At 42.7% G+C, this 243,793-nt stretch overlaps 1 protein-coding gene across 2 annotated transcripts; it reads left to right on the forward strand.

The window, feature by feature from the left end:
* Nucleotides 1–84,088: 84,088 nt before the first annotated feature.
* Nucleotides 84,089–242,552, forward strand: RORB (RAR related orphan receptor B). 2 transcript variants are annotated; one of them, XM_083702076.1, is made up of 10 exons: nucleotides 84,089–84,228; nucleotides 191,094–191,179; nucleotides 194,012–194,153; nucleotides 201,955–202,356; nucleotides 227,215–227,336; nucleotides 229,587–229,719; nucleotides 230,819–230,926; nucleotides 233,347–233,457; nucleotides 238,530–238,642; nucleotides 242,019–242,552. In XM_083702076.1, the coding sequence occupies exons 1-10, from the start codon at nucleotides 84,222–84,224 to the stop codon at nucleotides 242,172–242,174; spliced, it is 1,380 nt and encodes a 459-aa protein (XP_083558202.1). In that variant the 5' UTR covers nucleotides 84,089–84,221; the 3' UTR covers nucleotides 242,175–242,552. The 2 variants fall into 2 exon arrangements, with proteins under 2 accessions (XP_083558202.1, XP_083558203.1); XM_083702077.1 differs by lacking the exon at nucleotides 84,089–84,228 and adding an exon at nucleotides 190,781–190,796.
* The last annotated feature ends 1,241 nt before the right edge of the window (nucleotides 242,553–243,793 follow it).

Raw genomic sequence — 243,793 nt, forward strand, 5'->3', positions numbered from 1 at the left:
ATTATATTTTCTGTCAAAGACTAACCTGAAATATCCATTTCATATTCTAGAAATGTGTCAAACTTTCTCTTTTTGTTAGCCATCATTTTGTGCCTAAAAGTCAGAAGTGTTCACCTTTGTAGTTTTTTTGGTGACTGATTTTTGATGTTTTGACAAAAAAGATGTTCACTGTGTGTTTCCCCTCTCATAAAGTGGAAGCAGGATTCCTGCTCACAAACAGAATTAAAACAGTGCAGATGGTCTCCAGAATTTTTTCTTCTGAGATATAACTTGGCTAGCTGGCTTATGTCCTCTTGAGCAGTTTTATCTGCAGTCAGTGCCCTTTTTGGATCAATCTACTAGGCTATTGACTTGAGCCGATGGCTGCATTTGAGGCAAGGAGTTTGTTTACTGCATTTATACAATGCCTTTCTGCCAAGGCAGTTTACAATTTTGACATACTAAGAGAAAGATGTGATATAAAATGCAAAGCTGGGCCTGGGGTGGGGACAGGGAACCATCCACCTGGAGCAGGCTGTGATGCTGTCTTCTTCTGCCTGCCCCAGTCTCTTTTTACTTCCCACAGGGCAGATGGTTGCCCTGGAACATATTGACTAGATAAACTTCATCAAAATTAATGCAAGTTCCTGGCTGGTCCCTAGCTGGACACGAGGATCTGCCCCTCAGTCACTCCACTGAATCCAGACACACCTGCTGCCACCACCTACTGACTTATGGGTAGAAGAAGTAAGACGCTCCCTTTGTATTGTTAGCCATGCACATCTGCACCAGACTTCGGAGATATATTCATTGGTGGCCGGTGAGGCACCTTGATACATATTCAACTGTTGATTGCTATAATGGTGGCTCCCAGTGAGTAATGAAGATAGTGACCATTTCATAGTGGCAGCCATTTTGAATTATCAAAAATTCAAAAAACATCTACAACATTGCTTTCTGGGGAAAACAAAATAATAAGTTTTTCGAAACTATGCAAACTTACCACTCAGTGTTATGGCAAACTGAGGCTGGCAGATCGTGGAGTTTGTCATCCTGCAGTATAAAGAATGCATTTGCTCTTCTAACCTTCATTTTTCCAAGGAGAACCATGAGAACAAAAGCAGGGTGTTTTTTAAAACACACACACACACACACTAAAAAATGGTGAAATCCCCTGTTCAAGAGTATGAATTGCTGCTGTAAATGAAATCAGACCTTCTCTTTTTCCTTAAAAAAACATTTTCCTTTAAGCAGCTTCACCATAATCTTGAGCACTTTTGTCATGGTGGTTTCAGATGGCATAATTGCTGCCCTTGTGCCTTTTCAAGCCTTTCATTTTATAAAAGAGAAACTTCAATCGGGAGGTTACATTCCCTTGTTTTGATTTCAGAAGAAAAAGTTTGAAATGCTGCAATCTGAAGCAGAGCTGAGTTTTGAAGGCGCAATGGTGTTGACACTGGATCTTCAGATTCTATCTTTAAAGATTCAAGGAAATGAAATGCATTAAGAAGTGAAATCTTCCTCCTTTTTCCTTTTCTTCTCCATGGTTTTCTTTTTCTTTTTTTCAAGTTTGTGCTTTTGTTTTAAGGATTTAGTTTTCATTAATTGAATGTTTCATGCACTGATACCCTCTTTATGTTCTCTAACAGGAGAGAATTTAAATGACTGATACACCACAATCATGCAAATTTCCTGCTTTTCATATTCATAAACCCTACACCTAACATAGCCAACTTCACAGCCTCAATAACACACCTCAAGGGTGTACAGCTTAAAAAGAGGCAAAGTCAGCAACTACTTTACATGACTTTTATAAAAAAAACAGAAGAAGAAGAATACTTGGAGAAGTTTCAAAAAATGTAAGAGTGCAAATTATTTCTGCTAAGGGCAGAAACAAAGTTTATAGAAATCTTCACCGTCACTGACAGATACAAACTCTGAGTACTTATTTTTCTCTTGCAAAGGGCGAGAAGAATGATTCGTTCTATCCTTTGAAACTGATGCCTGCTCTACAGAAGTAGCAGAATTTACTAACAGAATATACAGGCTTACCTTGGAGATATTGTGGGTTCTGCAATGAATGGAATATTGCAATTAAGTGAGTCCCACAAACATTTTGGTTTCCCTGTGCTCCAAGCCTACCTGCCCCATCCTCTTCCTTAACACTAGCCCAGGAGGCAGCCCTGGCTGGCTGCTTCCTCCTCCCTAGTCCGATTGGTGAGAGACTCAGGATTAAGAAAAGGAAGGACTTCTTCACACTAACCATAGTTACATGATGGCATTTGCTACCACAAGGGATGTAGGGAATGACAAGCAATCAGGATAGTTTTAAAAGTAATTAGAAGGCATAATGAATTGAGACACCGTCCAAGAAATGTGGACCCCTTTCTTTAACTATGTTAATGACCAAAATAAAGACCTTGTTACACCACCCACTGAATATTCTCTTACTTAATGTGGAGAGGGGACATTAAGTAATATATCTGAATGTGTAAGTTTGTGTCTAGAGCCAATGGATAAAACAAACTCCATTAGATGTACTGCTGGATAAGTGTTTAATGGTTTTTGCATTTGTATTGTATTGTGTTTTATTTTGTATTACCTTTTTAAAAAACAATTTTGTATTTGTTTTTAAACAAATACAAAATTTTAACAAATACAAAATTGCTTTTTTAAAAGGTAATAAGAAAAAATGGAGGATAAGACTGTCAGTGACCACCAGCTTCTAGTCATGCCACTGTCAAAGCCTCTGTTGTTGCCTCAGGTCCTTCTTGCTGACATGGGTATCTGGGCAGGCACTGTGACAACAGGATGCTGAACTTGATAAGCCTTTGGTTTTAAGAGCATCAGAGCCCTGCTGCAGCAGACCAAAGCCCTTTCTAGTCCAGCATTCTGTTCTTAAATGCCACCTTGTTGCCTGAGATTTGGTGGGTGACAAAACACAGAAACAGAGAGACAGAGCGTGTACTCTGAATTGTGGTGCCCAGAATGTGGAGTAGCTTGTCTAGGGAGGTGTGCTTGGCCCCGTCAATGTTTTTGCTGCTGCTTTTATTATTTTATTGCTGGATTTTATTTATAATTTTGAGTTTATAAATTGTAATAATATTGTGAGCCACCTTGAGTATTCTTCATTGTAGAAAAAAAATGGATGACATGAAATTGTTATTTAAATGTAATTTTCTGCTGGTTATATTTTTTAATGTGTGGATGGTAATCTATAATATTGTATTTAAGTATTTATTTTTCTTTTTTTAAATTACACAGGTATTGAAGTTGTTAAATTCAGCTAACAAGCATTCATAATATATTTATAAGGTATATGGTTGTACATTATCCTATATTTTGTGATTCCAAAACTTAAGGAATACCATCCTATACAAACTTTCCTGGAAGTATGCAATTGGACACAGAGGAATTTACCTAAATATATATAAATAGGAGCAAAAGAGGCAGGAGGGATTTTTCTTTATCAAATATTTGCATTTTTCTTGATTAAAGATTAAAGGTAAAGGTAATTTCCACTAAGACTAATTTTGTAACAGAGAATGCCTTTTTCTTGTGCATTTTATGATAAAAAATAAACTGGAACATGAACACTATGAACAGTATAATCTGTGAAATATTTCATTTTTTCTGCCATGATTGTGCTGTTCTCTTTCTCTTGGCATAAGACATACTTTGCACAGATATATAACATTAAGTGATGAGACTCTAATTTTTAATAAATCCATTAACTTCACACCAGAGCAGAGCAGTGTCTTCAAAGACATCCAGGGTACGTGTGTTTTGAATCAAAGGTATAGAGTGAGAAATTTGCTGGAGATCAAATGCATTCAGCTGCATAAAAAGGATTTATGTGGTGGGAATGCATTAAGGAATTGCATTAAGTTACGAACATGCACACACACAAATCAGTTTTAGCTGTCCAGTGGCAGAAAAAAATGTCATGCAGCATGTGATAAAACATTGCCCTAAGAGAGAAAATCAATGTACAACAATGGTGGGGAACTTGTTGTCATCCTGATACTGGTAGACTACAACTCCCAACATTCTTGATCATTGACCAAGTTGGCTATTACTGATGGAATCCAACAGCATCTGAGTAAGCATACATAGGATTGCATTGTTGGAGAATTACAGCTATCCATTTGCAATATTGGGACGCAGGTGGCACTGTGGGTTAAACCACAGAGGCTAGGACTTGCTGATCAAAGGTCGGTGGTTCGAATCCCCACGACGGGGTGAGCTCCTGTTGCTCGGTCCCTGCTCCTGCCAACCTAGCAGTTCGAAAGCACATCAAAGTGCAAGTAGATAAATAGGTACCACTCCAGCAGGAAGGTAAACGGCATTTCCGTGCACTGCTCTGGTTCATCAGAAGCGGCTTAGTCATGCTGGCCACATGACCCGGAAGCTATACGCCGACTCCCTTGGCCAATAAAGTGAGATGAGCATCGCAACCCCAGAGTCGGTCACGATTGGACCTAATGGTCAGAGGTCCCTTTACCTTTACCTTAATTGCAATATAGAAATGTTCATAATTCTAGAGATAGACTTGAAGTTTTGTCTGTGTAAATGCCATCTGGTGAATGGTGCTTGATTGCAGCTACAAAACGAAATAAGAAGTCAAGTAACAAGGTTGGGGTAACAACAGATCTTCAGTGGGGAGAATGGTGCAGGATACTAGAAACATAGGTGGTTGCCTTATACTGAGTCAAATCATTGGTCCATTCTTCTCAGTATTGTCTCCTCTAATTAGCAGGGGCTCTCCGGGGTTTCAGGCATGCATCTCTCCCAGCCCTACCTAGAGACACCACAGACTTAACCAGGTCCTTCTGCATGCAAAGCAGATTTTCTACCACTGAGTTACGGCCCTTCTCCATCTGAAGATAACAAACTGTGGGTGAGTCAACCCTGCTAAGGCTGAGGGGTAGCATTTCACCAACCCCTTCCCTTAAACCCCATCTTTTAGGCGAGTAGGGCCCCACTGAGATGCTGCAGGTCGGCCTCAAATGCACTCCTAATAAATGAAAAAGAAGCGAAAGAGGAGAAAATACTTAAAATAAAGGAATGGATGGAGGAAATGAGAAGCAAAGGACAAATAAGAGAAGCTCCAACAGGAAGTAAAATAACTTGAAATAACTGTATACAACTGGAGCAATGGACAAAGAAGTGATTAAGGGAGAACAAGAACTGCAAAGAATATACAAAATTTGAAAAGAAAGATTATAAAAAGGGGAGATAAAGAAGAAATATAGTGATAAAGGGGGGAAACCTGTGAAATTTATAAAATATTAGTAGAAATGGAGGATCAACAAAATCAATTAAAAGAAGTGTAGGAAAGGGAGACAACAGGGTAGATAAATAGTCAAAGCTGGGGGGAAATATGGGAGAAACACACTTTGAAAATGTTGTCTATAAGGATAAAATTAAATTATTATAAGTTAGTTTGGAGAAGGTATTTAACACCAGTCAGATTAAATCAAACAAGGAATATTCAGTGTTATGTTGGAGGGGATGCCAGGAAACCAGGACTTTTGTTCACATGTGGTGGGAGTGTAAATATGTACAATTTGGGGGGCAAAGGGTGTTTAAGGAGATAACAGAAATCACTGGGTTAAAGCTGACTGAAATCAATTTACAATGGGGTGTAAGTTTCACAGGCTATGAAGGACTTGCTCACAAATTTATTGATAGCTGCACCAGTTACAGTATTATAGTTAGGAAGTAGAAGGGGCAAGGTGAATATAAAATGGAAGAATAGTATAAAGAGGTGTGGCATATAGCTATTAATGTTAAGTTAGCATGTGCTATTAGGGTAAGATGGGGAATATGCAGGAGAAATGATTTTGACGAGATATGGAAGGTGTTTGTAGAATTTGTACTGTTAAAACAGAAAGAGATCAAATCATTGCAAGAGGTGCTGAAATGGAGGTTGGATAGTTACAATGGAATGGTCTCGGGGGAGGGGTCACATTTTTTCTTATTTGTTTATTATTATTACTTTGTCAAAATAAAATAATAAAATAAAATAAAATAAAATAATCTTTTTTAAAAAGGCACTACTAATCATGCCTGCAAGTCCCACAGCCCCAAAGGTAAGTCTTAGGACTACACCGTTCATCCTGAAAGATGCAGATGGCTGCTGCTCACCATTCCTTAACTATATGATAACTTCCCTGAGCTACCCACCATGAGCGCTGACAAGCATCAAGGAGCTCATGCTGCAGATCTGACAAAAAGAAATTGTTGCCCAACAATCTGAAAGATGCACACCATCAACCTAAAAAGTTAACCCAAGTGTGATGAATTTGAAGATGGGGAATAAATGCTGCTGGGGACTTGAAAGTCTTATCAGGTCCCTGGATGAGCCCAAAGGCCACCTTCTTTGTTATTGGGGGAGGGGGACCAAAGTCACAACCAAACAGATAAAAACAAGTGGCTCTTCACAACCTAAGCAGCAGAAGTGATAAAGCTTGTTGAAGTTCAGCTGGTAATGTGTTTCAGAGATGTTGAGCCAATGAGGAAAATTATTGTAACAGCAGGTTTCCTGCATTGGCAGAGATTGTAGTAGGGAACCTGTGGCTCTCTGTCTTTGGATTCCACTTCAACAGGTCCAGATGGAACGGCCAATGGTCAGGGAGGATAGGAGTTGTAGTCCAGCAATATACATTCCAATAAACCAATAAACATTCCAACTGCATGACACTTGTTATTGTTGTTCCTTGCCATGCAGGCATTATCAGTTAAATACCTGGCTCATGACCCAGGAGGCCAGCTTCTGGACAGCTGACTTATTCAAATTCAAATTTATTTATTTACGGCTATTAGCCCATAAAATATGTACAAACATAAAAGCACAGAAACATAAAAACCAATACATCTAACAACAGAAGGGGAACACCACGATGCAAGGGTGGGTCATTGAGCAGTGACAAATAACAGCTTGGGGCCCGGAAAGATCCAAGGGACGGTTCACAGAAAAAAGAGAACTGGAGACGAGATCTGTCATGCACTCTCATCATAACTGTCCGATTAGTTTTTGTTGTTGATGTTGTTTTTTGGTGGTTTTTGTGTGTGAGATAACCGCATTCAGGAATCTCGCCACCTGCAGAGTTACAGAAGGATCTATATCCTGCAAAAGCAGTGCGGCATGTGACTCAACAGGCCTGCCAACCAAGCGCAGTAAAGCAGGACCCAGGAATTTAGTCCTGGCTATGCTATGTAAGGGACAGTTGAACATTATATGTGGAAGAGATTCAACTGTTTTCCCGTCACACTCGCATAGCGGAGACACCAAACCCTTGGAAAATCTGTGGCTCAGCAGGTTCGATGGAAAAACATTGAACCTTGCACGAATAAATGCAAGTCGGTGTGGTACAGATGAAAGAGATGACATATATGATGGAAGGCCAAGTGGTGAGGTTATTCCATGATACCTGGGGGAGCAGACACCCCCACCCCTGGAGAGGTTGTGTTGATTTTCAATGTCTGCTAATCTTTGCTCGATAAGGCTTTTGGCTGAGCGTAGGTTCATCTTTAAGGAGTCCGCTGGGGAAATTCCGATGCTCAGAAGTTTGGCATGGATTTTTCCTACCCATGGATTAACAAAGTCATCCCGCCAGAGGCACTGAAAGAGGTAATGGTCGGGAAGCCTATGCCAGCTGGACAGCCAGTAGCCAAAGACTCGCTTCCAGATGACAGTCTCCAATGATGCAATCCTTAGCTCCAGATGTATGGCTGCATTGCTCACACACATGGGGAGTTTCAGGAGGCGATGGAGAAACTGATTCTGCAATGTCCCCAGCGATGTTAAATTGGACCCTGGGGCCCAGAGTGGGGCAGCATAACAGAGGGTGGAAACCACTTTTGCGTGGTACACCTTCAATGCAGAAGGGATGTGGGAGGCTCCGTCGACTGCAAAAAATTGGAGTAGAGTGTAAAGTATTGTTTTCCCTTTGTTCAGTAAATACTGTATCTGTGGCTTCCAGCTTAGGTTGTAGTGAAAAAAGACTCCCAGATATTTAAATTTGAAAACCTGTTCTAATTGGACTCCATCTAACTTCCAGCTGTAAGTTTTCCGAGACCTGGTAAAGACCAGTACTTTAGATTTTCCATGATTAATTGTCAGATGGTTGAGTTTGCAATAAGCCGCAAAAATCTTTAGAGCTCTGCATAAACCGACTCTAGAGTAGGAAAGGATCGCTGCATCGTCAGCATATAGGAGCAGAGGGCAGCGAAAATCAGCTAGGCGGGGGGCATGAATGTTGGCTTGAGAATCACTCAGAAAGAGCTTCATGTCGCTAATAAACAAGTTGAAGAGGAGTGGGGCCAAAATGCAGCCTTGGCGCACTCCTCTATTTATTGGGACCTCATTGGATAGGTTTCCCGCCGGTGTGAGTCTCACTCTAGCCGACGACCCGTGGTGTAATTGGGTTATAAGCCATAACAGCCTTCTATCTATGCCCCATCTCTCTAATTTCTTCCATAGACAGTTTCTTGGGATACTGTCGAAGGCGGCCTTTAAGTCTATGAAAGCGACACATAGGCGCCCCCGACTCGGGGCAGAATATTTTGCAGCACTAAAGGACAGCTGACTTAGAGGTGTGGCCTGGCGGTAAGAGCTAGTTACCACTCTGCCAGCAATCAGGCCTCATCAAGAGCAAAGTTTGATTTCCCTGTACCTCATCTTTTCATCTTTTTGTCATCATGTCTGGCTGTCCTTTAGTGCTGCAAAATATAAAAGTATATTCAAAGTAATTTTTTTTGAAAAAACTCAAATGAAAACAAACCCTCCCACATCAATATTCAGCTATTAACCAATCTGAATAAAAAGGAAGTGACAGAGCATTTTACCTGGAGTAAGCCAACAGGGTCATTATTCAATTGCCATTGCTCAGTAGACAGTTGTCAATAAAATGACTGGTAAATCATGAATCTAAGCCCATGGGGCAGCATAAACATGCCGTGTAATTGAAGTCTGACATTTCTATTAAATCAAAGTGCCTCAACTGGATGTGCTTTAGAGATATATGCATTTGCTTTTAGTTTAGAATAGTGCTTTAATGTATGAACTTCCTAGTCACCTGCCTTGGGAGACCCAGATTTTTTTTCTTATTGAAAATTTCTAAAACGGGGATAGCAACAGGAACCAAAGCTGTGGTCCTGCTAATAAAATGGCCAACACTGAGGATATTTCCTCTTCTGAATCTGATATCTAATAAAACTATGCATTGCTGCTAAGCTAAAGTTAATCAGATCTCATCATCTTTATTCCAAAACTCCAGAAGCTTCAGCCACATACAGTGCTGCTTAATTGAGATGTTAAATTGGGTAGTGGTTATCTGTGTTGGCAAATTAATCCATTATGAACTGCACTTCTCTCCCCCACCCCTTTCTTCCATTGTTGTAATGGATTTTATTAACCCCGTCTTTGCTATGCATGAGACTGGGGTGTAGAGGGAAGATTTATTTTTTGTGGGAGGGGGAGGGAAATCAATGGGTATTGTAAAACATTAAGCTGCAGTGAACCTGATGTGCTCAGAAGAACCTTTGCTTCTCAAAGGAAATGCACTGAACATTTTCAGAGGTCTTTATCTTAGCAAAACTGGCCTCTAGTATTCTGAACGAGGCAGGGGTCTTGCCCTTTGCAGTCACCACCAGAACATTAATAAGCAAAGCATTAATCTTCTTAAAGAAATTTAGGGGCACTTTTTGAAGCAACTAATAATGTGATTCCAAAATTGCCTTCTATCATTTCACTTGACAGTTGAGCAACCAAGTTTGTAACTGTAACAAAAAAAATTGAATATAGGGGATATAACCAGGTTGGAATCTACATAGGAGACATAGAATCATAGAGTTGGAAGAGACCACAAGGGCCATCGAGTCCAACCCCCTGCTAAGCAGGAAACACCATCAGAGCACTCCTGACATATGGTTGTCAAGCCTCTGCTTAAAGACCTCCAAAGAAGGAGACTCCACCACACTCCTTGGCAGCAAATTCCACTGTCGAACAGCTCTTACATATCATCAGATAATGCTATACCATAGCAGAGCACCACAATGCAATGGATTTAGCCATGCCTCACCTTTTTAAACTTTCCATTGTGTACAGTCTGCAATTAATAAGGTAACAGAAGGTGCTTAAAAGCCCCAAAGAAAAAGTTGTACATTCCCTTCCTAGAGCCCCTTTTTGAAAGGGATGTAGCTCAGGTTCATTCCGAGTGTCTCCTTTAATTGAGTACAGCAGAGTTTGGCTAGTACCGGCAGTAGGGTTGCCATACGTCCGGAATTTCCTGGACATATCCAGAATACTGCAGTTGGAAGAAGTGTCTGGGCAGAAATCGCCAAAATGTCCGGGAAAATCTGGAAGTTTGGTAACCCATGTCAGTAGTGTCATTTTTGCTGGTTTTCTTTAAAAACAGCTCAGAAACATCAGTTGCTTAAAGGGCAACAACTTTGGGCAAAACTTCCACAACTGGATTTTCACTGTTTGAAATCCTCTAACTGAAATCCTCTAACTGGTAGCAGCAGGACATGGGGGGGGGGGCAGAGCAGAAGCCGTGACTTCTCACTGCTCGCCAGTGGCATGGATTGGTCAGGGTGAGGTTACAGGAAGCTAGTGGTTAGCAGAGGCCAATCACTGCGCCCCTGGCCTAACCACTACCTCACCCTGACCAATCCCACTCCCAGTGAGCGGTGGTACTGCTGTTGAGAGGAGAGGGCAGTGCCCCCATACCACCACAGGAGGCTAGTCGTTGCAAGAAGTGAGTGGTATTCAACTATGCTTTACTTACTAGATGCTGCGATGCACACCTTGCAAACCCCCACATCATCTCTACAGTTCTTTTTCTTTAGATTGTGAGTCTGTGGGTTGGAATCTCTGTATTCATGTTGTAGATGTTGAACAAATAATTAAAGGTCTTTTGTCAGTTGTTTTTTCTAAATTTGTGGATGTGAATAGGTTTTGGGTTTTTTTTGGTTTTTTTAATGAAAGGATCATGCAACAGTACTGTAAACCTATACAGTAGTGCCAAATCTTCAGTAAAACTTTGGAAGCCATATCTTACCATAAACATATTTAAGGGGAGTGGATTATTTTTTGAATGTTTACCACTATCCTGCATTTCCTTTAACCCAACTCCTGTTATAACAAGATTCTCAGCAGCAGAATGGCACATTGCTTCAGTTTACCAAGGCTGTTCATTTGAGTAGGGATCAAATTCTTAAATAGCATTTATAATAGTGCTTTGGAAACACTTATCTCAGTTTAGCAGGTACAGAAATAACTTTGCTAGCATGTTCTCTACTCTCTTGTACTTCTGTATTTATGCTAAATGAAATATAGCCACTGTGACAAACTGGGAGTCAGATTTTACAACTGGAGTGTATGTTTGCCAAAAATGCTGCATTGTATTGCATAAAAAATGGTGGCAGATGGCAGTTTGCTGAGTCGGGATGGAGGCGTCCTGTTATAATGTAAGGGGAAGGCTTATTATTCATCATGGCTTTATTTAACATATATATCAATGAGCTGGAAGAAGAGATTAATAGTAGGGGTGTGTAGAGACTCCAAGATTCACCTTGTATCTGTATCTGCACATTTTAAAAAGTTCCAATCTGTTTCTGAGTCGCTCTGTACACTCTCCACTTTGATTTGTAATTCAAATCCTGAGTTGTTCTGTATGAATCAAAATTCTTTTTTCCTCCATTCAATATAACAGGGAATCTAAAAACAGCTACAGGCAGCTCCCTGTCTGCATGGGCCCCCCAATGTTCAAAATAATGTTGCACCAGGTCTGATGAGTCAGTGCAGCTTCAGGAACCAGCTCCTCCTCCTCCTCCTCCTCCTCCCCTGGAGGGGAAGGAGTTGGGAATCAGCCCCTGGCCAGTGGCAGAGACAGGAGGAGGAGGAGGAGGAAACCACACTGCTGCCACATTCCTGGCTCCTTCAAGACACCATGCATGTGATGTCACCCCCCCCCCCAATCTCCCTCACAAGTTGGTCCCCTGGCACGGGGGTTGCGTTTCAGGTCATTGTATATGTCAGTAATCACATGTAAGTTTGTTCGTCCCCTGCCCTGCCCCCCCTTCAGGGCCAAAAACCACTTTAAAAGGTAAAGGGACCCCTGACCATTAGGTCCAGTCATGACTGACTCTGGGGTTGTGGCGCTCATCTCGCTTTATTGGCCGAGGGAGCCGGCATAGAGCTTCCGGGTCATGTGGCCAGCATGACTAAGACGTTTCTGGCGAACCAGAGCAGCGCACGGAAACGCCGCTTACCTTCCCGCCAGAGTGGTACCTGTTTATCTACTTGCGCTTTGACGTGCTTTCAAACTGACCAATTGTGACCGTTTTAGATGTGTTCAATTGATGCATAGTCACAAACACGCAGGTGATTTTGGACAGTGTGGAACGAGGCGGGGCAGAACGTGCTTATGCATGTTCCACTGACGCACATGAGGGCTGGGAATGAAACCCCAGCACAAAATGCTCACTGCCTGTGTAGCTTTTTCCCTTCTGGACAAAGTAGATTAAATTTATAGTCATGAGAGCCCCTCCAGAATGGATTAAGCTTGCCAAATCGCAGACAAGTGGGCCATGGTTTGTTTGTTTTTGTGGGGGAAGTAAAATGGACTTGCTTTGCTCAATCCCCTTTCAGGAGTGGGAAATAGGGGGCACTGCCTCTTGCTCTCCCCTTCTGGACAAAGTGGGTTAAATTTGTAGTCATGAGAGCCCCTCCACAGTGGATTAGGCCTGCCAAATTTCAGACAAATAGGCCTAGGAGCTTTCTGTGGGAAAATTAACAATTAGGTTTCCCCCATAATTCCGTATTTCAGGGCAAGATTTGTTTTTTTCCTTATCTTAAAATAATTAAGGGCGGTGTGTATTTTTATTTGTACATTAAAAAAAATATTGCAGCTTCACACAAGCCTTTATTTTCGGTGGTCATTTGTGTCCCCCGATAGGCTTTACAGAGCTCCTGATGGGGCTTTACAGGCTTCCAATAGGCCTGGTTCTGCTGAAGCTTGATTCCAAGGCAAGGAAAGCAACATGACCCTTTTCACATTTGTGGGCTCAAACTGCAAACTTAACTGGATCTTTGAGGCATCTAATCATAAGCCTGCATTTTTATCAGAGCTTATATATTTCGATCAGGGCCTGTATCTTAAAATGAGCTTAAAGATTTTCAAATGTTTCATGCCAGGCAGAAGACTAAAAAACCTTGGCAAAATGTTTTTCCTCCTAAGACAAGGGGGCCCCCTGATTTATAGCAGAAAACAATTCTCAAAGTCGTAAAAAGGGAATTACAGGCTGAGAGCCAAGGTTACACTGACCCTACAAATTAAGGGTTGGTAAATAGTAAAATGAGCCATATCTTCTTCCTAAGGTTAAAAAGGCCAAGAGCAGTGAAAAAGGCAACTGGCTTGGCTGGAGAAGAAGAAGCTTCTTTCTATTTTTATTTTGAGGCTGGAAACTGTTCCTTCCTTTTCACTTTGAGAAGGTTTAATTCTTTTAAAAGGCTACCTATGATAATGTATGAAATATATTAGCTTAAATGTAATTATGCAAAGGATTTAAGAAATGCTAGATTCTTATTTCATAGAGTCATATTGCAATAGGAGACCAGAAGGGCAAATGAGCCCAGCCTCCTGCCAGACAGGAGACGCCATTGAGCACTCCTGATATATAGTTGTCAGGCCTTTTTGTTTAGACACCTTCAAATGAAGGAGATCTTTCAATGTTGATGTGAACTAAAGATCCTTGAAGATAAAAATTTAAGATTAACCATCTGTTTTGGAAGGCAATAGGGCAAGGAGGGCAAGAGGTGAGCTGGTAATTAAGATTCCTTGTTGAGACACATGTAAGATATATTACTACTTATTTGTCATTTATAGATATAAGAATATATAGCTCTTTGTGTTCCATAAAAGGACAGAAGGAAATGGGTGTATCTTTTGTGATTGGTTCTAGCAAACAGCCAATAGGAATTTCAACCAGGCTGATTGGACAGAGGCAGCCACAGGAGGAGCAAGGGGGCTGGATTAAGGAAATATAAGTGCTGGCCAGAATGGCAGGAGGCCAGGCCAGAGCTTGGTAACCATACCACTGTGCCTCTCATTTATTTGTCTGACAAATAAATTACTATTTTAATTTCTCTATTGCTGCGTTGAATATTTCATTCCAGCTAAGCGTTAACCACAAGCAGGGTGCTACATTTTCACAGTTATTTGGAGACCACCAAAAATTAAACTTGTGGAACTCATGGTGCATGTACAGTGCTGCTGTTGTGGCAGCAGTCTGAGATGAGCTTGGAACAAGATGCAATGGAATAAACCAGTTAGTCAGAACCAACAAGGAGGCAGCATCAAGGAGCAAGCCAGAAGGCAAATTAAGCCCCAAAGACAAGCCACAGAGGCAGGAAGGAGGTTCAAACCAGAAGTTGGAACAGAAGGGCAACCAAAGGACAGAGGAATGTACCAGAGCTCAAGAAGAATTTGCTGCTTACACAAGGAACAGGAAGCCGGACTTCCAGCTTCCTGCTGTCAGAAATGGCTGCTTCCCACATGAACAGACCCCAGCTGTGCCAATAATTCAGGGTTGATATGGGGGTAATTAGCCCTGGCAGACTCCGCAGGGTGGGGGAGGACTGTCTCACAGACCCCCAGATCGTCCGTGATCTGTCGGCTCGCATCAAGGTGCGGCAGGGACACTGGGTCTAAGAGCACGACGTGGCTGGCACGCTCCAGAGCCACTCCTATATGCAGGAGATACCTGTTTTGCAAAATAATAAGATCTGGGGGGCGGGGACAACAGGCATGTTCCCGGTGGAAGAGATAAAGGGGGAGGACTGCCAAGCTGTACAGTCGTTGGATGCTGAATTTTGGACTTCAAATGGACTCTCATTTTGAAATGTGGATTAAGGAGGTGAGCAACCGCTATCTTTCCATACTTGTTATATTACATCACGATTTGGCGAAGCTCATCCAGAAAGAATTTAATTATTTAAATGAAACACAAGAGGTGAAAAATTTAATATAATATATGATGCACAGCCCTCAACGGACTCTAATTAGAATCAGAGCTGGCAAAATAAGATCAGATATGGCAGCTCAGGCTGAAGATGGAAACAAAATGGTGATCATTATTGCACAGCTACAAAAAATGGAATTCTTATAGGAAAGAGCTCCTTTGGACTTGGGGTGTACTTCGTTCTAAAATACTTCTGCTTGTATGGATTATTTATATACATGATTGTGGACAGAAATTGTGGACAGAAGGACGGAGAGTCCTGAATCTCTGCCAGCTTTTTCGGGACCTGGAGTAGCTGGGGGGGGGGGGTTCCTTTTGCTCTTGGGGGAATTTAAATAATTTCCACCTAATATATAGCCGGGAAGCATGCCCCACAATACAGCATTATATACTGACGTATACGGACATTAGCTCTTTAAGAGACATCAGAGAGAACTTGTTGACTTGCCATTTATAAACTCTGTTTTTGGAACAATGCCTGGTGCCTTTAATGAGAACTTGACGAACAAAGGAGAGATAAGAGGACCGAACACAAAAATAACGACAGAGAATAAGATGGGGACAAAAAACGCCTTCTGTGTGTTAACAATATAAAAACTTTGCTACAGAAGATGTGAGCCACAGAAACGACTGATCAGACTGAGAATAAGGATGGATAATATTAGTTTTGAATTTGAAAAATAGCCAAAAATGCAGAGAAATGAATGAGGATGATTATCTCTAGATATCTGGAACATGGGAAGTCCCAAAGTTTTTATTTTTTTTATATAATTGGAATATATAATTGGTGGTAATATTATTATAATTTGGATTGATTTGATTTCATTTGTCATTAACTGGAAGATTGTTATTGAAAACAATATTGTGGATATAGAATATTGAAAGTGGATGGGTTCAGTCCAGGACCTGGGCACACTAAGCAGCCTAGGCAGATGCTACAACACAGCCCAGTGGCTCATCAGCTGCAAAAAGATCCAAAAGGTCCTTAGTTTCAGTCATGGCAGCACCTTACAGCTATTGAACTATGTCTTTGTAGAACCAAACTGGTTCTTTCTCCAATACCCATCTAATTTACTGTAGTATTTCGATCGCTGCAACACCACATGCAATACATGCAACACCAACATCTGAGTGAGGGCAAATGAACTAAGCTTCTCCACCCTCTATTGTCATCTCCATTGCCCTCCATGAGTGGGTGGGTGAACTTCTAAACAGCCTTTGCTGCTTCTGAGGGCTCCCTGCACACTTTACAACTGGAAAGATAACAGTCGCAAAACTGTAGGGTGCCTCCTTCAAGTCCAGCTTTCAGCTTGTGGAGAATGATGGGAATGGTGACCCGGCTGGAGCTTAGCATGTTCATTCCCACTCTCCTCATTCATGTGTTGCTTTTACAACTGTGTAATTTCTGAAGACGGCATGATTGAATTTATGTATCTATTTCAACCAATCTTGTCTGATTAACAATTCAGTTTTATTTGTAGCTGTGTGCATGTATGTATGTATGTATGTATGTTGTTGCGGTGTGTGTTACACACAAAAGTTAAGGAGATTTTAAATATCATTTTTGTTTGCTATTAATACACCTGGCTTTGCTTCTACAATATTTACTGGATCCATATTGATCCTCACTGCGTCAGACTGCAACCCTTACTTATGTTCACATATAGGCTTCAATTTTTGTACCTGCCATTTCATTCGCCTCTCTCTCTGACAAATGCAGGATGCACTAGCTGGCCACTTAATTGCCATAATCAATATGAGACCAGCATAGTGACTGTAATTAAAACTGTGTGGTCAATAAACAATGTGAGTCTGAAACACTACAGCTTGCATAATGGAGAGAAGATATGTAATTAAAATGAGCTATGTAGTCTTCATGGGAAATAGGCTAGCCTAATTATAATGAATGGCTGTTTAACTTTAGAAATAGATAAGTAATCTGTAATGAATATTTTCCCCACCCATTGATAAGATATATATTCTCCTCATAACATCTCCGGGTGAAGGGCAGGGAGTTCACACTATTCAAAGGCGGAAGAAGCACGGCAAACAACCCACCAAATGGAAGAGAGGACTATGTCGGTGCTTTTTAGAGGGCCATTTCTCTTCCAAGAACACTTATCATCCTCCGTATTTTGGGTTAGTCATACTCAGATTAGACCCACTGGAATAAATGAGCCAAAGTTGCTGGTCCATTAATTGCAACAGGTCTACTCTCAATACGACTTAATTAGATCTCACCAGTTAATAGCAAGCTGGGCGCCTATCCTTACACAGCCAAAACAGTCCCAGCCCTGTACAAGAGGGAGAAGGGTACAATGCAGTGCTTTAAGAATCAGTCTTAACCCTAACAAGCTAGCAGCAGCATTCTGCACCAGATGCAGTTTCTGGACTGTCTTTAAGCACTGAAGTATTCAGTCCAGCACAGTGAGTGCTAGTTAACCTGGCTACTATTTTCTGAACCAGTTTCAGTTTTCAAACACTCTTCAGAGGCAGCCCTAGGCAAAATGCATTGCAGTAATCCAGTCTGGAGCTTACCAAAGAATGAATGACTATGGCAAGATAATCATTTTTCAGGAGGTGACACAGCTGATACAGGAATAAGTGTTATTAGCCGCAGGATTAACTTGGGCTTTCATTTAGTGATCTCACTTCTGAACTAGTCAATCAGCCCAGAAACAGTGCTAGCAGAGAACCAACAAACACCACCTCTATGGCCAATATGAATCATATGCTAACATCTGTATTTCCATTTTGCATGGAATAAATTTCAGTTTACCAGCTCTCATTCAGCCCATTGCTGGCTCTAGGAACCTTTCCACAATAATTACTGCTGTAGCTGAATTAGAGAAGGAGAAGAAATAGGACTACCTATCAGCAGCAACCTGATGGTGTTTCTCTCAAGTTATTCTGGAATGTCCACACCTACAGGTTTCAAATATATGGTTAAAAGAATGGAGGACATGGTGTAAATGCTGCGGAGCGCTACAGAAGTTCCCCTGAATTCTATCATATTTTATCTGCAGTTTACTTTACTGGTAGAAATGTATCCAGCAGAGTATAGTGCCTCCAGTTCTTCAGGAGATCTAGAAGGTTATCAAAGCTGGAGATAACAGAAAGGTGCAGAGGATTCAGGAAAATAAGCAGGAGCCACCCTCCCCCAGTCTATCATGCAGCATTACTTATCTACCAAGGCAACCAAGGCAGTTTCTGTCCCCAAATTAAGCAAAAAGCCAGATTGAAATAGGTCCAGATAATTAGTTTCATTTAGGAATGACTGGAGATCAAGCACGTGTACAAGGATAGATTTTGCAATGCAGTCAGATCAAGCATCAGCACCTGGCATACGGAGGCACCTTTTGGGGCCCAGGCATCTCAGCAGCCATGAGTGCAGATGGAGCCTTAATTGTTTTAAGGTAAGAAAGACCAAGAGACAAACCTCTGTTCCTCTCAGAGGAACAGCCTCCCTTCCAACCCTCATAATGGATTGTGAAAAGTGAATCCCTTTTACATAACCCTGCAAAAGGCCCTGGTGGGCATAATCCACTCTGGAAGAGCTCTTGTGCCTGTAAATTCCACCCACTTTAGCCAAAAAACAGGTTTTTAGATTCCCCATTACAATGAATGGGGAAACAGAGCTTTGTTTTATACAGAGCAGTTCAGAACCTGAGATACAGGTCCAAGTTGAGCAGGCAAAAAGCAGTTGAGGTGCATGGGATCAATATTAACCCCTAGTTCTGAGAGGGCTGTTCAGGGTCATCATGATTAGCCACCTCATTAGGTCACATCTGGCCTAAATTGAGTTTCTATCATATGTCAGAGTAGTCTTGACTAAATAATTCCTGAGATTATCAGGCCCAAAGGGTGGTAGCTCTGTGGCAGAGTACATGGTTTGCTTCTGGGAGCTCTATGTGTTGTTGTTGTTTAGTCGTGTCCGACTCTTCATGACCCCCTGGACCAGAGCATGCCAGGCACTCCTGTCTTCGGAGCTCTGTGTAGGGCTGGGAATAACTCAAGCCTGGAATCCTAGAGAGCTGCTGCCAGATAATACTCAGGCAGATGGACCAGTGGTCTGATTCCGTTTAAGGCAGCTGCCTGTGTTCCTATTAAGCGTTGCCAGAATGCTGAAAAGATTTCTCCATGATGCTTCCTCTTCAGAAATTAAAAACCTCTCAAAGTGTATGGATAGCTGTATAAACCTCTCTGTGTGTACATTTTTCTAAGCTTTTTGCTCAGTATTTTCCAGTGTTTCCTAGGAAATGTTGCAAAAGGGAGATAATGTTTGACTGGATTTTTTCACCTGTCTACAACTTCACAATTCTGAATGCATCAAGCAGCATTTAAGAGTCAAAATAAGGTTGCATTCCTTGTGCATCCTCCTCAACCTTGTCACTTTTCTTTGACTTCAGGACTCTGTTTATTAGTAAATGGAGGTTTATCAGTTGCAACTGTGATTGTTCTGCAATTCAGTAGTGTTCTTTTGGGTGCAATGTAACCAAGGAATGGATGCTTTGGACTGGAGGGGAGGAGTATGTAGACTGGTTACAGTTTGTTTGAATTTATCTACTTAATGTCTAATTCTGCTAGTTTGGGCAATAGGTTGCTGGCGCTGAAAAGGCTGTGGTACACAGGATCTACAGAACTTCATTCAAGCTGTGTCTTGATGAGATGAATTCTAATGACTGCCTCCCCAGTTCACTGAAGCTTAATCCCTATTCAAAGAGGATTAGTATTCAAATTTATCATCAAATCAAGAGTGATTAGTGGCCTAACACATACAGTATGTCACTGAAGAGTCTTTGAAATCCCAAATGGTCAACTCTTGTTTATAAGTGTAGGTTGGGCTCTTGTTATTTTTAAATTTCATAATATATTTGATCACTTAGTCATCTGAGCCTTTGAGCATTCTTCTTCTTTTCTTCATAAGAAATGATATTACTGCAATTTTTATTTTTTGTGTGTAGAGGGAGACCAAAGTCTGACTGCATGTCGTCTGCACCACATAGCAGCTGTATGCTAATGACCTGGAAAAGTTCTACATATCCTTGAGAGCATGTGAGGCTTCAGTCCCGGATGTCTAAAGAAGTTGCTAATGGGACACTTCATAGAAAGGACTGGTTTTGAGGAAGGCCTGTGATCACATCATTTCACAGAAGGGGATCGGCTAGTAATTTATCTCTAGGATGAATCTGTCTTAAGAGATGCCCCGTATTGAACAGATTGAATGAGCTTTCCTTCAGAGAAGAAAGGAAGCGATGGCAGAACTGTAGAATTTAACATGCTCCTCAGGTTTAAAATGGGGCCAAAAATATGTCTGACTTCTTTAAATACAGCAATATTTGAAAATTTACATGATATGAGCACTACTCATTTCCAATCTTTCCAAAGGCAAATGCTGAAAATGCCTTGAAAATGTCTGGGACGCCATCAAATTGTGAAAAATAACCTGAACAAAGGATTAGGAAAATATTGAAAGTTACCTCCTAAAGCCAGTACTTGGGAGCACAGGAATCTACATCTGCTCCTGTATTCTTATGGAGCAAAACCCCCAACACATCTATTTAAAAGTAACCAAACTCAGACAACACAGCTCATGTAATTACCATTGTGCACATCCCGGTGCATTATTTTCTAATCATGGATATAGGTCTGAGATGAGGGTGATGAGGCCATATTAATATCAACAAACAGCACACACCAGCAATGACATGGGGGTGGGTGTCTCAAAATAACATTCAAGGTCCAGGCCTACCCAAAGTGTCTTGGGAGAAGGAAGTGGGTGGGTGGAATTTCAGGTGAGGGATATTACTTGTGAAGTTGTGTTCTGTACAACAAGCATGAATTTGTACATTTTAAAAATAGTTGCAACATGCATCTCAGTGAAAACTAAGGTTCCTTGAAGCACCACCACATAGTTCTAGGGACCAGCCTATGTTCAACTTTGATATTTCCTTGAACATGCAACAGTATGTTGGGCAGTGTATCAGTGAGAGTTAATTTGTTCAGTAATAACAACAATGGTGAAATAGGTTAACCGACACTGAGGGATGGAATGTTGATGGAGGGAGAGAGCGGGCCATTTCCGAAAAGTCAGGGGTCATCAACCCTGGGTTCCCAGGTCTTGTTGGACTACCACTTCCATGATCATGGGACATTGGCAAAGCTGCATGGGGCTGATGGATGCTGAGAGACCAGCAACTTTTGTGCCCTGAAAATAGAAGAGACCTGGGTTAGAGTGAGGACAGAGGGACAGTGAGGCAAAGCATGTATTCATGTCATAGACAGCTTCCCTCAAATAATCCTGTAGTTTCCAGTATCAGTAGGTACTGGAAACTGTAACTTTGTGTGGGATGCATTATTGGTGCCAAGATTCTCAGATGTCATATGCCTTTGTAGGCGGTGGCAGAGAATACCTCCAGGGGAAGTAAACACTCAGTGGAGTAGCTAATGGCAACATGGGGACAAACCCTTCTGGGAAGACTAGAAATAGGTTTACCCATCTAGGTCACACACATAGGAGACCCATTGTAATCAATTGACTTAAGTATATTGATTTCACTGAGCTTACTCTGACTTAGTTGTATACATCCCAAAAGTTTAAGGGGAAAATGTTCTATATTACAGTGGAAGAAAAGAGAGAGTTGGGGGGACACAACTCAGACGTACGCCACAAGTCGATCTCTGTCCTGCAATCCAGCTTTAAGTTGTCAATGCAGTAGCTATTTGGAGAGAATATGTCATTTTCCATAGGAAAGAGAGTACACCCAGTTAGAAATTAGCAAAAGTCAAAATCCCTAATCCTCATCCAATCAATTTGGGAAGCTTTCCCCCCTTCTTTAATACTGTTTTCTAATTACAGCTCTGTCTTATGTTCTCAGCAAGTGTCTGCCTGTTTTAAACAGGATGCCAGCCCCTTGTTTAAGTAGTGCAGGCTTACCTTGCAGATGCCTCACATTTAGTCTGCATACATTACTTAAGCCTTGGTTATATTACCGCACCTTGGCTCCGCAGCTGGCTGTGCTATTGCAAGGGGTTGTTATGGATTATACTGCTGCTGTCTCCTGACCAGGTATTAATAGAGTTCTCCTCAGCAGCCCAGTAGTGATTAATGAGATGAGAAGATAAAATACTCCACCTGCTGCAGCAGCCATGAAAACTGAATTAATGAGTGCAAACAAAAAAAAAAAACAAGAAAATGGGGGAGAAAAGAAAGCAAACTCAAGGCCTTAGTGCATGGTACAAGGCATATCAGCTGCTTATTTACCGCAGCGCCTAATGATGCTATTTACGAATGAGTTAGTGCTTTCTAGATTAGTGTGGTAGGAGGCAGCCAATCCAGGGGAAAATTATACATTACTATAATAATTACTGTGTTCCATAAAAATGCTTATCTATCGTCAAGACTGTAATCTTAGGAGAAACACCTTCTTCTCATTACTCCATTATGGATCTTTTGTAAGTGCAGTAATTTGGCTATGGAAATACACACTGGAGTAAAGGCAGTGATGGGAGCTTTGCACACACCGAGCATAACGAGAGCACACAAATTTTCAGCTTTCCTTTGCAACACAGAAAGGGAGAAGAATAGCTTTGCCAAGTGGAGGGTGCTTGCAGCAATGGCATAAGTCAAGGGTCTCAGCAAGGATGACCATTCACTATATGAAAGCCGCTTTTAAAAACCAATACCTTTGGGAGGTTTTCTGTGCTGTTTAGACTTGCTTTGCACTGCCCTTTCTTGCTCTCCCTCTCCTGCAGTTGGCTTTGTTTGCCCTCATTGTGGTCCTCACCTGACTGGCTGTCTAGTGAAGCAATGTCTTGTTTACATCCTGTTCTCTGATTGGCTAGAAACACCCAGGTGACTTGAGAACTGGGTGTAAAGAAAGACCTAGTTTCAAGAACAGAACTGATAGATCAGTTGGGAGGCATATCAATACCATTTTAATATTAATATACTACTGCAACTACTATAATAATTTATTTTTCTCATTCTTCTACTAAAAGTACCCAGAGTGTTATACAACATAATCAGGAAAGGAACTGCAAGAACAACTAAAACAAAATTCTGGAAGCAATAATGAAAAACACTTAAAAACAAATCAAAAGTGTAGAAGCAATAAATGTAAAATATGTTACATTTTAATACAGAGAACAGTCAACTGGGTGTTACACATTAAAAGTCTGTTGAAATAAGAAGTCCCTACAATTTCTGGCAAAAGAGGAAGAAAGGAGGAGTTTGGTGGCTCCTGGGGTGGAGAGAGCTTTGAATTCCACCGCCAAAGCACCACCACTTGAAAGGTCCTGCTTTTCATTCTCATACCCTGAACATCCCAAGATGGCGTTGAGAGCAAAGCCTCTGATACTGATCTTCAGTTGCAAATTGCTGCAGCCAATCTTAATTTCAAATCTTAAATTGCTTTTTGGATCTATCATATTAAAAAGGGAGATATGAGTCATTTCATTAATTCTGTAGATGTTTACCAACCAGTAAGGGACTGAACATTTCAGAAAGCATAAGTGCTGACAATATTATAACTACACAAAGTTTATTTCTGCTGCCTTCCTATGCATCCCAGAATCTCAATAGTCTATTGTTTAATAAGCAGTAAAAAAAAACCACTTATTCTAAATGTAACCATTATTTAAATGCAGTTTAAAATGCTAAATTCAGCTAATGTAAAGGAAATTCTCAACATGATTTTAGTCCATGATGGATAATAAATTCTATATGCCAAATAGTCAGCTATCTAATTTATTAGTAAATAAAAATCTCAAATAATTTATTCATTAAAAAGGCCAATGCTGAAAGGATAAATTATTCATAATGAACAACCCAGCCATCCAAACTCTGTATAGAAAATGCACTTGCTATTTGGCACTCATTTATAATATTTCTTTAAAACTTCCATCCCAGTGGCTTCAGGCAGTTTTCTGCAGTTCAAGTGCACTAGAATCTGGAATAAAATCTGCAATGGCAATGAACTACCCACTCAAAATAACTTAGACTAATTGTCAATCTAGTTTGCCACAAGGGGCTGCATTGAAGAAGTGTCGTTTGTGTGCTTGGACATTGCATGAGCTAGACCTCCTCCAACTGTCCTTCTGGATGCAGGCAACAGGACCCTAGTTCTATGAAGGTGAAGCAGATACATATCGTCTAAGAGACAGTGAAAGGAAAGGGCAAGAGACAGTCCTGCTTTGTGTCAAATGAGGTGGCTGTGCTTAGCCACTGAGCAAGCATAAGGAGCTCTGATAGGATGTTGCTACACCTCCAGGCTTGCAGTGCATCTTCACTTCTTCTGCATAAGATGCTCAAATCTGCTTTCCTGTTAAATGCAGGTGCAATTTCCCTCCCACATAACAGTCCTGCTGGTTTAGACCAAAGGCCGATCTGGTCCAGCATCCTGTTTCCCATAGTGGCCAAGGAGAGGCTTATGGAAAGCCCACAGGTAGGACATGAATGCAGCAGCCCTCTCTCTTGCTGTTGTTTCCCAAGGGAAGATATTCAGAGGTCTGCTGCCTCCATTCCTGCAATGGAGCCTTCAGAATGAGGATTGGAACAAAAAACTGCCAGGCAGCTTTTGCAAAAAGATCAGACTACCAGTAAGAAATCTAAACTGTGGAATCATAGTTACGGAACCTGGATGGGAGTCATTAGTGGTACTTTTCCTTGATCTGGTGATTAGGAAAGCAAATGATAAGAACTAGAATAATTCTTTGTTTAGTGGCCGTTACCAAATTCCTTAGAGTCCCAATAACATTTTTCCCATATCCTGTCTCATCTTGTAGGTATGAAATAGGTTTTCTTGCTTGTTCTGTACAGTCCCATTGAATGAATAATTCTCTCTTTGGGGGAAAAATAAATAAGCTACAGGTCTTGATCAGACTCTGCCACACTTGACCAGCTTCCAGACTCTTACTCTGAACTGTGATCAGGAATTTAATGTCAAACTCTTCAGTCCAATTGATGCATTAATTGCTCCAAAAATACTACAGGCATTGGCAAAATTATGTAAAAAGGAAGTAAATATTTTCATGATGTGAAATAGCCCAATTTCATTAGTGGTCTTTCATAAATCTAAACCAGGAGGTTGCTTAGATCTGGATAGAGACACAATGAACACCCTGCCATGATCTATGATGTTGTAAATCAGCGGTGGGAAAACCATGGTCCTCCAGATGTTAAACTACTACTCCCATAATCCCTGACAATTGTCCATGCTGGCTGGAATTGATGGGATATGAGGTCCACAAAATCTGGAGGGCCAGTGGTTCACCACCACTGTTGTATTTGAACCACAACAAAGAAATACCATCACCTGGTCAAGGATGCTGGCATGGCCCACAGCTATTCTTTTGCATAGAAACAAAAGGGTATGGTTCATGACAGGAAGAAAACATCAAACCATTGCTCTCTACACTACTTTAAAGGCTTTAAATCCATTAAGGATCAATTGTGCTGCACAAAGTGGAGCATTTAATTGGGAATAATAGCAAACCTTAGTACCTGTCTCACAGTTGAGACTGAAAGGAGATTCAGACCTTGCATAGCTTAGCAGAAGAGACTGTACAAGCAGGCATCTGAGGCCCAAACTGGAGGAGGCACCATTCCTGCGTTAGCAAAGGTCTTTTAAAAAGTAAATAGCAGGCATGGGCATCTGTTCCAGAATGGAACCCTAGTGTGGGGGACATGGACACTTCAATGCTTTGCCCCTCTGCTGAGATCCTATTCCAAGTCCCTTCTTTGAAGTGAACTCATAGGATGAGAAGGGAAAACCCCATTGCAGTTGATGCTTCCTGTCTGTGGAATACTTTCTCCAATGAGGTTCACCTTGCACCTTCCCAGACATCTTTTCAGTGCCAGGTAAAAGCTTACCTTCCACCACCAACACCCGGCTTTGGATGTACTATGATAATGATGTTTTGCTGTCAGGGTGCTGCCAAAGCTTCCTGGGGCTGCTATGAGGCAGGAGATGGATGGATGGATGATAGATAATTGTATATGTTTTGTATGCATCTATTAATACTATAATATATCTATATTTTAAATACATTGCAAGTCACTTTGCATGCCAAGCTGCTATGAACTCTTATTGTTAATAATAGTAATGTCCAAGTCTGATCAGGGCTTTGCACCTTCCCATTTCACAGCAATTACTTCAAATGCAGAATCTTATACATGCTTACCTGGGAATAAGTTTCATTGATATCAATGGGGCTTACTTCAGAGTAGGCCTGTATGGGATTGCATTGCACTTTTTAATAAGAGAGTGTGGGATCCTCAAGATCCGCTTGCATAAAAAACAGCCTGAGGTTTTACTTCTACATGAAAGCAAAGGCAAGAACAAAAGTGCATAAATGCCTCTTTCCCCCTCCCCCTCCCCCCAAACCCATCTATTTTCACTCAATGCCAGTGATCGTTTCTCTAATTAGCAAGATCCCTCGTCTGCTTTTTACCTTTATGGAGGTGTTAGCATTTCAATGGTAGCTTTACGGTTTTTATAAAATTTTATCAAGTAAGGAGCCGAACCATTTGCTCCGTTTCCCAGAAAAAGTATGCACAAATGCATAATTCCCCCTGTCAGATTGCCTTTTGATGTAAGTTTGTAAGTTTATTGTGGTAGCATTCAAAGGCTGCGCCTGAGAAGTTCTTTAACATATGCCATATATTTAACATGGCTTGTGAATTAAAAATAACAGCCTGCCATCTGCCTTTGTGAGCAGATTTTATCAAAGTCTAAATGAAAAAAAGGCTCAAAGATGTGAATATTGTCAATTAAAATATGAAATACTACAGTGTAAAAGAGGTCAGACTCACCTCACTTGAACTTGAGTCACTAACTAGCTAGCTAAGGTGTTCTGATTTGAATAGACCTTTTTATGCAGGAATACATTGTCGAGCAGATTAACTTTCAAGAATGTCCTTTGTTTTGTCAAATTTCCAACTTCAGACCTTCGCCTGCGTTTGCCATGAAGAACAGAGGGTTGCAGTGCAGCAAGGTGGTAAAAGGAATTAAGAGGGAAATCCTTCTGACTTCCGTGGAAATCAATGTGAACACAATCCTGACTTCATCAGGAACAGAATCTAATGGCCAATCTTCAAAGTGCTCCACCCGTAATGAACCTGGACTTTGCACCCTGCCTCTCGCCTTTAGGGGGGCAATGAATGGGCTCAAATGGATACGACTGTTTATGGTGTGATGTAAATAGTGGCCCTTGGAGGAGTCAAGGCAAAGACCCTTAACTCCAGCAGCAGTCTGCAGAAACCTGAGGATTTGTTTACCAATACAGTGGTACCTTGGTTTACGAACTTAATCCATTCAGGAAGTTTGTTCTTAAACCAAAGCATTCTTAAACCAAGGCGTGCTTTCCCACAGCAGCGGGGGACTCAATTTACAAATGGAACACACTCAACAGGAAGTGAAACATGTTCTTATTCCAAGGACAAACCAAAACACCTACTTCTGGGTTTGCAGCGTTCTTTAGCCAAGTTCTTTATCTGAGAGCCAGTGTGGTGTAGTGGTTAAGAGCAGTGGACTCGTAATCTGGTGAGCCGGGTTCCCGTCTCCGCTCCTCCACCTGCAGCTGCTGGGTGACCTTGGGCCAGTCACCCTTCTCTGAAGTCTCTCAGCCCCACTCACCTCACAGAGTGTTTGTTGTGGGGGAGGAGGGGGAGGGAGAATGTTAGCCACTTTGAGACTCCTTTGGGTAGTGATAAAGCAGGATATCAAATCCAAACTCTTCTTCTTCTTTTTCAAGTTGTTCATAAACTAAGCTGTTCTTAAATCTAGGTACCACTGTACTTTGTTCTAAATGTAAGGTGAGCAGCCTGCCTCCCTTCTCCAAAGCCAGGTTAAAAAACTATTCTCAGGTATCTTCTGCTTTCACCATGAGGCCAGAAAAAAAGATTTATTCATATGTATGGGTCAAAAAATCATTGACTGAGAATAAAGGCTCAGTATTTCTCCATATATGGTAATAACCATTTCAGTGGCCACACATAACACATTTTACATGTGTGTGTGAAATGGGGCCATGACAACTGGTCCCACCCCAACATCTATGCACAGACCATTTCTCCTTAGTGCACATCTTTGCATGCAGTTTTGCCTGAGATGCACATTTTTGCAATGCAATGCATTTTTAAATATTTTCATAGCTATATGCATTTTTAAGCACACCTTACCTCAGAATATGTGGTTTGAATCCCCGCAGCGGGGTGAGCTCCTGTCCTTCGGTCCCAGCTCCTGCCCACCTAGCAGTTCGAAAGCACCCCTAAGTGCAAGTAGATAAATAGGTACCGCTTTATAGGTACCGCTGGTGCAGGCTCACCAGAGCAGCGATGTCACACTGGCCATGTGACCCAGAAGTGTCTGCGGGCTTTACCTTTACCTTTTTACCTCAGAATATGGGACGTGGGTGGCGCTGTGGGTTGAACCACAGAGCCTAGGACTTGCCGATCAGAAGGTCGGTGGTTCAAATCCCCACAACGGGGTGAACTCCCATTGCTCATCAGGTCAGGGATGAGGAAGATTGGAAGTGAATGAATCTGCCTCTGCCCTCCTTCAGATTAGGATTCTTATGCTATGTTTCAATTTACGGATACACGGATAGAACAGATTGTTGATCTTTATACAATATCCCCATTTAATTGGCCACAGATCCAGGGCTCTTTCAGAATTCCCATCCCATTCATTTGAATGGGATTGAGTTTGGAAGCAAGCAATACTGATGCTCATTTGGCTTGCCCCGCCATTTTTAACAGGAAAACCTGCTGTTTACTGCTGAATTGGAGCAATAAGGCTACAATACCAGTCAGGTTTTCTCCAGATTGACGCATGCTCTGATTTGGTGCTAAAAAGTAGGCTATCTGAGGGAAAGTGGCAGGGCAAATGCAAAACTAGAAACCAGAGACAAGCAGAAAACTGCTCAGACCCAAGCGGAAGTGTAGATGAACCCTAAGTCAGTAGGCCATTCTAAATAAAATTTGCGTCTTGTGTATCCATCTACTAAGTGATTTTTATGTTCTAGAACTCCTTTCTCTAGTGGAAATAAAAGGCAGGTAAGCAATGGTTCATTCGCAATACAAGGTTGTTACAGAAGGACTCACTGAGTAGGCCAGCGTTGTAACAGCCTGCAGTCATTCTGAAATGAGTAGCTCGTGATGAAGAGGTCAGTTGTTACCAACATTAGCAGATGTTGTTGCCGTTTGTCTGACAAAAGTAAACACTGTCTGCAAAACAAAGTCTCCATTAAAAGAAAAATCCAAGTCTATCTTCCCCGGAGGATTAGACCACCATTTAATTTTTATTCTGGCATGTTGCCATTGTATCCCGGGATGCTGTAAGAATGTGCTAGGCAAACAAACAAACAAACCTTCTTGTGCAGCAAATGAATAATGTTTGAGTTTGTTTCTCATATGGGGGGAGGGCGGATTACCCAGCAAATCTTCTCAACACTGAATGCCTTTGGGTTGGCCAGGTTATATGGCATTGCTATTTGATGTGTAAATGTCTCACTTGAAAGTTTCTGGTTGCAATATAGAATTGGCACTTCCAAATGGAAACCTTAAAACATCGCTATACAGTGGTACCTCTGGTTATAAACTTAATTTGTTCCAGAGGTCCGTTCTTAAGCTGAAACCATTCTTATCCTGAGGCACACTTTTGCTAATGGGGCCTCCTGCTGCGCGTGCCCCTCTAGCGCGCAATTTTCATTCGCATCCTGGGGCAAAGTTTGCAACCAGGAGCAGCTACTTCCAGGTTAGCGGAGCTCATAACATGAAGCAGTCCTCAGTCTAAAGAAAGAGTTACAGTGCAGCCCCGGGGGGGGGGGAGGTTGGGGGCTTTGAAGTGGCAGATTGAACATCACATTCAAAAGCCTGCTGGCTCATGCTGGCTAGAGTGGAAGCGGGGTGTTGTCCCCTCCCCCACCCTGCAATGATCTTCTTTTTCTTTAATTATTTTCCATTGGTCTCAATTGGAAGGGAATTAGACATGCAAGCACAGGTTGGCACAAATGGACTGCTGGATATGTGGAAGGAACTTGGTTCCAGGAGGAGGAAGGAAGCATAAATATCCAGGAAAGAAAGTGGAAATGTTGCCCCTCAGCAAAGTCCCTTTTAGTCCAAAGGTTGTTGATAAGTGTGGATTTCTGATGAGCACCCCAATACTATGGGAAATAATAATAATAAATGTTTACAGACAATTCAAAAACAGTACAAATAAATAATCAATGCAGAGACCCAGTTTTTATTTCATTTGTTCATTCATTCAGCCACTTGGAAAAGCATGTCAAAAGAAAAACGTTTTCAATTTTTTCAGGAAAGTACAACTAGTGAGCACCTGTCATATCTCAATGAGGATGCAGTTCCACAAAACAGGTGCAGCCACCCTGAAAGCCCTACTGTGGAGAAGGCTTTGATATTTTAGGAACTTCAGCCAGAGATTCTCCTACAGAACACAGTGATCTACTGGGTACATAAGGTGGTCTCTTGGGTAATTTGGTCCTTGTTAATCTGACAAGAACCATCCCTGAATCATCCCATTTCACTCTGTAATTTGAGGTACACACTCCTAGTAAAGATGCCTTATAAACAGGTTCAGATCGCTTGTATTTGTATTTGTATCATGATCCACTATAGGATTAGTGTAGCCAATTTAATATATTTATATCTATACTTTTGAGCTGATATTTAGTATTATTACTAGTAGTAGTAGTAGTAGATCATCTGAAGATCTCAGGGTGGTTCACAGCATAAAATACATAATAAAGCAACAAAGTACATAATAAAAACAAGAACAAACCAAACCAATACCCTCCCCCCCAAAAAGTATTCTAGCTGCTTCTGGTAGGAATGCTATGCCATAGAACAGGGGCAGCCACACTAAAAGCCCTGCTCCAAGTAACTGTGATGACGAAGATCAAAATATTCCTGTACCACTTTTGTGGCAAGTTCTATATTTGCAATAACAAAAATACAATTAAAACCAATGCTATGATAATATAGAAACAGGCAAAGAAAACAATAAGGAAAGCAAAAAGGAAATAAAAATTGACCTTACCCCAGAATTTAACTGTACAACATCAGCTGATATTAATAGTTTGAATTTTTTGGTCTGCTCTGATAAGTTATTGTATTATTTTATTTGTATTGTACATCACCCAAACGACTTAGGTAATAGGAAACAAATTTAAATAATCCACAAACAAGCAAATGCAGTGTGCACGAGAGTTGGAATTTGCCTGTGTGTGTGTGTGTGTGTGTGTGTGTGTGTGTGTGTGTGTTTTGGTGTGTATGAAAGAGAGATCATACACTAATTCATTTTTACAAGTATTGGTGTGACTCGTTGCTTTTGTCTTTTTAAATCTACAAATCATATATGTCTTTTAGGGGCAGTTCTTCTCTAACTTGGGTTTCCAAACAAAAATATTTGTTGTTGTTAAGATTGGGGGTGGAATATGGAAAATACAAGAAATCCTTTTAAAATAGCCTGTGTTTCCCCTCTTTTTTCTTTTTCTTTTTGCCTTTACAATCCTATACATGTCTACTCAAAAGTAAGGCCCATTGAATTCAATAGGTCTTATTCCCCAGGCAGCCAGGTGTAAGACTGGCATCTTCGTTTTCTCTATAGCCAAGAGCAGGTCTTTGAAATGTGCTGTGAATGTGAATCTCCCAGCCCTCTCCTGAATTCCAGAACTAGACTGATTCCACACGATACGCCAATAAGACAACTCTCACTGATCGCCTTTTGACTTGGGGAAGAGGATTCTGCTCCCCATTTCATGCCTGCTCCCATCTCCTTATGGCTAAGTGTTTCAATTCACCCGTCTCGTGCAACCTGATTATGCCAAGGCATCCAAATAGATTATAACCAATTTATATGGTGTGAGAGGAAATGGGATAGACTCATTAAGATCCCCATATTTTGGCAAGGATTTCCAGTACATTTATTATCTCAGTATTAAAGGAACATCATGAAACAGATTCAGCATGAAATGGAAAATTGCTTGCTGGAGCTACATATTTTTTCTAGGTTGAGGAAAGCCTTTCTACTCAAACTAATGAGAACTATTCCCATTGTGAGAAACTTAAGGCCAAATGTTAGGACACGCACAGTGAAGTTCTATACACACATGGGATATAAGAAGTAATAATAAGAATTATTTTTTTTTTTATCTATCTATTTATTTATATTTCTTTTTTTTTTGTCCAGACTGAAATGGTTTTTTTAAATTTTTTATTAGGTAATTCAACAAAACATATAATCCTTAATTTTTTCCTCATTTCCCCCCTTCCCCCTCCCTCCCCCCCACCCCCGCAACTTCCCTCAGTTCCAATCTCTGGTTTCTCTATAAATGCTATTCTCTGCATGTTACAGAATTGTATGTCCTTAATTTATCTAACTAATTATTATCAATAAAAGATTTGTGAGTGTTTATTCAAAGCCTGCCAAGGAGTCTAATTCACTTTGTTACGTCTTTAGGTACTTTGTATAAGGTTACCAATGCTCTTTAAAGTCTCAGTTATCCTTGTCTCGTAGTTTATGTGTCAATTTTGCCAGTTCTGCATAGTCCATCAGTTTCTCTTGCCAGAATTCTTTAGTCGGGATTTCCTCAGTCTTCCATCCTTGTGCTATTAAGACTCTCGCCGTTGTTGTCGCATACATGAAGATGTTTTTCAGATTCTTTGGCAGGTCTTTTCCTACAATTCCTAACAAAAATGCTTCAGGTTTTTAAACAAATGTTAGATGGAACATTTTCTTCAATTCATTGTATATCATTTCCCAAAATTTCTTAATTTCATTACAATCCCACCACATATGGTAAAATGTCCCCTCCTTTTTCTTACACTTCTTCGGGTGGGGCCACCGGACTCAGAAGGGACCTGTGGAATACCGGGTGAACCTTCAGGGTTGCGGGCAACCGGAGACGGAATGCCACAGGCGAGACCTGGTCCACGATGGGAAACGGGCCAGTGAAACGGGCGTCCAGCTTCCGCGAAGGTCAAGAGGGGTGGAGGTGGCGAGTGGAGAGCCATACCAGGTCACCGACGTGGAGTTCTGGCCCCACCTGGCGGTGGCGGTCGGCCTGGGCCTTGTACACCTCCTTGGCCTGGCGCAGTTGCTCCATCAATATCTGTTGCTGGGACTGGAGCTCTTGAAGCCACCCCGTCACCGCAGGGACCGCGGATGCCGGCAGCACATCTGGAAACAGCCGTAGATGATACCTGTAACTGGCCTGGAACGGTGTCTGCTGGGTGGATGCGTTCACCGCATTGTTGTAGGCGAACTCCGCCAATGCTAGGTGGTCGACCCAGTCATCTTGCTGGTAACTGCAGTAACACCGGAGGTACTGCTCCAGCACCGCATTCGCCCGTTCCGCCTGGCCATCAGTCTGTGGGTGGTAGGCGGATGATAGACAGACCTCTGTCCCAAGGGTCTGGTACAATGCTCGCCAGAAACGGGATGTGAACTGGACGCCCCAGTCGGACACCACACGCTCAGGTAGGCCATGCAGGCGGAAGACATGCTAAAAGTATAGCTGAGCGGTTTCCTTAGCTGAGGGTATGGATGGGCAGGGGGCACAGTGAAATGGTCAGATGAAACTAGGAGGCAGGTACAGCCACGAGACGGGGGTAAGTCCACTACAAAGTCCAGTGAAACCATGCGCCAAGGACGTGGTGGGACTGGCAACGGCTGAAATAGGCCGGGGGGTCGCCCGGTAGGGCCCTTGGCCCGCCAGCAGACGTCACAACCAGCGGCGTAGCGAGCCACGGCAGCCTTCAGGTGGGGCCACCAAAACTCGCAGCTTACCAAATGGGTGGTCCGATACCGCCCAAAGTGTCCCACTGCTGGGGCATCATGGGTCATCCAGAGAACCTCCAGCCGCAGTGGCCCTGGCGGGATGTACAGGCGACCGTGGTGCAGCAGAAGGCCCTGATTTGCAGCCCCGGATACTGAGGGCATGACCCTTCGGCCAGTTCCCGGAGTTGTTCCTGGGCCCAAGCGTCGACCCGCTGCTGTTCCCGCACCCGAGCCTTCAGTGGCTCAGCCTCCTGAGTGGCCAGGAATGCAGCCGGTGGTAGGATCGTGGTTGGTACGGCTTGCTGTACCGTGTCTGCACTGTCTTCAGGTTTCCAGGACAAGGCATCCGCCTTCTGGTTTTGGGAGCTAGGGATGTAGCGGATCCGGAACTGGAACCGGGAAAAGAACAACGCCCACCAGATCTGCCTTTGGTTCAGCTTGCGGGTGGTCTGGAGGTATTCCAGGTTCCGGTGGTCGGTTCTCACCTCCACCGGGTGTCATGCCCCCTCAAGATGGTGGCACCAGACCTCAAAGGCCACTTTGATGGCCAGTAGTTCCTGCTCCCACACGGTATAGTTACGCTCCGCCGGAAGGAGCTGGTGGGAATAGAAGGCGCAGGGTAACAGTGGCACATCAGGTCCGCGCTGCTGGGACAAGACGACACCGAGAGCCGTGCTGGAGGTGTCAGTCTCTACCACAAAAGGCCAAGAGGGATCAGGATGTTGCAAGATCGGCGCTCTCTGGAAACAGGCTTTCAACCCCTGAAACGCCTCCTCGTCCCAGGAAAATGGTGTCTTGGGGTGCAGTAGCCAGGTCAACGGGGTGGTACGATGAGCATAATCTGCAACGAAGGTCCGGTAATAGTTGGCGAACCCCAGGAATCGCTGTAGGTCCTTGCGGTACCGAGGTGCCGCCCACTCCCGAACCACTGCCACCTTCCCAGGATCCATCTGCACCCCATCTGGAGAGAGCCGGTGACCTAGGAAGTCCACTAACCGCTGATGGAACTCACACTTGCTGAGCTTCGCATACAGGCGGTGCTCCCGCAAACGCTGCAGCACGGTCTGGACATGACCCTCGTGGCAAGCCAGGTCACGGGAGAAAACCAGAATGTCATCCATGTACACCACCACGTACTTGTCTAGCAAGTCCTGGAACATGTGGTTGATGTACCGCTGGAACAACGCGGGCGCGTTGCACAATCCAAAGGGCATAACCAGGTATTCAAACTGCGCATACCAGGTCCCGAATGCAGTCTTCCACTCATCCCCGGCTCAGATCCGAATTAAATTGTAGGGCCCCCAGAGGTCTAGCTTGGTGAACACCTGCCCCCCTTGCACCCGCTCCAGCAACTCCAAAATAAGGGGCAAGGGATACCGGTCTGGGATGGTAATTTTGTTCAGGGCCCGGTAATCATGGCAAAGGCGAAGCTCCCCACATTTCTTCTTAACGAGGAGCACTGGCGCAGCGGTAGGTGAGGTAGAAGGCCGAATGAACCCACGCTCCAGGTTCTTGCGTAGGAAGTCCTGCAACGCTTCGTGCTCTGGCTCCGTAAGAGAGTATAAGCGACTCACTGGCAGGGGCGCTCCGGGCTGGAGGTCTATTGCACAGTCAAAAGACCAATGCGGCGGCAGCTGGTCTGCCCCCCGTTCCTCGAACACGTCTTGGTAGTCCTGGTACTCAGTGGGGAGCGTTGATGCAGCCTCCTCAGTGGGCGCGGCTGCTAGCATCTCGGACTGAGCATGGGGAGCATGGGGAAGTGCACAGTCCGATTGACCCAGTCAATCTGAACATTGTGAGCCTCCAGCCAGTCCATCCCGAGCACCAGGGGGAACCAGGGCATCGAGGCAATGTCCAAAGTTCGCACCTCCCGGTGTTGCTGGAGACACAGGACCAAGGGCTGGGTCTCCCGAGTAACGGCACCCGAATGCAGGAGGCGTCCATCAATTGCCTCCACCTGTACCAGTTCTGGCTTGTTCTGAAGTGGCACCTGATGGTGGGTGGCAAAGGCAGCGTCCATATAGGAGCGGGTTGCCCCCGAATCTACCAGAGCGTGGGTAAGAATCCAGGGCCCACCTGGAGGGTAAAGACGCACCGGAACCATGAGATGTCACAATTCCACTGGTGTGGGGCCCTCTTGCATGGTTTGGGACCCCAGGTTGCCAGGCCTTTTGGCTACCGACCTTGGCGGTTTCCCTGCGGCCGGCATCTTCTCGGGACAGGACTGGGCGTAATGTCCACTCCCACCGCAGTACAGAAACAGGTTCCGCTCCCGACGCTGCGTCTTCTCCGAGGGGGAGAGGCGAGGTCGCGCAGCCCCAAGCTGCGTTAGCTCGTCCGGCAACTCAGCTGTGGCCGTGGACCTGCTGGGAACGACTGGAGCCAGGAGCTGGGAGTGCTGGCGGTCCCGGGCCTGGTGACGGTCCTCCAACCGATCATCTATCTGCAGGCGTCTATCTGAATGAGGGCGTCCAGCATGGTGGGACGATCCATCGTGGCCAACTGATCCAGTATCTCGTCCGACAGTCCCTCAAGATACTGGTCCCGACGTGCAGCGTCATTCCAAGACAAGTCCTGCGCCAACAGCCGAAATTCTGTGGCGTAGGTGGTGGCTGTGGACTTGTCCTGTCTCAACTGGCGAATCGCCCGATTGGCTTGGCTCTCCTTCAGAGGGTTGCCGAATGCAGTCTCTAAGTGGTTACAAAACCCCACATAGTCTGTTAGCAAAGGAGAGTCTTGGCCGCCTGGTCCTTTAACAAACTGATCAAGAAGTGCACCTTGGTGCGGTCATCAGGGAAGTTCCGGGCTCGCCCCTGAATATACAACTTGGCTTGAGCGAGGAACATGGGAAAGCTGGCCAGGTCCCCATCGAATTTCTCTGGCAAGGCCACTGGGTACTTGCCTGGAACTGAGGCGTCGGCCCCAGGAGCTGATAGGGCGTCCAACCGCTGCTGAAGCGCCGTAACCACATTGCTTAGCTGCTGAACGGTGTGGGTCAAGGCCTGGTTCTCCTGGGCTAATGCCACCAGCGCAGCTGCCTGGTCAGCCATGGCCTCTGGCTCTTCCTGAACGCACCCCAACCAAGGGGGAGTGTGGGTGAGGCGGGAGCAAACTGTGCTGGTCCAGGGGGGAGGTTACCATGGGGCGAGGTCCAGGACCTGAATCAAGGGTCGGCAGACAGTCCTCCACGGGCAAAGCGGGGTCCACGGCGAGGAGCCGGGCAAGGACAGGAACTCTGGGGGAACCAGACTGGGTGCTGGCCGAAACAGCTCTTCAACGACGTTGCTCCCGCAACCTGGGACCGGGCTGACTGGCCTTTATCTTCTCTGAGGCCAGGGGCGGTCCCAGCCCCCAGGAGACCCGCCTCTCCTGGCCTTAAGGCGAGCACTCCTCCTGGGAGAAACCAGTTCCCTTCGCCTCTCTGCCCTGAGTCTCTGCAGTTCAGGAGAGGCTGAAGGGTTACTGGACCCAGGGGGAGACTCACCTGTAGGCACTGAGTCCTCCCTCCACCTCCGGAGCCAGAGTGGATTCACCTGGCGCCTGCTCCTGAGGATCCGGCACAGGTGCAGGCGCTTCAGAATCAAGGCCCTGCCCCAGTTCAGCCGGCCCTGGAGGCGGGGACTCCTGTGCAGGCTGGGATTCCTCCAGTTCAGCCTCTGAATCGACTTCCCAGGCCATCACACAAACGTAGTAAAATATCAAGCAATCAAAAACTTGCCTATACAGGGCTGCCTTCAGATAGTTATTTATTTCCTTGACATCTGATGGGAGAGTGTTTCACAGGGTGCCACTACCAAGTAGGCCATCTGCCATCAGAGCTGGATCTCAGTGTCCAGGCTGAATGATGGGGGTGGAGATGCTCCTTCAGTTATACAGGGAAGAAGGCATAATTTTATGTTTTGTCCTGCGTTTGTCACATGCAGCACTGTTTCTATTCTGCTGCAATTCATCTGCTAAAAATTATGTTATTCTTCTCCCTATTCATGGTGGGAATATTATGTAACTTAGCAATTTAGGTAATTAATTTCATATAATGTGTAAGTTCCATTGTCATTACAATATTCCACCCCATTAATTTCAATGCAAAGGAAATGTACAGTATTTGTATATACAGTGGTACCTCAGGTTACATATGCTTCAGGTTACAGACTCCGCTAACCCAGAAATAGAACCGCAGGTTAAGTACTTTGCTTCTGTCAGGTTAAGAACGGACCTCCAGAACGAATTAAGTTCTTAACCCGAGGTGCCACTGTATTTTACAATTTTATATATGGATGTTTTATTAGGGATTTGTCATCCCTAATAAAGGTTTGGTGAAGTAAGTAAAAAGAAAGTAAGCAAAGGAAATGCAATGCAAATGGGGAATTTGTGTATCATTTCTGGACTGAAAGCAACAACAGCAAATACAAATCATATTCACTGGACTGACTTCCATTCTTGACAAATGAGCCAACATGGGTAATGTTGACTCCCATTTCTGCCTTTGGCAGAATTCTCCAACATCCCTTCTCAGAAGTACCATATTTTTCTGTCTATAAGACAGTGGGCTTCTATTTTGGGGGCTTCAAAATTTAGAAAATAGGAGGGATTGAGCTTTTGGAGAGGATTATTTGGGCGGAATGCTGAAAATTGCTCACCCACCAGAACGCAGCACACAACTGCTCGCGTCGCGGCTGCCTGATCACCACCATCAGCTCTTGTGTTTGCCGCTGTGGCAGCCAATAGACAGCTGCCCTTGTCGCAGCAAGCGGGAGTGTGATTGGTGGCCGCTGGCAGTGATCAGGGAGCTGATAGGTGGTTTCTGAACTGATAGGTGGTGCAAGCCCAACTTTTTAAGTGGCAGTTGGCCGCTTGATTGTTGGAGGGGGGGAGAGAGAAGCCGAAAATTGTTCACCCATTGGAACGAAGTGCGAGCCTGAGATTGTAAGCTGCAATTGTAAGTGACGCAAGCAGTTGTGTGCTGCGTTCTGGCAGGTGAGCGATTTTCGGCATCCCTCCCCCCAACAATCAAGCAGCCAATCACCACTTACAATCTTGGGCTCGGGCCGAAAAACCATTTGTGAGTCCTCCCTCAGTGCTACCCATGTATAAGACGAGCCTAAATTTTGAACCTCATTTTTAGGTCAAAAAAGCTTGTCTTATACACAGAAAAATATGGTAAGTCGCACGGTGTTCAGTGAGCTTACTGTGAAGTCAGTGTGTACAGAACAAGCGCTCACCTCCCCTTTTTCGAAGGTGAGCGCTATTTGCAGCCCCGGCATCAGCACCTCCGATCTTCTGCAAGACTTTTTGGATGTGCCAATGACACCACCTTAATGATGGCACCTTCGTCACAAGATGGTCCTTGTCCTGTCCAGGACACACGCAGGTTTCTGTAGGTCCGACCTGGAAAGCACAGGTCCTAATCCATGCATATGGTCACACTTTATCCCAGCGCCAGTTCACAACGGTGTTACATAAAGGCATTGCGGGGGGCCAACACGGCTCAATTCTCTGGACACTACTTTCACATCGGCATGGCAACGACTGCCATAGCTTGGGGTCTTGTCCCTGAGCACATCAAGGCAATGGGCTGATGGCCAGGCATCCGCAAGTCCCTTGGTGAACATCTTGGACTCCACCCAAAGGCCCACATTGTGTGGAAAGACCAGCGTGGAATGCATTGGGATGCACTATTGCCAAGCTTGCACCGGGAATCAGCATTGCATGGCCCTCTGGACGCAATACTGATCCATCTGAAAGAGAATGACCTGGTCACAAATAAGAGCATCACGCTGGTCAAAAGAATGATAGCAGACATGAATCAACTCAATGCAATGCACCCTGATGTCACCATCCTGTGGTCTGAACTCCTTCTGCGTTTTCAATGGCATGGTGCCATTAAACCTTCCAGACCAAATTACATGGTGGTAAAGATCAATCAGGCCATCCGCTCCGCAATTACACATTTTGGCAGCCAAGTGATACAACATATGGGCATTCAGCCCATCAGGGCTGAGCTATTTAGACCTGACAGGGTGCACCTGACTACATTAGGGAATGAACACTGGCTGGACGACGTCAGGCTTGGCCTGCAGGACTGCTTGTCAGATTGCTAACTGTGTTTTTTCAGTTGTAGGTAGTCTTGGCGGCAATACCGCAACTTCGCGGTCTCGGGTGGCGGTTTTAGGCCCTGGGTGGAATCCTTTAGTCTATCATTCTTACAGGGGGGCGTGAAGGGGTAACCCACCCACCCCTCCTTGGGGCGACGTTTTCAGGGTTCCCTGTTAAAGGAGGTTTGTGAAAGGAGTCACTGGCCATATGCTGAAAGGTTGTCAGTGAACGTCCCAAAGCTGCGCGCGGGGGGGGGGGGGGTTGCTATGTTTTGCAGTGCCACCTCTGTTCCAATTAACCCTGTTATGCCTCAGTCCCCCAGCTGGGGGGCTGAGAGGGATACACGCCCAATGCCTAAGCCAAGGTTTCCTACATCTGAAATTGTTAATAAAAGGTGTGGCCATTTTTAAATCCCAGTACACGTTGTCAGTGTGACTCATTGGTCTCATTCAGTCACCGGGGGGGGGGTCTCCACCTGGGCCTGCAACTGCAAACTTAGCTCAGTTGGAATGAAAGGTAGATCAGCCTTTCCTAACTTTGTGTACCCAGATGATGTTGGACTACAACTCCCACCATCCCTATCCAGCAGGGCCAATGATAAGGGGCGATGGGAGTCGTATTCCAACAGCAACTGGAGACCCAACGTTGGGAAAGCCTGTGGAAGAGCATTGTGGGAGTACAGGGCAAAGCAGATTCTGTATTCCTGTGGCTTTTAGTCCTCACAAATATTCATGTTGTATGAAATAATAAACTGCTGGAATAGAATGGGATTGGAAAGGGGCCTGGTATGAAAGGGATGCGGGTGGCGTTGTGGGTAAAACCTCAGCGCCTAGGACTTGCCGATCGTATGGTCGGCGGTTCGAATCCCCGCGGTGGGTTGAGCTCCCGTCGTTCAGTCCCAGCTCCTGCCCACCTAGCAGTTTGAAAGCACTCTTAAGTGCAAGTAGATAAATAGGTACCGCTTTATAGCGGGAAGGTAAATGGCATTTCCATGTGCTGCGCTGGTGCCGGCTCGCCAGAGCAGCTTCGTCACGCTGGCCACATGACCCGGAAGTGTCTCCGGACAGCGCTGGCCCCCGGCCTCTTAAGCGAGATGGGTGCACAACCCTAGAGTCGGACACAACTGGCACGTACCGGCAGGGGTATCTTTACCTTTTTATGCTCCTATACTGATTGTGTGCACATCTGAATTTGGATTGCCCACATCTCAATAAACATAATTCTTTTGGCTTTCTGCTCCTACCATTCCAAGATCATATCCCTTCTGTGTTCCTCTCTTATGGAAGAAAAGAAGCAGCTGTGCATAGGTCTGTCTAGCAACAGCACCTCTTGAGAAGCTCCCAGGTTGATTTCCTTTGATCCCCCCTTCACCTGACGTAAAGAGCTAAAGGACATGGCAGAGATTAAAATAGCCCCTCCCTGAAAATTTGGAGAGCCACTGCATGCTAGATTAATCAGTTTCATTCTAGAATGAATCAGTGGTCTGATTCAAGATGAGGAAAGTCCTTATATACTAAAATGAGATAACTCCAGCCTGCTTGGAACTCATGTCCTGAATTCTTGTTATATATATATCAATGCGCCCTTCAAGGACTTCCTTTGAAAATAGTCTGGAAAGTGCAGCTAGTGCAGAATGCAAGTGTCAGAGCACTGTCTGGTGCTTCTGTTCAATTTCATATAATTCCTATTTTGCAGCATCTATTCTGGCCACCTATATGTTACCAGACCAGTTTAAAGGGTTGTGACAACTTGGAACCTCAAAATTGTGGTGCTTAACCCCATACCCACCTTAAGTTGCAAGAGACAGGGTCTCATCGTCCCACCAGTAGAGGTAGCTTTTTGTGTGGTGATATAGCATAGGGCCTTCTCTCTAATGGCACTCCAACTGTGGAATTCCCTCCTCCTGGAGAAGCAGATGGCCACAACATTGCCAGAATACTGTTGCTTGGTTGAGACACATTTGTCACCATGCTCCAGGCTACAGCAGGTTTTTATTAGGTTGCTCTGGTTTTTAGGCTTCTTTTGTTTCGTGGAGTCACTTGCTCATATTACAATTTGAAGCGGGGTGTGGGTGATTGCTTTTCTGAATGTTATGCACTCCACTGCCCACTATGCTTCTCTGCTGTGTGGATGCAGGATCAAGGCTTGATGGAGAATGGCTAGGAGACAAGCCTGGAGTCAGAGAATACATGTCCTTTCTCCTCCTTGCAGTGGGGCCTAATAAAACAGATAAGGAAAACTGGGGAGAGGCAAAGCTGTTGACAGTAAGACCACAACATGTTCTTCGTAACTGAGGGGGAAGGGAAGGGGTGGTGCAGTGAGTGCTTGACTGAGGTTCTAGTTAGACTGAAGCTCAGGGTGAAGGTGCTAGATGGAACTTACAGAGCTGGCAGGTTACAGAGTGGTGGATGAGGCCTCAAACTATACCCAACTGGTGCCCTACTAGGGAACTGCTAGAATGTATTGGGGGGGGGTGTGTGATAGCATGTGATATAACTCCAAACAATCCAGTGCTTGGGGCTATTTGTGCACCAAACCTTTTGTTGGTGTAAGCCCTGTACAAATAAATAAATGAAATATTATCACTTACACCCCACCTTTCCATGCTAGAAGATGATTAACAACAATAAGCCCACAAAATTACCATTAAACAAAAAAGTGAATATAAAAGCAGCAGCCAGCTCACACTAATAAGACTAGACTGCAACAGGGGAAAGCAACAATTGTCTCAATAGTCCAAAGTCCATTTGAAACAGGAATGTCTTCACACAGCAGTGAAACGTCATCAAAAAAAGAGGCCAGGAATTGGGTCTGAATGGTGTACCGTGACTTTTAATTTTTTTGCCTCTAGTGGAGTGCAGTCAGACTACACTTCAGACAACAACATGTCTTGGTCCAGCATGGGCACCCCCTGTAATGTTTCTGCATGATTCAGTTTTCCTGTCTTGTTGGGAACAGTCACAAAGTTCTGACTCACACAGAGATGCAACTAGCAGTGTAGTTCTGTGTGCATCAGGAGCAACTGAATGACCCTCTCATACCCAGCCAAGAAATGTGCCAAAATCACCTCACCGCAAGGGTTGCAGGCAATAGATCATGCAGAAATACAACCAGCAGCCTTCTCCATGGGGGAAGGTACTTTGTGCTCATTGGAGGCTTTCATGATTTAATCTGTTCATTTCCCACGTGGCACAGTTTGAGCATTTCTCACTTTAGTGCAAGCCAGGCAGAGATGTGGGTGCAGGTCTCTTGTTGCATTGCCAAGCAAATGGAACAGTCCTCTCCCAGAGTGGGGGATGCTGGTTAGGAAGGCAGCAGAGTTATTCAAACAATCATATGGCTGCCCAAAATGTGAAAGTCTGAGAAACAGCAAGCATCTCTTTAGCATTCAGCATCAGCTACTCTTGTGCTTCATCTATGCTGAAAGCTCTAGATCAATGGAGTGTTGTTAGGGAAAACAAATGTCAGGGGTTTTGTTGATGCAGGTTCAAAGCAGCAGTTGCATAACCCCCTGCACTCTCCCCGATGCTTGACTTCAAGTGCCAAAAGAGATGCATAATTGACAAGACAGTTAAATGTAGCAGATTTTAGTCAAATCACAATGAAGAGCTTGATTATCTGAAGAGCAGGGAAGCAATTCCAACAGTACAATGAAACCTGCTCGGCACTTTTATGTATGCTGTTAACATCTGGCAAATAAATGGTCTTGCTGGCATGATGACAGCAGCACTCAAGCGCCTCGCATGGCTGTGGAAGACTCTGGCCTGAAAACAGTGACTTTTGCATTCATGGGCTGCTTGATGATAGGCAAGAAATGGGAATGGCATCTTTGATAAGTGGGCACATTGATCCAGCTGTGGCGCTTTCTGCATATCTCATTGCCAACCACTTTACAGAAGCCATTGAGAAGCTGCAAGACCTATAGTCTTCTAATCTTCTATTAAATGCTGGGAAATACAGACCTGGAGCAGTTCCACATGATACTGCTAAGAATCTGTCTATATTATTTCTGGCAATAATTATTTGGGATTTGGAAGGAGGGGCAAGGCGTCCGTGTGGCTCTTAGATCATTTGAGCAGGGCTCTGGGCATGTCCCCCCTGGCCATCTGCTATTGCTATGACAGGCAAGAGTGAGCCCATGGATGGTCCTGTTCTGTGGAGATATTATCGGCAGCTCCCAACAAAAAACAGGAAAAACAACAACACAACATCATACACTAAAAATTTCCCTGAACATGGCTGCCTTCAGATGATTGTTGTTGTTTTTTTCCAATTTTTTGTTGGGAGCTGCCCAGAATGGGTGACATATAAACAATAAATTATTCTGACTACTACGACTACGACTACTACTACTACTACTACTACTACTACTGTTGTTGATTTTAAAAGGCATGGCTCCTAAATATTAGGGTTGTTCCCCATTGTTCACGTAATTCACAAGGATAGTATTCTCCGAAAACAAATAACTATACTGTTGTCTAGCCAAAGTGCTTGCCTGCATCCTCTTGAGTAGACAGGTGGAAACTCTTGTAGTTTTTTTTTAATTTCTAAAACAGAAAGTGACAGCCAGTAAACTAGTACCTGCATATAATTGGCTATCTCTTTGTTTCGAATCCTCCAAACTCATTAATCCTTGTCTCACTTTCTAAAGTCTAGCAATCTTTAACTGCTGCTGTGGAATATGAAATGCATCCTTTAATTACAGGAAGCCACACATAATGGAAATGTAGACTTGCAAAATGTAGACTTGCTACACTTACCACTTTTTAAGGCAGTTTTTAAGGATTTTGTGGCATGCTACTATACAATGTTGTCAATATTCAACTAGTATTCTGGAATACAGTACCTCCCCCGAGCTCAGAGGAGCTCGCAGATAGAGGAGATGGCAGATAGTGAGGTTGGTACTGAGTCAAAGTCCTGACCATGAGAGCAGTCATTCACTGCAGGTGACAATAGCCATCACAATAGCCAGGTTCACCAAATCAGGCAGCCATGTAATTTCTCTTCCAGTCTCCTATACTTCCACAATATTTGAATGCCAAATTCCTAAACTCTAAATACATCCTCAAAATCCACAAAGGGCTATTTCACAGGCAAGCTCCTAACGCTGACATTTCCTAAGGGTGGAGCTTGAGGGTGCATCTGTGTCTACAGCCACATAACTTTTCCCAATTCAGGCACAATCCACCATTCGTGACTAAAGGGTCGGTCAGCTCCACCCTCTCAGCCAAGCCAGAGACCACCAGACCTACTTCATATCCATTCCCAAATTAGTTTGGTGAGAATGTTTAATTAGGGTTAGAAAACCCTAATGAAACACATAGCCGAGCAGGGGAGGGGATTCATTTATGCAGGGTGCTCCTTCACAAGCAGCAGCTTTGCAGGGCAGCCACTTGCAAGCAAATTCTGTGCCCCATGTAGAATTGATACCTTAGTTTGACAGCTGTTGTGCAATCATGACCCTTGCAGGGTGCAAGTGGTATTCTTGCAAAAAAGGCACTTGCAAAGCAGCACCCCTCAGGACCAATGCCTCTGCTCAACAGAAAGGTCCTAAAAATGTTCCTGCTCAATAATGGAATTCCATGGCGGGTAATAACCAGAAGTAATAACAAATTAAAGAGGAGATATAGGTTTTAGGGGCTAAAACTAAGATCCCTGAAAGTTCAGCTGCATGCACCGTGGTTGAGATTTTGTCTAGAGCTAGGCACACTTATCTGGAGGTAAATCACATTGAACATTGTGGGGCTTCTGAGTAAAAACGCACAAGATATTACTATAGGTTGTATAAATGAGGAATGGACAGAGGGAGATCAGGCTGAGTTGCAGTAAATCAGTAAGGATTTCTGACTCCTAAATTGCTTAACAATTACAAGAACTAAAAAAGTTCCAAACCACTACATTAAGCTGCTGAAATGTTAATGCTTGAGGGAAATTAGGAGAGGGATATTGCATGAAAGGACTCTCAGTTCAGTTCTGGTACTGAAGACAAATTCTTGGGCTAAATGTTCCTTAATTCTGAATGCATATCTGCCTTCCCTCCAATCAACTATTTTGCTCGTGGCTGTAATTAGTGAACTTCAGGATTATAGTAGAAAACATTGTAGATCCCACCAGCCTGAAATTTTCCCACCCTGGCCTAAATTTTCCCAAAGGACTTAAAAAATAGAGTGTTCTAATTAGTCTCAGTCAAAATATTAAAACAAGAATACATGAAAAAAAGAAACTTTAATTGCACATGGATAAATCCAAACAACAGTGACAAGTGAGTGGCAGATTCTGCATGTTGAGAGAGGAACAACAACAACAACCCTTTTCTGGAATACTTTCAGTACAATCATACAATTGCACCATGTATTCTTCAGTTCTTCTGGGGCTGCTTTTATGGACTTTTCAACTTATACTTTCCTGTAAATGCTGTAAAGTATAAGAACATCCCCAGAAGAACTGAGGATCATAAACAGAAGCGACCAACCTTTTTTGACAACCTAAGTCAAAAATTGTCAAATAAAACCTGAGAAGAAATGGTCCAGGAACATAAGATGATGGGCTGATTCAGCAAAACACTTGGTGATACCAGAGAGTACCCACACTAAATGTGCATCCACTGGCATCTTTTGGTTTTTCAATTTGCAAGGTGGCAAAGTGGTTCTTGGAAATGCAGCCCTCAAAAATCATAGCAGCAGTCTATGATTAATGTCTTTTAAGCAGGATGCATTTAAAATCAAGTCCATGCCTGAGCACTTTGAAGAACACAAAGCAAAAAATTAACTTCTTGTATCTACATAAATATCCTTGTAGATGGCAAGGAAAGAGGTTAACACTGTTCTGGATTGGAACTAGGCTATCACTTTTATTAAACATTCAGAATAAGCCAGATTAACAGCTTGAGTCGAGAATATGGGGTGGAGGCACTGGAGAATGATCCATCAGGCTGAATGCCCACCCAACCTCAGTCACTCCTCAACCACCCCCCATCAGGCTGCCTTGTTATTTACATCCAGTCCGGGGGGTGGCATTGACTGACAGCGTCACCTTCCTTAGTCTCTATGTTGCCCTTGTGCAACTCACCAGGGAGGGGGAGGAAGGCAAGTACTGCTGTGATCATGACTTGGCCAAAATGGCCTTGCAGGCCAAATGGCGATGACCATGGGTTGCAGATTCCCCACCACTGATCTAAACAATGTCTGTGTTTTTGAGGTTGTCAGCTAGTTTGGAGATTTATGCAAGGGAATTGTTATATTGAGAATTGTTTCGTTAGTCTCAAAATAATTACCAGTGAGCTGGAAAAATCCAAGCCTGGAGATTTCAAATGGTAAATGGTTTTGTTCCACCTAACCTCTTCTGTCTTTCGTCACAGAGTTCAGTGTCAGCTTGTTTTATTTTATTCATATCTAGGAGGACTCCTGAACTGCTCCCCACCGTAGTGTAATGTTGTTCTGGGAGTCTGTTATAAGAGAGCTCTGCTGGATCAGGCCACAAGCCCATCTTGTCCAGCACCCTGTTCTCACAGTGGCCAAGTTGCTGCCTCTGGGAAGCTCTTGTGGACTTTCACTTAGTATGCATGCTAATTGTATGTATGGCCTACTTATGTATGCATGTGCAGATTTTATGGATGAACCACATTTGAAAATACAATCGGCTATAAGTGACAGCATGACTGTGTACCAGAATTATGCAAGCCCAAAACAGTCATGAAAAGCATAGCCCACTTGTGGTTGGGTTGTTGTTTTCTAAAGGAAACGAATGGTCCAGTGTAGTTCCTGACTTAAGGACTGATATGTGAGATAGCATGGGCATAATTTACATTTGCACTAGGTTCAAGGCTGGCGGGGCCCTAAGGACTAGAAAATAATGAATAAAATATCATCAACATTGATGAGTTATTCATGATGCTGTTTCTTGCATAAAGCATCCATTTTGCTTTAAAGATCTGAGATGCTGGAAGTGGATACTTAGTTCCCTTTCTTTTTTCTGCAGCTTTTATTTTAAAATCTATGCAGGTAACTTCCTATCATCCTAAAATATTCATTAAAATAAAAAATGTATCTTACACAACTTCAGGGGAAGGTGCAGAGTTCATCTAGGACACAACATGTGTGGCAGGAAAAAGTCGGTAGCTATAGGATGCCAGGAGATAGGCCCCCTGTCTATGATCCTGGAGAATTGTTGCTAAACAAACTGGGTAGGCAAGTAAATTGTCTGTATATATTCATTCATTCGTTCATTTAAATTATGCCCCACCTTTTCTCCAAGAAGATCACGGTGGCATGCATAGTTCTCCCAACCCCATATAATCCCCACAACAACCCTGTGAGGTAGATTAGGCTGAGAGGCAGTCACTGGCCCAAGGTCACCCAGTGAGCATGGTCAAGGAGGTAGTCAAACTCTGATCTCCCAGGTCCTGGTCTAGCGCTCTAACCACTACACCACACTAGCTCGCTTATTCTCAGTGCTTCAAATTTTCTTTTACAGCACTACATTCACTTCTCCAGGTCCCCCCCCCCCCCCGCACATATTCAAACAGTTCTTTTAAAGAACAGAGTGTTCAGAACAGGATGAATGCTCACCTAAATTGTCTGTTCTGTGAATGGAGGCAACTGTAACAGAAATGATATGCCTTCCACCATAAGCAGACACCCTGGATCTCTTCCCCCTCTCTCCTTCAGTAACATCGGACAAAACAAGATTTTGTTGGCTGCGGTACAAATGGCAGCCAATGAAATGGCACAAGGGATGAAAAAAGTCACAGTGAGATGACGCCTCATCAGATGTCTTGCATTACTAATTGTTACAGGGGAGATGCAGAAGGGCCTCTCATTTGGAGACACAGCTAGTCATAACACATAGCTACAGCCTCTATTTTTTTTAAAAAAGCATGCTTGCTCTACATTGATAAAGATAATCTTACACGGGTTGTTAGAAAATTGGCAGTTGTAAATGTTTCTCACAACTATTTGTTTACTCCTGCAGGGCACAGGGCAGTAGTACTTAAGCCATTTCAGGTTTCTTGTATAACACTGTGATTTGAATATAAGAAGAGCCCTACCAGATAAGAGCAAAAATCCATCTAGGCCGGCGTCCTTTTAAAAAAAAACCACACAGACCAATGATAGCTGATTAGTTAAATCTGGGAAGCCCACATGAGAGCAGTTGTCCTCACCAGCCACTTGGTCCCCAGTAACTGGTATTCAGTGCTTTCCTTCCTTTGAAAATTCCATTCAGCAAACATGAGAAGTAGCCATGAATTCAATGCCATCAAAGTCAGTAATCCCCACCACATCTTACAGACGAATGCCATAAGTTAATTATGTATTATATGAACTACTTTCTTTTGTCTGTCCAATTATGGCCAACCAGTTCACAGTTCAGATGTATGAGAAGGCAATGAATGCACCATGTGATGGAAGACAAGCACACAAACTCTACCTTCCATCTTCATCTCTGTTGCTGCTCTGTGAGCTGAAGGCTGCCTGTCTGAAGGGTGAAAAGTGCTTTAACTTAAGGAGGCTGGTTTTTCCAGGACTTTGCATTGCCTGGGAAGCCTCCATGAAGACTGGAAGCAGTGCATGAGGTGGGGAACTGCTGCTGCCCCCACTCTTCTCTTTGCGGTGGGTGTGTAAGGATTGGGCTGGGCAAATAAGGACTGGAATGAGACAAATACACAAACAAGGAGCTTCCAACTAAGATCACCAGAGACAAAACTAGCCAAATGTTCAGAGACACTAAAGAGTAAAGTCTTGGTGGCCCATTTCATCTCAAGGTGAGGCGTGAGGACATAGGCTAACCTGACAGGGCAGCTTACTCCATGGTTTAAGCCCTTCATGCATTAATTAGATTCAAACATCCCAGAGCTTTGATGCTGGAACCCTACATGCTTTCCATGCAAAAAGTCCCAGATTCAATCCAGGGAAAACTCTTGCCTGAAACCCTGACAGTGAGTGCTGACAGCACCAAGTTAGGTGGACCAACAGGCTGACTGTATCAGGCAGATTCCTATGTTCCTATGCTTTTAGCAGATATGTATCTTCAGTGGGATCTTCTTTTTTTAATGCATGTATCAACAGAGCACCATAAAGTTCTCCACTTCAGCTGAGAGGACTTCAGACACATCCTGTTGTTTTTTCTTCTATTTGCTGCTTCAAGTTATTGGTTTGGGGAAAGTGGTATATAAATGTTGTTCATAAATAAATGTGTTTGATAATGTCCCATCATAATAATGATAGTAACAGACTGTTTCATTGGCACTGAGGGGGGGCTGAGGGGCCAGCGCCCCCAATATTTCCATTGAAAGGACCAGGCACCCCCAAAGTTCCATGGCAGCTACACGCACACACCACAGGGCATGCTTGTGTCATGTGTGCAAGTCATGGGATGTCCACGCGAAACATCAGCATGTCCCAGGGCATGTGTGAGTGACATAAGCACACTGTGAGCAAGCCATGAGGTGCGCTGACATTGCACAACTCCAGAGCCCCTCAATCGTGGGGACAAGGCAGCAGCCCTGGACTGTTTGGGTTTTATTTCTGTTCCACATTTCCCAAGCTGCCAATTCCTTGCCCCAGAAGCCTTTTAAAGAGCTTAAATTTCAGTCACAATTTTCTCTTCATTGAATAGGTTTTGTGCTTTCCTTTTCTGACCACTACATTCTCTCTGTAACACATGTATCCTCACAAGTAGGAATAAAGTGCATTATTTTATTTTATTTTAAGTTACCCACATGAACAATGTAAGAGAGCATCTCAGTCTTAATTGACTTAGGTGTGATATCATTAACCAAGCAGCTGAAAAAGAGTTCAGCAAAAAAAGGGGAAATTATTATTTAAAAAGAAATGGAGATAATAGTAACCTCTCACTTAAACAGAAGATCTGTGCTGCTGTTGTACGGGCATATTTTTTCCCCTCAATTTCTCCCCATAATAGTGAATCCTGGCATTAATTTATATAAGGGTAACTTCTAAGTTGTTGTTCATTTCGGTCTATAGAAGCAAATACAACTACAGGATAACACTCTCTCTCTCTCTCTCTCTCTCTCTCTCTCTCTCTCTGTGTGTGTGTGTGTGTGTGTAGGCAATTGCCCATCTAGTCCAGAATGCTGTTCTCACAGTGGTGAACCAGATGCCTGTGAGCAGGACCCAAGCACATGAGCACTCTGTGGTTTCCAGCATGTGGGATGCAGAACCACTACTGCCTTGGACCACAGAGGCCGAGCACAGCTCTCAAGACAACACTGGATGTAAAACAGTGCAGGCGATTCACCCACACAGGGCACCAAGCCAAGGGGATGCCAAATAATCATCCCCATTATCATCATCATCCTATGTTAATAAGGGTAAATACATTTTTAAACTGTACCAAAATGAATTATTGTGAAAATAAGAGGGGGGCAAACCCCGGCAGCATGATCCCCAGGATGCCATCGTGGATGCCCCCCCCCCGCCCCTCTGGGCACCCTATCCCTGTAAGCGGCATGCCCTGCCCCCAGGACAGCACACCCCGCCCCTGCCTGCTCTCCGCCCCCGATGCCGTGGCATGAAGCTCCGCCACTGCTCCCCTGCTCATGACTTGTATCTGGCCATCTAGGCTGCTGGGGCTCCCTGCCTCCAGTGGAAGTAAGTTCCATTGTTCAACCAAGTGCTGCATGAAGAACTGCTTCCTTTTATCTGTCCTGAATCATCCAACATTTAGCTTCATTCAATACCCATTTCTTCTCGTGTTATGAGAGAGGAGAAAACTTTTCTCGGCCCAGTTTCTCAGAAGACCTTTTACAGGGGAAGGGGGCTGAAATTCTTCTTTTCACATCCCCCTAAAAAGGAAGGCCACTCTGAAAATGTTCTACAAATAGTCTCTGTGCTAGGGCTGGAGCATTGTGAAGGATGCAAAATGGTGACCAGGCCACCAACTCAGCAGAAGAAGAAGAATAAGACCTTTTTAAAAAGAGCAAGAAGCTGTCCTATGGCAATCCCCAATGTTAGTAGTAAGGCCCCTCCATGAGAAACTGCTGAAGAATTTCACCTCCCCTAGAGGCATCTAATGAAATAATTTTCTCCCCACCTTCCAAATTCTCTTACCACAATATGGTGAAGAATTTTGAGTGCCCACATGCACACAACTCTAGTGTTGGTACATTTCATATTGCAGGGCAGAAAAGAAATGAAAACAAATATTGGAAGAGCACAACAGCAGCCTCACGTTCTTGCAGGGCTGCCAGACCGACCTGTGGAAACTACATCTGTAACTTTATGCATGCCATAGCAAGGGGAAAGTCTCAGCTTCAGAAACAATGATAGCAGCTCACAGGCCCCACATCACCAATCACACAAGCAAATCAAGGACCCAATCCTAATCTAAAAATTCAATGTGAACGCTAAACACAAAATTAAACATACCCACAATGTATTATTATTAGGCAGGGATGCGTTTGCTGCATTGTTTTTGGCACCTGCTTAAAAAAAAATTGTTTCATCAAGCCTACTAAGGTATGTGAAATTTTAACATGTAATTTGATTGTGTATCCTTTTTTTTATAAATTACTGGTTTCATTTACATTTTAATGTTTGGTTTTTTGTAATGAATATTTTCAATTATTCTTTGTAAACTATTAGAGATCTTCTGTCAAGTAAGTGGTCTGTAAATTTTGTTAAATATATACATGAATAAGAATGTATTACTCATGTATAGAGGATAAACATGTGGAAAGTGGGCTTGGGGCTTCATCACACACGTCCGAGTCCCACTCTGCCTCCTGTCTCCATCATGGTTGTTGTCATTTCCAGGCTAATGTCTGTCTGGAGGAGACTTCTCCATGTATGGAGGCTTCCTTCACAGTTTAGATCGCTGGGTGATCAGGTTTCTAAATGCGAGACAAAAGGAAAGGGAGAGTGTACAAATTATAAATTAGCACAGCCTATGATCTAAGAAAAATTATCACAGTAGTTGCTGAAGGAATCGGTTTGTGTCCATGATGCTAAAAAACTCTGTTCCACCGGGTTAATAAAATCCCTCCTGTACTCACACTGTTGTCCTAGTATTGCAACTCAGAAATTTGCTTGCAGAGAAAAAAATCTCATCTTCAATAAAGCAAATACTACATTTGCCTTTGCCTTTTTGTTCCCATTTCCACCCGCCCCCTTTTGCAGAGGTCAGGCCAGAGTGTCATGAGATTACAATAAACTCAGAAAGAGCAGAATTAACTCCTCCTCTCTGCCACAAATTGCTGTAATCATTGCTGCTGTAACTTATAGATGCCCTTCTTTGGCTTACAACAAGCACTTAGCTTAACCTTGGTTGCCCTTACATTCATAGCAGTTAAGAGGTGGCTCTTCAGATGCTGATACTAATACACAATCAGAAAAGCATGAGTAGGGGCAATCTTATCATAAAAGGCTGCATGCATTAAAAATTCCTGTTGCTTTCTTTCCAGGCTACTCCAATTGTGACCTGCTGAAATACGGAAGCAGCAAGTATTTGTTCCATGAGATACTATGCTTGCCAGAGCATAATTTTTGTAATTGACACCCAAGATCTATTTTATAAACTTCAGTGGACCTATGGTGTGTCTATAATAAAGGAGGTGTGAAAGTAAATGGTGATCTTCCAGAATGAAATAATTTATACGGTATTTAACAGGCTATAGAGGATTGGTACTGAAAAATCTGATATCCAATGGGGGAAATCGTTACTTGCTGAGTGAAAACAAAACTAGAAAAAGAGGGTCATATATTGAGATTCTCTTGTTCAGATCTGTTTTATCTCAATATTTCTCCAGTTCTGAATTCACATTTTCTTCCTGAAAATATATTTACAATCTGGTATATGGATCCTGAAACAAAAGACTTGGGACTCATTTTGAAGAATTTAGGAGTCCTGATATAAACTGGGGGAAAGAGAAGAGGTTATATTTACAAATATGGTTAACCTCAGACCCATAAATAAAAATGACATTACAAATGAATTTTTGTTTTATATCAGGTGTTTGTTTGTTTGTTTGTTTGTTTACATCAGTTTAACTTTCATGACTTTGTTGACATCAGCACACAGTCCCCTCAAGCAGAGCCCACTGCTAGTCCAATGCCTGCCTCAGGACGCCTGCAATGGCCAAATGGGTTGAGGAATCCACCATTCTAATATCCCCCTTTGGAGTATTGTGGGAAATTCAGATGGTGTCTGCAAGTTGCGCCACACGGATCACAGCACTGCACTTGGGGCCCACCATTGCTACTAGGGATGGGGGCGCAATGGACTTGAATTTGGTTTGCATTTTAAAACTACTCATTCCACACTTCTCAAAACAACATGTGAACCAAAACATAACTATCCTTTGAACTTTGCTCTGAATCTTACAATACTTTTCCAACCACAAAAATTATTAGAGGAATTATTAGAGGAATGAGTACATTAAAATGCATTTATTAATTTTTAAAACAGCCCATAAAAATGAATTATAGGCAATGGAAACTGCTTACAAAAATGTGTATATTCAGCAAAACTGTGTTTCTTCTGATGTACAAAAATGTGTGTATCAAGAGAAATGCACTCAAGAATGCTGACAAATTTTCATGAGAATTTATTTTGAAAAATTCATAAACTGATGCAGAAATTTAGAGAACAGAACTCAAAAAACTGGAATGAAGCAAAATTGCCAGATTTGTCCATTTGCAAATGCCACCAGCACAAAGTACCAAAGTATTAAGGGGACACACGAGAAAGTATTTTGCCAAGGCCTTTACTCAGTGCTGCCTCAAGGAATCCTGGTAAATGCAGTTTGGGAAAGGAGTGGTAGCACTTGCAGAGCCCTGCAGTACCCAGGATTCCCTAGGAAGATGTTAAACCTGTTTAATGTGCAAGGTAGATGTGCTCTGAGAGAGAATTAAATATCTCAATAGCTGCTACAGACTCTCGATTGTCTCCTCAGATTTCATGTGTGCTGTTCAGCAAGAGGGGCAAATTTAGTTTGACAATCTCATCTGAAATGCTTCAGTTCTCACCTCTTTTTATATACCCAGAGCCTTATAACCCCCCCACCAAAAAAAGTCTTTTCATCTCCTACGTTATGAAGTTTGAAAAATGTAAATAGCTGGCCATATGCTTGCATGGTTTTCATGCCCCAAAGTATATACCAATATACTTCAAACCCTGACAACCTTTTTTTTCCTTTTTCTTTTTTTGCATAATCACAACCCTCCTACTTTCCATGGTTGATATATTTTCACACCAAAAAATCAGCCAGCATACAAGCTTTACAAAAGAACAGAATCTTTTAAAAGGATTCTGTTCTTTAAAGACAGAAAGGAGGAGCCCAACCAAACCAAATTTCTGCATATAATACCCTGGGAGAAATACAGTAATAATAACCAAACACCTCAAAATTATGTGGACAAGACAAGAGTGTAGCCAAAGGACCTGCTGCTATTATAAATGATCTGCAACTTTGCAAAAGAAATTTGTGCTGAAGCATCAATAGCAAGTATATCTAGAAACTCTCAAACTTTTGACAGGCAAGCCTCTCCACAAAAGGAAGTGCAACCGGTTTCATGATCCTCACTATCATTACCTAAGGAGCTCATATACAGCAGAGAGAGCGAGATGCAAAGCAGCGCTATTGAGTAGGCTCTGCTGAGAGATCAGCTTCTCCTTCCCTCAACAGTCAGTGGGCCTGGAGCCGGAAAGTGTTTAGGGGGGCCATGACCCCTTTGTGGTGATGACACGGAAGAAGAGCTGTTTATCATCAGGATACACAAACATAAGATTGGGAGGGGGGCACCTGGCTTGCCAGTAGTGCATGTGAGAAGGATCTAGGGGTCTTAGTAGACCACAAGCTTAACATGAGTCACCAGTGTGATGCAGCAGCAAAAATAAATAAAGACTAATGCTATTCTAGGCTGCCTAAATAGAAGTCTAGTGTCCAGATCAAAGTAATAGTAGCACTCTACAGTGGTACCTTGGGTTACATACGCTTCAGGTTACATACGCTTCAGGTTACAGACTCTGCTAACCCATAAATAGTGCTTCGGGTTAAGAACTTTGCTTCAGGATGAGAACAGAAATCATGCTCCGGTGGCACGGCAGCAGCAGGAGGCCCCATTAGCTAAAGTGGTGCTTCAGGTTAAGAACAGTTTCAGGTTAAGAACGGACCTCCGGAACGAATTAAGTACTTAACCTGAGGTACCACTGTATTCTACTTTGGTCAGACCACAACTGGAATACTGTGTCCAATTCTAGGCACTACAATTTAAGGATGTTGACAAGCTGGAAGGTGTGCAGAGGAGGGCAACTAGGATGATCCAGTGTTTGGAAACCAAGCCTTGCGAGGAACGACTGAGGGAGCTGGCTATGTTTAGCCTGCAAAAGAGGAGACTGAGAGGAGATATCTAGCCATCTTCAAATTTTTCAAGGGCTGTCACATAAAAGATAGAGCAAACTTGTTTTCTCCAGCCCTAGAGGCTAGGAACCAAACCAAAGGCTTCAAAATACAAGAAAGGAGGCTCTGGCTAAAAATCAAGAAGAACCTTCTGACCGTAAGAGCTGTTTGAGAGTGGAACGTTCCTGCTTGGGAGTTGGTGGACTCTCCTTCCTTGGAGGTTTTTAGGCAGAGGTTGGATAGCCGTCTGTTATGTATGATCTAGTTGATATTCTTGCACTGCAGGGGGTTGGACTAGATGACCCTTAGGGTCCCTTCCAACTCTACAATTCTATGATGCTATGATTCTACACTCACCCTGTATGGTTCTATGAAAAAGCCCTCGCGGGACTGTGAGGTGTTTGACACCCCCTGCCCGGGTGGCCTAGTGCTTTGCTCTTGCCTGCTTGTCACCACTCACTGCTCCTGACATGCAGACGCAGAGAGAATAATTTGATAATTAATAAGGCACACTGGGGCAAAGAAATTAAGAACATAATTTTAAAAATCACAGAGACAGAATATAGACTTGCACTACTAAAACAAGCAGAGGGAGAGAGAGAGAGAGATGAAATTAATAAAATATAATCACTTGAGACAGCCTAAAGAAGGCTACACATGGAACAGCCCCATAACTATTCTGGGGGTGGGGGGCTATTTATATCAAAATATCACAAACTGGAGCACTGTGGCTCAGTGATGTTTTTATCACAGAAATTATTATTATTTATTGAATTTATATACTGCCCTATACCTGCAGGTCTCAGTGCGGTTCACAGAACAAAATCAAAATATAAAACAACAAAATATATAATCAAAATAAAAACAACAACCCAATAACACCCCCCCAAAGCCCCACATTTTAAAAGGGCATAGGATGTCAATCAAATCAACCAAAGTCCTGGTTAAAAGGAATGTTTTGCCTGATGCCTAAAGATGTGTAATGATGCCAGGCGAACTTTCCTGGGGAGAGCAATTTCACAGACAGGGAGCCACTGCTGAGAAAGCCCATTCTCATGTTGCCCCCCTCCAGACCTCTCAAGGGAGAGGCACACGAAAAAGGGCCTCAGAAGATGACCTCAGAGTCCAGGTAGGTTCATATGAAAAGAGGTGGTCCTAACAAACTTTTACAAAACCCAAAGGTGTTTCAGCTGTGGTCTTCCTCCATGGTCTCTGTGCTTGGCAGAAAGGTAATGATAGCTCAACATGCAATAGGCCAAATGGAAATGTAGCACCGGAACCTAGAAGAAAAAGACTTTAAAATTGTATCAGCTTTTAGGCTTGGAAGACTTACAGAGAAAGACAAACCCAGAGACTGTTTGATAACATTGAGATCAAAGGAGGAAAGGGACAAGATCCTGGGTCTGCATTACGGAAAGTCACTGGACATCTTGGACAAAAGAACTGAAATTTACAAGGACATTCCTAAACAACTTTTGGATCTTAGATCTGAGTACTTGGAACTAGCAAGACTGCTGAGGAGCAACTCAATCATCTTCAGGTGGGACTTTCCTCAAGGATTATCTTTTACTTTCAGAGGGAAGAAGATTAAAATTAGAACATTGGAAGACAGAGACAAATTTCTAAACGTGTACGGAGAGGACCTTCAAAAGGGACTTGAATTACCACCAGGGCCAGGAGCACCAGAGGCACCGGCACCCTCGGATTCTGAAGACCCAGCCAATAAGGTACCACTCCCAGAAAAATAACCAGATTTATCCAGGATGTCTCTGCAACTGTTGAGTTGGAATATAAATGGCTGCAATATTCCGGAAAAAAGGAGGAAATTTTTTCATATATTACAAAAGGAACAATTGGACATTATTTGCCTACAAGAAACACATGTGACTAGGCTCCATAGAAAAGTGTTAATAAATAAAAGACTTGGTCAGGAATTTATATCTTCAGACACAGAAAAGAAGAGAGGCGTGGTGATCTATGCAAAAGAGAGCCTGTCACCTAAATTTCTATTTAAAGATGAACACGGAAGAATTTTGGCAATCGAAATAAAACAGCAAGGAGAGAAGATTTTGCTATTAGGAATTTATGCACCAAACGAAGGAAAATCGGAATTTTATAAGAAGTTGCATGAGACTATGCTGGAGTATCTGGACTATGACAACATCATTATGATGGGAGACATGAACGGAGTCGTATCAACTTACATGGATAAGTCACAAAGCCAAAATGTTATGAAAGATGGCAGACTACCAAAGACCTTTTTTGAAATGACAGACAATATGGACTGGATTGACATCTGGAGAACGAAGAACCCCTTGGGAAAAGAAGGAACATTCTTCTCTGAAGCCCAGCTGACTTGGACAAGAATCGACCAAATATGGATAACTAGAGGTCTGGCACCCAAGGTCAGGAAAGTGGAAATCTGCCCAAAGACCTGCTCCGACCATAATGCATTGAAAATGGATTTGACACTTCTACCAACCGGTTCCTTTAGATGGAAGATGAATGACAATTTGTTTAGAGATCAGGAGATCATCAAGAAGGCCCAAAAAGTTTTGAAGGACTATTTTGAGATAAACATGAGCACCACGGTGGAAAAAAGAATCATTTGGGACGCAAGCAAGGCTGTGATGAGGGGGTTCTTGATACAAGAGAATGCTGTTAAAAAAAGAACACAAAATGAGAGGAAAGACAAGATTTTGGAGAAAATCAAAGAGTTAGAGAAGAAGTTAAGATCGAATCCGAAGTCACAGCCGATTCTGAGAGAAATTAAACTCCATCAGGCACAATATTCTAAACTGATGAACCAGGAAATAGAATGGAAGATCAAACTAATGAGACAAAAAACTTTCGAATCAGCAAATAAATGTGGGAAACTGCTGGCTTGGCAGTTGAAGAAGAGACAAAAGTTAAATGTAGTCACAAACTTGGAAATTGAAGGAAGAAACATTCAGAACCCCGTGGAGATTAGAAAGTGTTTTCAGAAATATTTCAAAAAACTTTATACTCAAGGGCCGCAGAATGAGGCTGAGATTAAACAATTTTTGGAAAAAAACGGACTTAAAAAGCTTTCACAAGAAAATAGATCACTCCTGAACAGCAAAATAACACGACAAGAGATTGAACAAGCCATTCAGAACATGAAATTGGGCAAATCTCCAGGGCCAGACGGCTTGACCTCCAAGTATTATAAGACATTAAAAGATTATCTGATACAACCATTGATGGAGGTCAGCAACGAAATTATGGAGGGAAAGAAGGCGCCGGAATCGTGGAAGGAAGCTTTCATCACATTGATACCAAAATCGGAAACTGAGAAGACACAACTTAAGAACTACCGTCCCATCTCCCTTTTAAATGTGGATTATAAAATATTTGCAGATATTTTGGCAAGCAGACTTAAAAGAGTTTTAAACGAAGTAATTCACAAAGATCAGGCAGGCTTTCTCCCAGGTAGACATATGTTTGCCAACACAAGGAACATCATTGACATTTTGGAACTTTTGCAAACAAACATAAATACAAAAGCAGTGTTAATTTTTATAGATGCGGAGAAGACCTTTGACAATATCTCTTGGAAATTTATGAAGGGGAATTTAGAAGAAATGGGAGTGGGACGGGGTTTTGAAAATGGGATTGATGCAATATATTCAGAACAAAGGCTAAATTGATAGTTAACAATGTGGTTACAGAAGAGTTTAAAATTGAAAAAGGTACACGACAAGGCTGCCCGATTTCCCCTCTGTTATTCATTTCGGTCCTGGAGGTGCTCTTGAATAGGATTAGAGGGGACCGGTTGGTGCAAGGGATTCAGGTCGGAGCGAAACAATATAAACTTAAAGCTTTTGCAGATGACCTAGTCTTGACCTTGCAGGAGCCAGAATCTAGTACAAAAAGAGTATTACAACTGATTCAAGACTTTGGTCGGGTGGCGGGATTTAAACTAAATAAACAGAAAACCAAGGTGTTGGGGAAAAACTTGACAGATACAGAGTCAGAACGGTTTCAGAGAGAAACAGAACTAACTGTGGTTAAAAAAGTAAAGTACCTAGGGGTAAACATAACAGCAAAGAATTTGAGTCTATTTAAGGATAATTATGAAAAATGTTGGTCTGAAATTAAGAGAGACTTGGACAGTTGGTCAAAATTGAAGCTTTCTTTGTTAGGCCGAATTGCTGCTATTAAGATGAATGTATTGCCAAAGATGTTGTTCTTGTTTCAAACATTGCAAATTGTGGACAAGACGGAGTGTTTCCGGAAGTGGCAGAGAGATATTTCTAAATTTGTCTGGCAGGGCAAAAAGCCCAGAATTAAGTATAAGATATTAACTGATGCGAAAGAAAGAGGGGGCTTCGCCCTGCCAGACTTAAAACTGTACTATGAAGCCGCAGCTTTCTGCTGGCTAAAAGACTGGCTACTTCTTGAAGACACTGATGTGTTGGATTTGGAAGGTTTTAACAATGCTTTTGGCTGGCATGCATACTTATGGTATGACAAAGTTAAGATCAATAAGGCCTTTAAGAACCATATTGTCAGGAAAGCAGTATTTAATGTCTGGACAAAATACAAAGACTTATTGGAAAACAAAACTCCGAGGTGGCTGTCCCCTCTGGAAGCCAAGGCCCGAGAAAGACCCAATATGGAGGCCAAATGGCCAAAATATTGGGAAATATTAGAAAAAGACGGTGACAATTGGAAATTGCAGAGTTTGGAGAAAATGGAGGGTAAAGTGCGAGACTGGTTACATTACGCCCAGATTAAAGAAGTTTTTAAAAATGACAAAAAACTAGGGTTCCAGGTGGAGAAATCGAAGTTGGAGACAGAACTGTTAGAACCAAAGACTAAGGTACTATCAAGAATGTATAACCTGCTGCTAAAATGGAATACACAAGACGAACTGGTTAAATCTGCTATGATAAAGTGGGCACAGGATATTGGGCATAACATTATGTTTGAGGACTGGGAAAGGTTGTGGACCACTGGGCTGAACTTCACTGCATGTAATGCTTTGAAGGAAAATGTAATGAAAATGATATATAGATGGTACATGACCCCAGTTAAACTTGCCAAAATATACCATTCGTCTGATAATAAATGTTGGAAATGTAAGGAAAATGAAGGAACATTCTTTCACCTCTGGTGGACCTGCCCTAAAGTGAAGGCCTTCTGGGAAATGATATATAATGAGCTGAAAAAGGTATTTAAGTATACCTTCACCAAGAAACCAGAGGCCTTCCTCTTGGGTATTGTCGGCCAGGGGGTGTTAAAGAAGGACCGAACATTTTCTATGTATGCAACAACAGCAGCAAGGATACTTATTGCCAAGAACTGGAAGACTCAAGATCTACCCACACTGGAAGAATGGCAGATGCAGCTGATAGACTATATGCAACTGGCAGAGATGACCGGCAGAATCCGAGACCTGGGAGAAGAAAGGATGGAAGAAGATTGGAAGAAATTTAAAATTTATTTACACAAATTTTGTAATTTGATTGAATGTTAAGAAGGATGCTTGATCATAAATAATTGGCCACCACTAAACTAGATTGAAATTAGATGATAAGTGAGATTAAGGAAAAGACAAATCCTTTGGGAGAACTATTTGATCATATTTAAATGAGTGGATATAAGATTGAAAACAAGATGATAATTTGCTTGGAAAAACTTTTTAACAATGTAAGTGGGAGCGGGAGACGTGAGGAAGTCCAAATGAGTTATGGAATTTTGTGTATGACATAAGCATGTTGTTTGTTATTTATGCTTTTTTCTTATAAAAATCTTTAATAAATATTTATAAAAAAAAGGAAATGTAGCACCACCTGCAAATGCAAAATACAATAATTAAAAGTGGTATTATTCATTTGAAAATTAAGGTTGACATTTTTATGCTTCTTGATGTTTCATGAGCTACGTTTGTTCAGTTGGGGTTTTTGTCAATATATACTGTTTGTATTCCTTTGCTTAAGGTATAAATAAATATTTATTTCTACCTAAAGCAAATAAATAATTGAATTCATTAAATTATGTTTTATATATCATATGCATTTATATTAGTTTGTAACTGTTTTTGCTCCAGTCTTTTTATTATGCTTTCAGTTTGTTGGTGTTTAATTTCTTTCCTTCTTTTACCACTCAAACAACAATATAACCATAGTAAGATTAAATCCAAAGGAATTTTTTTTTTAAGGATTGTAACGATTTGGAAAGAAATGTGTTGATTATACATAGGAACCAGGTGGTTAGCAAAAGCTTTCAGCAGAACTCTTATATGTTGCTAGTCCCTTGGCTTGTGATTTGTCCAAAGTCGCCTCACAGCCTCCTAGTCACAACCTACCACTTGATGATCAATAGTATACAATATGAGATGTGCAGCCATAGAAGAACACACAGCATCTTGTACTTGGCTTGCATCTATCTAGGAATTGTAAAGCCCTTCAACACACTGATAATAAAGATAAGCCGCCTTTTGTTCAAAAGAAATCAACATCACATATGAACTGTACTTGAGTCAACTTAGCGTGTTAAACATTTTATTCCCAAGTACAAAATGTAGGTACAAAATTAATGTACATAGTGTAGTTCATAAATGGGTGTGCGAGTTTCAAATTTGTCTAAAATATTTGAGAATAGCAAGCAGAAAGATGTGGCTTCTTCTCTGTAGTGATTTTTCTAAACAAAGACTGCATCAATAAATTGCATTTTACGCATGGGTTTTGTGCTTGGATGTCACTTATCAAGTGCAAAATATTTCATCAAACAACACTTAATTTTCCATGTGTGTTTAGCTTTCTCTTCTCTCTTTTTATCTGTCTCTGCGTGTATAGGAGAAATGACTGTGGTGCTTCTTGAAAGTCTCCCACTTGCCTGTGCACAACAGTGCTGTCAGTTAAAATATCTTCTACTCTCCCTCCCTCCCCACCCTGCAGTTGGCCCCCCGAGAATTCACACAGAGATGGTTTTCTCCTGAAAGCAAGTACTTGCCTTCTTTAGTGGAAAAACTGGATGTTAGTTGCTGAGCTGTTTTTCTCTAAAAAAGACCAAATCTCCAACAGCATAACTCGCTGGTTGCTTATAACATTTTACTCACTGAGATGAGAGCTACACATCTCTTCTATGAGCTGAATTAAGCTTTTCATGGGTAAACAAACAGTTCATGAAAATTGTCTAGCTAGGGACACGGAGACAGATCCAAACTGAGCTGTCACCTTGTATTAGTTATACCCATGAACCCTTCTGTATAGCAGTGCCTTGATCCCAGGATCGCAGAAAACTTGAGGGTTTCTTTTCTTTTTGTAGATTTATTTGTTTTGAGATTAACTGTTTGTATATGCACATATGACCAATTGATTGCATAGGTTCAAAAATCTCCAAGATTAAATTTGCCACAATTTTATCATAGTCATTTGGAAAGGAATTCATTCTTATACAATTGAATCTACAGACTAAACAGTTACATTGTTTACCTATTTGCTTCTTTGCCCAGATGTAGCTTCTCCCAGACATTCACACATACAGTCCTATATTTCCTATTTCATTCTTGAAATGAGAAAGGAAGAACATTTCAGTTTGCCATTTTGCCTTGCCTTTGTATAAAATGCAGCTTTCATTCTCTTCGGTTCCTCTCAGAGCATTTTGTGAAATCATTAGGCAGCCATGCTCCTCAAGATACGAGAAGAGACCTTCCCCATGTCCCACCCCCATTCATCTATTCCATTTTGTTTCATCACAAACGATGGGGCAAAAAATAATACAGGTATACAGAGGATTGTGTTTTCATAACACCCTACACTCTCTAGCATATTGAGTAACAAATATGAGGGATAGTTGTTTCTGAGGTCACAAGTTGTGTTTTTCCTCCCCATCGGCTCACAGCCATGTGTGCGCACAGACACACACACACATCCTTTACTAGCCAAACCAGTGAGTTTAGATTTCACATTTGCTTTGACAGCCTGACAACTGATATTACATGACCATAGCTAGGAGTGCTGCATTACTTTTTAGTGGGAGTTATTTCATTCTGTCTCAGAGCCCTAAGGGTGGGGTGAAGATTTAACTGAAAATTAAATTCCAGCAGGGAATCTTTTAATATAAGGTGGAGGGGGGATGGTCAGAAAGAGAGGGGAGAAATGAGAGGGTTTAGGGGGCGGGGAGAGAAAAGGCCACTAGGGAAGTTCCATTTAAAATGAACATGATTATTTTAAAATGCATTGGTCGTGCTTGACAAGAAATATATGGGCAGAGTTAAAAGGCAAGAGGAAATCAGAAAAGTACAAACCACAGCAGAGGTGGCAATTTGAATGAATTATACAGCCCGAGACTTTAACAGGAGTGCTATTCAAGTCAAGACAAAAAGAAAGTTTTACTAATACCCAAACTTCTGATATTTTTATTTTATTTTAAGCAGGAAAAAAAATTCACATTACTTTGCAGATTTTAAATCCGTATTTTTACTTTATAGATTTAATTCATGAACACCTGACAGTTCTGTAAATTGTAATGGGGAAAAATCAGGAAATTACAATATAGATATAGTTTTTAGATAGACAGACAAACAAACAAAAGGGGGCTATAGAGTATAATGATTTATAAGACCCATACACCCGGAAGGTAAACTGAACTAAGTGTTGACTTCTACTTATATTTCATTTATGAGAACTGTGTCCATACTTATAACTATGGTTTTTTAAATATTTAATCTGTTTTATCATTGAACTAGAAGCCAGAAAAATGCCTCCTTAGCTATTGCGGGGGGGGGGGGGGGGTGTTCACGCACATATAGCATTATGCAGGCATTGATATAACATACAATTATAATTCTCATTTCTAGAATATTTTAAACCCCCACCGTTACTCCAGATGCTCCTTTGCTTTGTATGATCTGTGCCTTGCTACATTATAGATTTAAGGATTTCTTCATAGGAACTTATCTTGCTCAAGATTTGTTACTCTATTGCTAAGTCAGAAATTAAGAAGAATCTCCATCCCCCTCTTCACTCAAAAAGAGAAGCGACAATGTGTCGCAGGAAAATCCTTCTTTGGCAAAGCAGCCTGAATTGTGGGAAAAGCAAATAATATATGAAATCTCAAAGAATATGTGTGTGTGTGTGTGTGTGTGTGTGTCTTTTGCTGGCCCAAAACCCTGGAGTCTGAAAAAATATTCCACTTTTTTTTACGGGGGAGGAGGAGAAAATTTCTATCATAAGTTAAAATATCTACGGCCATTTAGATCTAAGAGTTCCTTCTTATGGTGATACACTGAATAAAAATCACAACTATGTCTGGTCACTTGCATCCATAACTATTGGACAATAATATGAGTTCATTGAAAATGAGATGGGGTGTTCTGATCTTCACTGGGTGCAAATCAACTTAGCTCACATAATCTCCACAGAATTATGATGACTTCTACTAGCTGAACTGCTAACATCAGCATCCTTCTATGTGATGAAAAATGTGCACTTTCTATTGTAGGAAAATGTTGCTATTGTTGTTTAATTGCAACAGTTTTACAAAAATGGTGTAACTAGTGTAAAATTAGTAGCCTCCTGTGCATACAAACAGAATAAAACATTGCCCTAAGTGCCTACTAAATACCTAGCTCTACATTTTGCAATTTTGCAAGGGGGAGTTGAGGGAGAATTTGATTTCATCTGTCAAACAAGTTAACAGACATTTTACTAAATTTTGCAAAATGAATATCTTCCTTGTTGCTAGTCTCTGAAAATGCATGTTTTCAATGGAAATATTAGCTGAAACATTATGAATGCACAACTATAAATTTCATATGGGTCATTTTAAAGTGGGGAGGATACATTTTCTATCATGTTAAAATATCTCTTAAGGCCATTTAGATAAAAACCTTTCTTCACATGGTTGGAATGCTCACTTGGTATTAACCACAATTGCACCCTACACTTTCCACAAAAAAAATAGCAGTGGTGCATGTTCACATTACATTGTATTGTCATTTCAACAATCCAGTGTAGGGTAAACTCATGGACAACAGAACATGGTCATTCTTTCTGATGCCATTGGTGACATCATGCACCCCTCTGACATCCATGAGTTGAGCAAGGGTGTTTGCAAAGAAGAGTTTTATGCACCTACTGCCTAACTGGAACCCTGTGTAGTCGAGGTTCCTGGTTGTGTGAAGGTGGTGTGTGTACAACTCTATGCATTTTCCATGGAAGTCTAACCCACCGACCACAGACCGCATCCAACTTTGCAATACGTTTGAGGGGGGCAATAAAAACTTTGTACTTTGAACAGAACTGAGTGGGAAAGGAGTTTTCTTAACAGGGAACTCTGGAAAAGACTGACCACTGGAAAGCGAGAAAACTCTGGTGCTCTGCTGGAAGATTCTGCTGCAGCTGTGCATACTCTGCTGGTCACACTGGTTGATGGATGGTGTCATGCCAGCAACAGATGGTGGACCCAAGTTGAACAGGTTATGTACCAGCTGACTTCTACAAGTCTAATGGTCTATGTGAGTACTGATGCACAAGCCAGGATCTTTAGCATGGAGGAGCTAAGTGCCTCATTATATTAATTAAGTAGAACCTCAAAAGGTACTTCATATCTAGGTGTGGACAAAAACAAGGTTTTAGAACATTTGAATTTGCCTTTTTTAGGCCTTGGCAGGTCATTTTTATCAGTATATATACTGTGGTGAAAAGCAGGATAATGCTTAATTAATGCTGTAAAGGTACATGCTGGTTAGGAACATTCCCTGGAGTTCTGGAGACTATTATCAGAATCTCATTGTAATATATTACTGGACTTCTTTTATTTTTGGTAAAATTATTCTATCGGTTGCTCGCCAAATTGCATGGAAGATTGGAGACCAATAAATTCAATAATCACCTCATCAACTAGTAATCAGGTATCTCTTTTGGGTGAGACTGCTTTTAAAAATATCTCATAGCAAGTTCCTTCACTGAGGAAACAGCAAACCTAGATAGACATGTACATTGGATATAATTCAAGTATTTAATTGAAATGCAACAGTGGGTAGATTGTTTCATCAATTCCCAACTGGCACTGTAAATGTGTAAAAAGCATGGGCAAAGAACAACCAAGTTTTCAGGGTAAATGGGGACTTTTCCCCACAAGATTGGTGATTTTCTGCAGTATATTATAATATATGCACCACTGAGCAGAATGTGTCTGGAAAGGGGGTTTGTATATTGCAAGGACCAGTGCAGTGAGTATATATCTGCAACTGCAGGCCTCTGTCCATAAGGGCCAGTGTAGGATGCAGTGGACTGGGTTTAGGATTTGCCCCTTGGCTTGTCCACAGTTCCATTTGCCCTGCTGCTTTCCCAGGAAAATCTACTTTTTAGCGCTAAACGAATCCGAGCGAACATCCATCCATGAAAACCTGATTGACATTTGACTCAGCAATAAAGATCAGATTTTCCCAGGGGAAAGTGTCAGGGCAGTTGGGAGTCTGGATGAGCCCACTCTACAGAAACATATTTGGCCCCCTGGCCTGAGCTTTCCACCTCTCCTTCCTCTCCCAATCCATTGTCCTGTGCCGCAGCTTTTCTCAGCCAGGTGCCCTCCAGATGCTTTGGTCTTCCATCAGCCTGAGCTGGCATGGCTGGGGATGATGGGACTTCTAGTCCCAAACTTCTGGAGGGCACCTGGTTGGAGAAGACTGCCTATGCTGGCTTGAAAGGCTCTTCATTCTCCAGATGCTTCCCCTCCCGCCCAGTGCCATAAATTCCCAGGATTGCCATTTACACCATATGAAGAAAAATCAATTGCTCAACTATGTATTTTTAATGACACACTCCACAAAGCATGATGAACGTTTGAAGCTATAGCGAGGCTATAAATGTGAGGCTCTCCTCATAATGTATCACATTATGCCTATAAAATGTTATTTAAACAGATTGCTTTGGAAGGAAAGCACCTTTATTATGACACTAGTTCACTGTAGATTTGCAAAGTGTGGTGACTAACCATGACAGAGGAAAATACTACTTTACTGAAAATAATGTAAAGCTAAACAAGCAGAAATAATAAACATTTTCTTTTTTAAAAAAAGAACACCACCACACTACATCAAAAACGTTTGTTTTTAATGTATTAATTGTCCATGGCTTAACCTAAATGGTGGCAATGCTTATATCATCTATGTCTACATTCAAATCTGATGTAAATATCTCCAGTCTAAATCAATGTACTTGTAAAACACAACTATAGACAACACTACTGTACATATTTAATAATGATAATGATAGACCTGAGGCATTTCCAGATGATAAAAAGCCTTAGAATTTGCTTTTAGGGCCATGAAACTGGGGGTGTGGATCTTACAACAGGACAGCCATATTCATGTGTACCACTTTTTTAAAAACAACAACAATAAGGCAATATTTATTCCTTTATATGGTATTTGTTTAACACATTTGAATGCAATCCTTTTCCCAAGAAGCTCAAGACAGCCTGTGTTGGTCCTTTTATCCTGATAACCATGAGAAGCAGATTAGGCTGTGAGATAGTGATGTTGAAGGCCCATCCATTGGCAAGAGCAGAGAAGAAGCTACACAGACTTCATAAAAAATGATTGTGAGGAAGACATACCCTTTCTGGTCTTCATCATTGTTGTTGTTAAATGGCAGTCTTTTTTGGGGGGAGGGGGTTGTAAAAGGAAATATTCAGCTATTAAACACCATCCTCCTCATTACCAACGTAAGGGACAAGAGGAGGACTCATGCCTATCTCCACCAGTGATATCACTGGAATTGCCAAATATGCGTTCATCACATTTCACAAAATCACAATGCTCAGCACTGCAATTGGTAGAAATCACTGAGATGTGGGGTATAGCCCTGCTTCCAGTGACAAAATACTATGTTTAGAAAGCTGGAGAATATCACAACTCACAACAGAAGTACATGTAGATATCCAATGGGATCCAATTCCAAGGAAATAAGGCTAAGCATTTAAAGGAAGTGGAGCCAGCTGCCTGCTCTTTGCCTTTCTGCACATTACATTTGCCAGTCCTTTGACCTGAGCCACTGACAGATAATATCCAAGTGAGATTACTCCTCAAGTTATATCTGAACAAAAGAGTGAGTCACAGACCCATTTGTTGAGAATATTTATATATACCTTTTGCATAGTACAAGTTGTTTGTAAAAGGCCTCTACATGTAGGTCTTTCACCCAAAGCCCAAAGGACAGACTTCCCCTCCCCTTGTGCTGATTTGGGCTCAGGTTCCGTCTGTCTCAATCTCGGCAATAGACAAAGAGTAAGTCCTTCTGAGAAGCAACCTCTGGGAGCATAGGAGCCAACGCCTAGCGGCTGAGGTCTCTTCGGGGGCCCCATATAATATTTGAGGGGCCCCCAAAGTTGATGGGCATTCAGGTGGTGTGGGTGTGCTCTGTCCTGTGATTGATTACATGGTCCAGAGCTTACTGCTCCCCCCCCCCTTTTATTCAAGTTGGCACCCCTGTCTGGGAGCAAAATCTGGGAGGGAGCAGGTGGCAAAATCCAGGTCTGGAGGTTGTGCCTGCTCCTGGCCAACAGCTCTTCCATAAGATTTGGTGGCATTTAAAATCCTCAAAGGATGGGGCTTCATGGAGTTGCCCTCCTCCCTCTCCGAGTCGGTTGCGCAGTGACTAACCATTTGTGTGACAAAAACCATCCCACATCAAGCACCACATACGGAGCTTTCATCTCAGCTCAAGCACAATATGTTTAAATAGAAATTGCTCACACGGATTGCTGCAAGTTATCAAGTGCTGAAACTCCATGAGAAGCGACAAGACGTGGAGTAATGAGCATGCATATGTAAATTAAACTTTAGGAAGAATTATACTTGGAAATAGTCAAAAATGAATCCACTGTGGTTTGTATCCAATACTATCCTTCTGCTGATGGAAAGGTCACTGATGCAGCAGATCCTCCATTCAGCAGAAGGAGGCATTTTTCACCTGTTTCACCTATTTACAGGCAGCACCTGAGCTTTGTAATTCCCTGCCTATAATGCTTTAGACACCTGCCAGCTTCTTTCTAAAATACCTTTATTTGTTTTAGAAGCTGTATTGATTTTATCAATGTTTTTCATTGGTTTGTGGATTTTTGCTGTGTTCTACTTTTTATCCGTACACTTTTTGATCAAGAGGTTTATAAGTTTTCTAAATCACTAAATATTATGGTCTGCACCCACCTACCCACGTAGGAGCTCCCTGGGCTACCCCGTAGGAGCTCCATCATATGGAGCTGATTTACTGCCAGAAGCCTACACAGAATCAGAGAAGGGTGTTCTGTCATTGGAGGCACAGGCCTTGGAGGCAGCTCTATAGTTCTCTTTGCCAGGGGCGTCTTGTCCATAGAGGCAAGTGGCGCAGGGCGCCAGGGCGCCAAGTTCTGGAGGGTGCCAGGGAAGAGGTGGGGGCTGGGCGCGGCACCTCTTGGCATCAGCTCACTGCCCCCACCTCGCTGAAGCAGCTCTGCCTCTTCCCCGCCAGAGGAGCCGCCCTCCAGCTGCTGCCCGCCTCCTCCAGCCCCGCAAAGCTGCAGACAATGCCGTAAAAAGGTCATCAACTCTGGGAAACTGGGAGGGGGCAGAGGGATCTTTGCACCACGGTGCCGGATATACTTAAGAAGGCTCTGCTCTTTGCCCTACCTTGTTATGTTATTGGAAATACTACACAGTTTCTGTCTAAAAGTGAGGAGAAAGGGAATAGGTGGGTCTCCCTGCCCATTCTCCCACATTCTTTCTTTTCAAAAATTAATCTCACTTTTCCACATTCTACACCATTTCAGAATGAAAAATCATATTGCTTTCTGTATTAAGCCACCAATTCTTACACTAAGGAAATACATTTTCCCTCAGTAATATATTATTACGCATACCAGGCATTATAGGTACATATTAAACACTAATGGTTTCTCAGGTGTTTATGTTAAGGCCCTCAAAATAAAGTGAAAAATTTCCTGATGTTTGTGCAGGATTGCTAAAAATATCCTAGCAGCAACATAGAAGCAAAGCTGTCAAGAGAGCAAAATTAAGAATCACTGGTTTAAAAAAAAGTCTGAGTAGGTTTGCTAAGAAACATTGACATTCATCGTGAATCTCATTTAGGAAAAAAGAAAAAAGAGAGCGGGAAAGAGGAGTGCTGAGATGACATGGCTTATGTATTTCAAATGAAAAGGGTGAATGAATGTTGCCATTTATGGGTCAGTCCTCCTTTGCCATGCATTCACTGAATGCATTTATGCAGTTGGGATAAATGTTTAACCCATTCAACATTCATCTGAAAATAAGTGCAAGATTGTAGACAGTCAGATTCATACAGGATACATAGAAGGAGGAGCAGACTTACTGACATCATTATGTTCCTTTAATTTATTTTCTTTCGTAAGATTAATATACCATTTTATTGCAAAAAGCCACTTATTGCTGGTTTGCATAAAATGATATGAAATATTTATTTTAAAATACCAATAAAATCAAATGTTAAAAACAAGTTGTCCTTAAAAAAAAAGTAAGTAAAATCAGCCTTTTAACTATTAGGTCTCAAAGCAGTTTCCGTAATAAGTACTATATAGATCTTTTTATATAGATTATATATATTACATTAAAGGTAAAGGGTAAAGGGACCCCTGACCATTAGGTCCAGTTGTGGCCGGGGTTGCGGCACTCATCTCGCTTTACTAGCCGAGGGAGCCGGCGTACAGCTTCCGGGTCATGTGGCCAGCAGGACTAAGCTGGCGAACCAGAGCAGTGCACGGAAACACTATTTTCCTTCCCGCTGGAGCGGTACCTATTTATCTACTTGCACTTTGACGTGCTTTCGAACTGCTAGGTTGGCAGGAGCAGGGACCGAGCAACGGGAGCTCACCCCGTCGTGGGGATTCGAACCGCCGACCTTCTGATTGGCAAGTCCTAGGCTCTGTGGTTTAACCCACAGCGCCACCCGCATCCCATATTACATTAAGAAACATCTCAAATTATTTATGTAATAACAAATGTGTAAAGAATATCCATTATCAGTATAAATAAATAAGAGAGTACGACAAGACATTGTGTAAAATTCAAACAAGCACTCACACAACCACTGCAATCATTCACTCCCTCAGACAGTCTCTCTGATACTTAAACCACCCACGATGAACAATATTACAAACCACATACAAAGAAACACTGCCAAGCAGGCACATATAAGATACTCTCCCCATCTCTGGGTATGATTTAATGCCAATTTCTTAAATTGGGCCCAGAAGTGTAATAGGTATCTAGTTCCTACAAGTGTTTTAGCAGCTGTATTCTGCACAAAGTGGAGTTTCTAGACTACCTTTAAGGGCAGCCCCACCTATAGCATATTAGCATACTTTCTCCTGGATGTGACCAAAGCACAATATCACTGAAGCAAAGTGTTGTTTCTCTAAACCAGCTGTAAAAAGCTGTAAAAAACCCCCTCTGGTGCTACCTGCACCTCCATATATAATGCCTAGCCCTAGACCAAGAGGACTCCCAAACTACATTCCTGACTCTTTAGAGAGTGCAACTCTATCCAGAATCATTTGCACACCTCAGCCCAATTTCCAACCAACAATACCTCCATCTTGGCTGTATGCACAACATACACAGAAAGTGCATTGCTTCCCCAAAGAATTATGGGCACTGCAGTTCATCCCTCAGAGAGCAACAGTTCCCAGCACCCTGAACAGACTGCTGTTCCCAGGATTCTTTGGTGGAAGCCATGTTCTTTAAATGTATTATCTGTACACAGCCCCTCTCTGGTTTCAGATTGCCTTCATCCAGCCTCAAACCACCTCCATACACCTGTTCAGGATTTCAACTGTCTTCTTGGAACAGGGAATGGAAAACAGAGGTAAAACTGTGGGTCATCCACATATTGACAATGTCTTAGCCTAAACCTCTGGATGACTAAGCCCAGGAGCTTCATGCGGATCACAAAAAGTCAGGGGGGGGGGAAATTAAACCCGGAGATGGATGGAGCAACTTAATTCTGCTTTGCTGTTGTTCAATCATAGATTGTTGCTGACTCTTTTTGTGCAGGTATTTGAAATAATATGCAAAAAGACCACATTTAAATTGTACACATTTTGTATGCCCCTCTTTTTACATAAAATAAACATATTTGGTGCACATCATAAAATATGGAGAAGTGCATTATCCAACCAGGAGTTTTATTCTGATTCCAAGACCATTTAGAAATTGCAGGGTTGGGTCAATCCACTATGAAAAGTGGACCCAACTAATTCTTCCTCCATCACTAGTGGAAACTTGAAGCCCCACAAAGCCATTGGCCTAGAGGTGGAACAGAAGTCACCCAGCTCTCCCTGCTACAGGCAACCTGCCAAACAGAACCAGAGCACTACAATGCCTTGTAGTGTTTTTCCAAACTGTACATTTTAGAAAATAGAAAGCACCCCGCAAAAATGTTAAGTGAAAAACATGAATATTTCTTTTATCATACAGGATTTTTTTATTTTTAAAAATGTCTGCAGTAATGAACTGCTAGATTGTACCAAAAGTGGGGGGAAATGAAAGGTGGAAAATATCTTCAATGAAGAGTACTTTCCACTGGGGACTCCACTGGCATTCAGCTGTCTCATTTAATTATCAGTTTCCTAATTCAACCATTATTCATGAACTTTGCCTTGTTCTTAAAGAGCTCTGAGCTTTGCTTGCCAATGTTATGGCATATTATGAAGTGTAGCTATGTGGTGGGGGAGGTGAATGGGGTTGGGGAGAATAATGCATCACTTTCCATTGCTGCCAAGCATTTTCTTTGAACTTACTGCCCTCTTGAAGGTAGCAGAGGGGGGAAACCTTTTTTGACAAGCCAGATAACCCAAACTCTGTGTGGGTGTCAAATTCAGCATTGTGCAGCACTAGGTTGGCATCAAACCCTCTTGCATTATTTAAGTCAAATACAAGCAGACAAATTTGTGCAGCAAATTAGCAGTAAAAATAATTTGCATGGGGATCTACAGTGGTTTCCATTTGACTGCATTCCTCTCTGAAACCAGGTTGAAATAATTGTGCAAAAAATAAAAATGAAGTTCCTATCAGATGTGGGCAAGAAATGTTGGAGTAGGTTCTGCTTAATTTTAATTGGCAATTGGTAATCCATACGTAAGGCAGAAACATGTATATCACTTCTCCAGTTTCTCACTTTCTTTAAATAAAGGGCCAGGAGTTTGAACTGAAACATTCCAAGGACCAATTGACTCCAGATCTTTTTGTTGTTGCTTAATTACTGACAATGAAACTCACTTGTTGAATACTCATGAGCAAAAAACTACTTTTGTTAGCCATAATCAGATGTCATCTAGTCCCATAAATGACTTTAGTGGTGTGGTTCAAAAGTGGAGATGTGAAAAAACGGTACCTCAAAGGAGGGGGTCACTCATTCGCTGTTTTGCCCTGTGTGTGTGTGAGAGAGAGAGAGAGTGAGAGAGATATATATATATAGAGAGAGAGAGAGAGAAATCTCACAACACATACATCTCTCTCTCTCTCTCTCTCTCTCTCTCTCTCTCTCTCTCTCTCTCTCTCTTTCTGTTTGTGTGTGTGTGCCCTACTGACTACCCACCCTGAACCACTAAGCTCTACTTGCTTGCCAAACACTGCTAGTCTCTGTTGCTGGCTTTCCACATTTCTAAAAAAATAAAAATAACAGACTGGCAATCTTCAACTGATCCTATTTGGTCCTCATGCTGACCCATCTGACTGTGTTGCTGCATGCACACGGGGGTTCCACATTTGCAGGACACCAATACAAGTGGGTGTCCTGGTCATGTGGTACAAGCTGTTGCTTCTGAGCTGTTGCTTGTGCAAAGGGTTCTTTTTTCAGACATCCATCCTGAATGTGCAAACATCAGGAGAAGGCTAGCCTGAAGACCTGGCATCTGGGGTTAGACTGGTAGTGCAGCTGCCATCCACCTTCAGCTCATGTGCTCTGCAAGCAAATTACTGGAGAACAAGGCCATGATCAGTCTTTGAATTGTGTTTAACCACACTCAGAATGGTAGAGCCCAGCAGAGTCTATCAAAAGTAGCTAGCAGAGATCAGAAGAGTGAGCCTGCAACCCCTGTATCAGGGCCTATGAGGACGCAGGAAGTTGTCAGGAACAGGGATGAGGGGGCATGTTCTACCTTGCAACAAGCTATGCAGAACTGGGGCTATGTTCACATTAGGTGTCATGAGAGTATGAGAGTTAGAAATAACATATAAAACTCAACCCCCCCCCCTAGTGTCTGCAACACACTGACCTATCTGTTTGGCACAATGGGCTATGACCGGTCACTCTGTATGGCATATGAAAATGTTGTTTTGCTTTCAGGTTTGTTTGTTTGTTTGTTTGTTTGTTTGTTTGTTTTGCTAGCTCTGATCAGAGATAGTCAGAGACAAGTAATGCTTCTGAATACCTGTTGCTAGAAGCCATAGGAGGGAGAATGCTCTGGTGCTCAGATCCTTCTTGTGGGTTCCCACTGTGAGAAGAGTGCTAGACTAGATTTGCCTAGATTTGCCTAAGCCAGAAGGCTCATCTTATGTTTCTAATTCATAATTATTTGTTTCTGTGCTCTTTTCTGTCCAGTGGTGTTTTCATTGTGTTCTTTTGGTAGAGTGAGATTTCCTTTGTATATAATTGCCACAGCACCAAACTCATTTAGGAGGCTGTTGCTCAGGGGGGCCATGATATCTTGTTCTTTCAAATGGGGGTGAGCCAGCCTTGCTGTATTTAGGGGTGTCTTTCTCATTCTGCTGAGTGGGACCCTGGATGTCTGCCCCAAAGTCCCATCTTGATGGCATTGCTGCTGGCTATAAACATCTTACATGGAGAGCCAACTTCATATCTGTCCTTCTCATACATTAAACAAGCTACAAAACACTTACCGGTAGTCTCCCTGCTGTTCTCACTATACACCTCAGTGAAGAAATTGGGACTCCACACTGTTCTTAGCTATTGTGGTATGCCAGCATTGGAAACCACCTGCCCATGGGCCTAATTAGGTTCAGCAGAGGTCCTGATTTGGCCATTTCCCCCTAAGATACAAAGGTACAAAGATACAATTGGGACCCTTCAAATGTGGCCTTGTATTTGACACCTTTTCAGTTTGGTGCCAAATGTTAGCCCCATTGGGATTAGTTCCACTCAGGAGGTATTGATCAAATCCCAGATGTATGCAGGACCTGACATCAGTGCTAATCAACAGTGGCTCCTAAGATTGGCTGCTCTCTGACATTCCCCAAAAACATTCCTTTGCAGTGAGGTGTATGTTGCAGTGAGGTGACCCACAGGAGGGAGGCTGTGGGTGCAGACCACTGGCTGAATTCTGTACCTCACCTTGTTGTATGCCATGGTTCTACCAGAAAGCGATGAATAGTTTAATTTCATGTGTTGGTGTCTGCCTCTTTCTTCTGTCCCTCAGCTAGAATCAGCATTGTCTCCACATTCTTCGTGGGTATCAAACATACTGATTCAGTGCACTTACGCTAAACAAAATAAACAAAATCTTCATCTGGAAGTACCCCTAGAGAAAACTCCAAGCATGTCACAGCTAATTTTCCTTTAAAAAACATGCAAATTATCTTCAAGTCATTGAATTTCATGTATTAACAGCAATAATCCTGAAGAAATTGGCCATTAATGAAGTTAACAACCAGTTTGCTAGAGTGCAAGTTGCTATTGGCATCACCCCAGGTCATTAAGTCAAAAACCATCACTTGTTAATAATGACTGATATATTTTTTTAAAAATCATTGCTTAAACACTAAATTGGCACTTGATAGGCATTTAAATAAGCTGGAGAACACATTTAAGATTAAATTTCTTCTTTTATCAGTACAGGCATCTTACAAAAGCTTGTTAGACATTTCCCATAAAAAAATAAATGTAGGAATTTACTCAGTGCTTTGACATATATTCTCTTCCTATCATCTGTTTTATATTATTATATTAATTAAACTGAGCAGCCCTGTGTTTGTACTACTCTGTGCCCTCCTCAGCCCAAAGCTTTCTGATAAAACTGTCTACCTATTATAATAAATCTTAGTAGCTTGCAAAAATAATAGGGCCTATGAAAGTAAATTCAGCCATTTTAAAGCCTAATATGATTGTGTTGAACAAGACCATACTGAACAACCCTGCCCAGGAGAGATTGAAATTGTAATTCAGTGAAATTATTTGGCATCTTTATATGACTCTTACACAACACATTCTGGTACTCTGTGCTTACAAAGCATTGAATTATTAAGGTGCATCCAGATGTGGGGAGATTGCATTAGTTTTCCTGATTATAATGCTATCACTTCTGTCTTGCTTTCTAACATTGCTTCTCCTCCAGTCCTTCTACACATGCTTCCCCATGATTCTCCCATGAAAACAGCAGGAAAAACAGTATGGAGGTGTGCCGCCACAAATTTCATCACTTTACTCCTGCGGTTTTCCAGATTAAGGGGCAGTTATTCTGGAATCGAATAACTTGGAAATGAACTCAAACATAATGTGGAAATTAGCAGTTGGGAAATGCAGAGGGAATAAAAAACCTGCCATGTGAATGCAGCCTTAATGTTTTGAACATTTGTGCAAAGAGTAGCCTCTCTTTGAAACAGAAGAGCAGGAGAAAGTGGGGGAAGGAGAGACCTGCTAAAAAACAGGCTAGCAACTACAGCATGCAGAAAAGTTGCTAAGGCTTCCTTCATTACTTGAGTTGGCCCACTACAACGTACCGTATTTTTTGCACCATAACACTCACTTTTTTCCTCCTAGAAAGTAAGGGGAAATGTCTGTGCATGTTATGGAGCGAATGCCTGTGGGTGGCGGAGGGATCTGCTGCAGTCGTGAGCAGAGGATCCATGGTTACCCTTTCTTCCCTCCTCCGTTGTTACAAAGCATGGATCCACATGGATCCTCAGGATTTTTGCATTGGGCTACTCCAAACTCACTGTCAGATCACATGTCTGTGGCCACAGCATGAACCACAAAAATAATATATCCACTATTTCATTTAGAATATTTTTTTTCTTGTTTTCCTCCTCTAAAAACTATGTGCGTGTTATGTTCTGGTGCGTGTTATAGAGCGAAAAATATGGTACCTCCCTCTTTCTGAACAAATGTTTGCAGTTCTTCATACCCTGTGCCAGCCTGGAAAATTAACAGCACAAGCATTTACCAGGAATTTTAAGCAAGGATGTGGAACCTCAGAGGCTGGATATGTTTGATGTATCATAGAAAATGTGAGATTCAAACCTATGTTTGTTTTAATGAAATTCCAAAGAAAATTTTAACAGTACAATATGCAGGTTCACAAAAAGCTGAACATTGTCTTAGAACTTAAAACTCAAATCTCAAATTCAGATTCTGACTTTTCTTTTAATATCTGCATGCACATAATCTCCTTTAAGAAGGTAAAATAAAGGAAAATAAAAAGTGTGATGTTTGGTTCTCCATTTTTCGTTGTCTGTTAAAACCAGGGTTTGTTTGTTTTTTCAGCAGAAAGTCACCGGAACTTCTGGCACCTCTCAGGTGGGCACCATTGCCATTCTAAGAGAATGAGGGAGTGTCTGACTTCATGACACTTCAGAGCATGAAACTTAGAAACCCACTTCAGAGCATGGATTTTGAATCTGTCTTCCTGCCTACTCACACACAATAACTTTTTCAATTTGGACACAATACCATGGCATAAGCCATAACCCTGATTCAGGATGAAACCAGAATTCATTCTGAAACATCATTAATATTTTCTGCCTCTGGGCCAAAACTAACAAAATGATTTTCAATAAGGGTAAATTTAAGGTTCTACACTTAGGCAGGAAGAACCAGGTGCACATGGGAGATATCTAGATTGCCAGTAGTACATGCGGAAAGAATCTGGGGGATCTTAGTAGACCACAAGCTTAACATGTGGTGCAGCAGAAAGAAAGAAAGAAAAGCTAATGCTATTCTAGGTTGCATCAAGAGAAGTATAGTCTTCTAATCAAGGAGGCAATACTTCCACTCTATTCCGCCTCAGTCAAACCACACCTGGAATACTGTCTAGTTATGGGCACTACAACTTAAGGAGGATATTGACAAGTTGGAACATGTGCAGAGAGCAACTGATCAAGGAGAAACCAAGAGCAGATTGAGAGGTGATACGATAGCCATCTTCAAATATCTCAAGGGCTGTCATGTGAAAGATTGAGCAAGCTTGTTTTCTTCTGATCTGGAGGCTAGGACCCAAACCAATGGCTTCAAAATCGGAAACTTTATGAAAGTAAAGAGCTATTTGAAAGTGGAACGGTCACCCTCAGGAGGTGGTAGACTCTCCTTCCTTGGAAGATTTTAAGCAGAGGTTGGATGGCCATCTGTTATGTATGATCTAGTTGAGATTCTTGCATTGCAGGGGGTTAGACTAGATGACCCTTAGGGTCTCTTCCAAATCTACAGTTCTATGATTCTAAGCTTTATTTTGTTGTTCTGGTTTTTAAAAAATCAAACCATAGTTCATGAAAATTGTAGGATATAGATCATCATTCATAAATTACAATTTATAGCTAACTTTGAACATAACTGTACATTTGAAAAAATTATAAATATATTTTAATCAATAAATAGTATTTTAAAGTACATTTCTTAATGTGCAGGAAAAAATTAAGGTTAGAAGTTGCATCTCAGTATTGTAAAATATTGTGAACATTCTAGAGGTACAGTATGATCTTTAGAAAAATTAACACTCTTCATGTTGATTCAATTAGAGGCATAGATAGAATATTAGGACTGGGTTTTTTACTGTGCTGAGTGAACTGTTGAATCTAATAATGCATAAAGACATAACGTTAATAATATTCTTGTGAAATATTTTAAATTATGTAACTGATTATGTAAAGTATTACTAATTTAACAAGTTTTTCTTGGTGTTTTTAAAACACACCTTGCTATACAAATCAGAAGAAAATGACATGCCCTTCAAGAAAAGGGAAGTATATTAATGCAACCTGCCATAAAATGAATGATAAGCTATGCAGGAGTTTGACTAGACATAATGTTTCTCTGTGCATGCCTTATGTATCATTTTAAAGCAGAGAGTAGCAACAAAGAAGCAGGGAAGAGTTACATAATGCAGAAAGTGAGCTCCAGCTCCAGCTTCTCAGAGAGAGACGCCTGTGTTCTTGAAGCAGCAGAGACAATTTTCTGCTTCCATGTTTGTAATGCAAATGCTTAAAAGAAAGTTTTCAAGTACTGTATTCAGTGACTTCTGAAAGGTAAGGAATGCCTGGCATTCAAGTTATATTTGCTTCGGGCAGATGCAATTCAAATATTGCACAGTGCCCTATCCTGCTTTTTAATGAAGCACAGAAACAAATAGTGATTCTGGGTCACATAATTCTTTCTTTCCCTAAAACAGATAGAGGGGTTATTTGAAGGGGGTGCAGAAGCCATTCAGTAGGTGCAAAAGGCTTAATGACTATGTTTTCTCTCCAGTAATTTTTAATGAAGTAAGTAAATTAGGCATAATGTGGTACGATGTTAATGCAGCTCTGATTGTCGTCGCTTAGTTGTTTAAGAGTAATGAAGTGCTGCGCCCTTTAAGCATAGCCTTAAAATATGTCACACACACAGCTGCAGAAAGGTGCTTTTGTTGCTGACTATTCCGAATGCAACTTTTCTTTGTTCTACCTGAAATCCACACATATGAATGATGTACTAGTGCCCTTTGATAATTCTTTATTTGTTTGCAGCTTGTTAACTAACATATTTGAAACTAAGCGGAGGAATTAGACTCAGTTTTTTACCAAATAAAATCCAGCCTCTGATCCAGCAATTTACATAGGCATCTGATAGCAACCTAGTGCACAGAATGAATATTTTAAGTGTACAGATTTGTAAAGAATCCCATTCTGTGGTGAGAAAAAGAGATGATCCAGAAGTAAGCACACCACTTGATGTCAGGAAGCTAGATGACACATGCAGATCCAAGGTTGTAAATGTGCCTGCGGATGCACATCATCCTTGGGAATCCCCACAGAGCCAGCACAAGGGAGGCAAAAATGCAATGCACATGGGAATGTGACTCTTCTTATGTGCTCTTGCCCCCCCTCCACTCATTACTAGGCATGCATTACTACTTAGCTAACTCTTATTCAGAGGCATACAGCATAATAAGGGGGGGGGGAATTAGCATGCCTAAGTTGCAATGAATTAGCTCAACAAGAATGGCCGTGTGGATATTTCTAAACTGCAGCGCATACTATTGCTGATACTGCATAGATTAGCACTAAACAGGAAGTGCAGGAAATGCTTCTCACCACATTTGAGGAATAGGAGGAAGAGCAGATTGAATATGGTTGTTCCATTCATTTTGCATCTTGCTTCAAAAATTCTGATGGTCATTTTGAATTCTATGAGACTGAAAGCAATATTCACAAAACTTCAAAAAGATTGTTCATTGTCTCAGACAAAAATCCTAGTTTGCAACTTGAATGTGAAATTACCTGAATTTTGCAACTGAGTTCTCAACCAAAAAAATACATGCAAAAAAGTGCCTCTTAGGAGGAAGTGTGCACAAGATGCATTTATATGTGCAAAATGCTTTGTATTAGGGGAATTTATTGTAAACATGTGTATATCAGTCAAACCACCATACAAAAATGAGTATATGAGAAATGTGCATGTGATGAATAATATTTTTTGGTGCTGATTTATTTATTTTTAAGTTTGCAAACTGACATGGCAATGGGACAAACTGAATTTAAACCTTAAAAAGATGAAGAACTGGTAGAAATAAGTATTAACAGACTCGTCTATCCCTCTCTGATGAGCTCAGACATTCTTCCCTACATTCACTGAACGTGGGGAGGAAAGGACTAGAATCCAATCTGATGCATCCACCTCTGAAATCCGCTAACCAGCTAGCCCCAACCTTGACCTCTACACACACATATGCAGTACAAGGTGCTTCTATATAGACTATGATTGAGAACTCTGATCATGCAATGTTCCTCACACAAGCCTCCTCACACAAAATTGCCTTTCCTGCCTCATGTGCAGGTAAAGTCAACATGCTCAACCCTGCATGAAGGGAACCTATGAAGAGGCCTATTATTGAAGCAGTATCACTGTACAAATGGAAGACTTCAGCAGCTGAACTGGCAGCTGGATTTTCAGTGTATACATTTGGGCAACAGAACTACACAAAGGAATTGCTCCAACATGATTTGCATGTCCTCTGGATGCCACACTTCAGTATCTACCAGACAAGGAGGTAGAAACTTCAATCAAAGCAGGGGCTTTGAAATCCTAGGTTTGGGCAGTCCTGTCTATGCTGAGCCTACCAGCTATTTTGGAGATCAGTATGGGATTCATCATTGCCTTCACAAATTTTGCATGTGCCTCTTACACTGAATTAGTATGTCTGACATCCAAACAAAAGAAACCCCGGCATCTCCAATCACCCTGAATCCTTAGTAGGAGAGAACATTGTGACACTTTAAAGTAGAGTTGCAGAAACTACGGCCCTCCAGACGTTGTTGGACTCCAACCCCTATGAGCTCCAGCCAGCATGTGCAATGGCCAGGTATCCTGCAACATCTGGAGGCCACAGGTTCTCTGCTTTGAAGTCTCCCCGGCTTTCTCTGGCATGCACTTAATAAGCAACAGCCTGCTGAATCAGAAGCATGGTGTGAGCTTCTTCGGATGTTCTCACAACTATTTGAAAGAAACAATGTCGAATAAATTCTGTGTGTTCGGCGCTTTGCCTCCTCTGGAAGACGGGACCCTGCTCGTCGGAGGCCAGAAACAAGCAGCCTCTCGACCGTCTTCTGGGCCAGGAAGAGCAGAGAGAGGGGGAGTTCAAAGGGAGAGGAGCTTCCGTCGAGGACGAGCAGGGCCACGGGGAGCGGCTCTTCGAAGGGCGCCCCGTCCGGGGGGGTTGGGCGCCTGGGCTGCTCCTCGACCCCACGATCTGCGCGCGTCCCCTTTGATAATCTCTTCACGTGATTTGCGGGTGAGGGCTGGCAGAGATGGGGGGGTTGTGGGGGGGCACATTTCCAGAGGGCGAAGTCCTTCCCGTGGCCTCCTCGGCGCAGCTTTTACCACACGGCGTCTTGTCCCCCAGCGAGAGGCGCGCGAGCCAGTCCAGCTTGGGGGGGGGGGGCTTCGCGCCTCCGTGCGCCGGCGCGCCTCCTCCTTGGCCCCGCCCCCCGCGGCCCCCCTCGCCCCCCGCGTCCGAGCGGAGCTTCTCCCTCAGCCGGGCTCCCACCTCGGGCGCCTTCCGATTGGCCGAGGCGCTGACAGTGGGCGGGGCCCGAAGTCGCCGGCTCCGGCCCGCCCTCCGCTATAAGCCTCTTGCCAGCTTTCCCTCAGCACCTCTCGCCCTCCGTCTCCCGCGCTCGGCGCGTCCCTGTCAAAGCGAAGCGGGGACCAAGTCGCGCCGGGGAAAGAAAGCTGCTCCGACAGGCGCGGGTGTCATGTGAGAAACGCACAGGCTCTGCCCTCCCCACGGCCCTTGTCCTTCGGCGCCTCTCCCTGCCGGGGTCTTCTTTTTCCAGAAAGAAACTCCCGTCCCCCCTCGCGCCCTCATTTCTCTCTGCTGCTCCTGCTCCGAAACGGACGAGGCGACCACCAGCCCTCCGTCGCCCGTCTCCTCCGCCCGCCGCCGCCGCGGCCGGCGCTCCTCAGTTCAAGGGATCACAAAAGAAATCTCGTGAGGCGCTCGGGGGCGCCTTGGACGCGGAGAGCGAGCGAGCGCGGAGGAGGGGCGGCGCGGGCGCCTCAAGCCAGAAAGACCCCGGGCTGAGGGCGGAGGCGGCTTCTCCGGCCGCGAGAAAGAAAAGTGTGCGAGCGCAGCCTCGGAGGAATGCTCTGCGCAGCCGAGCAGCCCCGCTCTCGCCGCCGCCGCAGCCTGCGCTCTCGCTGAGAAGGGGATTTTAAAGCTGGGAGCTACATGACTGCGCGGAGCAGGGAAGCGCCAGCATCATGCGAGGTAAGGGCTGCTGCCTCGGGATCCGCGGGGAGAGCGGGGCGCCGGGGGGGGGGGGCTCTTAACAAATCTGCTTCGGGGCGTCTAGAAGGGATCAAAGATGGAGAGGAAATGGATGCTGACGTTGTCAGAAAGTTCTCACGTTCGTGTCTCTCTTTTTCGGAAGCATGGCTTCTTCTATTATTATTATTATTATTATTATTATTAATCATGAAAGGTGTCTCGGCAGGGCCTGAGCGCTTTCTCCGCCTTCCTCTCCTGATACTCCAGCAGAAGTTCCATGAGCGGCGTCCTGCCTGGCAACTTCTCCTGGAGCGTCTTCCAAGTTTGGGGGAGGCTTCCTTGGGTGCCAGCAGTTCAGCACCACACGCTTCCTGGCGAGAGAGGCTGACTTGGCGCTTCGGAGGCTCGCTCTTTGGGGAGGCGGGCACAGAGTTTGGAGCGAGTTTCGAAACAGAGCCCCCCAACTCGGTCTTCTCCCGGTGGGCGCCCACATCCACTAAGCAGGTGGCCGGTGCTCAGGGATGGAGAAAGGGAGCACCGCTCTTCTTTTCAGAATAAGGGGGGGGGCAAGTATTTGCGTGGGGAGCCGGGATGTCTTGGTCGGCGCACTGAGTGCAACGTAGCCCAAGGGGTGCAGGTAAAGACCGGAGGCAGAGCATCCCAAACTTGAGAGGCGCCCATTTTTAGGAGGGGCCGCGATCCCTCTGCCTGCTTGGGGGCAGCAAGTCCCGGAGGAAGGAGCGGCAGCTGGAGGCTCCCCTTGGCCCAGATGGCTCCTTTTCCTGGGCCCCCTTGGTGTCTGAGTAGTGGGGCACCTTCGTCCACCTATGCAGGTGGTGGTCCCCACAGACAGGCATCTCTCTCGTGCTTAGCCTGCTGGCATCCCATTCTTGTTGTCTGTCTTTCCTTGGAACTCACCACTCGTGGCACCATCGCTCCTTTGGCATCACTGTTCGAGTCCAAGGCTGGCGGTAGGGCTGGGGAGGCGGGGTTCGAAGGGGGTGAGCTGAGATGTTTGAAGGACAGGGGGCTGAGCTGCCTGCGGCCGTGGATCCTGCCTCTTCGAGGGACTGCCGGGGTGTCCCTCGGCCAGGAGAGTCCCCCGAGGTGCGGTTAGGTAATTCTAGGCTCCGGACTCCATGGCCTTACGTGCGGGAGGAGCGGCTCTCTCTTTAGATGGTAACATGGATTCCTTCAACTACTTCAAAATGTGACGAGCTCCCCTCCCCCCCCCCCCAGCTTATTCTGCTGAGTGGACTTTTCTGAAGACTCTCTGAAGCGCCACCCCCACCCCGCATGTTGACTCGACTCGTTTTTAATTCGCGAGGAGTTCCTTGAACCGACACCTGCTTTCACCTCTCTCTCTCCTCCCCCAAAGGAACCCAAGCCATCATTCCCAACCTCCGTTTCCCAAGCACATCCCACCACTCCACGAGGAGTCCACTCTCAACTGTTATTGCGGCCACACGCGGATCCTAGTACTCCAGGTTATCAGCCTCGTATTCCCTAAGCCAGTGAAACTCGAGTTTGCTGCCGTGGGCCCTCTCCGGCCCGATCCTAATATTGATGTTTTTATTCCAAGTGCTTTTATACCGCGCTTTCCGTCAGAAAAGATCGCAAAGCTGTTTAGAAAGGTCCCCGAAGCATTGGATGGAGAGGGTGGGGGGCGCAGGGAGTGGAGTCTAAAAAACCCCCCGCCCAACGTTTTTATTATTATTATTATTATTATTATTATTATTATTATTATTATTATTATGTGTATACCGCCCTTCACCCAGTTCATGTCCTTCTTACTCCTTCCGTGCAAAAGTGTTTTTCAAATGATAGACTTACAGCTCAATCCTAATCATGTCTGTTCCATTGAAGTCAATTGTGCTTACTCCTAGGTAAATGGGGTTAGGGTTGCCACCTAAAACCCAAAAAAAGGGGGAGAGGAATGCATATTACTCTCCCATCCAGCGCGTTTTCCGCTGGACCAGAAGCCCTCGGCCGCGCCGGTGGCACTGCTCCATCTTTCTGCCTTGTGCGCCTAACGGAGCTTGCGGTCAGCTTTCTCGTTGGTCTTCTGACCAGCGCTCTTGGTCCTCATCTCATGTTCAAGAAGGCCGGCCCAACGGGCTTCCCGCCCCTTCACTCAGTAGTGGATTGGCCGGTGCCTTTGAAAAGGATAAGGCCACTGCTCTCTAGCAGGTAGCTTAGAAGAGGTAGCTTAGCAGGTAGCTTCTTAGCTACGCAAACACGCAAACTTTAGGATTGCGCATGGCTCTGTTTCGCTCGCTCTTACTGGGCCGCTTAGAAGTCTGATGTGACGGGCGCTTGCGCGTTTCCTCGCTCCCAATATCTAATCCACTCCCTACTTAACCCGGGTCCCTTTTAAGGAGACTTCGGTAAAGGTGGGAAAGGGGCGGGAGAGTCTCACAAACTCAACTCGCGCGGTTGCTGGATACGTATTTGCTGAGTGAACTTTTCTGTCTCTGCTGTCTCTCTCCCGCAAACGAGTAGGAGGCGGGGAAGGCAAAAGCGGAGATAAAAACTAACAGCGCCCTCCAATGCAGAAGGGAGGGGGGCGTATGTTAACTTGGTATGATGGGGAAGCAAAAAAACACCTCTCTGTGTGCGCGCCCTCGGTAACAGTCTCACTCCTCTCTAGATCCCCGGAGACAGGCCGCAAAGGAAAATAATTTGGGGTTGGGTTTTTGAGGGTGGTTGGGTGGGGGTGTCGAGGGGTTCAGTTTTGACTTGCTGATCTAAGGAGAGGAGAGACTCAGGGCTCATCCAGACTTCCTTTTGTGCAGTGTTTCTAGGCAAAGGTACGAGTTCGGTGTCGGAGCGAAATTCCCGATTCCTACTAAATAATACTAATACCAATGCTAATACTACTAATAATAATACCAGAAGCGGGGGGTGAGATCCCTGGGTGTTGATGTGAAGGGGCAGTTTCCTTCATGCCTGTAAGGACTGTGGCTGTGGGGAAGAGGTGCTGTGCGTTGCAGGATGACCTTGAGCCTAGGGACAAAAAGGCGGAGGATGATTCCCGGGAGCGGAGGTCAGTCAGGGGTGCTAGGGGGCTGAAAGTAGAGGGACGCGCGCAGTCGGAACGACCCTGCTGGAGCGGCGGCCTGTGCTCTGTGGCGGGCCGGAGAAGGCCTGACAGCAGGAAGTGCCGTGAGGGCTTCCTTGCCATTGCTGGGCCTCGGAGAGTGGAGGAAGAAGGAGCAGCACTTTGGGCAGGGGAGGGGGTAGAGTAAAGAAAAGCTGGGAAGAAGCCGGGAGGGAACGGATATGGGGGCCGTTTCATATCCACTCCATTGACGCAAATGTATATCTTTTTGTAGGGAGAGGTTCCTGGGGTGAGGCTGGCCTGTTGGCTTTCTGACCTCGCAGCTCAGTATCTAGGGAAATGCACTCTGCACGCGCTCAAAGCCATTCTCAGCTTCGTTTCTCACTTTAGATGAACTGGGTTTCAGAGGCTCGGCTGCGGAAATCTGGGGTTGTTTCCTTCCGGCCTTCTCTTGAGTCCTGTTGGACTGGGACGGAATTGGACTGGGACGGAATTGGAGGAGGCAGCTACAGTGGCTAGAATGGACCACGAGGGTGGGAAGTTCGAAGTAAGATCGAGGACACTCCACACATGCCGGGAAAAAGCCCAAACGGATGACCCGGCTTAGCATTGTAGAGGTGCTATATTTTGAAGAGCAAAATGACGCCCATTCAAAGCAAATAAATGCAATTTGTCTCAGATTTTACCCCTGAGAAAGAGGACGTGTCCTGGAAAAAGAGGACACATGACAACCCAATTAGAGACTAACAGTCTTTTATGCCGTGCATGTTTCCTCGGAAGTAATCCTTGCTGTGTTCAGTGGGGCTTACTCTCAGGTAGGTGTGCACAGGGAGTGCTAAGCACACTTATTAGGGAGTAAGCCGCTTTGAGATGAGTGGGATTTCTTTCGGGGGTGGGGGAGGGTATGCTCCGGCTTGAGTTGCGTGGTCGGACTGAGTTCCATGGGACTCCAAGCAGACATCGCTGAATCGACATTTTTTGTGTTGGGATATTTGGAGGACAAGATCCTGTCGGGTCATATGCATGAAGAGGTGGCAAACATGAGCAGTGGAAAACCAAGCGAACCACCAGATGTGCGGAAATGCGCTGCCAAAATAGAAGGCGCCGCTCTTGGTTTTGGGGAAAGCGCCTTCCGGACTCGGATTAGGCACTTCTCTGATTCGGAAGCCTCGCGTAGTTCTGCGGCCTCCCATTTCCCTTGGCCAGGGAAGGCTCTCCTTCACCCGCGTAATGTAAACCTTCGAAGAGCATTGTTGGCGAGCGATGACCTGGCTATGCGACTTGAATGGTCCTGCAGGTCGACCAACCTCGGGCTTACCTTGCTTACCTGGGGAAGCAAACCCCAAAGCGACCAGCTGTGCTTACTTTCGAGTAAGCAAGCAATAGGATCGGGACCATGCACGTCCAGTAGCTGGGTTGCTGAGCACAAAAAGGGGCAGGCAGGGATCTAGAAGGTGTAGCTGACTTGAGGCTCAATAAAGGGCCTGTGTCAGTCCGACCAGCCACTGTCTGGTCTGAAACCCAACCGTTTTGCTTTTACCTAAGCTATGAATCCGGCAGCATCTGCTGTCTTTTCTCCGTCTGTCTGTCTCTTTTGTATGTTTCTGTGTTGGAGCCGGGGCTTGTCATGTGCTCCACTGACCCACTTCTTTCGGCTGAGAAAACAAGCCCTGAGACCAGGGCAGGATCCCCTCCGCCCAGTCTCCAGCGCCTGACAGGCAGAGATTACTCAGCGAAAGCTATCCAGATTTTCCAAGCGCTTTTCTTTCATAAATATTTTTATAGGTTCTATATATCACAGGACACCACACACACATCTTGCCGACGTCTTCCTTAACACCATGCGTGAACGGCAGTTCCATTTGGACTGTAGGTTCCTTGCACGTAGAAGCGGCCTGAAAATAAATTTGCAGGAGTGACACGTAGTTTTCCAATTACTCCACAGACAGATGCAAACGAAGCTTCGGTGGGAAAATATAGAACGGCTGAGTTATAGTCCCTTCCCACCGAAAAATTGCGGGGTTCGTTTGTGTATGTCTGCTTTCCTCACCACCCGCAATGTGCTGCTTTTACAATATCTGCTGTTCCCCACACACCAGTCTGGTTCTGTTCACCCTTACGCAGAATGAAGTCCCATTAAACTCAGTGCGACTTATTTCCAAGGACGCTTGGCATGCAAGTTTGCTCTCATCTAGTTTTAAAAAGGGCCTTTGCACCATGTCATCAAATCTGCCTGAGTAAAACGCGAAGGAGCAGGTTACCCTCGTGGTTTCCCGAAGGATGCGAAATTCACATCCGCTCCAAAACTCCGACGGACCTTCCTGGATTCGTGGACTTTACCCCTTCCTAAATAAACTGGGTTTGGCAGCCCTAACCTCTAACGGAAGGAGCTAAGGCCCAAGAAGTCAGCGGCATTTACTTCCAAGTAAGTGCCTTCCCACCGCGCTCCGCGGCTGCATGAGTGCACTTAGAACTGCTGGCTTTGAAATCAACGCCACGGATGAGGCCCCGAAGGGGAGCGCCGTGGCTGCTTCCGTTTCTGCCGGCCCCAGCAATCTCTCTGCCTCCGCATCTTCTCGCTCGTGTCCCGCACGACCAAAGGCACCTCCTTGCCCCCTTCGCCTTCTCCCCCTGCAGGTGACGGGCCCCGCCACCAAGACCACTTTCTCCTGGCAAGGCCCGCCCCCGCGTCCCCACAAGCCGAAAGTTCGGGCGAGGGCGGGGAGGGCGGCAAGAGAGCCAATCAGAAGGGCCTTCTCGTGACCGGGACATGGCCGGAATCCCTCCCGCTCGCCGTTTTAAACGTTTTGTTGTGACGCGGGTGAAATCGGGGCCGACTTGAGGGCCTCGACGTCGGGAAACAGTCCGGGGAAACTCTCCCCCCCCCTCGCCCCTTTTCCTGGCGTACCGCGCCCCCTCCCCGCCACCCGCCACCAGCTTTGCAAGCTCGGGGGGGGGGGCTGACGGCGGGATCTTGAAGGCTGCAGCCCCCGCGGCCAAGAGCCCATCCAAAAGCAGAACCTGCGGATCTCTGGGCCTTCTTCCCAGGCGGTGGCTGCATTTCAGGCGGGCAGCTGGCCTTTGGATCCCGCCCCAAGTTGCTGCGCCTTGCGCTCGCTCCCGGCCCCTTCCACCACAAAGCAAGGACCGAATGGCGTCAATCAGCCTGGAAATCTACGGGGCGGGAGAAGAGTCAACTCCGAGCCAGGCTACAGCTCCTGTGTTGGTTGCCGGCATAGGCCCCTCTTTCAGGAGGGGTGCAAGCTTGACTGGGGGCGCATAGGTTGGGTATAGCGATACGTGGAACATCAAGGCGTCTTGTAGCACCTTAAAACCCAACAAATATATCATGGCCCACGCGCATTCCTGGATTAGAGAGTTCATTTCATCCGATGTATCCGATTCCGACCAAGTGGACTCCAGTCTGAAAAAGCGTTGCTAAGTTAAACCTAGTAGGCTTTAAGGTGCAACAAGACTCGCCTCTTCTCTCCCCCGCGCTAACCCTCTACCAGCTCTGCCGTCATCCACCGCTGTAGGCGGAGGCTTCGTCCCATGTTAGGGGTCCCCAATGGGGGATGCAACTTTGTCTGGATCTGACCACAAGTCCTAAATAAATCTGGGTGTACTGAGCAATTTGCTTGCATTTATGAGTAACGGGCCTTTGTTACCACGGAAGAGCAATGAAAGGAAACGTTGGCACGAAGTGCAGACAGAATAAATCGACCGAGTAAGTCAACATGACAGACTTCTAATAGTGTAAAGTTGCGCTCCAAGCCCGCATCGCGCAGCCCGATCCTATGCACGCTTACTCGGAAGCAAGTTCCACGTCCTCTGTACGGCTTAAGCCCAAGTCAGTGTGGTTAGGCTTACACCCTCAGGCCCAGTGCACTTGGTGGGGCTTCATGGCGAGGAGAGATGGTTCGCCCCGGTGCTCAGATTGAAGCTGGACTCAAAACGCCTCTCCCTTTGACATCTCATTCTGCTGGGACAATGGTGCCAAATGAACCTCGGTGTGTCTTTTGTTTTATTTAAAACAACAACAACGATAGCGAGTATCCCAAACGCCGCCGGGTTCATCTAGGATCCTCCAGCCCGCAATCCTAAAGAAGGTCTAGTACAATACTGTACTGGCGATTCGTTCGATTTAGGACCGGAGTTGTTTGTTAATGGAATATTAATCACACCGCATTTTCAGTTCTGTCCCTGAAGGGGAAGAGGACACGGGAATCAATAGATTTATTGGCATTCAGCAAAATCAAAGCACGTTAACCTTGCGAGGCTGAACACGCGGTTATAGCAGAGGAGGCGATAAAGGTCTTATTTAGCGGCGATGTATATACATCTCACCATCTCCACTTTCGAAAGATCCCGCATTTTTCGCTCCTCTCCTCCTCTCCATCTCCGCCCCTCCTGGTTGGTTGAACTTCAAGTCAAAGTAGGCGAAAGGGCGGCAGAAATGAATTGTTGATCTGCCAAAGTAACGTCTGAAGCGTGGATAGGTGAGGAGGGGGTCGGTCTGATTTAAAAATTTTGAGGGGTGCTGTTTCCCTGCCCTGACCAGAATTCGATGAGCTGCAGTGTTTTTTCAGATCCCAGAATGAGGCTATCTGCATTAAGGCGATTATCTCGTGTCTTGGGCAACAAAATTTCACAGGAGCCTGGGAAGAGCCAAGTTAACGTTTTCCTCTAATTCAAGAATTCTCTGCTGTTGCCATTTGTATAACGGAACCACAGAAGTGTATCTAGCATCTGGTTTGATGCAAGCCTCTTTGTGCGTTTCACACATTGGTATTGCCCTCTTCGACTAATCGCTGTAGTTTGCGATTAAAAGATCTCTGACTCGCAGAATTGTTCGTGGTTGTGGGGACGGAGGAGCTGACAGAAAAAAATAACCCAAAAAATTCATTTGCAATTGTTAAAATGCCCATTTGAGCTGGAAATTTAAAAGGCACTGCCTGATTCTTCCAAAAAGAAAAGAAATGCAACATCTCTTGAACACCTTTTCCACATTAAAATACATACTTATAGAATCAGTGGGCAGTCCAGATTTAAAAGAACAAACACATCTAAATAGTGGCTTTCCCATGCAAAAAAACCCATGGATTTTGATGCTCTGTGGGATACTTAAAATGTGGAGGGTTTTGATACTTCTTAGTGTTGCTGGGTCTGTAACCAAAATGGTAGAGAAGTGACAAGGTTAACTGAAGCTCATGATATCCTAAGCATGCCTTATCACTAATAATTATCCACAACCCATCATTTATTGTAAAGATGTGTTAAGCCAATACATCGCAAATTGTTTTCAAATCTGTACTTTTAAAACTTTACAGTGGCAACAATGCATTCAATCTCAGTTTCACAAATCTGGCATTCAAGTGTGTGCGTGTGTATTCTTTTTAGCCTCAGAATAGGCCCCTAGGAAGTAGAATGGTTCCCCCAACAATTTGGAGGTTTTTGGGATTATCAAAAAATGCATAAAACTCAATCTTCATGACTCAAAATATATAATTTGTCTGACAGTGAATGTAGGTAATTTCGCAAGATTATTAACATAAATAAAATTTTCCTTTAATTATCAATAATTGTGTGTTGCTGAAACATGATGATTAATTCTGAATGCCATCCTAAGGAATTATTTTTTTTATTCTTAATTGATTTGGTGCAATATCTGTGAAACAGTCAACAGCTATCCATAATACATTAGCCAGAATTGATACTTTTATTTGAGTTGGTCACCACTGGGGTTCAGTTTTTATTGATGTGAGCAATGAAAAAGATTCAGGGAACCATTGACCATTAAATATACTATTTATATGTGGCATAAATAGATACGACCAGGCTTATTAAAGGAACTGTGAGTAGAAAGGCCTTCAATGACCATAAAACACAAGCCAACTTTGCAGCAATACTTAACAAATCTAGGGGACATACAATGCTGTATGATACTGCTTAGTACCTTGGATACATTGGTTTCATTTTACATGGACTGATACCTTTCCAGTCATATTACATAAATCTAGCCTGAAATTGAAAATGCCGTGATCTTTTTGAAACTCTTTCCATAGATTAGTATTTTTTCTGATAATGATGCTTTTCTCACTGTTTTTTTAATTAAATAACATATTGAAAGTTTTTACATTAGTAAAGTGCTTACAAATAAATATAAGAACAATTAAAAATATATATTTAGCCACATTTGAAGCACTTTTAGTAATAACAATTCTACCTTGGTCATATGTTCAACCTCTTTTAGATTTTTAAACATTATATTCTGTTAGGCACAACCCTTTTGAGGGTGATCAATCTAGAATTTTATAAGAAACAAATCAATTGATATGAAATTATCAGGGGGAAAATTCAACAATGAAACCAAAATAATTCTAGTAACAAGCATATGGTCCAAACATACAGAATTTACTTTTGAATTGTCCATGTTAATCTAAACAGCATTGGGATTTTTTTCCATTTAAATTTAGATATTAGTATTGAAACATATTCCTATTTTCAAAGGAAGGCCAAGAAACTTTAGGAAATGAAGAATTAATTTATAGTTAATTTAGATACAGAAATATCTCACATTATAAAGCACATACCCCTGTTAATCCAAATGTATTTGGAATCAAATGGAATATTTTGTGACTTCCTAGGTAAAGCAAGGGTACAATTAATGCTATGAATATATTGTACCAGTAACAGCCACTTGCAATATTTTTGTAATGGCTATGTAGGGCAAGAAAGCAATATCAGAAGGGAAAACCCCCAAAAGCCATCAAGCTGCGTTTTTGCTTTGCGCAATGGAGTCAGAGGAAAATGCCTTGGCGTCTGTGAAACTGAAGGATGTCTGCTTTTGTAACTGAAGACAAAGGAAGCACACAGGAATTAATATTGATTGAAGTAATCATCAGATGAATGGAAATTAGATTTACCAGTGTACCAATACAATATACGTGAGTCAGCCCTTTCATAGTCCATGTTGTGTCTTCAGTGCATGACCCTGCCCATTCATACCTTTACAAGACAACCCACGGGTATTTTAATGACAATCATACTAATTACTAGAAGTGTAAGTAACTATCAGTAATTACACAGAACTCATAGTGAGCTAGATAGAGAGTGCAAAGAAATTCATAAAACATTAAATAAGAGCATCCTGAAGAATACAGAGACCTCAGTGACTCATGGAGTCATGTACTTTTTGGATATTAATAACTCATTGTTGGGTAAGAATACATTTAAATCATTCTTCTATAGTTTCTATGAAAACTGATTGTACAAGATCCTGGTAAGGTTACAGTGAACAGGGACAGTCTATTTTATATGTCTTTTTGAATGACTAAAATGTGTTGTTTGCCTTTTCCAGTTCAAATATAATGCAGTCTACCTTAGTTGGAATGTAAGTTTCATTTTAGAATTAAACTAAAATTAAGTAATGCCCTACACTAATAACATTTACGCCTGTACACCCAATACAATAAGGGCTATAAATTGTCATCTGTGCTATGTCTGAAAATGCCCTTTGATTCAAAGGGTTTCTTAGTGTTTACTTGGTTACCAAATTTATTACCAATATCCAATGTTGGTTCCTTCAAATTCATACACCGTGCTTCTCTCATTTTTCATCAGAATTACCTTTTTTAGGTCTAAACTACAATTACACACTTTGTGCATGATCAAGTCAAGTCAGTCATTGGATCCCTACTGATTTCAAAGGAACATCTAAACAAATGCTTAATTTCCCACTGAAAGGAAAGGAAAATCCACATGCTTAATGTTTATTTGGATCATGTCCATTGTATTGCACCTTTCCAAAACACATAGTCTGAGAATTTACTTTGAGAAGTGTTTGCAATTTATCTCAACATGCAAAGTACACTGAGTGTACTTTTTATGGTGTTATTATCAAACTATTCTGATGGACTGTAATTGTTTCAAGAACTAGCATGAGGCTGTATAATAAAATACCTAAGGTTTTTTTTTAAGACAATGCCAGATTATCTCTGGATTAAAAGCTCCGTAAACAAAGTATTCTTTCAAGAAAAGAAAAAAAAGGTCAAGCATTGGTGGTGGATACTCATGAGATGAACTCATTATTTGAGAGATTATTTCATAGTCTACAGGGAAATTTTGCTATCCTGAGGCTATTCACATGAACAAGAAAAATCAGATTAGAATCTGTGTACTGTATGCCCATGTGAAATCTGGTGGCTAGAAGTTTTATGAAATGCAAAAGATTAAACATTGCCTGAGATAATCAAAGCTATAAAATCATTTAGCATTTTAGAAAGGGTGCGATCCTGGTCCCACTGAAGTCAGTAGTAAAACTCCAGTTGATGTTAATGGATTGCTGCCAAGCTTTGTTGCCACAGAACTGTACAGTCTCCAAACTCCTGTTGAAGTAAAGGTAAAGGTAAAGGTACCCCTGCCCGTACGGGCCAGTCTTGACAGACTCTGGGGTTGTGCGCCCATCTCACTCAAGAGGCCAGGGGCCAGCGCTGTCCGGAGACACTTCCGGGTCACGTGGCCAGCGTGACATCGCTGCTCTGGCCAGCCAGAGCCGCACACGGAAACGCCATTTACCTTCCCGCTGGTAAGCGGTCCCTATTTATTTACTTGCACCCAGAGGTGCTTTCGAACTGCTAGGTTGGCAGGCGCTGGGACCGAGCAGCGGGAGCGCACCCCGCCTCAGGGATTCGAACCACCGACCTTTCGATCGGCAAGTCCTAGGTGCTGAGGCTTTAACCCACAGCGCCACCTGCGTCCCTGTTGAAGGTATGAGTAAATTTTAAAATGCCCTGTTGAATAGATGTTGTCAAGGTAGGATTCAGAGGAACTTCTTCCTCTGGATGAAGAAGGTGCTCCTTCTAATGAAAGAAGGTTTACTCTGCTGCAGGAAGTTCCTCAGGATTTAGCCAATAGTAAGGAAGCGGGGAAATCTCAAATTTACAAAGTACTCAGAAGTAAGTGGGACTTAGAGTTCAGTTGAGTTTATTCTCCAGTTAGTATGGTTCAGATTGTAGCCTTGCTGCCTTGATTCTATATACCCAGTTGACTAACAACACAACCCTACGTTTATTCAGAAATAAGTTCCATAGTGTCATAGAATAGAATCATAGAATCATAGAGTTGGAAGAGACCACAAGGGCCATCGAGTCCAACCCCCTGCCAAGCAGGAAACACCATCAGAGCACTCCTGACATATGGTTGTCAAGCCTCTGCTTAAAGACCTCCAAAGAAGGAGACTCCACCACACTCCTTGGCAGCAAATTCCACTGTCGAACAGCTCTTACTGTCAGGAAGTTCTTCCTAATGTTTAGGTGGAATCTTATTTCTTGTAGTTTGGATCCATTGCTCCGTGTCCGCTTCTCTGGAGCAGCAGAAGTGTCTAATGTGTCTTGCTAGCAAGTGTCCTTAGGACTGCAGCCTTAATAAGTAACACAGTTGGCTACCCAAAACTCAATAAACCCCTAGTTCCCAGAGTGCTGGATAATACTCAGTTTGTCTTGCAGGAATAACTAAAGTGGTTTTATATTGTCTTATTAGACATTTTGATAAAGTTGTTTGGTAAAAGAGTTTAGAGAAAACTGCGAACTTGATCAAAAGGAAATTGACAAATATATAATTGGACCATTTTAACATGTAGCACTTCAGCCGGGTTTTGCAATTCCTTAATCTGAAATTTGAATGTAAAATATATACAGTACAAGGCTTTAAAATTCATTTTTGTTTTCTATCCTGCTCATTCATACATGCAGTCAAATAGCACGATAGAGGCTGTCCAAAAAGACAATACTAGCATTGTATGTAGAGAAAAACCCATAGCTGTGTTCATTTCTTCCTGTTCTATTGTATGGCTGTTTGCATTATTTTATATTAAAGAAAGGACTTTGGCTGGATCTTTTATAATCTAAAAGGTATTAGTCTTTAATTCTATGCACAATTTTCCTTGGACGTATAGGCTTCATGTCATTCTACCTATGCAATGTCACTGAGAAAAGTAAAAGAAAATATGTGTTCAGCTGATCAATGCACAATCATTGTTTTATGATTCCTTTATTAATTCCCATTTTGTAATTAACAAGTTGCATGACCATATTATGACATACTGTGCTATATTCCAGAAGGTGTTGGGATTTAATATTTTGTTGCATCTGCACAGTAATTGCCTGCACAGAGATTTGTGACTGATCATAGACTTCTGTGGGTGATATCCAAAGCTGTTGCTCCACTTGCACAACAAACTTCTGCATGCACAATGGAACTACCTCCTTCCCCTGCAACCTCTGTAGTCCCCTCAGAATATGCTCCAGAATCCCAAAGGATCCTCCAGAGCAAATTATGGGGAGGCACAAGAACAAGGGGAGGTCGAGTTGCGTGAACAGAAGTCTGTGTGCACAGCGTTGGATACTCCCATATTTGTGTTGATACAAGAAAACAGGGAAAGAGTTGTGATAAGAATTGAGTTGTTTCAGTGAGAAGGCTTCTAGGTCGCCTGCAGACAGTAATAGATTCTGTTTCAAACAAATCTACAATAAAAGATGGTGCTTGTATAATGGGGTAAACTATTTTACCAATAATATTCACTGCTGAACTGTTGTTGTGACAACTTTATTGTTCAAATGATGTGTTACTTTGCATGATCATTTGCTAGCTGCCCTGGAAGGGGAGAATATAACAATCTTGAATGAATGAGTGAAGTAATCCAGTACACACTAAAGAGTAATACAATTTTGCAAAAGTATTGAGGGATCATATTGGTAGGCTAAGTAGGTTCTTGGAACGGCATAATTCAAAGAATGCCATCTGTGCTGGAAGAAACACATGAATTTATGCTGCTCTGCTGTTTCTGGGGTGACTAGTTCCCTGTGTAAACTGAGAATGCATTTCAAATGATTTGTGATATCATGGGGAGTATTCTTCAATGCATTCCAAGGGCTACTTTCTATGCTGTGTTTCTTTTGTAAATTTTTAGACCTGAGTTGTTTTTTTAAAGAGACCATTCAAAAACGTAGGGTGTGAATGTGACAAACAGGAATCTGGGAATGCACATACTTATGGGTGCACTTGGGGTGAGAGTGACTGCGCTCCCTTGTCAAGTGTACCTTTCATGATTGTGTAATGCTTTCTTCACTTTGTGAAGTTCTTGGACATATTCTTACCATGTACTACTCTCTGCAGGTAAGCAAAACCCACTGATCTGGTTCTGGGATGGGCAAAGAACCTGTATTAAAAATTACACACCAGAAAATTGTGCCTAGGCCACTTCAGCAGAGTTATGTGGCTTGAGATGGATTTTTACTGTGAAATGCTTACTGTTTACAAAAAGCTAAATGACAAAAATAGCAGCCATATCTTTGATGCTGAATATACGCACATATCCTGCCCCCAAATATACCATCACATATTCAAAAGCAAAATAATAATAATAATAATAATAATAATAATAATAATAATAATAATAATACATTTTATTTATACCCCCGCCCCTCCCCTGCCAGAGCCGGGCTCAGGGTTGCTAACACCAGTAAAATTACAGTAAAAACATAATTGGGGGGGGACCCCAATTTAAAATACAGGTTAACATGCAATTTTAAATGCAGCATTTGTGCATTTTATGTGACTAGATTTTAATTGATTGATTTTTATTCTTATTTATTTATTACATTTACACTTCATATTTCTTCCATGATGCAACTGAAAGCAGCATACAAAGAATTTCCAGGCAGTCTCCCATCCAATCACAGTTCCGATCCAGACCTGTTTTGCTCCATCAAGGTGGTTGCTCCTGCCTTCAGAGTTCCCAGAGAAGAGCTTTGCTACAGCTAACTGAAAAGCACAGGGAATCAGAATGTTTTATTACAAATGGTCTTTCCAGACAGGCCAATCTGAGTTGAAGTGCAAATAAGTAAAGGCAAATTTAGCGCCAATTGTGATTTCAGAGGACTTAGGATGGGCTTAACTAGTATAAAGATGTTACATATTGAATGGAAGCAAGTTTGGCACCTGTGACTGATGAAGAAAATTATATAGTCTACAGATATCAGTTTGATCCTAGTAGGGGTTTTTCCTCACACCAGTTCTATGTATCTGCACCTGAATAATCCAAAAGAACTACATTTTTAAGATTTACCTTTTGTATTGACATTCCCAACTTATCTTTCAAAATTGCTTCTTCACTGACAAATACCTAATTTTAAACAATGCACTGTGCTAAGTCTGAAGCAGAAATATAATGGAGTGGCAATATTAAACTCTAAATGAAATCATCTGCTCCTTGCTTAAACCAATTTTATGAATTGCACCTTAAAGTTTACATTTTCAAGAAACAAAATACTGTTACTTCTGGATAGAAGCTCCCCACTTCAAAAGCCAGTCCTTGTGATCCCTTAAATAATTGTTAGTGTGCAATACTATGTATGTTTACTCAGAAGCAAGCCCCACTAAGTTCAAAGGGGCTTAGTCCTAGATAAGTGTGCACAGGATTGCAGCCTTAATAAACATTCCAGATAGATGCATAATAAATTCTGCAAACTACAAAATATTCATTTGTAACGATCTAAAATGATACACTGCTCTCATCCAGGGAATCCTGTGCATGGTGGAAGTCTGTGTGTAATTGCTTCAGTGCTTGTGACTCCTTAAATCTGTTGCATAGAAATCAGAATGGGGAGAAACATATGGTTCCATGTGCATTATTGCCAACCATAGCTCTGAAACAGTTGTTGTCTTGCTTGACTGCCTCAGCCTTTTGTGTGCTTGCTACAGCTGGCATGCCCAGGAGAAACTGTGTGGATCACTCGACTGGATTAGGATGTCTATCTGATTTTTAAATTATTCACAATCAGTGGCATGCTTGCTTACTCAGAAATAAAGACCCATTGAATTTAAACACCCTAATCCAGGATTACAGCTTTATTGATTTTGATGGTCCATAGGATTACAACTTTATTGATTTTGATGGGGGCATCCTGCTTAAAATCAAGCTGTGATTTTACTGATCTGCATTTCCGTTATGCAAATATACATGTTTTCTAATAATTTCTGAAGGGCAAAAGGATGGGGTCAGATCATGCTGTGAAAATAATCTAATGATAGACTATGATGGGCTTCCTCTCTGCCATTGCTTCTTAGTGCATATTACACTGGGCAACAATTTTTTACTTTTTGAATGTTGTCTAGATTTCTACAACTGATTTAGGGTATTTTTGCACTGCTGAATCAGGAAATGGCATCCGTTTCTCTCCATCAGGTCAGGTTTACTGTAAACTGAATGGTGGGCATTGATAAAGGTAAGTACACGTAAATTGCATGTTGCTTCACCATTTTTCAAACTTCAGGGCTTGAACTTCCGTTTCTTGGAACTCCTGGAATGCTCAGCGGCAGGGGGGTCTCTCTTCAGAGTCCAACAGTAGTCAGCCATCATGACTGTGTCCCAGTGACCCTGATACCTGGTCTCCATCTCTTTCGTGTCCTGGTGGAATCTCTCCCCCTGCTCGTCACTCATTGAACCCAGATTCTCAGGAAACCAGTCCATATGTGAAAATAGGTAGTGCATCTTGACGCTCATGTTGCAGCCCAGGTTTCTGAAAGCAGTCAGCATGTTGTTGACAAGTTCTGCGTAGTTTCTGGCCTTACTGTTGCCAAGAAAGTTCTTCACTACCAGAACAAATGCCTTCCACGCTTCCAGTTCCACTTCGTTCCAAATTCTGGATCTCTGATGAGCTGACGGATCTAAGGACCGTCAAAGATGGCAGGTTTCAACTTCTCCATGGTCAATCCTGGAAAAGCCTGGCACAAGTAAGTGAAGCAGTCACCATCCTTGTCCAGAGCCTTGGTGAACTGCTTGATTAAGTCGAGCTTGATATGCAGCGGTGGAAAGAGTATACTGTCTCTGTCCACCAGAGGGTCGTTGATGATGTTCCTTTCTTTGCAAGGCACCAATTCCTCCCGCACAGGCCAGTCCTTCTTCGTGTATTGCTGAGCACGGTCCCTACTATCCCACATGCACAGAAAACATGGGTACTTGGTGAATCCAGACTGTTGTCCCAACAAAAAGTTCACCATCTTCAGGTCAACACAAATAAACCACTTATGCTGATCACAACCAATTTTCTCCAGCACATACTTCACCGCTTTATAGTTCTCCTTCAGTGTACTCGAGTGAGCCAGGGGTATAGAGGCAAACTGGTTGCCGTTGTGTAGCAGAACACATTTCAGTGATCGCTTGCTGCTGTCAATGAACAGTCTCCAATCTTTGGGTTTGTACTGTGGCACTCCAAGCTTGAGCAGAAGCTGCGCAATATCTGCACAGTACACCAAGTCCTTCTCTTCCGAGAAAAAACGGAGGTACTCTTGATGCCTGTTGAGGAGGAAGCTGATGTGAGCACTGTCAGAGAGGAGGTTTTTTCCCTTCAATCTGGATGCCAACAGTTCGGCAGAGTCCTTTGACAAGCTGAGGTCGCAAACTAGATCATTCAACTCCTTTTGGGAAAATGGATGTGGAGCATCATCTTCAAGAACCACTTCTTCTTCTTCATGTCTTTCAACACTGGAGGCATCTTCGTCACTAATGTCAGGAAGTTCTCTGAAGATAGGCACTGGAATTTCATCACAATGAGCTACAGGACGATGTGCTGATTGAAGATCAGGATACTTCATGGGGCGGCTGCCCCATTAACTTAGTTTTGATCCCCCCAACTTTATGCTTTGCCGCACCAATTTATGGAAGATTTCGAGGTTTTATGACTTCAAACTGATCCGTTTTCGACATAATCACCCAGAACTATCAGACCTGAATGCTTCTTGTCATTAAAATAATCATTTCCAATCAAAACAACTATTCAACGTGGCATTTTACCCCCACCAACTTCTTCTAAAATGCTCCACACAAGCATACATGTGAACAAAAAACGTAAAAAATGACATGTGGCCATAGCTCACAAACTTGACCTGATTGAGCAAAACCAATGTGATTTTTGGATTCAGCGCATCAGATTCGTCCCAAATCAACTGAAAAAACGCAGACAACAAATTGGTTGTTGACCAGTGTTATTTATATCTATAGCTGTCTTCCTAATTTATTCAGTAATTGCCATTGGCAAAGAAAAGGGAAGCATCACAATTTGCAGGTAGCTGTCTTCATTTCTGCATGTGGCTTTGCATCCAATAAAGGAAATAGGCATTCATCCCCCCCCCCCCGCCACCACTCTCCCTTTCCTTTTTTCATCTCCTTCCATCCTTGCTTACCTATTGTTGTGTTTACAGGGCAAATGGTACAATTATGCTGTTCACTTCAACATTTGTATAAATGTCAGGCCTTATCCCCTGGCTAACTTTTCAGCTCTGCAATATTGGAACATGCAAAGCATGCAAACGGCATGAAAAATGTTCCTCATTTCAATTGCTAAAATTAAGAATGATCAATATCAAATCATGCAAATCACATGTTTGGTTCAGTTAAAGGGTTAACGGGTTTTGTCTCAGTGACAGAAGCAGAACCTGTAAAACAGAAATTCACCAGTCCAGCAGGAGAGTGGCTGTTTTTGAATCTCCAATTTTTACTCAATATATGGATAAACAAAGCAATTGTTTCTGTTCAGTTACAACTTTGAAAATGTTCACTTATTAACGAAGCATTTATTTAATTTGCCTTTGTTGTGGTCAAAACTGGTTGCATAGTACTGTATATTTACACCATCCTATTTACAAAATGATCCCAAACAGGCTGGGTCTGGGATGATCGGTGTGGCTTATTGAGTAAATATTGCTTCTCTCTGAATGGCTTAGTTTAGCCTCAGTAATGTCATCACATAGCCAGATCCTATTTGGTACATAGTGCTGAGATATCACCCTGGTTACTCTGTAATTAGTGATTAGTTGGGCTCAACTATGTGATAAATTCTGAAAGAAGGGACAGTAATTTGATGGGAGACGGAGTGCAAGGTAGCAGCATATAGGGAGAAAATGATAGTGAACAATATCAAAGTTAATATAATATTCTATGACATCAGAATTTGGGGGGGGGTCTAAGAAAAACACTACTTTTGCCTCATAAATTGAAATGGAAATATGTTCAGTCCATTCCTAGTATTTAGAAACATTCTTTGCATGTTTATTCAGAAGTAAGTTCCAATGAGTTACTTGCCAGTAAACGTTCATACAGAATTGCAGCCATTAGACCTTGAACCAGAGCTCAGTGAGTTCATGTGTGTACGGATTTCCCTATTCATTTTTCAAAAGTCTCATTCATGCCTTTGTGTGCCTCTCATTGAGTGTCTGGAGCCGCATCTTCCTTCAAAGTGAATCGGGAAATATTGGTGAGGATGCCATCCACAACTACCAGGTAGCGCTGGCAGGGCCAGTCCAGCCATCTGGCAGAGTGAAGCAGCCGTCTTGGGTGGTGGAATCCCACAGGGTGGCACACTAGTGGTCTCCCTGCCCACCCCTGCAGCCACCACCAGGGTCAGGTGGCGGCATCCAGCCGAGGCTCGCTGGAAGCCTCCACAGCTGCATGACCCTGGTGAGTGAGGCTTCGTGGGGAGGAGTAGCAGGGGCAATACCTTCCTGTTTGCCTGTTTGGCGTAAATAGATGGGCTGCCCCTGATCACTGGATTAATTAGACACAAATGTGGGTGAGTGTATTAAATGCTTCCTACTATACTTAAAATCATGAATGAAAAGCAGATGTTTTTGATAATACTTCAGCTGAACAACATTCACATTTTGGTAACACTGCAGTTTGTTTCCAAAGTCACCAGTTCTGAAAATGGACTAAGCAGCATGCAATGTGATGTCATGACATGACAACGTGCGCACTTGATGGTGCAAGTGATGTTGTGATGTCACACGTGCGCACAGCTGGGCACCCACAATCTGGGGCCCAAGTCGGTGCCACTGTGTGCTGATTTGTTTGGTGTCTCAGAAAATGCTAAGACTGCCTTGTTATATACTTCTTTGTCACCTGAAAGCCAGCTAAGGGTCCAAGGGTTTGGGAATTGTTAACAGCTCACTTCTCTCTGTTAGGACAAAAAATTTTTTTTGCATAATTTTCACATTGAATAGTCTCAAAATTACGACTGGCTATGCCTCAGAAAATCTCAACAGAGGGATCATATTTAATATGGGTAGGAAAAAGGAAGAAGAGGGAAATAAAAATAAATAACTTGTATATTCCTCTGCATCTTTTGGGCTATAATATCTTAAACGTGTTGCATAGGGCATTGAAATCAGAACCACAAATAAAACACTGTGTGTGGACTGTAGAATCTCATACCACCGGTGCCAGAAAAATTAGCATAAATTAAATGACTGATTGGTTTATGGAATCAGAATTATCATTTATCACGATCATTTTCATAGCACTTTGCATCTATGAGCTGTTTTACAATTGTTATCTCATTTCACTAAGTAAACTAAAGCTGTGTGGTAGGTTATTCACAGAGGAAGAAAGCGGAGTGCCATGCCATAGTTATTTATTTATTTACTATCTAAACCATGTCACTCTTACCTTTCTTCAAGGGAGCTCAAAATGGTTAACAGCAATTGATTAAAACTATGGATTATGAACTGGGATTTATTTATTTGTTTGTTTAATGGGTATATGGATTTCAACCTGAATGTCCCACGTATAAATCCAACACATTTAGACTCATGTACTGTAGTTCTGTAAGATTTTCCCTGCTGTCTGGAAGTGACCAGTCATTGCGCTAATAACATGATGTCTCTTTGCAAGGGCTTTGTTAAATAAGTTGGTGGTCTCCATCTAGTTCTTAATGAACTTTCTCCACAAGACCCAAAAACAAAGCAAAGGGTGGGGGAATGTGAAATCCTGCACTGCAGTTAGCACTAATTGAAATTCCTGGTAGCAATCTCAGCAGTTAAGGCCAGGGCCTGAATGGACTGGCAAGGGGGTGGCTTCTCCCCCCCCCCTTCTTCTTCCTCCTTTCTTTCCTGGCTTTGGCGGACACAATAGTGGAATGGCATGAGAGACACTTGTGCTGCAGCTCCTCAGAGTCCCTCCACCCCCCCCCCCTGCCAAAGATTTCATTATATTAATTTGACATGGCATCAAGTTTTCTGGTATTAGAGTGCATGTCAGAAAAATGTAAACATGCTAAGATGTATCACAAACTGTTATACAAAAACAGAGGCAGCTACACTGGCTGCAGTCCTGCATTTCAACAAGTTAGAGGCTTAACTCTGTGTATATTTGCTCATTTCCTCCCGCTCTACACACAACATGTTCTTTTCACAGCCCTTCACATCCTTTCCCCCAAATATATTTATAAGATGTCTCACTATTTTTTAGCTATACCATCCATGGTTGCACTTGATCTATCTCTTAGGATCTCCCTCCTAAATAAATTTATTTAAAAGTGAGAGCCATTGCTGGTGCTGCTGCTTTTAAAATGGAGCTTGTATAGTTTGAAAAGGTTCAGAGAAGGCCAACCAAAATTCAGGACAGACAAAAGACAGCACTTCTTCACACAGCACTTATGGAATCCACTCCCACAGGAGACAATGATAGACAGCAACTTGGTTGGCTTTAAAAGAGGACCAGACAAATACATGGAGGAGGATATGGCTATCACTGGCTATTACCCAGGATGGCTCTGCTCTGCCTCCATGGTCAGAATGGCTTCTGAATGCCAGTTGCTGGAAATGGCAGGAGGGTAGATTGCCCTTGCGCTCAACTCCTGCTTGCAGGCCACCACAGGCATCTGGCTGGCATTACAGGAACAGGATTACTTTGGCCTGATCTAGCAGACTGTTATGTTCTAATGAGAGGGTCGTCCTGCTTCTGTTGCACTGTAGCGCATTAATGCCCTTCATGATGGCAATAACATAGTAACACTGGGAAAGCATCCCAAACCAACTCTAGGGGCTCTGAGTGCCCGAGCACCCACAAAAAATCCTGACACAACCTTGTGAAGCACTGGAAGTCACATCCGAGGCCTCGCAAGACCTTGGAGATGCTTCCCTGTCCCAAAGCAACTGATAAAGCAGAATTTGTTTGGACAGTCCACCACCAATGCACTATTATTGCATAAATGACATTTTGCCCAACACACCTGCAAAAAAAGAAAGAGAAAAATACCAGTGTGGAGGAGTCTGCACCCTCAGTCCAATTTCATAATGTAGAATGAGAGATGTGTCTTTATTCTTGGTTTATTTTCTGCAATTACTTTGGCCTTCAGAATTTGAGTTGTCAGAGTTATGAATGCTAATCAGTAAGATAAAGCCCACATGAATATTGTCTTTTCTGATGATAAAGTAAATTGATTTTATCAAAGGGACTGCAATAGAAAATAGTTTTTAAAAGAAATGTATTTGGAGAGAAATAGAGAAAACAGCAAAAGCAGTTGTATTTGAGAGATAAAACAAAATCCTTGGCTTGGAGAGGAGGATAAAAGTTGATCACAGTGTCTGATTATTCATTTCCCTCTTATCTCATTGTTACTTTCAAAGGAAATGTTTCAGCAACATAACAATTAGCATAATGATTTTTTGCTTCTACAATTATGGATTTCTAATTTAAAAATAAAATATTTATCTATCATCTATCTATATATCTATCATCTATCTATCAACAGTATAACTTTGCCATCTTGGAAAGTGATGTAAATAACATGCTAAACTAATACCTGTAAGACTGATTTGGAATATTAATCAAATACTGTTCCCAGCCAGCCTCTTTTCACTTCATTGAATGTTCATGGTGTAACAATACCTGTCTCAACATCCCATACACCTGAAGCTAAAAAAAGGCAAACATTCCCCTCTTGAGAGCGTGCAAAATGCTAACGAGGGAAAAGCTCCACTATGAAGGCTTCAAGAGCCTACACAGCATTAATGTTAAAAGTTCACTGGCTGAAGAAAGACCACCACTTAGTGGTGGAGCACCTGCTTTTTGCATGCAGAAGGTCCTATGTTCAATCTCAGGATTATTCGGAGGGGGCTGGGAACATACTCTGCCTGAAACCCTGGAAAACGGCTGCCGATCAGTGTGAACAATACTGAGATAGATGGATTTAGGGTCTGGCACGCTGTAAGGCAACTTCCCGTATTCTTCAGGGCTGCAACTAGCAAATGGTGCTGTGTATCAAATATGAAGCATCCAGTACTGTTAGCTGCCAAATATAAAACAGCGTAAAATGTCTGTGATAGGCTGACATATATAACCAGGGGCTTGGAATGCTAGGCTGAGGAGTTCCTTGCAGTTTGTAACAGGCTTGATTTGACTTCATGCCTTCCAAACCTACCCTTGCAGTGGACTGAGACATCATAAGGAATTGAAAACTACACTTCACAGGTTTCTCAGTATTTTTCCTAATATAATACACAGTATTTGTGTGCATTTTTGCCTGATATACACATTTCAGCAAGCAATTTTCCTAAATATAATTTCTGCATTTTATACACATTATAGTAAACATTATTTGATGGAAAACTGCACCACCAAATTATGAGTGGTGCAGATGTGTTTTGGTTTGCATATTTTTCCAGAAAGTGCAAATTAGTCATATATTAGTAGTCATATATTAAGGTAATCAAATACTCTCAGATGCCTACTGATAATATACTATGAAATATTGAATATGTTATGGATGGTTCACCAGAGAATTCCTAGTAAATATATTTGTGGAGCCTGAAGGGCAGTGGTGGGGAACTTTTGCATCAGCTTTGTTTTTACCCCAAATTATGAAGCAAGTCCTTACATTTCTAAATCAGATAGAGCCATTAACAATATATTTCAATTTGGATCAGGGATTCCCTAAGCATCCAAATTGTTGTGTGCTGTTTGCTGTCCATGAACCAGATGGCCATGCCCCCACCCCTAAGAAGTGAAGTGAAGCTGACCAGGGAAATGCTCAGAGGGGGAGGGGGAGGGGTGGGCAGGATCTTTTGTTTTGACACACAGGTCTAGCTTTTAGGCACAGTGTATTATTTCCCAGGGCACTCCAATTATGGTGATTTGAGGGAGGCATTAAAAACTGCATTTGTTATAGACTTTTAAAAAATTATTTTTAAAAACCAAACTATAAAGGTGCCATGGTATAAAAAACAAAACCCCAGATGAGTCTGCCTACAATTTGACTGGCTCAATTCACATTGAAGTGGCTGCTGTTCCTGTAAATTTCATCCACTTTTGTGAAAAGGGGTGAAAGTTACCACTGTACTTATATTTCCCATTGTAGTGAAGAGGGAAGCAGAGCCCCAGTAATGAGTTGAATTGGAAAGACACTGGATGCCTCCAAAACCCATTGGGCTGCTACCCAAAAATATAAAAAAAATATACAAGGTGGCTCTTGTGTCTGGTGTGCACATCCTTACTTGTGACCCTCCAGTTTTTTCTGGATTCCATCTCCCATCAGCCTCCGCCCAACATCTTAGCATTGGCCTAAGGGACCTGTGGAACATTTTTCAACTCAAAGGCTGTATTCCTGCATGGAATCTCCCAGGGACTACATCCCCATGGTGGGTGGGGCCACCCACATATGTTGACCAAGCAGGCTATGTGACTTAGCTTTTGACAGCAAGTGTCATTCACCTTTGTACAGCAGACTGTGAGTCAAAGACAGAGCCTCCTACACCCAGACCTGTCCCTCTAGGCCAGGAAGCCTTATCACAGTTCAGGGGCACATTCCAGCCAGGCAAAAGCACTTGAGGAGGGTGCAAAGCAGGACCAAGAAAGGATGTAGCCTGGGGAGAGTCTCAAAGGTTGAACATAGAGATCTAGAAGGCTGTATTTGCCCTCCAGGCACGAGGGCCTCCACTTCTGCATTGTACTGACCATCTGTAGCACCACTGAGAATACAGTGGTACCTCGGCTTAAGAACTTAATTCGTTCTGGAGGTCCGTTCTTAACCTGAAACTGTTCTTAACCTGAAGCACCACTTTAGCTAATGGGGCCGCCGCTGTGCAATTTCTGTTCTCATACTGAAGCAAAGTTCTTAACCCGAGGTACTATTTCTGGGTTAACAGAGTCTGTAACCTGAAGCGTCTGTAAGCCGAGGTACCAGTGTACTACACAAGAATACTAAACAAGTTCCTAAAACAATGAACATGTGAAAACACTCACATTCCATCCTCTGCTTTAGCCTGCCTCTTTATTGCTACTCTCCTAGTGCAACGTGGTAGTTTTACCTCTCTTCACTCTTTAGGACTCAGAGGCTGAAAAATCAAATTGAAGAAAGCGGAAAAATTATGATCATGATACTTGATCATTGATAGTTATTGATAGTTTTCAATTTATTTGCTTGGGGAAATTTCCAGCCTGGTACTGTAAATTATCGCAATGCAATGTTGCAGCTGTGCAGAAGAGAGTTTCCTTTTCCCAACCCTGTTTTGCAGGGAGGGTGAAGCAAGTGGGTTTAAATATTGGAAAACTAGGGGAGACACTTTAGCCTCTCCTTCAAGTACATCTCCCTCCAGAGTACATTTACTTCCATCACAATGGACTAGAAGAGATCCTTGTTTAGTGTGGCAGTGCCCCTGAGACCTAATTTAGCTTTTATAGGAAATTCAAAGAGACAGAGTGAGCAAGACAGAGCAGAACAAAGATGTGAGTTTGCACAGGGAATATTGATACTTGCCGTTTGCTTCTCTAAATCCTTAAAAAGATTCTGCCGGGGCGGGGGGAGTGCCGACTTGGACTTTTTCTGAAAATGGACAGCTGAGCTTAAGTGCTGCGTGTTAACATTCCATTATGTATGTTCTGTGGTCAAGAGGTCCTATCACCTTGATACAACTATTTTGTCACTTTCTAAAATATATCATATCATACTGTTTAGAAACAAACAAGTCTTTTTTAAAAAACAAAACACTGCTCATGAATGTTAGTGTGAATAAAATCAAGGCATCCCCATTCCTGCCTCTTTTTAAAAAACAAATACCTCCAAATTAGATGAGAACCGTGCTTTTAATAAAACACACTTTCAAATGAACAAGCCTGTGTTTTCCCCACTGCCAAGCCCTACAAATGGATCCCGACAGGCCTTTTTCATGTGTAACCCACATGAATCGTATCCAGCAGAGTTTGCTCAGTTTTTGTCCTGATTACCCATCCCCTGTTGTACCCATTACATAAGCTCCCCTCGGATCCTGAGTAGCGCTACTCTAAAAACACAACATGAAGCTATTGTGTGCATTTGGAGAATTTTTAGTGGGAATCAGTCAATTAAATTGCTGTGAAAGGAAGTAGCTGCGGTGCATTGTGTCATTCTGATCTCAGTCACAGCACATGAGTGATTCTTTAATGTGCTGCTGGCACTATTATGAAATACGTTTTTCATTAGTTAAAAAAACCAGGTAAACTATCCTTCAGATGGTGATGATGATATTTGTAAGCAATTGCGTGTATGAATTTGTGTTTGATTGTTTTTCCCTTTTTACACTGTTCCTCATATTAAACACACATGCTAAGGGTTTCAGCCATTAGATTTCTCAGTTTCCTCGTTTAAATGTTCCTATTTTGTGAGGATCAGCTACCTGGATCTGATTCTTCCTGATATTACAAACATTTGAATATTTAAAACATTTTTTCCATATTCTTATATAGTGTGTGTGTAAATAAAAATATATATAGTCTGTTCATCCAGATGTGGCTTTCATTTTTTTAAAAGACCTGTATAAACTCTGATCTTCTGCCACCATATGGAAAATTAAACAGAACCAAATGGTTTCTAATAATATAAATATCTATGTTTATTTAATCAGCTTATTCAAGCTGAGTCCCTTTGCCATTTCCTTCTGTTCAATAATACAAAGTATCTGATAGACTTCCTACAGAAACCCACACCAAGAGAACTAGTTTGTTCCATAGTTTGTATCATATTGCTCAGCTGAAAACTATTGTTGCTGTTGTTGCTAAGCAGCTAGATTTATAGACACTGATAGAATTATGCAGTTTATCCAGCCAAGTTCAAATAAAAGGTCAGCCATCTACATCAACACAGCAGTAGAGCCAAATGAAGTAAAATAAAAAGCCATATTCTTAAATATTATTGCTTTTCGTAATATAGATAGCACAGGTGTATTGCAACATGATTATGTAACTGAACTACACATCTTTGGTTCTGCCTTCAGCTAATTTGATTACTAGCAATAGGTCCATCCAAATCTATTTTGTTCAATTTATTTTATTATATGTTCTGAAAGCACATATGATGGTCGGGGGGGGGGGGGAGAAGATGATCATTGGAAAAAATAAATAGTTTTAAATTTTACAACATAGTATCTAATTTTTTTTAGGGGGGTTGGTTTCATTGTAGACCTTAGAAGCAGCTGCAAGGTGCCTCTCTGCACTGTAAAGTCTATTAGTGACACACCTGAAGATAAGCAGTAATACAGTGGATTCCGTAGTTTGTCCCCCAAACATAGGAAGCTGCCTTATACAGAGTCAGACTATTGAACCATTGAGCTCAGTATTGTCTACGCTGACTGGCAGCTGCTCCCCAGGTTTCAGGCAGGGGCCATTAAGTTTATTGCAATCTGACTTGCAACCTTAATGAGGTTCAGGAAGAGCCCTCGCCCTTTATAATGCGAAGAGAGGGAACCAGCAGTGTGCCAGAGACCCTGCTGACTCCACCCTTAAGGCCTTACTGCCCCTGTGGATACTTCTGGACATCTATTTTCATTGGAATGCATGGGAATGGTAGCACTTTCCAGAGGAAGCTGATTTAAATCAGGCTGGGAGGCATTGGAAACAACATCTCCTAAGCATCCCAGGGACAACAGGTGCTTCTGAGTAAGTCTGAGCACATCCAGTATGTCTGCTTTGGCAATCTTCTCTTCTGACCCTGCAAGGCCATGTTTGCTTGGGAAAGTGGAGGAATGTGGAGGACTGTCCAGAAGCTCACTTGAGCTTCAGCTTTCTAAACTTTCTTGGATTACTGTAATAAAGCCATTATGTTTGAGAAAGACTGGAAAAACCAAGCAAATTGCAAGGTGAACCAGGGGGAACTCACCCATCCTTAAAGCAAGACTGGCTTGTCTGGTAGGTCTCATACTGTATAGCAAAATCAGGATTTGCCTCCCTTTTAATTTTGTTTTGTTTCGTGTGACTCAGTGAGCTTAGTACAGTGCTGCCATTCTATCAGAGGGAAATGGAAAATTGTTTTACCATGAAAATTATGTTTGCAATCTTCAGATAAGAAAATAATAATTCTCCCTTTTAACAAAAACTTCAGTACAGAGATGCCAGCTTGTGAATGAGATGGGGGGGCACCACCATGCTTGTCACATCATGTCCAGATGTTGTGCCTGGTTGAGGATCCAGGAACGTGGCAGCAGCAAGGCATTAATGGCCAGTGGCTCTTCCTCCTGCTGCTGTGGGCCAGGGACTGTTTTCCCTCTCCAGACACAGATAGGAGTGTTTCACCCCTCCCTCCTTCTTTCAGGCAAGGTGGGGCAGCATAGCTGAGAAGAAATGAAGTGGGTCAGCTCCAAGGAACGTTACACAAGAGTGGAAGCAGGTCAGCTACTGGGCCTCAAGGAGCCCCCCCATCACACTTCACCCCATGGCCCATGCAGGGCTCCACAAAGCCAAGGGAAGATGCAGAGTGGGTAGGTTGGGCAAGGGCAGGATGCAGCTGCTGGCAAGAGGATAAGTTCCCGAGCCACAAGGGCTCAAAAGATGCATTGGTGCTCTGCTTCTTGGGGATACTGCTGTGTTCCTAGCACTTCTGACCTGACATGGCGAACACTGAGTCACACACACACACCCCCCCCCGGTAAACAAATGGGATGCTTTGTCCCCAAGGATTCGGCATCCCTGCTTCAGTACATCAAAATCAGAGGAAAGCACGTAATTCAGTGTTTGTGTGTTTAAAGTAAAAAGACTGAAGGACATAAACAAGATGTGCTTAGTCTGTCCTTAATACCTACTGTGCATTATTAAACTCTTGGCAATGTAAAATGAAGACATTATAACGAGTTGGGAGAGTATATTGATTTTTTTTCATTATTAGCTAAAGGTTTGCAAGCAGGAGAAACCCTATTCAAACACCATGGCAGCAAGCAGTCATATTTCCAAGATTCTTTTGTAGAATACAGCAGGAGACCAAAGAGCATTTTGCTTTAGTTAAGTCCGTTGTGTGGTTTGATTTCTTTTTAAAGAACTAGGAGGCTAAGGTTCTTTTTCTTTCTTAGTGATGACAGTTGTGTGTCAATAAAGCAAAAGTCTCTTTAGCATGGGTTTGCCTCTTCCTCTACTGCTGCAGCAGATAAAATCAGGGACATGATCCACCTGCTGCTCAGTTGCATGAAGGGAGTGGAGTAAGGATCAATGGCTCCCTCTTATCTCCATCCAGCACCCATGACTAGTCCTAGCACTCAATTAGTTTGATGACCATGGCTCTGGGAAGGAGACTTTGAGCAAAGTCAGTAGAATCTAGGGATGTATAAATGTGCCTCAATCAATTCTAAAAATTAATTCTCACTTTCATTTTGTATTTGTCATTCAGCTGCAATTGGTTTATTTTGTCCAAGTCTTTCTTCCATTTCATTGGCCACTGATGTGGAAATGTAAGAATTTTTACTTTTATGTATATCATAGAGCACAATATCTCAACCACCAGTAGATATTTACAGATAAAGTACCTTTCATTGGCACTACTTTTCGAAGGTAATGAATTTCCAGGGAGAGGGCCCTGTTAGACTTCTGCTGCAAAGACAACTAACAGTCTTGTAGCATCTTAAAGACAGAGTTAATAAGGTAACTAATGGTCCATCACAAAGCTATCTATGACTTCAATTCAGCCATTGAATATACCCATTGAATCCAGTAAAAGGTAAAGGTAAACTACCCCTGGATGTTTAAGTCCAGTCAAAGGTGACTATGGGGTGTGGTGCTCATCTCACTTTCAGGACAAGGGAGCCAGCGTTTGTCCACAGACAGCTTTCTGGGTCATGTGGCCAGCATGACTAAACTGCTTCTGGCACAATGGAACACTGTGACAGAAGCCAAAGTGCACGGAAACACAATTTACCTTTACGTTTACCTATTTATCTACTTGCACTGGTATGCTTTCAAACTGCTGGGTTGGCAGGAGCTGGGACAGAGCAAGGGGAGCTCACCCTGTTGTGGGGATTTGAACCACCGACCTTCCGATCGGCAAGCCCAAGAGGCTAGGTGGTTTAGACCACAGCACCACCCATGTCCCTATTGAATCCAGTATACCCATTGAATCCAGTGACCCATAGACCAATATAAACATGGTGTTCTATCTTTTTCCTATCACTCAGGCATCACAGAGGAAAGGTTTAACATCCTGTTGATATTTTGCTCTTTCTGTATCTAGATTGTATGAATTACTCCTCACCCAGTTCTTTTTAATTGCAACATTTTATTTCATAAATACATATTTTAGTCAGAAAATGGTTGTTCATGTGTGCCTGTTGAAACATAATGCTCAAGCTAAATTGTTTGAAATGTTTGTTTTATGTTTGAGCACTTTAAGTTCTTTCTCCTACCATGTAAAAAGGAACTTTAATAAAGAATGGAAATGGGACAAGGACACTTTTTAAACAAAGGGGATAGATGGATGGGATGGCTTTTCTCACCTTGGCAAAGAGGCTCAAACTTTAACTCACTGAGGGATGAAGATGAAATCTACAGTAGCAAAACAGTTCACATCTTTCCATGTGAAAAGAACAATAAATAGTGCATTCCATTGGTTTTAAACACTGCAGTCTAACCCCATTGGTCCCATTGAATGCAGTGGGTCTTACTTTTGAGTGGAAATGGTTAAGATCCTAGCCTTAGTGCATGTTGGCTGCCTCCAGCAGTGAAAAACTTGCACAAAGTCAACAAACAGCACTTTTAAAAAAAGCAATAAGGCAACTACTGAGACAGCACCAGTTATACAAAAATGAGTATGTAAGTAATGTACACTGTAGAGCATCTTACGTATCTATCTTCGTATAACGTGTGGATGTTTTGTTGTACAGATCTAAGATAAAAATCACTCATAGCAAGGGTCCATGGCATGATGGGAGATGAACAGGTGGGCAGAAGGAAATCTGCTTGATGGTCTCTTTCCTCCAGCACCCCTAGCAAAACCTAGTTTTTCTCTTTCTAGTGAACATTTCTACAGAACTCTGTCTGCACCCTGCACCCCTGGTTCCTTTTGTTTCCTGAGCTGAAAAAGCCTCATGGGAGGAATTGCTCCCTGGTGTCTTTTCCTGGACATTAACTGAAGCACTGGAAGGCTAGCTGATTTTGTTGTTATCTTTTTTCATTTAAATTGGTTTTTCTTAAATGTAACAAAAATTAACAATGAAAAGATGTCAGGGACATGGTAGGTAGGCTCCCTGGCTTACTGTGTTACAAGGAAGCCTGGGTAAGGCCATCACGTGGATTTCAAAAAGCCCAGACACTTTGGAAGACTGCAGACGCAGAGCCCCAGAGGAAGGATTTGTATCATGAAAGAAAGGACATCCTCAAAACCTTCCAGTCATCTTGAAAGTAAGGTAAGTGTAATGAAACCTGCACATCCCACCCAGTAACAATTTCCTTGATTGTTTCCCCCCTTTCCTCTTTGATAGTTTTTGAATGAAATTACTTTTTCTTGTTAATTGATGGCGATGGGTCAAAAAATGCAGGAGACATTTTCAGCCCAGTACCAGATTACAACCAGTGGTTTTGTTGGCAGCAGTGAGTCAGTCATCTTTTTTTTAAAAAAAAAATTTTATTAGGGGTTTTTACAGAATAGAGTACAAAGACAATAAACAACCTTACTTTTATCTCAACAGAGTTTCATAACTTCTTTGGACTTCCTCACATCTCCCGCTGCCATTTTCATCATCATAAATTTTTTCCATGCAATTTATCATCTAGTTTGCAAATTTTATAACCGCTTATTTAAATATAGTCCTCTGCAAATTTATTTCTCTTAATCTCACTTTACATCCCATTCCAATCCGATTTTGTGGTGGCCAATTATTTATGATCAAACATCCTACTTAACTTTCCACCAAATCACAATATTTTTGTAAATAAGTCTTAAATTTCCTCCAATCTTCTTCAACCCTCTCTTCTCCCAGGTCTCGAATTCTGCCAGTCATCTCAGCCAGTTGCATATAGTCCATCAGCTGCATCTGCCATTCTTCCAGCGTGGGTAGATCTTGAGTTTTCCACTTCTTAGCGATAAGTATCCTTGCTGCTGCTGTTGCGTACAAAAAGAATGTTCGATCCTTCTTTGGCACCATCTGGCCGACAATGCCCAAGAGGAAGGCCTCTGGTTTCTTAAGGAAGGTATACTTAAATACCTTTTTCAGCTCATTATATATCATTTCCCAGAAGACCTTCACCCTGGGACAGGTCCACCAGAGGTGAAAGAATGTTCCTTCATTTTCCTTACATTTCCAACATTTATTGTCTGGCACATGGCATATTTTGGCAAGTTTAACTGGGGTCATGTACCACCTATATATCATTTTCATTACATTTTCCTTCAGAGCATTACATGCCGTGAAGTTCATCCCCGTGGTCCACAACCTTTCCCAATCCTCAAACATAATATTATGCCCAATATCCTGTGCCCACTTTATCATGGCCGACTTAACCATTTCATCTTGTGTATTCCATTTCAACAGCAAGTTATACATTCTTGAGAGTACTTTGGTCTTAGGTTCTAACAATTCTGTTTCCAACTTCGATTTCTCCACCTGGAATCCTAACTTTTTATCGTTTTTAAAAATTTCTTGGATCTGAGCGTAGTGTAACCAGTCTCGCACTTTGTCTTTCATTTTTTCCAAACTCTGCAATTTCCAATTATTACCCTCTTTCTCTATTATTTCCCAATATTTCGGCCATTTGGCCTCCATATTGGGTCTTTTTCGGGCCTTGGCCTCCAGAGGTGATAGCCATCTTGGAGTTTTATTTTCCAATAGGTCTTTGTATTTTGTCCAGACATTAAACACTGCTTTCCTGACAATATGATTCTTAAAGGCCTTATTGATCTTAACTTTATCATACCATAAGTATGCATGCCAACCAAATGCATTGTTAAAACCTTCCAGATCTAAAACATCAGTGTCCTCTAGAAGTAGCCAGTCTTTTAGCCAGCAGAAAGCTGCGGCTTCATAGTACAACCTTAAGTCTGGCAGGGCAAAGCCCCCTCTTTCTTTCGCATCAGTTAATATCTTAAACTTAATTCTGGGCTTTTTGCCCTGCCAGACAAATTTAGAAATATCTCTCTGCCACTTCCTGAAACACTCCGTCTTGTCCACAATTTGCAATGTTTGAAACAAAAACAACATCTTAGGCAATACATTCATCTTAATAGCAGCAATTCGGCCTAGCAAAGAAAGCTTCAATTTTGACCAACTGTCCAAGTCTCTCTTAATTTCAGACCAACATTTTTCATAATTGTCCTTAAATAGACTCAGATTTTTTGCTGTTATGTTTACCCCTAGGTACTTTACTTTTTTAACCACAGTTAGTTCTGTTTCTCTCTGAAACCGTTCTGACTCTGCCTCTGTCAAGTTTTTTCCCAACACCTTAGTTTTCTGTTTATTTAGTTTGAAGCCCGCTACCCGACCAAAGTCCTGAATCAATTGTAACACTCTTTTTGTGCTAGATTCTGGCTCTTGCAATGTCAAAACAAGGTCATCTGCAAAGGCTTTAAGTTTATATTGTTTCGCTCCGATCTGAATCCCTTGCACCAACCGGTCCCCTCTAATCAAGTTCAAGAGCACCTCCAGGACAGAAATAAACAGCAAGGGGGAAATCGGGCAGCCTTGTCGTGTCCCTTTTTCAATCTTAAACTCTTCTGTAACCACATTGTTAACTATCAGTTTTGCCTTTTGTTCTGAGTAAATCGCATCAATCCCATTTTCAAAACCCCGCCCCACTCCCATTTCTTTTAAATTCCCCTTCATAAATTTCCAAGAGATGTTATCGAAGGCCTTCTCCGCGTCTATAAAAATTAAAACTGCTTTAGTGTTAATATTTGTTTGCAAAAGTTCCAAAATGTCAATAATGTTCCTTGTATTAGCAAACAAGTGTCTTCCTGGGAGAAAGCCTGCCTGGTCTTTATGAATTATCTCATTTAAAACTCTTTTGAGTCTTCCTGCCAAAACGTCAGCAAATATTTTATAATCCACATTTAAAAGGGAAATGGGACGGTAGTTCTTAAGTTGTGTCTTTTCAGTTTCTGATTTTGGTATCAATGTGATGAAAGCTTCCTTCCACGATTCAGGCGCCTTCTTTCCCTCCATAATTTCATTGCTGACCTCCATCAGTGGTTGAATCAAATAGTCACTTAATGTCTTATAGTACTTGGAGGTCAAGCCATCTGGCCCTGGAGACTTGCCCAGCTTCATATTCTGAATGGCATGTTCTATCTCTAATCGTGTTATTTTACTATTCAGGAGTGATCTATTTTCTTGTGATAGTTTTTTAAGTCCATTTTTCTCCAAAAATTTTGCAATCTCTTCCTCATTTTGTGGCCCTTGAGTGTATAATTTCTTAAAATATTTCTGGAAACATTTTCTAATTTCCACCGGGTTCTGAATATATCTTCCTTCTATTTCCAAATTTGTTACTATGTTCAACTTTTGTCTCTTCTTCAACTGCCAAGCCAGCAGTTTCCCACATTTATTAGCCGATTCAAATGTTTTTTGTTTCATTAATTTAATCTTCCATTCTATTTCCTGATTTATCAGTTTGGAATATTGTGCCTGATGAAGTTTAATTTCTCTCAATATCGGCTGTGACTTCGGGTTTACTCTAAGTTTCTTCTCTAACTCTTTAATTTTCCCCAAAATCTTATCCTTTTTCTCATTTTGTAGTCTTTTCTTTATGGCGTTCTGTTGTATCAAGAACCCTCTCATCACAGCTTTGCTTGCGTCCCAGATTGTTCTTTTTTCCACTGCAGTGTTCAAATTTATCTCAAAGTAGTCCTTTATTGTTTTTTTGGCCTTCTTAATAATCTCCTGATCTCTAAACAAGTTGTCATTCATCTTCCATCTAAAGGAGCCGGTTGGTAATAGTGTCATGTCCATTTTCAACGCGTTATGATCGGAGCAGGTCTTTGGGCAGATTTCCACTTTCCTAACCTTAGGAGCCAGACCTCTAGAAATCCATATTTGGTCAATTCTTGTCCAAGTCAGTTGGGCTTCGGAGAAAAATGTTCCTTCTTTCCCCAAGGGGTTCTTTGTCCTCCATATATCAATCCAGTCCATGTTGTCTGTCATTTCGAAAAAGGTCTTTGGTAGTCTGCCATCTTTAGTAACCTTTTGGCTTTGTGACCTATCCATGTTCGTTGAAACGATCCCATTCATATCTCCCATCATGATGATGTTATCATAGTCCAGATAGTCCAGCATAATCTCATGCAACTTCTTGTAGAATTCTGATTTCCCTTCATTTGGAGCGTAGATTCCTAATATCAAAATTTTCTCTCCTTGGTGCTGTATTTCAATTGCCAAAATTCTTCCATGTTCATCTTTAAATAGAAATTTTGGTGAGAGGCTCTCCTTTGCATATATCACCACTCCTCTCTTCTTAACTGAATCCGAAGATATAAATTCTTGGCCTAACCTTTTATTTACCAATATTTTTCTGTGGAGCCTAGTCACATGTGTTTCTTGTAGACAAGTAATGTCTAGTTGCTCCTTTTTTAATATGTGAAAGATTTTCTTCCTTTTTTCCGGGCTGTTACAGCCATTTATGTTCCAGCTTAAAAGTTGCAGAGACATCCTGGATAGATCTGTTTAATTTCCTTGGGATGGTGTTTTGTTCTGTGAGTCTTCAGGGTTCTGTGGTACAGGTACCTGTGGTGGTTCAGGCCCTGAGGGTAGTTCAAGTCCTTTATGAAGGTCCTCTCCGTAGGCAGTCAAAAACTTATCCCTATCTTCCAAAGTTCTAATTTTAATCTTCTTCCCTCTAAAGGTAAAGGATAATCCTTGGGGGAAGTCCCACCTAAAGATGATTGAGTTGCTTCTCAGCAGTTTTACTAAGTCCAAATATTCAGATCTGAGGTCCAACAGCTGTTTAGGAATGTCCTTAAAAATCTCAATTCTTTTGTCCGAAATGTTCAGGGATCTTCCGTAGTGCAGGCCCAAAATCTTGTCCCTTTCCTCCTTTGATCTCAACGTAATCAAACAGTCTCTGGGCTTCTCTCTCTTTATGAGTCTTCCAAGTCTGAAGGCTGACACAATTTTAAAGTCTTCCTCCTCTAGACCCCAGAACTTGGAGAATTCTTTGGTCAAAAACTCAGCTAGATTGCCTTCTTCCACTTCTGGTATCGATCTTATCCTTAAGTTAGTCTCCCTGTTCCGAAGTTCCAACATAGAGAGGTAGGTCTGGTGTTCCCCAACCTGCTTGCTGAGCGGCCTTACTTCTTTTTCCAACTCTCCCACTCTTTGGCTGGTCTCTTCGGCCAGTTTCTGATTTTCACCTGCAGCCTCCTTCAGTTGTCCGATTGCTTGTGCATTCTGTGCAACTTGCCCAGATAATTTGTTTAAAGTTTCTGTATTAAGGTCAATTTTCGCAGTTTGTTGGTCAACTTTCCTGTCCAAAGACTCCAATTTCTCAAGAATTCTCTCTAATACAGAACCAGATCCTCCTGAGGCCATCTCTTCTGGTTGTAATTCCTCAGTTTCTCCCTCCCCTGCCTGTGACAGGGAGGTAGCTATTTCCTCCGAGGGCAGAGTAGGCACAGATGATCTGCGTGTTTGTGAGGCTGCAGTTAAGGTTGTCAGAGTTGTTTGTCTAGTTCTTAATCCCTTTCTTTTTGCGCCACTCATTCCAAAGTTATCTAGCAGTCAAGGTCAAGCTGAGTTGTTCCCATGAGAAAGCTACGGCCCAGGTGGTAGCAGTCAAACAGAGGGCCGGGAAATAGAAAGTAAAACAATGTTTTTGTTATAAATCCTCAATCCTCTAGGGGGAGCATAAAATGTCCTAAGAAGAAGAGTCCATTCCAATCATACAAAATCTGAACCAATACTTAGGGATCTTCACAAAAGTAGTTTTAGCAGAGTTGGTTTTAAGTTTGCCACAATATTTCAAGTTGTGCTTACTGGAGTTCCATAGTGCAAGAACGTAACCATTCTGAACTCCCTCAGACTGTCTCAAAGTTTAAATACAATATATCCAAATTTGCAGTCTGACAGTTCTACTGCTCAGGCAGTTCTGACACCTGGGCTTCTTAAGTAAAGTTGTAATCCACAAAGAAGAGGATATATAAGTCCTGCTAATAGTCCAAAAATCAGTTGCTTACAGTCTTTAAGGGGATTGAAAGTAATTTCTGCGGGTGCTCAATCTGAGCTGTCAAAAGTTCTCTCTGTGCCTCCACTCCTCCTGCTCTTTGCTTTAAAAGTCAATGGCTGCGGAAGACGGACTTCCTTTTCCTCGTCACTCCGCTTTCAGCTTGTTTTCAGTATTTTTAGTCCCAAAATTTAATAAAGTCCTCAGTTACTCACGGGTTGTTGCGTTTTAGAATCTTGTGTTGCAGGAAGAAAGGTCGGCGCTCATCGGCAACAGCAGCGCGGCTTCGCTCCGCTGAATGCGCATAGACCCACAGCGCCGCTGCCCCCTCTGCGATCCGGAGCCCCTTACGGGGTTCCCTCAACGTTTCGGGGGTTGCTCCTGGCGCCCGCCGGGTCCCGAGACCGCAGGCTTCCGCTGCCTGCGGTTTTCCAAAATGGGTCTCCGCTTCGCCGTAGCGGACGACCCTTTTCCAGCGGAGCTTCCCTCTCCCGGTTAGGAAAGGGCAGCCATTACCGTTCGCGCCACCTCCGGAAGTGATGTGAGTCAGTCATCTTACCTGGCTTCTAGGTTCACTGAGACATGTTATAAAATTTTAAAAATATATTAAGCATTAATTTTGTGATGATAATTTTGACAGTTATGCTCCATGATGTACTTTCTAGAAAGCAAAACACATAAAGTTATGGTGCTGAAATAAAAAAATGCTGGTAGTTTACCAGCATTTTGAAAGTATTGGTAAAACACCATGAACAAGTTTCTTTCAGCAGAGGAACTGTGACAATATCTTCACTTAATCAGCTTTTTCTCTTCATTCCCAACAGTGTTCCCCTTACTTGTTACTCAGACCTGTTTGTTCCTGCTGAATGGAGCAAATCCTTCTTAGCGCTACATATGCATGAACAGTTTGTACTATAAAGAAAACAGCTTTCTGTTTGACCACACTGAACAACAGCAGGACACTTAAGCCATCTGGGAAATAAGATTTGATCAGAATTGTATGAAAACAAGTACAACAAATTTAGGAGAAGGATTGTGTCTGAGGGGCAGAGCACCTGCTTTGCACGCAGAAAGCTCCAGGTGTGGCTGGAAATGCCTCCTGCCTGAAACCAGGGAGAGCTGCTGCCAATAAGTGTTGACAGTATTGAGCGAGAGGGACCAGTGGTCTGACACAAGGCAGCTTCTTGTGTTCTGGAAATGATAACAGAGAGGTGAATAGCTTACATTACTGCCCCTGTGAATCATTGAGTACTTGCAGCCCACTCAAATCTTCTGAAGAGATTGCCAAAAGAAGAAGTATATGCTTGGTGGCAGCTCCACAAGGGCATCCTTGTGGAGTATCATATTAGCAGTGACAAGGTGGAGGTTGTGCATACGGTCAAGCCAATCCATGCGCTAGACAGATTGCACGGAGACACTGTCAATGAAATGAACAACGGTTTTTGTATGTGCCTTTCACAACACAAATTGAACTTACTTATTTTTCTGCTGTGTTGTGCCACCATGAAATATTCAGGTACATATATGCAGCTGATTTTGACTCCGCTGTTACAGTAAATGAATCTCAAGGGGTGTCCAGAACACTGCCTAGTCCTGTTCTGTTGAATGAGTTTCAGTTAGTAAGGCTCAAGGTGATTGTATGAATCAGGGCAACCATGTGTGTTTTAGACCCTTGCCCTCTTGGATGATAAAAAACTATCAGGGAGGGGACATCAGGCTGGGCCAGGGAGATGATTAATGCCTTCTTGTGAGATGGGGTAGTCTCTGCCTGCTTGAAGGAGGCATTGGTAATACCACCCCTCAGGAAACCCTTCCTGGATTCAGAAAATCTAACTACAGGCCTGTTGCCAAACTCCCCTTCTTGGGCAAGGTTCTTGAGAAGGTGGTAGTGGCCCAGATTCAGGAGTTCTTGGAGGAAACTGATTTTCTAGATCCATTTCAGTTGGGGTTTAGGCCCAGTTTTGGCACAGAAACTGCTTAGGTCACCCTGTATGTTGACAAACCACATTAACTTGATCAATTGGAAAGAGACCAATCTCAAGTTGGCATTAAATGCTGACCTGTAATGTTCTGTTGTGTGTGTTCTTACTGTTTGAATCCTCTTAGGAACTGCTTTCCATCAAGTCAGACCATTAGCCTGTCTAGATCAGTATTGTCAACACTAATACCCTCCAATGTTTCTCAGATGAAAATAGGGACATTTTCATCTGAGGAGTGTTGGAGGATATGCTGCCCCTTCAGTGTCAGTGTTTCTGCCACTGCTCCCTCCCCAGGAGTTCTCATCCCCCCCAACTGACCCTCATTGATTTCCCCATTTTCAGTCCCCTTGAAATTCCGGAACTGTCCCTGGAAAATTGGGACACTTGGGGGAATATGTATGCTGACCAGCAGTGACTCTCTAGGTTCTCAGACAGGCATATCGGTGATTGAACCTGGGCCTTTGCCTGCAATGCAGACATTCCACCGCCGTTCCCCTTATATCTTACAGATATAAGGTCTGTGTATCCAAGCAGAGATTGCCTAGTACGTTATATATACAATGCTTTCAAAATACGATACTGATACTCACACATATGAAGCCCAAGGGTGGAGGGGTTGGATTCAGTAGATCCTACAGAACACCACAGAGCCTGAGAATGAGAAGGTTATTTCTGCCTGAAGCAGACACTTTCATGCTAAATAGATCAAAAGAAGAGTGTGTGCCTATTTGTGTCCTGGTGTTTTGCTCTGAAGTGCTCTTTTTATACACGCACTGCCATGAAATGGGAAAGATGATGGAATGGCACTGGGCCCCTCATGGCTGACTTGGAAGACGATGGCTGCTCAGAGTATTTTGACACAATAACAAGACATTACTTCTATGGTTATTGCATCATAAAGTTGTTGCATCAGGATAGCATTGCTTCCTTCCCCTCCCCCATCCATTTTCTTAACTACGAAACTAAGTTCAGAATTCGATTTGGCAGCTGCTGAGGCTCCTTAATATAGCAGCAGATGAACCCAGGCAAGGAACAGATCTATCACTGTATCTGACTGATCTCTCTGCTTATGCACAGTGACAAATTCTCACCTCTCCATATAGATCAGCAGACACTGTAACCAGCCAGTCACGCATAAGTTATGACAGCACATCACATGCTTGGCAATTTGGAGCCCTGGGGAACAAGGTGAAACATGTATTTATTTTATATGGAAACAGCGGCCTTTTCCACAGCGATTGGTTGGGTTCCCGTGCATCCTAATGCAAAAAGGCATAGATGCCCCACTCACTAATTCCAAAATAGGTACAAAAATGTATCAATAAGGGAGAGAGGAAAAATGCTTTAAACCTTTCTTTCTTTCTTTCTTTCTTTCTTTCTTTCTTTCTTTCTTTCTTTCTTTCTTTCTTCATGGAGTCAATAGTTATGAATGGAATTAAATTAATGAGTCAATAATTATGAATCTAATTAATTAATTTAAATTAAATTAGCAAAAGAATAACGATCTGCGAGAGTGTTCTATTTTACACACATCCCCTTCACATACATGCATTCACAAACAGACACATATGTTCTGGATGCCAGCTTTCCAAATTTGCAAAATAATAGTAAATGAGGGGTGGGGTATCATCAGCTATATCTTTCTATATCCACTTACATACCCGCTCTATGGCTTTGCACCTACCAGTGGGCTAAGGCTTTTTCCACCTGGCTCATCTAAAAACCTGGTACAAAACTGGGACTCTTTGAAAGCAAGTTGCTACCTATTAGATTCATTTTTTAGGATAAAAGCACTGAAACAGCTTTAGGTTTTCATACATTTTATCCATTTTCATATCCAGGTATCATGTTTGAGAGGGAACAAGGGGGGTGGGAGGCAGTCCTTTGAGGTGCAGGAAAGAACAGCGACTCTTAGATTACACAGAACCCCCTAAGGTTTTATTATCTACTTACAATACCTTAAAACTCTAAAAAACCTCCCATCCCATAATATGGATAAATTCCATTAGACAGTCCTTTATAGATGACAGAGCCTTTTACACATGGAGAGATAGCCAAGGACAAAGCAGGTTTAAAACTCTGGACTAGTCCATCATTCTAATCTGAAAGGAATTTCATAATCATCTAGTATCACTTTAAAGCACAGTCGCAGTCCCCAAACTTTTTGATGAAAGAATATCTTCTGAAGCACTAGAAAAGTAACTTGCTACAAATTCTCCCTGTCACTCTTTGGAATTTACCTGATAAGAAACAAAGTTGTTTGATATTATAGATGGATGAACTCACTCAAAATAATTCCATGGAAAAAGTCTACTCCACTCGCTCCATGGAATTTGGAAGATCTTGCACAGCTGAGACTTGTCAAAGTCCATCACCCAAGCCCATTGCTTGTCCAAATTAATCTCTGCACTTGAAATTGGATTTAAAATGGGGGTCCAATACTCTGACCATTGACATATTTGATTACTAGTGAGAGGAGAAAACGCTGGTGGATCTTCTGAAAAGTATGTTATTAAGCAGAGACATTGTCCCATTAAAACACTCCTACAGTCAAGGTACATATTATGTCCAAGCAGGGATGGGGAAGGAATTATTTTCAGGTAGCATTAAAAGGCATCTCTACCTAAACTGCACCTTCCAAAGCAATGCATGAACTCAAACACTGCCATCCTTTGAAATTCACATGTTTCTGAATTTTGCAATGTTGTTCTCTAGACAAGTAATGTGTACAAAAATGCATATACTAAAGTGTACATAAAAATGGAAATATTAGTAAAACTAACATAGAAAAAATGTTATATTCAGGAACGTAATCTGTACATTGGGCAAAATTGCATACAAACATTAGGAGAAACTTGCACCCAAGAACAGATGAATTTTCACGAGGACTTAAAAAAAGAAGAAGCAAACAGAAGTGGAAATGTGGAGAACTGGACTTAAGATAAAGACACTGAGACAAATTGAAATGGACAGATTCTCTCATCCCTATATTTAAGCTAGGATGCACCTTTTTTCTTACTCAAAAGTAATTGTGGGGAGCCAATCCAGATAAGGCACCACAAGGACAGGAGGTTTAAATATTCCCTCCGGAGCTGCAATCTGCAATCTCCCAAGACTCCTTCACACACAGTTCAGTGTGACAGCCAGTTTAAAGCAGCTGCAGCTAACTTGTGGCAGATGTTGTTGGACCTCAGAGGCCATCATCCCTGATGACTGGTGATGCTGGCTGGTTCTGATGGGAAGTGGACTCCACCAACATCTGGAGAGTCACAGGTTCCCCATGACATTTTAAAAAAGAAATAATCTGACATTTGTGCACAGCTGCCTTCCTAAAACTGGTCACATGAATTACAGTTAAGAAGTGAAATTTCTCCTCAAGCATTCCCTTCTGAGTGAGCAAATGATAATGCTTCTCTTCATCAAATAGATTTTTGTGTGCTGCTGCTTGGATCTAAGAGTACACAGCATAGGTGAGTGCATCATGCTATGAATTTTGAATTTTCTTCTTTAATTTCTGTAGCTTTCATAGAAAGTTTTGGTAATTCATTCTGGCTACCTTTAGAAACGGTGTTTCCATGCGCTGCTTTGGTTTCGCCAGAAGCGGCTTAGTCATGCTGGCCACATGACCCAGAAAAACTGTCTGCGGAAGCAGACAAACGCTGGCTCCCTCGGCCAGTAAAGAAAGATGAGCGCCGCAACCCCAGAGTCATTCGTAACTGGACCTAATTGTGAGGGGTACCTTTACCTTTACCTTTAGAATATATCTGTGAACCTCCTTCTTGTCACAGTTGTTTCCTGTGGTTCCAGAGAGGGAAATCCAGATCAAGCAAATTGGAGAAGTTCCCTCTGAACTTTTGTTGTTTCTTCTCTAAGGCATTTGGGATTTAAAAACTCAGCCCTATATGTGTTGATGTTAAAATCAGCCTGATTGTGTTCAATGGAAGGTAATTCTAGAGAAGGGGGCATATATACCAGTATTATGTGTATGTGTGTGTATACACACACACACACACACACACACACACACACACATTTATAGCCACCCTCTCCTCCAGAAGGCTACATGGTATGCACTGTACACCCCCACACACACATTTAATTTCACAATAATAATTCTGGAATACCATTGTTCCATCTAGTTCAGTGTTTCCCAACCTTGTGCCTCCAGATGTTTTTGGCCTACAACTCCCATCATCCCTAGCTAGCAAGACCAGTGGTCAGGGATGATGGGAGTTGTAGGCCAAAAACATCTGGAGGCACAAGGTTGGGAAACACTGATCTAGTTCAATATTGCATATATTGACTGGTCATGGTTCTCTTGGATTCCAGATAGAAATCTCATGCAGCCTAAGGGGAGGATGCGAGGAATATAACCTGGGTCCTTTATTTTTTTATTTAGCCCATTCAATCTCAATTACATCACATCATCTTGCCACACTCAAGGTGGTGTACATGGTTCTCCCCTTCCCTCATTTTACCCTCAAAACAACCCTGTGAGGTAGGTTAGGCTACAGTGGTCTTCATAGCTGAGTGGTGATTTGAACCTTGGCCTCCCAGGTCCTAGTCTGACCTTCTAGCCACTGTGCCACCCTCAGTCTCCAAAGGGTTTCCACTTTCCAGAGAGACTGGTAATTTAGGAAGCTGCCTTATACTGATACTAACATCTTATACCATGCTGCCTTATCCCACCCACATCATACATTTAAAGCACTCCTATATCACTTACACCACTCTTATACAGGGTGAGTCTTTTCAAAGAGGCTACGTGGAACATGTGTACGCTGTATCCACAGGGCCTCTTTTAAAGGACTCACCCTGCACCATCTAGCTCAGTATTGTCAACACTGACTGGAGCAGATCTCCAGGGTTTCTGACAGACATCTTACCCCAGCCCCACCTAGAGACTGAACCGGGGAGATTTTGCATGCAAGGTAAATGCTCGACCACCTTCCCCAAAGGTAGGTTCAGTCGAATGATGGGTGCCCAATTACCCAGTGTATTTCATAGCTGAGTGGGGATCTGAATCTGCATGTGCTTGCAGCTTAAATCTTGTTGCAAGTTCCAGCTTCTGTAAGGAAATTATTATTATTATTATTATTATTATTATTATTATTATTATTATTAGGTGCTTATTTCAGTCTCTCTCTTTTTTAAAGTGTCGTTTTCATTGCTAGCTGTTTTTTCTTTTGGCATGTTATTAATGCTGGTGCTTTGTTTTGGCTGAATAATTAAAAAGTGGCAATCTCCAGTGTATCATGAAGTAAACCTGAGAAGACAAGTCAAGGGCTACCTGGGGTTTCAGTTTCTGCAGAAGTCCAGTTTGAATATTTCTCTCCTCTCTCTCTGTTTTTTGTTGTTTTTTTTAAAGAGTGAAAGGCTGGTGTCTTATTTCATTCATCACTTATCTGATTGCTGCTTTGAGACAAGCCAGTTTTTGTTGCAGAACGAGTTAATACAAAGGGGGCCGATGGAGAATGGGGGTGGGGGTGGGGAGGATTGGAAACAGTAGCCTCAAAAATTCTGACGGCCACAAGGAATATTTGGGAGGCACCCGCCACTTTCACTGACTCTCCTCTGCTCACCTCTTTCCTCTCTTTTCGTTTCGTTTCCTTTCCTTTCCGTCAAAATTGCATATCTAACCACAGGCAGCCCCAGGGTGCCTAAAATGGAAATGGTGTCATGTTGTCATTCTAGTGTTGTATATAGCATCTCGTTTTCGAGAGGGAAAGAGAACACAAACAGGCTCAAGCTAAAACTTGGGAATGCAGCGTTTCATAAACCACTAATTAAAGCAAGTGGTACCCTGCCTCCTAGATTGCTTCTCCGTCTCCCTTTGCTTTCCTGACAGCTTCTATGAGGCCTAAGTTCAAAGATGTCTGCCGTTTGCTCCACTCCGTCGCAGAGGTGCTGTATTTTGCTCCATTCATGAAAGCTTTTCGGCGCTCTCTGTATAGCATATGACTCTAAATCTTATTTTTCTGTAATCTACAGTAGAGACCTTTGTCCCTACTGTGATTTAGCTTCTTTTATTAGACCGTGACGGGGCTCGTATCCAAGAAATGAGCGGATTTACTAATCTTGGGACAAGTGAAAAGCAGGAACTTTAAAAAAAGCTATTATATTTTGTGAAAACCGCAAATCAGATCCAGCTTATACTTTTGATTTGATTATGTTCTATAATTGCAAAAGCAAACTTTTTGAGGGAGGGAGAATTACTGTTTATTGTCATGGCAAGATTCCAGTTTGGCATTAAAACTGAAAAAGAGTAAGTTACTTGACTGGAAGAAGGAAACCAATTCCAGTGTCCACGCTTTAGGGAGGGCTGCTGTTCCAACTAGATCTATTTGGAGCCCAAATAGATCATTAACAGGTTAATCTTGCATTTGTCTACTCAGAAGCAAGCCCCACTGATGGCAGTAAGATTAGGACTGTGTACATGCTACAGTGTTACAGCATGGTGAACTCATCAAAGCCTTCAGCTGATTTGCAGGTGGGGGGTACCATGGTCACCATGGCTAAAAGGAAAGATGATCTCATTGCAAGATCTTGAGGGAGGGGCTTACATGCCATGTAGTCCAATCAGATCTCATAGATGGTCAGAGTAGAGGCTCCCTTTAAAACAGGCATCGGCAAGGTTTACTGGCCACGGGCTGGATCACTCCCATGGAGATCGTCCGTGGGCTGGACTGGCGTAGCGCAACGCCAGAAATCACGGCTGCGCATGTCAGAGGTGCCGTAAATTGCTTCTGCACATGCCCAGATGCCGAAAATCGTGCCTGCACAGAAGTGATTTTCAGTGTCTGGACATGCGCAGACGCGATTTTTGGTATCTGTGCATGTGCAGACGTGATTTCCAGCACCGCTCGACAAGTCCCCGCACTGCACTGCAGCGGTTTAGCGCAGTGCGCGGGGGACTCGCTGAGCGGGTGGCTCAGTTCAGGGGCAGCTCGTGGGCCGGTAAAATGGCCTTTGTAGGCTGCATCCAGCCCATGGGCCACACGTTGCCATCCCCTGCTGTAAAAGGACTGACTGCCATCTCACCCAGCTCCTTCATCCTTTTCCTCATGTAGAGGAAACTTTTGATGTGATCTGGCACTGGGACAGAGGCCAAGGTTGCTTTGGCAAGAAGGCTTGTACTGGATGGCACAACTGGGATGGTTTACATGTTGATGACCCTCTACCAATTTGCAGGATGAATGGGGTGCAAAGAAGAGTGTTAATGTACATGTGGGTCACACAGACCTGATAATCCCATGTGCGTTTTTGTGCATGTTTGTCCACACATGATCACTTTCAACTGAACTCTGTCTCAACATTTCCCGTCCACACTAAGAAGCAGTGCTTGATGAGACATATTTGCACTGCATTTCTGTCCCCTCACCTCAGTTAGCATCTCCCCACCCCCTCCCTGCACATCAGAAACCCAAAGTCCATTGTGAGCATGCATGCAGGGATTTGTCTACCTGAGCATGGGACCATTTTAAAATTATTTTTGAGACACAAGTTTTCTGATATAAAAAACAGCAGGGGGGTTTTAAACAACAACAACAACAACAACAACACATGTGTTTCACTACTGGCCCACCAGCAGTTTAGCAATGAGCATATTTCCAATAGAAGTCAGGGCACAGTGATAGATGGCACCCATGTGTAGGAAAAACAACCTGCCCACACAATGCCCAGTTTATTAGCATGCAATTTTGTGCTGGATTTTATTTTCCTTACTGTATTATCTGCAGATGAGGAAAATTCAAATGAAAGGAGGGGGAGGTCAGGCTGTCACTTAAATGCAGGGCTGGCCCACTCATGAGGCTGGGTGAGGAAGCTGCCTTGGGTGGTGCAAGCCCAAGAGGCAGTGCTGTGTGGGTGCCACCGGCAGAGAAGTCATGCTGGCAGCAGCACCAGTTCCTGGTGAGATCTCACAAGATTTGACTGGAACCTGCCAATGTTTCTACTGCTTTGTGGGGTCTACTGCTCTGCAACCCAGGTAAGGGAAGCTTCGGCAGTGGGGTAGGGCAGCATGTTCCCATTTTACCTCAGGCAGCAAAACAAGGCACACTTCCTCTGCCTGAATGAAGACAATGTCACATGGATGATGCAGAAAACAGGCACATGTGGCATGTATTGAGTCCACTTTAAACTGCTATGTGTACACGGCCTAAATATCAAACAAGAGGGTTTAGGATTGCAGTCTATACACACCTCAGTAAATCTTACAAAACTCAGTGGAGCTTACTTCTGTGTGCAAAAGTATAGGACTGTCATATTAAACAGTCAAAATGTAAAAATGTTTGGGGCCTTCACGGAATTGGTAGAAGGTTGCCTAGGCTTGAAAACAGTCCTTTGCCTGGTCACCTGCTATGTGTACACGGCCTAAATATCAAACAAGAGGGTTTAGGATTGTAGTCTATACACACCTCAGTAAATCTTACAAAACTCAGTGGAGCTTACTTCTGTGTGCAAAAGTATAGGACTGTCATATTAAACAGTCAAAATGTAAAAATGTTTGGGGCCTTCACGGAATTGGTAGAAGGTTGCCTAGGCTTGAAAACAGTCCTTTGCCTGGTCACCTGTGTTGATTGAGAAATATTTTTAGGGGACTCGACAGAAGTGCTTTATAAAAGTCAGACTGACAGAAGTATGTTTGCGCAATTTATGTGGAAATAAACCACTGAGCCTAGGGCTTGCTGATCAGAATGTCAGCGGTTCGAATCCCCGTGACGGGGTTAGCTCCTGTTGCTCAGTCCCTGCTCCTGTCCACCTAGCAGTTCAAAAGCATGTCAAAGTGCAAGTAGATAAATAGGTACTGCTCCGGTGGGAAGGTAAACAGTGTTTCTGTGCACTGCTCTGGTTCGCCAGAAACGGCTTAGTCATGCTGGCCACATGACCCAGAAGCTGTACACCGGCTCCCTTGACCAGTAAAGCGAGATGAGCGCCGCAACCCCAGAGTCATCCGCGACTGGACCTAATGGTCAGGGGTCCCTTTACCTTTACCTTTACTTGAAAGGCTGGATAAACAACATGGGTTTCAATAATGCTTCTGCTGTCAGAACACTGTATGGATTATGCAATACATTGCGAATAACAGCATAAGCTTGCATGGGACTGTTTCACACGACACCTCCCATCATTCCTAGCCATTGGCTGGGTCTGAGATTTGAGAGCCCAAAGAGTGATTAAAGCTTCAGGCAGGTGCTAACATTACTGCTTTCTGCTGCTTCCAAATGTAGGAGTTGACAGGGCAGTTTGTGTACAAAAACAGTATGGAAGAACGGAGGAGGAATAACCAGGAATAAGCCTAGCAGAGGATAAATGACATGCATCAAGCTCCTACTGTTGAATGCACTATTTTGACACTTTAAGAGTACTTATCTTTAAGCTCTTAAAAATCCCATCACTTGTAGATGACTTGCCAAGCTTCTATTCAGCTTCTTTAAAAGTCATACAGTGTATAACATTATCTGTTCTCTTCTGCATATATTTCTTCTCAGATTTCACAGTAGAGCATGCATATTTCTTTAGAGATCAGAGCAGCAGCAGCAGCAGCATTAACACATCCAATGTTAGAGTTGCCATATTTCAAATAGTGAAAATCTGGACAGAAAGGTTGTTGAGCTGACATGGATTGCCATACACCTGGATTTTCCCAGACATTTTTAGCGATTTCCACCCGGACACTGCTTCCGACTGCAGGATCATCTGCTATCATCTGCAGGACCACCCTCTGCTATTCCTCTTTGCCCTTACCTTAGCAGTTTCCCAGGGATCCATGAAATAATGTTTTACAGCAACCCACACTCCGTGTCCTGAACTGGCCCAAGTCTGCTGAACTTTATAGATGGACCTCTTAAGTTATTATTGTTCAAGCAACCTCTTCATGGATTCATGATGGCTCCTGGCTTGGATGCTGATGATCACACTTTAAGAATTTCCATTGTAATGGCTTCAGCACCAGTGTAGTCCACACATCCCCTTCATTTTCAGACTTCACCCTCCATTCACACTTGTTTTGATTAGGGCTTTTAACTTGGATTCAACAGCTCTGCATCCACACTGGTCCTGTATGAAGGCTGACATCCCTTATTAGCTATGGATTCAGCAAGCACTGCTTCAGAAATCAACGAAAATGAAGTCCATGTATTGGCAGAATGACACTGTTTGCCATTGTTACTTTTTATATTTAAATATGAGCACACACAGGCAGGAATGCCATCACCAGCTCTTGCATGTGCAAACAGAGTTAATTCTCCACAACAATTGGCAACGCAAAAGGCACACCAGTGTATTCAGGGCTAACTTATGCAACTATTATCATTATGTAGTGGGGAAGTCCACTGCTTTTTAAGGGAATTCACTTTGTGTCTTAAGCTTAGGATTTCAGTATTTTTGTAACTCAGGCAGTGCAACCCTTATACATGTTTACTTAGATGTAAGTAGGACTTATTCCTGGTCTGTGTTCATCGGACTGCTGTCTAAATGATATTAATAATGCTTTTCAAAAGGTTTTGATATCATTGAAGTTCACTTCTGGGCTACCACCTATTTCCTTGGCCCATATTACCTATAATGAAGCCTTTGGTAATTTTGTAACATGTACTACTCAATTAAACATCATTCTGAAGCATTCTAATTGCCACTGCTAATTATATGATGAAATTATAATCAGCTAGTCATCATGAAATTGTGACCTAACTATTTAATCCCAGAATGCTTAGAGAAAGGTATAATATTTTTGAATTAAATTCAGATAGTAGAGGTGTGTATGGAGGTGGGGGAGGGGGGTAATTTTAAAAGGATACTAAGGGCAAGGTAATGGGTTTGTGCATCTTTGAAATTCAGTTTTATTTAATTGAAAAGCTATTACAGGTTTAAGCACAGGAAAAGTGGCGAGTAAAAGAGAGAAGGAAGGTAAAACTAAAGCCTAGGATTTATTTATTTTAAGATGCAGAAGTTTGACCAGCTGTAAATACTACACGATAGATTGGCTACAGTGAAAAGAAAGATTAACGCTTCCTGCTTCATAACATATTTAACAGAGGAGGGACCATAGCTCAGGGGCAGAACATCTGCTTTGAGTGCAGAGGATCCCAGGTTCAGTCCCCAGCACCTTTGGGTATGGCTGGGAAATTGACTGGCAGCCAGTGTGGACAATACTATGCCAGATGGACACCTGGTTCTGCCATTGCCCCGACCCCCTTCCCTCCCCATAGCTTCCCATCCTACCCAAGGGGGGGGGAATGGTTTGCCAGTGGAGAGGGGCGCCCTTTGGGGCAGGAGGGCACTGCAAAGGAAATGCTTGTAAATATGAAAGAGTATCAGTTCCCTCTGGGCTGGAAGAAAGGAAGCAGCAGGGCAGGGCATCCAGTGTTGCTCAGGCATCCTTCTAGAACTGGATCAAGCCTTTGGTAATGTCCTCACTCCGCAGGAGACCCTTACAAGGCATAACTACGCTGCGCAGGGCAGGGGTTGGTGGGCCATAAGAAGAGCCCAGCTGAATGAGGCCAAAGGCCCATCTGGTCCAGCACTATGTTCTCACAGTGGCCAACTGGACGCTTATGGGAAGAATGAAAGCAGGACGTGAGCACCAAAACACTCTCCCCTCTGGTGTTCTCCAGAAACTGGTCCTCTGATACTGGATACTGGAAACAGAACATAGCCACTCATAGCCTTTTCCTCCACAATTTTGTCTAACGCTCTTTTAAAGTCATCCAAGTTGGTAGCTGCCTTTCAGGACATTTTCGGGAGAAGAGAAGGCTAAGGAACAAACCCTATACAAATCCAGAGTGGAGTCTCTAAAACAACAGAATTGGAATTATTATTGTGCTTCAATAATGCAAAAGATCTAAAATGCTAAGATAGTGACAAACAGAAGTGTAGGATTTGCTACTGATCTATAGTTTGAATTGCTCTTTTGGGGGTTTGTTTTATTTATTCCTTTAAACAATTTACAAAGGGGAAAATGGAATAAAAACGAAGTAGAAAAATGAATATGGCTGACTATGCCTATGACATTCTAACTATATACAGTAAGCTTTCGCCATGGGAATAATTTATCTCTTTTTTGTTTCTCAGGGTTTTTTATTTGTAAAAGATGACATTTTCTCTTCTGTGTGCATGTGTGTATTCGGTATTGTTAATGTTTTTTTAAGATGGTGAATTGCTAAGATGTAAATAAACTCCATTCCTCTTCACAAATCTCTAGGGGAACAAGAAAGAAATAATAGACCCTTTTCCTTGCTCATCATAAAGTTTTACAACTTGATCCATAAACTAGTTACTCCAGAGCGCTTGATGCTAAAGCAGCAAAGCATTATATTCCACCTGTATTTCCCCATTACTCTTATTTTTTGTTCTTTTAAATGCTTTATTAAAGGTGAGGTTTAATAACTGTTAACATGTCTTCTCTTAAAATAATAAAATTTCAATTAGGCAAGACAATTTTTCTGTGTGACCCTGAATGCAACAAGGCTTTGTACTACCATTCTTCTCCCCCCTCTTAAGTCTAAGGCTGTTCAGCTCAGTGGCAGAGCAGCTGCTTTGCATCCTGACCGTCCCAGATTCAATCTCCAGCTTTTCCAGGTAGGACTAGACCCTCACCCGAAGCCCCAGACAGCTGCTATCAGTCAGTGCATAGAAACACCCAATGAGCTCTATGAGACAATGATCCTTGTCTGTATAATGCACCTTCTGATCACTATTTTCTCTTTCTAAGGGTCTGAGATTCCCCACCACAAGCACAAAAGGAAGAAATACAGAAATAAAGACCATGACCTAGAAATGCATACAGTGCACCAAAGTTATTCAATAAGATTTCCTATGTCCATCTCTCCGCACCAACACTCTACTTTTTAAACTGGCCCATTCACAGGAGAACTCTAGGGGTGAGGTGGGGGGTTGCTCAGATCAACAGTCTGTGATAACTAGGGACTGTTCCCCACTTCAGTGGATGTTTGGAATTTGGAGGTTGATAGAGAAAAATGAAATAATAGATTCTAGAGGTGTAGTCATGTTAATTCTGTTTCAGCTGGTGCTGGGGAGAAATTAGATTCAGTTTGCATTTAAAGGCAAACTACCTAGGAGCATAGGAGGTTGCCAAATGCTGAGTCAAGCCATTGAGCCCATCTAGGTCAGTAGTGTCTGCACTAACTGGCAGCAGCTCCCCAGGATTATCAGTCAGGGAGTGTCTCCCAGCACTACTTTAAGATGCTGGGGATTGAACCTAGGGCTTTCTGCACGCAAAGCAAATGCTTCACCACAGAGCTGCTATGTCCTGTTCCCAAAGTACCTCACTTGCATTTTCAAAATAGTACAAGAATAAAAATGCAGCCCACCTTTGGAACTTAATCTTCTCTGAATTTTGCAATGCAGTTCTCCAGCTGAGTGACACATACAAAAATGCATAAACTGGAGTAAAGTGTGCATAAAAATGTATTGTTTTAGGTGAAAATAACATACAAAAAATGCATTATTTTAAGGGAAATTGCTTTACAAAAGTATGTGTATTGCTCAGAATTGCATACAAATATGCAATTAGTATAAATTTGCACCAAAATGCTAATGAATCTTTGTGAGGACTTTAAAAGGAAAAGTGTAAACTGATGTGGAAATGTGGAGAACTGGAACACTATGCTTTCCCAGAGAGAGAGAGTTCTACCATTGGGAAATCATCACATAGAAAGCCCAGTTCTATGTCATGGCTCCTTTTGCCAGTAGGCAGTGGGTGTTAGTTTATGCAGTTGCCAGAGCACTTGAAGGTTCTAGAATTGAATTGCCCAATTAATTGCAATTCAAAGATTTCATGCTACAGTTTCCCTGAAAACTGTCTTTGTCCAAGGATGGACTTGCCTGTAGTTTGGCTATGAGGATAAATGTATGGAGTGTTACGCAAAGCTATCTCACTCTTCTGATGGGATATGCAGGGCTTTTTGTGCATCTCATGCAATGAACATTTTCAGTGAGTGAGGTGAAGACCCAAGGAAGAAACATTAAAGGAAGGAACAGTTCTGTCCTGTAGAGTCTGAATGCTGCTTGTGTACGAAGAAGACAACCTGCTTTCTATGCAGCAGCCAATTGGTCAGTCCCAAGAGAAAGCAGCTAGCTGTGACAGCTATGCTATGTCTCTGAATACCCAATTCTGGGAATCCCAAGTGGGGAGAGTGGGTTTTGTTTTTGTGGTGTTTTTTGCTCAGGTCCTGCTTGTGGGCAGATCTCTGGGTGGCCCCTGTGAGAACAGGATGCAGAGCTAGATGGGCACTGGCCTGATCCAGAAGGGTTCCCTGTATGTTCTTATGGAAATAACTTGCGACAGAGAAAATGCTAAGAGAAGCTGTTGCCACTTACATATTTTGTGTGCAAATGTTGCTTCTTTGCCTCCTGGCAAAAAGTCTTTTTGTTAGCATGGTGTACCTTCCTTTACTTTTATTATACCAGATGCCTTTACCAAGTGTAACAGAATTTAAGGAGACAGATAATTTGAACGAGCATCTGTAGTGAGCATGGTGTAATAAGCCAGCATGGTGTAATGCACTGGAGTGTCTCAGGTACCAGGGTTGAGGTGATCCAGCTTCAAATAGCTACTCAGCTGCAAAAGCCCCTGGATGACTGGTGCTAATTGCCCCTTCTCAGTCTGAGGTGCCTCACTGAACTGTTATGGCAAAGGAAGAGCCTTGCATATCACCCAGAGCTTAAGAATGACTTGAGTTCTTCTATCACAGCCCAAACATGGAGACTGCTGTTCATTCTCCCCTAATTGGCCTCTGCTAGAAGTTGGGCACTGAGTGTCACTGGTCCCATCATTGTACCTACTGTTGTACACTGCCATGTTATATTGTATGAGCTGGTGGCACTTAGAGAAAATTAAGAACGTAAGAAGAGTCAGCTGAAGCAGGTCAGGGCCCATGTAGTCTAGCATCTAGTTCTCACAGAGTGGTCAACCAGATGCCTACGAGAAGCCTGCAAGTGGGACATGAACACAACAACATTCTGCTCACCTAGTGTTAAAATAATAATGAATAAATATAATTATCTCCTACACCAATCACTGGGGAACAACAGCAGGGAAGGGCTATGGTGCCCAGGTTCTGCTTCTGGGCTTCCCAGAGGCTTCCCAAAGGTCTGGCTGCCTCCAATGGAAAACAGGATATTACTAAATAGGACTGGACTAGGTGAGACTGATAGGCATGGGCTAGACAGGCCTTTGGCTTGATCCAGCAGGGCTCTTCTTAGGTTCTTAGCTCTAACTTTCAGCCTTGTAAGGGTGCCCACGATGTTTCACAATATCCAACGTGGTTAAAAATAAATGATAGCATTCGCTGAATTTGAAACAGCTTAATTTTAAACAACAAAAGGGGGAAAAAGCACTGGACAGCACTTTCTGACAGCCAAGTAATTCATTCTTGTATTTGCCTGCTGTGTGCATTTACATTAATTTTTCAGAATTGAAAGTCAATGTAATTATGATTCATATTATTCAAGTTCCTGTTTTGTCTAGTGAGACAGCAAAATGACAGAAGTATACTGGCATGAGAAGAGACTTGCTAGTTCCTTCTGCACACCAGAACTCCCCCACCCCTGCCCAGAATAAATATTCTGTAGGTTTTCAGCCCATATCAGAGGACAACAGAAATGCCAGACCCAGTTAAAGCCACATTTAAAGGAACAGGACCATAATAACTACAGGACCGCTGCTGCTTACTGATCAAAATAAAGCTACCCACGTCTGTATTTAAGAGATTCAAATATTTGCAGTGCATGCTGTACATTTACAACCATGAAAGTAGGCAGTCACAACCTTGCACATTCAGTGCTGAAGTGTTCAGGAAAAACCCCTTACATTACAGGATTACCCGTAGCTTGTATGTCACAGTAATCTACAGTGCCCTGCAAAAATGGTGTGGTTTTTTTTTAAAGGAATGTGCAAATAGCAAGGTTATTACACAGCAGTCAGAGCCAGTTAGGGAATCAGCCCAAAATAGCTGATATGCAGTGCATATTTGACTGTATCAGAATCACAATAGGATTAGACAAATAGTTGTGATTCAACCACTTTGAAGGGAGAGTAGCAAATCACGTGTATTTAACTTATGCTTACCTAAGATTCTTTTAATCTGAAAGCAATGGAAGGTGGAAAAAAGACTGTGGACACAATATACATTGCATTAGAGCTGCACAGAAAACGTGCCAGTCTTGAATCAGCTGTTTTGCATTATTTTTTTCTATTCTCTCTCACATGTGAGCTTACCTTTTTTTAAGGCTACCAAAGAGCTGATTCTCAAAGTATTTCAGTGGCCCCAAGAGAAATGTCTTTGAACCCTTTCCTCCCCTGTCACTTAATAGCTGTTTTGATATTCAGTGATCTGGATTTCAGGATAGCCCAAATCTCCTCCTCCCATTCTCTTTCTGCTGTCAGCAGCTTAGTTTCGAAGCCATTCAAGAAATCGTCAGTCATGCACTGCCAAGTTTTACTAGAAGACTCACATCTTAGCAAGAGAGAACTCTATATTCTGTCAGCCAGCATTGTGTGCACATGAGGAGCAAGTGGAAGGAAAGTTTCTTCTATCACCCTCTTCAGAGAGAGGCAGTTAGTGAAAGAGGAAACCTACACTTCCCGTTCCAGTTCCAGCACAACCATGGCAACTGAAGCTTCCTTGCTTGACTATGCATCTGACAAGGTGGGTTCTGGCCCATGTAAGCATATGCCACAATACGTTTGCTAATATTTAAGGTGCCATGAACTTTGTTAATATTACCATTAATATCATTGCAATGTTTATCTCACCCTTCTTCACCAAGGAACCCAGGACAGCAAACAACAAAACTATAAAATAATACTTTAAAAAGATTAATATAATATAATATAATAATAATTATTTGCCTCAACAGGCTAAAATGACTATACACCTGACTTTCTATACAGATGTGCATACATGGAAAGTTGCCTCAAATTTTATTTATTTATTTAGTGAGTTCAAGGTGTTGTACATAATTCTCCCTCTTCTCATTTAATCCCCACAGCAATCCTGTGAGGTAGGGTAGGCTGAGAGGAAGTGGGTGGCCCAAGGTCACCCAGTGAACTTCATGGCTGAGTGTAGATTTGAACCCTGGTCTCCTAGGCCTAGTCCAAATCTCTAACTGCTACACCACATCGGCTCAGTATCATTTGAGTGATTCTTCTATGTATACACAACTGTATGGAAAAGTCATTGAGCTTGAGACAGCCTTGGAAGGTAAGGTTGTTTATCCATCTAAACTTGTACTAGAAAGCACAACTTCTGTTTTCCAATAACTTTATAAAGTGAGAGTTAGATTTCTCTACAGCCTGTGAATGAATTTCCATTTCTTTAAGGAAATACAGTATGCTTTAATGCAGGGATGGGGAACCTCTGGCCCTGCAGATGTGGTTGGGTTCCAACTCCTATTGTCATCCCTTGGTCATGCTGCCTGGGGCTCCTAGCAACATCTGGAGAGTCACAGATCCCCCCCTCCACTTTAATATTGCACAGAATGGCTGCAAGTGCATGAAGAAAGAGAAGAGGCATCACCCCCCGTGTGACTGACACACACACACACACACACACACACACACACTTACAAAAAAGAGAAAAAGATACAAAAACAAAACCCTAACTCATTCCCCCCTCCCCACTTCAGAATGGATCAATCTAGTTAAGGTTGCCCAAGTTCAATCTGTGATATCGGTAGTTGTCATTCTTCAGGGTTAGCATTTTAAAAAAGGATGCCATAGTTCAACAAAATCATCTTCATTATTTGTATTATTTAATCTGTGTAATCTGTTAATTTTTCTAATAAAGCAATACACCACACGTTCTGCTTCCATGGGAGATACACAGATGTTCCAATCCTTTCCTATTCTGTGCCACTAGTAGACATGCCGCTACTAAAAGAAAAGTAATTAGTTTTTTATAATAAAGGTTAGATTGAGAAGAAGCATTTCTGCAATAATTTTGACACTTTGTTAATTTTAGCAGCTGGGCGGAGCTAGGCTTGTCTTCTGTCTCAGAATGAGCCCAATGAAAGAGGGCTGGTATCTGGGCTGGCCAGGTGCCAGGGCTCACCAGCGCTGAGTCCTCACAATTTAAAGGAAAACCCTCAGGACAAGAGGAAGTTGGTTGGCCTACCGATATAAATGATCACTGCCCCCTCGGTCTAAACACCAAAGTGCTAATTAGAATGTCAATATAATATATTCAATGTTAATGTAAAGGATGTTCTGGTGTCTTTTGCATCTCAGTTTCTCAAGATATCTTTTTGTCAAAGCAAAAGCTTTACAAATAAGCCAAGTGCTTCATGTGGAGATGTGCTTCTCCATCAGGAAATGCATGCAACAGTTCTAAGTATGTATGCCTATTGAATCTGTCACAGCATCTTTCATTTTGTTGTTGTTTAGTTGTTTAGTCGTGCCCGAATCTTCGTGACCCCCTGGACCAGAGCACGGCAGGCACTCCTGTCTTCCACTGCCTCCCGCAATTTGGTCAAACTCATGCTGGTAGATTCGAGAACACTGTCCAACCATCTCGTCCTCTGTCGTCCCCTTCTTCTTGTGCCCTCAATCTCTCCCAACATGAGGGTCTTTTCCAGGGAGACTTCTCTTCTCATGAGGTGGCCAAAGTATTGGAGCCTCAGCTTCACGAACTGTCCTTCCAGTGAGCACTCAGGGCTGATTTCCTTAAGAATGGAAAAAATTAGGTGGTAATAACTTATACAATTAAGAAGCTTGCACCATTTAACTCAGAAAAATAACACCCATGGGACAAACCATTCATGACATTGCTGTGCTTTCAGGAACATAACACAGAGTAAAGAACAAGAAGCACCACACAATTTTTTTGCAAAGAAATATCAGACATACATGCATGCTATGAAATGAAAATGCACAAGGAATGGACCAAGAGTCACAATTTTGTTAAATTAACATAGGTGACTTGCAATGTAATTAACTGATGAAATGCCACACTTCTCTATTATGCAATGCAGAAACAGAGAGCAAGGAAAGAACAGATGTCATCAACTGAGCTTATCAGATGATGCCCACCTTCACTCAAAGCATCAGATTAGTAAAACAACAACAACAGTTAACTTCTCTTTGCTGCTCATGCACATAGCCATCAACTGTTCCCCTGGGACTCATCACATACTAATGAGACTTGTGGCCATGAGGCCAGCAGAGGTGCTCTCTGTCTAGGGATGGAGGATAAATTCAATTCAGTTTGCATGTAAAGGCAAACCTACCTAATATGCACTTTTCCAAATAGCTTGTGAACTGAAACGTAGACATCCTTCCAAAGTCTCAGTTTCCAAAGTCTGATTTTGCAGTGCAGTTCTCCAGCCAAATAATGTGTACATAAAACACAACAATCCTGCCAACCTAGCAGTTTGAAAGCATGTCAAAGTGCAAGTAGATAAATAGGCACCGCTCCGGCAGGAAGGTAAACGGCGTTTCCATGCGCTGCTCTGGTTTTGCCAGAAGCGGCTTAGTCATGCTGGCCACATGACCCGGAAGCTGTACACCGGCTCCCTCAGCCAGTAAAGCTGAGCGCCGCAACCCCAGAGTCGGTCACGACTGGACCTAATGGTCAGGGGTCTCTTTACCTTTACCTAAAACACGATATGCATGTGTTAGAGATAATAACACAGAGAAATGCATTAGGGAAAATGTAAATATATGGGATTTTACAAAAATGGGTATACTGGGCAAAATTTCATAAAATGTGTATATTATGAGAAATCCACACTAAAATACTAATGGACTTGGGGGGGGGATGAAAACTGATGTGGAAATTGGAAAACTAAACTTAAAATCCCTATCCCTGTCCCATGTTCTATTGAACTGGTAATGTGCCTCATCTTGCTATTTCCAGTGCCTCAGAGTCTGCATCCTTCCCCATTCTTTTATTTTTCCCTGTGTGTCCATTTTTAGTTTGTGCAGTCATGCCTTGGATCTCGGACAGAATGCGTTCCGGGAGTCCGTTCAGCTCTTGGAACTGTTCGTCCTGCAGCCAATCAGAAGCTGCGCCGGATGTTCGGCTTCCGAAAATCGTTTGGAAACCAGAACACTCACTTCCAGCTTTCGATCATTCGGAAGCCGATTTGTTTGAAAGTCAAGGTGTTTGAGATCCAAGGTGTATGAGCCTCAGGGCTGATACCTGTTCTCTTACAGTGTCATCTAAAGTGCCATGTATATGGATGGTGCCCTATAAATTGACTCTCAGCCTGTCAGCTAGCCCTGCAACATTAAGTGGCAGGGTGGGCAGGTGAAGATTAGGCTACTGAGTTGGGGGGGGGCTAGTCCTGTTCCTACTGGCCTCCTCTTAGATGTACTGGACAACCCTGGATAACCAAGCTGCTCCTTTGCCCTAAACCTTTAATTCTACTCTTTCCCAGGAATAAAGGCAAAGGCTAGAACAGTAAAGGCAAAGGCTAACCCCACATTCCATGGGCTCATAGGCTGCAGAGTATTGTTCCACTGGGAAAGTAATTCTGGGGTTGGGGATACGTATATTACAAAAAGTCCTTGCTGGGGGACGTGGACAGCTGTTTACACCCCTTATCAGCCTTTGCACCATTTTTTAAAAATCCTTCATGCTGAATATTGAGTCCAGCAATTTCAGATCATATCCCATGATGATTATATGGCAATGCTATGTAGCCTCTCAGATATGTCTGCATGGCATCCAAAAGCCAAGTCAGGCTAAGTGAGGGTGGGAATCTTAGTCCTCACTTACCAGTGGGAAAGTACCTGGGGTGGCAGCAATGTTTTTTTACAGCTTATGAAAAAGTGCACATGCCCAAAGAGCAGCTTCCCCAAACAGCATGACATGTTGCTTTTAAACTCTTGGGTAATTTCAGCCTTAAATTGCAACAGAATAGAAGATGCTGATGAGTGGATTAAAAAAAATAAAAAAAAAATCCCATTGTGAATGCAGGTCTTGTGCTTAGGCTTCTTTGGGACTCTGGTGATAACCACAATAATTGAGCCTTATGAAAAAATCAATAGATTGAAGTGTTGAGATATCTTCATGCTGTTTTTAAATAGAAGCATTTTGCTATAGCTAGGGTACCTAGTCATTTAAATTTGTGCCTATGCTTTATTTTCAAAAGATCAGATACCCAAGAATAGTCAAGAGCAGTGTTTTGTGCATGCCATATTTGCTGCCTTCAGTTTAGAATGTAGATGGGCATTGTAATGTAGAGTTCCTGTGAGCTTGATCTGACAACCTTCAGCACAAAGGCAAGGCTCCTGTTGTTCGACAACCAGACTTAATGATCACAGCAAGTAGGATTGAAATTTTATTGGCGCTCTTCAGTGTGACTGTGATAGTGTTGACACTAAATCAAATTCAATTAGCAAGGGCTTGCTAATGAGTTACACAACTTTGTGAAGGAGAAAGGACAAAGCAGTTTGCCATCACCAGAATGGAGACTAGTTACTAAATTGGGGTTAACGGAGCAATAGCACAATAGAGCTGTGAGATTTTCTCCGGAGGCCACTGTGAAGAGAGAGAGAGAGGGAAGCTTTTCTAATTAATATTTTAACAAACATGTTGTCTTGGAGAATATGGCAATGGGAAGGAACACGCATGGAGCTTTGTAGTAATCAAGAGCATTTCCAATTATTTTTAAACAGTGATGCCATTAAACAACTCTTAGGTCTGGGAGAACTGGAAATATAGAGGCTCAATATCCTAATGGGGAAGTCTACCCATGAACCTTTTTTATCAGCTGCTTGAGCCCAGTTCACACTTAGCAACTGAACCTGGGTTTAGTGATTGGGAGTAGGGTGTGACCTTCACCACCTCTTTGTGCAATGATGCACACACATACACCCTTTATCTGTTTAGGAGTTGCCCAGGACCATTCCCAATTCAGTGTAAATGGAAATCATTCATTGTCCTAGGTCACAGAGTATGGCCTGAAGGGGCCCCGCTGAAAACTGAGCAGGTCTCGGTGTGAAGGGAGGAAGGGATACTAGGAAGGGAGGCTGCCTAGGAAGCTTATGTAGATTGTCTTGAGCCCCTTGATGGAAGAAAGCTGAGATATAAATGGAATGTATAAATGGGAAATAAACTCACCATGGAACACTGATTAATTTCAATTTTCAAAGTGAGTTTAAGAGATAGCCAAAACTGAGCACAGGAGCCAGGGGGAATTCACACCTGAGAGGGGCCAGGCAAGAAGTCCCACAGCCACTCTCATTCCCAAGTTCTTGACCAATTCAGATCTCCTTCTCCCTTGTGTCACTGGTTGGGAAGAAGTGGGAATCAGCTGAGTGAAGCTTCAGTGTGAAGGCTGGAAGGCTTCATGAAGAAGTATTTTTGAAGTGCTTGGCTAGGTTAGACATTTTAAATCTCAGTCCTAGAAATGAATAAATGTTAGGCTTCAGTCTCTCTTCCTTTAATAAATCCAAACAAATACCATTCAATCCTATTGAATTAAAATCCACCACAGAAGTTTTAAAATAAATATGTACATTTTTAATAAAGATAATAGAAAACCTACTTCCCGCATGACGACCAACCAAGTTAAGCCCATTTGAGCACTATAGGAGGGCTGAGTAATGACAATTTTGACACTGATGTTTCCATTGTCCACTGTTATATAAAGCTTTTGTAATGCTTGTGAATCTGAGCTTTTATTTATACAGGAACTTTCCCATCCCCTCCACCTTGCAGTACAAAAGTGTGTTTTTTCCACTGAGAGAAATTCAAGGATATAATGTTACATTAAATAGACTCTCTACTGTTAAGAAGATTCTTCTAGGTGACTAAATGGCAGCAGTGTAATGGGAGCAGTTTGATCTTTAATCGTAGTGTTCTATTGCCTTTTTCATATTGTTTCTGCAGTTGATAATGAAGTTGACATTTTATATTTATATTGAGAGTGGGTATTTCTTTAAAGACTTTGCACCCCATTCTGTAAAAGAGTTTTTGTAGTGGTTAGAAAAATTGTTGCTCATCCATTTCTATAGATTTTCATGCCTTTTATCTAAGGACTTCACTTCGTTTCACAGCTTTTAGGAAAGTATCACAATTCTTCCGAAGGGCAGATAAGCATTTCCTTTAGAATTGTGTACTCATGCATTCCTAACAAATCAGACCACAGATCAAAATGCAAACTAGATCATGTGAGATCTAGTGCAACACATGCAGAAAGCTGAAATAAGAAAAAGGAGTCCATCTGACAATGAAAAATTTTAGCAGAACATTCTGACTTGGCTCATAAATGTCCAAAGTGGACTGTCAACCATCCCAAGGTAGACTGATAATCTTGCAAGCACCAAACAGAATGTCTGGAATGATGGAATTATACCTACGTGGATATCGACAAGGATTGTGAATTCATTTTTCCTTTTTTAAAAAAATTGTCACATTTGAATATATGTTTTGCAAGAAAATGGGTTTATGCTCACTGGTCTGTCTCAGTATTTGGAGACCTCAGCATATGTAATGGATTATTGACATCTGCTTTTGACTTCCAACATTCACTGCAATCTGAATATTCACTGTAGCAGTCATTCACACACACTTATTTGTTTCAATACTTCCCTGGTCAAAAGGTTGGAACAGGTAATGTAATGATAGAGTCATGACAAAAACTATAGAAAAAGTAGTCTCAACCTGGTCACCTGCTAAACATACCCTGTCAGTCTCCGGGGGAGCTCAGTGCTATGCAGCTGGAGAGGCAGTGCTGGGCCAGGAGCCAGGAGCTGAGGGGACCGAGGCAGGCAGGCAGGCAGGCGGTGGTTGTGTTCACATTCCCCACCTCTCTCTAAGGGCTCCACTGCACACACACACACCCTGCCACCCCCCACCCTGCACACTTGGCTAGCGAGGGCCTCGCTATTGGCAGGAAAGGAAGCAACCGCTGGCTTCTGACCACTTGCTTCCGCTTCCACAGTACAGCTTTTTGTGCTCCCGGAGCTCTGGGCATTTTGGCATTTTTTAAAATCCCCCCTGGACATATGGCAACCCTGGATGCACATTGCAGCATGTTAAAGCCAGACGTTTTGGCCTTAGGGCTCACCCCCACTGCCACTTGTCCCATGCCCAGAAAGCCTGGTCTGAAGAAGCTTCTGCTTGTCCCGTGCTTTCTATGCATGGGTCCAAGCAATTACACTTTGCCCTACCTGGAAAAACCATTCTTTAGTGCTGAATCTGAACAAAGGGCAATGCATGGAAAATTCAGCGCTAAAGATTGCGTTTCCCCATGGAAAACCAGCCGGGCAAGTGGAGGTCTGGATAAGCCCTTAAACAAACACATGGCTTTGTTCTGAAGTTGGATTGCCTTAGATTGGCTTTTAATTGAGTGACATTTCATACTTGTCATGTAAATAGTTAGTGGACTAAATAATTGGTGGACTAGCAAGTTAATACAATTATGTAATTGTGACCAAGCAGCAGAAAACCAGGAGAAGCGTTCCGTGTAAAAGCTGTTTCGCCATAGGTTAGGCCTGTGCTCTAGAATAAGATTTTAAATAGCCAGTTTTGCTGCTAAAGTTTCCAGATTCTTATTCTATTAATTTTACCTCTCTGCACTGCAAGCTGTATTTTAGTCAGGATCAATAACACTTTTGAAGAAATAGTGCTACAGATTTTGGAAATCTTGCAGCATTAAAATTTATCAGGCAGAAGGCTTGCCTTTTTCTTTCCCTGTTCCTCAGGGCCAACATGTAAAATGTACAGCTAATGATTACACCCTCCCCACTTAGGAATCTCACAGATTAATACTCGTCTTTGGTTTCTCTCCTTAGACTTGTAGATCAACACTGGCCACTTGAAACAGATACCAAGTTGTTCCTCTGACTTTTACAATAGTTTTCATAATAGTGGTGCTGGTAGTAGTAGCAATAGTAATTGAAGAATTATTATTATTATTATTATTATTATTATTATTATTATTATTATTATTATTATTTTATTTATATCCCACCCATCTGGCTGGGTAGAATACAGTAGAACTGTAAATAATACTAATACTAATACTAATACTAATACTAATAAATAGAGCAATCAGGTCCATCTTCTACACATGGCATTACATTAGACATACAGGAGTGAGGAGAGAAGGTATTGGAAAGGAATTTCCAAGTGCAGAGAACTAGGAGACAGTATAATGTGCCTAGTACATCCACTGTTTTTCCCCCTGATAGCTCAAACTGTTAAGCAGAGATCAAGTGTGTTTGTTTATAAAGTTATGTGAGCAGGTCTCTATGTGATTGTCCTACCTAGATCTGATTCCTATTTCTGCTTAAACTTTCTTGCAGCGTTATCTTACATTTGTAATTAGAGCTATAAATTGCCCTCAAAACTCTTTTAGAATCTATAGTATGTATCTTATAAATGTTTAATTGTAGTGAAGGCCTTCTCCCATGATTCTGGAGGGATATATACAGGATATGGGAAAACCTAAAGGCTAGTTCAGGTATTTAAAATGTTTTTCCAACAGTGAAACCTGACCTTCCTTGGAGACACTTCCACAGCATGACATACTGAGAATCAGACTATGCAGCAGTTTCTGCCACCACAGCATCACATCTGGAATTGCTGCCAGAGAACGGAAGATGCATTTACAGTTGGCTCAATTCGCATTCTTGCGTGGCTTGTGGGCCTTTGCATGCAAAGTGAACTGTAGACTCCTGACTTTTATGACTAAAAGATGACCTCAAACCTACTCAGTGATGCTTTCAACTGTGGATGATGAAGTATTCATTTAACCTCAGGGATGTGCTAGGGAAATACCTGAGGGTTACCAGTACACTTTCTAGGCAGCCATTGGCAGAATGTGGAAGTGGTGAACTGAAAAAAGAAGTTTTGGTCCACACTCGATCCATTGTTGTGGGTCTTGTAGCATCAGGCGCAAAAGCTGCAAGAAATCTGGGTGAATCAAACACTTTGTAAGGCTGTAGTGAAGAAGGGTAGCTTGGGAATATTCCTCAGATGGAGAGTGCCAGATGTTTGGGCAAGTGCAGCATGAGAGCTGCTCAAGGCAGATCATTAGTGAGGGAGAATGGACAGATCATTCCAACCAATATGCAGTGGGATACTCTTTCCTACATCCATGCTGGATACCAGGAATATCACAAAGTGCTGGTCACAAGAACAATAATCAGCATGGTAGCCTTGGATCTCATATGAAATAGAAGAAATACCCTCTCCCAGGAAGAGGTTGAGTTTAAGTAAGAAAAAATATGGAATGTATGAAGTGGCCTAGAATTGTGTGTTGTTGTTTTTTTTTAAAAAAAGTATAAAGTTTACCAGCTAAAGAACATTAGCTGTAAAGCATTCACGTTGTATGTACATCTCTCTTTTCATTTGCTAGGGTTTATCCCCTGCCTTTTACTGTCTAGAGTTAGGCACAGGCGAGGAAATGGTCCCTTTTTGCCCTCCTTAGTTTAACTAGCCAGGTTGCCAGAATTGTGCTCAACACATTTCTATTGTGGGAGAGAGAGAGAGAGATCTGGACTTTTCATTGGCAGCCTACATAATAAACTTCACATGAAAGAGAGCTCCATGACCCAGTGGTTTTTCCCCTTTTTAAAAAAATGATCTGTGTAGGTGTGAGTCTTTTCTGTCCAAGTGATAGAGGAGACATTGAGTTTTAAAGGGATACGGCTTATGTACTTTCCTAGGTTTTTAATTAGATTTTATGACCTGCAAAAGACAGTCCTGGTTTTTGTCTCTGTGTGTATTTTGTTCCTCTTCTTAGACCACTGCTATTCTGTTTCTAGAAGCGTGAGCTGACCTGGCTTTTAAGTTGCTTGGATACTTAAAAAAAAAAAAAAAAATTCTTGCATAATTTTCTGTTGAGGCTAGATGTGGCATCAATCACAATACGTGTCTGTAGCTTCATCCACAGCTATAGTCTACTCTAGCAAGTAGTGGGATCCTAAGAAACATGGTGGGTTTTCCTATCTGGGCACTAATATTATGGTGGAGGTTGCTGCTGCTGCTGCTGCTGCTGCTGTTACAACAGCATTTATATCTATTAAAGAACAGGGGGAGGGGTCCTGAGTTTTGGTTCTGAGCCTTGTAGAGGAAGCAGGAACAACCTAAATTAAAGTTTCTTTTAACTCATCAATGTAGGTGTAAATGTCTCGTTTTCTTGAAGTGTAAATAGAGTCAACTGGGATAAAGACCCTTGTGGCAGAGGCTTTTCTTTGCTGTTTCCCGCAGTCCTGGTCTGGACCTTAGCCTCTATGCCTGCTATTTGCACTGAAAGGAAAGGGCTAATTTATGCCAAATAGTGCAAATAGCAGGTGCTGGTGGTGGGGTTAAAGCTGCTTCCCTGCCTCACCAGTATCTCAGTCTTGATCCCACTGCTGTGCCTGCTATTTGCACTCAAAATTTCATTGACATAACTGACAACTGAATGAGAATGAGGTCACATTTCATTTGTCCCTTATGCTATTAAGTTATGCAATGTGCTAGCAGGTGGCTTGAGATGTTCCTTAGTACGTAGTATTGACATAGAGAGGTTACCAGGTGAAGGCTACACCCACTGATGTCTTTGTCCTGCATGCTTGCACTACTGCCTGCATCCTTGGGAGCATCTCTCATGTTTAGTCCTATCCCTGCTTATGGACGGAAGAAAGTTTTGAATCCTATAGACAGATGTGGCCTTTTGAATCCTAGAGATGATGATTCTGCCTATAGTACCCAAGCTGGCAGGGATGGGTGGGAAAGAAATTTGAATCAGTACACATTTTTAAAAAGCTAATATACCTAATTTACACTTTCCAAAACAATATGCAAACCAAAACTCCTTAAAATATGCACTTCTCCAGCTAAATAGTAGTTACAGAAATACATATACTATGGTAAAGTATGCATAAAGTGCATGTAATTAGTGAAGATAACATGCAAAAATTCATTCTATTAGGGTTTTTTTGCAAAAAAGTGTGAATTAGGTAAAATTGCAGACAAGACTTGCAAGGCTTGTGAGAGTGGACTTCCTCCTCCTCGTTTTCTATGGGTGTATGGGGCCCTGAGATGCCTTCCCAGGGACAACATGATGCACCTCATCCCATTATTTTGCTATAATTAGAGGTGTTTGGAAACTGTTGTGCATGTAGTTACATCTGCGCAAGAGAGGCAACCTTAAGTCCTGGCCTTGAAAAAAAGCCCAAGTTGACCCCTGATGAGCTGATGGAAGAATCCATTGCAACTTTCCCACAGCAGTGTCATCAAGGAGGGACTTGGGGGCAGAAGTCCAGGGCCCTGCAGCAGGTCAACTCATTTTGTGACCTGAAGACAATGAGTGACCTGAAGAAATGCACATTGCCATCTACAGAAGTGGAGGTGTAAAACCTGCAGTCCATAGTGTGCTGTGTAATCCTACGCCTGCTAACTCAGCAGTAAGTCCCATTGCATTAAATGGAACTTATTCCCAAATTAATGGGTATAGGATTGTATCTTAAAATTACCTAACCGCACCACTCCTTCGTTGTATTAAGTTCTTGTGGGACAGGGAAAAAAAGATTGCCAGAAATAGGAGGTGAACTATTTTAAGTGAGAACTATTTTTATATTTTCCATCTAAAATGTAAGGAGCCCAAATTGACACTTTGTCTACAAGCTGCAGTTGCTGAAACTGGCCATGAGGAAAACAAAATCCCATCTCTCTTGTAAAGTAGACTCAACACAGCTGATATGATTTGACAGAGAGGCCAGAAATATGAAATCCTGCAGTGCTATTTTTAAAGATTCCACTTCTAGAAAGTATAATTCCTTGTTGGTAAAGTTTTATATATTGATGTTGGAAGCAGCACCCAATTCCCCCCCCCCCCTTATTTGTTTGCTCTATGTGGAATATTTGTAAAGTAAAAAAGCTGAGATTTATTCACATTTAGACTACTATAGGAAAAAATGACCCACAAGTATTTAGAAATCACTACCTTTCGTGGGTGGCGCTGTGGGTTAAACCACTGAGCCAATCAGAAGGTCAACAGTTCGAATCTCCACAATGGGGTGAGCTCCTGTTGTTCGGTCCCAGCTCCTGCCCACCTAGCAGTTTGAAAGCACGTCAAAGTGCAAGTAGATGAATAGGTATCGCTCTGGCGGGAAGGTAAACAGCGTTTCCGTGTGGTGCTTTGGTTCGCCAGAACCAATGCTGGCCACATGACCCGGAAGCTGTCTGCAGACAAACGCCGGCTCCCCCAGCCTATAGAGCGAGATAAGAGCACAACCCCAGAGTCGTCCATGACTGGACCTAATGGTCAGGGGTACCTTTACTAGGAACGGCTAAGGGAGCTGGGCATGTTTAGCCTAGAAAAGAGGAGGTTAAGGGGTGATATGACAGCCATGTTCAAATATATAAAAGGATGTCACACAGAGGAGGGAGAAAGGTTGTTTTCTGCTGCTCCAGAGAAGCGGACACGGAGCAATGGATCCAAACTACAAGAAAGAAGATTCCACCTAAACATTAGGAAGAACTTCCTGACAGTAAGAGCTGTTTGACAGTGGAATTTGCTGCCAAGGAGTGTGGTGGAGTCTCCTTCTTTGGAGGTCTTTAAGCAGAGGCTTGACAACCATATGTCAGGAGTGCTTTGATGGTGTTTCCTGCTTGGCAGGGGGTTGGACTCGATGGCCCTTGTGGTCTCTTCCAACTCTATGATTCTATGATTCTACCTTTACCTTTCAAAGCTAACATCTCTTTGACAAACTAAAGTGCTAATTGGAAAGTTTCATGTTATTTGTTTCTGCATTCATTTAATCAATCTATTTCTCAAATTTGTATTCACTGCTTCCAGAGAGAACAAACAGGAGAACAACTTTTCAAAATCTTTAACAAGAACAAATAAGACAAATTAAAATAGTATTGTAGATGGCTGTTATATCCTTAAAAACCCCACAAAAAAACCAACACAGCAGCCAGTTTAATCAAAGTGATCTGTTTTCTAAAAGAGAACTGAGAGGAAAACTGACAGACAACCCCCCCACACACACACACCTTAAGAAGTTTCATAATTTGGGTGCCTCTACCCAGACAGCTCCAGGATTTATACCCATCAGATAGCAAGGTAGCATCAGTAAAACAGTCTCCAAATTTATCAGTGTGCAAGTCTGGTGCAGGAGAGGGGATATATGGGTAAATCTAAAAATGGCAATAATATGGGTGGGAGTAGAAATTCCTTGTGACGGAATTGGATGACGTTTAGAGGCACAGCAGCTCCTCCAGAATGAATTAATCCTGCCAAGTTACAGCTGAGTAGGTCCATGGAGGTTGTGCTGAATACATTGGTGGTGAGGAATTAAGGAACCTTCTATGACTTTTTTATTTTAAAAGTGGTAGAAATTTATGAAATTTGCAGGTTGTTAGCCTGTTCTGAGCGGGTGAATCCTGTCAAATCTCAGAAGGATAGCTGAAGTGGTTTTTCTGCAAGAACAGCCTTTATAGTTTTGGTGGAGCTAAAAAATATCCACTTAATCTCCCCTATTGTTTTGTGGTTATTTTATGTAATGATGGCTTACATAAATGAGGTTACTCTAGGCTTTAAAAAAAACCCTGACAAATTATGGAAAATTAGCTTAGGGTGTGTGTGGCTTGTGCGTGTTAGGCATTTTCCAAGCAAGCACCACTTGCAGAACTATCAAAAGCACAGAACATCTGCTCCCCAAAGCACTGTGATGGAAGAGCTGCCCTTGTCAATCACAAAAAGAGTTCTCCATCCTCTGTCATTTTTCTTATTTGGCAATATTAGAGAGAAATTTTGCAGGCATGTTGTCTGCACAGTTGTTTTTCAACATCAAAATCTCTGAATTATCCCAAATCATTTTAGAGATCCCTTCTTCTGTTCTAGGTGTTTGGAGAAGTCCTCTTTCAGCTTTGCAGAACTGTCTGAAATGGCCCACTTCAATTCTTGATTTGGCATTAATTAACTTCAACATAAACCCATTTAAATTAATAAGCATGACACAATTAATTTCAATGGGTCTACTCTGAATAGAACATAGTTGACTGCAACCAGTATAAATTAAAGGAAGATTATGGAGGGAAATAGAAGAATTATTGCCAGAAAAGAGGCCCAAAGAAACATGGTTATTTACAGCAGTAAGAGGCAATTGTGGGTTTGATTTCTCTCACGTCTTCTTTTTCTGATCTTTTCTCTCTGAGAAGGAGAGACTTTTCTATTATTAAGCAACATTTCACAGACACTATTGCAGAATAGCCTCTGTGTTATTTCCTTCAAATTCACACCTCAAACTAAAAGTGCAATATTTCCACCTGCCTGGGAAGGAGTGATGGCTTATATTGAGTGAAAATGTGTGAAGTGAAAATAATTCAGACGGCAAACAGAGCAGGTGTTGCGCATCTTTTTCCGGGTTTTTGGTAGAGGCGTGTCCCTTGGTGCAGAGCCTTGGCAGGAGATTTGGCTTGCCTTAGCTATTCAATAGTCTTATGCTTGATTCAGTGAGTGAAAAATTACCATTCATTTGTACCTGATCTCAGTAAGTGTCCAGCCCTATCATATGCCTGTTTACCCAGAAGCAAATCACATGGAGCTCAAGGGGGCTTTCTACCAAGTAAGTGAACACAGGAGTGCCACCTGTGATTCTCTTATGAGCATTCTTTTCCACCAGTTTTTCAGTACGTGAGAGCTTTTAAGACGGAGAGAAGTGTATTCTTCAACACATTTATTTGCAGCACAACTTCTGTAGTTTGAGAGTGGTTTTCTCTCCCCCCCCCCCCAATTATGTTCAGGTGCAGTGGCATCATTTGGATATTTTGAACTATTTCTTTTTGCTTCTGTTTCCAAATAAACATGGTGAATTGTTATATCTTTGCCTCAGCAAATTGTGGTTAATCTTAACTAGGGTTTAGTAAAGAAAAACTGGTTTACAGTCCTAGTTTGTTCCCCTAAACCATAGTTAAGCTTGACCATGATTTGGTGTTCTGATATGACAATAAACCATAGTTTATTGAGGGTGGATATATAAACTTTTGGTCTCTTCATGGCTGCACTGGAGAAAGGAGGAATGCCCAGGTGTTCTTTCTGGATCTGGAGCCAATAAGCACACCAGACAGAAGTCACACACAATCTCCCCTTCAGCTGCCCAGAGCTCCAGGTAGAACAACGAGAGAGACCCCGGCCAACAGTCTCACAGTATCTGGTACCTCGACCTGTGAAGAAGCTCTCTGAGCCTCTTCAACCTACAGCTTTTATATGCAACTTTGATTGACTTAATTGATCAGCCCGGGACACCGGGTGTGACTCAACATGAATGCGGAGCAGCTGAGAGACTCCAACCCAATTCACTGCAACTGGGTATCCTCCCCACTAGCCAATCAGCACTTAGAACACAGGAGACCCAGGAAACGCCTGACACAGGAGTGTGGAAAACAAGTTATACCAGCATGAATAAGAAAACTTTAAACCGGGGATGTAAAGGGAAAGAGACATGTTATCTAACTCCTCAAAATTACAATGGTCTTCCGTGTTTCCCCTACACCAGGTTTATGCACATGGTAAAGTTTAGTACTATACCCAGTGCTTTGGGGGGGCATGCAGGGGTACGCATACCCCTAAACATTTTGTGAATCTGAGTTTGGACTCATTGAGGGGATGTATTTCAATATGAGTAATAAAATGAGAGTACTCCTAAATATTTTTTTTATAAAAAGGCGCTGACCCTCCCTCTCTACAGCCCCATACAAAATTGCAGCTTTCATATGAACCACTAAAATTGAACAATGAAGCAAATAATGCATTCTAAACCACAGAATATGAATGTTCTTTAAGCAGTCTTTTGCGGGAGGAACTATTGGCCCACAGAAGAGCTCCCCACCCCTCTTAAAATTATCAAGCGTATTATTCCTTAAAGTAGATTTCTGCAACTAAATGAGACAGCTTGTTCTTCTTCAATGAAACTTCTTGTGTTCAGGTTGTGGGAGAAATCCATTGCATCCTGTTCCACAAAATAGCTGGATGTGGTCCAGACTGATGGCCAACCTGCATTTGGAAGTCTTCATATGGATTGGCCAATGATTTTAGCGTGTATCCACTTACAAAACCAGGATACATGGATATATATATATACAGATAAAGGCATGCAAATTCAGTGGTACCTCAGGTTACATACACTTCAGGTTACATATGCTTCAGGTTACAGACTCCGCTAACCCAGAAATATTACCTCAAGTTAAGAACTTTGCTTCGGGATGAGAACAGAAATCGTGCTCCGGCTGCGTGGCAGCAGCGGGAGGCCCCATTAGCTAAAGTGGCGCTTCAGGTTAAGAACAGTTTCAGGTTAAGAACGGACCTCCAGAACGAATTAAGTACTTAACCCGAGGTACCACTATAATGTGGTATCCTAAATTCAATCTGAAGGCTTTAACACAGACTATCAAACTAAGATAAATGGCAGAGCAACTCTTTGGCTGACATTTTTCAGGTAGTAAGGTAAAGGTAAAGGTACCCCTGCCCGTACGGGCCAGTCGTGTCCGACTCTAGGGTTGTGCGCCCATCTCACTTAAGAGGCCGGGGGCCAGCGCTGTCTGCAGACACTTCCGGGTCACGTGGCCAGCATGACGAAGCTGCTCTGGCAAGCCAGCACCAGCGCCGCACACGGAAACGCCGTTTACCTTCCTGCTATAAAGCGGTACCTATTTATCTACTTGCACTTAAGAGTGCTTTCAAACTGCTAGGTGGGCAGGAGCTGGGACCGAACAATGGGAGCTTACCCCACCGCGAGGATTCAAACCGCCGACCATACGATCGGCAAGTCCTAGGCGCTGAGGTTTTACCCACAGCGCCACCCGCGTAGTAGTGCTGCTTAATTAATATTTTTCAGAGATCAAGTGCACAACATAAATGATGCCTCTAATTCTAACCCGTCTCTACACCTGCAGATTCCTTTTGCCCAACCCAGAGGTGCCAGGTTGTCCCCAAGATTGAGGGAGTCCAGCACGTGCAATGTGCATGTGGTGTAGTGGTTAAGGGCGGTAGTCTTGCAATCCGGGGAACCGGGTTCGCGTCTCCGCTCCTCCACCTGCAGCTGCTGGGTGACCTTGGGCCAGTCACACGTCTCTGAAGTCTCTCAGCCTCACTCACCTCACAGAGTGTTTGTTGTGGGGGAGGAAGGGAAAGGAGAATGTTAGTCACTTTGAGACTCCTGAAGGGGAGTGAGAAAGTGGGATATCAAATCCAAACTCTTCTCTTCTTCTTCATCTGGAGGAGGCTGAATGCTCTGGAGGGACAGGCTGCTGAAGCTGCAGTAACCTCGCACGTGTGGGGCACTCAACTGGCCCCCTCAACATTCAGGGACCCAGGGGCCCTTTCCAACAAATATGGAGAAATGAATGGTGTGCCTTAAATATAAGGTGTGAACAAGACGTTACATGAATTGATAGTATGTGATAATATATGAATGGTATATAATCACATATATATTGTCACACTATTGTGCTGCTATTGGCATGCTAGGCATATACTTTGTTCTGGCCATCAGTCAGGGCCATCAGCAGAAGCAGAAGCAGTTGAGTGAGAAGTAACTGCACATGCAGGATTTGCTAACCCTCTCTGTGTGTTGCTGTGCATCAGTCCGGCCCCTGAAGTCCCGTGGCTTCATCCAGTTCCTCACAACTTCACCAAGCGGGGAGCCTTTTCTATTCATGTAGTCTCCACATGCAGTTTAGAATCCTTTTGTTCCTGCACTATATTTCAGAAATGAGGAGAAACATGTGACCTCAGGGGTGTACCTAAATGCAGGGCCTGGCAGATCCTTTGTATCTGCATTCCCCCTTCTTGTGAGCATGCATGGCTTGCGCGGAATATCTGCACACCTATACAAATGCTCAGTTTCATCTGTTTGCAGGGGCATGCTAAACTTTGTTCTTCCTCGCACTCTCACTTTTCATCAGGAAAAGCAAGCAGCTCTCAGGCCTCGGGTGCAGCAGTGACCTCTATGGTGAGGGCGAGCCACCCTTCGAACACTGGCATGTCTGCGGCTTACCTGAAGGGAGCAGGGGCAGAGCAGGGCAGGGTGTGCCTGGGCCACTAGATTGACTCCACTAAGACACCTGCACAGCCCCAGCCTCCCAGCCATCCTGTCCCAATGCAGCCTTGTCTGGCTGCACCAAGGCTGGTGTTGGGAGGGCAGATCTGCCCGCTATTTGGGCTTTTTCTGCTAGGCTAGTCTTTTACAAGGCTACATAAATCTGCTTTTGTTCCTTTGTAACCACCATTGATTGTGGATTTTGTAGGAGCATTGCCAGGTAGATATTTCCGGTGCCAGCACCTTATATCAGAAACCTGTATGGCACATGTCAAGCATCCTATATATTTCTTTAATATTTACCAGCTACATGCTTCCAACAGTGCAGGAAGCTCCAGCCAGCATCCACTGCATTAGAATTTAGAACTGCAGCATGAACTTAAAAGGCCTCTGATTGCTAATGCGATCAGAACGTGACTTTCCCCAAATGCCGTGAAACCTGAGCTCTAGCAAATCTTGTACAGAGACTCGCAGGAGATTCTAAATACTGCCATTCTGCTCCTTCATATTTTATATAAGCAATACTTATTCAGGGTGATGGCCTGTATTCAGGGTTCCAAATGAATTTTTCAAAGGCTGGGCAAAAAGTTAATTTCAGTCTTTCTGGCATTATATTTGCATAGTTATCACATAAAGACTGTTATCCATTTTATATCTGTCAGTGATGATAAACTACATATGGATGAGTATAAGCTATTGATTCGTTGTGGAGCCTAAGTTGCTTAGAAGAGAGTGTCAGACATCTACATGGCATTTCAGAGCAATGTATTCTTATATCTAGATATCAGGTGAGCTGAAAAATATGTACAATTCTGTGTCAACTGGCAGGTCCCTATTAAGAATGCATTTGAGAGAGGCAATACAGTGATACCTTGATTTAAGAACAGTCTGGTTTAAGAATGATTTGGTTTACAAACGCTGCAAAACCGGAAATAGTGTCTTGGTTTGAGAACTTTACCTCGGTCTAAGAACAGAATCCAAATGGTGGAAGGTCACCTGCGGCGGGAGCAGGGCCGTCTTAAGCATATCCGATGCCGTGGTGCAAAGAGCCCTCCAGCGCCCCCCCCCTTCCCAGAATTTAGAACTCGGGGCCCAACTCGCGGAGCACCCCAGGAGCTGCCGCCCACAGAAGACGCCACCGATGTGGTGGATGCGGTGTGGCTGGCCAGACTGCTGGAACCCCACACTCACTTGCGAGGCTCCGGGGCGCCTTTTCCTCCTTTGCTGCCTGACAACGGCAGCCCACTGCCGGCGCTCTAGCTGCCGCCCAGCGGCCGGAGGGCCCAAGGAGCAGGAGGCAGTTGCCACGCCGCCGCCTGTGCCCTGGGGAGTGGGGGGGCGGCAGGCATCGGTGGGGCGGAGCCACTCCCACCACTGCCACTCCCACTGCTTCCTCGGACAATGATGACAGTGGCTTGGCGGGCCGAGGGAGAGGCGGCAGCCCGTCCTCAGCCGCTGCCTCAGAGTCAAGGAGCTGCTCCTCGTCTGCTGCAGCCCGCGCTGCCACCACGGAGCGCTTGTGGGAGCAGCAGCAGCAGCATTGCCAAAGTGCCCTCCAGAAGAGGGGGGGGCCGAGGAAGGTAGGAAGGAAAGATGGTTGTCGGGGTGCCTCTGGCGACATGCAGGGAAAGGGGAGGCTGCCGGCAAAGCTGTGCAGCTCCCCCACTTGCTGGGGGCCCCCAAGAGGCCGGTGCCCTGGCGCAAGGAGCCACTAAGCCCTGTGGGAAAGATGGCTCTGTGCAGGAGGCTTCATTAGGGAAAGCGCGCCTCGGTTTAAGAATGGTTTTGGTTTAAGTACGGACTTCTGGAACGAATTGAGTTCGTAAACTGAGGTACCGCTATATAGCTAGTGACTGACACACTAATTTATAAAGACAGTATAGATGTTGGTTGTCTGATTATAGGCACTGCTAACATATCTGTTGCAATTTGCATGTAATAGTGTATATGGAGAATGGATCTGTAGTGAGATAGCTATAAATATAGCAATAAATTATAGATCAGATTAGATATATTCTCATGCATGGGGATATTAGATGCAGAGCGCTAAAAACAGCAAAATGTAATGAAAACCTATTTGGCAGACAGTGTCTATCCAATCAGTGTAATGTATTTGTGTTAAGATCATTTGGTATTCCATTTCAATAATGAGGAGGATAAAATGAACAAAACAACTCTAGGACTGTTGGGCAAGTTAATAAGAAGTTTCATGTGTGCATATTTCTTATTTATTTATCATTTGTAAATATTTCTTTCCTGTAATAATAATTTGCTCTGAGATTACACCATCAATGAACTGTGAATTTGTATAAGAGATGAAGTATAAGAAAACTAGTAATATTTTACTGGCTTGACTTCTCTCAGTGTAGGATTGCGGAACCTTGTACAATATATAGAGTTTACCATTAGATAGGACAATTGTTTAAAGATGAGGGGGGTGATATGGCCCCTTCCCTGTGTTCCATCCATTGGCTGCAGGTTCTAGCAAATCTTATAATTGGGTTGTTCATTAGTAAAGAAAATATGAAGTAAACAATTAAAATTGAACACTCCAGAAAATCCAGATTGAACTGTGTCTTACCAGATGGACTGAGATGGCAGGGAGCCCTGGGGTGGAGGACAAATTCTTACACGAAGGTATCCTGCTTCACAGAATGTGGGTCAAAACCATCCTAATCCATAATCCATGCTTCTGGTGGGATTAGGACTCGGCAGAGTTGTCCCTTCCCCAGACTCCACTTATGGGAAGCTCTGGTACTGCAGAGGCCCCCACAGTGTCTCCCCAAAGACCAACACAGCATACACCACCCCTGAGTTTGATGTAAAAACCCCAGACAGGGTGTTTTGGGGCCGGGGCCAGTGATGAATCCACTGGATCAAAAGACAATTCAATTCCTGGGAAGGGGTAAGATTTGGGCCTCTGTGCTGCAGCTGCCTGGAGTTGGCAAAGCAGAATAGTTAGGAAATGCTCCCCTGCACATCTTCGCCTTCCACACTTGCCAGCATGAGCCACTTCCCCTCTCCCTTGCCCCCCCCCCACATCAGCTACCCTAAAGATATATATGGTTTCATGTGAAAAAGATTGTTTTAAGATTGAGGCCTATGCCCATTTACCTGGGCGCAAGCCTCATTGAAACCAGTGGGACTTACTTCAAAGTAAACTATCCTAGGATTGTATTGTTAGGCTGCAATCCTAGACATACCACATTTTTCCATTTATAAGACTATATTTTTTCCTAAATTTTTGAAGTTTAAAATAAGGGGTCGTCTTATACATGGATAGTGCATAGTGCATTTTCTTAATTTTGGGTTTTAAAAAATAGGGGTTTTATACATGGGGGCGTCTCATAAACGGAAAAATACAGTACTTTCCTAGGAGTAGTTCCCATTGAATTATACGGGACTTATTTCTGAGTGGACAAGTAACTAAAAAGACAGTAAGTCCAGTGATGTAGCTTATACCTTAAATAATCTTAATGCCCAATTAGGGAATTGAAGCACTGCAAGAGCAAAACATTAGTAAACTCTCTTTGGGATATAGAAGGTGAAAAACTCAAATGTAATGAGAATTTATGTTGTGAACAGTCACTGACACTGAACTTGAACTATGCTTTTATATCTTAATTTCAGCTCTATTTATTTTGTGTTAGGGTCATTTCTCTTAAATGATAATGGCCAGTAAAATTTGGTCAAGCGCTCATTTTGTAGTAATGCCATTGCTGCCATGCTTGGAAGTCAATGAGTCTGAAAAAGAGTATCTGAAGGTCTAATTTGTCACGTAGAATAAATACGATAGTGACTTTATTCTTCCCAAAGCTTTCTGAATATAATCAAGAGCTTCAAAATATCCATTCTGGCATGCTTCCACTTCCAGATTCCATGCAATCCAGACCTGTAGGATGAAATGATGATGTTTCACTTTTTATTTCCCACCATATATTAGATCTGAAGTTGCTGACATTATGTTGTTAATATTCTCACCATACTTTCCTTCCCAGCATCCCTTGTTCTGGAAGGAACTATGGGATCTGGGATCAAACAAGTGTGGGAAGATTTATATCCCATATTTCCTTCAAAGAGCTCAAGTTGGCATTCATGATTCTCCTCCTCTTCATCTTCACAACAATCCTGTGAGGCAGGTTAGGCTGAGTGACTGGCCCAAGGTCACCCAGTGAGCATCATGGCTGAGTGGGGGCTTGAACCCTGGTCTGATACTCCACTACACTACACTAGCTCCTGTTTTAAACTTTAAAATTTACAAGAATTATTTGAGAATAAGAAGGGGTTCCTTACAGTACATTCTGAGGAGGGAAAGAAGAAAAGCTTATTTTATTATTATTATTATTAATTATCATTATCATGTTTATGCCCCACCTTTTTCACACACCAGGACTCAAGGTGGATTAGGAAAAGCCTTTATGGACAAGGCCAAATGCAATTGGTTTCTCATGAAAGTGCATCCCAGGAGTCCATGGAATGGAGATACAAAGAGAGAGAACAAAAACAACCCAATAGTATAGGAGTATGAGCCAAAAGGTGTGACCTTCTCTCTGACAGTCATTCCCAGATCCCTGAGACTAGGAGCCATTCCACAGAGGTGATCTTTGCTTTGCCGCTGAGGATCCACTCAGCAGGGAGCTGTGGTCAGTCACAAGTTCCTGGCAGGTGTATTTAACAAATAATGACATGTAATTAAGCAAATAATGTGTGTTCTGTGTCATAGTAGTGCAGAAAATCTAGTGACCAAAGACATGAGCTAAAAGTGTGCAAAACATTCCCTTTATTTCTGCAGAGATTTCCACTAAGAGTTTGATCACCACCCCCAATGAAAATTAAATCTGGTATAATCAGACATCAGGGCTGTGCAGGATTGCACCAAGAAAATGCTAATATCCATATCAGTGATTGCATCTCGTAGATTACCAGGACATCCCTATCCTGAGCCAGTAAAAGCTTTTTCTTTATCTTCTGAAGGGTCTCCAGAGAAATCCTGTGCCAGCTTACAAAATTGCCACAAAATGCCCATTTCAATGTATCTTTCTCATTTTACTTCTTTTGTTTTCATTTTTCATACTCATACTTCTGTTTTCTCATAGTTATAGGAGCTGAAATTCTTATTTCAAACACAAACCATTTCCCAATCCAATCAGTGAGGACCATCTTAGCACCTCTGGTTGTTGACACTTCAAAGTGATGGGAGGACGGGAAATCTTTAAATATACACAAACTAATGGCGTTAGCAGCTGCATTTGAGACACATTTCAGCTAAAAGCCTGCTGTTATGTGTAATAATCCCCTTTCCTTACTGAGGAAAAAGCATCTGAGTCACCTGAAGAAATGGGATTCATATTTTCTCCCAGACATGTCCTTTTTTGTGCATGCTGTTTAAAGACTAAACTGTATAAAACAGAATTGACATGATGTAATTACTTGCCTCTTACACTGTGCTAACTTAATTTGCTTTTCATTCCCAGGTATTTAAAAGACCATTATTTTCGCATCAGACATTACTGACTGCCAATTAAAGCATTAGATCGATGAAGTAGAGAGAGAAGAAGAGAGAATTTTGTTATAAAGATTTCCAGGTAGATCTACTGGTAGAGGAAAGGAAGGGAAAGAGTGTTTTACACACATACACACACGCAAATACTTAACTATATATTAATGAAGCTCCCTGCCCTTCAGCATCGCCAAAGAAAAATATATCAGTTGGGAAGGGAAGGAGAACTCTTTGTTGTCCAGCAGATACTAATGGAAAAGTAATAAGAACTGAACCAGGCGGTTGCTGGGGTGTATGGGCATGTATGTGGGGGTTTCAAGTTCCCTTTCTTCTCTTGGAGATATCAACTAAAGTTGTACCCAGTAAGAGTGCCTTATCAGAGACTGTCAAAGTGCCATAGTTTGGCACCTGTTTGCTGGTATTATTATGTTTCTGCTGTCTGGATGCTTCTTACTAAGCCTAGTATTACAGCTTCTCTTGGATCTTTTCAACTGAATGATAAGAAATCATTATGTCCAGTGAAATGTGAAGCTAGGAATCGGTAATAAGGAAGGTATAACCACCCAAAATGAAAATGCAAGTGCAGTCTCTTGTTACTCACTATCATTTTAAGCAATAAGAGATATAGTACTAAGATCTGTCTGTCATGTACAGTACTTTGAATTCAGGATGTTTTTCTCCCCTCTGCAGTTATAGAAAATGTTAGTACTTTGGAGGTGCAGAAAGTCATTGTAATTGCATTATGCATAAGAATGGTGCAGAAAGAGAATCTGGTTTAAAGAACTATATTTTCCCTCCTCTAAATGAGCATTAAAATATGGCATGAAAGGTCATTATAAGCACACCATTAAGACATTTTAATAAAGATGCTATTTCTCACAACGGTAATGTGATTATAATTTAAGGATTTAAGAATATTATAGAAAGTAGCTTAGTGTTTTACCATGGTCATACACAATCTACTGGTTAGAGAAAAGAAAAGAGGAAAAATATTTTGATTGTTCCAAAGTTCTTTTTTTTAAAAAATATTGTCTAGGAAATTAAGTTTTTCCTCACTAGGAAGCAGGAATGATTTGTACATTGTCTGTCAGAGAATCACACACTTGTTAGAATTAGATACCTAGAGGATGTTATTATGATTCTCGTTATACTTCCCTCACTGGATTATTTGATTAACTACCAACTTGTGAGAACCTGTAGTTTATTATCTAGAATCATCAGACTGAATCCAATACTATTCCTACTCAGAGTAAAAGGTAAAGGTACCCCTGCCCATACGGGCCAGTCTTGACAGACTCTGGGGTTGTGCGCCCATCTCACTTAAGAGGCCAGGGGCCAGCGCTGTCCGGAGACACTTCCGGGTCACGTGGCCAGCGTGACATCGCTGCTCTGGCGAGCCAGAGCCGCACACGGAAACGCCGTTTACCTTCCCGCTGGTAAGCGGTCCCTATTTATCTACTTGCACCCGGAGGTGCTTTCGAACTGCTAGGTTGGCAGGCGCTGGGACCGAGCAGCGGGAGCGCACCCTGCCGCAGGGATTCGAACCGCCGACCTTTCAATCGGCAAGTCCTAGGCGCTGAGGCTTTAACCCACAGCGCCACCTGCGTCCCCTACTCAGAGTAGACCCATTGAAATTAATAGGCATGACTAACAGAGGTGAGAAGCTCTGTGTTTACATATGTGTGTGTAGTGGGCAGAGAGAGAGAGTCCCCAAGAGTCATGAGAACGCTTTAGCCTGTCTTCAAAGAACTGCACAACTAGTTCCCAATTTCCAAGGGAGCTCTTTTCAAAGAGCATCTCCTTGTGCCCATTAACCTCTTTTAAAAGTTTGGATACATGGATGGATGAGGGTGTGGGTTCTGCCCTCTAAAGGGGGGAAATAGCTCTTTGGATCCTGGCCTTCAGATACTGCCTGGCCTGAGACATAGAAGACTTTCAGTTATCTTCATTGCCTCATCTTATTTTCTCCCCTGCCCCTCTTTTCTTTTGTATTGCACTTCTGTTTCATTCCGCTAATCAAATCAACTATAATTATAACCTGTGGTAATAATTATTACAATCCCTATTGTTTTAGGGGTGCTTGGAGCATTGACTCTCATTTATCACACACATAAATGCATCAAGAACTTTGCAAAGTTTAGGGCTACTTGAAAGCTTTCTATAAATGAAAAGTATTGCCATTACTGCTAATGTACAATTTAGAGCTTTTCTTTGATTTTTCACAATGCCGCAAGTCACCCTTGGCAACTGATTAGTTCCTTAAGATTTTGATGGGATAAACCATTCTCAGACTTACTCCTGGAGAGCTCCCAGTGTGATTTCTGTGTGATTATCATGAACATCAGGCAGAATGTATGTTTGGCTTTGGTGAGCCTCCACTAAGAGGTCTCACTTTCTACAATGGTAGAACCCATCCAGCAAGATGAATCCAGATTTTTCTACAATGTTTAGGAGACCGATCAGCCTCTTCCTCTCATTTCACAAGACTCCTTCTGCTCCCTCAGGTTGGGAACTACAAGTGAGCCATCTCCACATAAGATTTTGCAGACCACAAACCTCTGCAGTGAAGGAAAAAAATACCCCTAGGAGACAGATAGATACTATAGACAAAGTACCAGGAGCCACCTTGGCATTGCATTTTCCAAACCTCTACTCATGATTGCTGGCTGGGTGACTTTCAGGAGAAGAATCCCAGCCCAGTTTAATTAATCTGATTTCTAAGGTTTTACAGCCGTATTTAATTAACCTCATTTCTAAAAATGTTGCAGTGAAGAGCGGCTCCCTTCACTGTCCTGTGTAGTCCTCTCCGTCACCACACTCTGAATTTAGTCCTTGAGTTAACATGAGTATCATGAGCCAAATCATCCCTTCTATATCCTATGTTAGGACTTGTGTGCTACTCCTTATACAGCTAGAACAGAATCACTCAAAAACAATAGAAGGATATCAGCAGATTTCAGGTAACTCCAAAGTTTGTAGAAGTATGAATAATGTTTTGGGGAGGGGACTAAGAGGGAGGGGGAAACCAATAGCCAAATAATGGCAGCGTGCATTTAGCGTCTACAGAATATTGACTTGCTGTTGTGGGAGGGTGAATGAAGTGGAATGGAGTACTGTACCATTGGGGAGGGCATGGCTGTCTGGCTGACTGAAACAGTGAACAAGAATACTCCATTACATGTCCCTTATGTACATGGGGATATTTACTCCCCCTCCACTTATAACAACCTGGGAGCATGGTTAAGAGAACTGGCTCAAGGTCACCCAAGAGGTGATGTCTGTCCATGTGGGGACATGATCCCAGTCCTCCTTAGCAGTCTGTTTTTCCCCCAAATTGTTTATTGCTTCCCATAAAACATCCCAAAGTGATTTAGCAATTAAAAAAATCAACAATAAATGTGTGTGTTTTGCTACTGCACTGTGCATAATGATGGCTTTGAAAAGCAGAGAAAATAGAAAGTTGTCCTCTTGATTCATTTATTTTGATAGCTCAGTGATTCCCAGACTGAGTGTCAACAGGACACACTGAGGTGTCTTGAGTCATGAGTAGAGGTGGAAGGAGTCACTGATTTCCATCTCATTCTGTGTTCATCACAATCTGCACTGTTTCCATTCCATCACATTTCGGTTTCCACTAAAACCTTTCTTATTCATAGCTATCTCCTATAGTTGAAACATAATTAATTACTTAATTTCAATGCATTTCAATGGTAGGAAAATGTATTAAAAAATGCAGAAAATAACACAATTATTTACATAACATTTGCAGACAAAAAGAAACAAACAAATACAATTCATATTTACTTGCCTAATTTCCATTCTGACTTCAGAACATGCAAATTCTATCAGTTTCTACTTCCATTTCTGGTTCTAACAGAATTTTCGGATACCCTACTGGTGAGTAGGGCAGAAGTGTGGCTTGGAAGATTACTGTGATGTTGGGTCCATCCACCACTCAAATGATGCTTAGAGTAGGGAATCATTGCAGCATTGACCCTAAACACAGGATGACAGTATCTTCCTGAGAGGAGTAAGAAGGATATCCAAAGATTTATTGATGAAGTGGATGTTACATATGGGAGAAACCCTAAAGCCCTGTCTGATCCCTGGGACATGACTAACATTGGAAAGTAGTAGCATAAAAATAGCAACAAATAAAACCACCTGACTTGGGCTGATAAAATCATTAAAATGAACAGAATGATTCCATACTAGGTCTTTTTGGAAACTGCTTAAATATTTTATTGCAATTAAGCAGTGTAGAAAGGTTGTGTTATACATTAAGAGCAGTGAAATATACTTCTAAAGAAAAAAACACCATTTGGAACATTTAGGTCTCTAGCACCCCTTTGAAGGCTTGCAGTTATGAAGCCATACAAACTCAGCTGGAGTAGAGTTACATAAACATAGGGCCACTGCTATAAAGGCCATCTCCTCACCCCTGTTAGCCTAATTCACGGGTGTCAAACACAAGGCCCTCGTCATGTGGCCCGTGTAGCCGCCGCCGGCCGCCAGTCTTCACCTTTTATTCTCGCTTTTTTTTTTTGACACAAGAAAGCCGCCTCTTCAGCGCATGCGTGGCAGCCTACAAGCCAAAGAACGTCTGCCCTCTAGCAGCACCGGCCGTTCTACACAGGAAACCTCCACTTTACATGCATTCAGGAAACCTCCACTTGTTTTTATATTGAGCACATGCCATCCCGTGATGTGACAGATCCAACAGCTGCCTGAACCCTTCTCTCCTGTACTGTAAGTCCTACAGATACAGCCGGCCCTTTGAGGGTGACCAAACTGCTGATGCGGCCCCCGATGAATTTGAGTTTGACACCCCTGGCCTAATTGCTTGCACCTGCAGGTACATAACTTGGGCCTCCCTCCGAAGGCTTTATTGAAGCTGAATCTGCTTTTACTCCAGGAGTGCTTTTAAAGGGACAATATACATTTAAACTAGTAGGAATCTTAAAAAATGCACAAGCAATAATACACATCACTCATCTACCTCTTAATTACCTTAAAGTAAGAAAGAGACAGTTCCCCCACTCCTCCCATCATAAGGGAGTATAGGGAAAAGGAAATTCCCTTTTACTCCCTGTCCCCTAGCTCCTAAACCCATTTGCCTGCAATTTGGTGGACTTAATTCACTCTGAAAAGGCCCATTTGCCAGTAAGTTTCATCCACTTTGTCCAAAAAGGGAAAGTTATAGCTCTTTTTGATTCTTCTCTATAGTGACTGAGAGAACACAGAGCTTTATTTTATATGGAGTGACTTTGAACCTGAAACAAAGACAGCAGTGGCAAGTGTACAGAGTGATTTGGACACTCCAAACTTTTTAAAATGCGCAGAAAATGCAAGTCCCATGCATTTTCCTACCATATACTGCAAAAAAACCCCACAACTTCACCATTTAATGAAACCGGGGGGGGGGGGTGCGTGCGTGTGTGCGCGCGCCTATGTGCACTCTGAGAGATCATAGCTTGAGAAAGCTGCAAAATACAATTACCTTTATTGTTACATCTCCCCAATTAAGTTTATTTCCCAGACCACAGCAGTGACCTTTCAGTCAGCTAAAATCTCTTCCTTCCCTCCTTACATTAACAAAAGTTGGCCTTCGCATGCATTATTCACTGGCTGCACTTCGAAACAGAAGCCTTTGGTGTGTTTAGAAGAATGACTTAAAAAATGGATGCACTCTTTTTGTCGCCGAGCGCAGTCTTGGTCTCTGGGAGCGCAAACAAGAAGTGCTGACAGAGTGATTAAAGTGAAGTTCTTGGCTTCTTGTTTTAGAAAGGTTTGATGTTGTATTTTGTATTATTAATGAGCACAAGACTCAAGATTAGAAACCCAGCAGTGATGCTTTCTTTTGCAGCTGACCTTGCAATCTGGCAGCCAGGGTGCCTTTCTTTTTCCTCCAAAGCTCACTTCAGTCAGAAAGTATCCCCCAAATCAGCTGTAATCATGTGGCTTCCACATCACTGTAAATGACAACTCAGAGAAGGAAATGCGCATGTAATTGGTGGGGACCATTTCCTCTGGTTCTGTTGCTTATTTGGATTGCATGTCCACACAGCACATACATTACTTCAGGTGTATCTGCTAGAGGCTTGCCAGGATAGCCATCTTCAGATATCTAAAGGGCTATCACTTGGAGCAAGCTTGTTTTCTCCTGCCCCGGTGGGGGGGAATTAGGGGTAGGACCCAAACCAATGGCTTTAAGTTACAAGAAAGAAGAGTCTGACTAACCACCAGGAAGGAATTTTCTGACAGTAAGAACAGTGGAAGAGACTCCCATGAGCGATGGGCGACTCTCCTTCCTTGGAGTTTTTCAGCAGAGGTTAGCTGCCCATCTGTTATGGGCTCTTTAGTGGAGATTCCTGCACTGCAGGGGTTGGACTAGATGACTCTACAGTTCTATGATTCTGTGTCATCACAAAGAGCTTCCAGTGTGGCAGTAGTCATGCATCTAATCTGTGCTTCCCATGGTTTCAGTTTCTGAAATACATTGATGTGATGGGTACAGCAGCATCAGTTCTCTGGTTGGCTCAAGTTTCAATGGGGGAAGAAGTCTGGGCCGAGATCAATTGTCTTTTTTCTACTTAAAGGACCCCAAGCCCAGTATTCTCTTTTCAACACTGAGGTTCCAGATTCTTCTGGAACCTCAAAAGTGGTTCATGATCGCCACCCTGTCATAGTCTGCCTCCAACATTTTGTTCTGGAAGGCGTGCTATCAGTGAAATCTGCCTATTTCCAGTGCATGCCACTTTTTCACATTTCTACCCATAACTCATTTCCTCCATTTCTACCCATAACTCCATGACTCTACATTAATCTGTGAAGTTTCAAGTATACCCACCCACTAAAAAAGCATATTTACATTTGTATCTTCTAAAAAAATGCATATTTAAAGATGGAGCAGTTCCATGCCAGTTCTGCATTAATTTATGAGTTTAATTTTCTCTCTCTCAAAATACATATTTACACATGTACTGCCCCTCAAAATACATAGAATCATATTTAAATGTGTATTTCCCCCTCAAAATACATATTTTAATGCATGATTTGATCCACTTAAGCTGCTGAGAACTGCATTGCAACATTCAGAGGGGTGTGAAATCCAGTGGATAGCTGAGTTCCAATCTGCACATTAGTCATTTGTTCAGGAATTCATAAAGACTGACTTCTTCAAGCATCCCTAACTGAACACTATATTGCCAATTAGCTGTCTTCACTAATAGCCACCAGGAGAGCTAGCCTCCATGTCCCCATGTGAAAATCTGAATGGATGATATGTATTAAATTAGCATAATCACTTACCTTGCTGGATTTACTACTCTCATAGAGATTGCAGGAGTGTGAATGGATGACATTTGGTTTTAGACTTAGTCAAATCTTCCACAGACACACTCAGAATTCTTTGGGGAAACTCCTGTTTGTATTGCATGTTTGTGTATCTGTCTTTGACTCTACACCCATGTGAATGATAAAGAATTGCCCAAGTACCAGTCAATTCATTAACGTACAGTTTGCCTATACAACAAGCTTGTGTTGTGTGGTTGATTCTGTGTCTGAAAGGAGTGACTATAGTAGAAAGGTATGAGTTTGTCACACTGACTCTGTTCTTTGCTCTAGCAAATGTTTGCATGGAGGCTGGCCATTCCTGAGTGCCTCTGCAAGTGTCAGACCTTCTGACTCAGAGTAGAAGGCATGCCAAGACAAAATATGGCAGTCACTAGGACACTTGTGGAACCAAATGCTATCATGCAGCCTAGTAACAGGAGACAAGCAATGCTGTAGCCAGATTTTATGGATTTGTGAAGAAAATAATTTTTAGAAGTCTAAGGACTCCATGTATTTAATTGCTACCTTTATATGCCACCTGCCCTCCAAGGAGTCCACAGCAACATGGTGGTTCTCCACAACCATCCATTTATCCCTACCTTTTAAAAAAGCAGGGGAGGCATTTGAATCTCCCTTTAATGATCAGTAGTGCAGCTAGAGTGCAACTTTAACCAGTAGTGCAACTTTGGGGAAGGACCCACAGCCCAGGAGGCTCCTAAATGGCCCCCAGGAGTGGAACACAGCAGCATCATGGCTTCAGTGGCCAGAGGCTCCTCTTCCACGGGCTCCTGCTGCTGCCACTGGCAGGGGGCCGACCCTCCTTCCCCTCCACAACAGCAAGAGGAGCCGGCCACTGAAGCCATGCTGCACTTGGCTCTGCACTCGGCCTCCTCTGTCCCCTGATTTTTTGGAGATGGCGGAAGTCCCCTCCCCAAAATATTAAAGGTAAAGGTAAAGGTACCCCTGCCCGTACGGGCCAGTCTTGACAGACTCTGGGGTTGTGCGCCCATCTCACTTAAGAGGCCAGGGGCCAGCGCTGTCCGGAGACACTTCCGGGTCACGTGGCCAGCGTGACATCGCTGCTCTGGCGAGCCAGAGCCGCACACGGAAACGCCATTTACCTTCCCGCTGGTAAGCGGTCCCTATTTATCTACTTGCACCCGGAGGTGCTTTCGAACTGCTAGGTTGGCAGGCGCTGGGACCGAGCAGCGGGAGCGCACCTCGCCGCAGGGATTCGAACCGCCGACCTTTCGATCGGCAAGTCCTAGGCGCTGAGGCTTTAACCCACAGCGCCACCTGCGTCCCAAAATATTGGAGGGCCCTAAAAGAGCTCAGTCCCCAGGAATTGACACCCCTGGCAGCAGGGAAGTCCGTGTGGCCCCACAGGTTGGGGCACCAGATTGGATTTGCTGATGTACCTGCACAGCCCTGACCTTCAACCAAGACCTTAAGGATCAGGTGGTTATGTATCAACAAAACAAAATGCCTTCTCTCTTCCCACAACAGTATGGGTAATTTTAGAAGGCCATTTTTGCTCAGCTGCACCATTCATAGGATTCAGGAAAGACATGTTGCCTTGCTTGTTCCTTGGCTGTCAGATGTAATTCCTCAGCATTGACAGAGATCATGCCATAGGCATATTGGTATAGAATTTCATCTAAGCCAGGAGGTAGTGTCTCATTTGCTACAACTTAACCTCCTACAAAGACTGAACCTGACTCGCTTTGCTCAAATGTCCCAAGAGCTGCAGCAACTTAGATGTCACAATTACAAGACTTGCAACTGAAACTATTCTTTGCACTTATACTTACAAGGAAGGCAGTGAAAAAAGGACACTTAGAAGGTTTGTTGGAGTTTGCATGGCTGAAGTGATACAAAACAGCAAGAGATACAGAGAGAGCAAGCCCACAAGTTCATCTGATGACATTCCCTAAGGATAATGCTTGCTTCCCACAATGAAAGCACTTATCTTTTAAAATTGCACAAGGTTTCTAGACATCGCTACTGAATTTCCTTTGGCATACTAAAGTCAGTCAAGGAATGTGCACCCTTCAAGAAAAGTTCTGTAGGTCTTTTTTGCAAGAAAGGAAGAGAGAGAGAGAGAGAGAGAGAGAGAGAGAGAGAGAGAGAGAGAGAGAAGGAAGCAAAGGCCAGTTTCGGGTGAAAATTAGCACCATTTTCTCATCTTAAGTAGAGCTATGTTAAATTTTACATAGAATTCACTCTGGCCTATGCGGTCCCCTTTAAAGCTTTACTCCGACAGAGATGGGTGCATTGCCTTTAAAACAGAAGCCTGCAAAAGTCACGCAACTACAGGGAGAACATATTGGACGTACAGAATTCAACTAGATCCATGTGCTGCATTGTCTATATAGAAATGGCTGCAAGGTGCCCTTTTATCTGGTGGGTTATTTTTTACGAACAATGATTATCAATATATGTGTATTTAAAATGATTTTTATTCTATGACAACAAAAATGTCTGCTGCCCTTTTATTAAAGATGGGCAATGACCCACTGGTTCATGTCAGGACTGAGGCAGAACTAGGCAAAGCCTTTTTCCTCACAAAAGAGAAATTGCTCATTTTATTTCTGAGTCAATATAAATTCACTCCGATCTTGTTAGACCAGCAGTGCTGCTCTAGCCATGGAGAAAGGGAAAAAGGGAGATCTTTTCTCTTCCCCCCCCCCCCCAGTGTGGCACACTAGTAGTGCACCAGAACAAAACTACATTTCCCAAGGGCCTCTGGGCCTAGCATCCTGGAGCACCACCAGCATGCTGAAGAAGGAATGCCTGATATGGCTCCCCTAGCCATATAAGGACTGCTTAAAGAAACTGGGGATTTGGAGAATGGGGTATAAGTGGTGAATTCATCTCCAGTGTAGATTTTTTAACATTATAGCACCCAAGTCTGAGCTTTGCTAGAATTTCTGGTGTATTCTATGGCATTCTATCTGGCATATTCTGATTTTATTCATCAAGTTTAATGGTTTTGTTCCCCTTGGTTTATGTTCTTTTTGAACTTTGATGGAATAGATTCCATTATCAGATTTCTCTTTCTTTCTGCCTTGTCCAGAAAAGATGCTTATGCTGAGAGCCATAGCAATTCAGATTGCTAAAGTTTTCCTTGAGGACATCACATTCATATATTTATATTTATTCATTCAATTTATATCCTGCTCTTCCTCCCAAAGGACGTGAGTTGTGTTTATTTTGACTCATGCTGAGAACCTGCTGGAAATTGGGGCTTCCTTCTATACACAGAGCAAAGAGATATGTGTATCAGGAGTGCCAACTTGAATAAAATATTGGGGGGCCCAGGTAAGCCCTGTCCCGCATAATCAATCACATGACGCAGCACACACACACACCATTTGAATGGAAATGCACATCAACGTGGGGAGAGGGACAGTGCCATCAGATATTTTATTGAACCTCAGCACCTAGGAGTTGGTTTCTATGATGTATGTGCTTGTCACACATGCTAATTTTCACACAAGGTAAAAGATTTGCAGGAAATTGCCATGGATATTGTCCACCCATGGTTGTGAAGCCATTTTGCCTCATTCATGGGAGTTTTCTACTCAGCTGGTGAATGTAAGAGGTGAATGAGAGATAGGTGAACTCTTTTTGGATCAATTTGGAATTTTGCTTGGCTCATTGAGGTACAGACTAAAATGGCTCAGGTTATTTCTTTTCTCAGATTCCAACATTTGGGGCCCACATGATCAAATTCCAAATACTGTAACATCATCTGGATTATTTTATTATATTTATCCTCTTACTCTGGCAGATCCATATTTTAAAGCTGCACACCAGAATGGCAAGGCAATTCACTAGGTTTCGAATTTATTTTGGCTATTACTTTGATCAGAGTTTTTGTTTTCTGCTCAGTGTAAAAGTACAAGATGAGACCATGAACATTAAGGGTTTTTTCCCCTCCTGTGATCAGAATGAAATGTTGCAACAGAGGGAAATTAAACACCAATTATTTTTCAAGCCAGGGAAAATTATAGCCCACAACATCAAAGACTTGTGTTTTGTGAAATAAAAGGGCTATGGCTAGCTCTATTCTTTGGCATGTAACTCTTCATAGGGAGCTTTTCTTATTAATCAGAAATATAGGATGCCTAGGACTGTAGAATAGGAAATGGAGTTTATGATTCTTTAGAAGTTACTCATCTTGAGTTGGAAACATTGCTCTGTAGTCTAAACTTAGGCAACAAAGCTACCTGCAAGATTTTCCAAAAAAATCTGCTTTTATTATTAATTTTAATTAATCTTATCCACTATATGTTTTATGTACACCACTTAAAATCATCATCAATTAAGTGATATAAAAACAGCTTAAATAAATAAATAAGATTTACAAGTCAATCTTATATATGTTTACTCTGGAGTAAGGCCCATTGAAGTCCTTTTCAGGCATTATAAAAGCAGAAATGTGAAGTGCACTTCTGCCAGGCTCCACCGTTTCAGTCACCTGACCGTGTGCAGAAAGTGATGGCCTGGAGCAGGGGGCCTTTTGTATCTGTAAGGACTCCTCATGTGTTTCAAACCCCATACAGTCACCTTCCAACAGTTGAAACAGGCTGAAATGGCAATGAAGAGATGGAAGAGGCAACAGGCTCATTTCCGCTATCCCTCAGGGGTTTACATTTCCCTCTTCATAACCTGCAGTGGGTGATTGTTCTTAGTGTGCCATTGTCTATGGGACTGCAGCCTCAGTGCACAGCCCTACAACCATGGACCTCAGCCTTCCAAGGTCAGATTCCACCCTGCAAGGTCGGACCTCTTTTCCCACCTTTGGAACGGAAGATCTGAACTATCTTGCAGCCCCCAGAATTTTCATGTTTAGGATTTTTCAAATAAAGCAGAAAACTCTGGCAAAACTGCTAATATATATTTTAATACGAAATACTTGACATCTGGTTGTCTGCAAACATAGCTGGTTTGCCAAAGAAAGTATTATGGCCTGCATTTTTTTATAAAGAGAAAATAGTAGGGCTTAAGAGACAGACTGTGTATGCCAGCTGGGGCCACAGACAAATCACTGCACCAGCCTGGAGCTTGCACAGCCACTGGGCCACCTGGAGGCCAGTGTCATCATATGACTCATGATGCAGCAGATCCCAAGCAGACTCAACCCCTCCTCACCCCTGGAATGCCACGGAGCATTCTGCAGGATTCTACCACCAAGCATTTCCGCTTCTCCACACACCGAAGGGACAGAAAAGGGAACTTTGTGCTGGCACAGTGACACGGACATCACCATGTGGGCAGAGGGCATCAAGGCTGCCCCTCTGCCCAATCCACTCTCACTTCTGCCCAGTGCAAAAGGGGTTTGGATTGCGGCCCCAAACAGCTAATTTCTTTGTGTATTAGAAAGCAATCCTGCTCACTTCACAACTCTAGGGGGAAAAGAAGAGTTGCTAGTAAAATCCCATTCACCAAGTCATCTCAAATACAAATAACAATCCACAAACTTCAGCTCTTCCACACTTATTATTACCCCACTGAACTAAATGCTATCATAGTTATGTGGACCATAAATAACGCAAGGTCAGAGCCTAAAGAAGAAGCTTTTATCTATGGTTTCCTCAAGCAGCTTCTTGTCTTGTTTAATGAAATGGCGCAATCTATGCCACTAAGACCCTGCTCATTTAATCCTTTTAATGCAACCTAGTAAGACTCCTAATAAGAGTCTTTGAATCAGTACAGGTGCTGTCACCAACCCACAGAGCAACAACATCCTCTAAAGCCAGGGTTCACTTTTTAGGGAGAAAAATTCTCTCTTGGATTTGTCAAAATGTGTGAAAATCAACCTGGCATAACAACAGATTCAGCTGGTGAGTCTTATTATTTTTATTTTATTTTGAATTTTTTCATACTGTAGGATTGTCACATGAGGGAATGTGACACTCCTATTTATTATGGTAATTCTACTATCTCAACCATGAACTGGGGAAACAATTGACTATGACTGGTTCTTTCAATCATCTTTTACAGAACATTTTGTATTATATTTATTCTAAAAGTTTATTTTTGGTGAAAGCTGTGACTAGATAAATAAAGTAAAGGAAATATTGGGATTTTACTGTGGATTAAATATTATCAAGAAAGATGACAAATCAAATTGACCAGACAAAATTTTTCTTCAGATTTTAAGGCATTTTTGATGCAGGAATGGGGAACATGTGAGCTCTTAGAGCTTGCTGGACTACAACTTCCATCATGGCTGACCATGGCTATGCTGACTGGGGCTGATGAGATTCAGAGTCCAGCAACATCTGTAGGGTCACAAGCTCCCCAGCCCTGATCTATGGGGTCTAAAGTGAACCTTAGAAATTTGACTAGAACAAGAGATCTCTGGCTTCTCCTAAAACCACACACAAGCAACTTCATTAGAGCAAAGCAGCAGAACTGCACACGGATCATATGTGTGATCCAGACCCTGTAAACATGAACATGGACCCAGCTCTGGAGAGTTTATGCATGGACAGCTCATAGGCATGTGAGGTCTGTGAAGATGTTATGCTGAATGTGTGTAGTCTCTGGTCAATGGGCAGAATATTAATTCTTCTATGTTAATTAATGCTGCGTGATCACATCACCTGCACAGTTCTCCAGTGTGTATGTAAAGACGCTCAGGCTCCCAAGCCAGCTTTACCACACCTGTCTGACTCTGCAAAGGTGGTAGATAGTGAAGTCCAAGAGAATCCAGTTAGCTCAGAAGGACAAGAGTCAAACTTGATTTCTGAATATTAAGTGTCCCTCTGACAGCCAGGCTTAAAGTTTTGCTATTGCCAGGACTCCTGTTCTTTGGTTGGAATAATTAAGTTGAGGACAGGAAGGGGGAGACTGTTCCAACCCAGGATAGCCAAGGAGAATAGTGATGTTAAAATAATCCAAGGGCTCACGTGAGAAGTATTTGGCAATAGTTAAACCATATCATTCTATTGCACTTTTGTAAAATAGTGTTACATTCAATCCTTCAGTGCAGAAGGATTTGGTTTTATATATTAACGACTGTATTTAAAAGGTAGTGGGGGGAAGTTAAATTTAGAATTATGCTCAGATCTTAAGCCGTACTCAGGAATGCTCATTCTTCCATCCCTCCTACTGTCAAAGGATTATAGATGGTGATTTTAGTTAGGGCCTAAAGTTGTTAAAAGCCAGTATGAAATTCTGCAATTGTAAGATTCCAGATCTGTAGTGCTCTTGGCCTGCTTAAATGGTGGCAAGTCATTGCCCATTTTAGTTCAAAACTTGCACTCATTTTTAAACATGCTGTTTCATGGCATTTGTTGATGTTTTGACCTTCGGCTGTTTCACACACTGAAGGATTTTACCACTTTGTGTAGGAAATAGTTAGCCAATGCTCTGTGCCCCCATTTTTTATAATGAAAAATCCCTGCCATCTATCCCCTCAACCATGCAGGTAACATCACTTGTGAAGTGGGTATTCTATATCACCACTCAACTATGCAGACTTCCAATTTGTATCACCTTTCTCCTCCATTCTGACTGAAAAATTGTCTGAAATGTCCAGCAAGTGACATTATCTGTGTGGTGTAGGGGATGAACTGGACACCCACATTTGTTCCTGCACATTAAGTCTTCCTGTGGCCCTGGGCAGCAATAACTGACTCTTTGTACACCCTCATTGCTGCCATGGTGTGCCCTGCATAGGCAGAAAGTTGGGGCCAAGTGCAGATTCCTGAAGCATACACGCAGTGAAAAGAGTGTTCAAGGATTATGGGAGTTGTAGCCAACAACATTTGAAGGTCCACAGATCCCCCATCCCTGACTTAGAGGACACACCAGTAGGGAAGTTGGACAAGAACTTCATTGCTTATTTCTAACAAGAATGGAACAGTAGCAGGAAAGTCCTGGCTCAACCAGTTAAAACTAGTCACCTACTAACTAAACTTTATGATGAAGATTTCAACATATCTCCCTGCTTTTGTTTACCGCAGGGGTGCAGGACCTTTTACAACCTGAGAGTCACATTCCCTCTTGGTCAATTTACTTTGGAGCACATGCCAGTAGTGACTAGGGCCAGAGGGATGTGACTCTACCCTTTGTACAGTAAGGTATATTTCAACCTCACAAAAACAGAGTTATCTTTCTTTCTCTCTACACACACACCCCTTCCAATCTTTCATTCAGGCAAGCAAAAGGCATCCACACAGTCCAAATGACACATTCTAGCAAGACAAAAGCAATCAAGGATCGAGCAGAGCAGGATAAAGTATGTGGTCTGGGATGGGGGCCAAAGAAGGGTCCTCAGGGTTGGAGAAGAAGGACTGGTTCCCCACCTGAGCCTGCAGTTCCCCACCCCTGGTTTAAAGAAACGACTACTGAATCAGTACTGTTGAAATCAGTACTGTTGAAATGCTAGGTAATCTTTAAGGCTTCCAAATAACTCAACCAGAGTGAGGACTCATCCAGACTTCCTTATGTGCTGTACTTCCCAGGCACCAGTCCATGCTTTAAATCTCCATAGCCAAGCATTGTTGTTTTCCTGGGAAAGTGTCAGGACAAACAACACCAACAGGCTTTAAAGCCTAGAACTCTGCATAAAAACATGGTGCAAAATGAAGTTTGGATGAACCCTGGGTGGTGTTCTGTGTAGTAAGAATACAGTGGTACCTCGGGTTAAGTACTTAATTTGTTCTGGAGGTCCGTTCTTAACCTGAAACTGTTCTTAACCTGAAGCACCACTTTAGCTAATGGGGCCTCCCGCTGCCGCTGCGCCACTGCGCGATTTCTGTTCCCATCCTGAAGCAAAGTTCTTAACCCAAGGTACTATTTCTGGGTTAGCGGAGTCTGTAACATGAAGCGTATGTAACCTGAAGCATATGTAATCCTGTACTGTCAGTCTTCCTATCCGCAATCTGGAAACTATCAGTAGTGTAGATCCAGAATTTAAAAGGTGAAATACAGGAGTTTCAAGATTTTCTTCACAGTTCGTACTCGTACCCTGACTCCCTGCTTGTTTGAGCTAGTGGTAATATCCAGGATGACCATAATTCCTCTGCCGTAAATTTGATTGCATTGTCAGTGACAAGTCCACCTGATATGCCAAAGCGAACAAATTTAGATGTCCACTATTGATACGCATTGGTTGTTATGGGTTGTGGTACAACAATACAGTTTCCTTTTGTTATTAGACCTTCTGATTCATTGTCATCAAAATACTTTCTAGCCATCCCTGAAGCATTGCTAAAATATTTAAGCCATCCTAATCTGATACAGTATAAGACTTCTTGAACTTCTGGATCTGATTGAATACAGTGTACCTCGGGTTACAGACGCTTCAGGTTACAGACTTCACTAACCCAGAAATAGTACCTCAGGTTAAGAACTTTGCTTCAGGATAAGAACAGAAATCGTTCTCCGGTGACGTGGCAGCAGCAGGAGGCCCCATTAGCTAAAGTGGTGCATCAGGTTAAGAACAGTTTCAGGTTAAGAATGGACCTCCAGAACGAATTAAGTTCTTAAGCTGAGGTACCACTGTAGCTTTTTTCATCTTATTATGCTGATTTTCAAATGCTGGTAGAGAAACAATGCCATATTAGGTTAAGGGCTGGTTAACTACCAAAATATTTTTTCTCTTTTTTTGTAATGTATATAATTTGCTTTTTTGGTGTTCTGTTTTGTTTTCTACATGGGTATTATTGTTGTTGTTGTTGTTGTTGTTGTTGTTGTTTGTGTCTTATCTTACTCTGTGCACTCGTAACTATGTACTTTTTATTTTTTAATAAAGAATAAAAAATAAAAAGAGTAACATCACACAGTATAAATAGAAGCCTTGACATCCTACTCTAACTAGTAACCATCAATTGCATTGTGGGGCTTAGGACAAGGTATCTGCCATGACCAATTTTTTTCATAGAACATACTTGACTACCAGGGTGAATCTCATTATTAGATGTTCACATTGTAATGGTACCCTACTCAAATCTTTTCTTCTGCTTAAGGTCACTGAAGATTTATGGTCTGTGAGGAAATAAGTTGGACCACATCGGTATCTGTAAAAGCTGTAGTAACTCTCAGACTAGTTCATAGCTGCTTGCATCAGCACTAACCATTGTGAGCTTGTTGACATCACAGAACTTTATTGGAGATCAAGTCCATTTTTCATGAAGGTAGCCTCATGTTCTAATCCTCAAACCCAGGACATGTTGGGTTTCAGTAACAGGCTTATTGCCTCTATTGAGCTGTCTTGCAAATATCAACCTATATAGATCACCATTCTGAGAGAGAGCACCTCATTTCTGTAATGTTAGGTTAATTGATATTTTCAGGTCCCTTATGACTTGGAGCTTTTCTGAGAGTGGTTTTATTGCATGTTGTGTGATCACTCTATTTCACCATGGTAAGAAATTAATTTCTCCTTGTTTCACTTGTGTCCAGATTCATAGAGCATATTCAAGATGACAGATAGTGTTTTGTCATTGGTATTTCATTGATGTGCCATGAAAAGTGGCTCCTTTTATGCCTCCAAGGAGTTCTGCCATTTTTCTGTGAAAAATCTCAAAAGCATTGTGATTCCAAATGGCAAGCCATGATAACAAGAGGTCCCAAAAAGTGTGAGAAAGATAGTCAGTTTAGTGCTTTGCTTTGCCAAAGGTGTTCACTACAAACTACTTGAGGCATCGACTTTGGAAAGTTCTTCAGCACCTGTTGCTTTTGGGAGAAAGTCCTTCAGTATGGAAAGTGCATATTTTTCTCTGACTGCTGCTTTGATAACCTATAAAAATCAGATGCTGATGACTGGGACAACTGGTGCAAACCACGAGGTAGGTTAGGCGAGTTCCTTAATTATGTCAAACTCCTTCATCTTTTCTAGTTCCATTTCCACATGGTGGAGTAACAGAATGGAGTATTTCTAGTAGTATTCTGCATAGTTTGGTACTAAGTCTTGAAACAATGTACACCTTTAGGTCACTGTCTCCAAATTTAACATCTCCTATTTTTCTAAAGTCCCATTCTGAGAGCTACTCTTCAGCTGAGATTATATTGCAAACATGATGAACACTAACTGCTCCTCTTTATAGATTGTTTCTGTGTTATAGCATCAAAAAGCAGTGCAGGGCATCCCCTGGGCTGTGTAAAATGGTTTGTGCCTTGTTAATATCTGGAATGCTGTGAAATAACTGTGACAACACCTCCTCAATTCATCTTGAAATTAATGACAGTCCCACAAATAGTTAGGTTTGTTCTTCATGGAGAGTAAATAACAAAATAATGACATCTAAGAAGAAATTGGCATTAATTGTTGTGGTCACACACTGTACCGTTTGGACATGATACATGATAGCAAAATAAAAATAAAAATTGTGAACTGCCCTGAGACCTCCAGGTATTGGGCAGTATAATAATAATAAAACGCCCTTTTTTGAACATTTCCTGCACATTGTGAACATATTCCACTTGCAAAGGATGAGTCTTTCCCCATCATGCTACTTTTAAAATAGTCAGATTGTTTCCTGGGCTTTCTTTTGTGCAGCGTTTGCAGATATTTGAGCAAAGAGTTTGCCCTTTACAAGATATGTGCTCCTTCCAGTGTTATCTCTGTCATGTCATTCCCAAGTTCTATTTGCTCCCTGAGCTGTCTGGTAATCAACCCTGATTGCCTTGCCACCTCGATGGCTTTGTGAAGGGTTGATTCTTGGGGGAAAGGTATTGGGTTGGCCCTGTGGGTTGGGGATAGATGTATCTTGTCTGTAAAGCACATTAATATAAACTTGTTTACAAGCACAAAAGCAGGGCACAACTTGCTATATCACTCCAGCTACTTTGGTGTATTTTGATTGGTAGAAACATATTGTCAGACAATTTTCCAATATAGATTTAACCAAAAGAACAAACAGTGTGTTGGCTTTTATGTAGATGGAGAAGCAAGCTGTTGCAGAATAAATGACTACAACATATAGCAAACACATAGCAAAGTCTCCAGGTGTGTGTGTGTGTGTGTGTGTGTGTGTGTGTGTGTGTGTTGCTGGGAGATGTGGGCGTTATCCCTATTTTGAAACTTGGAGGGAAATGTGTCACTAGGAAATTTTAGTACACGAAGAGATTTTTGTATTAAACAAATTTGGGAAGAAAATTTATATATAGAAGACAGCAAATAATTGGTTTGTAAATAGAAATGTCATATTGCATACTTTTCATTAAGATCGCAGGTACCTAGAAATATATGGAACACTTTTTGGGGTGAGGGGGGACAAGGAGTAAAATGTAATGTCTACACAACCCCCTCCTCCTTATGTCCTGAAAAGTGTGGCCCTTACTACTTTACTGTGTGGTCATCATTACTACTTAGAGACAGCCATTCCCTGGGCAGCTTTATATAACACCAGCTAAAGCTGCTGGAGATTATGTGCAGAACATTGAATCTGATGAGCTCAAATATGAGATGGCCTGCACTAGCATAATATTTGGGATTACAGTCGTAATCTCTTTAGGGAAAGTGTGCTGTATCAGGGAAATGGTATCTTGAATCTCTGAGGCCTAGTGGGTTTGAAGAACAAATAATCTTATGTTTATTTTGCAGCAATGTCTTCTGTCACCGTAGCCATTCTAAACTCGCATTTCTTACTCCTATTCTCTTTTGTTAAGGGTTCAGAACATAGCTCCCATCATTTCATTCAGGAAACATGTTTAGCCCAGAAACTCAAAAGTAAATGCAGTTTTAGGGAGGCAGCCATTTATTGCTTAATATATAAAGTAAAAACTAAGGGCCAAAATTTTAAAAAAGGAAAGCTGTGAAGCTAGGTCATGAACCCAGCAGGGATTCAGTTTTTTCCCTGGACAGCAACCTTCCAAGGCCACATGGCAAACTGCTTTTAAAAGGGATTTCCCAAGCTGATTTATGATAGGGGTTTGGCATCAAAAAAAACACCACTGGGCAATGGTTAGGGGTGTAAGAAGGCACAGGTTTTCATTCCTGACCCATGTTTGTCAGGACATTTGTTACTGCAAAGAACAATAGCAAATACTGATTTATTTGTTGGAACTAGCAAGGTCTAGTCCCAGTTCCATTCCTGCCCACTGTGGCTGCTTCCTGTGTGAGACTATGCATAATGGTACATTTTTTTAAAAAGCTGGCTGTCATCTGTAGTGTTCGAGTGAGGCTTTCTTCTCTTACACCCATTGTTGGCTGAGCTGCTGTGACATCCTGAAAAGCTTGCAATAATTGGCTAGAATTATGCTGAACATACCAAGTGGCTTTGGGTTTGTTAAAAAATCACCTTGTTGCCCATTTCTCTTTACAATTTCATAAATCACTTTTTATAGAAACAATCTTCACCATGCCTAGCTGCAAGAGGCACCAGCAGTGGCTGGATGTCCAACACGTTCAAAGCCTCCATGCAGGGGTGCCAACTTGAATAAAATATTGGGGGAGCGCAGGTAAGCCCCACCCCACATAATCAATCACATGACACGGCACACACGCAACCCATTTGAATGGCAATGCCCATCAACTGGAGGGGGCAGCCCCCTTAAATATATTATTGGGATGTGTGTGCAAAGGTACCTTGACCTCTAAGACTTGGCACCTTATGCCTCCATAGGTACCAAACACTAATTACCTGGTTTTGTGGATTCTGGCAGTGGTAATTGATAAAAGGGAAATAATTGGTCCTGACCAAAACAGGTTCCAGCCAGTCCCTACCAAGACAGGCTGTTGACCACATGTTCCTAACTGGTGCTCTTTTTTCATTTTTGTGAACACCTTAGCTCAAAGAGTGGCAAGTTACAAAGGGACTTGAATAGAGGTTGCATGAATGAAAGAGCTATAGAAAGAGCAACAGTAAGCTTTTCCAGATTCTGAGCTTACAACTTTAGATCCCCCCTCATGTGGGGAGAGTCTTTGCACACAAACAAGCTGTAGGTATGTAGCCCCTCTCTATACAGTATCTCCCCTGACTCTTTAGGGCAGTCTTCTCCAACATGGTGTCCTCCAGGTTTTGGAGTACAGTTCCCATCCTGGCCCGGCTGGGGCTCATGGGAGGGGGAGTCCAAAACATCTGAGGGGCACCAGGGGTGGGGAACGCTTGTGTAAAGAGATACCATGTGAGGTTTGTAGGCTGTGTGCAGAAATGTGGATGAATACATGAAGGAGGTCAAGGGTGAGGCCACTGGGCCAGCACTGCCAGCATCACCCGCACATTGCTTGTCTCTGCTCATGTCATCTGTGCAGGGCTTGAGCATTTTATTAATGATCCGTAGGGATGTGTCCTCAGAACTTACCAGTAATTATTGAATAAAAGAGCAGTCAGATATATTTATATATGTTATATTTGCAAGTATTTTTCTAACAACATTGTCACAACAGATGACAGAGGTGGAAATATATCTTTCACACAGACAAGTCCACAGAATCAAGATCACAAGCAGAAGTTAAGAAGGCAGACCACACCAATATTTATGGCAAATTTCCAAATTTCAATGCGGCATTAGAATGGCATAGACCTGCAAAACATGATTGAAATTTTAAATGTGGCAAACCTGGTAAGGGAAACTCATTTTTTGACCACCCTGGAAAGAAAGATCCACAGGCTGTATTATTTTGTCAGTTATTTGACTGCCTGCATGAGGAAGTGTGGCAAGCTTTGAAAAAAGAGAGGGAAACCTAGTTCTAGATTGTCAAACAAAGCTGCAATGTGAACAAGGTGTAGGAGCTGCTGACAATCATTAAATCTGCAAAGGAAACCTGGTACACTGGGTGTTAATTACAGTAATTCAAGATGTTTCTGAGAATACACAAGCTTCTTTTTCTTCAGGCCTGTACAATTAATTGATTTGAGTTTTCTGTTACAAGTGCTTAAACTGTCCTGCTGTCTGTTAGACAAAAGAGGAGTGCCTATGAGAACGCCATCAAGTCTGCATTTCCCAACATCTTTAAATCTCTTTTCTCTAGGCTAGTGAGGATGCCTGTTCCGTGAGCTATCACAGTCATCAAGTATGTTTCCCCCTCTTTTTTATTAGTTATGGAAAGAATCCGGAGCCATTTGTCCTGCACAGCATTAGGTACATCCAAGTGGCTTTAACTGGAAGGATGAGAAATGCAACTGTTCCAGCATTTCCAGTTAACTGCTGTCAGAGCTGTGTAGGAGGGAGCATCAGCCAAACCTTGTCCCTCAGTTCACACGGTTGGTGTGGTGTTTGGCACATAGCCACTAGATGGCGGTGGGTAGGGAGGCCTGACTGTTCAAACAAGAGAAGGAACTCCAGCTGTTGTTACAGCTCTTCACAAAACCCAAGTGGCTCAACCTTAGAACTGAGAGAATGGGGGCAATGGCAGCTGGAAGCATATAAACTCCATTGGCAGCTTTCCTGCAGCGATGTGCATTCTGCTAGAGCACTTGGCTGTGCATCGTAAGATGTTGACATCTAGAAAGGCTGCTTCTCTTACACTTTCACCTGATATACCCTTCCTTCAAAAGGGTCACAGGTGGCGTTACCATCAATTTCCTTCTCTTCTGTTTGCTGTCTTTGAGTTCACTCAGGGTGTATTTAGACATTAGGAAAACTTCATTATTTTTCCTGATTATAATGCTAGTGCACCTGTCACATTTTCTATTGTTCCTTCCACACTGCAGTACCTTTTGTGTTATGGAACTGTGCCTTTTTGACCAATATGACCGTGTCCTGCTAAATTTCATTCACACCAGGGGCATGGTGTGAAGCAACTAACATATTGGGCAATGTCACTACTCTCCCATGCTTTCTGCACATGCTTCTGTCCCCCCAGGATTCCCCAATGAAAACAGCAGGAAAGAACTAGATTCCAGTCTATTGCCCAAAATTTTGTCACTTACTCCCACAATTTTCAAGGTTAAGGGAGCTGTAAACCGATATTTTATTGGAATCAAAAAACATGAAGATGAGTGCAAACATACACTATATGTAATTCATTTTCTGATAGTGGCTTTTGCGTCATGTGAAAGCTTAAATATCATGCAGAAATTAAGGAAACTCTAAGGAAAGAAATGGAATAAACTGCCAAGTGAATGCAGCCTCAGTCCCACAGTCATGTGGAGATAGTATTTGAGCTGGAGGCATGAATGCACACAGCAAACATAGTGCAGTGAGTCCTGCGATCCTAACAAGCACATGGAAGGAATTTAGCAGTTGTGTCCAGTATGCAAACCAGTCCTGAGGAGCTTTTAAAAATACAGTGGTACCTCTGGTTATGAACTTAATTTGTTCCTGAGGTCCATTCTTAACCTGAAACTGTTCTTAACCTGAGGTACCACTTTAGCTTATGGGCCCTCCCACTGCCGCCACACGATTTCTGTTCTCATCCTGAGGTAAAGTTTTTAAAGGGTAAAGGGTACTACTTCCGGGTTAGTGGAGTCTGTAACCTGAAGTGTTTGTAACCTGAGGTGTTTGTAACCCGAGGTACCACTGTATTTGCATGTGTCATATTGCATGGTCAGTTACTGTTTCCTTTCACAGAATTAGTCAAAATGATAAACCTATTTCACAGACTGGGGAGGAGAGTAGTGCGGCTTCAGTATAGCCATGATACTGTGTTATTCATTCTTTTTTTAAAATGAAAAACTGCAGCAGAATTGTGGCTAGATGTGTGCTCCAGAGCAGGAATGTAGGAGTGGCCATTCAGTGTCTGGTTTATTTTTTAAAAAGATAAACATAGAAAATCTTCACAAAATGGTGATGGATTGTGATTGGGGTAGGTATCTTTTCTGGCATTTGTCATTCATTCTTTTTTAAAAAACAAACAAACCCATGCATTGGTACTCCTATGTTGGTGCTGTGTAGTGGAGATAATCTGGACAGATTAAAAAATACAGAATAAATTACTGCAATCCAAAATCTTGATAATTTATTTAAGTACACCCAAGGGTTTGGCCACACCCAGAGGTACGTTTGATTCTCTGTCCTCTGGTCATCAGCCGTCACCTTCCTATTTCCCAAAAGCCAGATCACAATCTGCTTTTGAAAGTTCTGCCATTGCCAAAGCTGCTTGTGATATCACAAGTGAGGCTGCTATGTAAGAAACACAAGTCTAACACTCCCTTGCGGCATTTTTTCATCTCCGCCAAGCTAAGCAGTTGGCCCCTTATCTCTCTCGCCCTGACCTAGCCACTGTGATCCATGCGACGGTCCAAACCAGACTGGATTATTGTAACTCGCTCTACGTGGGGCTGCCCTTGAGACTGACCCAGAAACTCCAGCGGGTGCAGAATGCCGCGGCGAGACTCCTTATGGGGTTTTCGCTGCGAGATCACATTCACCCGGTACTATACCAGCTGCACTGGCTCCCGGTGGAGTACAGGATCAGGTTCAAGGTGCTGGTTTTAACCTTTAAAGCCCTATACGGCCTAGGACCCTCGTACCTACGGGACCGCCTCTCCTGGTATGCCCCACAGAGAAACCTACGGTCTGCAAATAATAACATCCTCAAGGTCCCAGGCCTCAGAGAGGTCAGGCTGGCCTCAACTAGAGCCAGGGCCTTCTCGGCTGCGGCTCCAATCTGGTGGAACGCTCTGTCACAAGAGACTAGGGCCCTGCGGGACCTGACATCATTCCGCAGGGCCTGCAAGACAGAGTTGTTCCACCAGGCCTTTGGTCAGGGCTCAGCCTGACTCCCTCCTCTGGCAACCTGCACAGAATTTTGCTTAATCGGTTGCCATCAATTTGATTTTAATTAATTTTTATAATGAAATATTTTTAGAATGTGTGATTATTTGACTCTTTGATTATTTGATTGTTGTTAGCCGCCCTGAGCCCGGCTTCGGCTGGGGAGGGCGGGATATAAATAAAATTTATTATTATTATTATTATTATTATTATTATTATTATTGCACGCCTTAACCTAGTTGTACCGCTCTTTGCATCTCAACATGATACTCTCAGCAGGCATATGAACAAATGTTCTGGGTTTGTGTGCTTTAAAAAAATATATATTGTAAGCATATTACAAAAATTACATGTTTTTCAGAAATTCTCAGCTCAGCTCCCCAAAGTAGCAGTTCTTGAAACATATCATATATCGTGTTATCAGGCATTTTTGGCGTCTCAATCCATGCACGGTGCAGTTTGAAAAGCATGTTCCAAGAGCTCTTGCAGAAGCTGCTGGACCACAGAGATTACCAGGGCTCCATTCTGTATCCACACACTTCCCTCTCTTGCTTCTGTGGAGGAAACAGACTTTCTGCTCCTAGATGCAATGTGCTAGAGCTTGTTCTACCCATTTGCACAATACTCTACAAATGCTGCATCCCAAGAGTATTTCTGATGCCTGGAACATGTGTTGCGTGAAAAAGTGAAAAAGCTGCTTGTTTCCCAAGGAATCTGTGAATAGCTGTCTTCTGGAAACCAGCTTGTAGTTCATTTGTTTGTAGTGAAATTGTTCATTTCTATACAACATCTTCATATAAATCATTTGCGGCTGTGGCATATTGAATAGCCCCAAAGTAATCACTGCTAAATAATTTTACTTAGTCATAAACTCTCATAATACATCATGCTTAAATTGTGATGTATTTTGTAAAACATAATTAGCTTTTGTATGTGCACTTTTTGTAGAACAGCCAGTTTGCTTGACTGTAAAGCAGGGCATCTTGAGATTCCTTTCTTATATACAGAAGGGTTCTTGATCCATATCTCTGAATGTGTTCAACTGACAGTCCTTAGAGCTGACATGTATATAACCTATTGGCATGGTGAAATCTGTACGTGGTGAGCCTTTTCACCTCACTGCATATTTTTCCCCACCCAAAAATCTGGAGACAGTTCCATACATTCACAACTTTCCTTCAAATCTGTGGCCCACTGGAAGTTTCAGGACCAACTCCCATCACCCTCAGCTAGTATGGCCAATGGTTGGGGTGGGGCTGTAGTTCAGTTTCTCCACCTATGGTTTAAATTGTCCCTTACTTTATAGAGTTACTTCCTGTTTTACTCTCTTAGTAAAAACTATGTTCACCATAAATACTAGTAATTGGCTGAAATAAAGGAATAAGTTCACCATAGCCGTGTGGTTCACATGAATTACTTTATGGCCAGATATATAACATTCACTATGTGATTATGTGGTAAAATGAGGTGTTTACCACATTGAAAACCAATATGTGATCTGGTACTTCTTGAGAGATAAAGGATGGGGGAAATGGGATCTCCCTGGCTTTCAAAATGCAGACAGTCCTGCTGTTTGGATGCACCAATCTGAATATGCTTATGGAAACAATGAATGCCTTGTTGCCTCTATCAGTCATATGGAGTTTCATGAAAATTTTAGATAACTACGGTTTGTATTTGTGATCATATGATATGAACTGCACCGTGTCAAGAGCAATTGAGGACTTGTTATTACACAGTACATTATCCAAGGGTGTGGGAGAGGTCAAGATCACTGCCTGCAAAATTATTAGAAGGCTGATGAGAAGCAAAAGACTAATTTGTAGAGGAGAAGAATGGATTTTCATGAGGTATCATTAACAAAAGGAGAAGTCTGACTTAATGTCATGATAAGTAAATTCAGGGTGAAATCTGTGGAGCACCCTCTCAAGGGGAATGGGAGTAGCTTGATAATGTGAGCTCATTAAAACCAAACTATATGAAAGGTTTGAGAACTTACATCAGTGTAGGATACAATTTCACAGTCACTTGTTATGGCTAGGCAGGAAAAGGGCTTGTCCATCTGTCTCTTCCATGATGCAAAATTAAGGAAGAAAGAGAGAAAATTGTATTGTCAAGCATGCACTAATTCTTTGTTTCTTTTCTAGCACAAATTGAAGTGATACCATGCAAAATTTGTGGTGACAAGTCTTCTGGAATACACTATGGAGTCATCACATGTGAAGGCTGCAAGGTATGAGACGTGTGTGTGTGTGTGTGTGAGAGAGAGAGAGAGAGAGAGAGAGAGAGAGAGATCTGTATTCTGTGCTAGTTTTTGTCATTTCTATAATTATAAGCTGTCATATATGCTTTCAATAAGGACCAATATTTTGTACAAAATATCACCTTCTTGACATTGCCTTCTTGACTTAGCAATGAAATTATACTCTAAATGCTGCTGTGTTTGAATTTTGGAATTATCTGTACTAGCAACTATTTGAACTAAACACTGATAGTTCAGTATAGAAGTTTCCTAATTAAAAATGTTTTAAATTAACCTGGATCTTCCACTTTCTCCTAGTTAACATGAAATAAATTCTGCCAGGGAACTTTCAGGCTGCAGGTTGTTATTCATGAGGAGAGAGCTTAATCACAAAACCAAATCTGGAGACATGCTCAGCTCATACCCTCCAACATTTCTCCGATGAAAATAGGGACATCCTAAGGAAAAGTAGGACATTCTGGGTTCAAATAAGAAACTGGGACAACTTCTCCAAATCAGAGACATCCCTGGAAAATAGGGATAGAGAAGGTCTGTCAGCTCAGTGGCTTAGCTCAGCACAGTATTGGAGCAAAAGGAACCAGGGAAGATTTTGTGAGCTCTTCTCTGGGAGTCCACACAATCAAAGTCTGGTTTACCACATCGTGTGAACCAGGCCTTTATATGAATAAGTGGAGGAAGCAGCAGGTTCCACATTAAGAGTCCCTGTACAGCTAGCTATATGCACTTCCTCAGAATTACCCCAAAGAGGTATGTGAATACATTTTTAAAATATGTAAGGCTTTATTAATGATCATTAGTGATGTCAAAAAATTCTGACGAAAACAGAAGAGACATCGGAAACTGTCAATGTTTGCTTATTCATCCAATGTCCAGAATGGAAATCAATCCAGCATATATGATTGGTATTTTCTGCAACTGTTTGTGTCTGCAAATGCTACATAACGATATATACCTGAGGACATTTTTTCCAATTTGCATTGTGGAATATCCCATTTTCATTCACTGAAACGAATGGTGTGGAGTCATATAATAATAAACTGATTAATTGTGCAATTAATTATGTAAATATCACCATAGCAAATAGTGAGACAAATAATGCGTTCTCTGTCAGACACCCTGCAGAATAGAAGCTGTGCAGCCTGTGACAGACACAGGGCAGGCGGGGCCTCCTCACCTCCCTAGGGATCATATGGAGAAAGAAAATATGTTTAGGTACATCAAAAAGGATTTCGGTACCATCCAGATCAAGCTTAGAACAGAGACTTAGGCTGCTGTCTTAGACACCCTCCAGGAATTCTGGACTGCAGCTCCCACCTATGGACTATTGCCCAGGCTCATGGGCTTCATGGCAGTCGTAGCCCAAAACATCCAGAGATCACCAGGTTGTGGGAGGCTGCTGTCTGCACTTGCCTGAGACTTCCTTTTGCCTAGGATTGCATTGCTAAACAAGAGTTTCAAGTCTGTCCAACTATTATGATAAATATATGGATTCACTCTCTTTGAGAACGATAACATTATTTTCTAGCCAAACCCCCAAAACGCTTTGAATAAAGGTGTCTTATATTGACCAGTGATCCATGGAAGTTGCCTGGCAGCCATTCTCAAGGATCCTCATTGGAGTGCTGAGGAGGACAGACCATGCACGAAACATGCCCTTCCTTTAAAATTTACATTTTGCCATCTGCCAGCACCATCAGAATTGATACAATTCCCATCCTGATGCTGCTGTGATTTGTGATGGTCATAGCACTGGATTAGCCTGATTGATACAATCATTTAAAACCCAGCATAAAGACGATCAGGAGCAAATCTGGCTTTGAGCAGAAAAGGAGTTCCTGGCCTTCAGAGGCAGTTGAACCAGCCAGTGCTGCTCCAAGGCTCAGTCCTGTTTAGATGTGATTAGCATTAATGGCTACCTTTGTGTGTGCCTTGTGGGCAGATGATCCCCCTCAGCCTTGCTGCATGGAGACAGCTCATGGAGATAAGGAGAAGCTCTCCCACTTCAAGCAGGTTTAACCCTATTGTTTTTGAACTGGTCTTAAAAGTATCAGATCAATTAGCCTAATCTCTTCTGCTGCAACCCTGATGGGGTGGGGAGGGGAGGGGGCAAAGTACCAGCTTTCATTTCAATTGTAATTATTGATATGTTTTAAACAGATTTTATATATGTATATATATTTAAATCTATTGATGTTTAATTGTATTTTAATTATTAATTTTTTTCTGTTTTTAGTGTTCTTGTTTTTATCTGCAAGCTGCCTTGAGTCTAGTCAGGAGAAAAGGCAGGGTATGTTGGTTGTACTGTGGTGCTGATAATGCCAAGGTTGCAGGTTCGAATGGAACAGCTGCATCTTCATGCATTGCAGGGGGTTGGACTAGATGATCCTCAGGACCCCTTCCAACTCTACAATTCTATGAAATTGATGGTGGTGGTGGTGACATTACAGAGGGAACTATTTCAGGGTTCCTCCCTAACTTTTACTTTGATTGGGTATGGAGTTCCCTCTATGGCACATGCAGAAACGACCTTCCTGACCCTTCTGCTCAATCCGCTGGAACCTTTCTTTGCATGCAGGGGAAGTCTCTAACTCACTGAGGGTTTGAGAAATTAATATAAAATAAATAGATACCACACTGGCTCTAGAGGTTGGTATGCAAAGAGAATCTCATGATGATTTTCATTATCTTTATGACTTTTCTTGCACATCGCAAAAGCAGCATTTAGAAAGTATGTTACACAATGTCATTGAATCAAGCTCTCTCTCTCTCTCTCTCTCTCTCTCTCTCTCTCCCCCCCCCCAGGGATTCTTTAGGAGGAGTCAACAGAACAATGCCTCATACTCCTGCCCAAGGCAAAGAAACTGTTTAATTGACAGAACCAACAGAAACCGTTGCCAACACTGCCGACTGCAGAAGTGTCTTGCCCTAGGAATGTCTCGAGATGGTAAAGAGCTTGCTTCCTGCTTCCACAGATCAATCCTTTGAAACTCATTGCGCTCTGCTTTTCACTCCCGACAAAGAGGCATCTTGCTGCTCTGTAACAGAGACCATGGCTCTTCCCAAAACCTAAGGCATTTTGATGTTTGATGAGGTGTCTATTGGAGAAAAGACTAGCATGAAGGGTGATAAAATGGTTTGATATTGCTAGTGGACAATTTGCAAAAGAATAAATAATAAGTATTGGGCCACAATTCTGCAAAGAATCGGTGGGTGGAGGAGAGTCTGCATAGCTTGAGGTATCTCTCCCTCAGCCACCCTACAGCTGAGGGGGAGGCAGTGGTGAGGCTTGATGTAGCCTGCCCTGCCCCGGCTTGCCCCACCCAAAGGGGGGCTTGCCCCACCCCGGGCGGAGGGCTCATGTGACACTCCAGGCTCCTGAGCTACACCTCTGGCCAAGAGCAGCCGTATAACTGACCGCCTCAGTTTGGACATATCAAGGGCTGAAATAGCATCGCATACCTGTGATGTCACACATGCATATGAAGCCAGGAGGAGGCTAAGACCCATGCCCAGCCCACCAAACTTGGTGGAAGACCAGGTGAGCTTCCTGCCAGCCAGGCTGTGGCTGGAGTGGGAGCTGCCAATACATTTGCCACAGCAGCTGCAGTTGGTGGTAGTGGAAGGGGAAAACAGTTGCAGCAACGGAGCACTGCAGCAGAGCACCCTGGCTGTAGGAGGGCTGGCCACTTGCAGATCCACCTGAACTGTGATCGCCACAGTCACTTATCCCAAGAGCCCCACAGTTGTGGTGGGAGGACAAGGCAGCAGCAGCGGGGTGGTGCAAGGCAGCACTCCACTCGGCACTCGGCCTCCTCTCAATATTTCAGAGTAGGGTGAACCCCCTGTTAAACAACATAGAGAGGGCTGATGACACCTCAGCCCACAGGAGCTGGAACCTATGTGTGGCAGGATGGAGGATAATGAGGGCACATTTGTAGGTCCCACTGAGCGCCTGACAAGCCACCACAATTTGGGGCTGTGTGTCTGTAGCATGGAAGATCCTTGAGTACACTCAGCTCCCGGCTGCAGACATCCATCCCCTCAACATGCAGCTGCAAGGATGTTGGTGGGCACAGGTCTCTGGGTGGCTTCCAGCAAAATATAGAAACACCATAAAGCATCAAACATTAAAAACTTCCCTATACAGGGCTGCCTTCAGATGTCTTCTAAAAGTCATAGACATCTGTTGGACATCTAATGGGAGGGCATTCCACAGTGTGGGTGCCACTACCGAGAAGGCTCTCTGCCTAAACAGCGCCATGGAGAAACAGTGCTTGTTGCTGCTCTTAAAATATTACATGTAAGTTTTTAGATTATAGGTGTACGTGTTGAAAGCAATAGTAATAAAATGGAAATCTGTGTTAGATTGGATATTCCTTAGATGAATCTGATGCAATTAGAAAAAGAGAGAAAACCAAATACGGTAGTAAAGAATCCTAGCTCAGAGGCCTTGCATTTCACAGGCCCAGTAGAGATATGGGAGGGAGGGCAGGATATGCTATAGGTTGAAACAGTGCCTTTTTCTGGGGGGACGCAGGGGTAAGCATACCCCTAAACATTTTGTGAATCTTTGTACTTTTGTCCATTTACTGTATTTATTTTTCCCGATTTAAACTATAAAATGGTGATTTTCTTGAGTCAAAATGAGAGTATTCCTCAACATTTTTTTTGGGGGGGGGGGGAAGCACTGGGTTGAAATATAACAAAAAGGGCACATTCCCCTCGCTGGTGCCTTTCATTTTTCTTGCAAGGCAGATCTGGCACAGTGAATACATTGAATGTTCATGATTTTGTTTCTGACCCGTCAAGCTGCACAACTCCTCCAGGGCTGTAGGATTCAAGCACCAGTAGCAAGTAAGACAGAATTATTTGGCTGTTGCCTCATTTCCCATTCTTGGATGCAACATCCCTTTAGAATCTTTCAGCCATGCTTTTATCCCATCACTTTCCCTCATCTCTAGACAACAAAAGGTTTTTTAGTTAGTGTAAAATAAAATGAACCTTTGAATAGCTTAGAATGAGATAAGTGGTTTATGTTTACTTTAAAGTTAGATTTTTAAAGTATGTTTAGCACATGGTATTTTACTGGCCAAGTGGTTTTGTTATGGTTATGGTAATTCATTGTGAATTCATGAAAATTCGTGGCAAAACAAGCACAGGAAGGTTAATGAAGTTTGTCTTCTAAAATCAGTGCAACTTCTTGGATGTTAAAGTTCAGCGATCTTCTTTCATAAGCCCTCATTTTTGCTGAAAGGTTCTTGAAATTGTGTTAAAAGTATTGGCTTTAAAGGAGTATCTCCTCTCTGCCCTTCAGGGTTTTGATGTCGGCTCATACAGGTCTTCAAATACAGCTGCTAGGACTGTGTCCTTGACCTGTCCAAAAGCTTCCAAAAGTTTGAAAGCCTTTTCTATTATTTAGCCAGGAAGGCAGAATTGCTCACGATGCTTGTCAGTCTTTGTAGCCTTTATAGTTTGGCCATTCATATGGAGACAATGAAATGGAAGGTTCCAGAGGATTTAAAATAGTCTTCTCCTGAGATTTTGTGTTTTGCCAAAAGGAAATGTGTAACAGTTTTACCTCAGTAGTTTATCATACTTGATGCTGATAGTCGTCCTGTTCAGAAGTGCCAGCAGGGCAGAACTTCAGAGATGGAGTCCAGGACCCACTCAGCAGAATAACAGGAGAAGGGCCAAAGCTCAGGGGCAGAGCAAATGCTTTGCAGGAGGAAATCCCTGGATCAATGTCTGCCCCCTGCAGGCAGCGGCGGAGCTAGCTGCTCAGGTGCCTGGTGTGGGGACATGTCCTGCAGCCGGGGGCGGGGCAATCTGTGCCCATGGGGGCGGGGCAATCCACCTGTGGGGGCCGGGTGAGCTTCTCCGCCACCTCCCTCAGCTGTAGGGCGGCTGAGGGAGAGGCAGTCGGCAGACGCAAGTCCCACGCTGCAGTTTTAGGCAGTACAGAACCTGCAGGTGCCTAAGCCACCACATCACTCCTAAAAAGTGAGCCCAGTTTTTTTAAGCTCATTTTGTCACCCCCCCCCCTCAGTGATGACACCTGGGGCAAACCGCACCCCCCCACACACACCCTTCCTCCGCCACTGTCTGCAGGTAGGGCTACCTGAAATGCCACTAAGTGTAGACAGTAGTGAGCAAGATGGAGCAATGGTCTCTGACATAAGTCAGTTTCCTCCGTTCCTAGGAGGGGCCCCAGTGCAGCAGGGCTGCCTTGCCACATTTCAAAGTGAATTAATACACATTTTCATCCAAAAGGGATCAAGACCTCCAGAAGTCCATGAAGTCCAAAGTTAAAGATCACCTAATTGCACCACTTGTCCTATTAATAAATGTACAAAGAGAAAAAGTTAAAAAATAAAATAAAAGCCATCCATAGTTTTATCTGTCTAATTCTTTATAGGTGATGAGTCCCAGCCAACACTAATCCAGGGAGGTTTCACCACATACCTGGCTATGTAAACTGAATGTCCTTCTGTAGTGTGAGTCTCCTGCAACTTGTGGCAGAAATGGTTGATATTTTATGTTTGTGTTAACAGTGGGCCAGGAGCACAGCTGGAGCACCAGGCTACAAATGCTCTTAAAAATAAAATTCAATAAATTTTAATACTACTCCTCTTATTCTAATTACCATTAGAATCCTGTAAAATGGTTATCATCACTAATTATAATCCATATCCAGTTAACTTTGATAAACTATATATAACACAACGGGCAACAGTTTTACTTAATGCTCCTAACTTCTTTGATTTCAATGGATCTGTTCTGAGTAAAATTTGACTGACTGCCACCCATATTACCTAAGTGCCCTATTGTATGGTTGGTCCAGAATACCATAGGTAGCCCCTTTCCCATTTGGTACCACTGTGGGTGTTTTGATTAACTGCTCAGCACTTGCTTCAATATGTGTTCCATGAATTATATAAATTGTCTGTGCACATCTGGAGCCGAGCCTTTGCTGTTGTTAATCACAGATTCTGGAACCGCTTCCAAAGATAGGTCTACTATACCACATTGCAGAGCACATGCCTTTGCTGCATTTTTAGGAGTAATTTCGGAAGCAGCAGTTGTTACGGCGATTTGTGACAATTCTTTTGCTTGATGAAGTGGGTGGTTTTATATGGCATTTTTTGTTATTTTAAGCTGCTTTGAGACTTGGGAGCAAGACGAAACATATAAATATATTTGAGCTCACTGCTTGACAGTCACATGTGGTATTGAAATTGTTAGAGTACTTTCTGATGAGCTACAAACCATGTAGCCCATAATGTTTATATTACAAGACACTTACCGTATTTTTTGCTGTATAGGACGCACTTTTCCCCCTTCAAAAATTAAGGGGAAATGTGTGTGCGTCCTATGGAGTGAATGCAGGCTCCTTGGCTTCAGCGATAGCAACGCGAAGCCTCCGAAGCACAGAGGGAGCGCTCCCTCTGCACTCCGGAGGCTTCGCGTTTCTTTCGCTGAAGCCTGGAGAGCGAGAGGGGTCGGTGCACACTGACCCCTCTCACTCTCCAGGCTTCAGGGATAGCCGCCTGAAGCCTCCGGAGCACAACGGGAACTCGTGCTGCGTTCCGAAGGCTTCGGGTTCCTTTTGCTGAAGCCAGGAGAGCAGTGAGGGAGAGCTGCGCAGCGCCCCTTCAGCAAAGCGGGAGGAGAAATGGAAGGGGCTCCATTTCTCCTGCTGCTTTGCTGAAGGGGCGCTGAGCAGAGGGGGGGAGAATTTTTTTTCTTGTTCTCCCCCTCTAAAACAAGGTGCGTCCTATAGAGTGAAAAATACGGTATATTGCTAGTAGAAAAATGCCTGAAATATGATACTTGTACACCTCTTCCTTAAAATGGGGGGTCAATATGCACTTCAGAATGGTTAAGGTACATCAGGGCCACCCAGCAGACTTTAATAGAGGATGCATGTTGCCCAAAATATGATAATTGCTATAAAAGTATGAAAGGAAGACATTTGTAAGCTCAGAATCCATAGAATTATGAAGGAAGTTTGTCACATTACTTCTTGATCACCAGAAAACTGAATTTGGTACACAAGAAGCCCAAGAATACAGCCCAAGAAGCAGTCATTGTTAGACAGTTTTACATTTATCCGTAAAGACATGGCAGATAATGTTCACTTCAAATCAAGCAACATTTGAAGCAGAAGGACTCTCATGTCATTTTCAACGGGAGCAGCAGTTGCGGCTCAGGGCTGCTAGCCACCAGGCAGAGGTGGCTTCTGATTCTCACATGGCCGGTGGGGGGGCGTCATGTCCTCCCTCACCAGCTGTGGGGGCTGACAGGGCCTACCTGTGACTGGTCCAACCTGATGGGTGGGACCTAGGTAGTGGGCCTAAAGGGAGACTTCCCCATTGGACTTCAACCAGGTCTGCTCCCCAGGTTTAAAATGGGGCCACAGTTGTCTGCAGTGCCTCAGTCAGAGTTGGATCTCCCACCCTCCCACCCCTTACAGCATGTTTTCCCCTGCACAAAGTTGAGACGGCAGGTCATGCTTAGGGCCTTGCTATGAAAACATTCCTCCGGGCAAATTGGCCCTTTCTGGGGTTTTTCCTTCCTCATAGCAATTGTCACAACTTGCTAGTAGATAAGAGTTGGATCCTTAGTCAGGAGGGAGAGAGCCCCACCCCTCCAAAATATGGGGTACCCTGTTAATGGGGTCCAGGGGTGGTTCATTTGTCTGGATGCCCAGACTGGGGGCCGATGGGCCATAGCACCTGCCTGAGGTGGTGAACTTGGAGGGGTCACCTTGATTTGATGTATGTCATAGGGCAACGCCTAACTCAGGATTGACCCTGCCAAGCAATCAACCAGCAGTAGCTTGGATGATTCAGGGTACACGCCTAATGCCTACACCAAAACCTACTGCCATCTGAAATCAATAAAGCTGTGGCCTGTTTTGATCTCAATATGCTTGTCTTGTGTTTATTACATCCTTCAAGCCCAGCCCTGCTGGCACCAGGTTTCTTTGTCCACTCAGAGTTCATTTTAGGCGTTGGGGACTTTCAGTTGCAATAAAGGATGCAGCGCTCTTCAGGTGCAGCCCTCATCCTGCCAATGCAGAGGGTTCCAGACTATGTAGGGTGCCCATGTACCCTACTCTACAGAGCACAGCTGTCAAGAGTGCATCAAACTAGAAAAAAGGGTCATGAAAACCTTACTTTTGCTTTGCCTTTTGCAAAAAAAAAAAAAAATCACTTAGCAATAATTGGATTAACTTCATTGGCCACTGTACAATGGTCTCTTTGCCTTTTGCAAATGATGGAGACATGCCTTTGAATTATGACATTGACTTATTCCGATGGAAACACAATTTCTTCTTCTTTCATCTCAGGAGGAATGAACACATTTAGCACTTTAAGATTATATGTTGCAAATGTATATCTGGAAAGTAATCCATGAATATGTTGCTTCTTTGGAAGAAATGCCATTCCTATAGAGTGTTTACCTTCAAGTCTGTTATTTCCCCCTAGGCCTTAACTGTAACCTGTAACATTCTCTCTCTTTTTCCCTTCAAAATAAGTGTGTGAAGATAACAGCCACGTTGACAGGTTGTGATAATAGGGCTTTAGGGCTTGTTATCTTCAGAAGGTACTAATCCTGTTAGTGCACAGATTAAAGGTTTGGGGAAAATTGATAAATCACACAGGATACAAATCTGAAGGCTGTACATTTTTATAGAGCACTGGTTTGCTCTTTGGTGAACATGGAGAGATGAAAAAGAAATAGCAGGCCTGCTCATTATTCACAGCAGGATGTTGGCTGCTTGGCACATTTACTTGGAAACAGGTCCTATTGGTTTCAGCGGGACTTACTTTGGTGTAAGTGACTGGGGTAAGGATCACAGGCTACACCCTAAGGCTTTTGTCTGTCAAAAATGTAGCAGCAGGTGCACATGTAAGAGAACAACGGGTTGCCATTTTGTGATGATGGTATCATATGGTTCAACTGCCCCCATGAGATCAAAGCAGATCTTACCATATCGAGTCTCCTCCATCATTTCAGAAATGAAAATAGAGATAGACAAATGTGTGTGTTTTTTAAAATTATATTCTACCTTTTGTCACCAGAGCTAACAAAAATATATTTAAATGAAAGAGCACAATTTTGTCTTTTAAATCAGAAGATAACCTGCTGCAGTGTAAACAGAAACATAAATATTTTGAAATATTTCCAGTAGCAGTTCAAAACACATGATTTAGTAAAAGGAGCATCTTCACAGAGCTTTAGGATTTTGAAACAAACTGGAAAGCTCTTTAAGGACCAGCCTGTGAAAGCCTCACTCCCCCCACCCCACCCCCAGCTAGGAGGCTGGATGCTGCATTCTGGCCCAATTGTAGGTTCTGGTTGCTCTTCAAAGGAGGCTCCACAGAGAGTAAATTACAGTAAAGTGATCTTAATACTGGATACTAGTTATGTAACGTAATCAGCCAAACTAGAGTCTTCTGAAAGTCATATAGTTGTTTATCTCTTTGACATCTGCAGGGGGCAGGGCATTCCAAAGGGCTGGCATGACTACCGAGAAGGCCCTCTGCCAGGTTCTCTGTAATCTCACTTCTCACAGCGAAGGAACTGCCAGAAGGCCCTCGGAGCTGGACTTCAGTGTCTGGGCAGAACGATGGGGGTGGAGACGCTCCTTCGGGTATACTGGGCTGAGGCCCTTTAGGGCTTTAAAGGTCAGCACCACCACCAATAATGCCTGGGTTTTTTTGGTTGATTTGTTTCAGCTGTAAAGTTTGGAAGAATGTCCAAAAAGCAGAGGGACAGCTTGTACGCCGAGGTACAGAAGCATCAACAGCGACTGCAGGAGCAACGGCAGCAGCAAAGTGGCGAGGCTGAAGCCTTGGCCCGAGTCTACAGCAACAGCATCACCAATGGCTTGAGCAACCTAAACAATGAAACTGGTGGCACTTATTCAAATGGGCATGTCATTGACCTGCCAAAGTCCGAAGGCTATTACAATGTGGATTCTGCCCAGCCCTCCCCAGATCAGTCTGGCTTAGACATGACTGGAATCAAACAGATCAAGCAGGAACCTATCTATGACCTCACTTCAGTACCAAACTTGTTTACCTATAGCTCTTGCAACAATGGGCAATTAGCTCCTGGGATAACCGTGGCAGAAATAGGTAAGAAAAGTCTACCTTTAACCTCTCATAATGACTCTGTGTGCTTGTATTTCTAACCCTGCAGTTTCCTTTGGAATGGATTGGTCCTGAAGCATATGTATGACTGGGTTTGTTGTGGAATCAGTTAACAGAATTCTAAAATGTTTACATTGCGTAAATGGAGCAATTCATGATCTGTTTATGAAGCTGAAACACCAGAGCCACTGATGAATCAATCAAGTGATAATTACTAAATAGGGAGCTTGTATCAAACGAGCTCATTATCAGGAGGGCTTTAATGATCTTTTTGACAACTATACACATTCTTGTCAACAAAGAGCTCTGAAGGTGGATCATTAATAGAACTCACTCTTAAATTAATTACAATGCACAACATCATTGTTTGATCTTGCACTGAACACTCTGGATTTATACCAGTAAAACTGCATTCCGGATCTCGAATAGATGGGTTCATACTGTCTTTGTAAACTCTTTGGAAGATGTGGTTTCATGTGTTAGGGTATCATTTATCCAACTTTGATGGTGATGATTGATAATCTTGTTGTTAGGTGTCTTGCATAGCAAGAAAAGTGATGTTTTCCTGGTGAGCAATGTTTGGTTCAAACCCATAAGAAGTGCTTTAATTACAGAAACCAACCAGTTGTTTACCTTGCTTTCAGGTGATGCATACTGTACTGATATCTATGGCAGAGTTTCTCTTGTATTTTTAAAACTTATCCTCCCTTAAAGTCCCTTTAATTTATGTTAAGTTTCCTAATACCCCAGCCATAATAGGTGGCGATTTTAACGCCCGCACAGCAGCAAACTGGGACTCGCTGACCAAAGCCAAATGGTGGGTTACTCCAAACCTTGATAATTATGATCTGGAACATATCATGAGGAGAACTTCTAAAGACCACAGAGCAAATGAGGCTGGAGTACTCCTCTATCAAATGGCCATCTGTTTAAATCTGGTCCCCTTAAATGGCACATGCCCCCCTGACATTCCTGGGGATTTTACCCACCTGAGCGTTAAATCAAACAGCGTCCTCGATTACCTGTTGGTCTCCAGGGATCTACTTAAGTGCATTTCCACCTTTAAGATTGAGAATATACAATCTAGTGATCATCTTCCCCTTGTAGCCAAGCTCTCCCTGAACTGGCAGTCGGAGGCTCATAGACATGCGACCCAGATGGTAACCAACGAATCTCTCCAAGTAAGAGGAATCAAATGGTCGGAGACCCAGGCTCAAAGGTACCAGGAATTCTTTCAAAAAGTAATCCTCGGGCCCCATCCCAACATAGGCTCTGCCTCAGACGAGCATAGCATAGTGCTGAAATGCTTCCACCATCATACGACTGATCTTACGTCCTTCTTCAGGTTACCACCCAAAATATTAAATCGAAATGAATATACTTACGGTGCCCCCTGGTATAATTCTCAGTGTAAACAAGCAAGACAGCGCCTCCGTGCTATATATAATGTATATAAGACCTCCGATGCAGCTACTCTGCCAGCTAGTTATGCACAAGCCAAGTTAGTTTACAAACGCACACAGAAAATTGCCAAACGTGAGTGGCAACACAATCGCTGGCAGGCTTTGATTACTGCTTCAAAATCACACAGATCCAGGGAATTCTGGTCTTTGATCAACAGAAGGGTGAGGAAATACCCAAGGGCATTCATCCCTGCACCGACATGGGAATTGTTCCTGAAGAAATGCTTCTCACAGGCAGATGCTCCCTCCGACCACCTGACGCATCTGTTTACCCACCTACCTATTTGGCCTCCCACCGATCCTGACGAAATAGCCAAGCTAATAGCTCAGCTGAAATCGGGTAAAGCCCCAGGGCCCGATCTGATCCCTGCTGAAGCCATTAAACTACACCCAAAATGGTGGGCTGGCATCTTGGCCAAAACCTTCGATGCAATCAATGCTTCTGGCCTCATCCCCAAAATATGGAAGGAGGCCATTATAGTACCAATTCATAAAAAAGGTTCTCCAATGGAGCCGGAAAACTACCGTAACATCAGCCTCCTTTCGATCATAGGGAAAATTTATGCCAGCTTTTTGCTGACTAAACTATTGCGATGGGTAGATGAGACTAATCAGATTGGCCACGAACAAGCAGGGTTCAGAATTAAACGCTCTACAACCGATCATGCGATAGTTCTTTACCATCTGGCACGAAAGTACTCCTCTCCCCCCCCGGGGCTACCTCTGTGCTGCCTTCTTAGACCTAAAGGCAGCCTTTGACAGCGTTCCTAGAAATATTCTATGGGAGAAACTTGCGAAACAGGGCATTGATAGAAGACTCCTATGGCTTATAAGTCAGCTCCACGAAGGTACCCTTGCTAGAGTGAGACTTACTCCTGCGGGCGACCTCACAAATTCGATACCAATAAACAAGGGAGTGCGCCAAGGATGTATATTGGCTCCCTGTCTATTCAACCTATTCATCAGCGACATGCGAGCACCCCTAGTTAACTCATCTCCAAGTACACACGCGCCTAGACTTGCGGACTACCGCTGCCCACTCCTTTTATATGCGGACGACGCGGTAATTCTATCTTATACACGTGTTGGACTAACCAGAGCTTTGAAGATCTTTGCCACGTATTGTCAACTCAACCAATTAACCATCAACCATGCTAAATCCAAGATTCTGATTTTCTCCAGAAGCCGGAGATTATACGAATGGAAGCTTGGTGGAGCAAAAATAGAGCAAGTCCTAAAATTTCAATACCTAGGAGTTATTTTTCAACACAATTTGGGGTGGAAAGCTCAAATTCAACACCTACTTAACAAGGCCAAAACTCTGTCATATGCTGTCAGGGGTTCAGGAGCAGAGGCACAGGAGAGGGAGGAAATGGAGAGCGAGGGGGAGGAATCCGAGGGGGGCATAGGCAGTGACAGTGGTCAGAGGGATTCCACGAGCCTCTCCAGCGAATCGGAAGATTCACAGAAGGGAGCGCCGATGGCCAGGGCAAGGGGGGTGCCAAGGGGGAAACCCCAGAAGGAAGGGGCCAGCGGGGACTCCCAGAGCAGCAGTTGGAAATCAGGACCAGCTTCCCCACCAGAGCGCAGTGGGGGGGAGGAGTCCCAGGAATCGGGACCAGTGTTCTCACTACCAGCGAGAGGAGATGAGTCAGGATTGACCACGCCTCCATCGGAGAGCGGGGAAACGGTCAAGAGGAAGGTTACCGGCTGGGCGCGCGCGCCAAGTTCAAATGTACAGGCGAGCGGCACAGCAGGCAACCCGGATAGGGAGCCGGGTCCTAAAGCCCGCTGGAAGGAGGGGGAAGACTCAGGGGGGTCAGCGTCAGAAGAGTCCAGAAAGGAGGAAACCCCAGGGAGCAGAAGGACCCAGAGGAGGAAGGAACAACGGAAGAGGTGGAGTAAGGCTAGAGTCTTAAACTGGTGTCTAGGAGGCGGAGACTCAGATGGAGCTTCGCCGGTCTAAGGTCTAGGACGTAGAGTTGCACGCTGCGGTTTGGAAATGGAAACTAATCTTCAATAAAGACTTTTATATGTTACTACTGATGAGCGTTGGTCCTCTGTGAGCTGGGACCTGGAGGCAACTCTGACATATGCGCTCCTCCGATTCTTTTTTTCGGATGGAGCTTTGCATGTTCCCTCGGCCCTAAAGGTGTTCAAGGCAAAAGTGGTTGCCGTGCTTGCTTATGCTGCCCTGCTTTGGGCCATGATGACAGATCTTGCTCCTCTTGAGACACTGCAAAATCAATTCCTGCGTCAGCTCCTAATGCTCCCCCTGTGCGTAAGCAACGCAGCCATGCGACTAGAACTGAAGATCGCATCCTTAGAAACTTGCCTGTGGAAGCAAGTCTTCAATTATTGGTTATCATTGTGGCATAGATTACCAAACCACTACCTTGTCCAATGCTTATGGCGAGATGAATTCTCTAGCCTTTGGACTAGTAGAATTCATGCCAAACTCCTGAGTTATGGAATCCCTCCTTCAGATTCCCTAAAACTAGACCAAATTACCGCTCAAAGACTGATCCGCCAAAGACTGGATGACATCGATCTACAGCGAAATTATATGCTGGGGGGAGGTGTTTGTTCGCCCCAGAACATTGGTATCACTTTAACTTACTGTGTTCCATCATACCTCTCCTCCCTTTCGACTGTTGCCCATAGACTGGCCTTCACCAAAGCGAGGTTCAACGTTTTTCCCTCCAACGTCCTGAGACATAGATTCTCAAAGGGCCAAGCCCCCGCCACATGCGAATGCGATAAGGAGACGCCGGAGTCGCTCCAGCACATCATGTTCACTTGCCCCCTGTTCAATGTGCCACGGGCAAATTTGTTGGGATCAATCATACAGAAACTAGAGGGTACCCCACCAAAATTCCACCTTGCTCAAATCTTGCAGGATAAGGATACTCATACGACCCTGAATGTGGCTAGGTTCCTAGTCGCTGTCCTTACCCAAAAGCGACGCCAAGGAGCACTACAAGCTAACTAAGGCATAGTATGCCATTCTATTTTATAGTATTTTATTGTTATTGTGGTGTTTTAGCGGCTGTTTTTTTTTCCCCACGTGCTTTTCCCCCCCCATGTGTTGTTTTTACCTGTATGGGCCTATGGCCGTAATAAATATTATTGTTGTTGTTGTTATTCACTCAGATGTATCCCTCTTCTCCTTTGCATCTGGTAAGACTTCCAGGTCATCAGGCATGTCTTCTAAACAACCTCCTCTGTACCTCCCTTCCTAGAAATTGACCATGAACAGGAGAGGTTGCCACCATTTTTCTGTCTTTGCTTTTGTGCCTTTAACAGCAGCCTGGTATGCAGCAATTTAAGCAAGACATTTCCTGGCATGAAGATGAATAAAAATGTACAAATAAAAATATGGTATCAATTGGAGGGAGCCCCCCTGGAAATGGCAGACTTGGTCCTAATCCAACCAAAACATGTAATAATTGCAACGTTTTAAAAATGGAAATGTGATATTAAAATCCGTTTGATCTAGTTGCATTAGTGATAAACAAAGTATGAGTCAGTGATTGGGAGGGGTGGAGAATACAATAGCTACCCTGTTAGGTCCCAGGCCATCCCATGAGAAAGCATGATTGAGGGTTGAAAAGGTTCTAACCACATTTTCCAGATTGGGATCATAGCGCTTAGCTCCTTGCAAAACTGAACAATGCTTCCTTTTGCTTTAAAGCTGCATAAAAGCCTTGAATGCTCAGCACTCTATGCAGATTACTTGTGCTGCCTTTAAAGCAAGTCTGCCAATCCAAGCTTGTTCTAGTATTGCCAGCTCCTGAGCAAATGGGGAATCCTGTGCCTTGGCTTGACAAAGAAAAGGTTAGCAGTTGTGCTGCTAAAAAGCTGCACCCCATAGATGCCAAGCTACTCCTTGCTCTGCTGTCCTTAAAAACTCACAGGGACTCTTTTAGAACAGGAGTTGGAAATCCTAGTGTGAGTTTTACACAACACAATTTGTTTTCCAAAGACACCACACATTCATCAAAGTGGAAAAGTTCCCCAGATGTATTAAACAGGGCTCAGGGTGGCATATACTTCTATACTGAAACATGTTTATACATACCTTGTCTTTGTTTTCATTGAAACACCCCAATTTCTTGTGCTGATTTGAAATGGTATAGAAACTTTTATCCTACGAGGAAGCTTGAGACTTTTTGCTAAAAGGCTATATTAGAGATCCCTAGCCTGTTCCCCGGGCTGAATGCCCTGGGGAGGCTTAAGCCAGTTGATGCTTGCAGTTTAGGGGTGCTTGTTGGGTGCTATGCAAATGTCACTGCTTCGGACTCTGCTGAATTTACCCAAGGCAGTAGCTCATCCCGTGTTTGAATGTGTTTACTAGACATCAATTAGCTACAGAATACACCCCATTTTATGCAATTTCTTTCAACCCAGATTTCTTCGTTGCACACAAACTGATTCATCTAGGGACTCCTTGTGCTACTGTTCCTTTTATCTTTCTTCCCCACAACTACTTTTTAAGATCCCACATAGAAAATCATTTTTAATTACTCTACTCTTCCTTTAAAGATCCTGTGTATGCATCTCAACTATATTTATATGGATCAATATTGCCATCTAGTGAGTAATTTAACTACTACTATAGCAAGAGCCTAGGCAGATGCAATTGAGATGCAATCAAATAACAGGGTATCTATTTAAAAGTTCTAATCATATTCAATAATTATTTTGACACCATGCCTGGACAAATTCAAAGGGAGCCATCCCCCCCCCCCCGTAAACTATATTACTGCCTATGCTAAACTGTACTTAGACCATTTATTCAGAAGTGGTTCTCACTTAGTACCAAATGAATTATTCCCAAGTAAAGCATGTATATGATTACCGTCTTAAGTGCTCTCAAGAATCCTTGGAATGAAGCCTTGTAAATTACAATACAAAAAATTACTTGATTCTCTCTGCATTTCTAAAACAAAATTTAAAGTCAAATAAAGCAATGTTAAATGAAGTTCTCCCACAGTATCCGCCATCTACTAATTTCTACTGTCTCAGAAATTACTGTTAAACATTATTAAATGTTCATACCTGAAAACGGCACATATTTCCCCCTCTTCTAAACTCCCCTAAGTTTAAATGGTTAGGGTTAGGGGGCTTTGTCTGAAAAGGCACTCACTTCAAAAAGTGCGTATGCAATACTGTTCTCTCTCAACAGTCTCTCTTGTACTGCCCCATTGGCAGGATGCACAAATCAAACCCTAAATCTAGCCCTTTCTCTGTTTATGCTTTTTTCACAGTATTACATTCACTTCACCACATTTCCATGTTGATTTGTGATTTCTTTTAAAAGTCCTCATGGAAATTCATTAGCATTTTATTGCAGGTTTCTCTTTAATGTACACATTTTTGTATGCAGCTTTGTGTAATAGTCAAATGTTTGCAATGAATTTCCCTAATGCCATTTTGTATGTTATTTTCATCAATATAAGCGTTGTTATGCACACTTTCCCCAATATATGCATTTTTATAAGCAGTTTTGGGTTAGGGAACCGCTTCGCAAAATTCAGAAAACTCCAAATTTTGAAGGTTAGATGAGTTTCAGTTCATATATTGTTTGGGGAAGTGTTGATTAGGTGGGTTTTGCATTTTAAAAGTTAGCATTGTGGCTTCACTGCTTCAGGCTGGTTGTGTTAAAAGGGTTTAAAACCTGGGGAAATAGGGGAAAGACTCCATCCCATCCCCTGTGTTGTTCCTACTCTGAATTTGGGGGTGTGCAGTGGAGATCACCATGCTGTGGCCAGCTGTGCTGCACAGCCTAGTCATGTCCAACATTATTTCTCTGGTGTGTATTGAAGGTTGTTTATGCTGGGAGGGTGAAAGTCATTTATGTTCGGATGTTGAAGGCTGTTTATGCTATTGCCACCAAAGTCAGAATGCTGAAAAATTGTGGGATGGAGAAAGAGTAAAGGTGGCTGGTGCTCATTGGACTGGTGAGGAGGAAGGCAGAGATGTCAACAAGAGGTGGAGCAGAGCTAACAACAGGCAGAGCCAACTAATTCTAGATTTGCCCCGTCCTCTCCGTGACAAGTTCTACAGAGGAGCAAGAAGCTGTCAGGCAGCACCACCCCCTAGGCTGGGTGTAAGTAAGTAAGAAGGCAGATTGGGGCTGGCTGAGAGCAGACAGCAATTGGTAGGGCAGTGCCCCATTTGCTCTAGCAGACAAGCCTCCACTGGCAGTGAGGTGCAGAGAGAAAAATAGAGACATGTGTGCTATCTCAGGAATAGCTGAGAGTAATGAGGCTGCAAAGAAATCCATGGGAGAAGGAAAGAAAAAAAGAAGAATAATAGAAGGGTAGCTGCAGCTCTCTGGGGTGGTAGAAGGAAAGGAGAATGTGATGAGCTACAAAAGGGAAAATGAGGCTGTTGAGAGACCTGGAGGTAAAGGAAAAGCGAAAGAGGGAGAAGCTCAGAGAGGGTTACAGTCATGTATGGCGGTGCAGAGGGAAAGCGAGAAGCGAGTGGACTGGGCTGGGCTGTGATACAACAGAGCACAGGATGAAGTAGAGGGGGGAAAGGAAGGAAGCAAGATGAACAGAATTATTTTTTTTAAAAAGTGTGTGTTTTGGAGTGAAGAGAAAAAAAGCAAAGGATTAAAAAGAGCACAGTGATAAAATTGAAAAAAGAAAAAGAAAAAAACTTTTGTAGGTAACATAGCCATGCTATTCTTGGGTGAGAAAAAGGTTCCTAGTAAACAGTAGAGTGATTTACGCTGTGCATCCCTGCTATAAATTAATCCAGTTCATCATATGTTCTGGGCCATCTAATAAGGTCACTATAAAATTGACAAATGATGGCCCTTGGCAGTGTTCCTAATTGAGGTTTAATCAATTTACACTAGTGCCAAAGCCTTTCAAATATCCTCCTTTTTGTTTGGAATGGCAGTGAGTGTTCCAGGTGGGAGTGGAAGACACCATCTGCCTGCAGTGAGCTGGAGCCCCCCCCCCCACACACACACACTTCATGTTTTGTTTATGCCACATCATTTTGAGGGCAAAAGATTGGGAAGGAGAGGGGGCAATTTTCTCATAAAAATGTTTCTGCGAAGCAGCCAGGATAATTAGTCCTGCTCCAGTGTGATGCATCACTGCTACTATAATAAAACACACACAGAGAGAGATTAAAAATGTCAAAATGTTTAGCTCAACATATTCAGCAGCATTTTACTATGTTGTGAACTACCCTGTGATCTTTGGATGAAGGGCGATATACAAATATCATCATCATCATCATTACAGTTGACAATGATCCAAAGGAGTGTATATACAAGCACACTCAACTTGTTTTTAGAGGTGTTTAAAAAGAAAGACAAAAAACTGCCCCACAGAACTCCCCAGCTGTTCTATCAACTCTGAGGAATCTCCTAGGATTGGCACAAGAGATCCCTGGGACATGGGTACATTTACCTTTTAGCAATGGCTTGGAGCCAAAGGTATTTTAAAATTGGCAGACTACATTATTTGATTTTTGACCCTTAGAGCTTTACATAAGATGGTTTGATATTTACTTACTTGCATATTTTCTAAAATGTATTATATGCTGATATTGAGTTACTGATATCAAATGAATGGACCTTGGTTTATAGAAGGATAAAAAATGGTTATAGAAGTGAAAGATTATAGAAGGGAAGGAGGGAGGGTTGGAGAGAGAGAGAGAGAGAGAGAGAGAGAGAGAGAGGGAGGGAGGGAGGGAGGGAGGGAGGTGAATCCCATATTGTAGCTTGGTGATAGCAGTGGGCCCCAGGTCTGAAGAAGTTGGGCTGCTTGTCCCATCACCTCCTAAAATGAAGTTGTAATTCACCATGGAGGGCACCATTTTGATTAGGGCCATTTCAGAAGTGATATTGTCCTGCTCATTTTTGAAAGTAGTTAGAAAATGGGCATATTTTATGTGAATCACAGATACAGAATTTTCCAAAACACATGTCCAATATCTGCATTTGACTCTCCCATTATTGCTGAGAAATACATATTTCTTTGCTTTGCTAAAGTATGGGAAACATGTCGCACAGGTTTCTTGTTCCATATGCTAACTAGAAAATCTGTGTATATTTTACAAGTCATTATTTTCCACCACTGAAAGTTGCATCTATTTTTGTTTCATGTTGGTATGACCTCAACAGCCTGACTTTAGTCAGCTCTGCCTGCTTACAATCTGTCCAGGGAAGGGCACAGCCTGTCACCTTCGTCTTCCTTACTCAGAGGCCGCAACCGGACCATGAAGCCCTATCATGTCACTTGAAGCAGTTACGTCTCCCGTCAAAGAACTCTGGGAACTGTAGTTTGCTAAGGGTGCTGAAAGTTGTTAGAAGACCCCCTTTTCCCTCACAGAGCTACAACCCCCAGGTTTGTCTGGGAAGAGGGACTAATTGTTGAACCACTTGGGGAATGGTAGCTCTGTGAGGGGAATAGGGGGTCTCCTAAGAACTCTCGGCACCCAAAACAAACCACAACTTGCAGGGTCCTTCGGGGGAGCCATGACTATTACAGTCATATAATAGTGCTTTAAATGTATGATGTGACTGTGGCCTCAGTTATTCCTTTGTGCAGCTCAGCAGGAAGGAGGATGGGGAGAAAATTAGAAAACGTTGGATCTGCCAATCATTGCCCACTGAGAAACTACCTAATTTGCACCTCTCAAACCAATATGTAAACTGAAATCCAGGTATCCTTCAAAATTTGTACTTTTCTGCATTTTGCAATGTGGTTCTTCAAGCATATCATGTGTACAGAAATGCAACTATGAGAAAAGTCTGAAACGGAGAGAAACCAAAACTGACAGATCTGTCCATCCCAAATTCTTAAGTTGCAGAAAATAATTGTTTACAATGTTTGAGGCATCCTTGGAATAAAAATTGTTGCTGGAAGAATTTGCAAACAAGAGGAGGAGGAGGAGGAGGGGGGCTTCTTCTGATAATCACCCGAGGCATCCCTTTTCCAGAGAAAAGAAAGAATTTCCCTAATCATAAATTCATGCTTGAGATTCTAAGGAAACTCTTACTGCAAGAGAACTTGCTATCCAGAGAGAACTAACTGAAGAAACCCCAACACTCATAGCAGAAGAGAAAAGAGAATATGAGCTAGAAACGGGTAACTGAACAGAAAATGGAAAGCACCAAACATTCCCTCTGTAGTTATAGGAAGACATTGTTCTGGACAATCAAGGGGAACGGGCAATCCTTCCACAGTCATTATGGAAGTCTTTAACAGGACTTAGCCCATAAGAAGAAGAGTTTGGATTTGATATCCCGCCTTTCACTCCCCTTCAAGAGTCTCAAAGCGGCTCACATTCTCCTTTCCCTTCCTCCCCCACAACAAACACTCTGTGGGGTGAGTGGGGCTGAGAGACTTCAGAGAAGGGTGACTGGCCCAAGGTCACCCAGCAGCTGCAGGTGGAGGAGCGGAGACGCAAACCCGGTTCCCCAGATTACGTGACTACCGCTCTTAATTAGGAGATCTGTCTGTATTAAACATGTGCACATTCATGTTGAGAGGGTTTGAGCCCCATCCAGGCCCTGCCTGCAGGTTTCACCGGGAGTCTATCCAAGCCAGCCAGTGCCTCTTTAGACCATTACCTGGGCTGAATTCCTTGCTTTCATTTACAAAACAACAAGCTTTTGTCCCTCGTGGAAGCCAAGAGACAAAACGTGTGTTCTTCCCATGGGCTTCACGAGAAGCAAAGCCTTTCTCATTTTTCAGTATTTGTAGGCAATAAGTAACACAAAAGCTATAATTGACATTTATGGCAACACATTTTTCCACCCAAGAGAGAATGGAAGCAGAGAAAGAAACAATGAGGGCTGCCAGCCAGTTGCCTGCGAGAAGCTGAGCCTGTGCCATTGAGCCCGTGAAGGCAGAGGTAACAGAGAAGTGGGCAGGCGATGGCGTGCCAAGCATGCATGTGGCAAGAGAGTGTGGTGTAGTGGTTAGAGTGTTGGACCAGGATCTGGGAGACCAGGGTTCAAATCCTCACATGACGCTCACTGGCTGACCTTGGGCCAGTCACTGCCTCTCAGCCTAGCCTACTTCACAGGGATTAAATAAGGAGGGAACCATGTACACCACCTTGAGTTCCTTGGGTGAAAAGGTGGGATATAAATACAATAATATATTTGTTTTAATGTGGGAAGCAAGCAACAAGCCTGTAATTTCTGTGGTCACCACTTTAAAAATAACTACTAAGGGACAAGGTCTGAGTCCACATTTAGAGCACAAATTGTGTGTGAGAGAGAGATTGGAATCATTTCAAGATCCCCCTTTCGGGGGAACATTTTGGTGCTGACATGCCCCATCCCATATATATTCTCAAGTGTATTTATGGTTTCTTTTTTCGAGCCTTAGTGTCCTGCTCCTCTTGTCTAACGTTTGGGATGCGTTGGGTGGGTTGTTGTTGTTGTTGCTGTTGTTTTCTCCCGCATTTGTGGCAGTAAATAAGAACTTGGTGGTACAGAAAGGGAGTGTACAAATAAAAATGTTTTGATACAGGCTTGATATGACTTTCTTTTTATAATATTCCTGAAATATTAAGCTGGGGGAGCCTGCAAGTGTGAGAGGGAAAATGTTTCCAAGAACATAACGAAAATTATCCAAAGTAGCATTTGCTGTTTCAGAATGGTGTTTTCCTTATTGGACATAATATTTGGGATTAGAATCTGTTTCATCTGCTGCATATACTAGGAAGTGCAATGTTGGTCACTTAAATGAGGTGCAAATAAATTCCAGAAGGGGATCTGTATTACATCTCTTGCAGCAAAAATGAAACAGACCTGTGGCAACTTTAAGGATGCAATCCTAACCCAATTTATCCGAGAGTAAGCAGCAATGAATTCAATAGGACTTACTTCTGAAAAGACATGAATTGTGCTATAAAAGATTTATTACACTAAAGGTTTTGGTGGACACCAATCTACTTCATCAAATGCATGAAATATTATTCTCAATCTGTAGGGTGTGTGAGTGTGGGTGAGCTACAACAGCACTACTGCAATTAATAATAGAACAAGGTGAAAGCACTAAGGAAACAATACAATGTTCCCATTGGATTGGAAATCAACATGTTTTGCTTGGGTAGTGGAATAATTTCCTTAGTTTTCATGAGGATCCGAGTAATTTTTTTACATGGTTAAGGTGCATGCTACTGTTAAGTGGTTTCATTCTTCAGATGCTTGACCATAAAAAATCCAGAAGCTACTTCTCCATTTTTATTTTGTAAAGGCACTTCTGTCCAGATCAAGTGTAGAAAGAGGCAAAACAAAAAATCCAAAATGCTCCCTCCTATCACTTCCTTTTCCCCCAACAGATATTATGATATTCAGTATACAGTGGAACCTCTACTTACAACCATAATCCATTCCGGAGGTCCGGCCCTAACTAGAAACATACATAAGTAGAGGCGCACTTTTCCATAGAAAGTAATGGAAAAGTGAATTGATCCATTCTAGACAATGAAAAGCACCCCCTAAAACAGCAATTTAACACGGATTTTACTGTCTAATGAGACCATAGATCCATAAAATGAAGGCAATAATCAATGTACTGTACTATAAAATAAATAAGACAGTAAGACAGTACTTTAAATGAAAAAAAAAATAACATTTATGTTTTTTCTTACGGGCACTGATGATACAGTAGTCATTGTTTGGATGGGGGGGGGGGCTTTTATCCATTTATGCAGTCACACAATCAACCAGTAGCTGAAGTGGGGGCCACACAGTCAGAAAAACAAGTGCTCCACAGCCGGCAAACTGAGCTCCGGCAAACCAGAGGCTTCTCCCCGGCCGCGGAAGCCCCAGTGCTGCCCTGCAGCCAGCCGGCTGGGCAAGCTCTGGGCTGCCAGCAAAGCCTCTGTTCGTATCTAGAGGAAAGTTCATAAGTCGAAGCACCTACTGAAGGTTGTAACTGGAATCGTACGTAAGTAGAGCCGTACATAAATCAAGGTTCCACTGTACTCTGAGAAGCAACTTGAGCTCTGAAGTTCCCACTGAAATCAAATAGGCACATGCAATCCTTATATTCCATTGCCTACCCAAAACCTATTTGTTTTGCCAAGCATTTTTAGAGAATTTGCTTCTGTGCTGGTCATTTGTTCTGCATTTTGAAAATTTAATATTTAAAAGATTTAAAAGTTTTAAAGCTTTAATGATTTTGATGCTTGTTAAGAGTTGGAGTTTACAAATATCCGTTAAAATGAAATTTAAAAAAACCCTACAGACATAACTTACTGCTTTTCAAAAAATTAAGACTGCTTAAAAAGCAGCTCACAGGCAGAGAGCTAAACTAGTTTAACTGGGAGGACAGGCTATAAGTGTTCTGTGCCTTCTCAGCATATTCTGAAAGAAAAGCCGTTTCTGCCCCAAAATGTGTCTGTGATGGCTCTGCAAGCTTCTGTGTGCTCCCTTTTGGGTGCCTCTACACAGGCAATTCCTTCTTGTAAGGAGTGGCTGGTGCCCAGTGGGGCTGGTTGGGAAGAAGGCAGGAAGACCAACAGTAGGTGGAGCAAAGCCCCTGACAAGCAAAACAGACTCCTCCTAGGTTTGTATCCATTTTCCTCCCTGGAGTTCGGCAAGAGCTACAGTTAGACTGAGGAAGAGGCAACTAACAAGCAGTGCCACCTACTGGCTTGCTATCTATCTATCTGTTTGTTTGTTTGTGCATACTCCGCCCATCTGGCTGGATTTCCCCTGTCACTCTGGGCAGCTCCCAACAGAATTAAAAGCACAATAGAACATCAAATATTAAAAACATTAAAAACACTATCCATAAGTCTTTTCTGTCATGTTTCAATCTTAATCTTCATTTTTTAAAATAAAAGTTGTGTTTAAGTACATGTTTAAATGCTATTTAAAAACAACAACACCATATTTAAATATGCATTTTGTATAACTTTGGAGCCTCACTCTTGCATCACAATATTTAGAGGAGTATGAAATCCAAGTGATGATAAAACGTTCTGATATGCACAATAGTCCAGAAGGTGCAGATCAGATGTGTTTTAATTGCAATTGACAGAATCAAATTAAGCATCCTTACTACCCAAGGAGCAGCAAAAAGGTGGTACAGTCAGTTTTTAGGTCCTCAAAACCAGCTTCGCCCTGTAGTTAGCCTTGACTGCAGCCGTGGTAAAGGCATCCCTGCCACTGAAAAACATTACAAAATGCATCTGTAGCTTTGCTATAATGTTTGAACAGAGCAGGAGAGGAACACCAGTAAAATCATCTTATTGTGAACTGCAGTGGCTCAAGAGTTGCTGCTTGCCTTGCGGTACTTTTCATGTCTTTTCACAAATTGTTGTGATTCTACCTTTAAGCTTTGCTTTGTTTCTTTTTAAATGAAAAGCAGTAGAGTATAGGAATATTTTAAATAAATCGATAAGTCATGAGAAATGAAAAGCAAACCATCATGAGACAAGGGCTAGCCCCTTCCATTTGTCCACAGGTGGGGATCCTCTGGCCTGCCAAGCTTCAGAGCCTGTTTTGGGCAAAACCATGCTCATCCTTGCCAGGCCTGATGTGAGATATAAGTCAGCAAGCATGGGGTGGGTGAGTCAAAAGCACCAGGGAAACAATGATTGCCCTCAACAAGAAATGTTTATCCTGTTGTATTTACAGCCCGTGAGTGTTTTCCTTAAAACTACTGATAGGTTCACATGAGAATAAGTGTTCATGGATGACCCAAAATGAAGATCCCGAATGTCCCTGTTTAGAAACCTGAATTTGAGCTCATCAAATCCTGTTGTTGGTGTCTCTTAAACATCAGCAGAGAATCCTGTAGCAAAGCTCATCTGTAGCTTAATCTCTGTTGCTGTAAATTCCATTTATAAAACTAATGCAACTAATTGCCTCTGGTTCACTGACTTTTCTCCTGGTGCAGTCCCACTCTTAGCTCCTCCAGAAAAAGATATGCCAGTCTTTTGGACTGGGGTTCAGAAGCATGCCATTTATCACAAATGACCTAGCAGTTGGGGCCAGTAATATTAGTTCTAGTTAAGAAAGAGAATGTGTGATAAAATGATACAAATAAATACTTCCAAGCACCAGAGTAAAGCCATGGAGCCAATACAGCATTAATTCAAAATGGATCCCTAAGAGAACTCAAGTCAGTGTATAAGCTGAAATGAGCTCTTAGCTACTCAACTGTATCCTAAGGGTAAGTAGCAAATTAAAATTCATTATTCATTTTAATTGAGGATGACTATCAGTATTTTAGGAGACATACTTCAAAGTTCTGTTATTCCCTGTGCATAAGAAGTGGATGCTAAGAAAGCAGGGCTCTCTCAAGAGAAAAGAGGAACAAATGAAAGAAAGAAGGTGCTTCGGAGACACACTGAGCACGCTGGGCTCTGAACAGTTTATTCTTGGGCCAGGCAGGAAAGACCTAAATAAAAAGACACGAGGGCCGTACGCTGAATCACATTATGGGGCTAGCGACGTGTCTGACCTTTATGCCACATTAAGGATCTCTCTCCAATACTGTTAGTAGCGTAGGAAATGGGGGGGCACAGGGGTGTAGGGCATCACGGGGCTTGCTGGGCGGCTCAACAACTTTGGGAAATCTCTTTTAAAAAGCTCCGCCCCAGACACCAGCAGGGGGTGGTGTTAGTCTTCCACCAACATTCCTATTGGTCAATTGACTGACTGACACCAACATGTGATAAAGAAGTCAAGGATGTGCTGCAGTTTTAAGCAGATTTCATTCTTTCTTCTGAGTAGTGAAGCTTCAAAGGAAACCGGATTTTTTGTGAGGAGAGCCACAAATTGTGAAATTTTCAGACTTTCAGAAATCTCAAATCTAGGAAAGGTTTGAACTTTTTCTTTCATTCATTTTTAAGCATCTTTTTTGTTTCCTGGGTACTTTTATTCTGATCGTCTATTTATAAAAATGATCCCACCAAGATTGCAGGATATCAAAGTGAAAGGTTGTGCAGGGTCAGCACTGCAGGGGAAAGAGGGGGAGCCTCGAAAGCACGCCAGTGCGAGTAGATAAATAGGCACCACTGCGGCAGGAAGGTAAACGGCATTTCCGTGTGCTCTGGCACTCGTCACAGTGTCCCTTTGTGCCAGAGGCAGCTTAGTCCTGCTGGCCACATGACCCAGAAAACTGTCTGTGGTTAAACGCCAGCTTCTTTGGCCCGAAAAATGAGATGAGTGCCGCACCCCTTAGTCATCTTCGAGTGGACTTAACCATCCAGGGGTTCTTTACCTTTTTACCTAATCAGTGCTCACCCCCCACCCATTTTCTGCCCTTTCTTAGTAGATTTCACTGTAAGACATTAAGAGCTCTAACTTCAATTCCCTTCTTGTTTCAGATTTTTGCACATTCAAATTTTAAACAGAAACGCCATCTCCTAAAACAGACTGAATTGTTCTAAGTCTAAAACAGACTTAAATTGTTCTAAGTAAATAATTAATAAGAATCAGGAAATGAAGCAAAAAGGTCAAAGTCAAAAAAGGATCTTAGGTATTCATTTCCAAGTGTATTTATTTACTTTATCCAGGAAAGCGCTTTACTGCTTTTGAGCTTGTGCTCCTAAATTTAGTGTACAGCTTCCTATAAAACAAGGAAATGTTAAACTCTCATTTAAAAATACCACAAAACTATGCAACACAATACACTGCTTGCTTGCTAAAGGAACATAGGGAAGAAATGGCATAGACTTCCTTTGAAATAACAAGTCCCATCTATAGGCCTCATTTGTTTGGCATCCTACTTCTGGCACAAGGCATCTCTGAGAAGAAGGCGCTGTTCCTATGAACAGTCTGAGCAGCACAGGACCCCAGGTCAGTCTAGGCAGGCTGCTAGTAGGGGCAGAGAGAGGGAAGAGGGAAAGAGGCAGCTTAATCCTTTCCCCTCTGGTCATTTTCAGATGGAGAGAATTTTTAAGGCAATAATCAGTCTGGAGTCTAATGAGCCAGAAGTTGCTTAACCCTTTTCTCTCTGGTCCTTTTCCAACTCGTAAACACTCCCCCACAATGTTTCTTCATCTTCATCCCCATTTTTTCACCTCCCAGTACGTAAAAACACAGTTTGGAATGATTATGAGCTGAAAAATAACCAGCAGAGAGAAAAAGGTTTTGTAGCCTCTGTCCATTCATTCTTCTTCTGACCAATCTTAAAACCTGGGTGATTTTTTTACTCTGAGGTAAAATAATGATCTCAATGTAAAATGTTGTTTGAGCCTGTATCTGTGTGATCATGCCCATTCCCCAACTCTGAATTGGGCTCCAAATTTCATGGTTTTAGGCAAATGATATTTAACACTCACAGAGAAAAGCATATCAGTTTATTTCTTGGGCTTGCAGGAGGCAACCTATCTTTGGCAAAAAGCCTTCACACTTTCCAAGAGAGTTATAGAGATGAAGTTGAGAAGTATGAGCAGCTGGTACTTCACAAAGCCAATAAGATTTAAGAAACAGAAATAAAATATGGGCTGTAGCATGAAGTGTAAATCCAGTATATAATAAATTGATGCTTTCTTACTAAAGTAAATAACTATCATTTTTAACAGCATCTTAAGATCTAAGTGATAATGCTCCTTTTCTGTACATGTCCATGTTGTTGATATTTTATTTAAGCCTTCAGTGAAACTCACATCTTAGCTATAAGTAACCTTTGAAGATACACTTCTGCAGAAAAGTCTGCTGTAGTCTAAAAATAAGGGACTATGGTGTCAGGAAGAGAATCTACTGAAATCAGAAATAGAAAAGGTCAGTTGCTATTTTGAAAGCTGTGTACTATATAACTCCAGTTTTGACATGAGCACTCTGCGCCACACACTGTCATTTTCCGGCATCATTGCATTATATAATCCCTATGGAACTCAAAGCGGGTGGAGGGTCACTTTTCAATCATCTAGGAGTCACTTCCATGGCACAGATTGTAACACTGGGAGAATGTATACCACGTCTACCTGCAATTCAAATAGCAATCCAGCAACCTAAGTCTGAAGCATGTTGAGCCGAGAACAATTGAAATAGCTTCCATTTATACCTGGTGTGGTCATGATATGGAGAACTGTCAATATGTACTTCCACATCATGTGTGAACTGACCATGCTGTCACTGACTTAGGACATTTCCACACAATGCAGAAGCACTTGTTGACTCTGTACATGTCTTAATAGATGTTGAAAGCCACCCAGAATGATAGTAATCTCCATTCCTTTATTGCATTAGCATACGGCCATAGCAGGATAAGACAAAAAATAAAATGCTAGAGACAAGCAACCAAACAAGATTCAAAGCGATATTACTGGCGTTATGACATTTAAATTACCCTAAGACAATAATGTAAAGATTTAGTTGCCGGTGCCGGGAATCTAAAATGCGGATGTATATAAAGCATATAATGGCCCCAAAATAGGCTCGGCACATTAAGTTAAAAAGGTAATAAAAAGAATTAAAACAGGTCCAGGTCTAGGACACAATACCCAGTCAGGGTACATTAGTGCAGCGACTAAAATAAGGCATCACTCTAGCCCATTTTAAGCATTGCCTGTATAGCATATAGATAGGCCAGACTTATGAGTAGATAAAGTAAAGTGTGTTCTCCTTCATGGAGAGCACGTGTTGCGGTGGGGGCGCCAGGACACTCCAAAGTTGGGGGCGGGCTAACTGATTGTTGGCCACTGATGCGATTGGGGCTTCCCTTGTTGTTGGGAAGAAATTAATGTTGCCATTTATTGATTCGACACACAAAGGGTAAATAATAATAATCATAATAAAAAAAATTATTTATATCCCACCCTCCCCAGCCGAAGCCGGGCTCAGGGCGGCTAACAATCAAATAATCAAACAGTCAAATAATCACACATTCTAAAAATATTTCATTATAAAAATTAATTAAAATCAAATTGATGGCAACCGATTAAGCAAAATTCTGTGCAGGTTGCCAGAGGAGGGAGTCAGGCTGAGCCCTAACCAAAGGCCTGGTGGAACAACTCTGTCTTGCAGGCCCTGCAGAAAGATGTCAGGTCCCGCAGGGCCCTAGTCTCTTGTGACAGAGCGTTCCACCAGATTGGAGCCGCAGCCGAAAAGGCCCTGGCTCTAGTTGAGGCCAGCCTGACCTCTCTGAGGCCTGGGACCTTGAGGATGTTATTATTTGCAGACCGTAGGTTTCTCTGTGGGGCATACCAGGAGAGGCGGTCCCGTAGGTATGAGGGTCCTAGGCCCTATAGGGCTTTAAAGGTTAAAACCAGCACCTTGAACCTGATCCTGTACTCCACCGGGAGCCAGTGCATCTGGTATAGTACCGGATGAATGTGATCTCGCAGCCATTAGGGACCTCTAACCATTAGGTCCAGTCACGAACGACTCTGGGGTTGCGGCGCTCATCTTGCTTTATTGGCCGAGGGAGCCGGCGTACAGCTTCCAGGTAATGTGGCCAGCATGACTAAGCCACTGGCGAACCAAAGCAGTGCACAGAAACACTGTTTACCTTCCTGCCAGAGCGGTACCTATTTATCTACTTGCACTTTGACGTGCTTTCAAACTGCTAGGTTGGCAGGAGCAGGGACCGAGCAATGGGAGCTCACCCCATCGCGGGGATTCGAACCGCCGACCTTCTGATCGGCAAGCCCTAGGCTTTGTGGGTTAGACCACAGCGCCACCCACGGCCCTTATGAGTAGATACAGGTATACTATAAATCCTTGGCACTTTATATTTCATGGGTATGATTTTGGATAAAAATTGAAATGCAAGAATTGGTCCTGGGCTAAGCTATGAAAAATGTGAACCCAGGTCACTTTTTACTGAATGCCACAAAGGAGAGTCATAGATTGTTTCTCTGCTGAATATAATGTAAAATCCCTTTCTTCCCCCAATGGCAACATAGGCTGGATCTACACTGACCTATTTAATGTTATTAGAACCATATTAGATATATTGTTCTAAAATGTCACTTGTAAAATAAAGCATTTATTATCTTTGTTTTTTTCACCAAAATGCTGTCTCATAGAATCATAGAGTTGGAAGAGACCACAAGGGCCATCGAGTCTCCCTACTCCTGGTTGCACTGCGCCACCCTCTTGTGTCACATTTTAATAACACATTATGAATGTTAAAAGTAAGACGTTATGTGTCCATATACTGTATGTTATCCAAACCATTCCTTAACCCTTCCTGAACATTAAAAACCTTAAGTGTAGATTCATCCATAATTTCTGATATTAGCACTGTGACCCATGAGATGAAATTAATGCAAAATGAAACAACTAGTGTACGAGAGCAATAGAATAAAATTCGAGAGGATTGTGGTGGGAGAGGGAGAGAAATAAGGACAGAGACATACTGGTTAAGTTTGATCACACATGAAAAATGCAGGAAACTGTAGATGCCTGATGTTCTGCTTGATGAAGAGATAGGTGTTCCCGTACTTAACCGGGATGAGCTTGCCCCACCAAATCCCATATTTTGGGCTCACTGGGGCAGGGAGTGCCCCATCAAGAGGCAGCGGACTGGATGATCTTTAAGATCCCACTCCACACTCCTTGTCCACTTTGCCTCTGCAGCACTGGAAGAGACGTTTCCTTTTTCCTTTCTCAGCATTTCCATTTCTCCTCACTAACTCTGTTTGGGAAAGGGTTACTCTTCTCCAAGAAGGAAAGGGAAAATAATAATTTGATAGTGAAGACTCATCCAAATGATCTGAAGAAAATAATTTGAGTGTTACCTGCTGTAGTTCTACATAAAGAAAGTAATTCTAATCAGTGAACAAGAAGTTTTGTGGTGAGTATGCTCCATGGCCAACATAACGTGGGGATTCTGAATAGCAGGAAATATGGATCATGGAGACTTTATTGGTTGAGGCACCAGGCCTCTTGACGTGAGAGAAAGTTGCATTCATTCTGAAGTGTCTGGGTAAAAACAGATCTCTGCTCCTCTTACCCGCCCACCCACTTTAACTGGCATGTGTTCTGTTGTTGGCTAGTCTATGAAAAAGCTCACATTAACTTGGACTCTTCATCTCTAGCTTTTTTGTGGCTTTTTCAAAAGACCTTTCAGCCCACTGTCTTCCATTCGAAGACTAATCCCTTTCTCTCTTTCATCAATGCCAACTAAGCAAGCAAGCAGCCTCCGATGCTTATGTAACTCTAATCAGCCCACAGAATGAGCTGTCAGACTCGGGTCCCCTGAGTCCAAGCACAGCCTTTCTTTGATACATTCCAGCTCCGCTGGCCTGCGGCACAAGAATCTCAAGGCTGCCTTTGCACCTGGCTTGTTTTCAGATGCCAGCACACACAGCCTGGCTGGCAGCGGCTGCTTCTGCTGCCCACCCTAAGGCTTTGCACACCTAGAGGGAGGTTTGCCATCATCCTGAGGAACAAGGGGCACATGATGTGGAGCGGCAGAGGGCTTTAACTTCAAAAGCTGCTGAACCAACTTATTTCAAGATAACTAACATTTATGAGACAAAATAGTTTAAGAGGAGCAGTGCTTCAAAGGTTTAAATATTAGCTATGCCGATCAATAATAGTGCAAGGGGGTTGCTAAGTGGTTTTGGCTACTTTGTGGAGGTCGCTTGGGATTCTCCGCATGATTTCTGTTATTGCTTGGAAAGCTGTTTGTATGCAGTGGCTCAATGGCCAGGATTTTGGAGGTTTGATTGGAATTTCAACATCTTGCCCCGTTACCAAAAATTGAGATTTTTTTTAATTTAAAAAATACTATCAATGCAGATCCATTTGAGATTGGCTGCATGTGTAGCAAGGAGTGCATATGCGCACTGTGAATGTGAACCTGTGCCTACATTGCTGCCATAGGGAAATCTGTCCTTTTACCAGAAGCTTGTGAAGTGACTGGGATCACTTCGCAGGGTGCATTGGGTGAAACTAGAATGGTACTTGGTCTCACAGTGACCACAGATCCTAAAATATGTATCTATATCTTACAGTCTTTATGGGACACAAACCTGCCTATACAGGGGGCTGGGCCTTGGCGGCCCAGGTGTCCTCAGTGGCACTGAGTGCCTCTTGCCATCTACATGGATTGCCTGGGACAGTGATCCCTGCTCTGGGGACCTCCCAGCTGGATTTCTGTACTGTCTTGTATGGCGTGTTCTCATTAAAAGAGAGCCCGTGTTGCGGTCGGGGCCAGCCAAGCCACCCCTCTATTGCCAGGCGGGTTGGGATGGTTGGTCTCTGACAGGGATTGGTAGTTTGAGTTGCTGGGGTAATTTTGATGTTGCTAATTTGGGGGGACAGAGGTTTTTTAAGCAGTGCACACAGCGTTCAGCTTTCTCTTTTGCTGCATGCACTGAATCACCCGCCCTCCCTCCCTTATTTTAGGTCTTGTGAGTTGACCTTGCTATGCCTGTCATGGGGTCGTCTGCCATTGGGGCAGGGGCCTGGTAGGAATTTTGTCCATTTGGCTGATTGGCTGGTGCCATTTGGTTTTTGCCTACTGCGCAGCAAATCGTCACAACTTGTAAGGTTGCGGTTAGGCATTGGTTTAAAATTGGTTGGAGAAGGAGTCAAGATTGGCTGTGCCTGCCCCTCCAATGCTGCTGCTGCAAGGGAATTCCGTTAAAGGAATTCAGGGGCTTGCCATGCTTTCATCCAAATCCCTGGAATTGAGTTTGGCCCGCGTAAGCCCCTGGGAGCATGCGGGGAGAAGGTGAGGGCCTGTGGCACAGCTCCAGTTTCTCCCCAATATCGTTTCCCCTTACTGACTTTTGCTGGAATCCAGAAGTCAGTTCTGTCCCCAAGCAGGGGGACAGATAGTCCTAACCAATGCCTAAGCAACCACTCACATCCATGTGTGTTAATAAAGTTGTGGCCAAAATTATGTCAAAGACCTTAAACAAAAATTCTATGTGATGTGTGTTATTTTTTTTGGGGGGGGGAGTATTTTGGGGACCTTGACACGCAAGTGGTGTTGTCCCTGAAGATGACTTGAAGTAGAACTTGGCTTACAAAAGTCTGGCTGGTTTAGCCAAGTGGATTTGGATTACACAATTTATTGGACGAACTGCATTGTCTGCCTGTTCACCTCAAAGCCAAATCCAGGAGCTGGAACCTACCATTGAATTCATAAATGGCTTGGGACCCAAATGCCTAATGGAACAACTCTTCCCATAACAGTCTGCCCATGTCTTAAAAGTCTTCATTTGAGGTTCTTCTCTGAGTGCCTTCTTTAGTGGAAGTATGTTATACAAGCTGATCTTTGGTGCCATAATTAATATCTTTTCAGTCCTAAGCCAAGTCACCCTTTATTTGTCATGGAATTTTTAATGTTTATTGTGCTTCATTGTGCCGTATAGTTTTTGCTGCTTCTCCATACACATGTTGTACTTGGTATTAATAATTTTTATTTATTTCTCTTTTATACTACTATGCATATTTGGATCATGAATATTTTAAATAAATGGATTAATTAAATAATGCATACTTCCAGATCCATGAGCTGAGCTGAGCTGCTTTTTTGCTCAAAGTGGCAAAACAAGTGCCATTTTGAGCAGAGAAGCAGCTCAGCTCATATTGAGTATCCTTGTTGTGTCTTACTGGCTTTTTCAAGAGTTGTACAATATGGTAGAATATAGCTATTGTACTATATTGCAGAATGTCTCATTCTCTGTTTTCCAGGGCTCCTGCAGACAACCTATATATTGAGCATTCATCCTGTTTTGCTTGTAGAAGTTAGAGTATATCAATTTTTTATTGAGCATTCATTCTTATTGATTTGCAAGGAGCAAGCTTCCTGAGTTTATCCTGATTTCCTTTTGGGGTGTTTATAAGCCATTCATTCATTCCACCTTTTTCAAAAATGCATTTCCCCATTACTTTCCTGACCACAAAAAAGTCTGTTACTTTTTTAAAGTGGATTTGTTGAATGGTGGGAATAAAGCAGTTCCGTCCGCTTTAATTGCACAAGTCTATATTCCCCAATATGGGCTTGAATCTCTTCCACTTCAGTTTTGCAGCACTTGCATTCCAAATGTACTTAGTGTTAGTTGCTGTTTTGCCATCACCTTATGGCCACAGGAGTGATGTTCAAGCAAGATGTACAACCAAAGATTTGTGTTTGTTGTTGGCTGATTATCGGGTTATGTTATTTGACCCTTGCAAAGACAAATTAATAGAAAGTGCAAGTAATAAATTGCTGCTTCTACATTACTCTGAATTGTTTATTCAGTATTCCCCAAAATGTGATCCTGGCAGTGGTCACTGCAATAAAGGATTGGCTGTCGTTATCCTCATCTTTACTATTATCCTAGTATTACTAGATAACATTATTATTTAATTCTGTCCTGCCTTCTTAGCAAAAGAAAACATGATTAGAGCAATGTAAAACAAAGTATATTTAAAATAATAATGATTGTGAAGCAGAGTTTCTTCCTTTTTGTTCCTCTTTCTTAGACCGAATTGCACAGAATATCATTAAGTCCCATTTGGAGACATGTCAGTACACAATAGAGGAACTACACCAGCTGGCCTGGCAAACCCACACATATGAAGAAGTCAAAGAATACCAGAGCAAGGTACCAAAAACACAACTCACTGTATTGGGCTTCTATATTCTTGTCAGATGGGCAGCATATAAATTATTATTGTTGTTATTACTCATTCCTAATCACTGTTGTTCTGTGCATTATTTCTGCCAATTAATTGCTGGATAACACACTTGAGGACAGCACTTTTGAAAAATGACATTTTAAAACAGGAGCAACGTCTTAGGGAGGAATACAGTGGAGCACTATGGCAAACACCAAGACACACATCCAATAAACAAATAAAATAACAGACCCTCCAAGTGTCCATATTTTCCAGGGACAGCCCCAGGTTTACAGAAGTCTTCCCGGTTTCTGATTTGATACTGGAATGTCCCACTTTTCCTTAGGACATCCCTATTTTCACTGGAGAAATGTTGGAGGGTATGGCGTTTATGTGACACCCCCTTCCCCAAGCCAATGAGATGCAACCTTTAGAAGACATCAGAAGGCAGCCCTGGATAGGGAAGTTTTTTAATGATAATCTTTTATTATGTTTGTATATAAGTTGGAGGCTGCCCAGAGTGGTTGGGGCAACCCTCTCTGATGGGCGGGGTATAAATAATAAATTGTTGTTGTTGTTGAATAGGACATCCCTTACCCAGTAGCAGCAGGGTCCCTTTTCCTTTTAGAATAAAGTTTTAGCAGCCAGCTGGAAGGCTGGCTCAATGGGTGCCAAGGGGCGAGTCTGAGGACTCCAGAGCACCCACAAGCACTGCACAAGGAACCCAGTCACAAACAGGCACTGGAGCAAAAAGATGCTCCGTGTGTTAGAACAAGCCTTGCTCAAGCAGGTTACACCAGCCACTCTTGGGGCTTTGCTCCTTGTCCTCTTCAGCTCTGTGAGGGAACATGGCAGAAAAGACATGGGAACTGAGTCCCATTGGTGGATTCGTGTTGTTCCCTAAAATTAGCAGTTCCCACATGTGTCAGGGCCTTTTTATGAGATGTTGGTGTGGATCCTCCTCCACTCAGATAATAAAACATACAGGAGATTGATGGACTCAGATGTCCCTCGATCTGCCGGTGGAAGCTCAGGGGCTCACTGGGCAGAAAAGTCTGATCTGAATAAAGTCTGATCTGATCTGATGGGAAGGAAAAAGCACATTCTCCAGAAACCAGGTGAGACATGCACACCTCTACCATAGAGCAGGGGTGGGAAACTGGATCCAACATATAGACTGCTTTGACAGGTGTGTGCAGCCGTTTACATGGGGTGAAGCATTTTCATTTGCTCCCAGTTGTTACTTGGCAAGTGATGCTGTCAGTGCCAATGAGCTGAACAGCACTGACATCACGCTGCTTTGGGCAGGGAGTGGTTGCACTATGGAGTTCCTGACTGAGAAGTCCATCGTGGAGCAAATCCCATTGGGATTGACTTGTCAGCCCCCATCAGGTAACTGGCACTCACAGCATCTCTGGCTTGCTAAGTAACAATCAGGAGTGCTCTTGAAGGGTTCCAATTGTTCCTTTGCAGCCACATCTTTTTACCTGCCCCACATGTGATGTTACATATGACAACAGGTGTGGGGCAGGTGGGTGTGATTTGGGGAAAATTAGGACCCATGCCAGGTATAATCTGTCTCATGGACTGGAAGTTTTCCACTGCTGCATCAGAGTCTAATGATTAGATAAAACCCACTTCTGGACCTGTGAGCTGTGCATCTACTCGTGGAGCAACTCTACTTGCATTACTAGAAACTCTGCTTTGTAATGATTCTGGATCAATTACCATAGAGTTCAAGGAACATGCCGGATCTGATCAATTTATTATATTTGCCCCATCCGCAGTGGAGGTCCATTCAGCAGTGAGTACATCCTGAAATTTGCACCCTGGACTTACATGAATGTTTTTTGTGTTTAACACCACAAAACAGTCCTATTAAATAGACTTATTTTTTCTTGCTATTTTAATTTATGCACTTAGTAATTATCATAGTAGGTTAAAGCATCTGCACAATGGGTGGTATTCAACTATGTTTTTCTGAGAAGACCTATTAAAATTAATAAACCTAACTTAAGTCATGTCATACATTTCAGTGGGTCTACTTGAAGTAAAGCTTAGTTGAATACCACCTATGGCTTCAGTAACCATAGGATCTGCGCCTATCGCATGCGTAATTGTCATCAATATATTATTGAGCAAGTGGCTGCACAGCATACATTCATTTCATGTCTGAAGGACCAACTTGCTTTATGATTACTATCTGCTCTCCTTTGCACGCACATTTCTCCTGGAAGTCAAGAGAAGCATTATGGCAGCAGTGTGCAATCCAGATCACACATGCCATTCAGTACGTGGTGGAATTTGCAAAGCGGATAACAGGCTTCATGGAGCTCTGTCAAAATGATCAAATTCTACTTCTCAAATCAGGTGAGTAAACAGGGATGGTGTCAGTGTTTCCATTGGCCTTCATGACCAAGGGCCCTCCAGGTGTTTTAAACAACAACAGCTGGCTGGGGCTCATGGGAGTTGTAGCTCAACGTCTGGAGGGGATCAGGTTGGGGAAGTTAATTTACTAACAGCAGTATTTGAGGAACAGAATTACCAAAGCTTACAGAAACATTGATAAATCAGCTTCAGGATTCAAACAGGGTATCAGATGGGACATCATGCTATGTCACTGAAAAAGCTGAAGTGTTAAACAATGCCTAAAATTTGACTATGACCTAAATGTACAGAGGATATCCCGTTGTACCCCCTTACACCTGAGTAGAAGTGAGAGCTTTAAAATGCTCGTGCCCTTTGAACTCAGTGGGACTTACTTCTGAAAAGACATAGATAGGGTTGCCCTGCAAATAATGTTGAGCTGGAAAAAGGACAAAAAAGACTGATAAAATCAACTTCACTACAGAATTGCATTATCATCATTTCAGCCAAGCAGCTATCTTCTAATGCTGTTTTTTTCTTCCAATGCCTATCAAAAATAAATAAATAAATAAATAAATAAATGCAACAAAAGTGTTTAGAGAACACAATATTTTACATATATTTTGTTGGTTTAAAATTATATTCAATTGTTTTTTTTCTCTTAATGAGATGGGCGAGAGGTGGGATTTTTGGAGCAAAGCATGCTGGACTGTTTTTTACTTTTGCAGGACAACCTCAACTTCAAAAGTAGGCAAAGCAAGGGCTTGGTGGTCCACAATACATTCTCACAATTGAGTCGTCCAATACTGTTTCCATGCATATTCAGCCAGCACTGTTATGATTAAATTATTCTGTGACTTCTCCCTTCTGTGACAGGGGAGAAGCAGCTCACGCGCTCATTCACTGCCTTTTTCACAGAATATTACCGAAATCCCACAATTGCAAAAGAAGAGCTACAGGCTGGCTTGCACTAGCCATTGCATCTAGCTGTGGAGATCAGGAATAAGAATTTGTTTGTGAATACCTTCTGCTTCCAGAAAATGGCTGAATGCAAATATCTCATCGTGATATATCTGTACAGTAACTTTTGCTGTCTTTCCAGGCTGCTTGGAAGTGGTTTTAGTCAGAATGTGCCGTGCCTTCAATCCACTCAACAACACTGTTCTGTTTGAAGGAAAATATGGAGGGATGCAAATGTTCAAGGCTTTGGGTAGGGTGGTTTCTTCATTGTTTACTCAAGCCATAAAATTGTGGTGTGATCTGGGTATATAACGGTGGCACCTGCAGCCATATATTATCAAATGAGTATCAACTCATCACCATTGAAGATATTGAAATAAAAAGAATCTATTAGATTCCACTGTCATTCCCCAGGCACTGCTTGTTTCCATATAAGTGAGGTCATAGGTTAATAACACTCTCGTTAATCTGAACCTCTGATTGTGTAATCATCATTTTAGATGCTCCTTCTCCAGCCCTTTGGGTAAACAGAGCTGGGAGAAACATTAACGCCATATTAAGATTTGGGAAAAGGGCAAAGGAGAAAGAATGTAAATCAGGGCTTGGATCCGCTTAAGTTTTTTATTTACTGTATAAGGTATAAAAATGATGCTAACGTACACTGAAGGTGGAAAACCTGAACTGATGTTTACTCTGATTGAGCACTAAAGAGCAAGAATTCACAGGGAAAGCTCAGGGCAAGAAAAAAATGCACAGACACAGAGCTTTAAAGCACAGGCCTGTGCCTGGAAAGAGCGAGGCAAAGGTAAGTGTGGATAAGTCCTTAATTGCATCACCCTTGACTAATAATAATAATAATAATAATAATAATAATAAACTGTACCCTACCCATCTGGCTGGGTTTTCCTCAGCCACTCTGGGTGGCTTACAGCACATATAAAACATAAGAAAATGTCAAACATTAAAAACTTCCTGATACATGGCTGCATTCAGCTGTCTTCTAAAAGTTGTGTAGTTCTTTATCTCCTTGACATCTGAAGGAATGGGGTTCATCTGAAAGGAGGGTGTCACTGCTGAGAAGGTCCTCTGTCTGGTTCCCTGTAACTTCATTTCTTGCAGTGAGGGAACCACCAGAAGGCCCTCAGAGGTGTCTGGACTGAACAATGAGGGTGGTGATTCTCCTTCAGGTATACTGGGCCAATATTCTGCTGTCCCATTTGTACTGTTGTATTTCACTGCTTTATATCTTTTTGTGAGCCTCCTTTATTGTATGGTAGAAACAAAATTAATGCTCAAATATAAACTGTGAGAGTAATCAGAGTAAAATTATAATAATCGTGAAGTGATCAAGAACAAAAGGTAAAGCTGATTCATGAAAAGGGATCATATTAGCATCTCCTTATAAGTGTACCTTCATAAGTGTGCCAAATAAATTTAAGCCACAATACAAGGCACAAGTCTATACATTAAACTCCGGTGGAAATGAGTTGGAATTATTTCTTATCTCTGAACTTTGTCAGCCACTCTGGAGTCTTGTCTTCTTCTTTTAAAGACTGGAGTAAAAGTGCTTTAAATGAGTAAATAAGCACATACAACTATATATTTGACTGGAACCTCATATCACACTTAGTTCTTTGTTCTCTGTTATGTTATGTTTCAATCCAGCTTGTGGGAGGAGTTCTTTTATGACTATTGAATTGGCAACAACTGATAATCTGCTGTAAAACTATAACTCATTACACAGAAAGATTAGAAAAGTAACTGAAAACATACCTAGCCTTCTTTGTAGCATTCGGCACAATAGTTGGTTCTTTCTCTTTTTGAGTTTTCCACGAGGTTGGATCCAGTGCTTTTTTCTGGCACATTCAAGGGTACTGGTTGGATCCAGAGTTACCTCTATAGATGGAAGAACTTGTGAAAGAGCATGAGATTCCGCTAAGGTTCCCACTGAATAAAGATGATTTTTACCAGTTCCCCCTTAAGCCTCCCCTCCAACCTACCATGTTCATCAGAGTATGATGCTCTTTAGCAGTTATTTCAGAGGTTGCAGATGGAAAGGAGGAATTAACAAAATATAACCAACTTCTTCCAGTAGGAACTTCCCATGACTGGAGTTTCACTCACAGGAACTCTGGATTCAAAATGTTGTATCTTTAGGATATATATGAGGCAAGTTGTATAAGGCCTCAAATAAATCGCCCAAAGGCAATAGTTTAGTTAGCTTCTCATTTGCACAAGAAATGGGCCTTCTCTGTCTTTAGTAGCTATAAGAAAAATGACAAGTGGTCTGTTGTCCTGTCACTGAAGTACGATAGCAGTGAAAGCCATGCTTGCTGAACATCCCTTACAGACCCCAGAGAAAATATCCTCAGTTCTCATGTACTCATGCTAATGTTCTGATCTCAATCAGCAGCTCTTCAGGGAAGATTGAAACTACTTTTCCTCATAACTATCTCTAAGCACCAAGAATGTATGTGTTGTTAGTGTAGGAAACTGACTGGTTCTTCTGCATGATATATTTGTTTCACTGCCTGGATGTAAGGGAAATGGAAGAGAACTGATGCCCATTCATTATGGACACATGCATGCATTTGATCACAATAATATTCCTGGGAAAACATTACATGTGAAACAATATGATTTTATGTTGACTTTGTCTTCTGCACACAGGTTCTGATGACCTCGTGAACGAAGCATTTGACTTTGCAAAGAATTTATGTTCCTTGCAGCTGACTGAGGAGGAAATTGCCTTGTTTTCATCTGCTGTTCTGATATCACCAGGTAGTTATCTTCAACATATTATACTTTCCCACCTGCATCCCATAGAAACTTCACTATTTCCAGTTCTTTTCAGCCTATGCTGGTTACTGTTGTTCTTCACATAAGTACATACGTTAAATTACTGAATGGGTTTGATCTGTCTTGTATTTTGCCTGTAATTCAATAAAAAATACAACGGAAGAGGTTAAGCATTGAAGCTGGGCTACATGGTCCCTGAAGTTTACAGGAACAAACTTGGGTAAATATGTGCTAGAGCAGGAATGAGCAATGGTCGGCCAGATGGTGATGGATGGTGCTATCACGCCAAACTGTTGCCATGCTAGCTGGGGACTGACCACACTGTTCTACTGCATGGCTTGGACTTTACCATAGTGTATTATATTGCAGTGCTTCTGCATAGTGGGTAAGTTTATCCTGATTCATGTGGCAGGTTTTTTTAAAGTGCTTCACAGCAGCACATAACCTGGTGACACTTCCTTTTTCACATGGAAGAGAGCAGCGGCTGAACAACCAGTGTAGGTTGTTGTTGTTGTTAGGTTACAACAATTAAAACACAATGTTGAAAACAACCTGAAATCACAGAAATGATGTGGTTCCTAAAAGATAGACATCTCAGGTGCCAACAGCCAGCATAAAGAGCTACATCTGTTGGAGAAAGAGGCTTGGAAGAGATTTTTTACTCTCTCATAGCTACCAGGCACATTAAAACTTGGTTAGATTTAAATCTCACCTCATCAACCTTTAAACAAACAATCTGCATGAAAATACTAGAATAAATCAGACATTTAGTTTTCCAAAATAATTGAAGAGGTTACTCAGAGTTTCAGGAGTTACAGCAAAAAAAGTCTCCACCCATAGGCAGAAAAGCAAAGAAGAAAAAAGGATCCAAATGACTTAAAAGAAAAGAACTTGGTTTCATCACAAAAGGATCGTGCAAGCTTTAGGAAAGCTGCAGGGTGTAAAATCTATTTTAGAGAGATTCATTCACTTGATTTTTCTTTGTCAGGGAGCCATTCCACATGACTCCTTTCATCCAGGAAGACAGCAGAGAGAGGAAAGGGGTGATCAGAAGTTGCTGGGAGCCCACTAAACTCCACCCATTGGCAGCTTGAGCTCAGGGCCCAAGTTAACCCTTTCATGCATGCAAGTGTGAGTCAGTAACTGTATATTGTATTGCAACAGCATCTTCAGTATTTGCCAAAAGCTGCATAAAGAAGATGCCAGATGTATCTCTGTGGGGAGGGAGTTACACAACTGCCAGAGAGAATGCCAACCACTTTTAAGATGCTGAGGACAATGGAACTACCAAGAGAAACCTCTCTGTAGGGAAGGAGGTGGGGTTTCAGGCAGTGGCAATTTACACAGCTAAACCTGAAGGGTGGAATGGCCAGGCATGCCAAACTGTAAAATAGGATTAGTGGAGAAGGAGAGGTACAGGCCAGTATGGGCCACATGATCTCCTGCTATGATTTCGCAAAGTTTTTTGCAGATAAAATCGCTCAGATTTGGGAAGAAGTAGACTCCACTGTGGGAGCAGGGCCAGGGCGGGAGAGTGCTAGAGTCCTGTCTAGTCAAGTTGAGTGGGATCAATTCCAATCTGTTACCTCCGAGGATGTGGACAGGCTGCTTGGACGAGTGAAACCAACCACCTGTCTCCTTGATCCTTGCCCATCCTGGCTTATAAAAGCTAGCCGGGAAGGACTGGGCGATGGGCTTCGTGGGGTGGTGAATGCTTCCCTCCATGAGGGAGCCTTCCCAGACCCGCTGAAAGAGGCGGTTATTAAACCGCTTCTTAAAAAACCATCTTTAGATGCGGCCACGATGGCCAATTATTGCCCAGTCTCAAACCTTCCATTCTTGGGCAAGGTGATTGAGCGAGTGGTTGCTGAACAACTCCAGGCACGCCTGGAAGAAGCGGACCATTTGGATCCCTTCCAGTCAGGATTCAGGCCTCATCATGGGACTGAAACTGCCTTGGTCGCACTGGTTGATGATCTCCAGCGGGCTAGGGACAAAGGTGAGAGCTGTTTCCTAGTTCTGCTGGATCTCTCAGCGGAGTTTGATACCATCGACCATAACATCCTTCTGGACCGTCTTGAGGGGCTGGGAGCTGGGGGCACTGTCATACAGTGGTTCCGCTCCTTCCTCCTGGGCCATGTTCAGAAAGTGGTGGGGGGGATGAGTGTTCAGACCCCTGGGCTCTCACTTGTGGGGTGCCTCAGGGTTCTGTCCTCTCCCCCATGCTTTTCAACATTTACATGCAGCCACTGGGAGACATCATCAGGAGGCTTGGGCTGGGTGTTCATCAGTATGCGAATGATACCCAGCTCTACCTCTCTTTTAAATCAGAACCAGTGAAGGCGGTGAAGGTCCTGTGTGAGTGTCTGGAGGCGGTTGGAGGATGGATGGCGGCTAACAGATTGAGGTTGAATCCTGACAAGACAGAAGTACTGTTTCTGGGGGACAGGAGGCGGGCAGGTGTGGAGGATTCCCTGGTCCTGAATGGGGTAACTGTGCCCCTGAAGGACCAGGTGCGCAGCCTGGGAATCATTTTGGACTCACAGCTGTCCATGGAGGCACAGGTCAAATCTGTATCCAGGGCAGCTGTTTACCAGCTCCATCTGGTACGTAGGCTGAGACCCTATCTGCCTGCAGACTGTCTCGCCAGAGTGGTGCATGCTCTGGTTATCTCCCGCTTGGACTACTGCAATGCGCTCTATGTGGGGCTACCTTTGAAGGTGACCCGGAAACTATAACTAATCCAGAATGCGGCAGCTAGACTGGTGACTGGGAGCGGCCACCGAAACCATATAACACCGGTCTTGAAAGACCTACATTGGCTCCCAGTACGTTTCCGACCACAATTCAAAGTGTTGGTGCTGACCTTTAAAGCCCTAAACGGCCTCGGTCCAGTATATCTGAAGGAGCGTCTCCACCCCCATCATTCTGCCCTGACACTGAGGTCCAGCTCCGAGGGCCTTCTGGCGGTTCCCTCACTGTGAGAGGCCAAGTTACAGGGAACCAGGCAGAGGGCCTTCTCGGTAGTGGCGCCCGCCCTGTGGAACGCCCTCCCATCAGATGTCAAAGCGATAAACAACTACCGGACATTCAGAAGACAACTGAAGGAAGCCCTGTTCAGGGAAGTTTTTAATATGCGACATTTTAATGTATTTTTCATCTTTGTTGGAAGCCGCCCAGAGTGGCTGGGGAAACCCAGCCAGATGGGCGAGATACAAATAATAAATTATTATTATTATTATTATTATTATTATTATTATTATTTACAAGTTACAACTGCTGCTGTGTGCATGTTTGAATACAGAACAGGTATGGCATACGGACTATATAGCCATATAACTCTGGATATTGTACAGCAAAGTTTCCATTGCACTTTAATTCAATTCCATTACTAAACTTGTGGACGTTTTCCTGGCAGTTATTTGATATTTCAAGGATAGAACCGAAGTATTATTTTGTTGCCCCTGTTAAATGCAGCATTATCTTGATGGAATTCATCAACAGGATAATAAAAAGAAAAAATGAAAATTGCAGGAAAGCAGCTACACCAGGACTGCTCTGGCCACTGCCAAATATCTCCACATATGAGAAAATAAGAGGCTCAGAACTACAGCAGAAAAGATGCCATTTCTAGTCCAAGAACCAGAAAGCACCAATCTTCAGTCAGAGCAGGAACTGGGAGAGGACATTCAGCATATTGGTTCAAACCACATTGCTTGCAATGGAAACAAACATTCTTGTTTTCAGTGGAACGTCCTTTAAAGTTATGTGGTTTCAAGTTTCACAAATTAGTGTCCCAATCATAGACTTACACAGTGGTCTGTTAGATTGTGTGGTAAGATTCCAAAACATCTATTTTCCCCATAACCTGCCTAGTACAGCTGTGATATGTGAGCATCTTGCAGGGGCTGGGAAAGCCATAGGGCAAGGGTAGAGAGGAATGCAGTGCTACCTGCACCTAAAGTGAAAGCTAATATCAGATAAAACCAAGTACTAAAAACTTAGCTCTTTTGAGATGGGGAGCTAAAATATTGCACTTCCTCCTGATGGTGGGGTTACAATGGCCACTTACCTTATTTGGGTGGAAGGCAGTTGTGGCCTGTCGTGGCAGCCAGGACTCGTGGGCATGGCTGGACACATTGCAGGATGGGATTGCCCACCAAATCCTGGGTGCCTGAGGGAGCAGAGCCTCATGGACTGGGAAGCAGATTCCACCAGGGATGCTTTATAGCCAACTGAGCCTGGCACCTTCATCACAGCTGGCAGAAGAGCAAACCCTCCCTCCCTCCCTCCCTCCTTGTCATGCTTTTGTAATGTGTCTTGTTTAACCTTATTTTGCATTCCAAGTCACTTGTTTGTTTGTTTTTTTACTATTCCTTGTTTTACCATATTTTCATTGTAGTTGCTTGTTTTAATCATGTTTACCTCCTTGTAATACCTGACCTTGCTCTGGTTACTAATGGTTGCCATATTTGGAGCCAGGAAGAAATTTGCCTGCAAACAGGCAAGGTTTTGCCTTTCCCATAGCAAAACGAGCAACTTTCCCCATAGCAACTTTGGGCAGGTAAGCCACTAGGTGGAATCCTAGTTATCAAGGTCCCAGTTGGATTGGTGCATCACCCTGACCAAAGATCAGGTGTGTACTCAGGATACCCTGTTAGAGGGGCCTTAGTGGAAGTCTCTGTCCAGAAGCCAAGTGCAGGGCAGGTGGGAATGGCCACCTTGGTAGTTTGGCTTCTTGGGGACACCATAAACCTTGGCACCACGCTGTCAGAGTTTCAGCCCTCTAGCAGGAGGCTGGATGGATATGCACCCAATGCCTGAGCAAAAGTCCACCTGCATCTGGAATCAATAAAGTTGTGTCCATTTCTAATCCAGATTGTAGTCTGGTTGAGTTTGTTCCTTTATGCCTTAGCTATAGCTTCTGCACAAGGAGGGGTGGCTCTGCAACTGGGACCACAACACTATTAACACCTATTGCTACAAGTCATCTTTCCATCTTTCTGGCTTTAGTTTAGGCCTTCATTTGAATTTATTTTATTTCTTTTGGCCAGATCGGGCTTGGCTGTTGGAACCAAGGAAAGTCCAGAAGCTTCAGGAAAAGATTTATTTTGCACTTCAACATGTGATCCAGAAGAATCATCTTGACGATGAGACTTTGGCAAAGGTAGCTCTTCAGTACACAAACTGACACTCCTACGTAAAAAGTGTACAGTTAATTAATATTGATTTTAATTCCCCCCCTTTTTATTGGCTATTAGTGATTCCACAGGGACGCGGGTGGCGCTGTGGGTAAAACCTCAGCGCCTAGGACTTGCCGATCGTATGGTCGGCGGTTCGAATCCCCGCGGCGGGGTGAGCTCCCGTCGTTCGGTCCCAGCTCCTGCCCACCTAGCAGTTCGAAAGCACCCTTAAGTGCAAGTAGATAAATAGGTACCGCTTTATAGCAGGAAGGTAAATGGCGTTTCCGTGTGCTGCGCTGGTGCTGGCTTGCCAGAGCAGCTTCGTCACACTGGCCATGTGACCCGGAAGTGTCTTCGGACAGCGCTGGCCCCTGGCCTCTTAAGCGAGATGGGCTCGCAACCCCAGAGTCGGTCACGACTGGCCCGTACGGGCAGGGGTACTTTACCTTTACCTTATTAGTGATTCCAGTGTTCCTGCCCCAAAGGATTTCTTGTTTGAATAAAATAGTTCTTCACACTCCTGCCCAGGAATTTTCCTTGTACAGTGGTGCCTCGCAAGACGAAATTAATTCGTTCCACGAATTTTTTCGTCTAGCGAATTTTTCGTCTTGCGAAGCACAAAATCCCATAGGAATGCATTGAAAATCAATTAATGCGTTCCTATGGTCAAAAAAAGTCCAAACAAAGCCAAATTTGGTACAACAAGAGTTTATTAAGTGCTCTTTAAAGTCACACATACTGTAAAGAGCATTTCAAAATTCAAACCCAGAATTTTTTTTAAAAAACAGCAGAGTGGCCCAATGGTCACAGAAAATCATAAAAATGCAGGGGGGAAAACACAAGCTTCCAGATTTTTGCAAACCCCTCCCCAACTGTTCCCCCAGCCACCCAGCACACAGAAATTCAAATCCAGAATTTTTTTAAAAAAACAGCAGAGTGGCCCAATGGTCACAGAAAATCATAAAAATGCAGAAAAAAAACACACAAGCTTCCAGATTCTTGCAAACCCCTCCCCAACACCAAGTCCTTGAATTCCAAACACCTCAACACAAAATCCAAACCCCCCCCCCAAAAAAAAAGTTTTAAAAGCTTAACTTACCAAATGGCTGCAAAAGAAGTTTTGGAAAAGCTTAAAAAATCACCAAAGTCTTAAAAAATCTCAAAAAAGGCTACTATGTACACTGCGTTCTATGAGTTGCTCCTCAAATTCAAGTCGCAACTGTATTAATGGTGTTAAGAAAAAGGAAACAAACTTGCAAGACGTTTTCGTCTTGCAAAGCAAGCCCATAGGGAAATTCGTCTTGCGAAGCAGCTCAAAAAACGGAAAACCCTTTCGTCTAGCGAGTTTTCCGTCTTGCGAGGCATTCGTCTTGCGGGGCACCACTGTATATCAGAACTCACCATGTGATCTTCAAACATTGCTATGGCTTCTATTCCACACACATGCTAGAATCTACCTCAGAATTTAAAATCTGCTGCATCCAGTGTGTGAAGGGATTTGCATGTAGAGCAATACATTGTGCACTTGGAGCTGTGTTGATGGAGCTAGAATACATGCCCTTTCGCTCCAGCTGATCTGCTGATCACAGGCTAATAGGCACAATGCAACTGCATGTCAAGCTTGCTGATGTTAGCCACCAATTTAAAACATCAGCCAAGATACATTATAAAAACTCAAAGAAAAATAATTCAGTTTCAGTCCCCATGCTCTGATAATTTGTATTACAATTAATTTATTTTATTAAAAAAAACTTATTAGGCTCTAATTAAATTTTACAGCAGAGACCTGTCCCACCGCCTTCATGATGAATTGCTGTATTCTGCTCTTAGTTTTATTGTGTGAAATTGAATGCAGTTATCTGAACTGTTTTCACTGTAACTGGAACTGTTTTATGGTGTTTCATGCTTAATATTATTTTTATTTTTATTTTTATTTTTATTAGCTGCTTTGGGTTTATTTTATAAAGAAAAATAACCTCATAAAGCAGCTGGGCTGATTTGGATAAGGTCTTTGGTACGGCGAAGGGAATTCCAACGCTTCCCCTCCAGCCAGCATGAGGAGGCCGCAGTGCTCCAGAGCTGCTCTCCCAACATGGGGAAGCCAAGCCGGTGCTTCCACCACTGAGCGTGTGCAGTGTTCCTGACCTTGCCACCTCCCTACCGCACCCCATATCATTTGATGAGCACCAGCAACACTAGTGTCAGTAGGGCAGCTGCCAGCCACCCCAGCGATACACACACACCAGGGGCTTCTGCTTCCTGTATGTTATGGTCCAAGTCTTTCCCATGGAGCTGCTGTTAGCCATGGAAAGGAAAATATACAGGCATAGAATGTGTGCCTACATATATTTGCCTCCATTGCTCATAGTCTGCTCCTGTGCCCCAAGGGCACTCATAGGAATGTCACAACACAAGAAAGAGGAAATCAGAAAGCAAAATCCACACATTAAAAACACCAGTATAAATAAAACTAAAAAGCAGCCATATAAAGCTACTGGAGAGAAACATCAGTAGTAAAGTTTTAAACATGACAAATCTGTCAAATGAAAAGTGTTCTCTGTAGAAACTGGCCAGAGATGGAGCCTATTGGCTCCACATAGAGGATATTCCAGAGCTGTAGTGCCACCACTGATGCCACCACTGAAAAGGCATTAACTCTTGTCCTTAGATACCTAGTGGCCTAACACATCAAACAAGCCCTCTGAAGTCGATCTTAAGACCCAGGTAATCTATAGGGCAGGACGCAGGTGGCACTGTGGGTTAAAGCCTCAGCGCCTAGGACTTGCCGATCGAAAGGTCGGCGGTTCGAATCCCTGTGGCGGGGTGCGCTCCCGCTGCTCGGTCCCAGCGCCTGCCAACCTAGCAGTTCGAAAGCAGCTCCGGGTGCAAGTAGATAAATAGGGACCGCTTACCAGAGGGAAGGTAAACGGCGTTTCCGTGTGCGGCTCTGGCTCGCCAGAGCAGCGATGTCACGCTGGCCACGTGACCCGGAAGTGTCTCCGGACAGCGCTGGCCCCTGGCCTCTTAAGTGAGATGGGCGCACAACCCCAGAGTCTGTCAAGACTGGCCCGTACGGGCAGGGGTACCTTTACCTTTTTAATCTATAGGGCAGGTGGTGCTCCTTCAGGTAGCCAGAAAATAGCAGCTTCAGCAATGTGAGGATGTAGAACCCCACTTTCCACTCAGAAGCCCCAACCCAAATCACATGCACACACCTCTCTGTGTCATTTTCATGCACAGCTCCTGCTTTTAGAAGAAAATTGCAGCGGGAAAGCCAATCAGTTTAGAAATCAGGATTTCATGAGACAATTTCTTTAAGAATAAACTTTCTCTCCATTTGCTTCTTTGTCTGTCTTATAGTTAGTAGCCAAGATACCAACTATCACTGCACTTTGCAACTTGCACGGAGAAAAACTGCAGGTATTTAAACAATCTCATCCCGATATAGTGAATACACTGTTTCCTCCATTATACAAGGAACTGTTCAATCCAGACTCTGCCACTGGCTGCAAGTGAAGGCAAAGCTAGAATATTTCATGGAATGCATCACTCTTCAGACAAAAGAATTGTTTTCATGGAGACTTTCTTAAATATGTCACTACTGCAACACTAGGAATGTCCTGCACTTAATAGAATTATTTTTCACCGCTACAGTTTGAAGAATGTAAATATGCACCTCTGAGTGGGGCCTGTTTTTGTTTCTCTTCTTTTTCCCTTTATGTTAATTTCCCCCTTCTTTTTGTTTTTTGTTTATTTTTAACTTACCAGAAATTTGCAAATATAGAACACTGGGTGTTACCTTTATTTTTGATTTTATTTTATTGGGGGCTTTGTTTTTGGGAGACAAACTGTTTATAGAAGTTTATTGTAGATATAAATGAAAACAGAGGAGTACTTTGCGGTATTACTCTTGCTGTTTATTGTTCAAATATAATTTAAGAAATTTCCACTAAACTAGGCTTACCTATTTCTATGTTTTTAGCTAGTTAAATGCATGTGGCAATATGTGGCTGTCTTGGAAATAGGTGTGTGTGTGTGTGTAGGTGTATATATATATATATGGGCATGAGCCTTCCCTGCCTGGATGCCGTGTGGGTGCATGGAGGATATCTCAGGGGGCTTAAAAGAGCTCTGTTTCAACCCTCTCCTCAGCCAGTGTACCTGGCCCTGTGCATGCAGCATTCTAGGGGAATCTGGGCAATGGGGGGTCTCTCTGTGCCTCCCATACCCCCATCTGAGCTTACATGAACGAGCTTTAGGGACTTCCCATTCTCTGTAAATTTCCATTATGCTCTGCACAAACTGAGAGGAACAAGGGAAAACAGGGCTCTCTTACGCTCTTTGGGGATCTTTTAACACATGGGCAAGGATCATGTCCTGTGTGTATACATACATGGATAGTATATACCAGGGATGGATGGCTTTGACATTCTCTATCCTTAAAACAGCAGTCAGGTGCCAGAAGTCTATTTTGCTGCACATCTCTGCTTCACCATGCCGGGCGGCTAAGCTCCAATATGCCCAAGAGAGATGAAGTATTTAAAAAGCATTCATACATTAACACACATAAAATCAACATTTCCTTTCCTCCAAATAAAACTACAGGCAAAGTTTAACCACAAATTTGGTAGCAACCCCAGACTCAGGATGAAATTGGTTAATGAATCACCAGATAGCCATCCCTGCTATATACCAATATAGTACATATATACACACACATATATGGAATACGCAAACACTTGCTGTAGCTTAAAAAATGCCTATTTTCTAGGGACGCTCTTCTGCATTTTTAACTCTTCATGTAATGTGCTAGTTTTATGTTGGGCAATTAGGATTTTGCTCTGCCATCCACCCATGTATAATGACAAGATGGTACCTTTTCTGATCAGTTTGTATATAATGTGAATGCAGTACGCAGTCAGTGAATGAAAAGTCAGGTTAGTATTATGGTGCCAAAGCCTTGTCTGGATAATTCAAATGGACAGAGAAAAAGTTATTGGGAGATTCCCCCCCCCCCCCGGTGATAAAACATATATTAAACCTAATATTATAGGACACAATGCCAATAGAGTATTTAAACCACAGAGTAAAATGTAGACTTGTCCAAAACAGTTTTTTTTTGTGAATCAGAAAGA

This window comes from Podarcis gaigeae, assembly GCF_964106915.1.
Source record: "Podarcis gaigeae genome assembly, chromosome: 11".
Lineage (NCBI taxonomy): Eukaryota > Metazoa > Chordata > Lepidosauria > Squamata > Lacertidae > Podarcis > Podarcis gaigeae.

Coding starts and splice junctions, on each gene's coding strand:
- RORB (XM_083702076.1), top strand. Junction 202,357..227,214: donor GATAACCGTGGCAGAAATAG/GTAAGAAAAGTC, acceptor CCTCTTTCTTAG/ACCGAATTGCACAGAATATC. Junction 229,720..230,818: donor AATTCTACTTCTCAAATCAG/GTGAGTAAACAG, acceptor CTGTCTTTCCAG/GCTGCTTGGAAGTGGTTTTA.